This window comes from Suncus etruscus, chromosome 3 (genome assembly GCF_024139225.1).
Source record: "Suncus etruscus isolate mSunEtr1 chromosome 3, mSunEtr1.pri.cur, whole genome shotgun sequence".
NCBI lineage: Eukaryota > Metazoa > Chordata > Mammalia > Eulipotyphla > Soricidae > Suncus > Suncus etruscus.
Window position 1 is genome coordinate 38,205,846 of NC_064850.1, and position 288,358 is coordinate 38,494,203.

At 43.9% G+C, this 288,358-nt stretch overlaps 10 protein-coding genes across 10 annotated transcripts in view; 2 read left to right on the plus strand and 8 right to left on the minus strand.

Annotated features, from left to right (window-relative positions):
• Positions 1-4,468: 4,468 nt before the first annotated feature.
• On the minus strand, positions 4,469-11,900 carry LOC126004280 (plasma serine protease inhibitor-like). The gene is made up of 4 exons (XM_049770740.1): positions 11,189-11,900; positions 8,374-8,638; positions 5,759-5,912; positions 4,469-4,654 (listed from the first exon to the last, which is right to left on the minus strand). The coding sequence occupies exons 1-4, from the start codon at positions 11,898-11,900 to the stop codon at positions 4,469-4,471; spliced, it is 1,317 nt and encodes a 438-aa protein (XP_049626697.1).
• Positions 11,901-43,068: 31,168 nt separating this feature from the next.
• LOC126003579 (alpha-1-antitrypsin-like) lies at positions 43,069-54,705 on the minus strand. The gene is made up of 5 exons (XM_049769858.1): positions 54,646-54,705; positions 48,475-49,110; positions 46,169-46,439; positions 44,549-44,696; positions 43,069-43,337 (listed from the first exon to the last, which is right to left on the minus strand). Exons 2-5 carry the CDS (start codon positions 49,103-49,105, stop codon positions 43,146-43,148), a joined length of 1,242 nt encoding a protein of 413 aa, XP_049625815.1. The 5' UTR covers positions 49,106-49,110; positions 54,646-54,705; the 3' UTR covers positions 43,069-43,145.
• A 36,301-nt stretch (positions 54,706-91,006) lies between these two features.
• On the minus strand, positions 91,007-100,327 carry LOC126003575 (serpin A11-like). The gene is made up of 5 exons (XM_049769854.1): positions 100,211-100,327; positions 97,293-97,945; positions 95,432-95,705; positions 92,838-92,985; positions 91,007-91,292 (listed from the first exon to the last, which is right to left on the minus strand). The coding sequence occupies exons 2-5, from the start codon at positions 97,927-97,929 to the stop codon at positions 91,089-91,091; spliced, it is 1,263 nt and encodes a 420-aa protein (XP_049625811.1). The 5' UTR covers positions 97,930-97,945; positions 100,211-100,327; the 3' UTR covers positions 91,007-91,088.
• A 6,134-nt stretch (positions 100,328-106,461) lies between these two features.
• On the minus strand, positions 106,462-114,540 carry LOC126004281 (uteroferrin-associated basic protein 2-like). The gene is made up of 7 exons (XM_049770741.1): positions 114,536-114,540; positions 114,367-114,432; positions 113,187-113,247; positions 111,603-112,182; positions 108,896-109,163; positions 107,610-107,757; positions 106,462-106,608 (listed from the first exon to the last, which is right to left on the minus strand). The coding sequence occupies exons 1-7, from the start codon at positions 114,538-114,540 to the stop codon at positions 106,462-106,464; spliced, it is 1,275 nt and encodes a 424-aa protein (XP_049626698.1).
• Positions 114,541-130,132: 15,592 nt separating this feature from the next.
• LOC126003643 (serpin A12-like) lies at positions 130,133-186,358 on the minus strand. The gene is made up of 5 exons (XM_049769929.1): positions 185,885-186,358; positions 138,856-139,500; positions 134,484-134,754; positions 131,827-131,974; positions 130,133-130,400 (listed from the first exon to the last, which is right to left on the minus strand). Exons 1-5 carry the CDS (start codon positions 186,270-186,272, stop codon positions 130,203-130,205), a joined length of 1,650 nt encoding a protein of 549 aa, XP_049625886.1. The 5' UTR covers positions 186,273-186,358; the 3' UTR covers positions 130,133-130,202.
• A 9,217-nt stretch (positions 186,359-195,575) lies between these two features.
• LOC126003577 (serine protease inhibitor A3N-like) lies at positions 195,576-201,251 on the minus strand. The gene is made up of 4 exons (XM_049769856.1): positions 200,522-201,251; positions 199,193-199,469; positions 196,636-196,783; positions 195,576-195,817 (listed from the first exon to the last, which is right to left on the minus strand). Exons 1-4 carry the CDS (start codon positions 201,150-201,152, stop codon positions 195,620-195,622), a joined length of 1,254 nt encoding a protein of 417 aa, XP_049625813.1. The 5' UTR covers positions 201,153-201,251; the 3' UTR covers positions 195,576-195,619.
• A 2,895-nt stretch (positions 201,252-204,146) lies between these two features.
• Positions 204,147-213,586, minus strand: LOC126003644 (kallistatin-like). The gene is given in 6 exon segments (XM_049769930.1): positions 204,147-204,616; positions 205,592-205,739; positions 206,999-207,116; positions 207,119-207,268; positions 211,201-211,819; positions 213,574-213,586. Coding segments are annotated over 5 exon segments (1,233 nt in total). The 5' UTR covers positions 213,574-213,586; the 3' UTR covers positions 204,147-204,418.
• A 1,259-nt stretch (positions 213,587-214,845) lies between these two features.
• LOC126004282 (alpha-1-antichymotrypsin-like) lies at positions 214,846-217,886 on the minus strand. Its single transcript, XM_049770742.1, has 4 exons — positions 217,250-217,886; positions 216,568-216,844; positions 215,672-215,819; positions 214,846-215,097 (listed from the first exon to the last, which is right to left on the minus strand). Exons 1-4 carry the CDS (start codon positions 217,884-217,886, stop codon positions 214,846-214,848), a joined length of 1,314 nt encoding a protein of 437 aa, XP_049626699.1.
• Positions 217,887-260,543: 42,657 nt separating this feature from the next.
• On the plus strand, positions 260,544-275,295 carry LOC126004283 (kallistatin-like). The gene is made up of 3 exons (XM_049770743.1): positions 260,544-260,773; positions 262,544-262,703; positions 275,101-275,295. The coding sequence occupies exons 1-3, from the start codon at positions 260,565-260,567 to the stop codon at positions 275,293-275,295; spliced, it is 564 nt and encodes a 187-aa protein (XP_049626700.1). The 5' UTR covers positions 260,544-260,564.
• A 4,734-nt stretch (positions 275,296-280,029) lies between these two features.
• The window catches only part of LOC126004285 (serpin A3-8-like), a 13,898-nt gene continuing 5,569 nt past the window's right edge, over positions 280,030-288,358 (plus strand). Inside the window, exons 1-2 of the mRNA XM_049770744.1 lie at positions 280,030-280,654; positions 281,345-281,621. Coding sequence (XP_049626701.1) covers positions 280,030-280,654; positions 281,345-281,621 — 902 coding nt within the window. The remainder of the gene's footprint in view (positions 280,655-281,344; positions 281,622-288,358) is intronic.

Consider the following 288,358-nt stretch of genomic DNA (forward strand, 5'->3'; position numbering starts at 1 on the left):
TCTTGGAAGTTTAATGAAATTCAATTGTAGATCCAGCCCATTTCTATTGGAGAGAGTAGGGTGTGACTGCTGGGCTTTCAAGAAGAAGGAAGAATCTTCCCCTACCCCTCATTCTTAGAATACTGCAGTGTGTTCAGCCCAGGCCCAACTACCTGGGAAGTGTCTGTGGCCTGATATTCTTTTAGAGCTTAGTTGCAGCTTTGGAAGGTAGCAAGATTAAGGCAATTTTTGGCCTTTTGAGGCAAGATACTGTCACTTAGCAAGAGGATGCAAGACTTCTCCATGTGCCTTTAAAATTTGATAGCTAATTATTTTATTGCTTCATAGTTTTACTGGTGACTAATATTTCATTATACAAATGATCAATTAGTGGAATATTTACCTATCAAAGAACCAATGAGTTGATCCATGGTTTTTGTGACTGAATCATTTAGGTGCAGGAATTTGTGTGAATAAGTGTTTTATCTGTGAACAAGCTAGCTGGATCATGAAAACACCATATTAGAAACATGTAACTTGTCTTTTCATTTACTTTTTTTGGATGCGAGTGTTTGGGCCACACCCAGTGATGCTCAGGGGTTGCACCTGGCTATGTGCTCAGAAATTGGGGACCATATGGGACGCTGGGGATTAAAACCAAGTTTGTCCTTTTCAGCAAGGCAAATGTTCTACCACTGAGCTATTGCTCTAGCCCTTATGCTCATTTTTAATGACCAAAATGCAAAGAAATTTTTTTGAAATGATAAAAGGGAAGGAAAATGGGAGGAAGAATTTCATAGTATTGGAGAAGTCTTTTAACAATTCCCAAATAGTCTCTCTCATTTTTCCTTCAACCTTCCTTGCACCTTCCTTCCTGCCTTCTTCTTTATTTCCTTCCTTTACTTTTTCCCTTCCTTCCTTCTCACTTTCTTCCTTTTGTCCTCCCTCCTTCTCTCCCTGTCTCCCTCCCTCTCTATGGGGTGCCAGTGATTGAAACTTGGTCAGCTGCATATAAGGCAAGTGCCCTATTCATTACACCCTCTCTCTGATTCCAGGGCTCTAGATTTATGTTGGATTTAGGCTTATAGTATTGGCCAATAGATGCCTTGTACAATAGTATAGATAAAGTGACAAGTCAGATAACTCCACAGGTTTAACTAGAAACTAGAAAGATTAACTTGAGTAACTAGAAAGATTAGACTCCCACTCATTGTCAAAGGAATTTAGTGATGGTGCCAGTTTGTAGTACCAACATTGGAAGTGGATTTGTGAGTGGATTGAGATATCTATTAGATTTCAACTGAAGATGTCCAATATATACTTACATGCATGAGCTGGCTGTTCACACATACATTTGAGACACAAATTTAGGAACCTCAGCATTTAGATAATATTTACATCATTGAGCTAGTTTGAGATTAATTAGGATATGAGTGTAAATAAAAAAGACTGAAGGACTGAAACCTGGATACTCAGCGATAGGAAAGGGATTGTTACAAGTAGAAGCTATAAAGGAGGTATCAAGGCAGCAGCCAGCTAAAGTGCTAGAAAGCAATGAACACGCAGGGCAGTGATAGGCGTAGACTCTAACACCCACTTGTCCTGCTTTGTCAGATACTTTTCCAATTAGGCTCTGGAAAGGTCACATTTGGAGAGCTATTCTCATGTTCAAATGGAAATCACTGTATTCTAAAATGCTCTCATTGCCAGGAAAGCTGGAATGGCCAAGAGCCCTAAATGGGAGACAGGAGAATAAATTAGCTGTCTAAGGCATTGTGTGTAGGCAATAGAGATAGAAATAGTATCTATCTTTATTTCTGTGTATCATTAACATATCGATATAACGAACAGTGCTCAATCTATTACTATAAATCATCTGGCTTTCAGTTATCATTGTGGATTGAGTGATCTACCTACATACCTACCTTTCCACTGACACACCGATTAGTCTACTAGTTGCCTAACCCAGGTACATCTGACTCTTTTGAAAAAGCAAGTTTCCAGCCAATGTCCCAGTGTGATGCCTGGGTGGCCTTCCTGGAGTAGGAGGGGTAGTTCAGGAATAAGCAGAGTTGCAAGTGGTTGGGAAGTTGGCTGTCGGTTTGCCTCTGGAGAAGGAAGCAACAGCATTGGTGGAAAAGTGCCTGTAGGGGGCAGTGTTGGCAGTTAAGGAGAGGTGAAGGGGTTCCAGGGTATGCATGAAATCTTTACTGGCAAGGACTGGGAGTCTATAAAGGCTTTCAGTGAAGAGTGACTGGCACTCAGAACCCAGTGCTTCCTGAGCTTTAGCTATGGTGAATTCTTTTTTTTTTTTTTTAAGTGGCCAAAGGTTTATTGAAAAAATAAGAGAATACAGACTGGGGAGATAATACAGTGGGTATACTGTTTGGCTTACACAGAGACAATCAGGCTAGATGGCAGCATCCTCTGGTCCCCCAAGCCTGCCAGGAGAGATCCTTATGTATGTATGTACGTATGTATGTATGTATGTATGTGTATGTATGTATGTATATAATTATACATTATATATTATATATAATTTATTTATTCAAGCACTATGGTTATAGAAATGTTTATCATTGTGTTTCAGTCATAGAATGTACACCACCATTCACCAATACAACCTTCCCACACCAGTGTCCCCCATTTCCCTCCCACAAACCCATCCCTGACTGTCTCTGGGTAAGGCTTTTTTTTTCTCTTTGACCCTGTTGTTTTCAGTATTGTTAATGAAGGGATGTCATGCATGCCACTTTCCCCTCTTTTGTCCAGAGTAATCAGTGTGCAGATAAAGAAGGTCTACTAAGATAGACATAGAAAATTCTAAGTGAATTGTGGTGGCACCTTCCTTTCTCCAGCAGACCTGGCGGTGGAGTGAGGAGACAGAATAGACAACTTTACAAACAATTGTGACAAAGTAGAGGAAGTTAAAGTAACTGAAGGCCCCAGAGATTTCACAGTGAGTTCCCCTTCCCCGCAGGGGTGGAAGTATGGATGTGTCTGAAGAGAGGCTCTGGGAATGGAACCTCACTGCAATATCTCAATAGGCAGAAAGCAAGCTGAGTTGGGTTTCAATGGAATGAGCTGGAAGGAGGCAGAAGGGCAGAAGACTGTGGGGGTTGGAATTGCAATGACAGGGCCCCTGGGATGAATGACAGGTGCTGCAGCTTCCTCCCAGCCCCCTGATGTCCCACTCCCATCCTCCTTCCTCTCTGCCTACAATGGATCTATGGTCTCTTAACTCATGTGACCCACATCACTAGAAGTACAGGCACCCTGGGACCAAGATATAGTAAAACAATTGGGGCAAAAGCCTAACTTGTGCCCAACCTAGATTTGATTCCTGGCACCACAGGGTCTCCCCAAGCAGCACAGGTCAGCCCTGGAGACTCCTCCCACCCCAAACTGCTGGTGCTGGGGGCAGATATTGACAGCACCCTTGCAGTGTGCTAACCAGGTTGATGCAAAATCACTGGTGGGGCTCCTAAGCCCCATTCTAGTCATAGCAAGAGGGGACTCACCAACCAGATACCATCCTTCTCCCTCTGAACCCCCAGTCAACATGCTCACCCTTACCATATATGTTCTAAAGTTGGGAACTATTCTCTCTCTCTCTCTGATTCTCTCTCTCTGATTCTCTCTCTCTGATTCTCTCTCTCTGATTCTCTCTCTCTGATTCTCTCTCTCTGATTCTCTCTCTCTGATTCTCTCTCTCTCTCTCTCTCTCTCTCTCTCTCTCTCTCTTTCTCTCTCTCTCTCTCTCTCTCTCTCTTGTCCCAGGACCTATGCACTTATTGCTGGGGTGGGGGTAGGGGGAGGAAAGGTTAACTCAGGTGACTGACAAAACCAAATGTTGAAGGGACCCTTAGTTCTCCCAGGGAGAGTTTCCACATGTAGATGCTTCTGGTGGCAATCTTGGGGGGGGGGGGGCTTATAGCAGGTCTTTCTTTACAGGAGCTTGATAGGTGGGCACATGCTTCACCTGGCATGTATTCAGGTGTGCTTCAGGTCTTCCCCTAGTCTTCATTTCTGCTTCCCACATGTCCCTCCTGCAAAGTTCTTGACCCACAGGCTTTGGTCTACTCCAGGTCAAGGGTTCTCAGCAGAGAGTGATGAGAACACTGGTCATTTCCCACCCATTTCTTGCACACAGTTTTTAGGCCATGATGAACGCATACTCCTAGCAACTCAGAGACTGCCCACTCAACCACACCCCAAACAGTGATAAACATTTATTGATTTATTGAAACAATTCTCTTACAAACCCAGCTCTCTTTCTCAGAGACAAAGCCAGAGAGGTCATAGAAAGTGGAAGGAGAAGTTCAGAAGGAAATGAAGCTTTCAGCTGGTAGCCAATGATTAGACAGGTAGGCCATGCTTGTGAGTGTGTGGCTATCTGGGTACTGATGACTCAATTGTTAATCCAAGTAATGCTCCTCCTTGAACTATTCTTCCCGCACAGAAAAACAGTGGCCTTGATTCTTGTCATCTAAGTATTATTCATAGGATCCATAACTCTCCCCATGACGATGACTTCATTGTTTTGGGTCAGAATGACTATCACGAAGGGTCTGTTGAAATAGAAGGTCCGGATGCGGGGCTTGTACTTTGTTTGATACTTCTTCTTATTTTTGACTCCTGTCTCATCCACAGTCAGTTGTGCCCCATGAAGCATCTGTGAGGAGCCAAGCTGTGAGTTTCTAGCCACTCCTGGGGACCACAGAGCTCTGAAGTTAACTAGGGAGGCCAGCATGGGGCTGGTGGTTTCTGTCCAGAACAGAGGCTGCCTGGGGCCCTGGAACACTCCAGGTTCCCATCAACAAGGGACCAGGGGTGCTCATTCTCCCCACTGGACTCTCCCACTGAGAAGGGGAATGTTTTATTTGTTGCGCCCCTCCCCCCAGTGTTAAAGGGTATTAAAGGGCCACCTCAGTCGTCTTGCACCATTTCTCTCCTGGATTCTCAGAGATTCCTATTCACTTCACTTCTTCCTCTTCCGCTCCCAGTACATCTAAGCTAGAAACACAGGTTCTGGAGTGTCCATCTCAGAAGTGCCTCTAAGATCCAATCTTTCTTTATGTTCTGGTGGCCATGCTTTCTGATGGTTGCAGTTGCTATCTGCCACCTTAGTCTATGCTGCCATGGCCTAATCTCTCCAAAGCTAAGACCCAGGCCCCACATAAGCCCCCCATTTACAGTCCCAGCTCCCACAACTGATCCCCAGCACTGTAGGATAAGAGACAAGACCCTTCTGCATGTATGTGTGTGTACGTGGAGAGTTGTCCAGCCTATAGTGGAGGGAACCATCGACTCCTTTCATCTTCTTCAGCTGACCTACCTAGTAAACTATTGGTCAATTTTCCTTAGCCCTTCACCCCACATCCTGCCTGATTTGGAGTCACCAGTGAGAATTATCAGTTACTGTTTTAGCCTTTTGGAAACAAGCTTTGGATATGTTTGATTTTGGACACCCATCCATCAGTACTCATGGCTTATTCCTAGCTCTGTGCTCAGGTCAATCAACATGCCAGAGATCTGGGGACCACATGGGCTAACAGGTTTTGAAGTCAGGTCAGTTGTGAACTATCTCTCTTGCTCCACACTGTTTTAATCTTTGATTATTGCCTCAGATTTGGTGCGGGGGGGGGGGGGTCCTTCATGGTAAGGGTACATGTACGCTCAGGTTGGGTAGGGGGAATGGCATTGCTGGGAGACCCTAGTCAGTGGTGAAAGGTGGTGAATAGTAGAAAATGGCTGGGAGTCAGACCCAATCACTCACCCTCTCAATGCTGTAGTTCTGGTCCTTCACGAAAATGCCACTGATGCCTGCGTGGCTGGGGCTAAAGATGTCCCAGAAGCCCATGTTGGGCAGTAGATTCTCCAGGGAACTGAGACCGGAGACAGTGAATTTGGGGATGTGCAGTTTCCACATGCTACTCCAAGAAAAAAGAGGAAAATGTAGAAAGAGTGACCTCTGATTTCTAACATGCCTGACCCCAGGCTAGCCCACAAACTCGAAGAAAGATCCTGAATAGTTTGAGATTGTCATCCAGGGTAATCTCTGAAACCCCAAGTTACAGCTACCATTACAACCTTGGGAAGTTCCTTCAAAGTCTCCTATCATCCTCTGAAGGATTCCAGTGCGAATTACGAACATGGTTGTTGGAACTCAGACTTATGAGCAGTTGCAAGACAAGTTTGTTAACATGGCCTGGAATAGTTATCATACCAATGTTCTCGTCTTACCCCCACACTACCCCAGACAACCGAACACCAGACCAGTGTCTTCAAGAAGGAGAAAACTCAAGACTGAAAAGGACCATTTGGGAAAAGAAATACTTTTGATTTATCTAGTGTAATTTTCTTTAAAGGTAAGTACATCTGTCAAGAATATATAGAGGGGTTCCATCCCACTTAGTTTCAAAGATAATCAATATATCATTTTTCCTAGATAGCCAAATTATGAGCTGATCAGGGCCTTCTGCAGGCAGATGTCTCTATGCCCATCCTCCTCCTAGAGTGGGAACTACCATCAATGTCTTTCCTGACATGCAGCCTCAGAGAGGCTGTTGCTCTCCTAAGGCTCCCCAAGAAACCCCATATGTCTCCCCAAGGCATGTGGTTCCAAGAGAGCCAAGATCCCACTCCTGGTCTTTGCCTGGCCCCACAGGCTGAATGTGGCCACCCTCAGACCTCAGAAACAGAGCCCTGGGTATCACTTTCTCGAGGACCATATATCTTGCACTGTGGATTGGCCCCTAATCAGAGCTGAGGATCAGTGTCTCCTTTTTCCCCTTTGGCCCTATTTTTCCTATGCCTGTACCTCAAAGGCCCTGGGGTGGGGGATTGTCTATGAGCAGCCAGCCCTGGGTTCTAGTTCTGTGCTCCTAACTAAAGGACTGAGTGTTCCCAAGAAAGACATTCAAGAGTGAGAAAATTATGTCCAGCTGAACACTGAGGTCCTGTCTGCTTGCAATTTGACAGGCTGCAAGTGGTGACAAAATCCTGGGGAGGAACACAGCTGGACCAGGCCAGGGTACAAGCAGCAGGTATGTGGTCTGGAACAGCAGTGACACAATCTTCTCAGGAGCCATTGCTCCATATTAGGGATGTTTTTGGTAGTCGCATCTGGCAGGAAGGAAGTGTTTGTGACTGGTACCCAGTGATACCACATAATATCCCATATAGACAGGACACACATGGACCCAGAGCTCATTGAAATTGAGAGACTGAGAAGAGTACCATTTGTGCAGGAAGATCACTGGGCAACAAAGTGCTCCTTGATGACCCATAAAGCTGGGGAACACTGGGAATCCTGGGTCTGGGCCAAGATGTCCCAAAAAATAGGCACTTGAATTCTCTGAGATATCAGTAAAAAATATTCTGAGTCAGTAGGTCTATATGTGACAGACTTCTGTAGGAACAGAACTGATGGTCCATGGAGCTGTGGCTGCCAGTGGATGGTCTTTATAAGAAGGTTGAAAATCACAGTTGAAGGGCCAGAGTGATAGCACAGTGTGTGGGGTATGTGCCTTTCATGTGGCCAACCCGGTTTAATCCCTGGTCCGCCTATGACTTTCCAAGCCTGCTAGGAATAATTCCTAAGCACAGAGCTAGGAGTCAGCCCAGAGTGCCACCAGAATACAAAATAAAACTGCAGCAGAGAATGTATCCTAGTAGCAGAGACCTCAAATAGTTCAAGAGAGCTAGATTATTGATCAAAGCTCAGATAGAGAGCCTGGAGATAGAGTATAGCAAGGAGAGCATTGACTTCCATTACAGTTAACATGGATTTGATTCCAGCATCCCATATGGTTCCTCTTGCCCTACCCGGAGTGATTTCTGAGTGCAAATTCAGGAGGAAGCCCTGATTATTGCCAGGTATTGTCCTAAAAAAATTGCTGGGGCAGAAAGTAGGGGCCTAGCCTGTGCTCCCCACTCCTTTTACACAGGAAGATGCCATACAGGATGTGTTGGTATCTGAGCTGGAAAGATGGGTGGGTGGCCCACTCACTGGATCAGACATTTGTTTACAGGTATGATTACACATGTGGACTATGATCAAAGATTCAAAGCTAAGGTAGAAATTTCTTTGTTTTTCACTTATTGAAGACTTTGACTTTCTAAATAAAGTGATCAACATCCCCTCCCCCACCAAGAAAGGTGTAAAGCAAGACCAGCGCTAGACCAGGATGATTTTGTGGTGCTGGAATTGCTACAAGGCTGATTTACAGGGTTGTGGACTTGGGTCCCGACTGATCCTGTGTGGTATTACCTAGTCCCAGTTTTCCTGTCAGGGGTCCAGAGTCCAGGGTAGAGGAATACTGAGTGGGGAAGATATGAGATATGCGATGGTCTTATTGCCTGCAGGAAAGTAGAGAGCTAGACTATTACCTTGGTGGAAAAGGCAGAATCCAATCCTCAATATACGTAGACAATGGAATATTTTCTGTTGCCCTGTTGCTCCGATTGTTGGGCATAATGAAGTAACTAGTGCTGTTGCAGGTGTAAGGCAGCTGAAGGACGTAACTCTTCAGTGGGGAGCAGTACTGGAGACGGAACAGGCCCTCATGCTGCATAGCTGGCACAGCCACCCGGAAGTCACTCCTCACCCGGAAAGACATTGTCAGATTCTTCTCGAAGAAATTTGTCCATTGCCCTGAAGAGTGAGATGGAAAGTAGGAGAAGTCATTGCCAGCATCCCTGGCAAGGAACCTTTAAGAGACTTATTTTTCTCTTTGCGAGAAACAGCCCTTTGAGAGACAGATTATTCATTCAGGAGCTATTTTAGGGGGTATTAGCCCTATACTAGCAGATGTGCCTCACTTGGATGTTGTAGTCCTGTCCATGTCTATGGGGATCTATAGACCAAGGGAAACTAAGAACTTGATCAATTGAAGAAATAATATTAGGTGCTGATAAATGCTAAAGAGAGAGACACAGAGACAGGGAATAGAGAGAGAAAGAAAGAAAGAAAGAAAGAAAGAAAGAAAGAAAGAAAGAAAGAAAGAAAGAAAGAAAGAAAGAAAGAAAGAAAGAAAGAAAGAAAGAAAGAAAGAAAGAAAGAAAGAAGAAAGAAAGAAAGAAAGAAAGAAAGAAAGAAAGAAAGAAAGAAAGAAAGAAAGAAAGAAAGAAAGAAAGAAAGAAAGAAAGAAAGAAAGAAAGAAAGAAAGAAAGAAAGAAAGAAAGAAAGAAAGAAAGAAAGAAAGAAAGAAAGAAAGAAAGAAAGAAAGAAAGAAAGAAAGAAAGAAAGAAGAAAGAAAGAAAGAAAGAAAGAAAGAAAGAAGAAAGAAAAAGAAGACAGACAGACCCAAAACATCTCTTCCCATCATCACCTACTATGTGTGTGGGTTGTGTCAGGATGTTATATAAAAGAAAGGATGTCTAGTTACATTTGAATTTAGGATTTTGAAGAAACAGCAAATGATATTTTAAATAAGTATTCTTCGTTATTTTCTGTTTTTTTCTAAATCTGGCAAGTTTAGTTGGGGAGACGATTATAAGAGACTTTCAGTGGGTGACTATTTTGCAGCTGAGGCAGGGGTCTCAAATTCAATTTACTTGCAGGCTGCAGGAGGCAAAGTCAGGGTGATCCTTGAGTGGAAAGTCAGTAGTAAGCCTTGAACATTGGGGGGTGTGACCCAAACAACTAAAACAAAACAAAACAAAAAGATTCCTCCAGGGCAGGGTCACAAAATATTGTACGGAGGGCCATTTGCGGCCCGCGGGCCACGAGTTTGAGACCCCTGAGCTGAAGTGAGAAATGAAATATGGCATAGTCAGCATTATACAGAGAGGAGATAGGGGGCCACAGAGTGGCCTGTGTTAAGGTTCGTAGGTTCAGGGGAATATATAGGTTAGGAAAAGAACATTGTTTTCTAACTAGTCTTCTGGATGGACAAGGAATAGGGAGGGTGATGAGAGATATAACCCCAGAATTCAGCCAGGAACAGATCCTTATCAAATCCATCCTAATAATCCAGAACATTATCCTAAATTCTACAATTGGGTTGGGGATCGTTAAAATTTTATTCATTTGTTTATTTCGGCTACACGCAGTGGTGTCAGAGGATACCCCTGGCTCTGTGCTCAGGGACCACTCATGTTTGGGTTTAATATATGCTGCCAGGGATCAAACCTGGGTTGGCCTTCTGCAAGGCAAGTATACTACCTGTTGTACTATCTCTCCAGTATATTAAAGATTTAAATTCTGGAGTTGTGTGGCCAAATTTAGCTACTAGATAGGTCACCTCATATTGCATGTGGAACATGAGTGAGGGTGAGGTGGAAAGAGGAAGACCAGTTAAGACCATTTGGGTTGGAGCAATAGTTTAGTTTAGTAATTTGGAGGTGGGTAGTGGACAGGATTTTGCAGTATATAAGGCCAACTTAGGTTTTAGCCCCAGCATCCTGAACCAGCTAGGAGTGATTACATAGTGTAGAGTCAGAGTAACCCCTGAACACTACTGGGTGTGCCCCACCCCCAAAATAAACTTAGTTAATAGTGGTGTGACCTTTCTTTGTGTAAAAAATTAGTTAAAAAATAAGACCAAAATGGTTGAAGATAAACTTATGAAACAAGCATTTTGTAGATTTTATGTAAAAGGGAAATAGACTCTCCCCCAAAAGCAGATCAGAAGTTATGCTGAGCCTATGAAAGGATTGGTTAAGGAAAAAAAATTTATGAAAGAAGGTTAAATGGACTAAACCAAGGGGATCCCAAAGGCTCCCATTCAATAGGGAGTATCATGGGTGTGTATGAAGGGAAGGGGCTGTTCAAGATTAGTTGAGGGTTTAGGTTAGCTTGGTAGAACTAGATTCAATGAGTGTGAACCTGAACTGTCCCCTTGGTCCTGCACAGGATGTAAAGTTTTTTGGTGCCATTGGAAGGGCAATACATGTTCTTTCTATTGCATGCCTCTTAAGTGATGTGGTTTATCACTTATGAGCTTCCTTGAGCTGTGACTTTGGGAAGAAGAGAGCTGGGTCTAGAGGGGAGATGAAAGAAAAGGTACCAGAAAAATAAATGAGGATGGAAGTGAGGAATGAAAGGACAAGTGATAGAAAAGGAGTTCTAGTATAACAGTATAACCTAGCCTAAGGGGAGAGGCTGGTTTGGATTTGGCTATCTAGGAAAAATGATAAATTGATTATCTTTGAAACTAAGTGGGATGGAACCCCTCTATATATTCTTGACAGTTTTACTTACCTTTAAAGAAAATGGCACTAGATAAATCAAAAGTATTTCTTTTTTTAAACGGTCCTTTTTGGTCTTGAGTTTTCTCCTTCTTGAAGGCACTGGTCTGGTGTTCGGTTGTCTGGGGTAGTGTGGGGGGTAAGACGAGAACATTGGTATGATAACTATTCCAGGCCATGTTAACAAACTTTTCTTGCAACTGCTCATAAGTCTGAGTTCCAACAACCATGCTGCGTAGTTCGCACTGGCATCCTTCAGAGGATGGTAGTTGGCTTTGAAGGAACTTCCCAAGGTTGTAATGGTCGCTATAACTTGGGGTATCAGAGATCACCATGGATGACAAGCTCAAACTATTCAGGATATTTCTTCGAGTTTGTGGGCTAGCCTGGAGACCCAGCATAGTGAGGGCAAGGGAGAAGGTTGGCGGGGAGAACATGAAATTCTTGTCTCGGTTGGTGCTCATTAACTCTCTATACAGCTCAAAGGATAATTCGAGATTTTGGGAGGTGATTATGTACCTTGTGGCTATAATATCAGTTGTTGAAGATGGTAGAATGCTTGGAGTTGGCCTTATTTTTGTGGGATAAAATTGTTTTGGCCGATTTCTCACATCGTCCTGAATTTTTAAAACCCCTGGAACTGATGACATCTGAGGCTCTATAATCTTTGGAGTTGAGAGGTTTTCCTGGCCAGACATCCATTGAGCATAGATTTCAAGTCCCATACTGGTCATCAGTAGCCCAAAGAAGAAAGGACGAAATTTCATCCTAGATGAACACAGAGTGCTGTCAATATCTGGCAGAGCAAGATACTATCACCCATAGCACTTCCGGTGGCTCTTGTCCATAGAGGCCCCAGGGTCATCTGGAGAGGGGTCTTTATAAGCACAACTCAGGAACATGGAGTCCATCCTGATGCTGTTGCATGCTCAACTGCTTGCCCAGTAATGTTTCCCCTGTAGGTGGATCTGAAAATCCCTGATGCAGGGAGTGGTGTCAGGCTGGATAGGGGAACAGCACAGCCAAACAAATAGGTGACTAGAGATGAGGAGGCATAAAGAAGTACTGACTTCACCCCTTGGGTTTTCCTTAGATTTTAGTTATAATGAGAGAAATAATCATTATAAATATGTTACTTAATGAAACTATCACTGCAACATAAAATAAAAATTTAACTTTCTGTTCCCTTTTCATCTTGCTCTGCAGACATAATCACTTTGATTCATATGTTGAACTTGTATGTTGGTTTATAATATTTTGGATTCAGAGCTTTAGATTAGCGGTCCTGAAACCTACCAGATGTGTTTGCCACCACTGCCTGTCCTGCTTAGCTGTTCTTTTATTCCTGCTGGCAGTGTGTATGTGTGGAATATGCACTATACTGTCCAACCCTTTCTACATTTCTCTGTCTCTCGACTCCTCCTCGTAACTTTACTTTTTCTTCATTTAAAATATTGAATTTAGTTATTTTTATTTTCTTCAAAATAAAATCTGTGCAATGTTCATAAGAATTTTTTCATAGTGTTTTTTTAAACTATAGTCTGGCCCTCCAATGATCTGAGGAACTTTAATTGCTCCTTGTTTAAAAAGTTTGAGGACCCCTGCTTTAGATGAAGAGGCAAGATCTACACCGAAAAGTAGCTGAGAGACCATTAGATATGTACACTTCAAAATTAAGTGAAATTATATATATATATATATATATTTTTTTTTTTTACTCAGTCAGACTCACATTTATATTTGAAAGAATGATACACAACTTTACAGGTAAACAACAATTCAGGAATGTCATAGATTTGAAACTGCCTTTAAGAGAAGAACTAGGGGGATAAAACAAGACAAAGCCATAAACACACTAAACTTCTATAGAAAGATAACACAAAATTCCATGGCAATAATTTATCTCAATGTCAATGGAATAATTTCACCAATTAAGAGACAGAGAGATATAGAATAAATTAAAAAATTATATTCTACATTCTGTTACCTGCAATAAATACATTTAAACATTTAGTACCAACTTCTTTGGCTCAAAGTCAAAGAAAGGAAGGACAAAATTTCGTGAAATTATATTTTTTAAATTCATCTACCAAGTTTTTATTTAATAATATATAACAGGCAGAGTTGGCCATTTTATCAGTAAGATCTTGGTCATTATATCAGTAGTATCTTTTCATTATTCACTTTTTGGGGCTTTTTTGGGGGTCACACATGAAAGTACTCAGGGTACCTCCTAGTTCTGTGGTAGTAGATTGCTCCTGGCACTGCTTAAGGGGGCCCACAGAATGCTGGCTATCAAGCCCAAGTCTCTTGCATGCCTTGGAGAAAACCATGCATTCCAGTCTCTTTGGAAACCTCTAGTCCTTCATTTCCTTATTTGAATGGTTGTATTGTGTAAATTAAAAACATCTTTCTGTAGATGATTCTATTTTCAATAGCTTTGTTGTTATGTGTATCAACATGTGTGTAATCCTATAAGGTTATTTACAAATTGTCGTGCAAATTATCTAGGCTTTGCAAATTTGCCTTCTAAAGAATCCATGCTAATAAGTTTCTGCAAACTCTGGGTGAAATTGCCTGTTTCCCACTTTCTTCCTGAGATTGGATATTGGCATCATATTAATTATTAGTATTTAACAGATGAAAATAGACTTTTTACTCTTTTCTATTTTTATTCTATCTTTTTGTCACATTTTAATTAAGCAGCAGAAAAAAAATTTAGTGTGTGGGGGACACACTCAGTAGTGGGTTTACTCCGAGCTCTGTGCTCAGGAATTACTTAGTGGAGTTCAAGAGGGTCTTATCTGGTGCCAGGGATTGAACCTGGGTCAGCTGCATACTAGGCAGTCACATTATCCATAATCTCTCTGGCCCAAGTTTTAGGAAATTCTTATTAAATATGTTGGGGATATATGTATATATCATATATGCAAATATTTTCTCTGACCCATCAATTGTCTTGTAATGTTTACTATTTCACTTCTCATCAGAAAGATGTGAAACATTCACACTATGAATTAACAAACCCTGTTAAGATAATAAAAAAAACTTTCTCAATCCCAAGACTATAAAAATAAAATATACCATGTCTTATAGTATTTAACATTTTTATACTGGCACTTGATCTGTTTGGAATTTTGGTGTGAAGTAATAAATACAAGTAAGGACTAAATTGGAGCAATAGTATAAAGAGCAATGTGCTCTCCTTCCATGTAGTTGACTGGGGTTCAATATTGGACTTCCAAAATGATACTTTAGCTCTGCCCAGATCTATAGCACAGAATCAGGAGTAAGTGTTGAGCACAGCTGAGTATTGAGGAAGGAAGGGTGGAAGGAAGGAAGGAAGGAAGGGTGGAAGGAAGGAAGGAAGGAAGGAAGGAAGGAAGGAAGGAAGGAAGGAAGGAAGGAAGGAAGGAGGAAGGGAAGGAAGGAAGGAGGGAAGGAAGGAGGGAAGGAAGGAAGGAGGGAAGGAAGGAAGGAGGGAAGGAAGGAAGGAGGGAAGGAGGGAAGGAAGGAGGGAAGGAAGGAAGGAGGGAAGGAAGGAAGGAGGGAAGGAAGGAAGGAGGGAAGGAAGGAAGGAGGGAAGGAGGGAAGGAAGGAGGGAAGGAAGGAAGGAGGGAAGGAAGGAAGGAGGGAAGGAAGGAAGGAGGGAAGGAGGGAAGGAAGGAGGAAGGAAGGAAGGAAGGAAGGAAGGAAGGGAGGGAAGGAGGAAGGAAGGAAGGAAGGAAGGAGGAAAGGAAGGAGGAAGGAAGGAAGGGAAGGAAGGAGGAAGGAAGGAAGGAAGAAGGGAAGGAAGGAGGAAGGAAGGAAGAAAGGAGGAAGGAAGAAGGGAAGGAAGGAGGAAGGAAGGAAGGAATGGAGAGCAGGAATGATTTAAAGGAAGAAAGAAAGGAGGAAAGGAAGGGGGAAGAAAGGAAGGAAAGGGAAGGCCTGAGGGAAGGAAAGAAGGAAAGAAATTAGATGAAAAAAGGGAGGGAAGAAAAGTAAAGAAAGAATAAGACATTTCTTTTCTCCAGTAGACAATGTATTGAAATTAAACCAAAAAAAAAAAAAAAAAAAGAAAAAAAAAGAAATTAAACCAAACTTTCGTCATGCATTCAAAAAGCCATTGATATAAGCATCCAATTATCACATCATATTAAGGGCATTTTGTATTACTCTAGGCACATACTTGCCTACATTTTCCTGCCAGTATCACACTTTTAGTTATTGTGACTTTAAGAAATATTAGATATTTTGTGAGGGAAAATACTTTTATGGTTTTATTGGAAATATTGTGAGTTAATTCCACCAGATGAACCTAAGATCAATTTACCAAAATAAAAAAATCAAATAGTATTTCAATGAAAAACATTCATTTAAAAACATATTTATCTTTAGGGAAATGAATCTATTATTCTCAGGATGAGAGTCAACTTTCTAATAATTGAGTTCTTGACATATCCCCTTCCATCCTTGGACTTTCCTATTAGACTTATATTCTATTGTATTTTTATGTGTACCAGTTGAAGCATTCCCCACCTCTGAGTATACTACTTGTTTCTGGGGGAAGTTGATCAAATTAGTAAGGTTTTCTGTTGCACGATCAGACAGAGTGCAGGACTGGACACTACACCATTCCTTTACCACCTCCTATGGGAATCTGTCTTATTGAAAGTCTCATTATATTTCCTCCTATTTTAATCTCTTTATCTTTTCCAAGTCTTTCTGTTTGAACTTTTTCTCAAATTCTCATCTTTTGAATAATGAAGGGATTATGAATGATACTCTATTTAATTCTCATAACAAACTCCAGAGAAACCTGAGGTTTGCTCAACAAAGGTCTACAGGTGGTCTCTGATAAAACCCTGACTCAATTTCAGATTGCCAGTCTTTCCATACTTGACTCTTTACTTCAGAATAAGATGAACCAGCAATAAGACCCTTTGTGTATTGCCATGTAAGTAATCGCTCTGGAGTGCTCAGCAAGGTTGAAAGAAGCTCTGATTTTGGCTGTCTTCCTCACTGCTGAAGCTTAGTCATTAACTAGTCAGAAAAAGAAGGCACCTCTATTAAAAAGAACATGGTGGGGCCAGAGAGATAGCATGGAGGCAAGGTGTTTACCTTGCATGCAGAAAATGGTGGTTCGAATACCGGCATCCCATATGGTTTCCTGAGCCTTCCAGGAGTGATTTTTGAGCATAGAGTCAGGAATAGTCCCTGAACGCTGCCAGGAGTGACCCTCCCCCCAAAGGAAGAACATGGGGGGGGGCGGAGTGATACCACAAAGGTAGGAAAAACTCCTTGCTACAGGCTGACCTGGATTTGATCCTTGGTGTCCCATATGGTCCTACAAGCCAGGAGCAATTTCTAAGTGTATAGCAAGGAGTAACCCCCAAACATCACCAAGTGTGGCCAAAAAACAATAAATATTCAACAAGAACAACAACAAAAATAAAATACAGGGAAGAATATGAAACTAGAAGAGAAGCTTTACTCACATTCAAGGTGCTAGGAGTTCGATATGACTACAGAACCTTCAAGATTTGCTTCTGTGGGAAGAGGACCTGATATGAGAAGTGGAAAGAGTAGCCAACATCAACAACAAGTCTGATGACCAGTGTGTAAGAAATACCTCCTCAGATAACTCCGGGCAATGCCTCAGGTGAATTCCTAAGGGTATAAAAATACTCTGCTCAGGAAAATTTTCCAGTTTACCTCCGCTTTTGGGTACATTATGTGTAGTGTTCACTGGGGCATGTGGAACTAAAAGAACCTTAGCTACTAACATGGCAATGCCAATCACATCATAGAACTAACAAAATGATTGAGAAGGATAGGTACCAAGTTCTCTGGGGGAAAATAATTTCTAATATGCACATTTACATACTTGTCATCCATCCATCCATCTATTCATCCAACAGCCATCTATCCATTCTTCCACACATATCTGTTCATGTATTCAATCACTTTTTCCTTCTTTACATCCATCTACTCCATCCAGCTCCTCACCCATCCATTCTCTGTCCATTTGTCCATTTATTTGTAAAACATTTGATATAGGCCTAACTCTGTGTAGGTATTTGGGGGGAATTTATATCCATTTTTTTCATTGCCTTTAATACATACCATTTATCTCCACAAGCAAAAGACTCTGAAATAGATGGTGCTGTATAGGAAGCTCTGAACTGGAAAAGTCTCAATTGACTGAAAAGACACAGAATTGACAGAGTTCATGATTAACTAATGGTACAGGTGTCTTGCGTCTCAGCAATTCTAGTGGGATGGAGTCCTTCACGAGAAGAAAGCGGGAGTATGAGTGGACAAATGGGATAATGTCGAAAAAATGATGATCACACACCGAGTGTGTAGGGACAACTCATCTTCTAGCAAGAATGAATTTCCAGTTTATTTAAACAGGGGTATTTATAGGGGTAAGCCAGTCACAGGTGTAGAGAAGGAAGTTTAACTTAACAAGGCAAAATTAATTGCAAAAGGAAGGGTAACGCTAAAGCCGTTTTTAACAATCAACCTCAAATGCGAAACAAAGGTTAGGAAAAAATAGGAAATACCTAGAAACTTGTTCTTACTGAGTTGGGCTCCATTATAAGGGATTCTCTTGTAATCTTTGGTGCTGAAATTTCTGAGCCAAATTATTTGATAGAGGCCACAATTTTGCCTGAGATTTACAAAGAAGAGATAGCCAAATGACCGAAAATGTAATGCCAAGCATCTCTTCGGGAATTACTCAACCATCCATGCAGGGGAAAAAAGGCGTCCACAGCAATCCATTTGAGGACACCGTGGGGATTATTTCAGTTCGCCCCACCGGGAAAATTTTAGGATACATCTGGTGGGCTGAACTCCCTTTGCCTTGGCATTACATCCTTTTTTTTTAAGGGTCACACCAGGCAGTGCTCATGTGTTACTCCTGGCTCTTCACTCAGAAGTCCTTCCTTGCAGGCTCAGGGGACCAATATGGAATTCCGGGTTTGAACTGGGCTCTGATCTGTATTGGTCGCATGCAAAGGGAAAAGCCTTACTGCTGTGCTATCTCTCAGGCTTCTCTAGTTGTTATTGTTAAAATATTTTTCTGCTGTGAAAATAACAGCACCAAAAGAAATTAAATTATTGATCTGATCCCAACAGCGTAGGATTCAGAAGCAGTAATAAGAAGTTTTGGTAGCCAAATTGAAAAATGGTGGAAGAACCTTAAGTAAGCTCAGATGGTAATTAGCAAGAGAAAGACAGAGAGAGATAGAGAGAGCTTCATGGCTTTTCCCCTTCCCTGACCTCCCCCCTCCATTGTCAAAAAGAGGAAGTCTTAAGTTGTTCCATCAATCTGCAGCAGGGGGTAGGGAAGTTGGGGGTTGGGCAGATAAATTCAGCAGGACAGGAATGGTGGGCTGGAAGCATAGAACAATGGATAACGCAGGGGTTGCAGGCTCTTTTGAGGTGGGTGAAAACACGACTGTAGGAGGTCTATAAGGAAATGGCTTAGCAAGAGGCAAAATGGTTATAGGTTTGGGAGGGAGTGGGGCCATGAAGTGTAGCATAACATTGGGATCTATAGCTACAGAGGCATAATGGGAGGTTGAGGATGCCACAGTCTGTCAGCTGCTAAGTGACCAGACTGACCAAGTTGTGAAAAAAATTAATTAAAATTTTAAAAATGAATAAGGCTTTGAAAATTGTATTTTGTCATGAAATGTAGAGATACAGACATTTCACACAAAACCAAACAGCACCAAACAAAACTTTTCACACTAGTAGCCACTCATTCAGCACAACACACACATAAACAGACAAAAGGATTGATTCAAAAGTTACGTTAGAAAAATTGACCCGGATAAAATTGGACAAGCACTTTTAAATCTTTAGCTGGCATGTTTGTAAGAAAAAATTTTGTAGGAAAACTTTTTCAGCTTCTAGAAGCACTCAGTGTAGATGGAGCAGAGCTTTGCTGAAAATAAAAGCTTTAAGGTTTAGATTTGGCACAAAACATTTTCAAAACAATCCTAATCCGAAGTTTAAAACATTAAGTAAAATGGTTAATAAGCAGTTTAAAATTTTAAGTAAAATAGTTAATGAGCACTGTAGAAGGAGTTTTCACTCTGAAGTATGCTATTATCAGCTTTAAATAAACAGGTTCCCTTTAAAATAGTTTCACAGTAAAACAGTAAGACAGCTGCAATAAAGTGTTAAAATTTCAATGATTAAATACAAGAACATAAACTATGACTATTAAATGTATGAAAAACTGACTTTAAAAAGCAAATAAATGTCCCTACTTTGAAAACCTCAAGTTGATAATTTGTAAATTACCAGGAAATTCATGTTAAATTTTCATATACTAAATTAACAAAATGGTTAGATTATTAAAATATAGTTAAAGACATTTGATGACATATAGTAAAAGACAGTTGAATACATTAGCACTTGAAGCTTAAGACCAAAATTACATTTGATACTTGTTGACAACCTGCTTATAAAATTTAGTTACTTTCATAATATTAATTACTCCTAAAATTTACAATATCATTTAAAAAGGCTAACCTCAACATTTTCCACATAATAATACATTTTTGTGGGCACAGCTCCACTCGTAAATATGTCAATAAGAGGTAAATATATTGAATAGGATGAATAACAGGATCCATTGGCAGATGAGATGGAATGTGCAAATAATGAGCTCTGTCTCCATCACGTCGGGGATGTACTGATAATGGGACCTATCTCCGGGAGGTGGAATATACAGATAAGGGGATCTTAAATGTTTACATTTAATTCTCGATGTTACCTGATTTATGGTTCTATGTTAGGTGCCCTTAAGTCTTAAATGGTTAACAATCAATTCTCAAATCTGTCTGCTTTTAGCAAAATTCTATGCTTGTCATAAAGCCCTGCATTTCAACCCTGCATTTTCTGTCTGTTCTTAAAGGAGCTTCAGCTCCCATATCAGGAGTCGCTGTGTAACAAAAGCAGAAGGAAGTCAATGTTCCCATGGCAATACTAGAGAAAATTATCCAAACATAGGAATATAGCCAATAGGTTGTTGCTTAACAGAGAGGTCCAGGCATCCTTTTAAGGTTAGCCCACTTTACATGGCAAGCACCGGATTATTCCATTTAACCTGTTTGGATTAGCTTTAGCACTTTTGTCATGCAAATGCCAAGCAGTTCACAGGTAATGCTTGTAGTTATAAGGAGTTTCACCGAGGTATATCGCCCCATGGAATCCCACTGGCAATGGACGGTAAGGGGCCCAAAGGGGTCGTATTCCAGGGTCTCCTTATATGTCACTGTGCTTCACGCCATTTTATAGGCTCAGCCCGCATGAATGATGTTTTAGTGCTCTAATCCCAAATACTCTGGGCCTGATTGTGCCTTTCCATAGTTAGTTAGGCTTTCCAGTCCTGAAATTACAAAGGAACCAGTGTGTGGCCCCACTTGAAGATCTCAGGATGGAGATGGGCAACTCTATTAAGCAAGATGTGAAAAAGAGAAATCTTATTTTGGGGGGTTTTCCATACTGCCCTATTCATTGACTTGACCTTGTAAATTTAGCCTGCAGGCCATGCAGTATTCCTTGACATGCCATTTTAAGGGCCCATGCTGGGGTAAGGTACCATGCCGAGATGTCTCCACAGTTGTTCCTGTGTATGACCTTATCATGACTTATGCGGTGGTGTTCACAGTCTCACAGGTTTCCACTGGGAAGCCTCTGTTCTGTAAGTCTAAGCAATGATAATGTACCTGAATAGGTTTTGCCTGCAAATCATTAAGTTGATGCTTAACAAAATCAGCTAATATATTTTTTAAATGTCTTAAAAATTAAAATAAATTTTCTAATAGGAATATAAAAGACTCAAATGTTAACACTTTGTGTCTGTTTGAATTGTGAACACCAAAAGGTTTTTCTTTTATTAATAATCTGTTATTACGAGTGATTAACTTGCTTTAAAATCCCTGAGAGGCATACACAAAAGAAGTTTAGTGCCCTTATCTCCTTATTGCTCTTTCTCCCTGGATAATCTTTTAACTGTTACAGATCTGAATTTAGAAAGTTTCCTAATTCCCAATTTAATAATTACTTTACACCACCCAATGCACTAAGCTTAATTACACAAACACTTTTAGAAAAGGCACACTTATGCCACATAATTCAATTCACAAACAAATCTGACAATAATTCTCATTATAAATTTCACACAAAGTTGCTGATCCTTTTTATTTCTTCCTCTGCCACTATCTGCCATCTGTAGCAGAGAAATCAAACTTGCAGTTACAAAGACACACACAGACTAGCACTATTTCTGCTGAATTCAAGCCAAATTTCATCAACTTCAAGGGAGAATTGACATTCTTTCCAAAAGATCTCTCTATGTTTTAACTACACAGAACACAAAACCACAGATAGACAGACAAATAATGGTTCCATATTACAAGAAAAAGAAACCAATACACTCAAGTGACAAAACACAACCAAACAATGAATACTCTAAAACAGTTCATGTTACAAAATAATATATCAGGTATACGTAGTTGCTGTCCCATTGTTAAAATACTTCTATCACAACAAATATTATAATGCTTAAACAAAAATGGTTTCAAATCCTTCTTCCACAACGAATGATATAACAACCAAAAAGAATTATAAGTATAGCAATGCAAAGTGTTGTGTATGTAAATATTTTAGGGGATTATTATGTTACTGACCCTAACCTGATGGTGATTGTGCCCTACCCTAGGGTGTGACCTGGCATTTTGCCCCCACCCTAGGGTAGTACCTGATTCTGCTTCCACCATTGGGTGGTACCTGATTTCACCATTGGGTGGTACCTGATTCTGGGGGATAAAAACAAGGGTCTGTGGAAGGCGAGGGGCTTTTTGGCAGGAACTGATGCTGAGGCTTTGGACTTCAGTATTGTCCACTGAATAAAGCTAATATTTCCACAATCCTGACTGTCTGCAAACTGTTTACCCGCCGTTTCACCTCAGAACCCTCAGAACCGTCGGCTAGACAGGGTGGCAGACACGTGCTCCGAGCTGGAGGGGAAAGACCTCATCCTCCATCCCTCCATCAGTCAACCTCTTCAGGGGCTGACTTGCAACACAAAGTAAAAGTTCTAAGACAAGGAGAGTAGTGGGAATTTCAGGAGAGAGGAAAGAGCACATAGAAAGAGCTTCAGCTTTAGAGACACAGTTAGGAAGAAAAGTTCAAGGAGATGAATAAAGAAAAGAAAAGGCCAAAGGAAATTTTCAAGGCGAAGGAGAGAGGGGGAAACACTATAATCCATAACAATGTCAAAATTCATCACACAATATCAAAATTCATTAAAAAATATCATCTGCCAATGTCAGCAGAGGGAGGGGGCATTAAAGAGGGGGACCTTAGGACCCTGAGGCCAAGAGAAAGAGAAATTGCAACTTCAGACTGCTAGAATGCAAGCTCCAGGGAATGAACCTCAGCTGTCAGGAGACAGATCTAAAATGAATGCCAGCATTTTTCAGGCTTGTGGCAGTGAGTATGTGAACTGAGGTATGTAGCTCTCTGAGTCCCTGAGTCTTAGAAAATGACCACACAAAGCATTTTGGGTTGATGTTCCAGGAAGTTAAAGCAAAACCTCTCTTGAAGCATACCAAGAAATGTTTTGACATGTCGGTTCTTGCCTGTTCCTTGTAAAAGTATAGTGCTTACACAGATATGCTCTAGCAAATGTTCTGTAAGGACCAACCACGAAGATTTAGTCTGGGTTCTAATAGATGGGCAGAGGGGTAAAGGATATCCCTACTAAGCAACTTCTAATTGGTAGCCACATGGACTCAGGTCCTGTAGCTACTACACTGCAATCCTACAGTTTGCTCATCTCTCTTTGCTCCTTTTTGATACACGAACAATACTTGTTTCCATATATAAGTGCCTAAAGAGAGATAATCAGTACAGTAATGGTAGTAATAATGACAGAAATGCATGCAACCATAGCAGTATGTGCTACCCCATGAGGGAATTTTATTGGTATTATGCTGATAAGACAAGAATAAAGTAAGTATCTTATTCACAAGCATACAATTATATGCATGCAATTATGCAATGGTAGAAAATGAACATTATTTGTAGGTAAATAGCATGGCACCCCCAAAATATTCCACTATTCCACTATATGCCACCGCTAGCTTTGGTCCAGTTACATTAGAGAATTTCTTTGCATTTCCTCTAGGATAGTGAGTGACACAAATGTAACCTTGAAAAAATATGAAGAAAATCAGAGACCACAGGAAGTATGTGGAAGAACAGCATTCTAATCTTTAATGTCAAAAATCTAAGGAAGGATGTTAGGTGTGTGATCTGGAAGAAAACAATGTGGGCAATAGAACAACTCAAGATATAAATAAAATAAAGCCAGTAATGTATCTCAAAAATTATTCAAATAATGAACACATAAAGGTAAATATGAAATATGTTAAAGGAAGTCATGTCCAGAAAGAAATGAGACTCAGAGAACATGGAAATGGGGAAGCTCTTTAGAGGTCATTAGGATGGTCAATGGTTTCCATTAAGATGCCATCTTGGATTCATTGGAGTGGTTCCTAGAGCATCAGATGGAGACAGATTCTGGTTGTCTGAAAAATATATATGAGCTTGAGACCCTGGATGATTCGTGTGTTTCTGGGAGATGTGAGGGTGAGTATTATTGCAACTAGTATATAGTTTTAACATTTTCAGTCTCTTCCAACATATGTTTGATATGAGAACTTAGAAGTTTGGTATGAAATAGTATGAATGTTCCACAAAACCCAGTGAAAGAGAATCCCGTGCCTCCAATCTGGGTAGAACAAGAGAGGCGAGTCTGGTAGGTCTTCCTATGCAGGAAATAATCCACACACAAATGGGAAAGAATAACATGTTGTCCAGGATCCCACACTGAAAAATGTTCACCCAAAAGCCAGCCTCTTTTTACTGTCTTTATTTAAATACCTTGATTCCAAACATGATTGTAGTTGGGTTTCAGTCATACAAAGAACACCCCCTTCAGTAGTGCAACATTCCCACCACCATTGACCCCAATCTCCCTGCGCCCCAACCCCCTGCCTGTATTTGAGACAGGCATTCTACTTTCTCATTATCATTGTCATGGTAATTGTTACTTAGTGTAGTTATTCCCCTAACTGCATTCACCACTCTTTGTGGTGAACTTCATATTGTGAGCCAGTCCGCTGGCATTCATCTCTGGGCATTATAACAATAATGTCTTTTATTTTTTAATATTTTATTTATACACCTTGATTACAAACATGATGTGGTTGGACTTTAGTCATGCAAAGAACAGCCCCCATGACCAGTGCAACATTCCTATCACCAATGTCACAAATATCCCTTCTCCCCACCAAACTCATATATTAGTGATATTACTCTGTTTCTCTCTCCCTCTGGCTTATTTCACTCACCATAAGTTTCCATGTCCATCCATGTACAGAAAAATTTTATAACTTTATCTCTTCTGATGGCTGCATACTATTCCATTGTTTTTATGTACCACAGTTTTTTAGTCATTCCTCTGTTGAAGGGCATCTTGATTGTTTCCAGAGTCTGACTATTGTAAATAGCACTGCAATGAATATAGGTATGAGGAAGGAATTCTTGTATTGCATTTTTGTGCTTCTAGGTTATAGCCCTAGAAGTGGTATAGCTGGGTCATTTGGGAGCTTAATTTCCAGTTTTTTGAAGAATCTCCATATTGTTTTTCATAAAGGCTGGACTAGACATCATTCCCACCAGCAGTGAATGAGAATTCCTTTCTCCCCACATCTTCACCAGCACTGATTATTCTTAAACAGATAGGACTATATTAAGAAGCTTCTGCACCTCAAAGAAAATAGTGCCTGAGATACAATACAAAACCCTCCCATAAAATGAGAGAAACTATTCGCCCAATACTCATCAGACAACAGGGAACTAAGTTTAACTTGATTATCTTTGTTGTCAGAAGCTCAGAAAAGTGGGCATTAAGTGAGTTGGATTCAGCAAAAGTATATGAAGCTCACCACAAAAAGTGGTGAATGCAGATAGAGAAATAACTACACTGACAACTATCATGACAATGTCAATGAATGAGGGAAGTAGAATGCCTGTCCCAAATACAGGTGAGGGAGGGAAGAACAGAGATGGGTGACATTGGTGATGGAAATGTTGCACTGGTAAAGGGGGTATGTTCCTTTTTTATGACTGAAACCCAACTACAATCACGTTTGTAATCCTGGTGCTGAAATAAATATATTACTAAAAACAAAAGCAAGAAAGAAAAGAAAGCTCAATCATCCTCAAGCCACAGTGCTCAGGGACTGCCAGGTATAGATCTTCAGCGGAGGCGTCTTGGGTTTATGGTCTTTCCCTCACAGAAAATTTCAGGAGGATGTTAAATGGTAAAGCCAGAAAGTTTTATGAAAGTGTATTTAGAGGGGAGAGAAAGAGAGTAAAAAAATATCTATTTGAAAGAGAATACAAGCTTTTCCTGAGAGGAAATAAGTAAGAAAAAAAACATAAAGGAAAACAAGTGAGATTCATGCTAGAGGAAAAATTTGTTCTTGAAGAGTGGGCCCCAAATAGGTTTTGGAGGGAGTTTTTGAACAGTTCTTCCAAATATATTTTGGTGTTTTGCATACATGAAAGTCCATTTAGACATTACCATAGGAAAATATTGCTCTGTTGATGGTCTTCTCAAAATCTCATGTATTACTTTATAGCTTCACCTTTTCTGAAAGTTCTATTCTTTCCTGAGTGAATCCTTGGATTTCTGTATTTGGTGCCTCAATTTCTCTTCAAAAAAAGCTCAGAATTTGTGTATTTCAAAGGTTTGTGGTTTCTATGCCTTTGGGCTATCTCAGAGCTAGGAAATCACTGAAGTTTATTATTTCCCAAATGTACATTGTCAGGTTTCCCTGACCTATATGCCAACAACATCTTGATCTAAGGTCTTGTCTCCAAATACAGTCACATTCTGAGGGGATCAATATTTGAACATGGTAACTTGGAAGAAGACACACAATTCAGCACCAAAGTATGTCTTAGGTGCTGCAGAAATGGATAAGAACAGGCACTGCCTGGCCAACCCCGGGTTCTGAGTAGACCGTTTTAAAACATTGAAGCATGTAAAAATTTGCTGAAGTTACTACAGTAAGCTTGCAAGGGTGCAGGGGCCCAAGGCTGCTGGGTCCTGGTGCTGCAAGGGTCTCAGGGGCTTATGGGGTCTGGCTGTTGGGTGGGGCCCCATTTCCACTCAGGGATGCCAATATCTAGTGACTGCCCAAAGGCCTACTGCTGCCAGCTGGGGGTTTTTGAGAGGGAGGGAAGGATGGGCAAGAGAGGAAGGGAGAAGTTAGTAAGGAATGGAGGGAAGGAGTAAGAGAAGGTAGATGGGAGGGAAGAAGGGAGGGAGAGAGAGGGAGAGGGAGAGAGAGAGAGAGAGAGAGAGAGAGAGAGAGAGAGAGAGAGAGAGAGAGAGAGAGAGAGAGAGAGAGAGAGAGAGAGAGTGTCCAGAAGTGTCCAGGAGAGGCCCAGGTTCAACAGAGAAAAGGGGATAGATACAAAGCAGGCAGCATCTTGTTGACGCTTTCTCTGTGGCCTCTCGCAATCCAGCAGGCTCTGTTCTGGTCAATAATCTGGGCCCTCCACCCGACTGTAAAATAAAAATTCACGAGTAGTGAGATCATTCCACATGCCGTATTATTAATCCCTTATGTGGACCAGTAGGATAAAGCAGAGTAGCAGCAAAGAAATAATAAGGCAAGTCAGTCAGGAAAGAGTCAAGAAGCCAGCCAGTCTGCTTTTCTCCTCAAAGTTTCTCTGTCTCAGCCAAAAACAAGAACTGACTTGCTTATTATCTTAGAACAAAACCTACCAGAGCAGGCCAGTGAAGGATGATCTAGGTGGGCTTTTACATATTAAAGGGGAGATTTATGGAAAATAAGAAGATAGCGTATATATAGGGTATAAAAGGAAAAACTTGAGGTGTAAGATGATATCTAGCTATCAACTTACACCTCAAGTTTTTCCTTTTATACCCAGCATGAAAAGGGGCGTTTCAAGTTTAACTGTCATTACAGTGGGGGTAATGTCCAAGGGGCATGTCCAAGTCCAGCTGCCATACATCAACATATTCCCCATTTTTATATTCTATAACATTTAAAATTATAGGTAGATTTATTCTCAGCAGTTGGTGTAGTTCATTCAGGTGACGGACTGCAAAATCCATGGTGGTTGTCAGCTGCATTTCTCTTCTTGACATCATTTAGATGCTCCAAAGCAGAGAGACATGGGTCCAGAAGAAATGAAGAAATGAAACAGTGTTTAAAGAACAAACATTAACTTTTAACTTTTTATCAAGCCTAGGCCTAGCCTAAGAAGTGAAAAACCTCTGTCTGATCCCATATGGTAGAGGAGCAAGGAATTATTTCTAGCTGCTTTCTGATGATAGGGGACAGCTGTGTGGTCATCAGAGTTTTTCACTTTCTCTTTTTATGTATCTAAGGGGTAAATATTCTCTATTTAAAATTTCTTTGTCTGTTTCTCTCTGTCAAAATCTTTTTTCTTTATACAATAGTCTCCTTAGCTAATTTTTCTCCCTGTCTGTGTGTCTAAATCTCTTTTTTCTCTATATTATAAATCCATTTTTCTTTCTCTCAATTTTCCCTTTTTAAATATTTTTTTCTCTTACATTAATTTTTCTCTTCTTCGTTCAATTTCTCTTTTTAATATTTCATCTTTTTTTACTTATATATTTTTTAAAATTATTGTAGAAGCCAGGTTCACTTGACATGTTTAAAGAAACAGGATCTTGTTATTCACCCCAGATTGAATCCCCAGCATGATATGTGGTCTCTCAAGCAGCAAGGAGTGATCAATGAGTGATCCTTGAGCAGTAAGCCAAACAATTCTGGATAAAAAGAGGACACAGGAGGCTGAGGCAATAGGACAGTAGGTAGGATTTCTGTTTTGATGTCCAGCATTCCATATAGTCCCCTTAGCCTTCTAGGAGTGATCCCTGAGCACACAGCCAGGAATAAACACAAAGAAATGCTGGTGTGGCCTACAAATAGAATCATACAAAAGAAAACAGACACCTTAACTCTGACACCTAGTCTGCTGCACTGGGATTCTACTCTACTGGTTTTGTCATATGTTGTCTGGTCTAGTCATAATCTGTATGCATGAATATGTACCCAGAGTGCCTCCTGTAGGAATTCAGCCCCAACTAAAAACTTCAAGGATGGTAAATGTTCCTAACTCAGATAATTTATGTACCAGAAAGCAAAGGATCAAGGGATTTGGGAAGAACGCACCCAGGAAAGACAAAAATAGCAGGAAAGAATAGTATATGTATGTATATGTAGCTATAAGCATGCGTGAGTCAAGTAAAGAATAAGACTGTTTAGCATCTTTCAGATGTAGGGACAATCTAGGCAAAAGTAGAAAAGGAAATTGTCAGGACTTTTTTTTAAGTATCTGTGTGAAATACTAAAGTCTCTGGCATTCATGTTCCTATTTGCATTGTAATGTCTCTGTAACCTCAAATAGTGTCAGTCCAGGTGGAAGAGTGATGTGTATGACTAGCCCATGAGCCACATATGGCTGCTCAGATGACCCGAAGACCCTAAATCTTGTACAGTCCTTGTGTTTATCTCTCTGTAGAATTAAATAGTTAAAAATGGTGATGGATGGAATGGGGGCCTTTCACCTCCAGTTCAGGACCACGCGGCTCTGCAACCCCCTTCAGCAGGTGGGTATCTGGGTCCAGGAGCATGGTGGGCAGAAATCTCACTCACAAGTAGGCTTCAGGAAATAGCAACTTTATTCATGCCCTAGCCACCACATGTGTGTGGCCTAACATAACCATTTATGCTGTATATCTATTCTGCCCTGCATTGTAGTTGTCTCTTAGCCATCTCTGTTCCTGCTACCTCCCCATGCTGGCAAAATTCTTAATTCCCTTTTGCCCCTTAGGCAAAACCTTTTATAATCTCCCCGAGACCCCTCCCAGGGGTCTTGCTGGTAAGATCAAGTTATGCAGGAAGAATGGGGGGATGGGAACACATCTGCCCCTCCCTTAATATAAATGAATGATAACAAGCTTTTGCAATCCTGGCTCCGCCCTTAGCCAAAGGCGGGTAATATTTCCATAGCAACAACGTAATAAAGTGAAAATTAACATACCAGCCCTTTTCAAAAACATAACATTTCTGCAAAATATACCATACACCTGTAACTTAAATGTTCAATGCTTTTTACCAAGCACTATCCTGGAACTTCTTTTTGTTCCTATACCTTTAAACTATTTTTGGGAACTTTTTGTTCCTGTTAACCTTCCCTACACACAAGCACAAAAACAAATATAGAACATACATTTTGAAAACAGACTAATAATTATACAGTAAAAACACTTTGCAATAGAAAATATTAACTATGGAAAACAATAAAGCACATTTTAGTCATTAAGAAAACGACTTAATTTAATAGATACACCTGAAACAAAGTTAGATGCAGGCGATTATAAATTAGATTGTTCATTTGGGCTTTACTGTATTTCTCCCCATTTTTTAACTAATTTTTTACACCACTAACTAACTAAAACTTATCCCATCACCAACTATGTGTAAAATACGTAGCTACCCTTCACATAAAACCATAAGTCCAGACACTGGTCTTCTCCCACTCATTAACTAATACTTATCCCATCACCAACTATGTGTAAAATACGTGGCTACCCTACACCTAAACCCATAAGTCCAGACACTGGTGTTCTTCCACTCTGCTATTTCCACGTGGCTTACTTACATGGATTTCAACTGGGTTAACTTGCTCTGTTTCATTCTCCTGATCTGGAGGGCGTCCCCGGCTTGCTTATTTTGCCGTTTCCATGCCGCTTTTTTCACATGGCTTTACCATAGCTGAGCCAAGCCGATCTGCCCGCGTAGCTGCTTCTGGCCTGATCTGGAACTGTTCGCCGCTTGTGAACTTCTGCGCCACAGCTAGGATCCTCTTTTCTGCCCTGCCCAGCTGCTGGCAACAGCAACAGTGACCTTAATCAGGGGTGGGTCTGTGTTTGTGCTGCTTTTCGCTGTTGCTGCGGCAGCCGCAAGCTTCTTTGCTGCAGTTTGCAGCCGCAAGCTTCTTTGCTGCAGTTTTTCCGCTGGGCTCGTCTGGGTGTAGAGTTCAAAGTGATTTAAACTAAAAGTCCAGTCTGAAATGATCAAAGTCGAAATCCATTTTCAGGCTAAAGGTCATGATACAGAAAATCAGTCCTCTTTTAATACAGACTTCTTTCTCCTCCATTTCCAATCTAGGTTTTTCATCATTCTTTGAGGAGGTCAAGGTTTTTGTTTCTTGTAACAAAGCCCCAGACCTGGGCCTGGGCCTGGGATGGGGGTGATACAAGCTTACACCTCCCATGTTTCATTGGCCTTTGTGTCCCCAGAAGGGGTCGTGGCCATATTTGAAAAAGGCTACACGTGGTAGCCTAAGGTTTTGGGCTGACTGCAACTGAAATGAGCCAAAATCAAACTGAAAAGCAGGAATCTTACCATGATTGCTGTTGTCTTGGGTCCAGGGTTTACATCCAAGTTCATGGCGCCAGATGTAGTGTTGCAGGCCTTAGGATGGGATTGGATGTAGGGGAAGCATGGAGGTGCATTTCTCTGCTATCCCAGGCCTCTCCCCAAGACCCCTCCTAGGTCTTGCAGGTAAGATCAAGTTACACAGGAAGAATGGGAAGATGGGGCCACATCTCTCCTCCCTTTCTTCCTTCTTTCCCATCCCTTCTCTTCTTTACTCTCCCCTCTCCTTCCCTTCCCTTTCTTTTCCTTCTTTTTCTTTTTTCTCATTTCTTTTCCTTCCCTCCATTTCTCTATCCTCCCTCCCTTCCCTCCCCTCCACTCCCCTTTTCTCTTTTCCCTTGCTTTTTCTTCCCTTCTCTCTCTTCCCTCTTGCCTCTCCTTCCCTTACCTCCTCTTCCTTTTTCCCTTTCCTTCCCATCCCTTGCTTCCTGTTCCTTTCCTTTGATTTCTTTCTCCCCACTTTTTCTTTCATTTCACTCCTCTTATCCCCTTCCTTCCCTTCTCCCTCCTTGTTCCTTCCTCCCTTATTCCCTCTCTCCTTCCTTCCTCTCTCCTTTCCTTCTCTCCCTCTCCCTCTCTCTTCTTCCCCCACCCTCCCTTCTTCCTTTTTCTTTCCATTCTGCCTTCCTCTATTTCTTATTATAATTTATGCCATATGGTTATAATTGTGTTATCATTTATGATCTTGATGTACAAATTAATTATAACTCCACCACCACCAAAGGGCTTGAGATTTTCCACCACTGCCCTTATGTTACTTCTAATTCACCTCTTCCTTCCCTCACTCTCCCCTCACTGCTTGGTAACCTTAGTTCTTCAATCAGAGACCAAGGGCTTGACATAATTCAATACTGACTTATTTTCTTGTGTTTGTTTGTTTCCATACTATAGATGTGTGAGCTCTCATGTATGGAAATCTCTCAAAAGCCCATTAGAAAGAATTATAAAGAAGCTCCTTCCAAAGGGCATTCAGGTCTTGCTCTTTAAGCCCTCGTTCTCCTTTGAACATGTGCCATGCCTGCTTGTTTCATTGCTTGCTTAACTTCAATTGGAGAAGTCCATGTTCTCTCCTGGCCATGTACTTCTCCCTTTATCTACCCTCACAACTTTTTAATTAAGTGTCTATAAAATATATCTTACTTCATCATTTTTCCTCCTCCTGAAATTCTTTGCTGTGAAGGAAAACAGTGAACCCAAAATGCTTAGCTGATGTTGGGAACGACTTTCCTTATCTGCACAGCAACTCCTCACTCCTTCCTGAATTCACAGCTCCTTTAGTGATACAGTGGTGGGGACCATTTCCCACACTGTGCAGATCAAGTTTGACAGCTCCTTCATGGGGCTGGGGACATGTGTGAATTCATGAAATGTTGGTGCGCATAGCTGACTTTACTACTCCTGGCCCACACCTTGCATTTCCCAGAGTTCAGATGGCAGGGGTGGGTCAATCTAAGAGGTGAAAGCACTCTTTTCCTGAGAATACCTCTCCTGACTTCCACATTACCAAGTCACTAGCAACACAATCAGCATAAAAACTACCTTGAAAGACAACAGCTTGATATGTCAGAAATGGCCCTGGCTTAAGTGTAAAGTTGGTCTTACAATGACTTGCATTTTTATTTCAAGATCTTTGGTGTTTTAATGGGAAAATACACAGAACATCAATCCTACTATATCAGTGGTCCTCAAACTATGGCCCGTGGGCCACATATTGTAATTGTATCTGTTTTGTTTCTTCATTGCAAAATAAGATATATGCAGTGTGCATAAGAATTCGTTCATAACTTTTGTTTTTACTATAGTCAGACCCTCCAATGGTCTGAGGGACAGTGAACTGGCCCCCTGTTTAAAAAGTTTGAGGACCCCTGTACTATATGAACATTTTACTTTTTTTTAAGCCACATCCAGTGGCACTCAGGAGTTGTTCCTGGCTCTGAACTTAGAAATAACTCCTGGCATGCTTGGGGAACCATATGAGATGCCAGGAATTGAACCTGGGTTGGCTACCTCCAAGGCAAATGCCCTACTAGCTATGCTATCATTCCAGCCCCCAACTTGAGCATTTTAGGCATGCACAGATGCACCTAAACATCACACATAATCTATGCTATGTTTCTGCTTCAGGTACCTCTAGAGGCCCCAAGGAAACTCATGTACTTCTGGGGTTGCAGCAGTTCATTGAGAGTTGTCTTCAGTCACAAGAGCTGCATCTGCAGGACCAGCCCTGGGGGCGGAGGGGTACCAATAGGCACTGGATCTCTCTACAGCATGTTCTCAATTTCAAACGCAACATCAATTCAAACACCCATAGGGTTCACAGAGCCTTGGAGTCTGGCATGCAGAGAATGGGTCTTTTCAGCATGCAGAACTATTTTCGGATCTCCAAGTCCCTTGGAACATGGTGACTCTTCATGAAATCTGAGAACCTGAATAAGAAACCCAGAGCTGGTAGCCTAGGACTGCTCTGGAACTTACATTTGTACATGTGTCTGTGCTAAAGAGGACCATGTGTATGTGTGTTTATGTGAGAATGAGGATCATAACACAGAGCATATTCATCTCTACTTTATTCACTGGAGTCCCAGCCTCAACTCCAATCCAGTGTCCCCAGCCCCACTCCAAGCTCTTCTTAATGCTTTCTTTTTTTTTTTTAACATAAGAAAATATTTTATTATTCAATTTCTCTTTTATAATAAAGGATTTTACTTTGAATCTTATAGTTTCAGAAAGGAAATAAAAAAGTGAAAGAAGTTGCTTCTTTGGCTCAAAATCTTTAATGTTTACACAAATTGACAGAAATGTCTGAAAATATTAGTTCTTTATTATACCCCTCCTCACAAAATTTATTAAGAAATATCTGATATTTTCTTAATCAAATATTAGTTAATATTTGACTTCAACAACAAAGCATACATTACAACTACCTGATACAGTTGAATGACTAACTTAATTCCTTTCTTTAAAAAGTCCCCTGCACATGCTCTCTTTTAACATATGAATACATTCTAACAATAAAAGTGCATACGTCTTTTTTTAAATATAATTTTTATTTTGATCATGGTGGCTTACATATTGTTGACAATAATATTTTAGGTACATATTTACATAAACTCAGGGGAATTTCCATCACCAATTTGTCCTCCCTACACCTCCGTTTTTGTCTTACCTCCCATATCCTCTTCCCTCACCCCCAGGGCTGCCAGAATATGTGGTCCCCTCTGTATCTAGCCTACTATTTAGTAGTCTTGCACCTGTTTGGTCTTGGTGCCTCCCTTATTTCCCCCTCTAACTGGGGGGCAGGACTAGCTAGTTTAAGTTACGTGGTTTTGTTTGAAGAAGAGAAAAGTAATAAACTGGGGTAAAAGTCTAATACGCAGAAAATAAGCGGAATTTTTTTAGAGGCTCTCATCATCGGTTTGAGAGAAGAGGGAGAAAAAGGTGATACACTCCACCAGTACAAAAAGAAGTGTCAAATGTCCAGTGAGGACTCCAACAATAACAATAAGCACTACCAACACCACCACCACCACAACAACAACAAAAACAAACAAACAAAATAAAACCCGCCATGGTCTTGAGATAAGAAGCATGGCAGAGCACATAGAGAAAAAAAAGAAAAGAAAAGAAAAAAAATAAGTGTAAATGGGGACAACAGCTTAAATAACCACACCAAAACAAAGAAATCGACCAAAAATAGATAGGTAAATAAAAAAAATAATAATAATAAATGAAGATAAAAATAGACAATGTTCTGTGTGGGTTTTTTTTTTTTTTTGCCTTTTTTTCCCTCCTTCCCTGGCACAGTAAATATTGGAGTCATTCAAAAAGGAATTCACTTGGCCTAAGAGATATGGGGTTTCTCTGCCCTTGGAGTATATTGGCTTTCTTCTGCAGTTTACATAGAGGTCTCTTCCCTGTGCCTCAATACCCTACCAAGACCTCTCTTCTTACCTATTCATGTACCCACTCTCCTCAGACCTTTCTTCCTTCCACTGGCTGCATTTTTATGTTCTTGACCAAATTATCACACTCTTGATCATATTCTCACACACTCTTGGCCAAGAACCCACTGGTTGAGAGGGAGAAGAAAGCCTTGCACTTTCTCTCCTCCTGGAACAATTCCTGAAACTAGATCTTCAGCATCCAGAAAGAAGGTCAAAGTCACCTATAGTACAGCAGGTAGAGTCTTTGTCTTACACAAGGCCAACCCAGGTTAGATCCCCTGAGACCTGCTATAATTGATAACAGGGTGCCAGGATTAAACCCTGAATACACTGAATGTGGCAAACAAACAACCAAAACCAAGAGCCAAAAGCTGGACTGAATTGGTTCTTCAATCATCTTAGACTTCCTAGAGAAGCAGCAAGTGAACCAGGGCCCTGAAAATCTCTGAACCCTGACCTTTCTGCATAGCGGTACCCTGAGGCCTCCAGGAAGAGGGGACCTCCCCCAAGATGAGATGGAGGGACTCATAATGGCCTTAGATGATCCCTAGGCTGGAAGCAGGTCTTGTTCCCAAAACTCCTTTTCAGCAACTTTTTTTGGGAAAAAGTCACGAAGCTGGTGTGATAGATCTTGAAGCTGATAGTACTGATGGGGGACAGGCCCAAAGAAAGTGGGGGCTTGTGAACCCCCATCAGAATGAGTAAGGGGTCAATAGTTGGAGCCTTTTTTCTGTGAGTCCAGGGTGGGGTGAGAGAGAGCTGATAGGATGTCTGAGTCAGTGATGAAGATACTTTGACCTGCCACCCTGGGCACCAGCACTAAAGTCAAGACTAGGGGGCTGGGCAGAGGGACAACGTAGCATTTCCTTTGGAGTCAAGCACCATGACCATAAAGGTCACTACCAGCTGTGGTGAAAGCTAGGGCTGAATGTTCTGGCCCAGCTGTAGTTGAGAAGGTGATGAGATGGTGATAAGAAAGAGGTAGAGAAAAGAAGTCTCAGAACAGGGGTGGTGTCTTTCCCTGCAGGAAGTGAATGGGGATGCAGGAGTCCTGTGGTCCAATTCATGCACAGAGTGGGTGTGAGAAGGGAATCCTGATAGCCTAAGTCCACCAAAATAGTTCCCACAGGCCAGAAACCTTACCTGGAGGAAGCAGCTGCCTCCATCCCATCATGTGCATGCATGACCCAGCCAAACCTCCTTGTGCCTCAGGTCCCACCTCAGTGGATTGGGTTAATAGCCACCAGGAGGCTCAACCTGTTCTATTGGTCACCCCGGAGGATTTTTCACAGTATCTTTCCAGGGCTCCTTCAGAACTGACTCACTTACCCTTAGGGACACTCATCACTCCCTCCCCCAGGGCATCATGTGCCTTAGGACCCCCAGAGCTGGCCAGGTAGGGCCTGTTGTCCTTACAGGGTCTGACCTGGCACCTGCAGGCTGAAGTGTGGGCAATGTAGAGGTCAGAGATGGGTCTGTCTAGGGATCTTAGTCAGGATCCAACCAACTAGACAAATACCAGAACATTCTCGTAAATGTTGCACCACCTGACCTCAACCCACGGATGTCTACACCTTGTCTACACCTTAAGCAGCATGTCTCTTTCTGTTTTTGTTGATTTGTTCATTTTTTGGCCACAACCAGCTGTGTTCAGGAGTTATTCCTTGCTCTACACCAAGGGTTCATTCCTAGTGCTGTCCAGAAGACTATATGAAATGCTGGGGGTTGAACCTGGATCAGCTGTGTGCAAGGCAAATGTTCTCCCCACTATGCTATAGCTCTGACCCCAGCTGGGCAAAGACATTCCCAGATTTTGATGCCAGTTGGCATCTCTGTTCCTTCCTGCAAGTGCTCTATCTGTTGTACTCTGGTCTCATAGGAGAAATTTTCCCGAATACATTAGCTAGCTCTGGCTTGTTTCCTAATAAGAGAAATAAAATTCCATTTATCGAAAAAAATGCAGAGTCATCTAAAACTTTTCTGATTTGAAATGCTGGAGAAAATTTTGCTTATTGAGGATCACTCCAATTTTTATTTTGCCCCCACTTTAAGAAGAAGCTGTTAACACATTTTAAAAATATTTAAAGCACCACAATTCACAGCTATTCAGAGTTCAGTTCAAGCTTTTCCTGTTATAGGACATGCACACCTGGAACCAGGGACTTGGAAAACTGCCTTAGTTAAGAATTTGCTATAAAAATATCTAAATCTTTTATTTTTAATTTTTATTTTGACCACAGTGGATTACAAATTCTTCACAGTAATTTTTTAGGTGCATAGTGATAAAAATATCTAAATCTTCAAAAGAGAATTTTCCATTTTGATTAGCCACAAATTAAATAGAAATCGGGAAGCTGGGAGATCCTTCTCAAATTCATTGGGTTACACCATTTCTTGAGCAAAACAGAAACTCTGAAGTTAGAAAAAGTTTTCATGGGACTGGAGAGATAGCATGGAAGAAAGGCGTTTGCCTTTCACGCAGAAGGTCATCGGTTCAAATCTTGGCATTCCATATGGTCCCCCGTTCCTGCCAGGAGTAATTTCTGAGCCTGGAGCCAGGAATAACCCCTGAGCACTGCCAGGTGTGACCCAAAAACCACAAAAAAAAAAGAGAAAAAGTTTTCATATGACTATATATTTTTTTAGTTTTGGGGCCACGCTTGGCAATACATGGGTTGCTTCTTGTTCTGCATTCAATTATCACTCCTGGTGAGCTTGGGGAATGTATAAGATGCCAATAGTTGAATTTGGTTTGACTATATGCAATGCAAGCACATTATCTACTATGCTATCTCTTGGGCCAAAGGTGATCTTACCTTCTTCTTAGGGCATGGCAAACCAAATCTAAGTTTTTCTTAGCCTCTCCTAATCCTAGGCTGATTATATATGTGTTTCTGTGGCCTTCCTGGGCCAGTGCTGCCTCAAGTCGCCCCTTAATTTCCTTCTACTGGTAGCAGCCTGGCATGGGGTACAGAGTCACTTATTGTCTCAGTTTTGATTGGCAGACCCAGAGCCCCAGCTGCATTAGGAGTGCCCAAAGCAGGTTTGACTTTGTTTGCCTTAATATCTGGACTATGGGTTAAACTGTGGATGGAGACAGTCTGAGGAAGACCACATGGGGTTTGCAGCCCAGTGTGCCCCACTAATAACTCCTCCTACAGAGAAGGAGGTAAGAGTGGAAGCTATTGGAAGGTAGACAAAGACCCCGTGGTTCAATGGGACTGCAGGTTATTAGGACCACATGGGATTGGGCCCCCATTCGATGAGGCAGGAAGAGTGGAATCTGAGACACAGAGAGGGAGAATGGCCTACTCTGCTTCACATGCAAAACAGAATAATTGGCTGTAACTTCCTCTGCTCCTGCCCTTTGCTGGGAGAGAATTCCGGCCGGCAGCTTTCTCTCAACCGGGACAGAAGGCAAAAAGCAGCTACAAATAATTCGCGAGTGTTAAGCTCTTTTGTGAACACCTAAAAAATTAAGCTGTAGAAATTAGTAGAATGGCTCCTGGTGACGTAAGCCAGTCAAGAGGTTTATTGAGGGAGAGAGCAGGGCTTTTATGCCCTGCTTTAGTGGGAGGAGCAGCAACATAGGATTGAAACTTAAACCAATCAGATTTGTACAGGTACAATGATTTTAACCAATGGGAGCATAAACACATTTTGATGGCGGGAAGGATAAAGAGGAACCTGGCAGGATGGGGGGAGGGGAAGCAAATCCTTAGACAAATAGTTAATAGATTTTTCTTTTGTGCAAGCAATAAGGATTACAGTTTAAACCTTACAAAAACCTATCTATAATTACGTTTTTGAGAGCAGTTACAAAAACAGGTTCCATGAAAAGGTTAAGGAATCTGGTTTAAGCCAGATTCTGTGTGCCGGGCTAAATTTATTTGCAGAGTTTCTTTTTGGCTCGGGGCTAAGCAAACTTTTATGGCTGAATCAGGCGGTGGAAAATTTTATTCAGAGTTCCATTAAACATGTGGGTGCTCGGTCGCTCACAATTGGCTCCTGAAGTCATTCTGTTTGAGGGTGGTTCTTGTTTGTTCATTTTCTTTTTGTGCTGGTATCCACCCCAGGGCCTTACACATGCAATGCCAGAGTTCTATCACCGAATCTTGATTTCTTTCTTGGGGTACTGCCCACCATCTCATTCTCCCATTTCAGCTTACTGCAGAACTAAATTTCAAGTTAATATTGAAAATGTTTCCTAGGTTTTGTATTAAAAGGCCAGAGCAATTGTATGGCAGGCTGGGCACTTGCCTTGCTTATGGCCAACCCAGGTTTGATCTCTATCATCCCATATAGTCCTCCTGAGTACTGTTAGGAGTGATTCTTGAGAGCAGACCCAGGAGAAATCCCTGAGCTGTGCAGATATGACCCTCAAACAAAAAACAAAGGAATAACCAAAAAAAGTATAAACAATCCCCCCCACAACCCAGTTCTGAATATTCACTTCAACCTTGGTCCAGCATCTGTACCTGAGACCCTCCCTCACCAAAAGCCGTTTATTGAGCGAAAAGGACCCTCTAAGATATCCAGGAAGCAAACATGCACTTTTCACCCTCTCCACTTGGGGGGGGGGGGGACTGTCTATTCTGTGGAACTCAGTTGTTCTAGACTCCAGGACTCAACCCCCAAGCCAAGAATTTCCATGCCCAACCTAGTCCCGACCCTGAAGGCATAGGAGGTATTTTGTTTTGAGGTTTTTTATGGTCATTTTCTAATGTGGTTTGTCCACTTTTCTACTGCTCTTAGAGATCCCTCAGGGCTTACTTCTAATTTAAGCATTCTCAGAGTGTGTTTTCAGGAGTTCATGCTATATCAGCACAGTATAATGGGAGTTTCTGATGAAGCAACATGCTTCTTATTTGGACTTTCCATACCTACTACTGTGGCTAAATGTCGAAAATGTGGCCCCCATTGTGGAGGCCAGCCTGGCATGGGGAATTTCTCAGTAGCAGCATTTTGAGTTTCAATATAGAGGCCTGACTTTCTATTCCTGCTGCCAATTCATTGAAGACACCACCCAGGGGCCCTGTGAGATTGCTCAAGCAAGCAGTACTGTACATGCCTAGCACATGAGGCCCTGGGTTGAAGTCCTGCCCTGCAGTTCCTTCTTCACAGAATAACACATCCCTAAGGGTTTATTTGAGTATGTTGGTTACAGTCTTGAGGCTTTTGGATTGGAGAGTGAACTCTGAGGTAGGTGTCTTGTGGCCTGGCCTTAGAAAGACTAAAGGAAGCTCTCATGAATAAGATGAGGGACAGTCACTAAGCAAGCCATCCCATGGGGTCCATGTGGAAATTTCTTTGTCTAACTTAGAGATTTGAAACTGAGAAACAGAGAGGCAAAGGAACCCTCCAAAGTTCCAGGCCTGGGCTGGCTGTTACCTTGGAAATGGCCTTTCTCCACGTTGATCCCCACATGTCCTTACAAGGATCCCACCCTGCTCCTGACCTCTCCTAAGTTGTGCACAGGCGTTCTGGAGGCTCTATCTCTAAGGGCCTCTGGAAGAGCCCAGGACACATGGGTGACCTTTCTGAGGCCTCAGGGCGACAATGAAGGCCTCCCCAGCACAGTCCTTTCCAGTCCCTGCTCAGGCCCACCACCAGCCTTCTTCAAGGGGCCACTGGCTCATTGTCTGTTCATGGAGGCCCAATGTCCAGCAAGCTAATAGCCTGTCCAATGTCCCCCGGAGGAGAAGGAAGACTCAAGACCTAATCCAGTTTCTGGCCCTTTCTTCCACTCCTGGCCCTGCCTACAGGTGCCACGGCTCATGTCCAAGAACGATTCTTTTATAAGTGCCCAGAGTGTGTGCTCTGACTTACTTCTCAAAGGACAGTGAGGTTTTGTGCTTGTGGGCACCCTGGGGAGACCAGACCTGTGTGTGCATGTCCCTGTGGGAATGTAGCCAGTTCCTGCCTACAGAAGAGATAGGCCGCAACTGCACACAGGGTGGCTCCACGTGGCCCACTGGGGCAAATCTGCCATGGGCAGCTCAGGCCAGAGGGAGAAGGCCCATGCAGGAAGCACAGGGTAAGTGCCTGTCCCACTGTGACCTCCAATCCCTCCAGGGCAGGGGGTCTCAAACTCAATTTACCTGGGGGCCCGCAGGAGGCAGGTGATCCTTGAGTGCAAAGTCAGTAGTAAGACTTGAACATTGGGGGTTGTGACCCAAACAACTAAAACAAAACAAAACAAAACAAATAAGATTACTCTAGGGCCGGGCCACAAAATGTTGTACGGAGGGCTGTTTGCGGCCCATAAGCCGCGAGTTTGAGACCCCTGCTCCAGGCCCTTCCACAGCGACTGAATGAAGCAAAGCAGGACCATTTTCTAGCTGGGCTGCCTCTGGGTGAACGCTGCCCTCTGCTGGCCAGACTCTGCATTGCCCTGAACGGACAGACGGTGCAGTCACTGTTGGAGTGTCACTCACTGTTCCTCAGGAAGACAACTCTGACATTGTTTGGGTTCAGTCATGGCTTTTTGTCCCTGGCGGGTTTGAGCCTTCCTTATGTATGAATGCTTAGCTCTAAAAGGGGTCCTCAAACTTTTTAAACAGGGGGCCAGTTCACTGTCCTTCAGACTGCTGGAGGGCCAGATTATAGTAAAAACAAAACTTATGAACAAATTTTTATGCACATTGCATATATCTTATTTAGAAGTGAAGAAACAACATGGGAATAAATACAATATGTGGCCTGCGGGCCGTAGTTTGAGGACCATTACCTTGCATCTGGCTTGGGCATATATAGCCCCCAGCTGGCATAGGCATCTATATTCCTCCCAACTGTTCTGGGCATCTGTGTCTTCCCCCAGCTGGTCTGTGCACCTGTGTTAACCCAGCTGGCCTCGATAAATACACCTATGTGGGGGACAGCAGAGGGGCCCAGCCTTTCTTAGCCTTCTGGGAGGAATTTATGTTGCATGAGGCCTGGGTGGCCTTGTGGTGGGAGAAGGGAAGAAGAGGCACCTGGAGAACAAACAAAGCACCCCACTTGCCTGCCTCTAGGCCTGGAGCTAGACCAGGAAGCTTCTTATGCTCCCCTGTACTCATCTGTAGAATGAGGTCAAATGCAGAGGCACTTGTCACCCCATTGGAGCAGGTTCAGGGAGACATGCTGGGCTGCCCTCACGTGTCCCCAATATTGTTAGGATGGAAATTTATGATGTGTATCTTTGCTTTTGTCACTGATTTATAGCAATTAAAGAGATGACTTTGCTGGTGACTGGAAAACCACTGCTTCCACCAGGCCTCTCTGATCTGAGCCTTGCCAAGAAACCAACCACCAAAGGGCCTGCTCTGTACTTGAAGGAAATGCAAAAGGTTGTGAGGGTTTGGGGGCAGCAGCATCAGCACTTGAAGATTCCCACAGGTCTGGGAGGACCCCAGGTCTGAGTTTCATGGCCCCTTCTCTGGTAACTACCCAGTAACTGTTAGGAGAGGCAAGGTACAGGGCCTTGACACATGAGATGGGATTATGAGTTATTATGATTATTATTATCAAGACTAGGGAACCAGACTGGTTTTTCTAAGAACCCATGCAGTCCTGGTTGGAAGGATGCTGCCCTGGGGCTTCTGATGTGTAGTGCAAGGAGGGGCATCTGGGACAAGAGCCTGTCAAAGCCCTGTCAGGAGGGGTCTGGGAGTCTTCAAACGGCAAGACTATTGGGGTGACTCCCCAGGGCCATGGGGGTAATCTGGTCATGTGTCTAGGGAAGAAAGGGGTCCCCTGAGCAGTCGGGAGAAGATCCTGATTGCCAGTAGAGCACATTGGAGGATTGTGGACAGAGGATAAATGAGAGGCCAAAAGCTTGGACATGGCTCCAGAAATGATGGGGATCTTGGCAGGGTTGTGAGGGGATCAGAACTGACTCAGCTTCCAGGTGGGATAAAAGAGAGGACGGCCCCACTTTGCCTCTTTGACAACTTCGGCTTTAGGATACAATGTGCTATGGGATGAGGGTTCATCCGAATTCCTAGAGAACCCCCAATCCCTGAGTGTTTCGACTGCAGCTGGCCTGAAGTAGCCATAAATATAGCCTAGAGCCATGAGTGTGGCCCGAAGTATCCATGAGCATGGCCTGGAAGAGCCATGAGTGTGGCCTGGAAAAGCCATAAATGTGCCATGTAGCAGCCATGAGTGTGGCCTGTAGTAGCCATAAATATGCCCTGGAGTAGCCATGAGCATAGCCTGAAGCAACCAAAAGTGTGGCCTGGAGCAGTCAGTCATGAGTGTTGCATGGAGCAGTCATGAGTATGGCCTGGAGCAGCCATGAGTGTGCTTGTCGTCCCCACCCCTTCCATCCCACACAGATTCTGGGACATGGCGAAGGTTGATGGAGTCACAAGGCTGCCTTTACTCGCATCTGGGCCAGACCAGAAATGGCTTTTTAATATTGCAAAGTCTTGTGGAAAGGAACTGGTCCAGGAGCTCACATTTGCGTGGGGTCTACCACCCTCCCCATGAATAAGGGTACATTAGCTTTTGTGTCATAGATCATTACAACAAAGGGGTGGTCAAAAAATAGGTCTGGGGGTAAAGACATGGGGATGGCTTCCATGAACGTGGCCCCGGCTGCCTCTGTGCCCCTCTCGTCGATGTTGAGCACTGCCTTGTGCAGGGCCTGTGGGGAGAAAGCACAGAGCAGGGTGAGCAGGCAGCACAGTGGAGAGTGGTCGAGACACAGCAGGAGCAGCAGAAGAGCCCCACAAACCCCTGTAGGCTTCTGTCCCTCATTTTCCCCTCAAGCACATTCTCACACACCAGCTCAGGGGCAGAATTTAATTTCCTTGGAGTATCATTATGAAATCAGGTTGATCAAAAGTAAATATGTTGATAATAAAAATATTGATCTAGGAAAATTGGTGAAGGGAGTGGACATTGTGTTGGAACATTGTACTTCAGGCATTCATAAATAATTTTGTAAGTTTGTAATTTTTGGTGATTTAATTAATAAAAACAAACAAAATAAATGCTTTATTGGCCTAAGTATTTTAGATTCATCAAAACCTCCTTTATTTTGTTTGTTTTGGGGCCACAGCCAGCAGTACTCAGGAGTTACTCCTGGCTCTGCACTCTAAAATCCCTCCTGGTGTGCTTGAGGGAGCATATGGGATGCCATGAATTGAACCCTGGTCAGGCTTCTTGCAAGGCAAGAGTTTTACCTGCTGCACTATTGCTCTGGCTCCATATTCATAACATTTTTTGACTAGCAGGGAGCAAGGTCCTGATTCAAATAAATGCTGGCTAAATGAAGAATAAATCATGCCCCATAATATAAAGCTTTTAAAAAATCTGTAAGTACACATAAATATGTATGTATAGGCATATATTTGTTTGGGAGCCACACTCCACAGAATGGGGATCAAACCCAGGCCTACTACATGCAAAGCACATGTGACAGCCTAGGAACCCTCATCCTGGCCTGAGATCAGGACGGGGACCAGTAAGGGAAGGTACCAAATCTCTGCACCAGGTGCCCCACAGTCCCTTTCACGTCTGTTCTCACCCCCTTGTGGCCAATTAGATCAAGCTGTTTCTCAGGTAAAAGGCAATTTGAACTGAACTGGGATTGAATTGAGTCCCAGCAGCTGGCCAGCAGCATCACTGGCATCATGGCCAAGGGTTCCTGGGGAGCCCAAGCACCTCCTGGGTTACAGGGGCCAAGGGGGGAACCCCATTTAAAGATGAGGCAGAGGATCAGAGGCTGCAAGCTTAGAGGTCCCTTGAGACCCAGAAACTTTCTGGGTCACTTTCTCAGCACAACGGCAAGGACCACAAGCTCTGGGGACTCCACTCTGCTGAGCTGATGACCAGATCCCATGATACACTCACCTGAGACACTTTCAGGGGCTTATCTGTGGTGATCCCTGAGAGGTCGGCATCATTACCAAAGACCTTGGTGATGCCCATTTTGTTCAAGATGCTTTTCATATCGTAGGTCCCAGAAATAGACAGCTTGGGCATCTTTAAGTTGACAGAACTGTGAAGATGGTGAGAAAATAGGAGGTTTAACAGCACTGAGTGGGTTCCCTGACCCTCTTCTCCTTTTGGGCACCAATATCCATCCACACTGGGAACAAGACCTGGCTTTATGAATCCACTTCAGGAATGCTTCCCAGCATTCTGGGCTTACAGAGGCGACCTCCTCCAAGGATCCCACCGGGAAGACCTGTGTCCTCAGGGAAGCCCTATGACTTCACACATGACCACTCCAGATTGGCCTTCTCCTGGGTGAAACCTCAAGGTCATGTGGGCTATGAGATCAGGAGTGAGCTCCAGTGGGGAGCTCTGTTTTTCAGCTGAGTCACTACCCAGTACTGCATTTAAGGGGTGCTAACTAAGCTGCTTTCTTCAGATCTTCCCTGGATATTCCCTGGGACAGAGATGTGGACACAGTGGGTGAAATATGGCATGCTGCTATTTTCACTTTAGTCTGTGCTCTTTTAAATTTATAGCTCAGATCTCCTGAGGACCAAATCCTGGTTGGCCACATGGAAGGCAAAAGCCCTCCTTGCTGTGCTATCTCTCTGGTCCCTCAGTCCTCTTCTGGGAGGTGAGTTGGGTTCATCCATGTACCCCATCCTGAGCCACAAACACCCCCTATGAACCATACTATCTATAGTAATATCCCTATTACTCAGCCCTATTTCTGTTTCGGGTGATGCTCAGTGGGGAGTTTTCTGGACGACCTCCCAGTGAGTTTCAGGCAACAGGACCAGAGTTTCAATGCATGGCTCTGCCTAAGGTGCCAGAGGTCACCCTGGTCATGACCTCTATGCTTTGAGGGCTCCTCCCGACTTCACCTGATGATGCTAAAGGTACTAATTTCAGGGATTGAAACAGGGCCAATTGCATGCAAGGCAGAAACCCTAATCACAGCACCCTCTTTCTGCCCTCATAGTCTGAGTTCTTTCTGATTTTCATTGATTTCCTTTATTCCTTGTTTTTATCTCATATGTATATTTCTATCATATGTGATGACATGGGCCACAGTGCACAAAAGCCGAGCTCAATTTTCCTTCAATTTTGTTCCTCCTTTTTTAACCTTTCTTTCATTGTTTTTTTCTTTTTCTTTTTATTTGGACCATACCCAGTCATGCTAAGGGGTTACTCCTGGCTTTATAGTCAGGAATTACTTCCTGGCAGTGCTTTGGAGATCATATGAGATATAGAGGACCAAATCCTGATTGGCCATATAAAAGGCGAAAGCCCTTCCTGCTGTGTTATCTCTCTGGCTCCTCAGTCTTCTTCTGGGTTGATAGGCCAGGTTCAGCCATGTACCCCATCCTGTAGCCACAAACACCCCCAGGTGCTTTTCACTTGAGCATTTTCTAACCTGATGCTCCTATGCTATGGACACCTGCCATCTCCAGGGCCAGCTGGCAGTGCCTGAACACACACTGGACTAGCCCAACACCTGCCCTGCCCCTCCTTCTGCAGGAGTTAGGTTACCTGGGGTGTGACCTTTCGAGAAACTTGTTAAGCTTCTCCATACTGAGATTGTCTTGCAGCTGTGACATCTTTCCTTCATCGGGCAGGAAGAAGATGGCTGTGGCATTGCCATGGTAGTCCATGAGCAGCACCCAACTGGACAGCTCCTTGCAGTGGTGGACATGGAACATGCCCAGACGGTTCATCATGGGCACCCTGACAGTGGTCTGCGGGTCCACATGGAAGTCCTCTTCCTGTGTATGCTCAGCCTCAAAAGGCTTCACCCATTTCCCTGTGAAGGAGGGAAGGGGGCAGGACAAAGTTTAAATAAACACAAAAGGGATCTCAGCAAGCCTCAGTCTCAGCATCTGTAAAAATGGGACTTGAGGGGCCAGAGTGATAGCACAGAAGTAGAGCATTTGTCTTGCATGCAGTCAATCTGGGACAGACCATGTTTGATCCCCCAGCATCCCATATGGTCCCCCTAGCCTACCAGGAGTGATTTCTGAGTGCAGAGCCAGGAGAAAACCCTGAGAGCTGCCAGGTGTGACCCAACCTCTCTAAAAAATGGACTCGAGGGGCCGGAGTGATAGCACAGTGGAGAAGGCATTTGCTTTGCTCTTGGCCAATTCAGCTTCAATCCCTGGCATCCCATATGATCCCCTGAGCCTGCCAGGAGTGATTTCTCAGCCCAGGAGTAACCCTGAGTGTCACTGTGTGTGGCCCCCCAAACTAATATATATAGGTTATATATAAATGAATAAATATATATGTATATATATATTTATAAGGGAATCAATGGACCTTGGCAACCAAGGCTTGGAGTAGGGGAAAGAAAGGTCAAATTCATTTGTTGGAGACTGACAGATGCCCGCCAGGTTGATCAGAGCAAGTTACTCAGGCCTGTGAATTGACTGATGGCTGAAACCTTGGAGACTGTCACAAACTCCAGCATAACTGTGATTCCCACCCTTGTTCCTTACTGCTGTTCCTTTGAGGTCTTGCTCCAGTTCCAGCTTCCATTGCCCTTTTCGGGATAATCATGAGGAATGTGTCTGCCTGGGATGTTCTTGACTCTCCAAGAAAAAACTCATCATTTGGGGCATTAGAGTAGGCTTTTGCCTGGGACTCATTTTATTTTATTTTTTTTATTTTAAATGTTTTTTGGCTATACCCAATGATGCTCAGGGGGATACTCCTGGCTCTGTACTCAAGGATCACTCCTGGTTGTTCTCAGGGGACCATAAAGAATATCAGGGATTGAACCTGGCTCAGTTTTGTGCAAGGCAAGTTTCTTTCACTGTTCTACATCCTGAGCACCCTGCAGGAATCAGTTCCCTGAGAGGAGTCACCACCACACCCAAGACCCACAGCATAGCAAAACCACAGCTATACTGGATTAGCTTTGGGGGGTTCTGTACCCAAGATCAAGGAAACCCCAGCCTGAAGCACCAACCCTGGTTCTCCTTCACAACCCTTCTTTCAGATCATTGCCAAGTGCCTGGACTACCCCGTGGGCCCTCAGTTCCAGCTGTCTTTAGATTCTGAAGGGTCAGGAAGGATGGAGGGGCCGGAGCAGTGGTGCATGCGGTAAGGCATCTTACCTTGCTCATGCTAGCCTAGGACAGCATACCTAGCAAGATACCTAGCAAGGCATCTTAGCCTTGCTCATGCTAGCCTAGGATGGACAGTGGTTTGATCCTCCAGCATCCCATATGGTCCCCAAGACAGGAACAATTTCTGAATGCATACTGGATGTGGGGAGGGGGAGGAAGGGATGGAGATATGAGCTGAGCACAAGCCAAGAGAGCTGACAGCCCCATGCTCTTTGGAGCTACTTTTTTTTTTTTCACATTCTATAAAGCTGCTGAGAAGGGTAAAATTAGAGCCATGGTCTAGTTGGGGTGCTGGGACCAAAAGCCATAAAGGACTTGCCAATATGAAAGGGTGAGTAAACAGAAGCAGCAGGACTCAAACCCTGATCTTTTAGTCTCCAAAATTGTCTCTCCTCCTTTTTCATTGAGCTGCCAGCCTATGATCCTGGAAGCCCATTTTTCCTTTCTGCACTTGTATACACTATATTTCTCTGCCTCCATCTTTAGAGTAGCATGAAAAGCTTTGCTAAGTCCTGCAGCAGTATAGCTCTAGAATTCATCTTTCCTTAAATCTGTCCAACCACAGGACACATGTTAGTTGTGGTGCTTGGAGATTAGAGTGACAGGCCCCACCTTCCCTGTTCAGAGGAATCTAAAGCTTAAGTGTTTAAGATCTTTTCAGCAATTCCTTGAGCAGAACCTGGGTGCCAGCCCCACCACCATCCACCATACCTTTGAAGTAAATGTAATTGATGAGAGCAAATACTGCAGTTTTGTCAAGGTCTTTGACTAAATCTGTGATCTTGCCCTGGGTGCCCTTCTCCACATAATCGTTGATCTGCTTCTTGACGTCTTCTGTCTCCTCAAAGTTAACGAAGAAAGCATCTGAGTGGTACATCTTCTTGGCATCTTCCAGGAACTTCTCTTCCAGCTTCAAGCCTTGCTGAATGAAGAGGCCGTTGCCACTGCTCAGCTGCAGCTGGTTGTTGGGCTCATTAACACTGTGTAGAAGATGCTGGAAGCCATTGTGGATGTCAGCCTCTGCTCTCTCCGTGAGGTTGAATTCCATAGCTGTCAGGATCTGGGTGTGTGTCTCACCCTTGGAACCCAGAGAGAGCAGAGCCAAGGCTGCAGCGATGCTCATGGGAGAGAAGAAGATGTTGGATTTGTTGGACTCATGTGCCACCTGGCGGTACAAGCTTAAGGAGAAGTCACCCAAGGTTGGGGCAATCTTATGGCAGGCCATCTTTGCATGTTCTGTGTCCTGCACTGCTTCTCCCTGGAGCTCCTCTGCCAGGTTGCTTGGGACCAGACAGCTCAGGGCTGCCCACAGGAGTAGGCCCCATGTAGTGGAGGACAGCATTGTTCCTACAAGAAAGAGAAGGGTCTGGTCAGACTACACTTGTGTCTCTTGGGCACTACTGACAACTGGGAATGATTAAGTAGAGTTTGTCATATATTTGCTATGTTTGTCATTGCTATCACTGCAGCGGATGTCAAGGCTCATCGACAACCTCTCAGAACCTCAGAGCCAGTCTCATGACCTCCTGTGACAGGCAGGCATGTCAGATGACAGTTCCCCCACAGATGGCAGAGGAGGCCAAAGTTCCAAGAGAGGAGGTCACTTGTTATGGTCAGAGAGTAGGGGAAGAAGTAGCACCAATCACCCACAGAATCTGGCCTCATAGTCTATTCCCTTGAAACCCTGAATCTCCACTAGCATCAGCAATGACCTTGAGGGGAAAGGGCTCTTTAATTTTACAGAGAGAAAACAGAGGCAGAGGAAGCCAAATGCACAATCATACAGGAAGCAAGGGAGAAATGCATGTTAACCCAGGAAGTAGAATGAACATGCGCATGTTGACCTAGGAAGCAGAACATACTTTGCATATTGATCCAGGAAGCAAAATACACATGTACAAAATACTCCTGTGCAATCACAGGAAGCAGAATTATAAAGGCACAGCTACCCTGGAGGCAGATGTACACATATATATGTTGACCCAGGAAGCAAAACAGTAGGAAGTAGCAGATCAGACCCAGGTATGATGGATCTGTATCAGACTGAACAAACTCCATTGAGCCTTGTTATTCAGTAGTCAGCAGGCTGCTGAGTCTGGAAGTGTAAGGATCTTGTTTGCTGATTCACAGTCATATAGGAGGAAGCTGTGATGAAAGAGTCAGGTCCTGTGTCTACAAACACATAATCTTAATACCCAGTAGATCTTTCTGAGCTTCAGGCAAATACCACACAACACTGTGGCTTTAGCTGCACATACACCTGTGGTTATGGTATGGGAAGCAGGTTCCATCTCATCCAAGGTTAGAATTCCTCTATGGTCCAATTATTACATCACTAGTTATTTACCAGAAAAATCATGAAAGTGCTCATTTGAAGAGCTAAATATGCCACTTTGTTCAAAGCTTATTGAATGATTATCTCCAATAGCTGAGATCTAGAAACAATGTAAATGTCCCTTGGCCTGGTAGGGATTGTGGGATACACACCCAGTGAAGTGTGACTTCATTAGGAGGTGAAAGCCATGTGCTCACAGCAATAAGTGGATAGCCCCCTGGAAGTGGGCTATGCTTGGGGACACAAGCCAAAGTCACACAGGTACCATATGATCACACTTGTGTGCAGGATACAGCAAAGTCATAAAAGAGACAAGCAAAGTCAATGGTAGCTTGGGCCAAAGAGATAGCAAAATGGTAGGGTGTTTGTCTTGCACATGGATAATCCGGGACAATCTGGGTTCAATTCCAGGCATCCCACATGGTCTTCTGAACCTGCTAGTTCTGAGTGCAGATATCTGAGTGCAGAGATAGGAGTAACTCCTGAGAGCTGGGAAATGTGGCCAAAAAAACAAAACAAAACAAAAAAAAGTCAATGGTGGTCAGGGGCCAGGACCATAGGATAGCAGGGAGGACATTTGCCTTGCATGCTGCAAGCCTGGCTTGATCCTTGGCATCATTTATGTTCCTTCAGACATGCCAGGAGTAATCCCTGAGTGAAGAGTCAGGTGTAGGCCCTGAGCACTGTCAGGTATAGGCCAAAAACCAAAAGTCAACAGTGAGACTATAAGACACATTCGTAGTTATCAGCAGTAACTGAAAGGCAGATGGTAACCTTGTAAAAGGAAAGATGGAAAGATGATGGAAGTTGATGTCCTGGTTGTGGGCTTGGTGCTGTCTATACAGGTGTAGACATCTACATACATCTATAGGTACACACACCAAAACTCTGAAAATATTGTATCACACAACATGGTTTCAACACTTGACATATGAAACATATGAAACAGCTCTCTGCTCCTTATCTCAGTCCTAAACATAGTGTTGATTATAAGCATTGGAGGTGCTAGGCTCACCAGCAAAGTAGGCTGGAGTGTGGTGGTGGGTGGATGGGGGACAGGAGTTACAAAAGCAATGCCAACACTCTAATCTGGTTTATACTGATGTTGATAAAAACTGATGAATTCCTTATTTTGTCTCATCTTAAAGATTTGGTTGTAGCTGTTTAGAGAGGCTGTTGTGTGATAGGCAATATGGAGTGGTGAGACTTGTGACTCAGTGAACCAAGTGCTCCAGCAATGGCCAAAGTCACTGTCATCGCCACTCCACGGTACTCTGACTGCTCTGTATCTGCCGAGTTCCATCTCAGGCATCTCACAGCCTTCACCAGGAGGTTATTGAGGCTACAGCAGAGGCGAAATGTGCCTTCTTCACCCACCTTGGGAGAGGCACTTCTCATCACTGACACTGTCCCTGGAATAAACTAGAAGAGAAAGGCTACTTTTTCTATCTGGAATATGACCCTGGAGAGGAAAAAGTTGGGAATGTGAAATTTTGGGCTTTTCTATACCTGCTTAGACTTCGGGACATTTCTTTAAGATAAAATAACAAGCAGAAACCCCTGGCTGGTTTCTCAATACCCCATTCCCTTGCCCATCATGCCTCTCATGTGTGCGTAGCACAAACCCAGCCAGTGGTGGGCTGCAAGCACGAGCTTCCCTTGGGCATATTTCCCTCAGCCTCAGAAATCTCTTTGCACACTTCATGATTTGGGAAATTCTTCTGCAGGGCTCAGCTCTAGAGGGCTGCCTGCAGAGTGGGGTGACAATATGTAAAGCAACCTCAGGACTTGAGGCTGTGGCTTTAGGGCTGTTGGGGAGAAGTCCAGTGATATTCATGCACCCATACTGAGTCTTTTAAGGTTCCCAAAATTGGTGCTATGAAGGCTATGGAGGGCCCAGTCCAGCAATTCTTGGTTTCAGTGCTGAAGTCCAAGAAGGTACTGCTCTCCAGACCCAGTGATAGAACTGGGGTCACCTCGGTCATCTCAGTAGGGCTCCTTTGCCTTAGTAAGGCTCCTGCATCTCAGTAGGACTGCACATGGTGATATTCAGTGGACCAGGCAGTATGGGGGACCAAACTGGGGTTGCCAGGTATGCATGGCATATGCCTTCAGTTCTATTGTAAATCTCTGGCCCTCACCCTGGATTCTTTATTAGAGGCGTTTCTGCATGGCAGGGGGATGCCCTGCCATTCGGGGGACTGACCACTGATTTCTATAAAGATAACAAGGGAGCAGCTGTACAGAGCCTCTGCTTGGTCATATGCCTGTACCTCCCACCTTCTCCTGTGCTTCAGTTACTTTTATGGCTCCCCCTATTGTTCCAGGAAAAACCGAAGCTCAAGGAGCCAGAGAGATAGGACAGTGCACTTACCTTGCACTTGGCTGACCTAGGTTAGATCTCTGGCATCCCTAAGCCCACCAGGAGTGATCCTGGAGAACAGAGCCAGGAGTAACTTTTGAACACTGCTAGGTACAGTCTCCAAACAAACCAATTAGCTGAATAAACAAATTTCAGAAGCTTGAGATGGGGTGACAAGGTCACACAGCTCATCCAGTTGCTATGGGCTGTCATTTGAATTTCCTTCTCCCTTCTAGTCTTAGACACCCGAGATTTCTGCACTTTGATCAGCCTGCACCCACTTACAAAGCCTTATGCTGGAGGAGAAGGGACTGGGGGGGGCAAGCTTGCACCCGAAGGCTTGGGGTTAGATTTTAAACCAAGAGGACAGAAGCAGCTGACTCAGACGTCTGTGTGTGGGCAGGTGGGTGTAGCCTGAAAGGTGGGGAATGAGAGGGGTGGGCCTTACTCACTCTCCCCCTCTTGAACTTTAGCACACAAACACCCAAGTTTTGCCAGGGGTCCAACTGTAGCAGTAATACCCCTGGTTGTCACCTGGCACTAAATCTGCTCCAATGTGACCTAGCCCTGCTACTCAAGGGTAGGTGGCCTGGGCAGGTGTTTTCCTGTCCATGAGCCTACTCAGGGACCAACCACTGAGTCTGGAATGCTTTAGTTTTTATTTTGAAGCCACACCCGCTGATACTCAGTGCTAACTCCTGACTCTCCACTCAGGCAGGAATCACACCTGGCAGCACTCAGGGAACCCTGTGGGATGTCAGGGATGGAACTCTGGTCAGCCACGTGCAAAGAAAGCGCCCTCACTGCTGTGCTATCACTCCAGCCCCATCTGGAATGTTTTAAATCAACACTTTGGAGTTTCATTTCCTGCCTTTTCATCACCTCATACTTTGATGGTAGAATGTCCCAATCACCATCATCACTACAAGGTGACCCAGGGGCAATTGTCACAGGATAGTGTGTCTTGTCAGCCCTCAGAGCCAGTCTCAAAGAGGAGAATTCTTATAAGCCCCATTTTACTGATGGAAAAATTGAGGCCTACAGCAGTAAAAATTATTTTAGGAACTGGCAAGTGAGTCCAGGTTTAGCCTTAGAGACTAGTCTGTGCCCTCTGGTTGATTTTTTTTCCCCCCCAGAAAACATTCCTGGAGGGCTCAGGGGATACTATGGGATGCTGAGGATAAAAATCCATGTTGGCTACATGCAAGGTTAGTGCTCTACCCATTGTACAATCTCTCTGGCCCCCTCTCCCAGGAAGTTTGGCTGCTTTAGCTGGTTCATCTGGGCAGCCCCATCTCTAAAACCAAAGGAGAGAAAAAGAAGATCCCATCTACCCTCCCAGAGATCACTTCAGACAGGCTGGGAGGGTAGGGGAAAGAGAGGTGAGGTTCTTTCCTGTCTGCCCAAGAACAGAATAGCCATCCAGGGTAATCCCAGTCCTAGCAGAGCCACCTTCCAGTCCCTCCCCCAGGCTGTCCCATCCCCACTCCTTAGCTGCATTTGGCAGGAGAAATCCAGAAGTTTGAGGTTTGAATCCTGGAAGGGGATGAATAAGGGTAAATATTGAACCTCTCTGTGCCTCAGCCTGGTTTGCTGCCAAAAGCAGAAGGTTGGTGAGAGGATTGGTGGGGGTATGTGACAGGGGGATGGTCTGAGAGATGAAGGGTTCAGGGTGGAGAGTTCCTTCCAAACTGCCAAAAAAGAACGGGACCCAGGCAGAGAGCCCTCAGGACCACAAAACAGGATCTCTCTGAATCCCCTAACACCCATCACAGGGTGAGCCTGGCATGGCTCTTTCTGCATAGAAGGAAGAGGCCTGGTAAGCAGTTGGCGGCAGAATCCTGGGTTTCCCTGAGCCTCCTCTCTGGGCCTTCCTGTCCTGGCCTGTGTATGTGAGAGCAGGCAGCACCCCAACATTCCAGGAGCAGGAGTCTCTGAACAGGCAGACAGACAGCAGCTGAACCCACAGAATCCTGCTTCTTCCCAAGCACCAAGCTCTACCCCCAAAACCCCCATACTGAGGCTAAGATGATGTGCTGCATTTGGAGGGGAGCCTGGACAAGTTTGAGGTTTTCAAGAGACCCCAGACCTGTAGTTTCAGCCTGCTCCATCCTGTAGGGACCCAGCCTCCCTCCATGCCTGGGGCTGTCCACGTCTTGGTTGTCCACGGGGAGGGGATACTTACAGGGGTTGGTTGTCTTTGCCAGGCAGGGGCTGGCTACCAAGGCTGAGGAGACAGAGCTTCGTCCACGTCCCGTATTTAAGCAGTGGGCTCAGAGGGGGTAGTGAGGTGCCGGTGAATATTAACCACGGCCACCCCGGTTATCAGAGGAGCAAACAAGACCTAAGTTCATTGGCTGGAGCCCCAGTCACCCACCCACGTGGCCTGGATGTTCCCCACACCACAGCGAGTCATTGTCCATGGCTCATCCTGGGCTGTTTGGTCTCCAAGGTGGGGTGTCTGACTCATGCACCTCAGGCCAGCCCTGCTCTTCGGTGAGCCTGATTGACAACAAAGAGTGTCCAGTCCCTGAGTTTTCTGAAGAGGGAGGAAGATGAGTCTCTGTTTAGATTTAGAACCTGTTGATTGATGGGGAAACTGGGGGTTAAGGGGGCTATATCACCTTAAAGCAGTGGTTCTCAAATAGTGGGGCGCGCCCCCCAGGGGGGCAAGAGGCTCTGTAAAGGGGGCCACGATTGACCTCGGCAAACACTGTCATAACAAGCTAAGCCCCGTGTTTATGTTTCTGCATGTTTCTGGAGCTCAGAGTTGCTGTGTCCTGCTTCAAACTCCGCTTGGAAAAGCTATGCATTGCAAAACGTGCTCGTTGTAGCCATTAATCCAGATATCACCTCTGATTAAAAAGCCAGCTCGAATTATTTTATATATTTTTGTTTTGTAGGTTAAAGTTTTTTTTAAATAAAGATACTATTTACAGTCATGCGGGGGGGGGGGCACGAAAAATGTTTTCTTCTTCCTAAGGGGGCATGACAAAAAATAATTGAGAAGCACTGCCCTAAAGCATGAAGCCAGCCTGAGCTAAGAATCCCTTTTTGGCCTTCTGCAGGAGAAAAGGGGCTCAAGAAAGACCCCTGTAGCCCTCTGGCAGGGTAGAATGGCCAGACTAGAGTCAGGATAAGACTGTCAGTTTGCCTTCATTCAGATGGTAATGAGACTGCAGGGCTGTCCTGAGTGCTGGCTGGTTTCTTTTTCCACTGGACTGTCAGAACGATGCCATCCACCATGACTAGGATCATTTCAAGACCGTGGTGGGTAATATGGTATCTGGCAGTGATGGTGGGTGGAGACCAGTAAGGTCCCACTTAGCTATGCCCTTTGATTACATTAAATTATGATTTATTTTGGTTTGGAGCCACACCCAGCAGTGTTCTGGACTTTGTTCTGTACTCCATAGTCACTCCTAGTGGGGCTCAGGGTATTCCATTTAGTGCAGGGGAGCAAAGACAAGTGCCACCCCTCCATGATCTTGGCACCTGTTACATTAAGCTTCAGTGCTGATTTCTTCCTGCTCCAATACCCCTGGGTCAAGATTTTTAAGCTCTGACTGGCATACGAATAAGGTCATTTTTGTTGTTTCTCTTGTTCCCCAAGATGCTGACAAATGACCTGTGGGTTTCTCTAAGACAGATATAAACTAGGGAGCCTAGGAGCCTTCCCTGTGCCTCGGTTTTCCTCTCTGTGCAAGGGGGGGTCTAGTGTGTAGAAAATTGCAAGCAAATTGGGTCTGCTCAGAGCCCAGTGCTGGGAAAGTCCTGTTGCTGCAAGCCTCTGAGCCTTGAGGGAGGAGGAAGCAAGCTTTCCCCATACAGTAACCCCAGGGGCACTGGGTCCCCCACAGGGCAAAAGCCACCCTCCCAGTTTCCCTGCTGCACCCTGTGGCTGCAGCCCCTCCTACCTCTCACTCTCTAGGTGTGAGTCCAAGTTCAGCCTCAGGCCAAGTTCTTCCTGCTCTAGAAGGATACCACCTACAATTCAGGGCTGGCTTGACTCTTGCAGATTCAGTGGGGGCTTCTCTTGGGGCTTTAAGGGCTCCCAGGCTACAGCTCAGAATTTCTGCCTGCCCAGGAGAAGGTTCCTTGGCAGTCAGCTGACTGGGGGAGGGGCAGGCCACAGGCCCGGAAGTGGCTTTGGCAGAAGCTGTGGTGTCAGGTAGACCAGATGGCCCAGTGGCTCTGTGTCTTACTTGTCATTTCTGCCTGCTCTAGCCTGTGTAACTGGGGGCAGAAACCTAGTCCTTTGTTCTGCCCTCCCATGTCCTCTGGGGTTCCCCTCTTTCCCCCTATTCCCCCTCAGGCTCCTAGAAAGGTTCTCTCTGGATACGTCCTGGGAAGAAGGGGGTGATCTGGGAAACCCAGCAAGGATATTACTGGCCTGGAAGTTGTTCCAAGGGTTATTGAGCATGAGGGGGCATCTTGTCTGTGTAAATAGTTCTGGAATGGTCTGTTGATACCCCTGGCAGCTACCTGGATAGAAAAGATATTGTGAACTGGCTGAAGAGTTAGAGCCATCAGGGATAAGGAGTCCCCACTTTCTGTATGCCCCAATTTGAGATTGGAGCCAGGATTGGATGAAGGTTTGAAGCCGGCACTGGTAAAACATGAAGGTAGAGACTCCTGGATCAGCAGGTCAAGGCTCTGAAGCCCAGATTGCTTAGAAGAGTGTTGGGGCCTTGGGTATGGAAACCACTGGAAGATTACCTAGGAAGTATAAGAACCAGCCTGTCTCACTGCTTTGTGCCCACACCCTCTCTCAGATTCCAGCTCGAGACCCCTTCTTTTGGCTTTGCTTTGTTTTGTTTTTGGCCATGCCTAGTGAAACTCAGTGGTTATTCCTGGCTCTATGCTCAGGGAATCTGTAATGTTCTGGGAACTATATAAAATGTCAGTGATGGAACCTAGGTCAATATCATTCAAGGCAAACACCCTACCCACTGTACTATCACTCCAGCCCCAGACCCCTTCTATGAAGGTATTGTGAGTCAGGCATAGATTTAGGAGCTGAGCATTTAGATTCCAACTAACACTCCACTAGGGACCATTGTGACGACTCTGTGCCTCAATTTTCCTTGGGCCTCATGTCACCATGACTCTATGACTTCAAGGAGATGATCTGGGCTTGGGGAACCTTTCAGACAGATCCCAGGGCCAAGGTAGACTTGGGGAACACCATTTCCATCAAACTGTCACCCCTCCTACTTCCGGGGGTGGGCATGTTTATTCTGGAGCATCTCCTCTCTGGGAACACCTGTGAACAGAGTCTGCTTGGATACAGGGGTGGATTTTTTGGCCTCTCTCTGAGCCTCAGTTTCCTCATGTGTGAAATGGGGACCATGAGATCTTCTAGAGTTGCAAGGATGGTTGAGAGAGAGAGGATCTATTAGCAAGGGTGACCATGGTTCTCATGTCTTGTTCACATTGTTTGGAGAGTCAGGTGATGTAGACTCTGTTCTCCAGAATGGCTGAATTTGTAAGTCCTGTTCTCAGCTCTTGAGACTTTTACCTGGTAGGGGGGAGATTTGTGATACCCCTCGGCTACTTCTTTAATTGTAGTTTATGCTTTCAGTGTACAAGGTCACAGCAACCTCATCATCATCACCAAAGTATACAAGACTTTTCATCACTATTCATGTCACTTTGAATTTCTCCCTCTCCCTTGCCTCAGTTCTGAGATCCAACACCAATTGTGGGTATCCCCTCTCTCAACTTCCTATTTATCCCACCTGGATAGTCAGGCCCACCAACACTTGGGAGGAGCTGACGTTTGGAATAAAACTATTGCCTAGGGGGAAAGGGAGGCAGACAAAGGAGCAAAGAATCAGGGAAGACAACTGAAAGAGTCTGCATGAAAATCTTAGCTTAGAAGCCATGTAGATAGAGATGGCTTCTAACTGCAGGGCAGTTAGGGCCATGTAATAAAATGGGCTGTCTGCTAAAACGTCATGCTTATGAATCTCTGTGCTGTTATCCTTCAATCTTCAAACCTGACTGCCAAGGGACTACAGGAGCCGTGCCAAGAAAGGCCTCACCCCAACACTAGGACTCTGTATTTTATATTTATATGACAACCAATGGTTTAACATCAATACCATCTACATCCAAGCTATGTTTCTCTATTTCCAAGTTTTGCCACATATGACTAAGATCAGCTGGTATTTGTCTTATGATTTATATATCTTTTTAAAAATATTTCTAATAAATTCTTTAATTGAATCTTCATAAGGTACACAGTTACAACATTCTTCAGGACTGAATTTCAGGCATACACTTTTCTTTATCTTAACCAAGTGTCCTCCACTTCTATCCAAGTTGAAGCAAGGCACAAGATTTTTTATCTTTTCTTATAGCTGTAGGTGTGAATATACACTACAACTGCTCTGCCCATTCATTTGCTGTTTAATACCTGGGTGGTTTCTCTGTCCTCTCTATTGTGTTAAGAGCTGCTGTGAACATAAGTGTTGCTTGTATCGTTGTGAATTACTGGTTTTGTGTTCTTTGGTCTGAGGCCAAGATTTGAATATGCTGTGTTATATGAAAGTTTTAGGCTTAGTTTTTGAGGGTTTCCATCCTATATTCCATAGAGGCTAAAAGCTGATGACATTCCCACCGATAATGAGTGAAGGGGCTTTTCCCACCAACAGCACCAGTGGTTTCCCATCTTTTTTTATATATGTCATTGTAACTCACATAAGATAATATCGCATTGTCATTTTGATTTACCCTAGATGATAACAAGTGATGACTTTTTTCCCTATATACCAATTAGCATCGTTATATCCTTTTCAGGGAAGCATCTGTTCAAACTTCTCCCCATATTTTGGAGGGGTTATTGGTGTTTTTGTTGTTGAACTTTGTATACACACTATGACTAATAATCCTTAGTCTGCTGTGCTGCATGAATATAACTACTCATATTCAGTAGCGTATCTTTTCAATCTTAGCTTGAGTTAGTTTGATGTACTCCCATTGGTTTGTTTTTATTTTATTTTTATCTTTACCACTGCAGTCAAATAAAGAATGAATCATTACTGACACTGGTAAAGTGTATATTCTAGAGAGTTCTGCCTGTGGTTTCTTCAATGTGATTTATGAATTATGGTCTAATCTTGAGGTTTGGATCAACTTTTGTGAATGGGATAAGAAACAGAACTGGTTTCATTTATATTTTTGTGTGTTGCTGTGCAATTTCTCCGACACTTGTGTTGAAGAGGATCTCCTGGTTCCACTTTGTGTACCCAACTACTTTATCATATATGAGCCTTCTCTATGTCTGAGAATTCAATATCTTGGGGTTATTGATTCTGTTCTATTAATCTATGAGCAAGCTTTGTTTACTTTTTATTAGAGTGCACACAGTTTTGATTACTATAGCAATATCATAGATTTCAAATGAGGGAAGGCAATGCCTCCTATCTTTTCATTAGAATTTCTTTGACTATTCTTTGGGAGTTCTATGATTACATACAAATTTTAGTAGCTTTATTCTATTTCTTTAAAGAATATTATAGGTTGTTTGAATCTGTATAAAATTTGGGGTAGGACTGCCATTTTGATATTAATTCTTCTGGTCAATGAACATGGAATAGTTTTCTATTTCTGTGTCTTCTCTTTCAATAGCTTATACATCTGTCTTTCATGTGCTTAATTACATTTATTTCTATATATTTGATATTTTAGGACACTATTTTACATGAGTTTGTCTATTTTATTTCCCTTTCTCCTAGTTTATTGTATGCATGTAGAAATTCAGAAGATTTTAATTTATTAATTTTGTAGCCTGTTATTTTGCTATTTTGGTTTATTGTTTAGAAGAGTTTTTAGTGGAATTGTTAGAATTTTGTGTATATTATCATGTTGCTTGTGAATAAAGATAGTTTTCTTTTCCAATTTGTTTCTCTTTGATTTCTTTTACTTGCCCAATGGCTGTGATGAAGACTTTCAAAACTATACTGAATATAAAAGTGATCACCTTGCTATGTTCTGATTTTAGAGGGAAAGCTGTGAGTTTCTCATCATTGACTATGATGTCAGCTATGGGTTTGTTCTATTTGATTGTTACTATGTGAGATTTGTTCCTTTGGTCCCTGTTTTGTGGAGTTTTTTTTTTTTTTTATTTAATTGTGAATGCTTATTCTTGATTTTTTTTCAGAACTACTTAACTTCCAATTTCTGGTTTTCAACCCTCATTCTTACTCAGAGAGCAAAAAATGATGCAGACCTGTGGCTTTTGAAAAGAACTGCTGAGTTAATAAGCAGAATGAAACTAAACTTAAGCTATAGCTTAAGTTATAAGCTATAGCTACTTGCTATACTTAATGAAATGATTTTTTTTCCTTGTAGCTAATTGTTTCTCTACTATTTCAACTTAACCTTCTAAATTTATGGCTCGTTGTTACTATTGCAGAACAGCTTTAAGAAGGTGTAAATTGTGGATAATGGAGATAAAGTGCTAGGCATGGTGCTTTTTCATTAGCAATAGTGCAAACCACACTGTCAAAAAGAAGACTGTGTGTGTGTATGAGAGAAAGAGAGAGAGAGAAAGAGAGAGAGAGAGAGAGAGAGAGAGAGAGAATAAAATGTCTGCCCAGTGGAAGATGGGGTAGGGTCGGAGGGAAATTGGGGACATTGAGAAATGTTCATGAGTGATGGGTGATGTACATTCTATGCCTGAAACTCAACCATGAACAATTGTGTAGCCATGGTGTTTATGTAATTTTATATAAAACATAAATATGTGCTTTTTATATATTTAAGTTTATATTCTTTTGTAATTCTCCTTTTATTCTGATAATATTAAGAATATTTTTCCTCTAAAAAAATGAAAGACCTCTACATCAAATTCAACTCTGCATTTTTGAGGATGGTCAGTTTGCAGCAGATGGGACCCTAGATGTCCCCTAGGGGCTGAGAGGGAGGGCAGATGTGCAGGGTACCTCTTCAGGGCTGGGACTCTGTGTTCAGAATTACTGTGTGGGCGGTTCAGCTAACAGAGAAAGAGGCTCTTTGCACTTACTCAATGGAGCTGAGTGTTGAAATGTTTCCTGCACTGCTCCGCCTTTTTTCCTGCTGACCTTTGGCATTTCTATTGACTGCTGAACCAGGAAGCCTTCAGGCTGTTTTGACTCCAGCATGTACTTTCTGCCAAGGTGCTTCAGTTCTGTGTGCTGGGTGCCACTGAGGGCTCCACCCCTGTGAGCAAACTAAAGCCCAGCATGCATTATCAGAAAGCCAACCATGCAGCAAAAGGCTTACCCTTTTCATTTCTTTTGGTTTAGGGAATATACCTGGAGATGTCTTTAGGAATAACTCCTGGCTCTTTATCTCAAGTGGTACTTCAGGGATCATATGGTATACCAGGGATCGAACTAGTGTCAGCCTCGTTCAAGGAAAGCACCCTATCTGTTGTACTATTGCTCCAACCCCAACTTCCCACTTTTTTGCTCTTACTTCCTCCCCTCCATTCTCCCTTCCTCCCTTTTTCCCTCATCCCCTTCCCTCCTCCTGTCTCTTCTTCCTCCTCCCCTCCATCTGAACACCTCTCCTACCTTCCTCCTCTCTTTCTCTTCCTTTTTTTCTCTAGATTTAATAAGCTTAGGTAAGAGGAAGGTCCTCTTAAGCTCCTCAATTGATTTCTTAATATATTTTTTGTTTGTTCATTCCCTCACTAAAAATAAAATTTACATATTTGATCACTGAGAATACGACTTGCAAAGTGAAAATGTGGGGGGTCAAGTGTAGAAGACCACAGAGGCCCAGGGAAGTGGGAAGGAAGAGTGGGGAGGAAGACTAGTAGAAGAACTGAGCAGACCTGGTGGGGATGGGGATATTGGTCCCAGTACTGGAATCCTTCATCAGACTTGTTGCTCACTTCTTTTCTAGTTGGCCCTCCTGACTCTTCCAACAAAGACCCAAAGGCTGGTTCATAGTCCTGAGTTATCAGGACATCATTCCCTACTTCTTGTTTCTGTGACTCAGGTCTCTACCTTTTCCCAAACATTCCCTCTTTCTTTCCCCTGAATCAGGAAGCTGAGAGCAACTTCCTTAGAGATCTTGTTCTTCTGAAGCCTTCTATATGCAAGCTGATGCAACACCTCTGAACCTGGGCACCAGGAAAAGGTGGGGTTCTTCTGTCTACACCCTCCCGTTACACACACACACACACACACACACACACACACACACACACACACACACACACACACACACAGAAACACACTGTCTTCAGCCACACCACTAGCTGAATGCTCCCACCTTCTTCACCCTGACACCCTAAGATCCCAGGTACAGAAAACATCTTGCATCCAAGGGGAGCAACCTGTGGACCTGGCCCAGGCATCTGTGTAACAGTATGCATTTGGGGTCCCCTTCGGAGACTGTGACCCTCACATCCTAGCTCTATCTACTTCCTTTCCTTTGCCCCCACAGAGACCTTGGCTATGACTTGAACCCTGATGTCAGACTTGACCTTCTCGATAGTGACCTTGTCTTGCCCTCCTTGTGCTTTGGTCCTTGTGGTGCTGCAAGTGTGGAAAGAGAGGAGTAGCTCACTTAACCCATCTAACTTCGTACAACTGACCGTTTTGAATTTTCTGCCTTCATGGTTAGTGGTATAATGTCCCTAGAGATGTCCATGCCCAACCCAATCCTTGTGATCTGGTGGGCCCCATGGAATCCCAGGGTCATTTTATTTTATTTTTTTATATTTAAAGCTTTATTGATTGATTGTTTTTTGCATCACACCCAGTAGGGTTCAGGGGTTGCTCCTGGCTATGCACACAGAAATTGCCCCAGGTAGGCTGGGGGACCATATGGAATGCCGGGAATTGAATCAGGTCCCTCCAGGGTCAGCCACATGCAAGGTAAGGGCCCTACCACTGTGCTATCTCTCCAGTCTCCCAGGATTATTTTAAAAGGTGGGAGAAAGTGAGCGAAAGGAATCAGAGGTCAGAGTGTCCACGGGAGTCAGGCATGTGGAGGCTTGGAAGTTGGGAAATGTGTAAGGGATAACCCAACTGGCCAGGTGAAGACTCTACTGTGAATACTGCCTCTGTCTGTCCATCTCTTTGTCATTTGTCTATCCACCTGTCTTTCCATCTGTCCATCTGTTTTTCCATTTATCTGCTCATCCAACTCTCTGTCCATCTGTCCATTTATGCTGGAGGTAACTGAGTGAAGATGTATTTTACATTACCCAGAGCCCCTGGACTTCCCCTGTGCCACTGGCAAAAAAACCCTTATTTCATCTCTATCAATCTCACTCTTCTCTGTTCCTAGCTTCCCAGGAGTGAGGGTCCTTGAAGAAAACTGGCAGAAGAAAGCAAACCTGCACCCTTTGCTGGATACCAAGACTGAAACAGCTATGGATGCTCCTGCTAATGCTGGTGCCCATGTAGGCATTTGCAAAGTGGGAGCCAGAGTGAACCCCAAGTGTGCTGCTTTGATCTTCACCAGTGCACCCAGGCAGGTCTCTGTGCCATGGATGAGCAGCTGCCAGGCTTTGTAAAATTGGCTCTGAGATCCAAGTGGGGAGAAACTCTCTATTTGTCTTTCTCTGTCTTTTCCCCCTACACCCATCCAGGCCAATGCAAGGTGACCGTCACCTCCAGATTGGGGGCAAATCCTTGAATTTGCCCACTGGCCATACTATCTGCATCACACTGTCCCTCTCTTTGCTGTCCGACAGCACAAACACGTGCTCCCAGTTATTGGGCATTGGACAGGTCCAGTGCCCACAGAAGTACTAAGAAATTATTTTTGTATTTTTTCCTTTTTTTTTTTTTTTTGGCCTCACCTAACGGAGCTCAGTGTTTATTCCTCACTCTGCTCAATATCACTGCTAGTTGGGCTTAGAGAACCATATGGGATTCCATTTTTGGTTCCAGGAACCAAATCCAGGGTGCTTCATGCAAAGCTATCCCCTTGCTCTCTGCATTATCACTCCAGCCTACAACGTAACTGAGATGCTAGAAAATTAAAACTTGTTAAATGAGCTTGACTGGGGAGCTCCCCCCACCCTGCTTGGGGATAGGGAAGAGGAGCAAGGTGCCCCTATAAGCCAGCACCTCAATCTTAGTTTTTCGTCTCTTTGGGCTCTTCCCCTCAAGCTGCTTCCTTTGTGCTATCCAGAAGACATGGGGGAACTTGAAAAGAGGAACTATAGACATGAGGATGTAGTTCTAAGTTCTGTCCTCCACCCCTGTTCTCCCTGTATAACTGCCTGGTCAAGGCAAGGTTTCTCTCCTCAGTAACCTTGCCCAGGACTGACCCTGCTGTCCTCTGTGCCTTTGGCTGCTAGATACCAGCCAGGTACTCTCCACAGACTGGCGACTTCCAAACCTGCTCCCCAAAGTCGGGTTTATTTTGCTCAGCAGCAGATGGGATACAGGTGAGACTCCAAATACAGAAGACAACCCCTTGTACCCTCTCTGGAACCCTACAGACACCTCTGTAGCAGTAGCCAGAATCACATCTGCTCATTGAGTGTCAGTTTCAACGTTGGTGAGAAAGGCCTGTATGTCATTGCTGATCAAAGTGACATCCTTTGAGGGAAAACCTTCAGATTCCCAAGAGCAGCAGGGACCCTGAGAGAAGACTTCCAGTCTGTGTTTTTATAGCTCCCAGATGCTACTTACTTACAAACAGTAAAATAGTTAGCTCCTAATTGTCCTTATGTGTATGTGCATCTCTGCTTTGATCCCAGTAGAACAAATGCACCATTCTTTCTTTTTTCTTTTTCTTCTTATTAATATCTTTATTTAAACATCTTGATTACAAATATGATTGTGATTAGGTTTCAGTCATGTAAAGAACATCCCCCTTCACCAGTGCAACATTCCCACCACCAATGGCCCAAATCTCCATGTACCATTCTAAGAGTTACTTTCCAAAGTCAAACTTCAGTGTCCCACCAAAAGAAACTTCTGCTTTTTTCTGACTTTTAAAAAATTATTTTATTTAAACCATGGTTACAAGGTTGTTAATAATACAGTTGGGAGTTTCTTTTTTCCCCCACAGATACAAAGTTCATTATTGAGTTTCAGTCATACAGTGCCCAACACCATCCACCAGTGAACATTTTCTTGCCACCAATGTCCCCAATTTCCCTCCAGCCCTACCCCTGCCTGCCTCTGGGGCATATATTTTTCTTCTCTCTCTGTCTGTCTCTCTCTCTCCCTCTCTCATTTACTTTCTCCAATTTGCAATGTAGTGATGAAGATGTATCATGCATTTAAAAATGTATATGGTGGTGACAAGGCTTCCAAAAGGTGCCCAACAAGGGAAACTCCTGATGACTTGGGGCCAACTGAATCAGTGCTCAGGGTTTCTAGTGTCATAATCAGTGATGTCCTAGGTACCTAGGTACCATGCAGTGCTAGTGATTGAACTGGGCTTGGCTGCATGCAAGACATATGCTTTAACCCCCTTACCCTCCTTCAGGTACATCCTAACTTCTGTTTCCATAGATGTGTTCCTCTTCTAGAGGACAAGTATCTGGCTCCTACTCTAAGTTTGACTTCTTTGGTTTCACATCAGGAAATGCACCTACACTGTGAAAACTAAACCAGCAATTTGTTCCTACTTCAGCCTAAAAGCAGATACATGTTTGTTGAGAGATAGTGTGCTTCTTTTTTAACTGTTACAAAAGAAGCTACTCCACATTCACCTACAAGTTTCTATGTGATTGTGTTTCTGTTTCTCTAAAGTAACCTGGTATGCCAAACTTCCTGGAAAAAAAAAAACAGCCTTCTCCTCTCTCCTCTTTCTTGATAGTTATAGAGAGCTTCCAGAACTGGATCTGGGGTACCCACTTAAGTACAAATATGCAAGTCATCCCAGGACCTGCGGCTGGCTTGGAATGGACCTTGACATTGAGGTCATATGATCACCTTGACATTGCTGCTTCCTAGGATGGTCACAGGAAATGCCTGTTGAGAAATGTTTTGGCTTGATGACTCATGTTTCCTCTTCTGTCCACACATGGGCTGGTTTGTCTTCTATTTTAACAGCAGGCATATGGAAATGAAAGAATTCTGTGAAATGGCAGTAAACAATAACATGCCTCCAGGATGTTGTTGAGAAATCAATGATTTCCCTTCATCTTACTCAGGCCCATGGCCTATTTTCAATGTTCCACTCTGCCTGATTTGCCCCTTATTGGGTAAGTCAGGTAAACAGGACAAGGTCCGCAGAGCCTTTTGGGAAGGTGTGCAGAGCAAACAAGGGGGCCTGTGAGCACAGTATCTCCCACCCCCCATCGCCTCTGACCTTCAGTGGGCTGATTGGCAGTAGAGAAGGAAGGTTCTGGAAAGTGTGGGGATGACTTTCAAAGAGAGAGATCCTTCTCTATGGGGCTGTGGCCCCAAGATTCTCAGGGAAAGTGGAGATGAGGCTTTGAATGTAAACATTTTTGCTTGCACACATACACATGTGCACTGAGACAGTTCTTCAGCTCCAAAGCAGACTTTGGGCTTGTATTTTTTGTACCTAGTCCCTGGAACAAAAATTGGCCTGCAAGACCTATGAACTTTAACCAGAACATGAGATTTGGGGACAGTAGGAATTGATTTTCATTCACTGTGGACAAACTATTAAATCTTCTGGAGTCACTGTCATTTTCTATCAATGGAAATGATGGTTCCAGCAACAAAAAGGGGGGTAAGGTAGAGGTTAAGGAAACTAAATGAATATAATACATTAAAGACCAGTCTAGATCTGATAGTGAATACAAATTGATTCCCTTCTCTTTTTTTCCTTCTTCTCTCTTGGTCTTTTGGTTGGTAAGATAACAATGCCTTTCACAATACATGTGTAAGGTTAAGAGGCTATATCTAGAAAGTAAAAGACAAATGTGGAAGATCTGGGAGGAGACAAAGTAGGGGACACTGACTAGTCAAAGTATTAATTAATTATTACCTTTCTTGCTATGAAAAACACATCTTTCACTCCTTTCATTCAACAGTAATTCAAGAGGCTCTTTTTGGATGAGATCATTATTCGGATCCTTGGAAAGATGGCTTCTTGGATTTCTCTTTTCTTTACATCTCCTACCTGACCTTTTTTGTTTTTTGGTTTTTGGGTCACCCTCAGGGGCTACTCTACACTCAGAAATTGCCCCCCCCCCCGGCAGGCTCGGGGTGGGGGGGCGGGGAACATATGGGATGCCAGGATTTGAACCACCATCCTTCTGCGTGCAAGGCAAACAACCTACAGCTGTGCTATCTTTCCAGCCCCTCTACCTGGCTCTTGGCATTGAACCTGAAGGAGGAAAGAGTTCCAGTGAGAAGTGAGAAGGCACATTGCAGTGTTCTGAGGCTCGTCGGAGATTTTTCTGCTGTTAAAAATACCTCTAAAGTACTGGGAAAGCATAAACGGAGATACAGTGTTTGGCCTGAAAATACAGAAGTTTCAAAAGTCTTTCTCCCTCCAATATATTGAACCACGATCTCCAAGAGCATTTCCCTGGAGCCTAGTACCACCCACAGGCAAGCCATTATCCAGTCATCTTGTACTGCAGATGAGCCACTGAGATCCCAATAATTTATGAGACTTGCCCAGGTTTGCCATGAGAAAGCAGCTGTGCTCTTCTCTGTCATCCTTCTCATTGTGCCTATAAATCTCATTATGATTTAGTCATAACTTGGCTTTGATCCTCATGCTTAGACAAATGGTGAGGCTTGTACTGGGAATTCCCAGAGGCAAATGTCCAGTTAGCCTCACAAACAGACTCTGGGAAGCTAATATTTTACACCTAAAGAACATCTCCCAGATGTCACATGAGTAACTATTAGGATTCCTGTTCAAACCCTTAATCTTCATGTTTCATTATGTCAGTCATCTGGTCAACCAAGCTCTAAAAGCTTTGGATCAGCCTGATGGGTTTCTGCCTACCTCCATAGAAGATCATTCCATGCCCATTAATAATATTAAAAGTTGTTTCTAAATATAGTAGGGTATGTAAAGTGTTTGCCTTGCATATGGTTGACACAGGTTCAATTTCTGGCACCCTATAGTTTCCCCTAAATCCACAAAGTGATATCTGTCTGAGTTAAGAGTCAGGAGAAAATCCTGAGCACTTCAGGGTATGGATCAAAACCCAAAAACAGTAGTTCCTTCATACATGTTTCTTATTTTTGTTTTGTTTTGGGGACATATCAAATAATGCTCAGGAATTATCAGGAATCACTCCTGGAGGTGCTCAGGGGACTATTTGGGATGCTGGGAATAGAATGCTGAAATGCAGTCACATGCAAGAAAAGCATCCTATCCACTGTGCTAGATCTCCAGCCTCTTATTTCTTTTTTTATTTATACTTTAGATACAATGCCACTACCCTCGAACATTATTTGATCAAAACTGCATAAACACAGCTCAGTGTCATAGCATATCTTGATTAAAAGGAATCTACAACCAATATTATTTTTCAGAAATATGTGTTGGTCAGGGCCTACCCCAACTTCACCAATTTCCTTGTCAAGGTTACCATTTCCAAGATCTAGGATTAAAGACCCATCATCTAGCTTTAGTACTTTCCTTGGTTCTTTAGACAGGCCCCCCTACCTCTGTGTCCAGTTGATTGCCCTCTATGATTTGGGTGGAGCCTCAGTGGGCCTCTTGGCAGAGAAGACCTGCCATTGACAGGTGAAATTGACCATCCAGGCACTGAAATTGTCTTGACCTGTCTTGTTTTCTGCCCTGCACAGCTTGGAAGTATTTTGCAGAGTTATATTAATCTTGTATTATTTGAGGGTTATTTTTATTGAATCACTGTAAAATATAAAGTTATCTATGGTTGAATTTCAGACATACAATGTTTCAAAATTAATTCCTTCACCAGTTTCCACTTCCTTCCACCAATGTATTTCTTTCCCCACCCCCAAATTACATCTGTGGCAGGCACTTTTTTCTTGTTTTTTTTTCTCCTCCCCCCATTTTAGACACTGTTGTTTACAATAGTGTTACTGATAGTTACTGATAGTGTAACATGCATATCACTAGACCTCTTTTTAGTAACTAGTCCTGGTTCAGAGAGACCACTGCCCTCTATCCTTGACTTACCTCCTTCTCCTCATCAATTGGCAAACTTTCTAGTAAGAGCCAGTTCTCCTGCTCTTAGATGTTATTGCCTTTGGGTTTTAGATGATTGGTTTAATGTGTTCTATATACGTTTATATCTGCCTCTTCTGCTTGAAGTCTTCTGAGGGTATGAACGTCATTTTTGTCCACTACAGTGACTGAAAGTTCTAGAATCATAACTGGTGCACAGAATACATTTGAAAAATATTTATAAATAATTATGGGAGGGAATATTTTGTAACTTACCAGACAATGATTGCTTTCCTAAAAAAATAAGAGACATATTGCATATGGGATTAGGTGGTTTTGATGAGTCATGTTGGTGCTATTAGAACAATTCCCCAATTAGTTTTAACTGAATGACCCTACATCATGATGAGAAGTTTTGAGACAGTATAGGTAATGTGAGTAATCAAAGGAAATATTTAAAAAATAATATTCTGACTCTTACACTTCAGTCTGTTGCCCTTCCATGTTCTCTCTGACAACTATTTTTCCAACTTCTTTGGACAAAGACCAAGGAAGTACAATGTAACAATGACCCCAATAGTCATCTGATCAACCTATCAGAGTTCTCGGAACTCTATATCCCCAGGGAGGAATTCTCTAGTTTGCTGTCTATTGAACAGAGACTCAGTAACTCTTATTTGAGCCAGGATAAGGAAACATATCATGTGTAGATCCCAGTTAACTGATGGATAAATAACCAAGATCTATTCTTTTTTTAATATATATATTTTATTTAAACACCTTGATTACATATATGATTGTGTTTGGGTTTCAGTCATGTAAAGAACACCACCCATCACCAGTGCAACATTCCCATCACCAATATCCCAAATCTCCCTCCTCCCCACCCAATCCCGGCTGTACTCTAGACAGGCTTTCTATTTCCCTCATACATTCTCATTATTAGGATAGTTCACAATGTAGTTATTTCTCTAACTAAACTCATCCCTGTTTGTGGTGAGCTTCAGTGACATACACAAATATTGTGTTTCAATCACATATGAGGAATGCGCACCATGGAGGGCTCATCCAATCAATGACTCTGGTAAGCCATTGCCATAAAAGTCAATGTAAACAATGCATTTGACACCAAGACAAATCCTGAGTAATGGACGGACTGCACATTCAACACCATGGCTGGCTTTCTCTGCCCCCTGATCCCAGGCAGTAGGTTCCAGAGGGAGGCATGTTGTCATGGAAACCATTTGTCCCCATCCATGTGAATCAGTCTCTCTCCCCATATTATCCAAACACAGAGGTCATCCTTGGCACCTTTCTTATGCCAAGGATTAGTGCTAATCCTCCACATTCCCTCATGTCATCTCTAAAATACCATAATTTCCTTCTAGCCATTTTCATGATTCTGAGTCTGGGAGAAAATGGAACGTCAAGGCTTTGCAAGCTGCTTCTTCAGTGTTTGGGGTCTCTGTGATTGTGTTTGCATTCAGGATCTTAGATATTCATGTCCTTTCCTATGTATGAGATTGGTTCCCTTCTTAGCTAAACAGGTGCCCCTCCCCTGTGAGAATCTTCTAGTTTTCAGAATAGCAGTGTCCAGAGCTATAACTAACTCAGATCCTTTTCTCCTCTGCTCAGTTTTCCTAAGTGTAGCTTTGCATTGAGTTTATCAATCTACCTCTTGTCACCTCACATACAGAGAACAGGTATTTACCTTGTCTGCTATTACCCATACACTTCTTAATGTGTATGGGGATAAGGAAACTTCTAGAAAGAGTTGGTTCATCTTTGTGCAGATCAGGACACTTGACACACAGTTTTATGGGAACTTTTTTGCTTGCTGAATAAACTGAGCTGAGGGAGAGGAAAACAATTGCCATGTAGAAGGAAGAAGGAAGAATTGTGGGTGTCTTAACTTTGTTTTGGTGAAGGAGTTGACTTCAACACAAGAGGATGTTTAGAACTTGGCTAGGAGTGTGGACATGTCTCTCAGTATGAAAGAGAAGGAAGAGAACAGTGTAATGTGCAGAAAAGTAAAAAAAAAATGTTGAAGGAGTCCTGTAGAAGTTCTTTTTGGTTGCTTCCATATTTTTCAGAACATCAAGAAATGAAGTCATTGGCTGAGGATAAAAACTGGAATATTCTGGGGCTGGAGTAATAGTACAGCAGGTAGGGAGTTTGTCTTACACAAAGCTGGGCTGGGTTAGATCCCTGGCAATATGCATAGTCTCTTGAGTCCTGCTAAAAGAAATACCTCAGAACAAAGTCAGGAGTATTACCACTGCTTGTCATGGCTCTCCTCCCAAAAATGGGTAGATTTTTCCCCCCAAAAGTTTATTCTTAGGATGTTTTTGTTGTTATTTTCTTTAGTTGGGTGTTGGGCCACACCCAGAGATGCTCAGAAATTACTAATGACTTTTCCCTCAGAAATTACATTCCATTAATGGTAGGGTTTAATACATGCAATTCTCAAATCCCACACCCTTATTAGGATATCACCAATGAAACCTCCCTCAATTTCCTCCTGACCATCATCTCCCTGCCATAGTAAACTCAATTTTGGAGATAGGTTCTTGGGTTCCATTGCCATTGGTCATTTGTCATTCCCTTAATGTTCTTCTTTATGTGAGAGAGGTTACTGTGTCTGTTCCTTTCCTTTTGACTGACTTCATTCAGCAAAATATCCTCTGACTTAAGCCAGATAGTGGCAAATGACATGATTCATTGATTCTTACAGCCAAGTAATATACTGATGCATTGGTCCCATAAATCCTCATTTACATAGGTGTTATCAATCAGATAGAAGAAACAGATAAGGGGCAGGGATATGGTAGACTATTTTCAATAGCACATAGAACTTTAGGTCCTATCGGGGACTACTACTGCTGCTGTTCCCTTTAAAGACACAGCAGTATTGGTGGTCTGCTTGCTATTCTCACTGGCTGTCCACAAGTACCCAAAATTAGATCTGCTGCAATAATGTGTTTAGTGTAGCCTTTGGGCCAGTGATAGGTCACACACATGACAGCAGTTCGTAGTACCAATGCCTAGTGACAAGATATCTGGTTTTCACCATGCCTGCTTAGTGTTCCATTTACTGCACATTCTTGCCTTAATCTGTTGCCTGTATCATAAGCCTGGCTTTACAAAAACTATTTCTCATGCTGAAATTCCATGAGAAAGTTGTCCAACCTCACGTATCTCATGATGTGTTGCCATGGTTAAGATACAACATAGGCATCCTTGACTTCTGGAGAATGCTTTCCCATGCTGGATGGCAGCCAGGAAACCCCAGCTTTCCCCCTCCAAGTAGATTTTCATGGAAAAACATCCTCTGTTCTTGAAGAGAGGGAAACCGGAAGTTAAAATTAAGGACTTTGCTAGTTCATACTTAGATAGACGCTAAAGGAGAAGTTCTTTTTTGTTGTTGTTTTTGTTTTTGGGCCACACCCGGCAGTACTCAGGGGTTAGTACTGGCTGTCTGCTCAGAAATAGCTCCTGGCAGGCACGGGAGACCATATGGGACACCGGGATGCGAACCAACCACCTTTGGTCCTGGATCGGCTGCTTGCAAGGAAAATGCCACTGTGCTATCTCTCTGGGCCCAAGGAAAAGTTCTTGAAGACCACATGCAAGCACATCCACTCAACCTTTTCTGAATTCAGAGCCCTTACTTTGCCAGTTCTGTTCCTTTCCTCTTAGCTTCTGTAGACCTCCTAGATCTCTTGCCTTTATGGGTAGAAGAACCCCAGCCCACATAGAAGGAAGGGCAATGAGATGGAAGTCCTACTCCTTCCTAGGCAGCTTCCCTGGAAGCTGGAGTAGGAGCTTCAGGCCTGAGTAACCAATCAAGGAAGGATCTTTGCAAGCCTTCTTAATTTCCATCCTCAAAAGGCACACTGGGTTGGGTCTTTTCCATTTGCTCCTTTTAATCATTTGTGTATGGAAACAATTGTAAATGGAGTTACACCCTAGAATGCAGATGTTATGGGGACATTTCTTCCTCTTGAGAGCCAGGGGCAGCTGTCCAGTGGAAGGTTCTGGTACTGAGCCTCAGCACATACACAGAACTATTGCTGCCTTCCCATTGGCTCTGTCCTGGGCTTTTGCTCTATTATCCTCCTATCCGGACACATTATGTGCCTTCCTATGGGCAGGATGTGTTTCTCAGACCCAGTGTTGCCACACAAATGTCCTAGGGTATCTCCAGGACTGGACCTCATGATTCCAGAGCTGAACTTAATTGAGATATGAGCTACATGTGAATGTCAGCCTTTATTTCGTGTCATGTTCCTTGAAATAAAGTGACCTAAGAGCAGTTCACTCCTGGTGACAGTCATTCATGGTTTTCCTGTGGGGGTAAGAAATAATTTCCCCTTCCCAAAGAGTACCTCACATGCCCGTATCTAGTCTTCATTATCTATGTGGGTACTTGGTGGATGGTTGGTGCCCACATGCCGAATTTTGCTTCTTACTTGTGGTTTTAAGTAAGTGTCTCTTTTTGGTACCCCTCAAAGTAGAGCTGTGGAGACATGAGTTATTAATTTTTTAAAATTGAATCACTGTGAGATGCACAGTTACAAAGTTGCTGATGTACATTTCAGTCATACAATGTTCTAACACTCATACCTTCCCCAATGCACACTTCCCACCACCAATGCCCCATTTTACCCCTAACCTGCTTCTATGGAAGTATTTTTCTTTTCTTTCCTCTCTATCTCTCTATCTATCTAGATTGTCCCCCTTTCCCTTTTAGGCACCATCATTTGCAATACTGTTACTGAAAGGCCGTCATGTATGTACATTACCCAGTTCTTTCCCAGAGTGATAATTTCCAGCTATCACTGTCACAGTAGTCCCTTCTTTTTCTTAACTGTACTCCTCCCATTTGTATTCTCTTTGGGTATTATTTTCATACTATTTTTTATATCCCCCAGATGAGTGTGATCATTTTATGGCTGTACCTCTCTCCCTTTGACCATGATTGTTTTTGCAGTCAGTTTGAAGGTTCTGTTTTGTTGAGAATATTGACTGGAGCTGGAGAGAATAGTTCAGGGGTTAAGATACTTGTTTTGTGGGGCCAGAGAGGTGGCGCTAGAGGTAAGGTGTCTGTCTTGCAAGCGCTAGCCAAGGAAGGACTGCAGTTCGATCCCCAGTGTCCCATAAGGTCCCGCCAAGCCAGGGGCAATTTCTAAACGCTTAGCCAGGAGTAACCCCTGAGCATCAAACGGGTGTGCCCACCCCCTAAAAAAAAGATGTTTGTTTTGTGGGGCCGAGCAATGATACAGAACTGTAAGGCGTCTGTCTTGCCAGTGCTAGCCTAGGACAGACCACCATTCGATCCTCTGATGTCCCATACAGACCCCCAAGCCAGGAATGATTTCTGAGTGCATAGCCAGGAGTAACCCCTGAGCATCACCAGGGGATGCCTAATAAAAAGCAAAACAAAAGAAAACAAAACAAACAAAAAATAAAAGGTACTTACTCTGTATGCATACAACTCTAACTATAATTCCAGCATCACATCTGACCCCCTATGTATTAACATGAGTGACCTTAAAGCACAAAACCAGGAGTAATCTCTGAGGTCAGGTGGATGTGCCCCCCAAAGAAAATAAAACATAAAAATCTTTAGGGGGCCATAAAGATAATATAGGGGTTTACAATGCTTGACTTGCATATGGTTGACTCCGTTTCAATGCCTGGCATCACATTTGGTCTCCTGAGCATCACCAAGAGAGATGCACAAGTACTGAGCAATGAATAAGCCCTAAGCACAGTTGACTGTGGCCCCTAAAACAAAAGTAAATCAAAATGATATTGACTACTTTGGCTGCTGTCTCTTTCCAGCTGAATTGTCTGGAAGAGATCTGAGAAGTGAAATCACATGATGGAAAGGTTTTGGAAAAGTGATTATAAATTGTGACAAGAATGGGAAGTGGTGGAGGATACAGAGTGTGAGAACACTGGTGGGGGGAATTGACAGTGGTGGTGGGATTATGTGGAAAGATTATTTGTCTAAAACTCAACTATCAATAATTTTGCAAAACATGGTTATTTCACTAAATAAACATGCATTTATGTTTAATTTTTTTTTAGTTTTTGGGCCACCCCTGTGGTGCTTGGTAATCACCCCTGGTGGTGCTCAAGAGATCATCTGGGATGCTGGGGATCATACCTAAGTTGGCTGTATTCAAGGCAAATACCTTACCCATAGTACTATCTCTCCAACCCCCTAAATAAAAACATCATTAAAAAAAAACTATGGGAAGGGTTGAACAGGTTATGTATACACTTGTTATCACAGGTTTCAGAGTCAAAGAGAGTCTATTTGGGGACTGAGAAGTAACACTTCCAGGACTTAATCTACTTCCACAGTAGATGGTGCAGCTGGATGTAGCTTCTGGGTTGTGGGATAAATAAAATTTCCATCACTTCAATATTAAGAGAACGATGGGCTAGGTTTAAGCCAAGGCATGGACATGGAAAGAAAGAATGTATTACTCATGGTTTGTCAGCCAATATGTCCACCAACTTGGCTCTGGAAGTGCCTTCCCCAGAGCAACAAAAATTCCAAGAGTTAAACAAATATTTTAGGAGATGTTGAGAATATAGGCAGATCATGAGTTGTGTTCCCCCAACCTAATCATATTTGACATTTAAAACTTGATTCTCTGAAGTAGTGAGGTCTCTGGCAAGAAGATCTCAGAGAGAAGCCACCAAGTTTCAATGATGTGGGATTATGCTGTAGATTGTTCGAGTTCTGAAAGAAAAAGGAAATGTTGAACATTTTGCAGTTTTCACTCCTTCCTATGATCTAAGATCTTCCTTTTGTCCTTATGTATGAGATTTATTGTGGCAAAGTCCCTGAGTTTGTTTCTTAGTCTTAACTCATTGGATTTCACCTTAACCAGTGTTTTTACTGGCTACAGACCTCTCTGCTCGCTTCATTTGTTGTTTTCATTTCTAGCCGTTCATTTTCCTTGGTGCCTTTTACTTTGCTCAATTCTCACAGAAAGGTTAGAGGTCAGCATCTCTCCATTTTGAAGATTTTCTATCCTTACCACCTGAGCTATTTGAGAAATGAATCCCAGTCAGTTTTTGTATTCCCTGCAGTTAAAAAACCTTTTTTTTCTTTGCATTTCCTTTTCAAAATTTAATGACCTATGAGATTTGTTAAGCATCTTACATTTTCAAACTGATGTCTTTTATCATTTCTGGAAAGTGTTCATCATTAAACAGTTAAGCCTCTGTTGGCCCCTTTTCTGGGACTCCAGCTGTGCATATATGAGACTTTCTTACAAAGCTGTCAAAAGACTTCCTTGATATTGATTCCCTTTCAATCTCTACTGTTGTTTTTGGGTAGCTTCTTCTAACTATTGTCCAGTTCGCTTTATCCTCTCTTTTGTTTTGCAGTGCCATAAAATTATTTTAATATATTATAATACAAGATTGAATGCAGTGTCAAATGAGAATAATGTATTTTTGAGTTCTGGGAAGGGTTCTTTCCCAAGTTTTCAACTTCTCCCTAGTTCCTTGCTTAGCAGAAAGATGGAGCAAGGTTCCTGAGGTCCCTTTAGTTAGGGCACTAATCCCATTTATGGGGCCCCACCCTAACCTAGTCACATCCTGAAGGTTCAGCTCTGTGTATTCTCTTATTGAGAGTTAGGATTTCCACATATAACTTTGGGGAGAATATAAACATTACCCCCAAAGATGACAAAGTGCCATCTGGAATCCTACCAGTAAAGTTTTAAAAATCATAAATACTTTCATCATGCTATTTCCTATTTATCTTTCATTTGCTATGTTGTAAGTTTGGGGGTGGAAGAGGCTTGGTTTTGTTATGGGTTTGTCCACTGTGTTTCAAATAGTGCCTGGAATACATCAGTTGTCAAAAAAGGATTTTCTCCTAGCAAATAGCAGTTACTGAGTGATAATGGGGCATGCTTCTGCTGTTAAACTTAGCCATTAGGTTTTCTCATTAAATTCTAGAAACCTTTTCCCTAAAATTTGTGGTATCACCTTCATATTTTTCTATCACTTGCTGAAATTTGAAAGGAGTTATGACTAGTTTTGAAAAATTATGCCAATAATTTTATTGGCATATGACAAAGTTGGCTTATCTTTTTTCTAGGTCATTTCAGATCTGTTTTTCTTGTCTGTACTAATATTTACTTCTGGTCAGTCTGCCTCAGCTCTTCAAACCCCAGGCTAATATTCTTTCATCATGTGCCAGACACTACATATTTAAAAAGCATGAAAATTATCATTTCAGTTTTCAGGACTGGTTTCTTCCTCCAGATAGGATGTGTTTGTTCTACCAGGTGTCTGGGAATAGCAGCCCCATGGGTCACCTTCAGGCAACTTACGTCTTGACATTGCATCTGGGTTAGTCCACATGCCAAGTGAAACCTCTGCAGCCCCACATCAGGTCTTCTGGTGTATCAACCCTCGAATCTTAGCAGAGTCTGAACAAAACTTGTCTCCACTCCTCCATCTATGTGCTGAGATTGTCCAGATCAAGGTTGTACAAAATGCTGCTCACTACTTTTGGATTCCACTACAAAATTAACAGTCAACAACTAGGTCAGTCTGGGAGGCCCTCAGGCAACCCATCAGGGTTTTCATCTTCCCTGAAATTTGGCTCAAAAAACTTCACTGACCTCATGTTTAAGTATTTTTTTTATTGTGGCCAAAGTGAATTACAAATCTTACACAGTGATATTTAAGGTACACAGTGACAATAAATGAGGGCCTTTCCACCACCAGTGTTGTCCTTCCTTCATCCCTGTTCCCAAGCATATATACCTTATCTTCCTCCTTTATCCCCCAGAATGCTAGTGTAACTAAAAGCATATATGTTAACACTAATGTAAACTTTTTGTTTGCAGTTCCAGATATTTTTACTAGTGGTTTATTAAAGGTTTGGAGTCAAAGGAGCACTGTCAAAACAATGTTAGTGTGGCAATTATCGTTTGCATGGGCCCATCGAAGTATGGGAACATAGAAAGGAAAAACTTTGGCCTAAGTACAAGGAGACCCTACCCCTGAAGTTTCCTGACATAAGACCATTTCTAGGCTCCAGGCAAACTAGTTTGTCCAATCCTGGTCATTGTCTGTAGTGCCCATACAGTTATATTTTTCACAGTCTCTGTTGTTGATCTCATGTTTCTGTATTGAAGGTCCTGAAATCTGAATATCCTACATTGAAGTCAGGATGGTGCGGAGCAGTGCCTAATTTCAACTCACAATTGAAGGGGAATGCAGAAAGCCCTGTCCAGTATGCAGGTCATTGTTGTTGTTTAAATCTTCTCAGTGTTAAGGGAGGACTCTTTTGAGTAAATCAATGTCAGAGCAGCAGTAGGGTCTTCCCTGGTAGAGGATTGCTTCCAGGTGATGTCATAAACAACATTGGATGTTTCATAGATGGCTTCCCTGGTTCAGAGGTGACTGGAAAATGCCCAAACCTTTTGAGGCCTGTGCCAGGCCATCATGTCAATGTTCAGGGTTTGTAAGGTTCCACTGCACCACAAGATTAGTGTGTTCCTATCTCTATTAGATAAGAAATTATTTGTATGTATAGATTTTCCACTTTAATGTGCCCATGCAAACAAGGAATAATGCCACCTAGCGTTATCAGCGAATAAGGGGTCCGCAAGAACAAGTCCAACAATCCCTGTGACCTGGTTCAAACATAAGCATTAAACTGAGGGACTCTTTCACCGAAATTTCTTATTGAAAAGTTCACAGCGAGATTGGTACCTATGGGATGCTAGAACAAGTCCAACAATCCAATTGACTTGGTTCTTATATAAATGTTAAATGGAGGGACATTTCTACAAACTTTCTTATTTAACAAAAACAAAGGGAAGGAAAGATAGAGAGGGACTCTTTCACCAAAATACCTTATTGAACAGTTCACAAAGAGGAGAAAAGATAAAAAGTGGAGAAAATAAACAATCTAACTTAAGACTGTGGACTCGATTGTCACCGTTCATGGGAACTAATCAGAAACCTAGTATGGTAGCAACCACAGCTACATAATGAAGGAAGGAAGAGGCCAAGAGGCCGCTGAGAGTAAACAAGTAGGTAAAGAGTACTGGCCTCTTCCCAGCCTGAGAGTCCATCCTCTCATTTTTATTTTGAAAGTATTTGGTACCCCCACCTGAACTGGTTCTTCCCAAACTGAGAGTCCATCCTCCCATTTTTATTTAAAATATATATGGTATGCCCCCATGCGTTTTTTGAAATGGAGACCAATGAGAAAAAAAAAATACCAGTGAATGTCACGACATAATGTCCTGACATACACCAGTGCTACACTGGCCCGCCATTCACCCCATGTGTCCCCCACTTAGTGTTGGGAGAGAAAGAGGGAAAGCCTGAGGACCACGATAGAGTCCACCTGGGCAACCAGGGAAGACTTGGAGTAGGGGAGAAAATAGGGGAACGGCTGGAGGCCTACTAAGTCTCCCAGCACCCCGCAAGCTAGGGAAAATGCCTCCGGTATGAGGTGTCCCCTAACCCCATACCTGGGAAGAGCTGGCCTCCAGGATCAAAGCACCGGAAGCCAGCTATCTGCCCGGCCCCTCCCTCGGCTCCTCCTCCCTAGAGTAGGTAGGGGGGGAAGGCTGGAGACCCCTAATAGAGTCCACCTGGAACCCACAGCTGGCCACCTGAGGTGGCACTCAGGTCAGGCCTAGAGTCCAGGGGGAAATAGGAGAACAGCTGGAGGCCTGCCAAGCCTCCCAGCACCCACCAAGCTAGGGAAAATGCCTCCGGTATGGGATGTCCTCTAACCCCATACCTGGGAAGAGCTGGCCTCCAGGATCAAAGCACCTGAAGCCAGCTATCTGCCCTGCCCCTCCCTCAGCTCCTCCTCCCTAGAGTGGGCGGGGGGGGGGGGGAAAGCCTGGAGACCCCTAATAGATTTTTAAGTATTTTTTTTTAAAAAATATTTTTGAGAAAGATTTAATCTCATTACTTTTTATTGTTTCTAGTGGGAGGAGTCAAAATTACTTTGTTCTGTGATGGTTGGAAATGAAAAAAATGTTTCTTTGGTTGGTTTGTTTATAAGTAATTTGTTTGTGTTTTTCTTTTAAATTTACTTTATTTAAAGATCACATAGTTGATTGTAGTTCATTTGTTTCCAGATAATTAATAAAATTATTTAAAAAAGAAAATCATGAAAAAGAAGGAAGAGAATTTTTTCTCTTCAGCAACAAAAATATTTGTGAAAATTACTATCTACCCAATGAAATTATTAAATCATTGTCAGAGGTTTAGTAAGCTCTTGTTGCTCACTGACCATTCTACTTCATGTGTTTCTGAACATTAGGTGACTTCAGCTACACATTGGCATCTAAATTGGTGTGTTCCTATGGGGAGGACAGTACTAACTAAAAATGGCATTCACGGCTGCATGGTCCAGAAATTTCAAGCAATATTACTGATATTGAGGATTTTGTGGGGATTGTTTTCCCCTGCCAGGTCTTCCGGAAGTATTAGAAAGCAGAGAGGAGGATGCCTGCACTCACTTCAGAAATGCCCTGGTGATATCAGCACAAATACTGGCATACCTGGAGTTTTGATCAGATTGGTTTCTCTGCAGAGAGCTGTAGAGGAATGATGAAGCAGGGATATTGGCAAAGCAGTAATTATGGGTGATGGGTGCACAGGCCTGGGTTTGGCAGAGCAGAAGCCTTGCCCACTCTCTCCTTCTGAGATGCCCACTTTCATCTCTGTGGTTTCTCATGGCTTGCTTTACATATCTTTCATGAAGGACTTGTTTGTTTTAGTCAGTAACTTAATTGTGTCTTTTCTAATAGATGGGATTACTGGAGATAATGTTTTTGTATGTCACCTCTATATTATTTTCATAATTAAAAACTTCAATTATAGTAGAGAGAAATAGTCTACAAAGCACCATATCAGGCACATAATTATTGTTTAAAATGTGCATCATCATTTGATTTCCCTTCTTCCCATCATCACCAGAACAGTACTCTGTCTTTCTTTGTCTTTTGCCACAGCATGCCCAATACCCTGTGACCATATGCTTTTCACTGTTGTTCATAGGATGCTGCATGTCCAATTCTGTTTTTTTCTGCTATTATTATATTTTTGTGAGAACAAACTTGGTTTTGTTCAAGGGTTTCTCTTGACTCTGAATTCAGAAATTGCTCAGGGAATTATATAGGGCATCAGGAATTAAACCCCAGTTGGCCCCATGCAAGGCGAGTGCTCAACCTACTGACGGATTGCTCTGGCCCCTCTACCCACCATCTGTCCTCCTCCACAAGTGCACTGAGTCAGAGATTTGAGGAACCTATCCTAGGTATCATGGGCTCCTCTTAAAGGAAAATAGAACAGGTAGAAGATGTTTGCAGATCAAATTACAGAGTTGGGGATCAGGACTGTAGATCAGGGTTGAAGGTTTGTTGTTAAACTGTGGTGACTGGCAGGACTGGGATAGAGTCAGCTTACCAGGGTAGCCTCCCCATATAGTTGGGGTTTTGGGTAATGAATTTCACTGTGGGTTCCAGGGTACTCAAGTCTAGCTGGGACACCAGAACTTGGCAGTCAAAATGCTTAGGGTCAAGGATGTGTAAAAGTGAGAGGGGACAGTTGAACTCCTTCAGTCTCATGGATTGGCTCAATAGACCTCAACTATTATTTGGGGGTCTAAATACCAGGATCATTGTTTTATTTTTATTTTATTTGTTTTTATTTATGTTTTTGTATTTAATTTAATTTAATTAATTTTTAAAAATGAATTACCATGGAGGAGTAAATTATGCAGTTAAAATACAGTAAGTGCCCTGTTAGTATTTGCAGAAAATTGAGTCCTCAATGTGCTGGATCAGTGGAGCTTTGCCAAAGCTGAAAACCAGCCACATGTCTTGCCATGCCAGGAATCAGCATGGCAGTTCCTTGACTCCCTTCTCTGTGGTGCTTGGTTTATCTTTCATCCTAAGTCTCTAAACAGGATTTGTGATCTTTTGTTTTTCCAACATAAAAGTAAATATTAAGGAGAATGAAGCTTGAAAAGGAAAAGAAACTCCAGATGCTTTTAGATTAGGCATTGAGAGACAGCAGGTCCTATCATGTGTACCAGAAGTGATTTCAAAGTCTGTGAGACTCTTCAATAGCCCTTTCTGGATGGTGAAAAGGTTTTCCCATAAGAACATTGTTCCTACAGCACTCTCCAAACAAGTAGAAGCAGAGATAAACAGAAGGGATTATATTAAGCTGAGAAGCTTCTGTACATCAAAGGAAATAGTGCTTAGGATACAAAAGCCACTCACAAATGAGAGAAACTATTCACCCAATACCCGTTAAATAAGAGGCTAATAGCTAAGATATACAAGGCACTGACAGAACTTAACAAAGAAAAACTAACTCCATCAAAAATGGGGAGAAGTAATGAACCATTTCTCAAAGAAGAAATTTGTTCTTAAAGCCTGTTTAGAGTACAGGCGGGGATCAGGTGGGGAGGAGGGAGATTTGGGACATTGGTGATGGGAATGTTGCACTGGTGATGGGTGGTGTTCTTTACATGACTGAAACCCAAACACATGTATGTAATCAAGGTGTTTAAATAAAATAAAAAAAAAAAGACCAAATGGCCAAAAGGCACTTAAAAAATGCTCCACATCACTAATCATCAGGGAGGTGCAAATCAAAACAACAATGAGCTATTCATCTCATGCCACAGAGATAGGCACACATCACAAAGAACACAAACAATCAGTGCTGGTGGGGATGTGGAGAGAAAGGAACTCTCATTTACTCCTGGTGATTATGCCCTCTAGTCTATCCTTTATGGAAAACAATATAGAGATTCTTCATAAAATTGAAAGAGCTCCCATAGGATCCAGCTATACTACTCCTAGGGATATACCCTAGGAACACAAAAATACAATACAAAATTGTCTTCTTCACACCTATATTTATTGCAGCACTATTTACAATAGCCAGACTCTGGAAACAACCAAGATTCTCTTCAACAGATGAATGGCTAAAGAAATTGTGGTACATATACATGATGGAATATTATGCAGCTATCAGGAGAGTTAAATCATGATAATTTTTATACATGAATAGACATGAAAACCATTATACTGAGTGAAATAAGTCAGAGGGATTAAGTGACACACAGAATAGTCTCACTCATCTATGGGTTTTAAGAAAAATAAAAGACATTATTATTATAATAATGCCCAGAGAATAGAGATGAGAGCTGGAAGGACTGGCTCATGATATGAAGCTCACCACAAAGAGTGATGAGTGTAGTTAGAGAAATAACTACACTAACTACTATCATGACAATGTTAATGAGATAAGTAGAATTACAGGTAGGGGTGGGGGAGGAGGGTGATGGGGGGGATACTGGTGGTGGGAATGTTGCACTGGTAAAGGGAGGGTGTTCTTTTTATGACTGAAACACAACTACAATTATGTTTGTACAATCATGGTGCTTAAATAAAGACATAAAAAATAAGAACATTTTCCTCTGAGTCTTTCACAAAGTTAGAAATGAAAGTACCATATGATCCAGCAATTCCATTCCTAGGTATCAATGACAAGAACACAAAGGACTAATTCAGAAACATTCAAGCATTTCTGTGTTCATTGCAATGTCATTTACAATATTCAAGCTAGGGAAACTATCCAAGGTCTTACAACAGAAGAGTAGATAACTAAGTATGGTATAGAGTTCAGAGATATTGTTCCAGTGATAGAGTTCATGTCTAGTAAGTGTAAGAGGCTTTGAATCTGATCCCTTGTACTGAATGATCACATCCTCAAGCCACTGAGCATCACAAGATGTGGTTCCTGTTAAAAATAAAAGAAATTGTGATATATATGTACATATACATATATATATATGTATAAAGCAAATCACTACTGTAATAAGGTAAGATGAAATCAGGTCTGAAGAGATAGTACAGGAGATACAGTGCTTGCATTACATGTAGCCAACCTTAGTTTGATTCCCAAAATCATGTGGTCCCTGAAGCACTGCCAGCAGAGACCTGAGTACAGCCATATATGCTCCTTTCCCCAAAATGACAACAACCAACAAAATGAAAAGATAAATGGTTAAGAGAAATACATTAGAAGGGGGCTGAATCAATAGCCAGTGTATAGGGCATTTGCCTTGCACACCGCCAACCAGGGTTTAATTCCCGGCATCCCATATGATCTCTGAGCCTGCCAGGAATGATTTCTGAACACAGAGCTAGGAGTAACCCCTGAGCATCACCAGGTGTGGCCTCAAAACAAAATAAAACCAAACCCAGAAATACATTAGAGGAGAAATAAAAATACTAGATGATCTCTTCTATATTTGGTTTATGAAGAAATAGAGCAAGGAAACAGACAGACCAGCCCCCAGGAGATCACCCTTCTCTCATTCCCTGTCAACACAGCCACTGGAAAGATAAAACAGATTTTGGATTGGGCTTAGTCATGGGTAACACATGATGATTTTCATACTCCATTACATATATAAATTTGTTTTAACAAGTGCATTTCACCAGGTCTGCCCCCACCCAGTGGGTATTTATTTCTCACAGCTCTGGAGGCTGTAAGACCAAGCAAGGTCCAGGTGGATTTCCCCAAGGATTTTCCCAAGGATCATCTCATGTTGGGTTCCCTGTGCATGTCCACATTTCCTTTCTCTATAGGGAAAGAAATCCTACAATTCAGTCCTCATTTTTATTAATAACATTTTTTTTATTTAAGCACCTTGATTACATACATGATTGTGTTTGGGTTTCAGTCATGTAAAGAACACCACCCATCATCACCAGTGCAACATTCCCATCACCAATGTCCCAAGTCTCCCTCCTCCCCACCCGACCCCCGCCTGTACTCTAAACAGGCTCTCCATTTCCCTCATACATTCTCATTATTAGGACAGTTCAAAATGTAGTTATTTCTCTAACTAAACTCATCACTCTTTGTGGTGAGCTTTTTAAACTTTTATAAATTACTTTATTTAAACACCATGGTTTACAAGGTTGTTAATAACATAATTATTTTCTTCACAGTTACAAAGTTGTTCATGATTTGAATTTCAGTCATATAATATACAACACCCTTCATCAGTGTATATTTTCTACCACTAATGTCCCGAGTCTCCCTCCTGCCCTCTACCCACCCTCCTCCTGTCTCTGTGGCAGACATTTTTCTTCTCTCTTTTCTTTTTCTTTAAAAAAAAAGACCTGGGAGTGCAGTTAAGACAGAGAAGGAGCACTATGACAATAAGAGTTAGAAATAATCACTCTGGACAAGAACTTGGTGCTTTAAAGAGGTGAAATAGATATGTGTTATACCTCTCAGTAACAAAATTGAAAAATCACAGTGTCTGTTACCCTTTTTAGGGACTATTTTCAAATACGTTTTGCACCACGTGGCATTGCTCCTTTTTTGCATAGGCACATTAAAATGGGAAAATACTATACATACAAATAAGATCCTATCTAATAGAGATTGGAACATACAAATCTTATAGTGCAAAGGGACCTTACACCCTGAACATTGACATAACGACCTGGCACAGACCTCAGAAGAAAGGGCATTTCCCTGAAACAGGGAAGCCATCCACAAAACATCCAGGCTGGTCTATAGCATCACCTGGAAGCAATCCTCTACCAAGGAAGACCCTACACTGCTCAGACATTGTCCTGCTCAAAAGAGACTTCCATTAACACTGAGAAGACTTAACAACAACAACGACCTGCTTACAGGACAGGGCTCCCTGCATTGCCCTTTGATTGTGAGGTGAAACCAGAGGACGCTCCACATCCTGACTTCAATGTAGGATATACAGATTCCAGGATCTTTAATACAGAAGCTTGATACCAACAACAGAGACTGTGTGAAAAATAAAAGTGTGTTGGCACTACAGACAATGTCTTGGATTGGACGATCTAGCTTGCCTGGAGCCTAGAGTTGGTCTTGTGCCAGGAACCTTGAGGGGTCGGGTCTTTTTGTATTTAGGCCAAGGTTATTTCTTTCCATGTCCCTCATATTTTGGTGGGCCTATGCAAACAACAATTGCCACTCTAACACCATTTTTACTGTGCTCCTTTGACTCTAATCCTTAAAAAGAACCCACTTAAGATTTGAGGTTAATTTAAGCTAATATGCATGAATATGGAAATGTAAAAAATGCTATGCCTGTAATGTTTAAGGAGTTATGTAAGTTTTATGGCTTTAGATTGCCTTGTGTGCTGTTAAGAAATATTATAGTGTGTTACAATCTGGGGACTTGAGGGACAAAGTAATTGTACATGGATTCTGTTTTATTTATCTCAATGTTCTTTGGATGAAATTTCAAAGTTAAGATATCAGCAAGGGGACTTCTGATAATTGTGTTATGGATTGTCCTTCCACTGTAACTTTACCTTGTCCTCTTTGCATCCTTGTTCTCATAATCAAATACGTTTTGATGTCCCCGGAGAAATTGGGGATGGAAGTGTGTGAAGACCCAAACCAGCCCATACCAAAGTGGTTCTGATTTTCTAGAAGGATGCTCTGGGTGTGTGTTTTCTTATTTCCTTGTAGCCATTGCCCATGTGGGTCACTCCCTTCCTAAATTTCTCTTTACAGGTGCTCTGTGACCAGGACACCCACCAGCCCTAGGTTTCCCTGGGTCAGTGTACTTGCTTTGCTCTCACAGTAGGGGGCGGCAAAGGGGCTTAGCAGGACAGAGAAATGGTCCTTGTAGACAGAGCAGCAATGCTGGGAGAGCAGGATTAAAAGCAGGATGGACACCATCAGTACCCTGCCATCTGCTCCCCACCCCATTCCTCCCTCCACTCATGTCCCATGAGCCTCAGGCCTCCCTGGAAACACATGTTCCCACACTCTGCTGGCCTCCCTTTTTGGAATTCACTTTATTTTATTTTTTATAAATGAATTCTTCAGTTGAATCACTATGAGATACAAAGTTATGAAGTTGTTCATGATTGAGTTTCAGTCATACAATGTCCAACACCCTTTGACAGTGCACATTTCCTGCCATCAATATCCCCAGTTTACCTTCCACCCTCCCTCCTGCCTGCTTCTTTCTTCTCTTTCTCTCTCTTTCTTCCTTTTCTCCTTTTAGGAGCTGTGGTTTACTAAAGGGTTATCATGCTCATCCCTTTCCCTCCTTTTAGCACCCAGTTCCTGTCCAGAGTGATCATTCTCAACTCTCGTCGTCATAATGGTCTCTTCTCTGTCCTGTCTTTACTCCCCCACTCTTTATGAAAAGCTTTTTTTTTTTTTAAAAAAAATCTTTTTCATTAGGTGGCCAACCTGGCGATACTCAGGGGTTACTCCTGGCTCTGCACTCATACAGAAATCACTCCTGGTGGTGCTTGGGAAACCATATAGGATGTTGGAGATCAAACGCCCTACCTGCTGAATGCCAGGTGAATGCTCTATCTTCTGCACTATTTCTCTAGCCCATGGCATTCTCTTTTGTCTGATACTATGCCTTCCCTACATGAACCCCCAAAACTTGCACTCTTTGCTGACCTGCCCAAAGTACACGTTGCAGAGCCTGCCTGAACATCAGAGAGCTGCTCCCACCAGGAACCCCTGATGCCTTGTGATAAAGATAAGTTGGGGCTTCTCCTAACAGTTTGAGCTGAAAAAAGCCTCTTCTGCAGGCAGCTAGAAAACTTTGGGGGTGGGGGAAACAACTCTCTTAGAGCCCTTAGGGGGTTCACACACAGCTGTTAGAAGGCCCCCTTTGATTTTCATTCCTCTCCTACTTTCCCTGCTTAGGTCTGATTGAATTCAGCAGTCCCTGCTGGAGCAGCCTCTTGGAAGGTTCTTTGCATAAAAATGTGGGTTAGCTTCAGAGAGAGGCAGCTGGGGTGGCTTCCTTCAATTCTGGGGCCACCCCTGGTGCCACACAGGCAGAGCTCTGAGGCTGTGATGCCTGGATGTGAGCAGAGCTATGAAGCTGTGGGACTGAGCTCCCTCTCCATCCTACCATGGAAAACAGTTTCCCATAAAAGGAAGAGATCAGTCTCTGAGTTGTTCCTTGCTGGGGAGAAATGCACAGGAACACTGGCTGGGAATGGAGATGGGAGGACAGATGCAGGACTGTGAGGGCTGCTCTGCCTTCTGTCAGCACTTTTGAGCTGTGCGATGGCAGTGACTCTCCTCCCAGAGAAACCTGCTTTTCTAGTCCTGCTTAAAGATTTCTCCCAAGAGCTCCCTGCAAGCAAACCTCTCCCTGTGTGTTTCCAGGAACCAGAATTGCAACCTGAAGCCACTGCTTTGAGCTCCTGTTTCTCTTGTAAGGGGCACACTAATTGCTCTGTGTGTGGGGATTAAGTGATATCATGTGGCAGACCATAAGCCTGAAGCACACTGCACTGGCATTCAAAGGCATTCTCCGTTTCTACCATGCATAAACTGGAACCCTTTTGATTCCTGGTTAACCTTTGCAGCAGTATCACAGAAAGCAGGGCACAGGGACTGAAGCAGCATCAATAAACAAACAAAAATACAATCTCACAGAAAATAATAGGTAGCACATGCCAGAGTCTTTTTTTCCCTCCTGTTGACACCTTGTATTACCTTTGGTTCCTTGGAGGTATGTTTTCATTAGAACAGGAAGTTTGTGGGGGAGATTGGAAGTGTGTGTGGGTAGGGTTGAACTTTTAAGGCTTATGAAAAGCTTGTGACCATCCAGGTGAGCAGAGGAACCAGGCAGGGGATAAATTAGCTGTGACAAAGTGCACAATCAAGCTTGATCAACTGGATCAAGCAGCAGAGTTTAAAATAAATAAACAAGTAGGGACTACAGTGAGTGGGTAGGGAATTTGCCTTGCACATGGCTGATCAGGGCTCTATCTCCAGCATCCCATATGAACCATTGAACCTGCCAGGAGTGATTCCTGAGCATAGAGCTAGGTAGTAACCCTGAACACCACCAAGTCTGTTTCCAAACAAAAAACAAAAAACAAAAAACAAAACAAAACAAAAAAGGCGGGAGTCATAGTACAGAGGGTAGGACATTTGCCTTGCTTGTAGATGACTTGAATCCAATCCTGAGCATGCCATCTGCATCTGAGCATGCCCCCCAAGCACTGCTAAGAGTGATTCCTAAGCAAAGAGCAGAAGTAACTGCTCTGCAGTAACATCACTTCTGGGAGTGTTTGGATGTGGCCTCCCAATAATAAATGAAATGAAAAACATTTGATAAAGATTTTCTGTAGATGAGAAGAAATGGAAGCAAAAGGAGCAAAGGTATACACACACACACACACACACATACACACACACACACACACACACACACACACACACACACACACACACACACCTAGTTGTAGGGTTGGCTGCAAGGCAAGTCTCTTCTCCAAGTGCTACTGATCTATCAGCATTCTACTCCTCTGAGGCCTCAGACATGCTCTGTGAGTAAATATTTCACCCTTCAATCCCATATGCCTGCCTGGTCACTTATCTCTGCTGCTGTAGCCAAGACCTGGGAGCCACTAAAGACCATTAAGCTCTCCAATGTTGAATGGAGCACATAGGTGGAAGCAGAATGAGGGGCCTGAAACAAACCATGGAGACAAGAGAGGCTGGGGTGCAAGAGAAGTGAGGTAGAGGGGCAGACTCCCTGTCGAAGAGAAAACAGTTCTCAAGCTGGGTAGTGTCCTTATGGGAAAGAAAATGAAACTGTTAGTGGGGGGGGTTGTCTTGGGGACAATATTCATCTGTCCACAGCCACTCTGGAGGGAGGGTCTAGGCCTGGAGATTATACAATTTACTTCAGAACATATTTGCCTTTTCCTGAGATTGTACTACTGATGGCTCATGTCCCTGCCCTGCTTCCAAATCCAAAATTTTGAAATTCTTCCTTCCAAGTTGGTCCTGAGTAAAATAAGCCACTTATAAGAAACAAAATAATGTTTATAGGCAAACAGTGCTGGAAAAGCTGAGAGAGAAAAATATGTCGTACTCATAAGCCACAATTAAAGTGTTAAAATATATACTCAGGTCTTGGGGTGTGGCTGAGTATAGTAAAGAGCACAGTAAAGGAGATATCAACAAAAGACAGTTTATGTGTGCCAAGAGAAAACAAAGAAATAGGTTCAGTTGGAGAGTACACCTGGTAGGGTGCTTGCCTTGCATAGATGGATCAAGGTTTGATCCCCTGCTTCTCATATGGTCCCCTATGGCCCACTAGGAATGATTCCCTGAGCACAAAGCCAGGAGTATACCCTGAGAACTGCTGAGTGTGACCCTAAACAAGAAAAATAGGTTCTAGTTGTACCAATTTAATTTACAGAGGCTGGAGAGATGGCACAGAAATTAAAGCACTTGTCTTGCATCCCACCAACTCTTATTAAATCCCGGACACCATAAATGGTCTCCCAAGCACTAGTACAGCTACCACTGACACCAGACTCCAGGAAACTGTAGAATAAGCAAGATTATAGCCACAGGCCCCACTGAAGCTTTAATAGAATCCTGGTCTTCCAGTACAGGAGACTCAAAATGCTTGTACAGGTTGGTACAACCCTGTGATCTGTTCACAGGTAGGGATCACCCTGTGGCTGGCTCCACCACCTTTCCCAGGAAGAGCAAGCTCTGTGTGGTCACCTCCCAGAGGAGTAACAGAAAAGGTCTGTTGAAATGGGCAGGGCCCCCCCACGTTGTGTTCTGAGACTGTGGCTGGGAGAGGAGCCCTGAAGCAGCTCCTGCCTCAGTTCCTCGCTCACTCATGTCCACGGTCGCCTTGTGTGACACCTAAGAGGAGAGAAGGAGAGCAGAAATTACATCAGTTCCGGTGTCTTGAAGAGGATCGTGACCTTGTGTGGCTCTGAGGATAGGAGGGCAGAGGCCTCCATTCAGAGCCTTTTGGGTTCTGCCTTCCAAGGAGCTGGAAGTATTAACATCCTCCATGCTCTTCCCTTCATCTTATTCTGGGGATCTGCAAGATGTTTTGCTTTTGTTCAGGAAGACTATGAGCTGCCCCAGGCTGAGACACAAAACAGGACACTCATATTCAGCAGCTACTTTAGGAGCATTTTTGGAGCTCCAAGCACTGGCTTTAGAGTCATTTTATGCTTCCAGCTGCAACTACCCTTTCTAAGCCCCAGTCTTTTCCCCCTAACATGGCTTTCCCAGACTAAACATACAGTTTTCTAAATGACCTTAGTGGAAAAAGGTTTCTACCAGCCTTTAAAAGCAAACAAACAAGAAAACTAATTTTTCCACAACTTCTTAGAAGAAAAAGATTATTTAGTTTTAAGAACAGTTGAAACATATGATGGACATAATAAACCCTTTTGTTTTAAAATGTTTTTACAAAAACATAAAATTAGCATTCAAGATCATCATGAAAGGAACTCTTTTACAGGGCACATGATTTTTCCATCTCTTCTTTCCCACAGCAGATATGGGAACATATGTACACATGTGCATACATGCTTGTTAGCACATAGATCCACACCTGTGGCCATTTCCCTAAGGCTTGGCATCATAGCTGGTCATTCCTAAATACTTTTCCTTTGTTCTTCCATGAATGTCATTATCTCTCTGTTCTAAGACAGAAACTAGAAAGCAGTAAAAATCTTAGCTTCCTTTCCTCTAGTAGAAAATATATCTTATTTCTATCTTCTGGCTAGTGGTCATCAATCCACCCAACCTAACCATGACTCATAGGGCTGTCTTCAGAAGAAACCATGACCTCATGGCTAGGATAGAATTTCTGAGTACAGAATGCTTTGGTCAATGGCATGGGAATGACCAGGCAATGCACAAGCTCATGTGCTTCAAGCCACGACATGTTTCCTTTTTCCTTTCTACCATGCAATAAGAATGACATGACCAAAAGGGAGGCCCTTCTTTACTGATATTCTAGAAGTAAGAAGGCAGAGTTGTATCCAGACAACAGTGACATGTAAAATCACAGGAAAAGAATATTTTTAAAGATAAAGCACTAGATAGGAGCTGCTGTTGCATATACGCAGATGCATATATGTCCTGTTCCTGTTTTCCCCCAATCTGACAGTGATGAGGAAGACAGATGAAGTCTACCTATCTGTCCTGATATCAAGAACAAAAAATGAAAGCAAAGCTAATTTCAAGGCTGTAGGATTTTCTATGGAAAGAGCCTAAATACACCCACCTACTTGATTCAGGATTGTGTCTTGTCTAGGAGAATGTAGGAAGGTGTGTTTGGATAAAGAACTTCCCACCAAACAAAGAAAGAGAAACTTAGCTTGCAAGTGTACCACGGATCAAAGGAGGAAAGACACCCCCTAAATCCCTACTCATCTATTCCATTACCCTAGAGATGGTTTTGTTGAGCTGTCCAATGATGCCCAATAAGTCAGCTTCTGTGTTGAATATGTTGATGAGACCAAGATGTGGAAGTATCTCTTCCAGGTTATATGCTCCAGAAATGGCAAACCGTGGCAAGTGCAAATCCAGCAGGCTAGAGAAACAAGCAGACAGAGGACAGATGATGCCATCTGATAACATGGGAGACCTTTGTGAGACATAGGTGTTTCACAAGGTACTATCCATATGTCAGAAAAGTTCATGACGCAGAACTGCCTCCTCTTCAGACATCCCAAAGTTTGAAGACTTCTGGCGTGAGCATCTTTGGTCACCATTATAGATGCTTTCTAGAATTGAATTTACCTGCTGGTTCAGTGTCCAAATGTCCATGGCTCCTGCCTCCATGTTCATCTCATTGACAAATTCTGCTGTCTCAACTTCTCATCTGCCTCCTGACTCTATCCCTGATAACTTCTTATACCAGACAAAGTCCCTTATCAACTGTCTGAGCTTCTGGACTGTGAGAGCTCAAAAAAGGATGAAAAAAAGAGTATGATTTGTGGGCCTGAGTCAATAGAACATCTCTCCTCCTGCCCCTGGCCTCTGCCTTTCCTATCCAATCATCACACTCCCTGGGATAAGGTTGTAGACTTCTTTTCCCTTCTTTCGATTCTCTTTGATTAATTTGACCATTGTCAAAGCAGTCATAAACATGGCAGTCAAATGGACAGCTAAGAAAGGTCCATTCCTAGTGGTGCTTTAAAGAACAGTGGTGCAGAAATATTACTAGTTCTACTCTGGAGAATGTGAAGGTTCTGTCCCTCCAGGAGATGGTAGTTGGAAGTCAAGGGCCAGAGAGTAAAAGGGAGACATAGGTGTAGAGGAGAGAAATAAGCCATCTTGGTCTGTTAGGCAAGTTTCCTTAGACAGCACTTGGAGGGGGGGCCCCAGCAATGAGGGGTGTGTGTGTGTGTGTGTGTGTGTGTGTGTGTGGAGAATTCACTGCATAGTGGGGAGTCACTAAGGCAAAGTAAGAGAGGGCTGACCAGGGAGGGTGTTCCCAGAAAAGCTAACTCTCCCTCAATGCAAGTATTCATGTCTGAAACCAATTAATGTGCTGCTGTTGGCACCCCCTGAAATTCATGTTATATGTCCATTATATCTTAACCAAACCATTAGTTGCTGAATAAGTTAGAATAATTTTTAATAGTGCTATGCTATTATAACTTTCATCTGAGATACAGTAAGAGAGAACATGTAAGATTCAGAAAAAGATAACTTAGGTGGGGTTTGCTTTATGAAGGTCAAAGTAGAACCTTCTTTAGGAAAAGTCTAGAAGTATGTCTAGCATTTCCTCCCACAGGGCTGAGAGTAGCAATTCAATCGATCTATATTGTTTTATAGTGGCTGTCCATAATCTATGATCATGACTGTCACGATCATCTCCTCTCTTCTCCTCCCCTTCCCTCCTCTATCCTCTTCTCTCTTTATTCCTCTCCCTTTCTCTCCTCTCTCCTTTCCTTCCCTCTCCTCTCTCTGCTTCCCCTCCCCCTTTTGCTTCTCCCCTCCCCTTTCATCTCCTCTCTTCTCCTTTTCTCCCCTGTTCTCTCCTCTCTTCTTATCCCCTCTCCTCCCCTCCCTCCCCTGTCTTCTCCTCTCCTCCCTTCTCCCCGCTTTTCTCCTCACCCCATCTCTCCTCCCTTCCCCTCACCTCTCTTCTTCTTTCCTATCCTCTCCTCTCCCACTTTTGTTTTTTTTTTCTATTTGTGTTTTTGAGCCACCTCAGAGTTTACTTCAGACTCTGTGCTTAACAATGAATCCTGGCAGTACTTAGGGGACCATATGTGATAGAGGTGATTGAATAAAGGTATTGTCTATATATGAGGCACGTTCCTTACCCTCCCCCCTTTATTATTTCTCTAGCCCTACTTCTTTAATTTGGTACTGAAATTTCCACTCAAATTGTAAGACCACCCTGAAGACAGTATAAGTTCCTCCATCCTAAGATATCGGCTATTTTATACTTACTGGCTGACCTCTTAGCCACCACCCTCATATTCTGAAACCCTCCCTCTTTAGAATGAAGTTTTGTGTAAGGCAGAGTGAGTTGACCTAGCAGTCATTTCTGAACCACATCTTGAACCTCCCAACCATGTCCTGATCAAAGCTCCAATCCATCAAAAAAAAAAAAAAAAAAGGAAAAAACTGGTTATCTGACAGTTCCCAAGAATATGTAAACACTATACTCTCCAGGTTGATCTTCGTTTACCAGTCCTTGTAAAGGGCATAAGGAAGAAAGAATATTGAGGAAGTTTGAGGCAATAGGAGACTGGAGAAAGAGTAGAATGGTTAACAGCCAGTTAGCACTTACACTAAAAAAAAATCTCTGCAGGTACTAACCCAGAGCATCATCTAAACATCCCACAGGGTAGTTCTTATGGCCTTGACTTCCTCTGATGAATTTAAGGTCAAATATATAAGAAAATGCTGGTGAGGCAGTGAACAGTAGTAAAGGGTGGGACTCTTAAAGTTAGTGTGGACTAGGATCTACTAGGATTCTTGAATAAAGTCCAGGAAAGTCCTCCTGTTGTAACACTTACCTAGGCATAAGGAACTGGTTCCATTTTCTTAGTGTCTCAGGCTGCAGAGCTGCCTCCACTTCTGACATCTTCCCAGGATCAGGAAGGATGAACAGGGCAAGTGCATTGCCACTAAATTCTATCTGGAGAACCATGCAAGCCAGATCCTGGTCGTAGAAGAACCGATGCATCACCTTTTGGTGCATCATGGGAATGAGGGTAGAAGTCTTCCCATTCACCAAGAATCTGCCTGGCTTCTGAGTTTGGTAGAGATGGAAAGGTTGCTTCCACTTGGCTAAGAACATGAGACCCACAAAAATATGAGAAAATGCATCAAGAACACAACCCTATGAAGATGGACTTGAAAGCAGAGATTGGTGTTTTCTACTGTGATATTTACTTACTTATTTTCTTATTTTTAACTAATGTGGTACTTTAAGCTCTATGGAGGAATATTTATTTATACATTTTCTTCAGTAATACATTTTCAGTAATACATTATGCATTTCTTCTTGTAATGAGCACTTAATATGTGTTTAAAAACATGCTAGTTGATGAGTAACTAGCATTCAAAGAGAAATTAACTATAACCTATGAAATTATTTGTTCAACAAGCATTTAAAATATGCCTGACTTGGGAGGAATATGCCTGAGGGCAACCTAGAAACACTGGAGAAATGCTAATATGCTGGTGTGGTCGAAGAATACTGTTCACTTGATATGAATAGCATTGTGAAAAAGAACACCCACAATAAAATATCTTGACTCTGTGTCCAACTCTGAATAATTAATGATAATTAAGACATATACTCTTCAGGCTTTTACCTATTTACAATAAGCTATACACAGAGGGGAACAGTTACACTAGCACTCTAGGGTGGGGCAAAGGAGGAAGATATGGGATATATGCTGGGAAATAGGGTGAAGGGAGGACAACCCTGGAGGTGGGAATGGCCTTGATTCATTGTCACTGTGTACCTTAAATATTACTGCAAAAGATTTGTTACTCACTTTGGTCACAGTAAAAATTATTAAAATAAAATACAATGAAAAAGAAAAATAAAGAGGCAGAAGAAAGAACAAAGGAAAGAAAGAAGGAAGGAAGGAATGAAGGGAGAGGGGAGGAAGGAATGGAGTGACAGAGGGAAAAAGAAAGGAAGATGGGTGTAAAGGAAAGAGAAAGGAAATGGGGGATGGAGGAAGAGAAGTGGGCGGATGGCAAAGTGGGGAGGAGGAAAGTAAGCAGAAAACATGAAGAAAAGGAGAAGGTAGGGCAGGAGGAGGAAAGAAGAAACAAAGGAAGAAAAAGAAGGGATGATAAAAGGAAAAAAGGAAAATGAAAGAAAGGAAGGAAAAAGGCAGGAAAAGAGGAAGAATGAAAGGAAGGGAGATAGGGAAGAAGGAAGGAAAATGGAATAAAGGAAGAAAAGGAGGAAAGGAAGGATAAAAGAAAAGAAGAAAAAAGATTTAAGGAGGAAGGAAGGAGGAAAAAAGGATAAAGTATGGAAGGAAGAAAGGAAGGATGAAAGGAAAAAAGGAAAGGAGAAAGTACAGAAGGAAGGATGGAAGAAAAAAGGAAGAAAGGAAATAAAAATGAGGGAACAAAAGGAGGGAGGGAGAAAGAAAAGAAAGAAAATTAAAAAAGGAAAAAGGGAGGGAGAAAGAAGAAAAGGAGAAAGGAAGAAAAAGGAAGGATAGAAGGAAAAGAGGGAAGGAAGGAAGGAAAGAAGGAAGGAAGGAAGGAAGGAAGGAAGGAAGGAAAGAAGGAAAGAAGGAAAGAAGGAAAGAAGGAAAAGAACAGGAGAAAGAAGAGAACTGAAGGTCCTTCTGAGCCTAGGTCAGAAGTGGGTGAGCACACTCTTCTGCACTGTGAAACCCTCACCTTTGAAGAAAATATAGTTGAGCAGGACCAGCGGGGTGTCTGGGCTGAGCTCCTGGAGCCAGTCCCCTACCTGCCCGTATGTCTGCTTCCTCACATACTGGTTCATCTGCCTCTGGGTGGCAGCTGCATCAGTGAAGTTGGCAGCTAGGGTGAGCACCCCATACAGCTCCCTGATGCGGTCCACGGCGAGCTGTGGCGGCGGCAGCTGCTTGTCCAGGAACAGGGCGTTGCCCACCTTGAGCTCTAGTTTGGGGCTGGGCAGGGCCAGCGTGTGCAGGAGACTCTGGAAGCCCCGATGGATGTCTGCTTCGGGAGTCTCTGTGAGGTTGAAGCCGAGGCTCTCCAGGATCTGCGTCGAGATGTTGGCTTGTGAGCCTAGAGCCATCATGGCCAAGGTGGTGGAGATGCTCACAGGGGAGAAGAAGACATTTCCGGGCCGCCCTGAGACCAGATGCTGGTACAAACGTAGAGCCAGGCTAGTGATGGTCGGGGTGATCTTGTGGTAGGCTGGTGTGGTCTCTGATTGCTGGGTGTTTGGGGCTAGGGCCACTTCTAAATGTTTATGGACATGTGGGGGCTGTCCATGGGCAGAAGCCAGGATTCCTGCTCCCAGCAGCCACAGCCATGCGGGTCTCATCTTCTGGAGACAAGACCTAGGGTGGGACATGATGTTCCATTTCCCTAGTAGCTTCCAGCCCACCCTAAATCCATCCACTGCTGAAAAGTCAGACAGTGGGTCCTGACTGCATCCTCAGAGGTTATGGGTGAGCAAGCAGGGACCACTAGTACTTGCCCCAAGAAATCAGCCTGCATTCTCCTACTCTTTGGGGTGGGGGGTACACCTGGTGTCACTCAAATTTAATCCTGGCTCTGCACTCAGAAATCGCTCCTGACAGGCTCAGGGGACATATGGAATGTTGGGGGTCGAACCTGGGTCCATCCCTGGTTGGCCGCATTCAAGGCAAATGGCCTACCACTGTACTATCTATCAAACCCCTCTCCTATGTTCTTTATTTTGTTTGCTTTGTTTTGTTTGGGGGCCACATATTGTGGTGCTCAGGGATTACTTCTGGCTCTGTGCTTAGAAATCACTCCTGATGGGCTCCAGAGACCATAGGGGAAGCCAGGGATTAACCTTCAGTTTGCCATGTGCAAGGTAAATGCCCTATCCACTGTTTTATTGGGCCTGCTTTCTGTGTACACAGGTCAAGAGAGTTTGGTTCTCTGGGGGGAAGTTGGGACTATGATAAAGCTCCCTGTCTCTTTCTGCCTTCATCTCTGCACTCCTCTTCCTCCCGCTTTCCCTCTTTACTGTTTTTCTGTCTTTTCCTCCCTCTTTCTCTTTTGTATCCTCCCTCCCTCCATTTCTTGCCTCTTATTCTCCCTCCCTTTCTTTTTCTTTCTCCCTTCCTCCCTCCCTCCATCCCTCTCTTCTTTCTTCTTTCCTCCTTCCCTCCCTTACTATCTTCCTCCCTCTCTTCCCTTCCTTTCCCCATTCCTTCTTTCCTCCCTCCTCTTTCCTTCCTTTTTCTTTCTTTCCTTCTTTCATGCCTTCCTTTTTCCTCCCTTCTTTCCTCCCTCCCCCTTTCCTTTCTTTCTTCCTTCCTTCCTTTCTTCCCTCCTTCCTTTCTCTCTTCATTCCTCTTCCTTCCTTCCCTCCTCTCTTCCTTCTTCTTCCTCCCCACCCTTTTCTTTCCAGTTTTCTTCAACCTTTTATTTAATACTTTTTAAAACTCAGGAGACCCTGCTCAGAGAAAATATTCAGGGCACCTGTAAGGATGACAAGCCATTGGATGGCAAGAACCTGGAGGTGAGGCTAGAGAGAAGCTGATTCCAGCTCTGCCACACCCTTGTCAACTCGGGTTTCTCTCCTTACATGCAGTATTGAACCCTTCTCATAGTCTGTGCAAAAACTGAGGGAAAGATGTTTAATGAGCTGAGTTGGGTTTCCTCCCAAATCCAGCATTTGAGGTCCAACCACCACAAGATGTGATCTTGGAGAAGGGCACTGCTGATGTGCAGAATTAAATAATGCCACTAGATGGGCCAGATATGATGGTTTCTATAGACAAAGGCTCAATTGGACACAGACACACCAACAGGGAGAACCAAGGTAGAGAAGAAAGAGACCAGGCAGAATATGGCCAGCTAAGAGGGCCCAAGATTACCTGCCAGATGGAGAGAGGCAGGCACAGATTGTTTGTCCTGGTCCTTAGCAGGAGCCCTCCTGCTGGCACTTTGAGCTGGCCTCTGGCCTCTTTAGCTCTGGCTCAGGTCTCTTCTGTCAACTAAGTAGCCCAGAATATGACATTGCAAGGTGACAGGCTAGGACATACATACAATGTGTCCTGTATTGAGTTTGTAATGTGCCGATCACTTCTAGGGTGTTCAGGTGGCTGGGCAGCAGGAAACCCTTGTTGAGGGCAGAGAACACAAAGAGCTCCAGTATCAGCTTAGACATGGTACCCTCTGCATATTCCACCAAGCCTGGTACCCTCACTTCCCTTTTGGCTGCCATAGGCACCCATGCACAACACACATGCTTAGACCCATGCATGTATGCAATATACATATATTCCCACATATTATGCACATCCATACATATTCAAATATATCAGTCACATGTATGTATGCACATACCTACTCAACACATTTATAAATACACACATATATACTACACTCATGCCTGCATAAAACATACCCTCATGTGTTCACACATACACATATATGTGTGTAGACAGGCACATTGATGCATAGATAGCCCTGACCTCACAGAACTTACCCCCCACATTGTCGTGAAAACACTCCTCTCAGTCTTGCTATCCTGGGGAGAAAAGTGACCCCCTTCCTTCCGGTAGCCCCTCACCACCCTCCATCACCCCTTCCCATATCATCACCTTTCTCCGAAATTGCCCAACCTGTGTTCTCTGGGTCAATGACTGATGTGGCCAAGTAGAGGAGATTGTATCTCGGCAGATGGTCTGTCACACAGGGTGCCCCAATCCCACAGCACACCCCTGAGAGCAGTTATTGGGAGAAAGGAATGTAACCTAGTCTGGCCTATGTTGAAACCTGTTTGCTGATCAAAGTGCTGTGTGCAGTTTCCCAAGGCCACCTCCTCCCCTTCCGCACAGCTCCAAGGGGCTTCCTTCATGCCTTCTCATCCATGCTGGATTTTGTTCCAGGGGATCATTCCAAGAAGCAGAACATCAAAATTGGAGGAACTTGGGGCAGTCATAGATGCCAGGAGTGGTGAGCTACTTTCAGACTGCCCTCTTCACCCCATGTTCATCCCATTGCACCCCCAGAGACCTCAGATGTCTAGAAGGTTCTATTTCTGAGAATATTGAGGATTTGGGTGTGCATCAAAATTCTGTAGGCAATCACTATGTGGAACTGAGAAGAACCTCTCAGAACTGCATGGTCCCCTCACAAAATGCAAGTGATCACATCTGACACTCAAAGGTTGGGTGAGTTGCAGGGATTCCTAAGCATGCAATACATGAAGCATCTCAAGATAGAAAAAGTCAAGGTTAATAGTGCCACCTTCTTACTGAAGTGGGTGTCATTATACCCCATCCACTCCTTTTCTTGTAGGAAATTAATTTTTTCACATTCTCACACATTATGTGCTCATTAGATACACTCCCAAGAAGGGTTGGCAAGAGCAAAGGGAAGAGGAGTAAAAGGGAGGCGAAGTATTTTGGATTCTCTCTAAGACTGGAGGCTAGGGAACACTGCTGAGTTCATAGTGACCTGGTATGGGACAATTTGGCACATGGCAAGATAATAATGATGAGCAGTGAAGGAAGGTTGGTCCTGCCCAGCACCACCCAAGTTGAGGAGCACTAGATTTATGCCACCTAAATGGAGTCTTCCAGGAGGCCCAAAACCTTGGTATGAGTTGTGCATCCAAAGAAACAGGCTTGGGGCCAGGACCTACAACTGTGAGGTGTAATGAGCACGATTTAAATTCCAGATTCAAATTGATGTCCCAGTTTCTGGTAAATTTCCTACCACTACACTGTCAGTTTCTTAGAATCTTCCTGCCTTCTTGCCTATCTGCTAGGAATATGGGCTTTTCCCTCTTGCAAACAATGGTGGGCCAATCATCTGTAAAAGCCTATTCAAAATATCTGAAGTCCCAAATTCAAGACTTAGAAGGATATTATTGCACTTTTCTTTGGGGCATATTCCATCCCATCTCTGATACTAAAACTGTGGGTGTGGGTGGTGGCTGGTTTCCTGCCTTCCCTCTGGGGTAACACGTACTTACCACAGTTTCCTGGGCTGGGGCTTCTGGTCTTCTGTCCACAGGAAAGTGGTATTTGCAGTTCACAGTCAATATTTTTCAGTGTGGTCCCCAGAACTGGTATTTGGACAAGGCACCACAAACAGGAAGAGACTTTCTGTTTGTTTTAAGTAATGGTCCATTTAAGTAATGGTTTGTCCTTCAGCAAACAAAGAAATTGAATGACATCTTGATTCTGGGTCCAGCTGGGTTAGCAGATAGTCTGGTGCTGTGGGGGCAGCCAGCAGGGTGCAGTTGCTCCCTATCCATATTTGGAGTTGGTGCATTTTTGGGTGATTATTTCTCTGGATTCTGTTCCCAGGAAAGGTGGGAGAGGCATGGTCAATCTTACTGAATGTGGGAAACCAGGCCTCTGGGCAATAGCCACATGGTTATTGTGGCTAAAGAAATGACGCTCTCTCCTTAATCAAGTGGTCACTCCCTGCCAGACCATTTCATTATCATGTTACTTACTTTATTTTTGTTTTAATATTTTTATTTTATTAAAGCAACGCTATTTGCGAAGTTATTTATGATTGAGTTCCAGCAGTGATCCCACCACCAGTGTCAACTTCCCTCCTCCATTTCCCCAATGTTCCCTCCTACCTACGTCTGATTCTTTGACTAGCACCTTTTTCTATCTTTTTGGCTTTTAGGCCACTTCAAGCAGTGTTCAAGGCTCACTCCTGGCTCTGCAGGAGTAAGGGATCATTCCTGGGTGCTGGGGGAACCAGACAGGATGCCAGAGATTGAACCTAGGTCAGCTGCATTCAAGGCAAGCTCCCTATCCACTATGCTATTGCTCTGACCAAACAGGCACATTTTTAAAGTTTGATTGTTAAAGTTTGGAACTTAGTGTTGTGGACTCTGCAGTTTAGATTTTAGCTAAACCAGTCCTTTATTTTTTTTTATTTGTGTGTGTGTGTGTGTGTGTGTGTGTGTGTGTGTGTGTGTGTGTGTGTATGTGTTTGAGGCTATCCCCAGCAGTGCTCAGGGCTTACTTCTGACTCTATGCTCACAGAATGTTTGGTGACCACATATAGTGTTGGGATCAAACTAGGATAGTCACACAAGAAAAAATTTTATTTAATTTTATTGTTCTGTTCATTTTAATTTTTATTTTTAATAATATTTGTATTTAAACACCATGATTACAAACATGACTATAGTTGGATTTCAGTCACAAAAAGAGCAACCCCCCTTCACCAGTGCAACATTCCCACCACCAAGATCCCCATATCCCTCCTATCACAACCCCTGCCTGTTTTTGAGACAAGCATTCTACTTCTTTCACTCATTAGATGGCCATGATAGTTGTTAGTGTAGTTATTTTCCTAATTGCACCACTACTCTTTGTGGTGAGCTTCATATTGTGAGCAGGTACTTGCGTACCTCATCTCTATTGTCTCTCGGGATTAATACAATAATGTCCTTAATTTTTCTTAAAACCCATAGATGAGTGAGACTATTATGTATCTTTCTCTCTCCCTCTGACTTATTTCATTCATCATAATAGACTCCATATGCATCCATGTATAAACAGGCAAATATTTTTATTTCTTGGTTTTTGTTTTTTTTTTGGGCCACACCCGGTGACGCTCAGGGGTTACTCCTGGCTATTGGCTCAGAAGTCGCTCCTGGCTTGGGGGACCATATGGGACGCCGGGGGATCGAACCGCGGTCCGTCCTAGGCTAGCGCAGGCAAGGCAGGCACCTTACCTCCAGCGCCACCGCCCGGCCCCATATATCTCTTTATTCCTTTAAGTATCTCTCTCCAGCCCCTTCTCTGTTACTCTAAGGAAATATCATGCATGCACAGGAAAAGAAATCCTGAGAAGACATTGAAGAAGGAGCACAGGCAGAATCCTTTCTTTGAGAAGGAAATTCCTTTTGGGACATCAGTCAATCCAGAATGTTTCAGCCAGGAACAAAGCCTGAAGTTAAATGAGCATCTAATTTTAAATAAATCTCTTGGGGCCAGAGTTTAGATGGCTTGTAGAAGAGCTGAATTTTCTTAGTTTGTTGCAAAGATCCTGTGTCTTACTTATAAAAACAGCAGTTAAGCAAGTCTACATGGCAGAATTATTTAAGCACATGCAAAAAAAAAATAAAAAAAGAAGCAAAACTTGTTCCATGACTCTGAAACATTTTAAAGATTCCCCCAAAACTGGATCAGAGTGGAGCTGGCCTACTGTGAGATAATACTGAGATGACTGGCATGTGGCATGTGTGAGGTATGAGAAAGTTCCCTGTGGAAAATCTGGGAGAGATACTGACCTTGGGACTCGATTTACTGGTGGAAATTCTACCCATAGATGTTCTTAGTACTTCAACTGTTCCTTCTGGACCTCTAGTATTATCACTTGTTCAAAAACATATTTGGGGTTTGCCATCACCTCATAATTACATAAGTCAACTCCTTAAAATCTCAGTGCGTTCTTTCCACTTATTCTGTGTGTGAACGGGAAAAGAGGAAGACTAGAAAGTTTTGGATCAAGACCTCCTAGGCTCTGAACACCCATCAATCCCTAGGGCTAGAATAGGCTAAGAACCCTTTGAATGTTTACAAAGACACATTTGCAATATGAAGAAACAGGAAGACAAATTGTATGGCAAGGTATCCCTTTTCACCTAAGTGGAATCCAGATCCCTTTTGGCCTATACAGCAAATACTTTCCTTTAGCGATTGACTCCACACTAGAGAAGAATGAGCTAACTTTTAAAATGCATATTTTGGATTCTGCACCAGATCCAGTTCACTTTAGTAAGCAGGATGTGCTTAGTTGGGAAGTGTCTGTGTGGAAGCTGATCAAAGCAACCCACCTCCAAAGTGGCAGCCATTAACACATGGAAGAGATTCGTACTTCAATCCCTGGAGACCATGAAAGAGCCGAAATAAAAGCTGCCTTCAATGAATGCCAAACCTAGGATTCTAAAGAGAGAGTATTTGTGTAGAAGGTCCAGGTTCTAATGTCTCATATGAGAGGAAATTTGTGGAAGATAATGGATACCTACCATCTCATTTTAGCAGTACTCATGGATCACTATTGAGTGGTTCACAGTCGTTTTTTCTATGACTATATGGCAGGTATCATAGCTCCTAATAGGTGCCAAGTAGACTGGGCTACTTTAGTCTGACAATGTTCAGGATATTTGTTTAGTCTGACAATGTTCAGGATATTTCTCTCATTTTCCTTTACCTATTAACATTAAAATAGGTGACCTCTGAGTTAAAAATATTTCCCTTGTAGTGTTACTGGGCCTCTTTTAATCAACTGAAGACCTGGGTAAAAGAAAATTCTACTAGAAAATGCTTTTAAGACTCTAGCTGTTCCTTCTGGAGCCTGAGCATGATGGTCCATTCTAAATTTGGGACTTGCCAGCACCTCATAATTATACAAGTCAACTCCTTAAAATCTCAGTGTTTCCACCCTCATTTACTCTGTGTGTATAAATATAGTGGTACATGGTCTTTTATATGCCTTCTTGAAGTTCATGTCATCAAGGCCATGATCCCAGGTTCCATATAACTAAGGATGTCATGGTCAGCTGGATGTTACCTAAGCCACATCCTCTTCGACACACTTACATCATGAAAGACCTTTTTCTTTCTTCTTCCTTTCTTTAGTTTTATTTCCCTTTCACCTGGAATAATCAAAATTCCCACATAGAGGTTGTCTCCCTGGATATGAAATTTTCTCTTAGAGCTAAGTTAAAAGCATTCTCTCCTTAGAGGAAGACACATAGAAGTCCTGAGCAGTGTTTGGTGATACCAAAGATAACTTTCTATTTTTTTCTACCTAATGGCCTTGCCTCTGCCCTAGCTCTTTGCTGCAGTAATTCTGAACAGCCAGGATGGTTCCTGTGATGTGTCCACAGAATGTGTCCAGTGGAGGCTGGCTGTTTGCTGGCTAGAAGGAAGAAGACCTGGGACCATCATTCATAGAACTGCACTCTGTATCCCATATCACAAACATGCTCAGAATTGCCTTTCCATGACTTTCAACTATTTCACAGATTAGAAAAAATACTAACCCAATGCCCTTAGCATTGTTCCCCCAAGCCTCTTTTTAATGAAAGACACAATTCTCATACTCCACATTTTCTGCTTCACTCTTATGAATTTTATTTAATGCATTTGGGTGCGGAATGTTAAGGGCCAAATGTAAGTCACCTTCATTCACCAAATGTAAGGTACCTTCATTTTACTTCTACTCATCCGTGGGGTTGAAGACTTGAGCCATCAGAATCACAGTTTCATTTTTACAGTCCATTACATACAGTAAGAAAGGCCTGTTGAATCTCACGATTGTTGTCTCAGTCGCCTCTTTATCCACCTGGATGTCCTTTTCCCTGTCTCTGGCCCACTGTCCGGGGGTGTCAATTTCCATGTCATGTTGGTCCATTGATATTGCAGCTGCATGTGTGCCCTGGTATAGGGGTGACAAGAAAATCTCAGATCTTGCTGAACACTCACCTGTAAGCCTATGTGAGTGACCATGGTCTGAGAATAAGTCCCTCTAAGGCTGAGGGTAGGTGGATGAGAAGCTAGTTCCCAAATCAGAAAACACTTCCAGGGTCAGTGATTGTACAGAGTGTAGGGTACTTACCTTGGACTCAGATACTCTGGGTTCAGTCCCTGGTAGCCCATATCATCCCCCAAGCCCTGGCCAGCATGATCTCTGAATGCAGAGCCAGGAATAATCATTGAAGGTGTGAGCACCAGCACTGCTCAATGCTGAGTCAGACTCACCCAGTGCATGACTGGTAGCTACAGGATAAAGTGGGAAAGAAAGGGAAGGACAATAGCATACACAGAGAAATGCAGGGTCTGCAAGTTCAGGATAGAAACTCATACAATCACTGAGGAAGGGCCTTTTAAAACACTTTCCAGAAGGATACAGTAAAAGAATGGTAAGGAGGTATGATCTTGGTCTTCCTCCCAAGATAACTGTCCCTTTGAATGCAGTGCAGTATTCCTGCCTGGGTCTGCATATTTGTTCCTTGGATCTGCAGGAAACCTTGCTGGGGAGTAAAATACTGAGAAGCAGGACTTCCAGGGATGAGCTGGGCAGCTCCCACTCTCCATGCACATGCCCTGGTCTGAGGCTTCTGTTCAGCTTATAAAAAGGGTTTGAAATACACTGCATGTTGGCTGGCTCAGTGACCTTCATTTCAGCAGGGTTATCTTGGGAGCTCCACCCCCTGTCTAGCTCCCTCCCTCTCAGTCCCCTTTTCCCAGTTTCTTGGTTGAGTTAGGGGAGAAATTCTAAAGTGGTAAAATCCAGTAGGAGGTCTATGATGGCTATGCAGGTCTTTTACCAAGAGTTCTAAGGCAGTCCTTAAGGAGCAAACCAATCAGTGATCAGAGAGGAGTTCACAGCTTGCGGCTCCCTGTGCCCACCAGAAAGGTACCCCATCTGTGACTTAGATCATCTGGAATCCAGAGCCAGATCTGTTCATATTAACCCTCTTCCTCTGCCCTTCCTAACTCTCTCTCACTCACATAGGGTTCCAGCAGCTGGCACTTTCTTGTGATTCTTCTAAAATGCTAACTTCTCTTCCTCCTCCTGGTGAACTTGGCCTGGCTATTCATTCCCATAAAGATGTTATCTTGTAGCAAGAATCCCCAAATATATGCTACTTAATCCTTCATCTTTCTTTACAATAAGTACAGAGCAGCACAAAACTTTGCTTGGCTCCAGCCTGGTTGGAGTGGGCCCACTCCATCCTGCTTACTATTCACATCTCTCTGCTTTCTTTACTTCCCAGAACCTAACTTAGGTTGCCAAGGACCCTCTTTGTTGGCCTGCTCTTTACCTGCCCCTGTAAAGATAAGGGACTATCTAAGAGGAAGACTTTGGCTCTCTCAGAACCCTATCCTCAGTATCCTCAAAAGTACTTCACACAATTACACAATGACTAAAGTACCCCCAAAAGCTAAAGGACCAGCATAGGTGGGAGTTATAAGACTTGTTTTTTAAAACTTCTTTCCAATCAGGACATCTGGAGATATAAGTACTTACCTCAAAAAATGCTGGGAAAACATCTTTTGTAATGTAGGAGAAGTCTGCTCTTGTAGTGAAAATTTCTTTGATGCCCAACTTGGGAAGCAGATTTCTAAGATTAATCTTGAAGGAGATCTTGAACTTGGGAATAACTAAGGTCACCATTCTGTTAAGAGGGAGAAGCACATACAAGCTGTGAGGTAGACTCCTCCTTGGATTGAAAAGAAGCATACTTAACCTCAGTCCTAACTTTATCTTTCAAGAGAAAGGGAAAGAATGGGACTTTATATTAGAACTTATTTGGAGAGAAATGAAAGGTGTGGGAGCATGAGCTGCCATTTTTAATTTTTCAGACAAATCTTGAACTCACAAAGCATCATGTACTTACATTATTTTATGTCTAGTCTTGCTACCCCCAAAAAAAGATGAAGGTTGGACTTGGAATTTATCCCTGAATTCCACCAATCCACCATTTACAAGAGGGAAGTAACCAGAAGTGTTACTAGGTTAAGTCTGGAGTGAAGCATTTGGTAAAAAGCAAGAGATCTCTGCTTGTCCACAGTGCAGTGGCAGTGGCTTGACATTCATTCACCACCTTCAGATACTTCTCTAAACATCATAACTCACAAAGCTCTCTATAATTAAGATTCATAATTATTACTCTACCCCTGAATTCTCTGTTTTCCACCAGATCCTTTTCTCCATATCTTTTATTGCAGTGAGATGCCTGTGATTTGGCCTCATGCCTCTCTCTCTCCTACCCTCCCTTTGTCCATATGAATAATCTATAATCTACCAGTCAGACTTGGCCACCCAAGCAGTGTTCGACCTAGGACAGATGCTCAGGAAATCCTTGTGTGGGAGAGCAGGTTTTGTGCTAATATTGGCAGGAGCAATTTTTTTTAGCTGGACAGATTAGAAGGAAGGATAAATGACAGCAAGAGTGACATGAATTCCTGTGGTATTGGTGTCCCTTTTTTGATTTCTCCTAGGACCCAATGGGGCTTATATCCTTTAGGTTCATGAAGAACCGCTCTCTATTTCCAATAAATTCATCTCTTTATTCTCCTGAGCTTATGTCCAATAGCATTCTTATTCCATACCTCTAACTCAAGAACCATCATGAGAGGGTAAGGGACTTCTGATAGGTAATTTAGGGGAATCCACTATATTTTTCATTGAGTTTACTTTCTACAAACATACCAGAATGTTCAGTTCACTTCAAAATAAAAGTTATCACATACACAGAAATGGACTTTGTGCAAAACTGCAACGAATCTAGATGTTTCCTTCAGATACTATACCTTATATCCCTGTGGTAGGCAAGCCTATCTCGCTTAAGATTTATCCGACTTTGTACAGAGGAGAGCTGCCCTTCATCTGGGAGCACAAGAACTAGAGTCAGATTTTCATGGTAAGGTAGTTCAATTGTTGTGGCATACAGCTTCTCCCAGCGGCTGTAAATCATTCGATCAGTCTTAGTCATCATTTCCACATGCACACTCTTGACCTTGTTCACAAAAAAGGACTCCATCTGCCTGAGGTCAGTGTGAGTATCTTTGGTCCAATTGCCTGGAAAAAACAGAAAGAAGAAAGTCCAAGATGAATCTGGGAAAAAGTTCTCCCCATGCCTGTATATCATCAACCTGGAGGTGATCAACCCCAGAAGAAAGTACCTACTAGACCATGAGACCCTGACCTTGAAATTTTGCCCATTAAAAAAGATTATGTCCACAATATTGTTGCAAACCACAGTGTTTAAAACTAATAAAAAAGGAATATAAAAAGGAAAGGAGAGAGACAGAAAGAGAGAGGGAAGAATGACTCAGAGGAAAGCAGAGGGAGGGTGAGAGGGAAACTAGAGCCAATGATGGTGGGAAATTTGCCCTGGTGAAGGGTGTTGGACCTTGTATGACTGAAGCTCAATCATAAACAACTTTGTAACTTTAAAAATATTGTCGTGAAAAACCTTGTAACCACCATGCTTAAATAAAGTAATTAATTAAAAATGTAAAGTCTGAGGTTGGAGACATAGTATAGTACCTTTTATTTTTTAACAGAACCTAGAAAAGATCTTTGTATTATATAATTTGGGGGTTGGATAAGAGGAAGAGAAGACCATTCTAACCTTTGAAAAGTCTTCTAAAGTTCAAGGTCTTGAGAGTTCAAAGAAATCCAATTGTAAGGACATTTGTTGTAATGTTATTCAAGGAGAGAAACTTTTATCAGAAAAGGATATTTACTTTCAGGAATGAAATAGTAAGTGAAAGTAGGATTTTAGAGGTATGACTGTGGTTAAGGTACTTGACTTGAAAGCAGCCAATTCATATTTGATCCCTGGTATCACATATGACCCATAAAGCACTGTTAAAGGAGTAGTTGAGTATTTGAGCACAGACACAAGGATAATCTTTGAGCACCACCAAATATATCCCCCAAACATAAGTTTAAAGTGACTGAAACTTTAAGTATTCTACTAGTAAATTAGTTTCATTTTGAAAAGTCATAAATTAGACAATATCTACAGCAATTTTTTTTTTTTGGTTTTTGGGACACACACGATGGCACTCAAGGATTACTCTTGGCTATGCCCTCAGAAATCGATTCTGGCTTTGGGGACCATATGGGATGCCGGGGGATTGAACTGTGGTCTGTCCTATGCTAGAGCTGTCAAGGCAGATGCCCTACTGCTCCATGCCATCGCTCCTGCCCCAATATCTATAACTATCTGACATAAATATTCCTTTCAATCTAGATTTTAAAATTGTGAAATCTGTCCAGTGAAAATTTTAGGAAGCAAAAAGTTAATGCTGCTAATTTCTACTTGCTATATGGCTTACCAAATTTTTACTAAATATAAGTGAGCAAATAAAATGTATACTCTAGAAATGGGTAAAAAAAAATTGGGTTCCAGTACACAGCAGTTTCAATTGCTTCTATCACCTGGAGTGAGAGCTCTGTGATGCGGTCTGGAACTATTTCTGCAAGTGTTTTCAGAACATAGCTTCTGTTGCTTGAGTCAGATCTTTTTCACTAGCTAGCTAAGGATTGCTGAGAACCAAGCCTATGGGGAAAACCACTGCAACATCAGAAAAGCCATTCCTCTGATGTACTTTGGTTAGCAATGTCTGATTTTTGAACTATGCACTATGGTTCCTTAAAGTGTTGGAACATTATGATTTCTGAAAGCCTCTGAAAGTGTGGAAGGCATTGTTTTTAAGGCATTTTTTTTTCTGACTTATCCTAAGAACAGCCAATGTTTGCAGCCTAGCAGGAACACTGGGAGAACCCGTGACTCAATACCCTCCACTTATTTCTCTCAAATCAAAAGTTTCTCAAGTACCTGCAGAATGTCAACATTAAGAAATAATTAGGAACCAGAGTGATAGCACAGCAGTAGGATGTTTGCCTTGCGTACTGCTGACCCGGGACTGACCCACATTTGATCCTCCACATCTCAGATGATACCCTGAGCCTGCCCGGAGCGATAACCCCTGAGCCCTTCCAGATGTGCCCCCAAAACAAACAAACAAAACAAAACAAAATCAAACAAAAAGAAATAATCAGTGATTTGACCTTATAAAATGAACAAATTTGCTGATGTGCATACCTCAGCCAAAAGATTTTTTTTTTAATTTTTCAGCCTGCAAGTCACTTCATTTTACTTAGCATAAGTGTGGAAGTATCTTGTTTTTTTGTTTTGTTTTGTTTTGTTTTTTTGTTTTTGGGTTTTGGGTCACACCCGGCAGCTCTCAGGGGTTACTCCTGGCTCTGAGCTCAGAAATCACTTCTGGCAGGCTCAGGGGACCATATGGGATGCCGAGATTCAAACCACCGACTTTCTACATAAAAGGCAAATGCCTTACCTCCATGCTATCTCTCTAGCCCCAAAAGTATCTTAAGTTTCATAAAAAAAAGGTATGATTTGAGAATATGGGCAGTGGAAAACAGGCTATAGTTTACAATAAATCAAAGGGGTCTATGTATCTATGGGTAATTGAAAATGCATACCTTCTTTGTGGAACTCTTTTAGAAAATGCAAAGGAGAAGATGGTCCAAAATGGTAACTTTTGCAATAATCCTTACTACTGAGGAATATATAATTTACAAGCAACAAGAATGTTTTAGGGTCCACAGGGGAGATTATATCCTGAATTTTCTCCTTGATTTTTTCAGGAATCATATGCTCCATTTCTGTGGTAGCCTTTATTGTGTTTTGGAAGTCAACCTTGTGGACTTTGGCGTGATAGATTTGCATGTCCTTCATGAATGCTGGCTCAATTGACCTATGGCTATTGATAAAGAAGAAGTTTCTGTGTCTCAGCATATTCTTTTTTTTCAGGTCATTCAGCATCTGTAGCATACTCAGGAGAAAGTTCTCTGCATCATCAGCATGCACGGCTTCGTGGTCAAAGCCAAGTGCCTCCAGCAGGTTGAAGAGTGTGGTGGTTCTGGTTCCCTTGATGGTCAACACCAGAGAGGTGGAGATGCTTAGAGGGGAAAAGACAAAATTCTTTTCTGGATACTCTTCTAACAGAGCATTCAACATTTCTTCAGAAAATTCCTCCAGAAAATAGGCTGGGAAATAGGCCTTGGGGAAGAATGAGGAATTGTGGGAGCTGTGTCCTGAATGCCACTCACAGCAGATGGTATAGAAGAGACCAGGGAGGATGAAGACCAAAGAAAGTAGTGGCATTTTCCTGGAAGATATGGCTGAAATACACAGAAATTTTTATTGTGGGGAGTACATACATGAGGAACATAACATCAACATGCCCTGGAAGCTAAGGATCTTGAAATAAACTGAAATCAACAAAACCTTTAAAGTTTGGGTGCCATAGCTTTCTCAGAGATTCCTGAGTCTTTTTTGGGGGGGTGGGGGGAGCTGGTAGTTTCAAAGCAAGCCTGATGGGGGCAGTATCAAGAAGTTTGGAAAATTACTTCAGACAGGGATCTGGGGTGTGATGGAGGAGGGAACCAATTCCTATGGGGCAAGTCAGTTTTTGCTCCCTTATTAAGTTATGAAATTATTAACTTGGGCAAAAGTTCTACACAAGGCCTTCTCTTTTCTTCTTTTTTTTTATTTTCCTTTCTTTATAGAGGGAAAAATGTCTTTACAAGATCATGTCCTTACAGAATTTTTACAAGTATGAAAAGGGAAGAGCCAAGAGATAACACAGGTATGGCAAAGAGTTAATGAAATGTATGAATCACATGCAGGAGTTTGGGGTTTGAGAGTCAGCACCGCTTGGTTTCCCTGAGCACCTCAGAGACTGACCCTTAAACATAGAGCTGGGAATGTCATCCAGAACCATGTGGTTTGACCACAAAACAAAACAAAAGCCAAAAAGAAATATACAGCAACGATTTAGTTCCAAATGCTTACAGAGATCTGGCTAGAAATACCTGTGCAGAGATCTCAGGAGTGACTAGCAGGGAACAGTGGAGACTGAGGGAGATGGAAAAGAGTGCCTACATAGAGGAGTTGGAATACCAGGAGTGGGTGACTGAAAGGGATTATTATACCTGTCTCCTGCCCATCAGAAATTCTTATCTTGAGAAGCCAGACTTACTGCCTCACAGCACTTCACCTACATCCAAATCCCTGTACACTCGAGCCACTTCTACACTGCCATGTTGATCCACCTCACCTGAGCTATAAAAAGAGCAGTGAGGGTGGAGAGCACTGTAGTTAAGGAGCCACTGATTTGGAGGGAGCCATGAGTTAGGACAGTGCTTCTCAAATAGTGGGGCGAGCCCTCCAGGGGGGTACAAGGCTCCGTAAAGAGGGGCGTGTTTGACCTCGGCAAACACTGTCATAAAGCTAAGCCCCGTGTTTATGTCTCTGTATGTCTCTGGAGCTGAGAGTTGCTGTGTTCTGCTTCAAACCCTGCTTCGAAAAGCTATGCATTGCAAAATGTGCTCATTATAGCCATTAATCCAGACATCACCTCTGATTTAAAAAATCAGCTCAAATTATTTTATATATTTTTGTTTTGCAGGTTAAAGGTTTTTTTTTAATAAAGATACTATTTATAGTCATGCGGTGGGGCTCAAAAATGTTTTCTTCTTCCTAGGGGGGCATGACAGAAAATAATTGAGAAGCACTGAGTTAGGATATGGTAGAGGTCATAGGACAGTGAATGAGAGAAGTATGGGCAGTTAATGGGTGGGGTCATGGGGTAGTGAATGGAAGCTGAAATAAACTAAAATTTTAAATAAACTTGAAACAAACTAAAATCAACAAAACCATCAAAGTTTTGTTTAATGGTGTAGTGAATGGGAAGGGCCATGGATAGGGTAGTAAATGAGAGAAACATTGGAATACTGAATGGGAGGAACCTTGGGATAGTAATTGGAAGAAGCATAGGGTAGGAAGTGGAGGCATTTATAGAGTAGGGATGAGAGAGGTCAGAGGTAGGGAATGGAAAGACAATGGGGCAGAGCAGAGGGGCTAGAGAAGATTCCAGAAGGTACAGGGACACACTTATTACACTGATTTGGCTATCATCTCCTTTACAAGAAACATGACCTGAAATAAGACCAAAGAGCAGTGAAGCATGGACCAACCCTCCCAACAGATTACATGTGCAGCATGCAGAAGAATGAGATACACCCCTGGCACAGAAGACCCCTCTCACCCCAATAGTACTAGTGGGACCCTGGAGGCATCCAATCATGGAGCAGCTCCCGGTATGGTACTTACTACGAGACAAACAATAACATGGCAGTTCAGAAACTCCAAAGACTCCCCCCAGAAGAGAAGGTGACTTACCTTCCCAAGGAGCAGGCTGCTAACATTGATTCATTGCCTTTTGCTGGGGTCTTATTTATACTCCCACTAAAGTCATGAGACATAAAATACATAAAAGACATAAAAATACAAGTTAATATTAACTTGATCAACAAGTCATGTTCAAATAATGTTCAAAGCAAACAACTACCGCATCACCCTTTACAATATTTCCCCTACACCTGTATCTCCAGGAAAAAACAACCAGCTATCCATGGACTGTAGCTCTAGTGGCTCAGCTTCATGGATATGCTCAGCTCCATTCCAGCATATACAAGGGCTCCCCCTCCTAAGATCTATGACTGGTCCATGATTCAGGGAAACAGGATGTGTGAGCCAGCACCAAATGGATCCCCCATTTAGGGAGAAAACTATGCTGCAAAAACATGGGATTAGTGTGGGTTGTCATTTGGGTCAGATTATTGGATGAGTAAAGACTTACAAATATGAAACTATAGAGAATGTGAGCACTTTTCCTCCAATTCGGTATTCAGACTCTTTCCAGGAAGCTTAGGCTGAGATTTGGGTGACCAGAGGACATTGGGGGAGAGTCAAGGTCATGTGTGTAGGTTTTTTTCCAGATCCAGAAAAATTTGATTCTAGCAATATGGAGTGAAGCAATTGACTGACCTCTCCATAGTAACTGATGCAGTGGACAAAACTATTCAACCAAACCAACTATCTCAGCTACAGAAAACCACACAAAGTTTAACTCATATAGTTCAAGGCTGTTCATGCCTGAAATTTGAATTTATGAGCATGGAAAGAACCTGGGTATCTTATTCACAGTTGCTCCAACCCGTTTCTGCTTTGCTCAGAGCAGGCTGCATATATCAGAGCTAAAGGAAAGGTTTTGGAGCAGAGCTGATGAGAATAATCCTTTAGCAGCAAGTAAGGAGTATATATGTGTGCATGTACATGTGTGTATGCACACGTGTCCGGTACATGGGTTCTATTTATCTGCTATTAGCATGGTAGAAGACTAGAAAAAATGACTAGAAGACAACACGGTAGGAGACTGGAGAGTTTAGGAAATGAAACAGGGGTTATATGAGGATAGTAGCTAAGAGGCTTGATTGGCTTATTCTGCTTGCTTGTTCCCTGTTGAATAGAGGCAGAGACTGAGCCTAAATCCCTCCTGGCCAGCAGAGACACAAGAGAAAAGTGAGGAGTGAAACGTGAGGAGTACTTGAGAGTTCTCAGTGGGCTCATCAGCAAAAAAGAAAAAGCTTTACTGGGATTTGTCAGAACCATTTCTGAGTGAAATGTGGCTGAACACTTTTTCTGCATCTATTGGTGTGGTATTATGGTTTTTATTTTTTTCTTTTGTTGATATGGTGTATCATATTGATTGATTTGCAAATACTAAACCATATTTACATCTCTAACACAAAATCTATTTGGACATGATGTATGACCATCTTGATGAGGTATTTGGTCCTATTTGCTAGGATTTTGTTGAGGATCTTTGCCTCTGTGTTCCTCTGTGTTCATCAGTTATAATGGTATGTAGTTTTCTTTTTTTGCAGTATCTCTGTCTGGTTTTGGTATCAGGATGATTTGATAGGGTCTAACACCCATTTATGATAAAAACTCTCAACAACATGGGAATGAAGGGAACTTTTCTCAATATAGTCAAGGCAATCTACCAGAAGCCAATGGCAAATATTATACTCAGTGGGGAAAAAACTGAAAGTCTTTTCCTTAACATCTGGCATAAGATAAGACTGTCCCTTCTCCTCAGTCCTATTTAATATAGTAGTGGAAGTACTTTCAATAGTAATTAGTCAAGAAAAAGATATCAGGGACATTCATATAGGAAAGGAAGAAATAAAGCTCTCACTGTTTGCAGATGACATGTTATTATATTTAGAAAACCCTAAAGACTCTTTCAAAAGCTTCTAGAAACAATAGATTTATATAGCAAAATAGCAGGCTGTAAAATTAACATGCAAAAATCAATGGCCTTCTTATACACCAATAATGATAGAGAAGCAATGGACATTAAAAAACAGTCACATTCACATTAGTGTCACACAAACTCAAATACCTTGGAGTCATGAGGGTCCTATACAAAGAAAACTAACAACACTGCTTCAAGAAGTAAATAAGGACACAAGAAAATGGAGACACATACGCTGCTCATGGATTGGGAGGATTAATATAATTAAAAGGGCAATATTTCCCAAAGCATTGTACAGATTTAACACAATTCCTCTAAGGATACCCATGACATTCTTCAAAGAAGTAGATCAAACACTCCTGAAATTCATTTGGATCAACAAACACCCACGAATAGCAAAAGCAACCCTTAGGAAAAAGAAGATGGAAGGCATCACTTTCCTCAACTATAAACTGTACTATAAAGAAATAGTCATTAAAACAGCATGGAATAGAAGACAGATTTTCATATAAATGAAATAGACTTGAGTATTCAAAGAATGCCCCCTTATATACAATCAATTAATCTTCTATAAAGGGACAAGAAATGCAAAATGGAACAAGGAAAGCCTCTTCAACAAGTGGTGTTGGGACAACTGCTAAGCCATATGCAAAAAAAAAAAAAAAAAAACTTGGACCTCCATCTAACACCATGCACAAAGGTCAAATCCAAATAATTAAAAACCTTGATATCAGACCAGGAGCCATAAGATATATAGAAGAACACATAGGTAAAAACACTCCATGACACTAAAAGTAAAGGCATCTTCAAGGAGGAAACATCACTGTCCAAACAAGTGGAAGCAGAGATAAATAAATGGGACTATATTAAACTGAGAAGCTTCTGCACCTCAAAATAGTGACTAGAATACCAAAGCCACCCACAGAATGGGAGAAACTGTTCGCCCAATTCCATCAGATAGGGGGCTAATATCTAATATATACAAGGTACTGACAAAACTTAACAAGGAAAAACATTTTACCCCATCAAAAAGTGGGGAGAAGAAATGAACAGACAATTCCTTCCTCAAAGAAGAAATGCAAATGTCAAAAGGCCCATGAAAAAGTTCTCCACATCACCAATCATCAGGGAGATGCGAATCAAAACAACAATAAGGTACCATCTCACTCCACAGAGACTAGCACACATCACAAAGAATAAGAACAATCAGTGTTAGCGGGGATGTGGAGAGAAAGAAACTCTCATTCACTGATGGTGGGAATGCCTTCTAGTTCAGCCTTTATAGAAAACAATATGAAGATTCTTCAAAAGACTGTAGATTGAGCTCCCATATGATCCAGCTATACTACTCCTAGGGGTATATCCTAGGAACACAAAAATTCAATACAAAAACACCTCTGCACACCTATATTCATTGTAGTGCTATATACAATAGCCAGAAACTGGAAACAACCCAGATGCCTGACAACAGATGAGTGGCTAAAGAAACTGTGGTACATATACACAATGAAATACTATACAGTTGTCAGGAAAATGAAGTCATAAAATTTTCCTATACATGGATGGACATGAAAACTATTATGCTGAAATAAATCAGAGGGAAAAAGATAGACACAGAATAGTCTCACTCATATATGGGATTTAAGAAAAATAGACATTTTTTTATAATAATACCCAGAGACAATAGAGATGAGAGGTGGAAGTACCGGCCATATGAAGCTTATCACATAGAGTGGTGAGTGCAGTTAGAGAAATAACACTAATAATTATCATGACAATGGTAATGAATGAGAGAAATAAAATGCCTGTCTTGAATATAGGCAGAGGGTGGGGAGGAGGGAGTTGGGAGCATTGGTGGTGGGAATGTTGTACTGGTGAAGGGGGTTTACTTCTTATGAGTAAAACCTAACTAAAAACATGTTTCTAATCATGGTGATTAAATAAAGATATTGTTATTTTAAAAAGTTAAATTTTGATGTACCCCTCAAAAAGAAATGTGGTTGAACAGTAAAGACACAGGCCACCTCCAACAATAAAATGAAAGAAGGGGGGGTTGAAAATCATCATAGAAGGATTAGAATGATAGCATAACAGGTAAGGCATTTGTTTTACACGTGGCTGACATGGGTTTGATCCCTGAAATCTCATATGGTCCCCTGCGCCTACTAGGCGTGTTTTCTTTCTCTTTTGTTAAAAAATAATTTCTTTATTTAAGCACCATGGTTACTGAGTGCAGAGCTGGGAGTAACTTCAGAGCTCAGCCAGTTCTGACCCCAAAACCAAATGAAGTAAAATAAAATAAAAAAGCACACAGTACAAAATAGGACACATGGGCTCAGATTCCCAAATAATCAATATGAGTAGAAGACATGCCACACTTACAGGACAGAGTTGTCACACTGCATTTACTAACAAGGACTGCCTAAAAGTAGGGTTAGAAACACATGGTTTCTGTTCAAGTCAGCAACAGCTCAAAACTAAGATGATGGGAAAATGTGGTCATGCAAAGAGCCATAGCAGGTATTGCTTCACTGAGCTAATACAATATCATAGATGTTAAACATGATTGTTTTTAGAAACAAAGAGAGGCCTTTTATCATAATAACATGGTTACAGTATCAGGAAGAGGTCAATGCTAGCCTCAGACTCCTACAGTCCACAAACTGGAAAATGCACAGAACTAAAAGGAGAAAAGACAGTTCAGTCATGATAATGAGAAATACCAATGCTCCCTGTTACCAACAGATAAAACAACTACAAAAAATATACAAAGACATGAAAGACTTGAGTATTCTTCCACCAGGCAGAACAGATATTTACAGAGACACCATCTTTTTGGCAGAGTATACATGTTTTTCAAAACCATATGCAAAATATTACTCATAATAGATCATTTGCTGATCCGCTGAACAAGCATAAAATGAGTTTTTAAATATGTAAATGATCATAATTATGTGTGCGTCACTATGACACTTCTATAGCAGAAACACATCCGGAAGAGACACAACTGTTGTTAGAATAGCCGATAGCTACTCTATTCCCTAGGGATGGTTAAAATGTCTGTACCTCTATTGAGAGGGAAGGGTGAAGGAACTTGGGAAAGAATTCATTTTCTTAAAAATTGGTACTGAAAAAATTGAATATGCAAAATGAAAACCAAATTGATGATAGTTTTACCTCTCTTTCTATACCAAATTTAACTCAAGGATTGTCCAAGCAAATTTAAGTATGAAAATGAAGGCACTTCTAAATGAGAAAAATCCTCATGGCCTTGGTTTAAGTACTCTTCTCAGAGAGGCCATCAAAAGAAGTATTCATATGAGAAAAAATAATAAATTTTATTTTATTAAATAAAACTTTACTGACCAGAGTAAGTAGGGCATTTGCCTTGCATGTGGCCAACCCAGATTTGAGCCATATATTTAAACCCAGGTTCCTCCCACACCCACCCAACACCACCAAGAGGAATCCTTGAGTGCAGAGCCAGGAGTAAACCCAGAGCACAAATGGGTGTGGCCCCCAAAACAAACAAATAAGATATTCGTTTCAAAACAAATAAAATAAGTTGTTTAAATTATTTTAAAATAACTAAAATTTTAAAATAAAACAAAATAAAATTTAAATTAAAATTTAAAACTTTGTTGGTCCAAACATAGTTAAGAAAGTAAAATACAGGGCCAGAGACATAACATGGAGGTTGAGCATATGCCCTGCATGCAGAAGGACAGTGGTTTGAATTTCGGCATCCCATATGGTCCCCGGAACCTGCCAGGAGCGATTTCTGAGTATAGAGCCAGGAGTAACCCCTGAGCGCTGCTGGGTGTGACCCAAAAGCCAAAAAAAGAAAAAAGAAAAAGAAAGTAAAACACTTGGGGCTGTTGAAATAATGTAGTGAGTAGGGACCTTGGCTTGCATGCCACAGTCCCAAGATCTATCCCTTATATCCTATATGCTCCCCAAAGAACTGCCAAGAGTAATTCCTAAGTGTAGATCCTGAACACTACTGGGTGTGGACCAAAAATAATGACATAAAAGAAAGGACTGAACCTGAGACTAAGAAAGTACTTACAAAATCAGTTAGCTGTTAAATCATTTAGGATCTGAACATATCAAAGAACTCATAATTCCTTCACAAAAGAGGCAAACAACACAATTTGATCATTGACCAAAAGAGACTAGAGATCATTCAGAGGTCTGAGTATATGACCTCCATGCTTGAGATTCCGAGTTTGACACCCAGCATCACTTGACCACTATAGCCCTGAGTCTGGGCACTGTTAGGAAGACCTCCTTTCCTCCCATAAAAAAAAACATTTGTGGTGATGTGGTTTATGATAAAGCCCATATCTTGTATGCCTTAGGCTCTAGGTTTAATCTCCAGCACCACAAAAAGATCTTATTGGACACTTTTTCAAAGCCAGGAAGACAATTCGAAGAGCTGCAGGCTATGGAGTTCAGTCATTGGCACTGAATCCCATAACTCGAGCACAACTGGGGTAGCCTTGGTGGTTCTCAGGCCCACAGAACCCAAATAGCATTACTTTTCTGAGACTGAGCATTAACTGACTAGACTGGCTAGCCAACTCTAGTCTGATACCCCTGAGTCTAGTTTAGAAGGAACCCCCAATTCCTGGTAGCTAGTAAACACATGGAAATGTGCTTAGCAGCATCAGACTTTAAGGACATGCAGACACTGAGATAAAGTTCCACATCCACTGGGATAAAGGCTCAGGATGGTGTGGAATTGACTCTTCTACATTAACTGCCCCTTTACAGCCTTTGTGATGATTGTTTATCACTTGCACCTCTTCTTCCCTCCTTCATTACTCTGGTACAAGAGTGTCTCCCCTCCCCAACCCAGTGTGCACCTTTGTGGGCATCATCTGCACCAACTCTGTGATGACTTACTTTGTGGCCATGCAATGGGAGCTCAAAGGTTCTGGAAATAAACAATCAAGCATATGAGTTTTCCCACAAAGACCTCCCTCTTCACCACATGTCTCCCTTCCAGGGTTGTCTGATCACTGGGTCAGGTTGGTCATTGGGGAATTTCCTCTTTTCTTTGGGCCACTGGATTGAATAGAGGAGAAAGTGTGAGGGGAGGTAGTGTTCTCATGTTTGCCAAAATCCATTGTATCTTTGACCAGCCACCATGGCTCCCTGTGCTGAGAGCTCAGGTCCTGGCTTTATATGCAGTTCTCTGAGTCTTTACTGTTGTTCCACTTCATCAAGCATACTGAGACAATCCAGGCAAAAGAACAAGGAGCTTTATTCACTGGTGGGCTCAATCCAGACAGCAGTGGTGTCTGAGCACAACAGCAGAGAGTTGAAGGCTCATACATCACGTTAGAAGGCATTTATGCAAGGTCCTCCTTCTGCTTCATGCTTAGTAGGACATGTTAGCATTGTGTGTGGGGCTGCACATACATGATGGTGTCAACAACAGCAAAGACATTGGGGCTACAGTATAGTGATCAGTAAGTACATAAGAGAAGGGATACACCATGGTTACATTGAGGGAAGCTGATCATAACAAGGACATTAGTCGGTACATTCCCATTATGGTTCCCCTATCTTATCAGTATGGCTATAGGGAGTTTTCCTAAAAATCAGTCATTTCTTAGCTAGGATGGCAAAGGATATGCAGACTAAGTGCTCACAGGGTGGGCATCTTGGACAACTTTCCACCTACATGCCAAGTCATCTCTTCAGAGCACATGTGATAAAATAATTAAAAAGGCAAAGATAGATGTTAACTATTTTCCTGATAACACTGTACTGTCTGTCACACAAGTGGGGACTTCTATGACTGTCTCAGGATCAGCCTCATAAATAAGATTCAGAGTGGGCCCGAGAGATAGCACAGCAGCGTTTGCCTTGCAAGCAGCCGACCCAGGACCTAAGGTGGTTGGTTCGAATCCTGGCATCCTATATGGTCCCTGGTGCCTGCCAGGGGCTGTTTCTGAGCAGATAGCCAGGAGCAACCCCTGAGCACTGCTGGGTGTTCCCCCCCCCCAAAAAACAAATGATATTCAGAGAACCAGACAATTAATTGGTCACAGTCACACAGCAGAACTGGAATCAGCCTTCATGAGCCTGAGACCACAGCTCAACCCTTAACCCAGAGATGATTCTGGCATCTGATGTAGGTGCTAGATCAGGAAAGCACATCATCATGGGTCAGGACTCTTCAGAGACTCCACTGGGTCTGGAGATATTTCAGGGCTTGTGTGTTTCATGCATAAGGCACCAGGTCCCATCTCTGAAACCGTCTGGCCCCTTGGGGTACCACTACCTGATGGCCCTCTGCACTGCTGAGTTTGAGAATCTCATCCCTAGTTGGTCAATTATTTCTTGGAGTGTCCATGGGCTATCTGAGCACTTTTTGAGACTTTCTCCAAATAAATAAATAAAATAAAAAACCTACCTTTTTCTGGGGTCTTGTTTTGTTCTGAAGCCACACTAAGTGGTGCTCAATATTTACTCCTGGCTCTGTACTCAAAGATCACTCCTTTCAGGGTTCAGGGGACCATAGATAGTGCCTGAAACCAGGTCTACCACATGCAGGGCAAATTTTTACATGCTTTACTATCTCTATGGATCATATAGAAACTCTCTAAATGCTTTTTCTCATATTTAGTGTTTCTATTGCTTATCACAGACTACAACCCTTTCCTTAACTTGTGTATCCTTCATTCCTGTTCTGATGACGGTGTGGGTTTTAGAGTTCAACAAATCAAAGCATATTGCAAATGTCTTTTTGTGGGGGATGGAGGGATCTATTAAGTAGGAGAGGAGGGACCTCTGGTGCCAGAGATAAGCTGCCCACCTGCCCAGAGCAGGGAAGACCCTCCAGAGGGTGAAACGACTCAGGAGAGGCATAAAGTTTAGAGGATAAAGAAAGCATATTTGGCACAAATGTCTCCTCAGCTGAAGCTGGGAAATGAGCTGGCAAAAAGGAAACACCTTTGTTTACCACAGTGTCTGGGACCTGGTGCCCACAGCTCAGGGGGCATTGTCCGGAAGCTTTGTGTGATCTTCCCGCCAGTGATGCAGGTAGCAGGTGACGCAGGAGTTGTGAGGTCTGAACACCTCAATCTTCCTGGATTCACAATAGATCCTGTAGTTCCCAGATGGGGCAGCTGTTTTACCAGCATTGTGTTCTGCCTCCCCCCACCCTGAGATCTTTGCCACTTTCTGAGCTCAGTCCCTTGTCTTGTGTGTGTAACAATGGTGCTATTTTGGGGGTCCCCATGCCATGCCCCTTGAGAGAACCTCTATGATTGTATTGGTGCCTGCAGCAGCCTGTATTCCCAGGAGATAGTAGGGGGAGGAGACACTCATTGGAACCACAATGCTCAGAAACTTTCTAGAATAATGTCCTATAGGGGTTTTACTTCCCCATCCCCACATCCTATTCCTGCCTATGTACTGAATAGAGGTGAATTGAACCCCTGCCCTTGTGAGTTGCCTCCCAGTGATAAACTCCAAAAGACAGATGAGCTTCCTATGCTCTCAACTTCAGCCATGTCTCATTACTGGCTCATAGCCTGTCTGCCTGAATCATATAAATCAGGAAACTCTAAAGATCCAAATAATACTTGCAAAAAATGATCAGGAGGCTCTAAAGATTCAAATGATACTTTGCAGGGGAAAATTTTTTTCTACTTTTGGCATAAGACAATACTGATAAATTTACACTGATGACCAGACAACAGATAATGATACAAGTTGTGGCAATAGAATCAAAACCAGAATGACTAAGAACAAAGCTGGTTAAGGCCCACAGTCTATGAACTACTGGATTGCATTGATCTGAAATCTAGAGTGTTGTCAATAAAGGAGTTTATTACAGCCACTCAGGAAATAATTCAGAAAGTCTAGAAAGGAATGATAAGAAAATTAAAAGGACATGTGATAAAAATACCTCCTTCATGCAAAATATCCACACAGTGGAGATAAATGGAGGAACAAAATGGTATATGGAAGACAAATAGAAAAAAGATAGACATAAATCATACCTTTCTCTTTTGTTTTTGTTTTTTATTTTATTTACTCTTTTTGGTCCACACCTTGCAATACTTTGGCCTTAGATCTGACTGTGCTCAAGAATCATTCCTGGGCCCGGAGAGATAGCACAGTGGTGTTTGCCTTGCAAGCAGCCGATCCAGGACCAAAGGTGGTTGGTTCGAATCCCGGTGTCCCATATGGTCTCCCGTGCCTGCCAGGAGCTATTTCTGAGCAGACAGCCAGGAGTAAACCCTGAGCAACGCCGGATGTGACCCAAAAACCAAAAACCAAAAAAAAAAAAAAAAAGAATCATTCCTGCTGGGCTAGGGGTACGATATGGGGTACCCTAAGAATAAAACATGGGCTGGCCAAATGCAAGGAAAACACACTCTCTGTTGCATTATTGCTCCAGCCCCAAATCATACCTTTTGTGTAAATAGATTAAACTTTGATTAAAAGAAAAGATCCCTTGCAAGCGCTAGCCAAGGAAGGACCACGGTTCGATCCCCAGGCATCCCATATGGTCCCCCCAAGCCAGGGGCAATTTCTGAGCGCTTAGCCAGGAGTAACCCCTGAGCATCAAACGGGTATGGCTCAAAAAACCAAAAAAGAAAAAAAAAAAAAAAAGGAAAGATTAGTGGGGCTTGGAAAGATAGTTTCTAGAGAAAACAGCAATACCCGGAAATAGATTCCAGTTGCTCTTCAAAGAAGTTTTCAGCACATCTCCCATAAACACTGAGTTGAAATGAATAGTGATTTGGAGACTTCTTCTGCACAGCCTTTTATCATCCCAGGTTGGAGTCCTCTAAGATCACCTCCGGCTCTGAACTTTCTCAGTATTGGGGCTCAGAAACCCCTAAGAATCAAAGGTCTGCTTCATCCCCACATTCTCATCAGATGAATTCTGCTGGGGCCAGAACAAAGTCCAAGGGTTTCCAAGACAGAGCAGTGTTATCCTTCATAGAGACCCCACTAACTCAAGATGCCTCTATTCCTCTTTTGCCTGTCTATCTTTGCTTTTGTCCTGATTCTGATCCTTGAAGACCAACCTGGCTGCATTTCTCTCTGGATATCTGCAAATTTTCATTGTCATCTATTATACTGCCAATGTGAGCTGAAGGGGTCTCAGGGCTGAAGCATTTGAGGTCCTCTTAATCAGAACCTACCCTTCAGTCCTCTCAACAGTATGTCTGAAAACATATGCCCACCTCATGGGGTCAATGTATCTCAGAACACCCAGAAATCTCTGTTCACAGCATTGCTCATGGCATGGTTGTGACATGGTTGTAAGAGTGATCCACTGATAGGGAAATCAGAGTCAAATGAAAGGGTGTATCCAGACCCCTGGCCTTGAGAAGTTCCCATTGCTCTTTGGGATTCAGTCTGAATCTAAATTGAATCTGAATCTGAATCAGAAACTGAATCTTTGGGATTCAATTCTGTTAACGGGGCATCATTTCAACATGACACTAGACAGGAAAATGCCCTAGCCTTCTCCCTGGGTATTTTGTTCCCCATACCAGATCTGGAATCTGTGATAGTTTTGTTCATGTCCCATGGAAACAAAGTTCAAGAAGACAGCTATGTTAGAAGCACCAGCCCAGCCAAAAGAGACTTTCCCTACCTGGAGAGTTTCAAGGGCAGGATCCAGTGGGGGAAGAAGGCTCACATCACTTCATATCTTCACTGACCCATGTCTCTGTGAGAAAAAAAGCTTGCCCTGCCTGATGCCATGGAGCAGACACACCACAGACCTGGGGCTTGAACTGTGACCATAGGAAGCCCACCAACTCCTCTGCAGCCCCTGCCTGCTCAGTCCCAGACCCCAATCAAGTCCTTAAAATGAAAGACAGATAAACATTGGAGTCAGGAATATTAGCAAGAAAGGCTGTTTAAATTAAAGTAAAATTCCATGGACATCAATATACTTGCATCAATACAATAGTTGAGACATATATCTCAGTGTAATGGACATGTGGAAATTTAGAGTGATAGTTCCCACTTTTCTATAAATCATAGTAGCCCTAGAGTTTGTGTTTTATTTTTATTTTTATTTATTTATTTCACCATAGTTACAAGGTTGTTCACAATATAGGTTTTTTTTTTCACAGATGAAGTTTTTCATGATTGAGCTACAGTCATGCATTGTACAACTCTCACCATTGCATATTTTCTGCCACCAATGTCCCCAGTTTCCTTCTCAATCTCCCTGTTGCCCTCTTCCTTCCTATACACCCTGCCTCACCTGCTTCTGGGGAAGGCATTTTCTATTCTCTCTTCTTTTTTGACACTGTGATTTTTTTATTTATTAGAGGAATAGGTTTTGGGCCACACCTGGCAGTGCTCAGGGGTGACTCCTGCCTTTGTGTTTAATGATCACTCCAGTAGGTCATGGAAGAGCATATGGGAGAAACACCAATGATTAAACCTGTATAAATTGAACCTTGCTGCATGCAAGGAAAGTGTCTTATCCACTCTCTGGCCCAAGAATAAATTCTCTCTAGCCCCAGAATTTGTTTATTAAGAGAGAAGAAAGGCCTATTGTTTGGGGCAGAAATAGTGTATCCCTGCAGTGGTCTGGTACAACATGTGAACTCATAGACACTCACGTGTTCACAGATGAATGTCCCCTGGACCAGACCATCAAACCTGCACTGTCCTACCTCCTCCCCTTCCCTTTGCTAGTCACCACTTGGAGAAAGGTAGCTCATGATTCAGAACCTCCCAGGCATCACCCATCTGCCAAAGTTTCTTTTCAATGAAACTTCAATTTCTAGAGCTAGAGCTAAAGAGGGCAAGAACCTTTTAATTTTTTTTTTGTTTCTTGTTTTATTTGTTTGTTTGTTTTTTTACCCTGCCAGGAATCAAAACCAGGGCCTCATATATACAAGGTAGTTGCTCAAACCCTGAACCCCATTTCTAGCCCTACAGTCTGAAATTTCATCAAACCATTAGTTTGAGACATGGTTTTAGAGTCAATGTCCACCTCAAATGAGTTTCCTTTGCATTCTGAGTAGTAGTAATATTAATGTTTTAGTTAAAAAAACAGATTATTTTTTTCCTCTAGTTGGTGGACAGCTCCATTTCAAATAAGTAACCATGCAAAAGAGATGAGAATTCAGTCATCATTGTAAAATGGTTCAGCAGTGGATGAACTTGGGAGAATTTTACCTAGTGAAGATCTTGATTCTATCATTTCCAATATGAGGTCAAAGCACAATATGGTACAGGAATGCTTATGAGGGTTCACCCAGGGTGGCTTCACAATGGCACAAAGGGAACACAAGAAGGAATGGGAAATTCTATGCTCTGAACAAGCACACTGGCCTTTGGTGAGCTAGCCGGCCCCCTAGCTGGTCACTTTGGTCTTTTCTGTGTTCATATGAATGACCTCTGTCTGGATCAAGAGCATTGGTAGGCTTAAAAGGCTGTGAATCTGCTTGGGTTTTCTGGGATGGCTAAGTCCAACTAGCTCATGTCAAAGAACCCTTTGACTGGGAGTCTTATTGGGAATGAAATTCTCTTCTCTCATTCATTGTACCACTTTGTGGACACCTCTGGGTCAAGAAGGCCTCAGAGGCTGAGTGGATCAAAGATGGCAGACAATAAGAGTATAAAGTCTTGAGGTGAAGTCCACAACTCCACTCCTCACCTCCAGCCACCCTTACCTGCTCCTTTTGAGGCACCTTGTTTGGTGCTTGTAATGAGTGTTTGTTTATGGCTCTCAGCCTTTTACCTGCCTCTGTCTACTGAAATTGCCACATGGCAAGGCCATTGTTTTGTTGGTTCATGAAGCATCTTGAGTTCTGGAACACACTCTTGCACAGAGGAACACTCAGCAAATATTGTAGCCTGGATGCTGAATGAGTAGAGGGATGGACCCATGTTTCATGTTCCAAAAAGTTCTGGACCAGGGATTTCCTATCAGTGGGGTATTGGGTTAACTCCAAGGTCTTCTGAGTTTCTTATGTGAAAAATAGCATGGCTGGAGCCAGAGTAAAAGTACAGAAGTTAGGGTGTTTGCCTTGCATATGATTTACCCAAGTTTAAACCCAGGCATCCCATATGGTTTCCAGAGCACCCCACAAGGAGTAATTCTTGAGTGCAGAACCAGCAGTAATCTCTGAACACCACTGATTAAAGCCCCAAAATAAAATAAAACAAAATTGAAAAGAGAGTGGTTATTTGACTAGAAAGGATGAACAGGTCAGATTTTTGTGAATGCGCCTATATAGTGCTTTGCTCAGGTTGCCAAACAGCTAATAAGTGTTGATTTTATTGGTGTCAAAAATACACCCACCCATTCTTTCACCCAACTATTCATATACCTATCCAACAATCTACTCACCCACACTCCAGCAGGCCAGTCAGGAAGTTAGCCAAACCCATTAATCAATCCATCTACCCACCTATCCATCTGCCATCCACATTTCTACCCACTTGTTCATCTATCTGCCCACTTATCCACCTGCCTGCCCACACATTCTACCAAGCATACATCCAACCATCTCTCCACCCATACATCCATCCACATAGCAGCTAAGTGACTTTCTCTCTGCCAGGCCCAAGTGAGAACTCCCGCACCCAGAATCCAAGTACATGGCAAAAATGGGTGGAGCTGGTCTTACATGATAACAATCTACTAGAGCACTAACAAGATGTTTGTGCCAAGTTTGTTGAATTCCAGAGCACAAAAAAAAAAAAAAAAAGAGGATCTGGATGTTCAACCTGTTCTCAAGCTTATCTGCCTGAGATCAATGGTGCTTGGACATTTGTTCCAGAAAATAAGTCACTGCAGGAATTTCCTATCAACACCAGAGGGCACACTTGTGAGTAGGATGACCAAGTGTTCTGGGAGCTCTTGTTCCTGCATCATATTCCTGGGCATCTGGTATGAGTGGCCAAGGCAGTAGGTAAATGAGGAGGAGGTGATTCCAGCTGATTTGGTGTGATGAACACTGAACTGGCATCAGTGTTGTTCCCTGAAGATGGAGCATGGGGGTGTCAGTGATGTTGAGTGCTAGAAACTCACACCACATTATGCTTTTTTGTTCTGCCCCTAGTCATTCAGCGGGAATCTTTATGATAAATAGGGAAATGGAAATATTCTTGTTTGGGATTTCTTTTTGGAGGCGTAGGAAGTATACCTGATGATGCTTACAGCTTGCTCCTGGCTCTGCACTCAGGAATCAGTCCTGATGTGCTCTGGGAGCCTATGAGGTATTGGGAATCGAACCTGGAGACAACTGCATAAAAGGCAAGAGCCCACCTCACTGCACTATCTCTCTGGTTCTTTGAAGGGACTTTTCTAAAGGCAGTAAATAACTGTGTCCCCTATTAATTGGGGTCAAGGTAAGAGTCCTTCTTCTTGAGTTCTCCCCCAAGGGGAATTGGGAAGGTCTATACCCCTCTTCCATCCTGGACTCACACTATTACAGAAACAGTGCTCAGCCAGACTGGGTTTGAAGCAACCTACAGAGGCATCTGACTAGTTTCAGCTGTATCCGAATGAACACCCCAGCCAATATCCCAGTTGGTCCATCTGGTGAGGGAGTTTCAGCCTTCACCCCACTCTGTACCCTTTTGTGAGATCTCTCTCACTCTGAACCCCACGGTTGCTTTGCTTTCAAGCTTCCCCCAAGTATCCACCAGCAGCCAATAGACCTGAAGGGAGGGATTTTATTAAATCACAAAGACCCTCAGCCTGCAGGGGGACAGAGCTGTGACCTCTAGTTACATGGATGAGGGCATTGGTGTCTGATCCAAAAATCTGAATTTGGAGTTGTGTGTGCAGGGCAAGAAGTTAAGAGCTCCAAAGGATGTGGGGATCAATAAGGAAAGCCCAGTGCTCCCCATCCCAGGAGATGGAAGGTTGCAGCCCTGCAGTGGAGTGGGCCATTATTCCTTATTTCTCAGAGGGGTCAGACAGCTTCCCCAGGAAGTAGATGGAGGTTGTGTTCCTCTTGATGGTGTTGATCATCATCAGAAATGGCTTATTCATAGTCATGGATATAGGCTTCTCCATGGGCAGAGTCTGTGCACCCGAGCCTGCAGCCGCCTCAGCACCTTGCTCATCCATCTTCAGCTTTGCCTGGTGCACAGCCTGCAGGACCAGGAGCCAGGTGAGAACAGATCAAGCCACGCAAAGACCAAGGCCAGAAAAAACAGACGAGGACTTGTAGTGGCCGAGGTCACTGGACCTGGGCAAGAAACTGATAAGGAACAGCTAGGGGCACAGAGCAGCAGTGACTTGGCTAGTATGGCCATCCTGGGCTCCAGGCCCTGCTGCTGTCATCACTGAATGATGTTTGACTAGCAAATGTGGGTTGATGTTGAGACAGAGAGAAACTGGCTGTCATTTCTGGAGTGGACCTCACTAGGAGTTTAACTAGATGGGTGAAGGGTCCTCACACGGAGCCCTAGCCTCACCTTTTTAGTGGCTCAATAAGCCAGAGAAGATGGATGGGTGGTATTGGATGGGTAGGTGATGCCAGAAATAATCAAAAATGAAAAAAAAAAAAAGTCAAGGTAGCCCTCTTTCTGTAAACTGCAGGATAACACCAAATTGTCATCATCTCATTTATTCCATCTCTGCTTATTGAAATTGGTGCCCCTCTAACCCCAAAGTTGCCAATTAAAATGCAAAATGTCTAGTTTAACTTGACCATAAGTTAAACAATAGGTCTTTTGGGTATTCGTATTATTCTGGGTAATTTGGAGATGTAATTCTACTTAGTATCAATTTATTTTTTAGGTTTTTGGCTTTGGGGCCATTCAGCAGGGCTCAGAAATCACTACTGGCAAGCTTGGGACCATATGGGATGCCTAGGATCAAACTTCAGTCAGATGTATATAAGGCAAATGCCCTACCCTCTATGATATTTCTCCAACCCTAAACATTTTCTATCTGAAAACTTAATTTAGGTGAGGATCTAGTATTCCAGCTGCTATATTTGGGATTTTTCTCTCATGTGGTCCTCTCTGATTATTGGGATTATCCAGTCATACAGGAAAATATGAGGTGCTTTGCTTGCTCACCTCGGGGCCATGATTTAATCCTAGGAAGACTATGATAGCTTTGAGAGAGGATCTAGGTGAACCAAACCAAAATCTAGGACCAATCAATGCCCCAGGTGACCAATTGCATTAAGTTCATTCCCATGAAAGCACTAAGCAGATGATAGCCTTCACTGTAAAGATAAGTTATCTGAACTGTCCGGAAGCCGAGGGTGGGTTAGATAGACCAGGATTGGAGCCCAGGCTGACCCATTGGGGAATGGTCCTGACTTTTCCAAATGCTTTAGCCAGGTGGTCAGACCCAGACAGGTTCATTTATTCACAATTTTTCCCCCTTGGGCCACACCCAGCAGCGCTCAGGGATTACTCCTGGCTATGTGCTCAGAAAAAAAAAAAAAAAAAAAACCAAGTAGTTGGCTTGGGAAACCATACAGAATGCTGAGAATCCAACCTTGATTGGCCGCATGCAAGGCAAATGCCCTCCCCGCTGTGATATTGCTCTTGCCGCTTACCTCACCAATCTTTAGGTTTTGATGAGGGGAAATCCTGGTGAAGTCCCCGTGTTCCTCGAAGACTCTGTGGATTCCCATATAGGAGAGTGTCTTTTTCAGGTTGTAGGTGCCCGAAATGGAGAACCGAGGCATAGACACTTTTGTGACCCTGGGGAGTGGAGAGACATCAAGGTGCTTGGTCACCAACAAAGGCAAGAGCCAGAGCACTTCAGGACCCCTCAGGAGTGTAAAAGCAAAGGCACACATGGTGCTTGCAGAAGAGTGCTCAGCATGACCTATTTGCCCTTGAGTCAGAGCTTTGACTCCTCTGAGTATGGACCCAGGGTGGCTTTCCCTGCTGGGATCTCAGGTTGGGAGCACCTTCAGACCTTTGTTACTTGAACCCCACACCTTTCTGCCTCTCTAATGACCTTTTTGATACCTCTGGATGTCTCTTTGTTTCCCCTCTGGAATTCATTCGATTCTTCCCAGGAACAAAGCATGAGCTCTAATAATGCCCAGATGAAAAGCAAATGCAAGATTCCTATAGTTTTATACATATTTTTTTCTTCCTGTTTACTTCTCTTTTCCTGGAAGAATGGGGTGCTGACAGTGTTGGTTCTCACCAGCTCTGTTATGCCTTGCTCCTCAGCATTCCACCATAAAGGTATGGTGGAATAGTCCTGGTGGGCCAGGCTTCTTATCTGAAGGCAGCACTAGGTGGAACAGGAGCCTGGGCCAGTCCTAGAACATGCCAACCCTCTCCAGGGACAGTTGAGTTTCCTCTACAGCTGTTCCTCTATTCATGGCTCTTTCCTGACCTCACAACTGAGGTATCTTCTCTTTCCTCCCTCCTCTGAAGGATGCATATTTAAAGTGTTGTGCTTGTTGTGCATCAGATAAATCCAATGATATTTCCAAATTTCCTACTCATTCATTCAACAAGTATGTGCTGAGGGTTCACTATGTAGCAGATATAGTGCTAGGTGCTCAGAGGCAGCCCTTTAAAAGAACAGTAAAAAAAAATCTCATTTTTGAAACTCATTATCGAAGGTAAAGGTAAAGGGGCTGCAGATAATGGGTGTCTGTTAGAGGTATCATTGCTCAGGGAACAGAGAATGTTGGCATGAAGGGGCTTGGTACAGTCTTTGAAGGAAACAGAGAAGTTGAGCTTTGTTTTTTAGAAAATTTGGAACCACCACAGGGTTCTGTCCAAAAGTTATTGCTTAGGGTTTGTAAGGACAGTTTTATTTTCTCTGTGAATAATGTATCCCTAGTTGGACCAGAGTTATAGCACAGTGGGTAGAATGTTTGCCTTAAATGTGGCCAATTCAGATTTGATCCCTGGTATTCCATATGGTTGCCTGAGCATTGCCAGAAATGATCCATGAGCTCAGAGCTAGGAATACAGAAAGAACTTCCTGAGAACCACTGGTTGTGGCCAAAATCCAATTTTAAAAAAGAAAAGAATGTGTTTCTGGGGAAGTGGGGTAATGGAAAAATAGTAAAGGGTTATCCCTACACACACACACACACACACACACACACACACACACACACACACACACACACACACACACACACACGGTATATGGTACTCTGGACACCAACAGGGGTCACTCCTGAGCACAGAGTCAAGAAGAGCCTGTGAGCACTGTTGGGTGTGGCCAACTGCCCAATAAAAAATTTATTCTTGGGGTGAGGGAAAGCATTATTATTTGCAAGATAGTATGGTTGTTCAATTCTGGGAAAGAGCCCCGAAGAGGCCAGCTTTGGAACAAAAGGTAAGACTTGGCTCAATGCTACCCTGGAGGCCAGCATGAAGGGCAGAAGCCAAAGAGCAACCAATGCCATCAAGGTTTCCCCTTGAGCGGGGACAGGGACAAAGTTGGGCTGTTTAGAGAATTCCCACCAGGGATGTCAGGACTTGCTAAGATGATGAAGACCCAACAGATAGAGAGGGGGTTCTGAAGGTTAGCAGAGAGGGGATCTGCTATCGATGGGTTATTCATGAGCCTGGTGGTTAATTCTGTTGAGTCAGACATGGGCCTTGTCTGTGGGCTCAGGCCTATAGTGTCAGGAGTCACCAGGGCCATGCCAACAGTGCTGGGAAGACTACATGGTACCAGGGATTAAACTGTGACCTAACCCACATTAACTTCAGCACTTTGAGTCATTGCCCTAATATCATATTTAAATTTTTCATTCATTTTGGTCCTTCAATTATTTAATACAACTTAGCTGAGAGGCCTTTCCTGCTTTGTTTGATGCTCAGTTCTATCAAAATGAGTTTTTCTCCCTGGAACATCCCCATACTCACACCCAAGAACTGCTAATCTCATAGTTTCCTTCTGCATAGCACTGCAATGTCTCCTTCCTTGCCACCTATAGGCCACCGTTCCACATAGAAGACTGAGCCCAAATACCACCTTCTCCAGGAAGTCCCTTCTACCAACACCATCTACCACACTATACTACATCTATCACACTCAGTTCCTGGAAAGACCTGGTTTCACATGCTTCCTCTGGCTAATTTCCTTGTCTACACCTTACCAAAATGTGAGAGTAAGGCCTGTTTATAGAGAAGGATCCCAGGGAATGTGGCCTGGAAGCAGGAGCAAGAGTGGGTGAAATAGGCCAGAGGACTCAAAGTGTTTCCACTCAGGCCTTTACTTTACCTGCGGCTCATCAAGTTTCTCCATCGACCAAAGGTGTCGGCATTCAAGGCCTCCTCTACCTGCTGCATCTTGCCCTTGTCAGGCAGGATGAAGAAAGCTGAAATGTCGCCCTGGAAGGGCATGTTCAGGATGGAGCAGGACAGCTGGTCATCCCGGCCCACCTCATACATGCCCGTATGGTGCATCATGGACACCTTCACTGGCCGGTCCCCATCCAGAAGGAAATCCTCCTCCTTTGTGGCTTTGGGGTTGAATTCCTGCTGCCACCTGCCTGAAAGCCAAAGATAAAGTCACATCATACATTTCCAGTCAGACCATGCATAGGCATCTCCATTAAGGAAGGATACAGTACGCCCAGCAGTCAAATGTTTTGAACATTCCTGACACGAATGACTGATAATTACCCAAGAAATGTTTGATCAGGAGGCCCGTTGAGGATGTTTTGCCATAGCAGTGGTGCATGCAGTAGGGCATTTGCCTTGCATGCGCTACCCAAGGAGGGAACATGGTTTGATCCCCTGGTGTCCCTTGTGGTCTCCCAAACCAGGAGCAATTTCCGAGTGGAGTGCATAGCCAGGAGTAACCCCTGATTGTCACTTGATGTGGCCCCAAAAGCAAAAAAAAAAAAAAAAAAAAAAAAGGAGGCTGTAATCTTGGACAGTGCATAGGCATTTCCAATAAGTGGGGGATAGAGTAGGGCTGCCAGTCGATTATTCTGAAACGTTTGACCAGGAGGCCTGTTGAAGATGCTTTGCCCTTCGTGGATCACTGGCAATATTTCTGAGATTTATGTCATGGTACAGACATTACATTTCCTTCATATTAATTGCAGGCCAAACTATGGCCTCAATCAAATTCTTTTGCTCAGAGAATTCTCAGCACCACAAATGAAACTAGACAAGGTTCCTTTCTCTGTCAGCCCTATGTACATCTAATAGCCACGCCAGGCACAAAATTTACATTTCTTTGACCTGGCTCTCTGCTATCTCAAAAGCAACCTATGCCTGCTAGTCTGCAGACCTGTAAAATTGATCCAGCTACAAATATCAAGCAACGCCCTCCTTTTTGAGATGCTAACTTTCTACTTTATAACTCAGGACTTCTTAGATAGACCCTTTTCACATGAGCTGCCTAGCCATTCATTTTGTTATGTAAATACCAACAGACCTACTGTTAATATTTCTGTTTTTTCTACACTCCTGCTTCTTGTCAACGTGGAAATTTCTTTCATGCTTAAGAATGTGGTTTTGCCCTATATACACTCCCAGAATGGAGATTAAATTTTGTCACATGTTTTCCAGAACGTACAATCCTATACAATCCATTTGTGTGGTCTCATTTCTTCAATATTATTCTGTCTATTGGTTCATGTTCATCCACTTCCTTGACGTAGGGTATTTCCCCACTAGAGCTGGGAGATGCAAGCCACTCCCAGCAATTTTCTGAGGGAGAAAGAGACAGGCCCCACAAGCTCATGGTCTGTGTCCATGTGAATTCAGACAAGGGGATCAGAGACTGAAACATTGCGGTCTCCCTGCCCTGGGGTTGTTGTGCCTGAAAAAAATACCTGGTGAATTGGATTCAGACCTGCATGGACCCCACAGAGTTGGCTCAGGGCTGCCAGACAAGGAAAGACAAATCCTCTTAGCCCCAGTTTCTGCAGCTCTTGCCCCTCTAGGTGGTGTGGGCACCCTCGGTTCAGACCTGACTTGGCTTTGGTGCCATATGTGTAGCCCCACTACTGGATCCCTGCCAACCTGAACTTCTCTGTCTTTGAAGCCTGAGCCCCAGAGAGAACAGAGATGTTTACAAAGACTTCTGAATGGAGATTACTCAACAACCATTGCACTGCATCCACCATCCCCTTGGGGACCAAGAACCAGACTACTTTTTTTTTTTTTTTGGTTTATGGGTCATACCCAGCAGTCTCAGGGGTTACTCCTGACTCTATGCTCAGAAATCGCTCCTGGCAGGCTCGGAGAACCATATGGGATGCCAGGATTCAAATCAGTAACCTTCTGCATGAAAGGCAAACGCCTTACCTCCATGCTATCTCTCTGACCCCAAGAACCAGACTTCTTTGGGTTCAGACCTCACATGGGGTCATGACCCTGAATGGGGAAGGCAGACTGTGGAAAATCTCCACAATTCTTTTTTTTTTTATTTATTTATTTTTTGGTTTTTGGGTCACACTGGCAGTGCTCAGGGGTTACTCTTGGCTCTATGCTCAGAAATCACTCCTAGCAGGCTCAGGGGACCATATGTGTTGCAGGATTCGAACCACTGTCCTTCTGCATGAAAGGCAAATGCCCTACCCCCATGCTATCTCTCCGGCCCCACAATTCATTTTAAAAGCCTGCTCACTTGGGAGCACATAGAATAACATTGGGAAATCAGGCTCACCCAAGCTCAGGGATAATTTCCAATCTGTGTTTAGGATGTAGTAGAATAGCTGGTCATCCTGCCCTGCCTCATACATGCCACCATGTATGCATCATGGACACCTTCACTAACTGGTCATCCCAGCTCAGGGTTGACCCCTCTATCTGTGCAGGTGTATCTATCTCTGGATGGCTTCAGGTGCTAGAATTAAAATTGATCTGGTATCCCAAAATTAAAAAATGTCTTGATGATTAGCATCATCAATTAGCATCACTGGTGGATTTGAATATCAATAGACCTGGGGTGATGGAAAACTTCCCTATCAGGGCTGGAGTGGTAGTACCAGGAGTAGAGTCCTTGTCTAGCATTCAGAAGACCTAGGATCTACTCCTGCTACCACATGTAGTTCCCTGAGGCCTGCCATGAATGATTCTTAAGCACAGACCAGGAGTGAGCCCTTAGCACCTCTGAGTGGCCCTGAAACCAATAAATCATTAATTACTTAAATATCTGACAAAAGGGTATGAGTGGAGTTTACAAAATCCTGCACTAGGGGAGAGAGGGATTTGAAAAGACATAGATTCTCCCTTTGCCTTTTGCCTGGGGCAGATCCTTATACCAGGGGTCCCTCTTACCCGTTAAGGTCTGAATCACCCTACGGGTTTTGGAAAAGCTCAGCTCCCATCCCCAGGGCATAGTGAGACACTGTTCTGTGCTTCCTGCCTCTGTAGGTCAGAGTATATGTGTGTGAATGTGTGAGTGTGCGTTTGTGTGGCTGTGTGTCAATGTGTGTGATAATTGTATTGTGAGTCTGAGTATGTGTAATATTGAGTATGTTGTATTGTATGATTGTGTATTTGTGTGAGTATATGTGAATGTCTGAAATTCTGTGTGTGATGTTATATGTGTTTATCTATGTAAACATTTGTGTGTGAGAGATATTTTGTGTGAGTGCATGTGCTATTGCATGTGTGAGTCTGTGTGCATATGTGTGATATTTGTGTCAATGTGTGATTTTGTGTTTGATATTATGTGTATCTGATATTATATGTATGAGTGTGGTGTGATAATGTGTGTGATATTGTATATGTGAGTATGTGCAATATTGTGAGTATGTGATATTGAGTCTGTGTGAGGTATGATATTTTATGCATGAGTGTATGAGTATGTGTAATATTCTGTGTGTGTGTGTGTGTGTGTGTGTGTGTGTGTGTGTGTGTATGAGGACTGCTGGACTGTGTGCATGAAGTAAGGTCAGCTCTGACTGGTCTCATCCATTGGAGCTCTGAGCTTTTCTTCCCTCATCTGGCAAATGGGGAGAGGAGGGTCATCCAGGCCTTAACAACCAATGATGTGGCAACTGGCACAAATGCAAAGACAGGGTATTATGGCCATTTCTTAGGTATTTCCACTAAATTCCAACACCTGCTCTGCCCTAGGCAAGGGATTTGTTTGGGTGGTTGGTAGGTAAATTGGTTGGCTTTGAGGCCACACCCAGCCATTAAGCCTGGCTTAATCCAGCTTAATCCTGGTTCTGTGCCCAGAGCTCAATCACTCCTGGTGTTATGGCGGGGGGAGGGAGGGGGACATAAGCAGTGCTGGAGATGTAACCATGGTGACAAGAGCACTACCTATTGTAATTGCTTTCTGACTCCAACCAAGGGATTCATTTTGAAAATCAAAGAAATAGGATCTGGAGATATCATTTAAGTATGAGTTCAAGGTCATAGATCAAGCAAGTGGCCAACCCCAGTTTTCAGGTCACTCTCTTTTGTTGGGAGTAGGCAAGCATTGTACAGAAGACTTGGGGCCACGCTGGGAAATTTTCATCCAACTGGGCTAGGCAGTCCTTAGGTCCTGGTGATGCTTAGGGCTAGAAGTTTTAGGTACCAGTAAAACCACCCCTTGTGGTATTTGGAGGTCTATACAACCCCTGTTCCTATGTCAGCTACTACATCCTCTTCAGATCAACAAGTGACACCTATCTTACCTTGAAAGAAAAGGCAGTTGGTGAGGATCATCACGGTTCCAGGTGCTATATGACGGATCAGATCTTTGATGTTGCCCCGTGTTTTCTGACTGATGAAGTCATTGATTTTTCTGCGGGCACCTTCCAGATTCTGGAAGTTGGTGGTGATGGTTTCAGCACCATATAGTTTCTTGGCATTGGTCAGAAATTTCTTCTGGGGCTGCAACTTCTCATCTATAAACAAGGCATTCTCGAGCTCCAGGATGTGGTCCTGGTGGGCCTGTTTGAGCCCTTGGATAAGATCTTTGAAGTTCTCATGTAGGGTCTGATCAGGCAGACCCTGAAAGTTAAAGCCCTCCTTAATCTCAGCCAGTGTTGAGTCCTCTGCCCCTAGAGACAGCATGGCAAAGGCCGTGGAGATGCTTATTGGGGAAATGAAGATATTGGTGGAGGGGTTGCGGGAGGACAACTTCTTAAAGAGCTTGAAGCTGAAGTCTGTGTTACGTCGGTTCAAGTCCTGGGCAGACTCTTGTCCTTTCTTTGCCCATCTCCCAGTATTCAGAAACTTTGGAGAGAAGCCAGCCTGCACCAAACCTTTCCCAGTCAGGAGACTGGCCAGCAGGAGGCCCAGGACCAGTATGGGATTCATTGTCTTTGGAGAGTTTCCTGGGGAAGAAAGATGTGAGGTTAGCAAGCAAGACAAGCACTTCAGAATTCCCTGGCACCTAGGTGACGCTTGAGAAAAGCCAGCACATGAGCAGAAAGGCCTCTGAACCCAGGACCATCAGCTATGCTAGGGGCCCCAATCTCCAGGTCATAAGCAACAGCTGAGTAGGTTTTCCTTAGTGTAGTAGGAGCCTAATCCTACCTCTAACCTGGACTCCAAGAGTACTAAGATTTCAGCTTCATAACTTCCTGGGATGGTGGATGGTCTTGGAGGGCTGCTAGGAATGGGAAGGATCTCAGAGAGCTGGGACACACCCTCTTTACCACCAGGAGCTGTCTGGCACCCCTGGGTCCACTGCAGTTCTAGCTACCCTGGCAGCCCATCAGTGTTTTCTGATTGTCTGAAGAAGAAAAGGAGTGAACACCAGTAAGGCTTGTACTTCTTGGCACCCCAAAATTCCAAGTTGTTGGTACCTCAAATAATTCATGTCAGGGTTTGTGATGCAGCAGCCTGGACCCAAGGCCAAGGAATTCAGGGTTTGGTGCTCACCTCTAATGGCACTGCCATAGTGACCCATACTCCTGCCATCTTTTGTACCTGGTTTTATTATGTTTGAATGTCCCCTCAGGCAGCTATCTCAGTTCTTAAGGGTGCCTCTGTTCCCTCATACACACAGTACTTTAGTGGGTGAAGCTTAACCCTGAGGTATGCCCATGCACATAAATGTGCCAGAGTATTTGGGTGCTCAGGGTTACCAGGTAATACGTGTTCCTTTCTCTTCTAGTATATAGCCTGGGCAGGAAGGTGGAAGTACCATTGTTGATATTTTCTCCATTTCTGGGGAGAATCTGGGGCTCAGAACAACTCAGCACACACAAAAAAATAAACTCATCAGGGTTAGTAGGGTATTCATTTGGGGCTGAGGACATTCCCTCTGGCTGATGACTGGGAAAGAACAGGTTCGAGGCTGATGATTATAGACCGAAAGTTTCTATTCCAGCAATGCTTATATAGGACATGAGCAACTTGAATGCACGCAGGATGGGAGGACAAAGCAGAATGATAGCCAGCAGGGAGTGAGGCATTCAGGAAAAGATAAGCATAAACACTGTGGCTTTGGGATGCCTCAGGAACAACACAGTGCTATTTGTTTCCTTTTGCTTCCTTTACTTTATTTTCATGTGCCAAATTTCTAGACCAGTACAATGCAAAGTAGTTCATCTGTTATTTGGTGAATAAATAGTGAAAATGATTATTTACTGATGAGTAATTTTTATTTTCTTCATATATTCTAAATGCAAAGCTTAGTATTTCCTAGATTTTAATTTGATTTCTGTTGAAATTTATTTATTTTATAAATCTGGGCACTTTATTTTTTATAACTTTTTATTTAAGCACCATGGTTACAAGTAGTTACAAGTACCTTGGTTATAAAAAATGTTCATAATTGGTTTTCAGTCATTGAATGTACACCACCCTTCATAAATGTAATTTTCCCATAGTGTTGATAGGTATTATTTCCTTTAACCAGACCTCTCTGTGAGGGAGAATGAATGCCTTAGAGTCAAGCCTGATAGTGACCATTGATCATTGGGAGATGGTTCCCTTCTTTGTGCTGTTCTTCCCCATCTCTGGAGTGGTGTCTCCAAAGCTTTTGCCTCCAGAAAAATCCCCTGAACAGTTGCCCTACAAGGTCCCCTGGAATAGTTACTTTACAGAGTTCTGACTGCCAAGTGGTTCAGGAACAGCATCACTGGGGGTCCAACCCTAGGTGACCTGGAGCTGGGCCCTAATGGCAATCCCTAACTTTCTGCCATGCAATTATAGAAGTTTTGTGCTATTGACCTGAAGACCAAAACATCCCCACAAACATAGGTATACCCATGTGTCCAACGCTGGGAGCACTGAGCAGACAGATGCTCAGACCTCAGAGCTGTGGAACTCCATTTCTGAGGAAACCCCAACAACATATGCTTAGTCAAAACTCAAAACAGTAGCTAAGGAACAAGGCTTGGGGTGGGGGTACTACCTAAGAACAGACTTGAGAAATGGAAATACATAAGAGCCTCAAGGGACTATTGAGTTGTGTCCATGAACTGAAGCACCTATTCTGCCTGCAGCACTCTCAAGTCCCAGGCCCAGGTCGCTGAGTCTCACCAAGTGTGGTTCCAACAATTTACTACATCAACCCCCAAGCATGTTTCAAATCCAAGGAAAAAAACAGGAAGCAGAGAAGAGGTAGCTTGGTGGTCGATCCTGTGACTCACATGTGGGAAACCCTGGGTCCAACACCCTCACTTTGTATGCCAACCTCCAGCACTGCCAATGGTGTCCCCCACAACAATAAACAAAAAAAGAGAAGTGGCATCTTGGAAGGTGAACATGGCTGTTTAGGGAGCTCCTGGAGGAGAGACAGAAGCTCTCTGGGTGATCATGCACCGTTTCCCAAAGCTGGGGAGTAGGGAGGGATGGCTGTGCCAGGGCAGAAGCCCAGGAGACATTCCCAGAAGCTGGTGTGCCAGTCAGGTAAAAGACAAGGCTGGTGAACAAGGTGCCAGGCACTGAGGGTGAGCCAGAGCAAGAGGAAATGAGGCCAAAAGTTAGGGCAGGGCCTTTTAAGTACCATCTGGAAAGTTGTGTTTTGTTTTAGGGTCACATCCAATTGTACTCAGGACTCACTCCTGGCTTCCTGCCCAGGAATCATCCCTCATAGTGCTCAGGAGATCCTATAAGCTGCTGAGATTGAATCAGGGTGAGTTATGCAAGGCAAATACCTTTTTATTTTTACATTTACAGTTTTGGGGACCACACTCAATGATGCTTATGGAGCACTTCTGGCTCTGCACTCAGGAGCTACTCCTGACACTGCCAGGGATTGAACCCAGGTCAACCACATGCACGACAAGTGCCCTACCCACTGTCCTATATCTCCAGACCTGAAAGTTTTTCCAACACAGGCTCCCAACTCTCCTTCTGAATTCACAGGAACACTCAGTTGGACCCCCAAAAGTTTTCTCTACTTCGACGGTTTCAGGAACATAAGTGAAATATGAAGTTAGAAGCCAAGCCTGCCATTGCTGTCTCATAGGTATGTGTCACATGGCTGGGGATAACCTCTTCAGCAGCCTCTACAGGGCCAATTGGCAAATCAAATGCAAGCCTCTCAGCAGCTCACTGTCCCAACCAGGCCAGGTCCCAGCTTTCCCACCTCCGGGTGGGGTACCTGGCACTCCAGTAGTCAGGCCATCTGCCCCTACTGGCCCCACTGGCCTCCCTTCTGGGCTTTTCCATCTGTCATTGCCCAAACTTGTTCAGTGGGTACCAGTCCCAGATGCCTGAGTTGGCTAATGTTTTATTCCATCAATTAAAATAGTTAAGAGACTGGCATGGCCCAATAAAAATGGTAGCATGCCTGTGTCACCTTTTAGAGTATGTCTATATGCTCTTGCCACTTGAAGTAAAATGAGGGGCCAGAGCGATAGTACAGCAGAGAGGGCATTTGCCTTGCACACAGCTAGCCCAGGTTCAATCCCCAGCATTCCATATGGTCTCCTGCCAGGAATCATTCCTAAGTGCAGAGCCAGAGATAACCCTGAGCATTGCTGGGTGTGACCCCAAACCCCCAAAATTAAAAATAAACTAAAGAAAGAACAAGGACTCAAATACTTTAGGGAAGATGGAAATATGAAGCTGAGATCAATTGCAATCTCCCAGTTTTCTGACACACCTGCCCCATGCTTCTCTCTTCACCGTCATTGTTTGGCTAATTTATTTGGGGGTCATAGCCCAGACTCCAGCATGTACTCTAGTCCTTTAAATAATCTCTGTAGCTCCTTTTTCATTGTCTTATTTTGGTTTTCATTCTTCATGTGAAGAAAATCATGTTCTTTTCCCCATGAACAGCCCTGAGCCCAGGATCATTGATCCTCAGGGGAGCCTGGCCAGGTGTCCAGGTGGGCATATGACACCTCCAACATGAGGTGTCTAATATGTACATGGAGGATGCCCACTTCTACCTTCTTTGCAGTCCTAGGGGCCTTAGTCACTGGACTCACCCCACACAGTAAGAGCAGGGCCAAAGATATAGTACAGTATAAAGGGAATTTTCCTTGCAAGACCTGGGAAGTATCCCCAGTACACCATGATGCCCTGCCAGGAGTAATTCCTGAGCAGAGTCAGAAGTAAGCACCAAGCAATATTGGATGTGGCACAAAAAAAAAAATAAAGGAAATAAAACACAGCAAGATGTGAGCTGTGGCAGCACTTTGAGCAATGACATTTGTGATTTCACAAAATACTCTTGTGAGCCCCACAGTTCAGACACCAGTAGGAATATCCTCCGCTGTTCACTTTCTACCTGTCCTTTTGTGTTTTGTTTTGTTTTATTTTGAGGCAACACCCAGTGGCACTCAGGGGTTACATCTGGCTCTGAATTCAAGAATCACTCCTGGCAGGCTCAGGGAACCATATGGGATGCTGGTGATAGAACCCTGGTCAGCTAAATGCCAGGCAAATGCCCTATCTTCTATGCTGTCACTGCTACCCTCAAGCTGACCTTTTTCCTGTAGTGAAACTAACAAGAAGTACTTTTGGGTCAGAGTTCAAGCTAAGGAGGAGAGGAAGGTTGGGATGCTTCAGCCAGGCCGCACACCCAGCCACTGGATACCTGATTAGAAGTGTCTGTCCCATAGAGGGACTATGTCCTAGCCACACCTGACCCAAGTGGCTTGACCCTATGGAGATCCCCAGATTCCTCTGCTTAGTTTCAGAACTCCTCAGAAAGCATGGACAATATCTGGCCTTCCCCTGGGTATAGGGATTTGAAGATCCTAAGATGTGCTTGAGGTTTCCAAAGACCAGCACAGCACCTTTGGCTATTCTGGGGTTTCTCTATTGGGGAGTTGACAATGTTTTTTAAGAGGCAGTTACTCTATGCATGATACCCTTTCAATAACATAAACAATTGTGTAAAAATAAATAAAAAGGAAGAGAGATAACAAAAAGAGAGAGAAACAGAGAGATAGAGACAAAGATAATTAGTGTCCACCATAAAGGCAGACTGGGGTGAGGGTAGGGAAATTGGTGGTGGAAAATGAACACTGATGAAGGGATGGATATTGGTCACAGTCACTCCTGGGAATGCTCAGGAGTCCATATGGTGTCAGGGATGGAACCAAGGCTAGCTGGGGTGCAAAGCAAGCACCTTGACCCCCATTCTATCCCAAGTACCAGTCTTGGGACTATGATTCCCTTAAGGTGATTCTGCACAAATCATAAATGAGGGACCAAAGATATCTCTGGTAGGAGATACCCACTGTCAGGTAAGACATCTGCCTTGCACTCAGCTATCCCAAGTTTAATATTTTGCATCCCATATGCCCCCCCCCAGCCTGCCAAATCCTCCCCCAAAATGTATAAATGGGCAATGTGGCCTTCCAGCTACCATGCTCTGCAAAATTGGCACGTGGAAGTAGAGAGAGAATTAGCCTGCCACCCACAGTTTCTGTCCAGGTTTGCCACACCACCCCAAGCCCCCCCTGAAGCCCTTCTTTTTGCCCTCCCTTCAAGGCACTCTTTCCAAGAATTACTCACAGAGCATCCAGGAGCCAGCAGTAAGCAACCAGATTCTTTTCCTGTGTTTTTATCTAGACTTCCATGGCCTCCAGGAGACAGACAGCAGGTCAGTCCTACCAAATAGCCCAACTGGGCAGGAAATCTCCACAGGGAGATTTTGGAAGCGGTGGCCACACACCTCCCCTTCCCATGCAGCAGTGTGTCTGTGTCCCGCCCGTGGCCCCAATGAAGCTCATTTTCAGCTTGTGCAACAGCCTTGCCCAATCGGCAGCATAGCCCAGCAGCTGCTGCATTGAGTGATGTGTCCAGCCCTCACTTTCCGTCCAGCCCTGCTGTTGCCATCAGGGTCAAAGAGGCTGGCCAAGGCTTTTAGAGGGGAGTTTCCTTTCTGTCTTCTTGTCTTTCCCCCATTTGTCAAGTTCTCTGCACCTATTGCTGTCTGATGCCCCCCCCCACACACACACACCTACCCAAGTTTTTCTGGGGAAGATGCCCAAAGAGTGATGAATGGGCAATGGTGACTCCATTTCTGTTCATGACCATAGGAAACAGAATCATCTCAGTACTCAGGACCTCTCAAGAAGTCACTTACTGCCATGCTTTCAGGAATGCATTGGGTATCTGCTTTATCCCTCTCTTGCTTTCTAGTACTTTCCAGGATCAAGCATTGCTTGAGGATCTCTGTTTGCAGGTTCCAATCCTGAGAACCTGACCTTCTGGGCCATCAGAGGGAATTTAGGCTAGCACCTGAAATTCCAGGGAGCCCAGAAGCAACAATATTCAGTTCCTGTGAGGCATATTGCTGGGTCCCTTCACAAGAAGGGGCAATTTCTGTGCTGACCTGAGGCCCCGTGGGGTGGGGAGTTCTTTCTTCCTTCTTTTGGGATACTATTTTCAGAGAGATGAGACCCTATGGAGCAGATAACCCAGCTCAGCCTTCTAGAAAGTTTGGTCCTAGGTCTGGCATTCACAGCTCCGACCCACTACTGGCCACCAAGATGTGATGCTGAGGACAAACTGCCATGAGACCCTTTCCTCACCTGGGTATCTGTGGTGGGATCTAATTATTAGAACAGAGAAAATGCCATATAGAGGGATCACCCTCCCTCTGAATCAAGGCATTGAGGAGGACCCTCCCCCAGTCCAGGGTGGTGGCAGGAGAGAGCCCAATCTCCATGACAGTTAATTTGGGAGGGAGAGACAAATGCATAATGGCAGGGTGAGGCCCTGTGAATCTGCGGGCCACACCTGTTGCTGTCCCAGACATGTTCTCTTATGGGGCAGCTCAGGGAGATGGGTGGGGAGAGGCACAGGAGGGACAGTAGTAGTGTTGAGGTTCTCACTAAGGGCCATGGTAGGGGTGGGGCCTCTCCAGAACTCCCAGTTTCAGACAGTACCACAGAAACCACAAGCTCCCACAGAGAGCATCCACAGCAGGCTGGGCACAGACCAGGCACCAGGTCTCAATGCTAGGGAAGGCAGTGAGAGGATTTGAGGTCAGTGAGGTGGTGTATGTGGGATGCACAGGTAAAGGCCAATGGAAGGAGCAACCTCAAGAGGCCACAATGAAGACCAGACAGAGGGCACAATGCTGGAGCATATGCCTTGAATGTGCGATGCCCCAGGTTCGGTTCCCAGAGCTGGGTGACTCTCTGTTACCCGTAAAAAAGTTCTATTGACTATTTACTTTTGGTTTTGGGGCCTCCACTGGCAGTATTCAAGGCTTATTTCTGACTCCATACTCAGAGATCACTCTTGGAAATACTTAGAGGACCATATGAGGTGCTGGGAACAAACTTGGGTCCCTTGCATGCAAGGCAAGCATACTCCATTCTGTACTATTCCCCAGTCTTTGATCATTTTTTTCATCACTAGACCTTTGTGTATTTTATTTTTGCCTCTCTCAATTCTGATGATATATTTTGAAATATTTCCTTTGAGAAGCAATACTTTGAAAAGAATTTGGTGGTTTGTGGGGATAAAGACTATCCAAGTCAGTGTTTCTAGATGGTTCCTTCTTTTTTATTTATAATATATTTATTTAAGCACCATGACTACAAACATGTTTGTAGTTGGGTTTCAGTTATGAAAAGAACAGCCCCTTCACTGGTACAAGGGGGTCTTGGTGGTGATTCCTTCTAAGACCTTTTTGGTTGAATGCATAACATCTCTTTATGGTGGTGCTCAGGAGGTTGCAGACTCCACAGTGATTCTTGGTCAGCCAGGCCAAAGGTTCATCCTGAAGGTGCAATGCTGTAGTATTGGAGATAGCTGGACCTCTCCAGCAGTGCTTGGGTGTCCTCCTGTGCTGTACCCAGTGATACTTAAGGGATATATGGTGCTTGGAATCAAATTCAACTACCCCAAATTTCATACTAACTCCATACTCCAGATTTATATTTGCTTTTTCTCCCTCCCACTATCCCTCCCTCCCTCACTCACTTTTTCCTTCCTTCCTTCCTTCCTTCCTTTCTTCCTTCCTTCCTTCCTTCCTTCCTTCCTTCCTTCCTTCCTTCCTTCCTTCCTTCCTTCCTTCCTTTCTTCCTTCCTTCCTCCCTTCCTTCTTTCCTTCCTTCCTCCCTTCCTTCTTTTCTTTCTTTTGTTCTTTCTTTCCCCTTCCTTTCTTCTCTTTTCTTCCTTTCTTTTTACATTCATTCATTCTTCCTTCCTTTCTTCCCTTTCTTTCATTCTTTTCTCCTTTCTTCTTTCCTGCCTTTTTCTTTCCTTCCTTCCCTCATTTCTTCCTTCTCTTCCTTCCTCCCATCTTTTTCTTTTCTTTCTTTCTTTTTCTTTATTTCTCTTTATTTCCTCTTCCTGCCTGCCTTTCTTCTTTCCTTCCTGCTTTGTTCTTCCTTCCTTTACTTATTCCTTCCTTCTCTTCCTTTTCTTTCTTCTTTCTTTCTTACTTTCTTTCTTTCTCTTTATTTGCTCTTCCTTTCTTCTTTCTCTCCTTCTTTGTTCTTTCTTTCCTTCCTTCTCTCCTTTTCTTCCTTCCTTCCTTCCTTTTCTGAGAGGGTCACCTTTACCCTGAATCTCAGAAATGTCTCAGGTGACCTCCCCTGGGTGGGCCTGCCCTGAATATTTAGTTCATGCTATCAGGCAACTTTGCCATTCTTGGTGCCAATCTCTCTTGTAAAATTAAAATATAAAATGTAAAGTCGACATGTTGGATGAGTTTTCCCCCAACGTGGCACCTCTAGTTCCTTTGGCTGAATATGCAGGGTAAAAGCAGACAAATAATTCACAGTCATTTAAGATATTCATTGGAGTCACCATTCTTAATTCCTTGCAACCTTTTCTCTGATATGAGTCTTTCTGCCATCTGTTTTCTTTGCTGAGCTCTTCCTGGCCTGAGCTCCTAAACCATGTCTTTCTTCCTGTCTTTTTGCTGCTTCTCTTCACCTCCCCACAGCCAGACTTTTTTATTCTTTATTTAAAACAGCCTGCCCTATGCCAGATGTGGGCAGGTTTGATCATCCAGGTGGGATTAACATCTCAAAAGAAAGCTTAGGTAAAAGGGCATTGGGGAAGTGTTACACTCTCTCATCTTAATTGCTAATTGCTATTACTTTTTTTGGGGGGGGTTTATGGGCCACACCCGATGATGCTCAGGGGTTAATTCTGCCTATGCACTCAGAAATCACTCCTGGCTTGAGGGACAATATGGGATGCCTGGGATGAACCCAGATCTGTCCTGAGTCATCTGTGTGCCAGGCAAATGCCCTACTGCTGTGCTATCACTCTGGCCTCTTAATTTCTACCACTTATAGTAATTCTTGACACCTGGTGGTAGAGGGTAGCTCCCTGCTAGTAGACATGTCCCAGATCCTGAATTCAGGCATTAGAGGAAGGAGTTCTGCAGAGTTTGTGCTCCAGTTGTGTACTCTGAGCCCTGCAAGAATCCCAAGAGGAAGTACCTATACCAGGCTATTCCAAATCTACACAATCTCCAGAATGTGTATAGAAAAGGAACTGTTGTGTGATTGTTGTAATAATGTTTTTGCCTGTCATCCCACCTGGATCTTCCAGGTGGGGGTGATTAAGGAAACAAATAAATAGCTTGTTGGGGAGGCATAGGGGGCTCTTTTGCCAGAACTGACGGCTTGTTCAGTTTGCTTTTTGGAGCTGGCTGCAACTGACAAAAGACTTTCTTAGCTGAATCTTTGGTCCCCTAATATTTTGCATTCGTTGATTATTCACGTCGGATATTATTATCAAAGTCTCCCCCAAAAGGGGGGACGGAAGAATGGGATTCAATTTATCTTTTTGGGAATCATTCTTTGACTTGGAGACCATCAACAAGGGGTTTGACCTCCCCCCACAAGGAACTAATTTTGATGGCTTGGAAAGGGCCCCAAGTGGTGCAGGGGGCCATGGTGCCATTCCCAGTGTTCTTAGCCAATTGGGTTAAGAATTCAATGTGAGAACTTTGAATGTCATACTGGGACTAGCCAGTAGTGCTCCAGGAATGCAGGGCTGTGCTCAGTGATGCTCAAAGACTATGTGGTCCAAGATTGAACCCAGGTTATGCTCCAATAAGAAATATTTTATAGATCTAGATGACTCTGATGTGGCCCAGAGCTGATATGGCTACTTAGATACAGGCTATTCCCCCATTTTTATAATCATAAAAATGGCCAGATACCCACAGTAATATTTCGAGGATTCTAGAAGTGTTTCCTCATCATGCACATTCTCCCAACCTCTTTGCTGTTTTTCTCAGTTTCAACCTAAGAAATCCTACTCATCCCTTCGTGCCCAGCCCAGGAGTGCCCATCTTCGAAGCTGTCCCTAATACCCCAAGTGAAACCAGGGGCCTCTCTTCAAACAGCCTTCACAAACTGGCTCTCCTGGTCTCCCCCAAACTCCTCATATCATATCATATCATATATCATATCATATCATATCATATCATCAAGAGGTCCCTGAATCTCTCACATGCTTGGCATTTGGGAGGAATGAAGAGAAAGGGAGGGTAAAATGGATACTCATTAGTCCTCTGAACCTCACAGGGCTGTGCAGTTAAAATAGATATGGGCAGAGTTGACCCTAATCAGTGTCTGGTCCATGGTTCACTGTGAAGTCCCTGACTGTCAACCATCTTCCTCTTCTGGCATCAATAGACATTGGGTCAAGCCCAAGACACAGCGCAAGCCTTGAGTCTTCAGCCTTAAGATCGGTTAGTTTTAAGGGGCTGGAGTGATAGCACAGCAGTAAAGCATTTGTCTTGCATGAGGCCAACACAGGACAGACCATGGTTAGAATCCTGAGACTGCCAGTAGTGACTTCTAAGCACAGAGCCCTGAGTGCTGGGTGTGACCCAAAAACCAAAGAACAAGAAGAAAAAAAGATCAGTTAGCTTTAAGCCTGGGCTTGGCTGTTTTTCCTTTCTTACTTTTAAATTAACAAAAATTTGTAAATTAAATTTCTTACTTTTAAATTAACAAAAATTTTAATTGAATAAATGTGAGATACAGAGTTACAAAGTTGTGCATGATTGAGTTTCAGTCACACAATGTCCAACACCATTTACCAGAGCACATTTCTACCACCAATGTCCCCAATATCCCTCCCATTCTTTTTTGTTGTTGTTGTTTTTGTTTTTGTTTTTGGGTCATACCCGGCAACACTCAGGGGTTACTCCTGGCTGTAAGCTCAGAAATTGCCCCAGCAGGTTCTGAGGACCATTTGGAATGCCGGGATTCGAACCACCATCCTTTTGCATGCAAGGCAAACACCTTACCGCTGTGCTATCTCTCCGGCCCCATTCCTCCCATTTTTACCCCTGTCTTCCTTTATATCCTGGTCATGACTTCCTTGGCTTACCCTATAATGCTGTGTTTCCTCACCCCCCCCCCAGGACTCTCAGCTGGCACTCAGAATAGAAGCCTTAGTACATAAGACACAAGACCTCTTGCAAACAGAACTACAGAACCCTAGTGAGAATTTAAATATATGAACCCGTGCCTTCATCCACTCAAGTGAGCATCAATGATTTGTCTATGAAGAAATGAAATATTTAAATATTTAAAAGAATATTCTGCAAAGATCCTAGGTTACCCAGAAAGAGTTCAGTACAAAATGTTGAAAATGTTTCCATGGAAAAATCTATGTTTAGTGTCTAAACATTTAAGCAAGTAAGAAAAAAAAAGGACATAAATACTTTTATTTTTGTTTTTTGGGGCCATACCCAGTGATGCTGAGGGGTTACTCCTGGCTATGCACTCAGAAATGGCTCCTGGCTTGGGGAACCATAGAGACACTGGGGGATCAAACTGTGCTCTGTCCTAGGCTAGCGCTGGCAAGGCAGACAACTTACAGCTCCAGCCCCAAATATTTTTAAAAAATGTAAGAAGTATTTTGTACATTGAAAAAGAGTTGGGGGGACTGGAAGCCTTGGTAGCATGGGGAATAGTATGGCTCCAGGCCAAAGGCTCTATTGCCAAGCCTAGGGGAGTCTATGGGGCTCGGCCTCCCTACCAACAGCCTTCCCTCTCCTCCTCTCCAAACTGCTCGGGGGCATTAGTTTTATTATAGCTAGTTTTGTTTTATATTATATTATATTATATTATATTATAATACATTATAGCTAGTTATATATTATAGCTAATTTTATAGGATACCATAGGGTTTCATCTATGTTTACAATATACATAATGTCTACATTGTATACTTTCTTTCCCCCATTAGGTCATCACCTTACAGGCCCATTTATAGTCTTTTACTCTCACCCCCACTGCCTATTACCCCACATTTAACCATTTTTACCCTCAGTTCTTTGCTTCTTATGAAGCAGATCATTATCCTCACTCAAGCCAGCTTCCATCCAGCTCCCAAAGTGAAAAACTAGACTGTCACCCTGAGAAGAAATCAATACTCTGTTCCTATTAATCTACTCCCAGCGGCCTCCTGTCCTTCATCTTCCTTCACTGTGTACTTGCACTTGCTACCATACTCAGTTTCTGCTAAATCAGCACTCAAAGACAATTCCTGATATGGGACTGCTGGGAGTCCTTTGTAGCCTCCATGAGGCCAAATCACAGACCAAAATCCAGACTCAATACCCTGCCCCCTCGACTATTTCTTTTTTTTTTTTTTTTTGGTTTTTGGGCCACACCCGTTTGATGCTCAGGGGTTACTCCTGGCTATGTGCTCAGAAATCACCCCTGGCTTGGGGGAACCATATGGGACGCCGGGGGATCGAACCGCGGTCCTTCCTTGGCTAGCGCTTGCAAGGCAGACACCTTACCTCCAGCGCCACCTACCCGGCCCCCCCCCTCGACTATTTCTAAAGACATAAAAGGGACATATGTATCTCCTTTGTATATCTTAGATGTATTCTCTTAAATCTACAACTCTTTTTGAATTTCCTCTTCTGTAGTGACAATTTTGCCCACTGTTTTTTAGTTGTTGTTGTTTTTTCCCCCTTTGGTATCTGTTCAATAAGGTAGAAGAGTCTTTCTGTATAAAATTCATGTTAGAACCAAGTTACAGGGAATGTTGGACTTGTTCCCTCGACCCCCAGATGTACCAATAATACTTCATGGCATTGTTCCTCTTTTGCATAGGCATATTAAAAAGGGAAAATATTACATTATGCAAACAAGTTCTTATCTAATAGAGATGGGAACACAAATTTTGTAATGCAGTTAAGCCTTATACCCTGAACAGTGGCATAATAACTTGACTCAGGTCTCAGAAGAATGGGCATTGCCTATATACCCCTGAACCACAGATACCATCTATGGAAATAACCACAATATTTAATAACATTACCAAGAATTAAACCTCTAGCAGGGAAGACCCTACCACTGCTCTGACATTGACTTACTCCAAAGAGTGCTCTCTTAACATCCAGACAACTTAGCAACAGCAACAACCTGCTTTCAGGGCAGGTGTCTCCTCATCTATGGTGAAGTGAAACTAAAGGATGCTCCACATCAACCTGACTCAATGAAGGAAATGCACAGAAACCAGAATCTTTAATTGCAGGAACCTGACACCAACAACAGCTAATGTGCAAAAAAGTTTCACCAGGACCTCAGAGAATGACTCAGGGGATGGGCAGCCTAATATGCCTGGAGCCCAGAGTCAGTCTTATGCCAGAAAATTTCAGGGGTGAAGCCTCGTTGTAATTAGGCCAAGGCTTTTTTCCGTTTTCCTTATATCTTGCTGGGCCTATGCAAACAATGGCGATTGCCACTCTCACATTGTTAATACTGTATTTTTTTTAACACTTATCCTTTAAGAAAGAAAGAAGCAAAAACAGCTTAATAAACTTAAAAATAAATAACTGTAGTAAAATGCCTGTCTCGAATACAGGCAGGAGATGGGAAGGAGGGAGGGGGGCATTGGTGGTGAGAATGTTGCTCTGGTGAAGGGGGATGTTCTGTTTATGACTGAAACCCAACTACAATCATGTTTGTAATCATGGTGCTTAAATACAAAATTTATATTTAAAAAAAGAAAGTAAAGGCGTTGGGGGAGGAACCACAGTGGTAGTACATTGGGTAGGGCACTTGCCTCGAACACAGTTGACTGGGGTTCAATTCCCATTATCCCATACAGTCTCCCGAGCCTGCCAGGAGTGATTCATGAGTACAGAGCCAGATGGCCCCTGAGTGCTTTAAGGTGTGGCCCAAAAACAAAATTAAATGGAGGGTTTACCTCCTAGATACTAATTCAAACCAAGGAAAACAAGAAAAGCAATTCCATAGATCAGAGAAACAAAAAAAAATCATTTAAAATAATATTGGAAAATGTTGGAGGAAAAAAAATTTTTGGTTTTTGGGCCACACCCAGTGGTGCTCAGGGTTACTCCAAGCTCTATGCTCAGAAATTGCTCCTGGCAGGTATGGGGGACCATATGGGATGCAGGGATTAGAACCACTGTTGGTTCTGGGTCGGCCGCTTGCAAGGCAAATGCCCTACCGCTGTGCTATCTCTCCAGTCCTGGAAAATCTTTTTCTAATGTTAGCACGGGAAAGAATTTCCTCATCAAGATACATACAGAAGCCCAGCACCATGCATGAAGAGGCAGATTGTTGTGTAATTATGTGCTATGATGAAAGAGTAGCACATCTCAGCTTGGGACTTATCAGAAATCGGAGCCTTTTGTGCTTGGCATACTCCTTTGTTCACTGCAGCTCCATTCACAATAGCCAGAATTTGGAAACAAACCAAGAGCCCAAGAACAGATGAGTGGATAAAGAAACAATTGTGCATTTACACAATGAAATACCATGCAACTGTGAGGAAAAAGGAAGTCATGAAATTTGCTTATTCATGAATAGATATGGAGAGTATTATGCTAAGCAAAATGAATCAGAGGGAAAGGGATAGGCATAGAATGATTGCACTCATTTGTAGGATATAAAAAAGAAACAAACATAGTATGGTGATAATAGCCAAATTTAATAGAGATAAGGGCCAGGAAGACCAGTGCATAGTAGGAAGTTTGCCACAAATAGTGGGGGAGGGCAGTTAGGGCAGAGAAGGGACCATTGTGACTATGGGAGTTGGAAATGATCACTCTGGACAAGAACTGGGTGCATAAAGGATCATGATACCCCTCAAAAATAGCATTGCAAAACACAGCGTCTAAAAGAAAGAAAAAAAAAGAAAGAGAGAGAGAAACAAAAAGAAGAAAAATGTCTGCCACAGAGGCAGATAGGGGGAGGGTGGGAGGGGAACTGGTGGGAAATGTGCCCTGGTGAAGGGTGTTGGTGAAGCTCAATCATGAACAACTTTGTAACACATGGTGATTTAATTTAAAAAATTTTTTTAAAACTCAATAAACAAATTAAAACCTGTACATGGGAGAGATGCAGCAAGATAGGCTTGTAACCTGGTTGAAAACAGGGTCGAGCTGCTTAATCTCTCTCCTATCTTTCTTTCTCTCTCACACATTTCCTTTCAAAAAAATCAAATTTAATAATTTAATTTAATAACAATGTGATACAACTACAAGATTGTTCATGATTGAGTTTCAGACATACAGTGCCCAACATCCCTTCATCAGTGCACATTTCCCTCCACCAATGTTCCCAGTTTCCTTCCCACCCTCCTTCTGCCTCGATGTCAAATATTTTAGACTTTTTATTTTTTGGTTTTTGGGCCACACCTGGTGATGCTTAGGGATTACTCCTGGCTATGTGCTCAGAAATTGCTCCTGGCTTGGGGGACCATATGGGCGGTCCGTTCTGGATCAGTCGTGTGCAAGGTAAATGCCCAACCGCTTCTGCCACTGCTCCAACCTCTGTTGCTATTTTAGACATTTTTCCTCTCTCTCTCCCCCCTCTTTCTCTCTATCACTTTTTCTCTACTCCCCCCCCCCCCTCTCCATCCCACCACTCTTGCTTCCTTCTTTCTTTTTAGGCACTGTGATTTGCAATGTTCTTACTGAAGGGGCATCATTCATATCACTTTACTACCTTTCAACACTCAATTCTTCTTCAGAGTGTAGAGCAATTTTTTTTCACATGAGAAAACTGAGGTTTCTAGAGCCAGAAAGTTAATAGACCCTGCACTCAAAACTCAGGCATGTTGAATTATATTGCTTGTTTCATCAACAGATCTGAGAAATCCTAAATGGTATGGGTGAGCACTGTCACTGGAAAATATCACTGACCTCTGGCTCTTGCCCAAACTCATGTCCAGCCCTTAAGCCAGACTGGGGAGGAGCACACAGGATACCTTTTTATCAGAGTGCTCACCTAGGTACTTACTTCTTTCCAATAACACACATACATACATGCACACACACACCCCACACCCCACATCTGATTGAATGCCTCACAAATGTATGCCAGCACCCACCACATGCATAAACACATGTGTTCAAACACATACTACCACACACCATGCATATGCCTGGAGATACAAATGTGTAGCTGCACACACATGAGCAACTCCATATATAGAAATTTGCATGTATTCACCTATCACAAATGAACATTCATGCAAGTGCATGTACATGCCACATAGTCTTGCAAGCACGCTCCCATGAACACACACACAGATACACAGGCCCTGGCTGGTACCCCATCTCTTCTTTGTTTTTGAATCATTTCTTTGGGTCTTTCCTAGGTGATGTGGTCTGGCTTCCTGGCACTGTGAGACCAGGAGACACCCATATACCCAGACAACACATTCTGGGTATTTTTATGCCCAGATCCCAGAAATGCCCATCTTTGCTCTTCCCCTGGACCCTGAATTTGTCCCCATTCCACCCTATGGGGGTCCTCTGAGGGAGTTCTGAAGACCCACCCAGGCGACTAGATTATCAGCACCATGAAAGCTTCTTTGAGAAAGAGAGTTCTCCTACCATGAACTGGTCCTTTTGGCCCTCATCTCTATTGTCTCTGGATGTTATTATACTATATATTTTTTAAGCTTAATATTTTAATTAATATTTCAGTGCAACAAACATTTTTATCAGCATATTTTTCAGATTTTGCTTACACACTCAAATATATATCAGACACCAGTCCTCAAATTAAAATATTCAAACACCATGTTCAAAACATGACTATTAAAATGTATAAACATTTTCTTTGTATTGTTTGCAGGATCTTTCTAGACAAGATGTTAGACAGAAACCATATATAATATGTGTGAACTGAGTAAGATAAATGCATACCATGCAACAGAGTCTGAATCTTACATAATTATAGGCATGCTGAATGAATAGTTTAGAAAAATGTACCACTGTCATCAAATCATAACTTTTTTACATTTTAATCCATTTTGCACAATAGTCTCAACACAGTGTATATGTAATTAAGTAGTAAAGTGTAGTAATAGCTGCTGTTAAATAGAAAGTCTGCTTTTTCAGTTTAAAGAAATGAATAGAAAGCACAGTCTAGTGAACATCAAAGTACTTTTTGAGACAGTTAAATCTCATCAAAGAGGTCTTCTGAACTGGTGTTTTTCAGGGTTTCTAGAGACAGGTTTTCATTTGAGTTGTGCTTTTTCGATGTCTCAGGTACTGAAGTATCAAGCTTTTCTTTTTCATAAAGTTGTTGCTCTTGAGAGGATATTTTTGGTTCTGTTCCAAGGTTTTTTAGCATTCGTTGCCTCCTTTTTCTATTTGGTGCAATATCAGTGACATCAGGAGTTAAAATAATGGAATCATCACTTAGACCGACTCTGAACATCATTCCAATCTCTCAGAAGCCTTTCATTTTCTTTCTGCAGGTGCTCATTTTTGGCTTGATTTTCTGCAATAGTGTCCAGGCAATCACAAATAATTTCTCTAATGACATCAGCTGGGCTTGCAACATTTTCTACGTTGAAGGAACCAAGTCTGAACTCTGCAGGCCTCCACTTCCGTTCTCCTCCAAAAGGCCCGCTCCCAGGGACAGCGACCCTCGGCCAATCAATTATACTATATATTTTTATGTTCCACAAGTGAGTGTTATTATTCTGGTGAGTGCAGTTCAGGAAGATAATGTCCACTAAGACAATGAGAGTTGAAATTGATCACTCTGGACAGGAACTGGGTACTGAAAGGAGATAAAGTGACATGCAAGGTACTCCTTCATTAGCAATAGTAAAAACTACAGTGTCAAAAGAAAATAAAAGATAGATAGAAGTAAAATATCATTCCCAGAGGCAGGCAGGGGTGGTGGTGGGAGGGAAACTGGGGACACTGGTGGCAGGAAATGTGCATTGGTGAAGGGTGGTGGACAGTACATGAATAAAACTCACCCATGAACAATTTTGTAACCACCATCTTAAGTAAAGAAAATAAAAAGAGAGCTGCCTGTCAAGAGTCAGGAATCAGGCTCTGTGCCAGAGTGGAAATGGCCAGGCCAGATTCCATCCTCAGGAGCAGGAGAGGCATGTGTGGGTGTCTTGGCAAGGATGCCAACCACACTGCAAGTGTCTCCCTTGTCCCACTTCTCAGGCTTGACTGAAAGCCAACTGCTCCCGTAAGTTCTGTCAAGCTTGAGGGCTCTGGAAGAAGGGCTCCAGATGATGACTTCCCACGTGGCACCACACTAGAGAGAACTGGAGAGACCAGCCTTTGCCTTGGTTCTTAGTTCATCCTCTGGTCCTGGCTCTAAGATTGTCTCAGAATCTCTTGAAACCATGCTGTTGACCCATTTCAGTAAAATTTATGCTGAGGGAGCCCGTACATAATTCAGCCAGAGCTGAGTCTTGGATGATGAGAGCGAAGCCACAGAAGATGCAGAGAGGAACGTTTCAAACCATTGTGATATGAGGGGAAAAGTATAAGTCCTGATTTGCATCTTTCCTTGCACTTTGGGGCCAGTTTACTCCCCATCACAGACCGGCCAGGTGAGACATCTGTGAGCTGAGTCAGGCCAAAGGGAAACCACAAGAGTATCCCTTTAGGGCTCCCAGTTTAGGGGAGGCACAGATAAGGGGTCTTTGTTGTGGTAGTGACCCGATCAGACACTCTGGCCTAAACAGACCTCTTAGTCTCATGGGGAAAGAAGGACGGCTTTCTGAAGGCATTGTTTTTTTCTAAAGCGAAGGCTTAAGCTTTTCTGCTCCATCCAGCAGACTTTTCAGTTGGTACTGGAGAAAGGGACCTGCACCAAACCATAGTGAGCTGCTGGAGAGGCCCAGGGTAGGTACACCTGACCATGTATGTCCCCTTCACCCCCTGCCTGGGGCAATGCCAGCTCCTTAAAGAACTCCTGACATTGGCCAATTTTTCTACAGGCTTTTAAGGCCACCATCTCTCATTGGAGCACCTTCCAGAAGACCAAGCATGGGAGGTAAGAGTGGCTGAGAAGCAGGGAATCTCATTTCTACACCCCAGTTCTTGTAAGCACTCAGGGTGATAGCCCCTTTGAGCAGTGCTTCTCAATTATTTTCTGTCATGCCCCCAGGAATAAAACATTTTTCGAGCCCCCCCCCTGCTCTACTGTAAATAGTATCTTTATTTAAAAAACTTTAACCTGCAAAACAGAGACATACAGAGACATAAACACGGAGCTTAGCTTGTCATGACAGTGTTTGCAGAAGTCAAATGCAACCCCCCTTTATGGAGCCTAGAACCCCCCCTGGGGGGGGCTCGCCCCACTATTTGAGAACCACTGCCTTAGAGTGAGGTGCCTGGATTTCGTCCTGCATCTTTTCCGCTCAGGACTTCACTGTTTCCACCCATCTAATGGACTTTCAGAAGCTCCTGCTTTATCTGATGGATCAGGTACCATTGATCCCCGTGAACGTGGTGAGTGGCCAGGATGGTTCAAATAGTTGGACTGGGTGTGAGGGTGGCTGGTTTCCCCTGCCAAGCTTCCCGTCACCACCTTCTCCTGCTCTGAAGAGGCCTGGCAGGACATGCTCTTTCGGCAGGGGTGGGAGGAGGGATGATGCATGCAGCCAATCAGACAGACAGCGACGGTCTGTCCCTGATTTCGTGGAGAACTAAATGCATAAGTTTGGGTGGGGTAGTGTCTGCTCTCTCCCCTCAGACAAGAGGGGTGTATTGTGTGGAGAAGCAGGTTCTCAGGTTTTTAACAATCTGAGAAAACAGCTCGACTGTCCTGGAGGATGTTTGCAAGAAACCAGGGCTGCTACTATGGGGTGTGCCGTGGAGTATGAACACTCAGGTCTGCAGCACCCCTTCTCCAGGAGAATTGAGGGCCAAGATGGAAGAACACAGGGCAGGGCCTGGGCCTGGGAGTAGCCAGCCAGGTCTCTGGGTTGCCCTAGAACATGCCCTTGATCTTGGGAGGAGGAGAGCTTGAGGAATGTGGGAGGGGACATTTCCTCCATCCCTCTGGTTTCTCAGACTTTTTTTCAGCATGAGGGGAGGGAGGCTGGCAAGAACCAAGTGTGGGCAGCGCCCCTTGGTTGAAAGGGCATCATCTGTGCTGGCCCTTCCTGCTGACTTCATCATGTCCTCTCTGGGGACTGTTGCTGTGGGCAGAGACAAAGGGAAAGGCAGTTATTCTTGGCGAGCGAGCAGTGACAAGTGCTTATTCATACTAGAGTGTGAGTGACTGACAGCAAGGGGCTGAGTGAGGAAAGAAACAGAGACTAGGAATCTTTTGTTTGTTTGCTTTGGGGCCTTACCTGACTGTGTTCCAGGGTTATTCCTGGCTCTATGTTCAGAAATTACTTCTTAGGGGCAGAGGTAGTGGCATAAGCAGTAAGGTGTTTGCCTTGCATGCGCTAACCTAGGATGGACTGCGAATCTCCCGGTGTTTCATATGGTCTCCCAAGCCAGGAGTGATTTCTGAATGTATAGTCAGGAGTAACCCCTGAGCATCATCGGATGTGGCCAAAAACAAAAAAAAAAAAAAAAAAAAAAAAAGGAAAGAAAAAAGAACTATGCCTAGATCCCCCCAGGTTGTAGCCGCAAAACAAAACTAAAAAGTGATCCATGCTCAACCGGAAATATAATACAATTAGCTTCTCATAAGCCAATAAACAGGGACCCAACCCTCAGGGTGCCATCAGAATGAACAGTGGGGAGATGATGCAGCCCTCAAGGTTCCTGCATTGGAGCAGAAGTTATTTCCTCAGAAATGAGCAGCAGTGCTATTCTGGGGCTCCTGGAGAATCCAGAGCCTGAGAAAGGGTGTGGGTGTTAGAAGGGCCAGATTCAGGGTGCCCCACACCTCCTGGTCTGGTCTCTAGAAAGGGACATTATGGAGCCCCAATTCCCACCAAGCCCTAATGCCTGGCTGGCACACAGACACTCTGGGTGGGGCCGCCCACGGACTGATGATATAATTCGGAAGTAAATTTCCACTGTTGCTCTGTGCTGAGCTTGGTGTGGCCAATGGCATTCCAGGGGCCCCAGCCCAGCAGCTGAGCACAGCTTCAGTCTCCTTGTGATTGCCACATGGAGTAACTCAGCTAGTGGGGGTGGAGGAATGTTCCCAGTTCCACGCAGTGAGGGTGGATACGGGTACAGGTGAGGAGGCAATGGGCTAGGTGGGTCCAGAGAGGTGAGTTTTGGCATTCACCTCTGGAGCAAGAGAGATTCGGGGTGCATGTGAGCCCCTAGGGGCAGTGTGTCCCAGCCTCAGGCTAAATTGAGTGGCCTCTGGGGCACACAGGAAGTGCCTGAGTAAGGTGTTGGGACAGGGGAGAACTGGAGACAGTCCATTTGGAACTTTGAGTCTACAGCCAATTGGTCTGTGCTTCAGAAGCCAAGGGGAGCAGGAGGAAGGATGCCAGACTCTGGGGGTGATTGACAGTAGAAGTGACCATTAATCAGATTCTAGAGGTTTATTCTAGTGCCTGATACACCTGCTCTATCCTCTATCACCAACAGTTGCTTCTTGGGGCTGGAGTGTTAGTACAAGGGGTAAGGTGCTTGCCTTGCTCACAACCCAGTTTCGAATCTTCCTACTGCATAGAGCCCTGAACCCTGCCAGGAATATTCCCTTTTAGTAAAGCCAGGAATAAGTCCTTGGAACTGCCAGATGTATCCCCAAAACTAAAACAGAAGAAAACTATGTAAAAGAATATGAACAGGGGCTAGAGAGATAGCACAGTTGGGGGGGGCATTTGCCTTGCATGCAGCCAACCCGAGTTTGATCCCCAGCACCCCTGGATCCTCAGGGACCCCTGAGCCTGCCAGGAGTGATTTCTGAATGCAAGGCCTGGAATAACCCCTGGGTTCTGCCAGGTATGACCCAAAAACAAACTAAAAAAATGGAACAAGAAAACACAGTTATTGTTGCTTTAAAAAATTTTTTTATTGAAATCAAAGTGATTTCCAAGTCTTTCATAGTTGTATTTCAGGTACATAGTGACAGTGAGTTAGGGTCATTCCCACCACTAGTGTTGACCTCCCTCTACCATAGTTCCCAGCATGCATTCCATACCTCCACCCTTAGCCTCCTGGACTGCTAATGTAACTGGTCAATTTTGTGTATAGCTTGTTATAGTTTGGGTCTTTTGATTCTTTTTTTTTTTTTACTTTTTTTTTTATTGTGATTGAAGTTCATTACACAGAATTATTTACAGTACATAGTGATAATGAATGAAGGGCTTTCCCACAACCAATGTTGTCCTCCCTCCACTCCTGTTCCCAGTTTGTCTCCCACATATCCCTCCTTTACCCCCCAGAATCCTAGTGTAACTGGTCTACACCTTACAGCTTGTTATAGGTTGGGTATCTATTCTGTTTGGTGTTCCAGTCTGATCATTTTTTATTTACACTACATGTTCATATGACTGGTCCTGGTATCATTCAATGATTCAAGTTATGCTATTCTGTTGGAGATAAAAAGGTTAAGGAAAAGAGAAGAAAAAACTTGGTATCAACTACTAAAATAGAAAGAAAAAAAATCACTGAATAATATCCACAAAAGTGAAAAAGAAAGAAAAAAGTAGAAGAAAAAAGAGAAGTGAAATAATATCAAAAAACAAATAAAAAATAAAGCAAAACAAAACCAGAAAAAATGGTGCAGTGGCAGGGCTTGGTGTTACCCCACCATTTTTTTTTTTTTTTTGTATAGGCACAGTAAGTATTGGGGAAGGAAGGAAATTCCTGTGGCCTAAGAGATTCAGTGTTTTTCCACTCTTGAAGCATATTGTCATGGGAACAACCACTGGCTCCATACCTTCTCATTGCCATATTCCAGGTTTTTTTGTGGTTTTTTGGTTGTTTGTTTGTTTGCTTTTTTGTGGTGTCAGGAACCTTTTCTCTTGGTTGTGGATGAGAAAATAAGGCCACTGTAGCAAGCAATCTTGGTATTTGCACAGGTCCTAGGACAAGGCCTAGGATAGAGTTCTAGAGGTACTGTTCCAACATTGTTGGTGTGTTCAGTTTTTTGTATCATGTGCTCCATGTTTTTGCTCGTTCCCTAAGCCAAAGTCTAGGAAATTATGGTTCCAAAGGTTCTGCTCAGTCTCTGTTGTCAGAATTGGGCCTCTGCACTAAGAAATCTTGATTTTTGTAGGAGACCTGGGCTATAGCCTAGGGTAGGGTTTTTCTTAATGGTCTCAAGGTACGTTCTGCCCATTCACAGTTGTTAAAGTCAGTTTTCTGTAGTTAACGCTCTTATTTTTCATAATTCAAAGGACGATACATCTTCTGATTTCCACTTAGTGTTAGGTGATGTGATAGGACCTCCTGGTCTTAGGTCAAGTTGTTAACTTTGATTTGAGTATTTAGATCTGACCACTTTTTTTTGTTTGTTTCTTTTCTTTTGGGCCACACCCGGTGATGCTCAGGGGTTACTCCTGGCTATGCACTCAGAAATCACTCCTGACTTGGGGGACCATATGGGACGCCAGGGATCAAACCGCAGTTCATCCTAGGCTAGTGCTAGAAAGGCAATGCCTTACTGAATGCGTCACCACTCTGGCCCCCAGATCTAACCATTTTTTTTTCCACTCAGTGCTCCTGAGACCACTTGGCCCCTAAGTTCCATCCACTTTTTTTCTTTTCTTAATTCATAAGAGGACATAGAAATATGAGATAGAACAAGATGATTCATATAATTCATGTTCTATGGTTCTGTAAAAAAATAATAGCCGGAACCCCTGTCTAGAGCTACAAATAAAATTAAAAGAAGAAAAAAAGAATAATAGAGAAATAAAAAGCAATAGAAAAAAAGGGGCAGTGTGGCTTTTTTTTTCCATAGGCATAGTAAACATTGGGGGAAATTAGAAGAAAACACAGTTTTATAACACAAAAACCAAGTTACAAAGCTCACGGGTTTACAGTGAATCTGTCCACAAAGACCCCGAAGTCTTGGACTTTATCCCAAAATCCTAAAGGATTCCACATAAATACAATTCAATAAAAGATACCCCAAGCTGTATGCCATAGACAACCTGGCTCCTCTCCCTGGAATCTCTTCTTCACAATCATGCCTCTATAAAATGGAAATTCGTAACAACTTCCCACTCACAGCCTCTCAGATACTATGGCTGGAGCAGGTAAGACCTGAAAAGACGGGCAAACAGCCTAGAACCACCCCTCGGACAGATCCCTACTGTTTAAATAAGCATCCATGGAAAAGTCCCTCCCTCATCATGATGGGGAATCACACTCAGCCCACGGAGGAGCAGAGTTTGTTCAGTGCAGAGCATAGACCTCAATGGCCCTCCCTGAGTGTCTGTCTCCCATGTGTCTGTGGTGATGCCATTGTAGAGCTTTCTGGTGACATAAGAATGTGGGTGGGAGGAGTGCCCCTTTCCAGTAGCCTGGTTCACCCAGGACTCATTGTATGCCCAGGGCATCCCATTGGCCACGATGTGTCCTTGTAAATAAGGAGTTGATGACAGGGGATAGAACAAATCACTTCCCTGTTGGGTTTGCAGGGACAGCTGTATTGCAAACCGACCTTTCCACCCTGCATTAAATGAGCGAGAGATGCACACACTCTGAAGGTGTATACTAGGGATGCTTCCTTAATGAGCACACAGAGTTGATTAGGGCAGGGAAGGAGGCTGAGAAGGGGTGTGGAACGCCCTCTGGAAAGGCACAGGATATTGCTATTTTAGAAATCACACAACAGAGATACTCTACTCTCAAGCTTAAAGCTTAAGTGTGAGAGTATTAATGCCGTTGAAATGGATCATGCATGATCTCACTTACCTGGGTCTATAAAATAAGTAGGCGAGAAAGTGTAGTGTAGTAAAGGCAGATGCCAAGATCACCTCAGACCCTAACATTTAGGGAGGAGGAGGATGAGGAGGAGGAGGAGGAGGAGGAGGAAAGAGACGGAAAGAAATCAAAAAGGGAAGGGCGAAGATGAGAAAGGGAAGTAATGGGATAACAGGGAGATGGGTCTTCGGTTGTACTGGAGATATGGGAGAGTGGTCCAGCTCTACATCTAAAGCAAAGACTTAACAACACTGAAAACTTGTGGTCTAAGTTGCAACCACTGGACTTTGTAGTGTGTAACTCAAGGAAATAGATGGGAGTGGGGGTCATGGAGATGATGGAGTGTGGGAGTTCTGGTGGAGGAAGTGAACACTGGTGTGGAAATAGAATATGTCTAAACCACAACCATCAATACCTCTATCAGTAATGGTTCTTTGGTTAAATTTAAATAGTTTTAAGAGATAAAAAAATAAAGGAGGGGCCAGAGCAGTGGTGCAAGTGGTAGGGTGTCTGCCTTGCACGAGCTAACCTAGGACAAACTACGATTCCATATGGTCCCCCAAGCCAGGAGTGATTTCTGAGCGCATAGCCAGTAGTAACCCCTGAGCGTCACAGGGTGTGGTCCAAAAAGCAAAAAAAAAAAAAAAGAAAGAAAGAAAAGTGTCCTGCAGTTTCATTTATGACTTTATCCCAGAACTCTACGTAAAAAAATGCATTCCGTAACTTCTGACTAAATTAATTGCTGTACAAGTATTGCTTTCTTCTCAGTGCTACTGGCTTATGAAAGAAAATTTGTTCTTTGTATTTTTGGGGTGCCTTCTAAGAAGCTTACAGAGGCTCCAAGGCCACCTAAGGTGCTTTTTGCTTCATCTGTGCAGGCCTAAATGTTGGGAGCATTGATTAGTTGATGTGATGCTGGCTGGACACAATAAGTGGTGCATAGGGGATCATATGGTGCTGAGAATCAAATTTGGGTCTCACACACAAGACATGAATTCCAACCTTTTGAGTCTCCACAGCCTAAAAAAAATCTATTTTATAGGAGACTTGGTTAAAAGTGTGATGGCAGTTTTAGTGTGACCACAGTCTCTTCACTCCACCAACCAGCTCTGCCTCTTCTAGCTTAATACTTCTTTTTTGTTTTATTTTTGGGACATATCTGGCAATTCTCTGTCCTTACTCCTAGCACTTAAGAATTATTTCTATATCAAGGGGTATGTAGAGCAGGAAGAAATAATTCTCCTAAACATATATGCACCGAATGAGGGGCCAGCAAAATATTTAATACAGTTGTTGACAAAACTGAAAAATAATATCAATAACAACACAGTAATTGTGAAGGACCTCAACACAGCTTTGTCAACACTGGATAGTCAACCAGACTGAAACCCAACAAGAATATACTAGACCTGAAAAGAGAAATGAAAGAAAGAGGCCTAGTGGATATATATAGGACACTCCATCCCCAGAAACCTGGATACACATTCTTCTCCAATGTACATGGGACATTCTCCAGGATAGACTACCTGCTAGCAAATAAAACGTACCTCCATAATATCAAGAGGATAGAAATTTTGCAGACTACCTTCGCTGACCACAAGGCTCTGAAATTATATGTGAATTCCAAAGGGACTCAGAAGAAAACCCTTAACACTTGGAAGTTAAATAGCCTCATACTCAATAACCAGTGGGTCTGAGATGAAATCAAGGAGGAAATCAAAAGTTTCCTGGAAACAAATGACAATTAAGACACAAACTATCAGAACTTATGGGACACAGCAAAAGCAGTACTGAGAGGAAAATTTATAGCTTTGCAAGCACACATCAGGAAGGAAGAAGGAGCTTACCTGAGTAGCTTAATGACAGAGCTAATAGAACTAGAAAGTGCTCAACAAAAGGACCCAAAAATAAGGAGACAGAAGGAAATAACAAAGCTGAGAACAGAAATCAACGAAGTGAAACCCAAAAAACAATCTGAAAGATCAATGAAAGCAGAAGTTGGTTCTTTGAAAAAAATAAGCAAGATTGATAGACCACTGGCAAACCTAACAAAGAAAGAGAGAGAGAAAGAAACTTGATAACTCGTATTAGGAATGAAAAAGGAGAGATCACTACTGATATGACAGAGATTCAAAGGGTAATCAGAAACAACTTTGAGAAACTCTACGCCACTAAAAATGAGAACCTGAAAGAAATGGATAAATTCTTGAACTCTTATAATCTTCCATGGTTGAAGGAAGAGGATGTAGCATATCTAAACACCCCCATCACTATTGATGAAATTAAAATGGTAATCAAATGTCTGCCCAAAAACAAAAGCCCAGGCCCATATGAATTCACTAATGAATTCTTTCAAAATTTCAAAGCGGAACTACTACCAATCCTGGCAAAACTCTTTCATGAAATTGAACAAATGGAAACACTTCCAAATAGCTTTTATGAAGTCAACATCACCTTGATACCTAAACCAGACAGAGATGCTACGAAAAAAGAAAATTACAGACCAATATCGCTGATGAATACAGATGCAAAAATCCTCAACAAAATCCTGGCAAATAGGATTCAATGCCTCATTAAGAAGATCATCCACTATGATCAAGTAGGTTTCATTCCAGGAATTCAAGGATGGTTTAACATCCGTAAATCTATCAACATAATACACAACATCAACAACAAGAAAAATAAAAACCACATGATCATATCAATAGATGCAGAGAAAGCATTTGATAAGGTCCAACACCCATTCTTGATCAAAACTCTCAGCAAGATGGGAATGGAAGGAACCTTTCTCAATATAGTTAAGGCCATCTACCACAAGCCAGTGGCAAATATTATCCTCAATGGAGAAAAACTAAAAGCCTTCCCTCTAAATTCTGGCACAAGACAAGGCTGTCCTCTCTCACCACTCCTATTCAACATAGCACTGGAAGTACTTGCTATAGCGATTAGGCAAGAAAAAGTTATCAAGCGAATGCAGATAGGAAAGAAAGAAGTCAAGCTCTCACTGTTTGCAGATGACATGATACTCTACTTAGAAAACCCTAAAGATTCTACCAAAAAGCTTCTAGAAACAATAGACTCATATAGCAAGGTGGCAGGCTACAAAATTAACACACAAAAATCAATGGCCTTTCTATACACCAATAGTAATAAGGATGAAATGGAGATTAAAAAAACAACCCCATTCACAATAGTGCCACACAAACTCAAATATCTTGGAATCAACTTGACTAAAAATGTGAAGGACCTATACAAAGAAAACTATAAAACTCTGCTCCAAGAAATAAGAGAGGACACGCGGAAATGGAAACACATACCCTGCTCATGGATTGGCAGGATTAACATCATCAAAATGGCAATGCTCCCCTAGGCATTATACAGATTTAATGCAATCCCTCTAAAGATACCCATGACATTCTTCAAAGAAGTGGATCAGGCACTTTTGAAATTTATTTGGAACAATAAACACCCTAGAATAGCTAAAGCAATCATTGGGGAAAAGAATATAGAAGGAATTACTTTCTCCAACTTTAAACTTTACTACAAAGCAATAGTTATCAAAACAGCATGGTATTGGAATAAGGACAGGACCTCAGATCAGTGGAATAGGCTTGAATACTCAGAAAATGTTCCCCAGACATACAAACACCTAATGTTAGATAAAGGAGCAAGAAATCCTAAATGGAGCAAAGAAAGCCTCTTCAACAAATGGTGTTGGCACAACTGGCTAGCCACTTGCAAAAAATTGAACTTAGACCCCCAGCTAAATCATGTATGAAGGTAAAATCCAAATGGATTAAAGACCTTGATATCAGACCCAAAACCATAAGATTTATAGAACAACACATAGGCAAAACACTCCAGGACATTGAGACTACAGGCATTTTCAAGGAGGAAACTGCACTCTCCAAGCAAGTGAAAGCAGAGATTAACAGATGGGAATATATTAAGCTGAGAATCTTCTGCACTTCAAAGGAAATAGCGCCCAGGATACAAGATCCACCCACTGAGTGGGAGAAACTGTTCACCCAATACCCATCAGACAAGGGGCTAATCTCCAAAATATACAAGGCACTGACAGAAATTTACAAGAAAAAACATCTAATCCCATCAAAAAATGGGGAGAAGAAATGGACAAACACTTAGACAAAGAAGAAATACAAATGGCTAAAAGACACATGAAAAAATGCTCCACATCACTAATCATCAGGGAGATGCAAATCAAAACAACTATGAGGTACCACCTCACACCCCAGAGAATGGCACACATCACAAAGAATGAGAACAAACAGTGTTGGCGGGGATGTGGAGAGAAAAGAACTCTTATGCGATATGGACATTCCTCCAAAAACTGGAAATCGAGCTCCCATACGATCCAGCTATACCACTCCTAGGAATATACCCTAGGAACACAAAAATACAATACAAAAACCCCTTCCTTACACCTATATTCATTGCAGCACTATTTACCATAGCAAGACTCTGGAAACAACCAAGATGCCCTTCAACAGACGACTGGCTAAAGAAACTGTGGTACATATACACAATGGAATATTATGCAGCTGTCAGGAGAGATGAAGTCATAAAATTTTCCTATACATGGATGTACACGGAATCTATTATGCTGAGTGAAATAAGTCAGAGAGAGAGAAAAAATGCAGAATGGTCTCACTCATCTATGGGGTTTAAGAAAAATGAAAGATATTCTTGCAATAATAATTTTCAGACACAAAAGAGAAAAGAGCTGGAAGTTCCAGCTCACCTCAAGAAGCTCACCACAAAGAGTGATGAGTTTAGTTAGAGAAATAACTACATTTTGAACTGTCCTAATAATGAGAATGTATGAGGGAAATGGAGAGCCTGTCTAGAGTACAGGGGAGGGTCGGGTAGGGAGGAGGGAGATTTGGAACATTGGTGATGGAAACATTGCACTGGTGATGGGTGGTTTTCTTTACATGACTGAAACCCAAACACAATCATGTATGTAATCAAGGTGTTTAAATAAAATATATAAAAAATGTCTCTGAGGAATAAAACTTTGGCCTCAAAATCCACCACATCCAGAAAGAGTTTGATTTGAAAAAAAAAAAAGAATTATTTCTATTTGGGGGAACATCTGGGATGCTGAGGATCAAACTCAAAAGTCGGCAGTGTGAAAAGCAAGCACACAATTAGCTGTTCTATATGGCTCTGCCCCTCCATCTCAATACTTTAAGAGGCCTAGTCTTTAGCTTTTGCCAGTCTTAATGAGACTTCCTCTCTGTACATACTCTGGCTTGGAAATGGCATAATCTGTTGCTTTTTTGTTATTGTTTTGTTTGGGATTATCACACCCAGAGATGCTAAGGGCTTTTTCCTGGCTCTATTCTCAGGGATCATTCCTGGCTGTATTTAGGGGGACCAAATGTACTGCTAGGAATTACACCAGGTCTGGTCATGTACAAGGTACATGTGCCATTTCCCATTTCAGCAATTCCTGCTTCTTGTCCTCTTAGACCTTCATTGCCAACTTTAAGTTTCACTTTAGACATCACTTCCACAGGGAAGCCTTTCCTAAATTTTCTTCCCCAGACAGGACTGATCACTCTCAGCCCAGCTTGCCTGCCTAGGGCCTCTGGAGAACCTTGTGAGAGAGTTCTTATCTCCACCCGTCTCCTGGAATGATCACACCCCTTAGCCAACACTGTGACAATACTTTAGTTCAGCACACCTGCTAACAGCTGTTGTAATACTCACCCAACAGGTCACCCTCTCCTCCTGTCAGCATCATTCTGGCCTCAAGAAGTGATTTTGATGTCCCTTTCTACATACATGCTTTACTAGTCTCTGAAGAAACTGCATCAACTCTGGGATCACACACCGTCTAGTGTGTCTATTCATAAGTACCACAAGTGGAGAGGCTGAAAATAGTGAAACAATCATCGTTCTAAATGATGGAAGTCTGAGATGCTTGAGGCCCTAGGAAGTTTGGGAGAGAGTTTCTCCTTACTTCCTCCTGTGGAGGTGTGGCCTGCAACCAATTGGCTTGCAGCTGCATTAGACCATGCTCAGTACCTGACATCAGATAATGCTCTTCCAGACTCTTCACTGCATCTCCTCCTCCATGGTCTGTCTCTGGGTTTAAAGCTCCCCTTTGGGAAAACACTCAATCTACTATCTGAGGGGTCAATCCAAAGGCATTATTTTCACCTAGTGTCCTCTTTTGACAAAATCTCATTTTCAAGTCCAGAAGGTTTAGACTTAAAACATTTTTAGAAGGCTTTACTATGATTATGTCTGTTAGTCTTAATCGCAACAAACCTGTATGTTTTTCTTGGTGGCCTGTAGGACATTCTGGCAGTGTTCAGAGGGCCATAGAGTACTAGACATCCAATCCATAGCTTTGTGCAGGTGACAAATATGATCCCAATCTTGGAACTCTCTATCTAGCATCATGCGTGCACCTTTTGATTTACTTTGATGAGAGTCTTTTAGGTAACCTCTGGGGTGCCAACATAAGTCAGATGCAGTTTGATACAATGGCTCAGCAAATGTATTTTTCACAACCAGAATGTAGCTGTCCAGGGGCCGGAGAGATAGCATGGAGGTAGGGTATTTGCCTTGCATACAGAAGGACCGTGGTTCAAATCCCAGCATCACATATGGTCCCTCGAGCCTGCCAGGAGTGATTTCTGAGAGTAGAACCATGAGTAATTCTGAGTGCTGCTGGGTATGACCCAAAAACCAAAACCAAAACCAAAAAATAATAATAATAATAATAATAACAAAACAAAAAAAATCAGAATGTAGCTGTCCAAAGGAACAATTTGAGGAAGAACTTCAGCTAGAAGTCTATATAAAAGTCTCAGAGAAAGTGAACACTTATTGAGCACCACCCACACACCAGACTCTGAATATGTGTGTAGGTGGTGCATTCCATGCGGTGAGACGAGATGGATCTCAACCAGTTTTGTAGAGAGGAATCTGGAGGTTCAGATATTCAGCCACTTTCCCAAGCTCATGGAGTAAATCAACACCTCATGAGAAGTCATGCCATAGCCCTCAGACCCAGCCACCGATGCTTAGTGTGCTGAGCAGACCCCCTGTTGCTTCCTACAGAGACTCTATGTCTGCACATATGACTTGTCAAGGTTTCTATCTCCTTGCATTTGAAGATTACATCACTTCCTGTGTAAAGACTTGAAACCTGCTTGTGGCATTTTAAATCATGACCTCTTTATCCAGTGCCCTAGCCCCTATGTGAGGGAAGAGGGGAGAGGGAAAAGCCAACCCTGACTGAGTGTTGCCAACAATCCAACAATCCAGTTCCACAAAAGACAGGTAGGGGATATACATCTGAGCTAGATAGAAACACAGGAATGATCCTTTTCTTCCCTTATAATATTCATGGTAAAGTTAGACCTACCCCAGCTTTTCCAATTTACTCTCTAAGGCCAAGAAACAATCTAATGCCAATAAAAGGGATTTACCTAAGCCTGGACATTATCAACAGAGCCCCAGAGATGATCACAGCAGAACTTCCATCATATAATGCCATTCAATTCCTGCCACAAGCCCTGTGAGTGATATGGGCACCTGGCTTCCAGGTGGGGAGATTAAGGCATAAGGAGTTATAAAGTTCCTGCTGAGACCATTGCGTGCTCTCAGTCAATGTTCATGCAGGCTCTAAGACCTCTGTAGACCATTCACCTGTACCTGTACTCAGCCTGGACAGCCACAGGAGCACAGTTAGGAAGGATAAAGGGCAGTGACCCTGCACATTCCTATTCATTCAGTGAAGCACTTTACTTAGTGACCAGCAATTCACCAAACTCTGGAGTGCCACACTTCAGGATTTGTCTGAATAGGAGGCAAGACTAGTCACCCTACATGGTCAAAGGCAAGAGGGAGCTTGGTAAGAAGAGAGCAGAGAAATACCCCCAGACTTCCTGGGTGGTGCAAAGAAACCTTTTTGGAATTTCTGGATTTCATTGTTCTTTGAAGAGGATGAGTAGGGGGCCTGTGTCTGGGTAAAAGGAGGGGAGGGGAAAGGGTTCAGGGGAGAGGGTTCTGCAGGGAGAACAGGCTTGTACAAACCAAAGAGGAAGCAGAGGCCAGAATGTTTGGAAACCAGCAATGCCTGCCTGCAGGACTGAAATCAAGGTAGGAAATGTGTAGATGTGCAAATGGCCCTTGGAAGCCAGACTGGGCTTAAGGTGAGTGCCTGGCCTTGACTTTTAGAAGAATCAGATCAGGCTCTGGAAAGTTCTCTCTGGCTTTTGTTACACTCACCTGACTCTGTCCTCTAGCACCACCTGCTGGAAAAGCCCTACCCATCTTCTCTGATCTCTACCTGCAGAAGCTTAAAGCTCCAACCGAAGTGCATGGGGTGGAGATACAAGGCCTGACTGCTGGGACCCAAACTCCTGAAAAACAAATGTGTCATGGCGCTGGTGGTGCAGAAAGAGCTGGGGAGAGGAGACCGCTGCACAGCCAGCTCCTTCCCAGAGGGAGGATCAGCGGCTACAGATGCAGAGTTCTTGGTTCAAGGTGAACTCATTCTCTGCCCCAGAGGTCTAGGACAAGGGGGCACATCCCCTTACACTGTCAACCCCACCAACTCCCTGTAGCTTTTTGTTAGAGAAGGAGGAGGAAGAAGAAAAAAGGAGAAGAGAAGAAAAGAAAGTGGAGGATGAGAAGAAAAGGGAGGAAGAGGAAGAGGAGGAGGGGAGGAGGAGGAAAAAGGAAAAAGAAGAGAAGAAAGTGAAGGATGAGAAGAAGAAAAGGAAGGAGAAAGAAGAGGAGGAGGGGAAAGAGAATGGAGAGGAGGAAGGGGAGAAGGAGGAGGAAGAAGAAGAAAAAGAAGATGAGGAGGAGGAAGAGAGGGAAAGAGGAGGAGCAGGAGGAGAAAAAAGGGGAAAATCTTGTATTACCATATATATTCTATGTGACATACTGACCTGGCTTTCATCCACAAAGCTCAGTAAGAAGGGGAATGTTTTCCTGCACTTGTTTTCCAATGAGTTTCAAAGACTGAAGCTGACTTGAGTCAGTGTATCTTTTTGAAAACTGTTAGTTTCTCATTCAGACTTTAAAAGATTTCCAGAGTCAGAACTCTCTCTGGGGGGAATAAATCCCTTTGAAATGAGACCCACTTAAGGGGGGTGGTGGAATGTTCAATCTGTTTAAGAAAACACATAAGTAGGGGCCGGGGAGGTGGCGCTAGGTAAGGTGTCTGCCTTGCAAGCACTAGCCAAGGAAGGACCTTGGTTGAATTCCCCGGTGTCCCATATGGTCCCCCCAAGCCAGGGGCATTTTCTGAGCACTTAGCCAGGAGTAAGCCAGAAGTAACCCCTGAGCATCAAACGGGTGTGGCCCAAAAAAACAAAAACAAAAAAACACATAAGTAACCCTTGAGATTCTGCAGGGAAGTCCAAGGCACAGAGGAAGCAGTTTCTTAATGGAACCAAGGCCTTCAACACAGTCCCTCACCCAGAAAGATGCCATTCCAGATAGTCTTCCTATTAACAACCTATTAACATCCTTAACCAATAATCCCTTTTTTATATCTAGATTTTATGCCTATTATTATATATGTGTATGCTATATATAATTTTGTCTATTATTATATATTATATATTAACATATTATTATATATTAACAAATTATATGTCTTTACTTTGTTTACAACTGGCACAAAGAATGGCCAAAATGGAATTGTTTATTTACTTAGTCTAAACAAACAGTAAATATTTGTGCCCGCTCTCTTCTTCTATAAAACATTGTTTTGGCTTAAGAAATAAAATGCCATTTAAAAATGTGTTCTTTATAACTTTCCTTTATTTTTTCTCCCCAAAATAGGCAGGGAGTATACCCAGTAGTGCTCAGGGATTCCTCCTGAAAGGACTTAGGGGACCATATGTGGTGCTGAGAATCGAAACTGACTTGGCCATGTTCAAGACTAGTGCTATAGTTGCTATAGTGTATTGTAGCTTACCACCCCCTAAATAAACATTTTTAAAATTTTAGATTTCATTGCTTAGAAGAACTCCAAGCATCTTACTAGCATATGGAAGGAAAGGAAGTTAGTAAGGTCTGTCACTTGGCTGTAGAGCAAAGTACTTTCAGTGTTAGAGAATATATTCCCTTCAAATCTCTACTTTGGGTTATCAGCAATGTTTTATCTGGGTCATCTAATTGTGTTAAGGCTAACATTAATTAAGGTTAAGACATGAGTTAACCTTACCTTGTAGCCATGTTATCTTCCATGTGCAATTTTGAGCCTTTCACTAAGACCAAGAACATACAACTCTTTGGTTTCTACTATGAAGAACTTGAAAGGGGATTCTCCCTGGAAACAGCCACACTGTTTGTGCTGATCAAGGTCAGGGCTGGTGAATTGGGTGAATAAAAGATGAACTGTATATTTTTAAGATGTGCATGCATGAATCCAACTCCAGTAACAAATACCTAAAGAAATTCCTAAACTGGAAATAAAATGTGTATCTTTATGTAGCCCCTTATTGAATGGCACAGGATTTCAGCCATGGCTGGCAAAATTTACAAAGGTGGGTTTTAGGTAGATATACTCTGATTTCTTTGAGCTCCTGATCCATGACTAGAACTGTTATCTTTTTTTTTTTTTTTTTTTTTTGTGGTTTTTGGGTCACACCCGGCAGTGCTCAGGGGTTATTCCTGGCTCCATGCTCAGAAATTGCTCCTGGCAGGCATGGGGGACCATATGGGACGCCGGGATTCGAACCGATGACCTTCTGCATGAAAGGCAAACGCCTTACCTCCATGCTATCTCTCCGGCCCCAACTGTTATCTTTTTAATATCTGCTAGCAGTTCCCTTTTTATTTGTTTCAGCTAGTGGAAGGCCAGGGTCTGTATTTCTTAGAACTGAACAATGCTAGCTGTCCCAGTTCTCCTCCTCAAACATGCTCTAACAGTGTGACTACACAAGAAGATGTTTAGGAACTAAAATCCACTGCAGGTCAGAGCAGCACCACATCCTCAGGTCCTTGCTGGAATTTGAGCCAAACTGGCTGCAAATCTGGTGAGCCCCAGATCCTCCCAAGCACCACTTCCAAAGACCCCCTCAAGAAAAAAAAGGAGGTGACTAGGCCAAGGGAAAGGATAGTAGATTAAAAACAAAGCCTGGGTGACCTGCATGAGCTTCATAGCTTTATAGACTAGCGAACCACTGCAGGAGTCAGGGTACTCTTCCAGGGAGAGTGTCTGAACCTCTCTATTCCTCAGTTTCCAGGAATAATAACAAAATTGATGTCACATGGGATGGGGAGTACGAATGGTTACTGCACATGAAGATCTCAGCCCATCAGGATTCAGTCTGTCTTCACTCTTGAGCCCAAAGACTTTGTCCTGGTGCCCAAGTGAACGAGGCTATGGGCATAAGATTAAGGGTAGCTCTGCCTGGCTCTCCCACAGTACCCCCTGTTCTCCCTTCTAGTGCTGGGTCAGGGATCTCTTCTGTCTAGGAAGAAGAGGAACACTGAGGTATCCAGGGCACTCCAGCTGAGCCTGATAGAATGACTGTCTCAAGTTGGGGTGCTGAGGCCCAGGGGAAGGTGTCCTAGAAGGGTTTGTTGCTTGACTTCAACATGACAAAGAGTTGTTGGCATGCAGGGTACAGCTAGACATATCTGGCTTCCTGGGCAGAGTGGACCCCAACTGGAGGTCAAAAGCAGCTGGGTGCCAGGTTGTTCCCTGTCTGAAAGAGGCTCAGAGCTAGAAGAAGCCTCTAAACGTGAAGGAGTCAGAGCTGACTGGGTGAGGCAGCATTAGGGCAGGGCCTGGGCAGGCAACTTCAGAGGACCCTGGAGCAAAGAGCCATCCAGGTGCTGCTGAAGGTTTCTATTGCTCTCACTTCTGCCCTCCTGCAGGGCACAGACACCAGGACAGAGACACAGAGGGGACTGGCATTGTGGGTTCCTGTGACAGAGTTGATTCCTCAGGCCTGCAGGGGCTTGGCCACTTTGCCCAGGAAGAGAAAGTCCTGTGAGTTCTCAGAGATGACAGCCACTAGAAAGGGCCTGTTGAATATCACAATCTCATGGAAGCTTCCGGAAAGGGAAATAATTTTGAAGCTGAGCCCTCAGTACAGGCTCCTCCAGGATTTCAGCAGATTGAGCCAGAGCAGAGCCACCCTGGAGTTTCTAATGAAAGCTTGTTTTCCTCCCATATCTGTGGCCCTACTTTTAAAGAAAAGGTAGTTTACCAACACCATCATGGTCTCTGAGTCTAAGTTCTTGAGCAGTTTCTGGATTTTCCCATGTGTTTTATGCCCCACATAATTATTGGTGAGTTCCTTGGTAATGGAGGCAGGATGTCCTAGAAATGGGCAGTGAAGGCTTCCAAGGCATTTATGGTCTGGGTCTCTAGCAGGAAGCTCTTCTGTAGGTGCAGCTGCTGATCCACGAACATGGCTATTCTTATATTAAGCCAGGGGGTTATCAGGCCATCTCAGGAGACTCAGCAACAGCTGGAAGCCCTGGTGGATTTTGGCCTTGTGAGGTTAAACTTGAGCTCTGGAGAATCTTGTTCTGGGTGTTGCCACCCACGGCAAGCAAGGCCAAAGTCCCGGAGATAGTGAACAGGAAGATCATGTTGGCTCTGGATTTGAGTAGCCAAGAGATTGTAGAAGCTGAAGGTGAAGTGTGAGCTAGACTGAGGGTGTTCACCACAGTCCTGCTGTGCAAATCCCTCTGGTTTCTGGTTCTGCAGTGCCCGTAGGAGGCCAGGGATATGGGGACAGAACACAGCCCCCAGGAACAGGGCCAGCAGGAGAAACATGCCCTCTACACTTAGTCTAGAAGTCAAAGCAGCTTGCAGGCTATGGATAGCAGGGTACCTTCTGCCTTTTCTGGGAAGAACTATTGTGCCAGAAAATAGCACACTAGACATTCACCCTGGTTCCCCCAAAAACACACACAAAAAGTTATGTTTAGCAATGTGATTAAAACTTTTTACTGTTTTTAGTAAATAATTGAGATAAAACTAGAGCCCAAGTCAGAGGGTGGGCAGTGTGCTGGGCTCTCTGCCTACCTGTCCCTCACAGACACTTTCTCTTTGCTGGGCTGGCCACCAATGGACATCCCACTGAAAGGATAACTTCTGAGACCACCCCGGTGCTCTCTCAGCCAATCCCAGCCTTTCTGGGTCCCAGACATGCCTCCTTGCTCCAATGGTTCCCAGAGGAACATTCCCCTGGAGAGAGGGTTACTCTGGGCATCTGTTATTACTAGTGCACACAGCTCTGAGAAACCAGGCCCCATCATGGCTCAGCACTGCTCAGAGCCATGGACAGAGAGTGAGGCTGCTTGGATAGGCTCAGCTTTGAGTAGCACCTGTGCTTACACTTGAAGTAAGTCATCATAGGACACCACATCAGTCATTGTCAGCACAGCTGTGAGGCCTGGGCAGTGCCCTTCATTGGACACACCTATCCTCACTGCAGGCACCCCTGTGACCAGGAGGAGGCAGGCACAGGTGGGTCATATCACTCAGGAGTAGGAGAGCTCAAGAGTGCACCACAATGGGCAACAGGAAGAGTCTGTCAGCATTAGGAGGGTCAGCTCACTCAGTCTCATTTGGATGGAACTAGCACCCCCAAAGCCCCCACACTGAGGTGTACACCACTTTTACCTCCAGGTTTGCATACTAGGGATGGCTGTGTTCATCCCTGGCAGAGCTGAGAGTTGGGCACCCTCTGTGCAGAGACACCACTAGTTCTTTGGGTGGTGGCCAATGTGCTGAGTGACAAAACCTACAACCAGATGATGCTGACATCTCTCCAACACCCCTGGGGAGATAGATCTGCACTGGTCTGTACCCTCTCCAATGCTCCTCCACTGCCCACCTGCCCCCGTTGTTCACCCATGCCTCCATGTCCCCTTATGGGTCTGACCTTAACCTAGTGTTGGGACTTGATTCAAAATGCAGAAACACAACTCAAAGAAGAAAAATCCATTTATTGTATATTCATATTCAAGGTTCAAAGTCAAGCTCTTCAAAGGGAGCATCTAATTGAATGACAAAAGTGCTCAGAATGCTCTCCCTCACTTTGATGGGCACAAATGCTTGGAGTTTTCTACTGTCATTTAGGACAACCACTGCCCCTACACCTGGAGCCTTAGAGTTGGACTCAGCACCCTTAGGATGCCCTGATCTATGGCTGGAGTCTACTCTTATCCCAGATGAGCCAGTAGAGATGGGAGGCTACTAGATTATGGGCTACCTTTCCCATAAATATGATGTCGTCACTGTGGTAGATGATAACGATGAAGAGGCAGTCGAATCTCAGAATGGGTATGTCGAGGACAAACATCTTGAAGCCCACGCTGAAACCAGTGGCTGTAGCAGCCTTAGTTCCCTTCTCATCCACCTCCAGCATGGGCTTTGTGGAAGCCCTGAGAGGAAGCACAAGGGTCAGCCAAAAGCACAAGAGTTGGGGCAGGGAGAGTCATGGGGCAGGATCGGGCCACTGACCCTCAAGGCTACATGAGCCTCCTGCTGAAAGTGGGGTGAGGCTGAATGGTGATGCAAGCAGGGCTTCATGGGGCACAGTTGCCCTATGCCAGGTGCCAATCACTGACCATAACTGCACTGTGACGGGTGGGCCTGGTGTCTGCCGCACAAGAGGGTATATGTCTGTCCACAATGGGTACTATGCCACCACACACTGACTCTCCTCATACTGACAGTTTGTCAACCACACCGACTCTGACACTGTCTCTTCACACTGACACTATTTCTTCACACTGACATTGTGTCCTCTCGCATTGATACTGTGTCACTGACATAGTGTTTTCCCACAATAACACATGTTTGACTCTGTTTCCCTCCACACTGACACTGTACCAGTTGTCCCATCATCCCAGGTTCTGTCCTTGCTTGAGGCACTAACAGTCTACAGGAGGCACTGTCCCCACTGTTGGGAGATTCCAGGACTGGAGAGGGGTCAGCATCCCTGTCCACCGCAGAGGCCCGAAGAATCAAATCCTGATGCCCCTCTCACCCACTTTCCAGCACCCCCGAAAGCCTTCAGGTTCCCAACCCCAGACCCCCGAGGACTCACCTGGGTCACCATCATGTTCTGTTGCTTGCTGATGCCAGAAAAATTGACTCATTGGGAGAACAGTTCAGTGAACCCCAAGGGGGGCAGGATCTGGTCTAATTAGTAAGAGGCCGAGATGGAGTACAGCAAGTACAGCACGACGGTCCTATAATATTGTTTGAGGAAGATGGTGTTGAGATCAGCTCTGTGAGCACAGAAAAAGCCCCAGCTAACCCTGTCTTCACTGTATTTAGATGGTTCTACTTAGTTCTTCTGCCATGGGTCTTAGATCTGGCACCCTCTGAGTCCACAGTCTACTGTCTAAGGTTCTCCTTCCTTGAGAGCTCACCAATGTCTTCAAGAAATTCTGTTTTGAGCTGGAATGACCCCTGAGCACCACCAGGTGTGGCCCAGAAGCCAATCGATAAATAAATAAAGTTTTAAAGAAAAAAAAAGAATTTCTGTTTTTCACAAAAAGTAAGAACAACTAGAGATGGCGATGATACCAGGAGATACGGACTTGCTGCTGAGAATGCAAATTAATCCAGCCTTTTTGTAAAACAATGTAGGCATTCCTCGAAAAACTAGAAATTGGGGCCATAGTAATAGCATGCAGCCAACTCAGGACAGACCCCAGTTTGATTCCCAGCATCCCATATGGTCCCCGGAGCCTGTCAGGAGTGATTTCTGAGTGCAGAGCCAGGAATAACCCCTGAGATTCACAGACAAGTGTGATCCAAAAACAAACAAACAAACAAAAGCTATAAATTGAGTTTTCATATGATCCAGCAATACCACTCCTAGGAATGTACCCCACGAACACAAAAACACAATACAAAAATGCCCCTTGCACTTCTATGTTCATCACAGCACGATTTACAATAACCAGAATTTGGAAACAGTCCAGATGCCCTAACAGATGAATGGCTAAAAAAAACTTTGGTATGGGGCCTGGAGAGATAGCACATTGGTGTTTGCCTTGCAAGCAGCTGATCCAGGACCAACGGTGGTTGGTTTGAATCCAGGTGTCCCATATGATCCCCCGTGCCTGCCAGGAGCTGTTTCTGAGCAGACAGCCAGGAGTAACCCCTGAGCACCGCCGGGTGTGGCCCAAAAACCAAAAAAAAAAAAAAAAAAAAAAAGAAAGAAACTTTGGTACATCTACACAACAGATGCAGCCATTAGGAAAAATGAAATCATGAAATTTTCCTATATATCAATGAATATGAATATTATTATGCTGAGTGAATTGAGTCAGAGGGAAAAGGAAGGACATAGAATAACCGCCCTCATTTGTGGGATGTAAGAAAAACAAGAGATAGTATGGTAATAATATTTATCGACAATAGAGATAAGGGTCAGAAAATCCTGCCCAGGATAGGAAACTTGTCACCAAGAGTGGTGAATGCAAATAGAGTAGAGAAGGAACTATTATGACAATGATAGTTGGAACTGATCATCCTGTACAAGAACTCCACACTGAAAGGTGAGAAAGAGATGTGCATGATTTTACAGGCACCCCTCCATTAACAGTGCAAACTACAGTGACAATAAAGGAGAAAGAGAGTGAGTGAGAGAGAGAGAGAGAGAGAGAGAGAGAGAGAAGGAGACTGACAGAAGTGGGGGGTGAAAGGGAAACAGGAAACATCACTGGCAGGAGGAGTGCAGGGGTGCACTAATGAAGGGTGATGTGCATTTTATAAATGAAACCCAACAATGAACAGTTTTTGTAATAATGGTGATTAAATAAATAATTAAAGAAAGATTTTTCTGTGTTTCATGTTATTGTGAGGCATCTCTTGGCACTGGCAGTGACCAGGGAAGTGTTGCCTTTGTCTCTGCTGGGCCTCGGCACCCCTTGCTGGGGAAGAGCTCAACAGCTCATTCCTAGTTGGATTTTCTTTCTCTATTCCAGGGATGAGAGAACTTTTTACCTACACTGGTCCAGGGCAGCATTGGCCCTTTTCTCCCCTCCCTACCATCTCCTCTTCTCCCCTTGTTTTCTCTCCCCTTTCTCCTTTCCTCTCTCCTTTCATCAACTCTCTGTCCCCCACCCCTATTCTTCCTCTCCTTTTCTTATCCCCACCCTCCTTTCCTCTCCCTTTTCTCTTTAGTAGATACCAGAAAACTAACAGAATTTGATTCTTTTGAAATATAGGGGCAAGATTTTGTGGCTGGAGCTGAGAAGAGGAGGTTCTGATTCAGGGACTCCAGGAAAAAGGATGGCGGCACATGACAAGCCTGCTGAAGGTTCCCAGGTTCTTGACAGCACAAGAGCCTAATTTCCCATCAGTGTTGGAGGCCCCTGCTCACTTCATCTGGAGAGAGTGCTTTCACTTTTCCAGCACTTGTGGAGTCAAAGCGGCTTCCACCTCCTCCATCTTGCCTGGGTCTGGAAGGATGAGGAGTAGTTTGGCATCATCCTGGTAATTCAGCCGCAACACAGAGCAGGGCACATGATTATCCTGCAGGTACCATTTCTCCTCATTATCTTCCACCATCATGGGCACCTGAACTGTTGTCATCTCATCCACATGAAAGTCTTCGAGTTTGGTTCTCTGGGCATCAAATGATTTTGCCCACTGAGCTGACAATGAGAGGAGAGAAGCGTGGGGTCTCTGTGCTCCCATCAGCCAACACTTATCAGGGCACATTTAAATTCTTTCCTCCATATGAAAAATTTGGGGCCACTGGCACTTGGGGTGTCTCCTAGTGTTGCTCAGGAAAATAGATATTGGGGGTCAAACTGGATAGAGCCCATTACAGGCAAGATTATCTTGCCTTGCTATCTTCTCCAGCTCCTACTTCACATTCTGAAGTGAAAATATCTACTGTAAGATGGTGATGCTTCTCCAACATTTCCCTGGTCTCTCTTCATCCTTTCTCTCCTTTCCTCCCCTCCTCTCACTGCATTAGAAGTGATGGAAACCATGGGCTCACAAAGGTGAACCAGGTACTCTACTGCTGAGCTATATCCTGGGCCCAGACAACAACACTCCCAATCACTATAGTTCAAAGTTCTTGACATGGACCTGTTTGTGGAAAAGCCACTCTTTCCAACTTGTAAATGAGGTTGAGTAACCTTTTGTAGTCTGACTAACCAACAAGATGTCCTACATTTGACATTTTCATGATTGATTTGATCCTTATGTGCACAGGCCTGTTTCCTGGCTGTATGCATGGGTTTTCTTTTTGTCCCAATCTCTATATCTAAAAAATTTCCCTTCTACTGGCATAAGATGGGCAGATGAAAAAGGAGTCTTTCAAGACAAAGAAGTGATTATAATTGTTTCTTTAGGACAAATCTTCTGATTTTAATCAGAAAGATTTCTTGTACCAAGTCGACTCTCTCTGCACTACACTCTAACTTCTGTTTTTTTTTTAATACCTGAGACTGAACTCTACCTCCAATAAAGATCTGGGGGTGAAGGAGGAGGACAGTGCTGTGGGAATTGCCACATGGAGTGTCTCTGTCTCATCATCTAGATATTTCTTTCATCCATCCTTCTCCAGGGTTACTACCATACTCTCTTGGGCCAGTGGGCTCAAAAGGCGTTAAATGTCCATACATCCACTGGGGCACCATGAGGGTGAGAGCTGAGGGCTCTCTTTTGAGAGAACGTCTTTTTCTGTCAGAAATCAGCTGCCAGAGAACAAGTGTCCCAGGAAGGAGCATATTATAATTGACCAGGTTTGGGTGTGAGATAGGATCATGGTACATTTTCATTCTCCTTTCCATGGAATAGGGATGGAAGACTACTATTGTACAGCCCCAATGAGCTCTAAACAACAGGATTTATCAGACCAAAGTCTCAGTACTTTGGTGACTCAGGCTAATCTCCTGCTTTGTTCCTGCACTGCAGTTCTGCCAGATGGTACCCAGGGAAGCTAGATCTAAAGGGCATGGACCTCCCTCCCTACTTTGAGAATTACCATGAATTTAGATTTTTTACCATGTAATAAAGTGTTTTAAAATGAGGTTCTATGGTATGTGAAAAAATAGACTAAAGACAAGACATGGAAAATATGCTAAATTATTCATCTCAGCATCTTTCTCACAACTCACAAGATTCTCCTGCATTTACAATTGTGTCTAAACTTGTGTCTAAGCTAGTGCCAAGATAAAGGGGGTTATAAGGGAGGCTCTGTTCCTTGATGCAGGTGTTGAGAGACAGAGAAGCAGGACCTCCCTGCTTTATGCTCATCCTTGCTCTCCTCTAAGTTCCTTATTCAATCCTGTCTCCACTCATCAACATTGCCCATCAGCATCTCTGTGGCCTCATCCCCCCATTCTTCCCAGGTAACTTGATCTTACCTGCAAGACCCCACCCATTCCTGGGAGGAGTCTTGGAAAGGTTAGATAAGGCTTTGACCAGAGAGGATTAGGGGCTTTGGCTTTTTGTCTTTTGCTCTTTTTGGACTTTGGCCAGCATGGAGAGGTAACAGGAGGAGAGATGCTGAAAAAGCTAAGACGCAGGGCAAGCTAAGGATAGCATGCGTAAATGGTTAAGATTGACCACACATGTGGTGGATAGGGCATGAATAAAACTGATACTTCCTGAAACCTGCCTGTGAGTGAGTTCAATACCCGTCACTTTCCTGGACCCAGACCAGCCGGTTAATGGGGGATGGAGCCATGTGGCCAGGACATAAGAACAAAGGCCTCCATCCATCCACCATCCAGCTTCATCCTAAGGGATGTTTCTTTACACATCTCCACAAAGCCCCCTGGAGTTAACCACCATGATGACTGGCCAGGCTTGGGTACAGACTGCCTAAAAACCTCAGCCATCCCTGTGTTATGTGCCAAAACGAATCTGAGTACCTCTTCTTCCAGAACTTGACTTGCCAAGTTCCTTACACATGTGTGCAAGGTCTAACACACATACTCATTGCTTTTCTGGACACTCATAATTCTGATGTCCTGTGAGAAGATCTGATTAGTCACCAGCACAAAACTGTCCCAAGTCTGAGCTCTGCTTCAGTCGTGTTCTCAGGGGAGTATGAGCTCAAGACTAAAGAGAATTAGGCTGAAATATAGAAACAGGTTCTGTGAGGTGGGAGGTCAAGGGAACCTGCATTGCCAACTTTGCATTTCATCTATTTGTTTACATCTTTATAAGACTGTCAATAATGGTTTCTCTTGGTCATAATCACAACTCCACACTCATCAGAATGTGGCCATTTCCTTCCCCCAAAAAACACAGTTCCTCCCTCTCCTACCACAACTCTATTGTTTGCATTGGTGAGTCTAAAGCAACACTGTAAGTTAGCAACAAAGATCCAAACAATGCTGTTTATTTTTTAATTTTTAATTAAATTGACTTTCATAAGTTAATTTTTATTTTTTTTTAATTTTGGAGGGATAGCCACTTCCAGAGATGCTCAGGGGTTACTTCTGGCTCTATACTCAGAAGTTACTTCTGACAGGCTCAAGGGACCATATGAGATGCCAGGGATCAAAGTTGGTTCAGTTGCATGCAAGGTAAATGTACTATCCAGTGTGCAATCACTCCAGCCCAAACTTGTATTTTTTATGTGTTTTAATAATGTCTGCAAATAAGTATTAGTGGAATCATTGCAATGCAACTAACTGGTGAAAATGCATTTATCAGTCAGCAATTGGCAAACATCTTTTCCCAAGGGACAGAAAATAAGTGTTTAAGGATTTCAAATGTCATCTTGTTCCTAGCATCATGTTCTGGCATGTTTGGAATAAAAGTAACCAAATATAAGAATGTAGAACCTTGTGTACTAATGAATAATTATTTCCCAGAAAAAAAAAGGTGGTCCTTTTAAATTTGGTTGGACAGATAAAATTTACTAATCCCTTTGGATTTCTTCCTTATAAGACAAATAATTCTCCACTCTCAAACTAAACTTTCATTCTGACTTCAAGCAAACAATCTGCCCTATTTAACCTGTTGGTAAATGCCAAAGTTTAGAGAAATATCAAAGATCCTTCTGATAATCAGGTGATTGAACTCATCAATGTCACTTTCCACACATTCAGAAACCAATCGGGAAATATATCTAATGATAATTAATGGTAACCTGGCACAACACTCGGTCCCTCTGACAAACTAACATCATATTTTCTACAGGTGCCCTTTCTGATTTATCTGTCAGATATGTCAATCTCATGAGCCAGCATCTGAATGGTAGAAATAAGGCACAAATATATGCTCCTACCTTGGAAGTAGATATAATTAATCAACACCATCAATGTATTTTCACTGAGCCCAGACAACAAGTTTGTGATTTTGCCTTGAGTTTCATTACTGACGTGGTCATTGATCAGCTTTGTTGTGTCATCTGTGTTCCTGAAGTTGACCTGGAAGATTCTGGACTCATAAAACTCCTTGGTGTCTGCAAGGAATTTCTGCTGGGGCTGGAGTCCATCACTCAGGAACAAGGCACTGCCCATGTTGGTGCATGAGCTGTTGCTGGGGAGGTTCAGCGTGCGCAGGAGGTCCTGGAAGCCCTGGTGGGTGTCAGCCTCAGACAGCTCAGTGAGGTTGAAGGCCAGCGCCTGGAGCATCTGGGTGCAGGTAAATGAGCCAGCCCCCAGCGAGAGCATGGCAATGGCTGCTGAGATGCTCAGCGGGGAGAAAAATACATTTTTCTGGGCTTCTGGCTTGTGATCAGGTGGTAGAGCTTGAGAGCGAAGTCCATGTTACTTGGGATGATCTTGAGGCGGGCAGATTTCTCTTGAGATACAAGACCCTCTGAGTGGTGGTTGGCATGGTGGTTCTTGCCACATGGGGGCTGCACACCATGAGAAAGGGCGAGAAGAGCAGCCAAGAAGAGTTAGGAGTGGGGTGAGATGCATGTTCTGTAAGCACAATTTTATCTGCAGAGAGAGAGAGAGAGAGAGAGAGAGAGAGAGAGAGAGAATGCACTGGGGACTTCCTCAGGGCTATCTGACTACTGAGATATGGGGTCAGCAGTCCATAAAGGGACACAGATATTAAACAGGGCCCAGCACATATAACAGCCAAAACATGGATTCCAGGCTCTGGATTGTATCTCTTCCTTATTTCTCATTTATAAGCTCACAAATGCACCCCAGAATACTGTATTGGCTAGTTTTTTGATATGTATTCTAGGGCCTGGTACCATTGTATTGTTCCTCCTAAAATTCTCTGCCTTTTGTTATTGCAGAAATATCTTGCATACCATCTTGAAAAGTAAAATTGTCTCATGCCTATTAAAGAAGTGGGTCCCCATACAATTTGTTTTGTGTGGTCTCATTATTTAATATTTTATATTTTGCTGCCCATGCAACCCACTCTCCCTAAAGTGGATTCATCAAAATCCCACTGATGGCTATAGGACAGAAGCCACCTTCAGTAGGCTGAGGCAATGAAGATGAGAAACAGAGTTGATCTTGAGTATGACAGACATCCTGACTGCTCTGTCACTTGGGCAACAGCTAGCAGGAGAATGTGACACATCTCTGGGTCCAGTGCCCCTGATCATACCCTGAACCCCAATACTGCTTCCTGCCAGACTCAAACCCCATAGTCCCATTTCATGCACTTCTTTATGGTAGGTCACTCTCAATCCCATCTGATCAGCCACTGTTGGTCTCGACAAGGCTGTTCTGGAGTTGTGAAGATGGTGAAGTTGTTCACTTTGGGGGAAGCCAAAGAGAGGGTTGCTGCAGCCCTAGAATTTCTAAAATCTCAGGAAAACATTCTGATCACCTGCCCCAAATACTCCTATGTGAGCAATGCTCACACATGCCAGATGTTGTGCCCCAAATCTAGATATGAGGTCGCACATCTTCCCACCTCTAGCATGGTCTTCCAAGTACTCACAGAAAGTCCCTCTTGCAGTAGGCTGAGTGTCTTCTGCTCTTAGAGGTAACCCAGGGCTGGTCACTAGGTTTATCTGCTCAGAAGCCCAGAACCATGGACCGCCCCAGGTTGGGCAATAATTGTTGAAGGACCAAAGTGGGTGCAGAGGCAGAGAGCCTGACCCAGACCCACCCCCACATGCCTACCCTTCAACTGTCCTGGAATGACTGACCTCTGGCTTTGTCCTGGAGCAAGGTGAGCCTTACAGCTCACACTGTCCATGCCCCTGGGGTGTCTATCATCCTCTTCCTTCACCTTCATTCACCTCAGTAGCTACAGGATGAAGATGGGGCATTCTGTAGAGCAAGGGCAGCTGTAACCATCAGGGCTTTGGGCTAGACAGTAGCTCATGAACTAGAGGGGCCTGTGCTAAGTGTTAAAGATGCCCTCAAGCTCAGGATCCTGCTGGTCTTCCTGAGGGCTTGTGGGAAGCAGCTCTGGTGCTACAGAGATCTGGTGTGAAGACCCTCAAATTATCCATCTCACATGTGGAGCAGGTCATCTGTGGCCTCTTCAGCTGCTCTCACAAGCAGCCTGTGAACCTCTGTACCCCATGGTGATTCTGGAGTGCCTGGACATGCAAGTCTATTTTTCAGTGTTTCAACATGGTCCCCAGTGTCCCCTTTATTGAGAACAAGTTTCTTTGTCCCTCTCAGACTCCCTCCAGAAACTTCAATTTATTTAACAATTTGTATTTAAAAAATTGTGTTATTGGCTTCATGGTCTCCAATATTATCAAAAACAGTGTTTTTTAGTTTAAGAAAGCCCCTAACATGGCCTACCCAGAGTGTACACATCCCCCACAATGTCCTGGTGTTCTCTCATCCTTATACACAGCCTCATCCCTCTAAAATCCTCCCACCTAAAGACCAGATCTGGTTCTTTCTGTGTTTGTGTAATTTGTGTATTTGTCCTTCCCTGGATATGACATCTCTCTATAGTACAAACATGAGAGAATGTTCTGTACCTGTCCCTCCCAAAGCTCCCACTCAGCACCACACTCCCTATACTTCTGACTAAGCTATTTCATATTTCCTTCCACCTTTTGCCAATTTTCATAGACGAGCTTCAGGGACCAGTTCTTCCCATAGTTAGCGCCTACCCAGGGCATCCTGGAGAGCTGTGAGTTGGACAGGAGCTGGGAGGCCTCTTGGACTGAGCTGTCATGGCAACATTCTTCTCCTATTTTGAGAAAGCCAAGGACATCTGCAAATGTACACAACTACAAGAAAGAGACTTTATTGTTAGATAAGAAAACAAATATGAGTGAGGTCTCAGCCAGGGAAGGAGACATTGTACCTGGGTTCAATTACTTTGTCGAACTGTGTGTGTGTGTGTGTGTGTGTGTGTGTGTGTGTGTGTGTGTGTGTGTGTGTGTGTGTGTGAAATACACACTCCATCACAAAGATTTGCTCCAGGCACAGTCTCACAAGCATACACTCAATATTAAGAAGAGTGAGAACTGTGTGGGAAAAATTCTAGAACTCACTGGTTGGCTGATTTCCTGGGAGTTGATGGCTGCTGCCTGAAGATTGTTTTCAGCCTCTTAAAAGTTTGTAGTAGTATGGGCCGGGAAGGTGGCGCTGGAGATAAGGTGTCTGCCTTGTAAGCGCTACCAAGGAACGGACCGCGGTTCGATCCCCCGGCGTCCCATATGGTCCCCCCAAGCCAGGGGCGATTTCTGAGCACATAGCCAGGAGTAACCCCTGAGCGTCAAACGGGTGTGGCCCAAAAAAAAAAAAAGTTTGTAGTAGTTGTTGTGTTTATGTTTATGCCAACCATGGAATGGATGAATCAGCAGCAATAAGGGGTGCACAAAAAATCAGATAGAGTCACGGAGAAAAGTGCATTTCCGCCAGAGGTTTTTGAGCAGTCTCTTGGATCTAAGTGCCTGCCAAGCTTCTAGCTCTCTGCTGCTTTCCCTGCCACTTTTATTAGCCAGAATTAAACATAAATCACCTGAGGGTCAGGGTTGATGTAATTAACCTAATTATGCTAATTAATTCAGAAAAGGTAAAAGGAAAAGACAAAAGTAATTTTACAGAATGACAACAATTCCCTCTATTTCATTTCTTCAAAAGACCCATGGATGGGGGAAATATCTGATAGGGATTGGCTGACAAAGTAATTTGTTGGTGAAGAGCAGTCACATATCTTTAAACACAGATACAAAAAAATTTTCAAAAAAAAATACTAGCAAATAGAATCCAACAATTTATCAAGAAGGTTATACACCATGATAAAATATTCATTCCAGGTATGTAAATATGATTTAACATAAGCAAGTCAATCAATATAATTATCAATGAATATCAATGAAAGAAAAAACAAACCTCACATGATCATATCAATAGATGCTTAGAAAACATTTGAAAGGCCAAACACCCATTCATGATAACAACCCTCAAAAAGATAAGAATTGAAGAGATTTTTCTCAATATCATCAAAGCCATTTATCACAAGCCTATGGAAAACATTATACTCAATGAAAAAAAAAAAAACTAAAGCCTTTCCTCTAAAATCTGGCACAAGGCAAAGTTACCCCCTCTCACCACTTCTCTTGGAAGAACTTGCCGTAGCAATTAGGGAAGAAAAGACATCAAAGGTATTCACATATGAAAGGAAGAAGTGATGCCCTTGCTGTTTACAACTGACATATACTGTATCTAAAAAATCTTAAATCTTATCTTAAAGACTCTACAAAAAGTCTTTAGAAACAATAGACTTGTCTAGTAAAGTGGGAGGCTACAAAGTTAATACACAAAAAACATGGTTTTTCTATACATAAATAATAAAAGGGAAGAAAAAGATACTTAAAAAATAATGCCATTCAGAATTATAATCAGGTATATCAGAATATATCTGATTATATCAGTAGATCAGTAGATCAGAGTCTAGTTAACTAAAGATGTGAAAGATCTATATAAAGATATCTACAAAACACTGCTTAAATAAATAAAAGAGGAAATGAATAAATAGAGCTATATACCCTGCTCATAGACTTGGAGGATTAATATTATTTCTTGTCATTACCCCTGTAGCATCCCAGCAGCAGCCATAATAGGGGTCCACCCTTTTAAGAAAGAACTTAATCAACTGTCATTGGCTGGCAGTTTTGCTGGTGGTATAAAACTCCACTCTGAGTGAAGCTTGGGATGGGAGTTTTTAAGTGGCAGTTTTGAGTAGCAGTTTTGAGGAAGAGTTTGTGGAGGGGTGGACTAATGAACAGTCTACTCCTGACTACTGCTTGCTCTCCTATTTTTCTTTCTTTCTTTCTTTCTTTCTTTCTTTCTTTCTTTCTTTCTTTCTTTCTTTCTTTCTTTCTTTCTTTCTTTCTTTCTTTCTTTCTTTCTTTCTTTCTTTCTTTCTTCTTTCTTTCTTTCTTTCTTTCTTTCTTTCTTTCTTTCTATCTTTGTTTCTTCTCTTTCTTTCTCTTCTTTCTTTTTCTCTATTTCTTTCTTTCTTTCTTTCTTTCTTTCTTCCTTCCTTTTTTTATTTCTTCTTTCTTTCTTTCTTTCTTTCTTTATCTTTCTTTCTTTTCTTTCTTCTTTCTTTCTCTTTTCTTTCTTTCTTTCTTTTTCTTTCTTTCTTTCTTTCTTTCTTTCTTTCTTTCTTTCTTTCTTTCTTTCTTTCTTTCTTTCTTTCTTTCTTTCTTTCTTTCTTTCTTTCTTTCGTTTTTGGGTCACACTGGCAGGCTCAGGGGTTACTCCTGGCTCTATGTGAAAAGGAAAGTCAACAACTAGTTACACCAGCCCCCACTGCTGTACCTCATGAAACTTAAAGGTCAGGTTTTGTAACCAGAATTCTGTGATTTTCTATATTTATACCTGCTTTTTGTATCTAACCCTTTTTTGTTATAAAAAGGAAGTTTATATCAACCCTAAGCTCATGTGATAACTTGTACTACCTCAGAATGTCTTAGCATATGTTATGCCCTTATAAGGAAATCATCCCTACCCCCTCTCCCCTTCTTTCTTTTTGTTTTGTTTTTTTTTTCGGGCCACACCCATTTGATGCTCAGGGGTTACTCCTGGCTAAGCTCTCAGAAATTGCCCCTGGCTTGGGGGGACCATATGGGATGCCGGGGGATTGAACCGCGGTCCTTCCTTGGCTAGCGCTTGTAAGGCATACACCTTACCTCTAGCACCACTTCGCTGCCCCCCCCCTCCCCTTCTTATGGTATATAAGGATGAACAAAGAAATCCATGTGGTCCTTTGCCTCTGTTCGGTTCTGGACGGGTACTGGCCAGAATAAAAAACTCACTTGAGCTATTGCCTGAGTGACTGTCTCTTCATTTCTCTGCATCAAAGCAGCATCTGGACTACAGAGCCTTTCATTTGGTGAGCCAGCCAGGAGTCCTTGATCTGCCCAAAGTGGAGTGATGAACCAACGACTCGGTGGGTTCTAAGCAGTGTGTCTTGTGTTGTTGGTCATGATTTGATGTGTGTTGAAAATAGCAGTTTATCTTGTGTTGTTGGTGGTGATTTGATGTGTTTTGGAAATAGAAATAGGAGAATGGTAGTGTGACTGAGGACTTGAAAGTCCCCACTCGACGTGGATTCCGGGTGGTAGTAAACTGACGGGTTCAAAACCTATAGGTCACGACCCTGAAGGCTCCTCAGGAGTTTGATTTTGCTGAAGTGGGAAGATGTTCCTGGGCTGTAGTGGTGAACCCTATTTCTTTTAATTGGAGATTTTTGTTTTGAGATTTTTGTTTTTCCTTTTGTGTAAGTGTGTAGGTGTGTGTTGGCTTTATTTCCTTGAATTCTTTTTTCTTCACTTCCTTTGTTCCCTCCCATCTTTCCCTCATCTATTCCTTTGATTTTCTATTTCTCCCATTATGGGTCAGCAGCAAAGCACTCCTTTGTATCTTACTCTGGACCACTGGTCAGAAGTAAGGACTCGCACACTAAATCATTCCCTGGTCATCAAAAAGGGCAAGTGGCATACCTATGCTGCTGAGTGGCCTACCTTTCAGGTTGAATGGCCACAGGAAGGGTCTTTCCATATTTCCCTAGTTCACAGAGTGAAGGACATCGTGTATCGAGCAGAACCCCGTTCCCCTTCAAAATCCTCCGCTTCCTCCTTGCCTTCCCCCAAGCTGCAGGGAGAGGGGGCAGGAGTAACCCCCCTGCCTCCATCACCCCCTGAGTCCATGCCAGACGAGAGCCTAACAAGGCCAGCTGCGGGGACCCACAGCAAACAAAGAGATCCGACATTCGGAGCTTTGCCAATCATGCCACTGTGACCAGTAGGGCCTATGGTGGATGATGGGGGTGGGGGAGAAGCCTACCCTCCAATATTGGCTCTTCTCCTCTTCTGACCTATATAATTGGAAGCTTAACCACCCCTCTTTTTCTGAAGACCCCACAAGGTATAATAAGTAGATAATAGATGAGAAGTCGGATGGGTTTTAGGTTAATATTGGATGAACATATGGATAAATATTGGATGAGTAGCATATGTGTTGATGATGCACTGATGTTATATAGATGGTGTTTACGTAGTGGATATTATATAGGTAAATGGTGAATTGATACATGGATGGAAAATATATAATTGATGGGAAGTTGGATGGATTCATACTTGCTGGATGAATGGATGTTTTGATAGACATTTACCCATGATAGGTAATAGATGGTGAACGAATGGGTAGTAGATGGACAGATGATAGATAGGTAGTGAGTCTGGGTAAGTGGATTCATGACAGATGACTGGATGGTTGAATGGAGATTGATGGTAAATGGATGGTGGATGGAAGGATAATAGATGGGTGAATGGAGGATAGTATAGTAGATGGGTGGATGATGGACAAATGGTGTATGGAGAGTAAATAGACTCTTAATGGATGATTAGATGGTTGGGTGGATGGTGATGGAGGCTGGATGGTAAATGAATAAATAGTGGATGGATTTATGAGTGATTTATGGATGGTGGATGGGAAATTGATGGATAAATGGGTGGTGGATGGATGGATGGATGGATGGATGGATGGATGGATGGTTAGCAGTAGATGGTGACTAAGTGGATGTATGGGTGCATGGGCGGGTATGAGAGAATTACCTGCAGGTATCCTCATCCACTCTCTCCTGAAAGATGAAACACCAGAATCAATTTCAACAACACTCTACAAGATTCTTGGGGCTGTGGATGGATCTAAAAACATTCTAGATTCTTTACCAGTTCCAGATTCATAGCAGTGGGAACTCAGCCATGGCCCCATTCCCCTTGAACACCCCTACTTTCTTCTTTACAACTTTCAACTTCTTTCCAATGTTCCCAACAACTAGCTGCCAGAAATACGCCTTCTCTAGTTAAGCAGATACTTTCCATGCTTTCTCTGACAGCACATCCTTGGGAAATTCTTGCCTGATTTACACACTCAGTGTCAATTCTCTTAACTTCCAGAGTATGCTGACTTACACTTCCCCTTCTTATCTACTTATTTTATTAATATAAAATTGCTTCTTTATTTTCAGCCTCTCTACTGTCCATCAGAGATCTATGAAGTTATGAAGTGATTCCTTCAGCATCTTCAGGATGTGTGACACTGTGATTAGTGCAAACCTGAAACAACAGTTTAGTGAACAGCCTGCCTGGGACCATTTCTATCTCTAAAGCTGGGCTGGGTAAGGAAGATGGCTACAGTCTGCAGGTAACTTACCTGCTTTTCTCATGTATTCGTACAGAGCCCTGAATTTTCTAATTGCTGAGAAGGGACAGGAAACTACTATGTGAGTGGGGAGCATAGCAGAGTGGGGCAGGAACATTGTGCCTGATGAACAGAGAACCAGCGTGTGGTTCCCAGGAAAATTTGAGTGGGGAGAGGAGGAGCATGGACTGTGACCCCTCTGCAGGGATCCCCCACGAAGAGTTCCCCACACTGGTGGAACAAATTATACAAAACGCTCATGGAAGAATGCCAACAAGGACATACATAGATTGGAGCAGGGACTCACCTAGAAACCTAGGGCACTCTAGAGGGCTCCACAGCCCTTATGCAGCTACCCTTCCAGCCTTTTTCCTTGGTAATCACAGAGCCACAGGAAGGACAGATTCTGAGTCCCTGAGCTACTCCAGCAAGTTCATAGAGCTGGAGGAGGGTCAGGAGGCCCAGTCTATTGACATCTGGTCATACCAGAAGTTTCCCACCAACATCAGGGTGCTTGTGGTCTCGGACGAATGCACCTTCAACTGTGTGCTCTGGTGCCCTCTGCTGGCCCACTCCAAGGAAATTGCTCTCGGGACACTCCAATTTTTTTTTCTCCCATCCAGTGGCTCTGTGATGGGAAATGTCTGAACCTCTCTATTTTCTAGTTGCCAGCGTTAATAACAAAATTGATGTCACATGTGATGGAGAGACAGAATGGGTCACTGCACATGGAGATCTCAGCCTGTCAGGATTCACCCTGTCTACACACTTAATCCCAAAGTCATTAGATCTTGTTCCCAAGTGGACAAGACTGCAGGTATGAGGCTGAAGGCAGCTCTGTCTGGCTCTCCTGCAGTGCTCCCTCCCTCCCTTCTGGTGCCGGATCAGGAGTCTTCTCTGTCTAGGAAGGAAGAGAAACTTAGGAAGCCAGTGGGCTCCAGCTGAGCCTTACTGAATGATTGTCCCTGATTGGGGTACTGAGACCGCAAGGATAGTGTCCTTGCATGGGTGACAGCTCAGCTGCATATTGAGGGTGACTTGTTTGCACACCATGTCCAGGTAGGAATATCTGGGCCCCTGGGCAAAGTGGACCCAACTAGAAATCAAGATCTTAGGATGGTTGGAAGTAGCTGTTAGCCAGAGCAACCCAGATGGTGCCAACAGCTCAGAGCCTGGAAGAAGAAACCTCTCAGGGTGGAGGACCCAGAGCTGATGGGCTGGTAGCATTAAGGCTGGCAGCTGTGGGGGGCCCTAGGGCACATCTAGAGCTAAGGCCCAGCCAGGTGCAGTTGGAGATCTTTATTGGTCTCATAACTTTTTTCTGCAGGGCAATAGAGCAGGGACACAGAGGGACCTCACATAGTGGGCTCCTGGGGCAAAGCTGATTCTTCAGGGTTGACCCTGTTATGAGATCAGGAATGTACGGGGTTGGTCACTTTGCCCAGAAAGAGGAAGCCCTGTGTATCCTCAGAGAAGAGGGCCACCAGGAAGGGCCTGTTGAATATCACCATCGTGGAGAAGCTTCCAGAAAGGAAAGAAGCTTTGATGCCTGTGGCGGCCGCTGCTTCTGTGCCATTCTCAGCCACATCCAGCACAGCTTTGTGGACCACCTGTAGGGACACATATCCGATGTCAGTAGGGCAGGATGAGAGGAGGTGGCCAGTTTCCTGAGCCCCTGCTGGTCACTTGCTCTGCAAGTTCCCTCTCAGTGTCATACTAGATCCCAGAGTCAGAAAGCACAGGACTGGGGACAAATATGCCAATGAAATGAAGGTCAGGACAGATGGCAGTGGGGGCCTCTACCATGTCTGCTAAATGCAGGGATGTGTTCACAGGCCCCACCATGGGTTTGTGAGAGGCAGCACTGTGCTCCTCCTTAGTGCCTAGACACAACCTCTGTGGTTGGAGCAGCTGCTGGACTAGGCCCTGGGACAGAACAGTGTGCAGTCCCACCTCATGCTTCCCAGGGGTCTGTTACAGGCCAGGCTGTGCCTTCATATCTCTGCTATACACACTGTCCAGAGCCCAGGCATGATGTGCCCAACCACCCCAATCCAAATCAGCATTTCTTTGGGGGGTACAGACAGGTCTGTGATCCCACCTAAGGGCATCTCAGCACAGCTTAAAAGGACTCACTACCCCTGAGCTTCTCTCTGGTGTGGGCCTGTGTGAAAGCTCAGTACCAAACCCATTTCCTGATGTAGAAACAGAGGCTAGAGGGCCTGGATTGGCCCCATGGCAGGAGAAGGTAGGACTTTCCACAGCTGGGCTGGAACCCCATCACAGAACAGAAGAGATCTCCTGTGGAATCCAGGATACAGTATTGTCGAGGGGGACACAGTAACCACTGATTAGGCTGCCCCTCTGTGCATTGGCTGCTTGGATCATGACCTCCTCAGAGGCCAACAGGTCCACAGGTCTGGCTCACCTCAGAAACATGCAGGTTTCGGTTCCCTGTGAAGCCTGAGAGATCCGCCTGCACGGAGAAGACCTCACTGATGCCCAGCTTAGGCAGGACTTCCTTCAGATTGTAGTCCCCAGAGATGGAGAATTTGGGCAGGAACAGGTTTATCATTCTGAAAGCAGAAAAAAAGTGTGAGAGTGAGGGGCCAGAGAGATAGCATGGAGGTAAGGTGTTTGCCTTTCATGCAGAAGGGCAGTGGTTCGAATCCCAGCATCTCATCTGGTCCCCTGTGCCTGCCAGGAACGATTTCTGAGTGTGGAGCCAGGATTGACCCCTGAGCACTGCCAACCCCCCCAAAAAGTGTGAGTGGTACAAGTGCTCCCCACCACTCAGTTGGTTAATCTGGGTTCCCTGACTCCCTGATCCTGCTGAATGTGGTACCTTGGGTCCTGAATCTGATTCTTGAAGCTCACTCAGAGGAGGAAGAGACATTGATTCTGTGGGTCTGTGTGGCCCTGCAAACCCTGAGCACCAAGGATTTTCTAGATCTTCTTACATGCCCCCACTGACCTCCTGCTCCTTCTGCCTTTATCTGTTGCCAACCCCCCAATTGCTCCCTGCAGGGTCTTCCACCAAGATGCTTTTCCCAATAAATTTTCCATGCCACCCCCACCTAAGCTTCTTCTTGCCTGCTACACAACCTTTCTGGCGTCTCTTCGAAGGATCTATGTATGTCTTAGATTTATCTTCTCAGGAGCTTGTAGTTGATTCCTTGATACATGTTTCTGGTTTTAGACACCCTGTGTTTAGGATAGAAGTTTTTCTTTACATTTTCCTGTGATGTGCTTATACAAACAGCCGCACTTTTATTATCGACTACTTTTTCCTTTAATAATTGTAGACAATATTGTTTGTTTACTAAAAACAAACGAGGGAATTGTTGTGTATGTAAATATTTTAGGGAATTACTATGCTACTCACCCAAACCTGATTGATGATTGTGCCCTACCCTAGGGTGTGACCTGGCATTCTGCCCACACCCTAGGGAAGTTCCTGATTCTGCTTCCACCATTGGTTGGTATCTGATCCCACCATTGGGTGGTACCTGATTCTGGGGGATAAAAACAAGGGTCTGTGGAAGGCGAGAGGCTTTGCTGGAACTGAGGTTAAGTATTTGGACTTCAGTCTTGTACACCGAATACAGCTAATATTTCCACAAGCCTGACTGTCTGTGAGCTGTTAACCCACCATTTAACCTCAGACCCGTCGGTTACACAGGGTGGCAGACGCCTGCTCTGAGCTGAAAGAGAAAGACCTCATCTTCCCTCCTCCCTCCATCAGTCAACCTCTTCAGGGGCTGACTTGCAACACTGAGCTACCTCCTCCAACTGCCCCTCTAAAGTTACAAAAATCCCCCATCCAGGGTGCCAATTCCCTCCAGTGCTACCCAATTACCCATTCAATCACCCTCAAACACACCCAATTACTGCCCAGTTGAGGAGAATTATTGTCCCCCAGAGAAAAGCAGGCAGAGGGTCAGGGTTCCTGGGCAGGAGCCCCCTTGAGTCTGAATTTATGCTCAGTTACCAACCCACTCGCAGACTACATGAATGAGAATGTGAGTTAAAGAATAAATGAGTGAGTGAATGAAATACAACTTATTTTACCCCAAACAAAGATCATCCCTGGTTGCTTTGTATCTGTTTGTTTACAACTTGGTTCCCCCAAATCAAAGATCATCTTACTTATAAACCTGGGTGGGTTTACTGTCCCACCCAAGAGTGATCTCTGCATGCAATAAAAACGGTAGGTCTGGCAGGCAGCGATCGCCAGACTAGATAGAAGACTACCAGACTACACGTGTTTCAACCTCAGCCTGGTTTGGATTATTTCATGCACACCCTGATTCAGACTCATTCTCCTGGGCTTGGAATAAAGGCACTTGGGGGTTATTTTACAATGAATGACTGAGAATAACTATGAGTAAAAAAGTGAATGAGGGATTGAATGAATTATTGAGTGACTGATGCTTAATTTTGGTTTGGAACTCCATCCAGTAGTGCTCAAGGCTTATACCTCGCTCTGCACTCAGGGATCTCTCCTGGAGGGGCTGGGGGGACATGAAGGGGACTTTGGGGATGGAATTTGAAGTACCATGTGCATGGCAAGCCCCTCCCCACCCCATTATACTTTCTGACCAGAATGATTCTGTCACAGCCAGGGCCCAGCTGTCCCCAAGCATGTCTCCTCCCAGCCCCACTGTCCTGTTCTTTGTCCCCTGGCCTCATGACACTGAGACGGGGGACTGCTGGGAGTGGTGGTGTTGGGGAAACATGTGAGTGCTGGGCTGGTTCCGGGCTACTCACCTCTTCTCCTGATCATTCTACACTCAGAGGTAGACTTTGTCAGTCTTGGTACCTCAAGAACTAGGCAGGCACCCGTGCCAGGGAGCCTCAACACCATTGGAGCCTCTACACCAGGTATCCCTTTGCTGTCTCTGAGATTTGGGGGTCCTGTGGCCTAAGGCAATGGGGAGGAGAGGACCAAGGAGGAGAGTTTCGCTGAGACTGTGGGGCATTACCTGGTGCTCATCGAGTCTCTCCAGTGCTGGAAGGTGCTAGGGTTCATCGTCGCCTCCAGCTCGGCCATGCGGCCCTGGTCCGGGAGGACAAAAAGGGCACAGGCACGGCTGTCGCTGTAGGGCAGCTGCACCACGGTGATGCCCAGAGCCTCATCACGAAAGTACAGCATCTGCGTGTCGTCCAGGCTCATCATGGGCACGTTCTCCACCCTGCTCTCGTTCACGTGGAAACTCATTGGGAAGGTGTCGCGGGGGTCGAAGGGCGTCTTCCACTTAGCTAGAGGCAGAGAAGGGTCGGGAACCTGCCCAGGACCTCAGGATGGCTTGTCCCGCGGCTCTGCCCTGGTTCCTTGTTCCTGAGATCACATTGGGCAGGCCTGAAAGTGGACCTGCAGGGGCTGCTCATGGCAATCAGAGGAAACAAGCTCCTGATCTAAAGAGTCCCTGAGCATGGGAATCATCACTCAGGCTTGCAAAGAACACAGTGCCTGCTCTACCCATCCCCATGCACAGTTGCTCGGAATAAGGACCATCTCTAGGCTCAGCTCCCAGGACCCAAAGCTGGTCAAACTGGGAAAGCTGCCAGTGACTCAGACCTGGGAGCTGACGGAGCCCTTCACGTGCCACCCCCCAGGCCCGATCTCCTTACCTACCCAGCCATGCCCCACAGCTCCTGTGTTCTTCTGCCCTCTTCTGTCCCCTCCTTGTACATCCATCATGCTGTCCTCTATCGGACCTATTCTGCATCCTGGACCCTGTAAGTTCTGAGTGCTGCCAAGTCCCCCATGCCAGAGTTCAGACACTCCAACTTCTGAGCCCACCACCTTGGGCTCATGGTCTAAAAAGGGGTAGCTGAGTCCCCATGTAGGCTTCAGGATCCTAACCTACTGAGCCATGTTAGAGCAGGTTCAGGGGCTCATAGCTGGTCCATCTGGGCTCAAAGTAGCAGAGAAACCAGAGATGTAGACCTGGGAGCTGGCTGAGCCCTGCAGGGAGCCAATCCCAGGCCTGTTCTCTCCATCCTGCACCTCACTTGCCCAGTCCATGCCCCGCAGCCCTTTTCCTCTCTGCCCTCTTTTGGACCCTCTTCTGCATCTCATGCTCCTGCTGTCCTCTCTTGGACCTGCTCTGCATCCTGGGTTCTCTAACTTCTGGGTGCTGCCAAACCTACTCCCAAGTCCTGAGCCAACCCTGAGCTCCTGCTCTTCCTGGTCTGCAAGGGTGACCAAGCCTCTGTATAGGCTCCAGAATCCCAACAGGCTTTTGGAGCAGACCTAGGCCTGGGTGCTCCGATAGAAGCCCATTTCCTTCCCAGGCCCAGGACCCCACCTTTAAAGAAGAGGCAGTTCACCAACACCATCACAGTCTGTGGGTCTAAGTCCTTGACAAGTTCCTGGATTTTCCCTTGAGTTTTCTGCTCCACATAATCATTGATGAGCTTCTCAGCAGCGGGGGGATCCTGGAAGTTGGTGGGGAAGGCATCGGCTGTGTACAGGGTCTGGGCCTCTTGCTGGAAGCTCTCCAGCAGATGAAGCTGCTGGTCCACGAACACGGCAGTGCTCATGTTGAGCTGCAGGTGGGTTCCTGGCTTGCTCAAGTGGCTCAGCAGAAGATGGAAGCCCTGATGGATTTCAGCCTCAGAAAGCTGGGTAAGGTTGAACTTGAGGCCCTGGAGAGTCTCGATCTGGGTGTTGCCACGGGCCCCGAGGGCCAGCAATGCCAATGCCACAGAGACGCTGAGTGGAGAGAAGATCACATTGTCCCCAGGATTCTGGGTGGCCAAGAGCTTGTAGAGGCTGAAGGCGAAGTCGGTATTGCTGCGAGCTAGACTGAGGCTGTTGTCCGTAGTCCTGTTGTTCGGCTCCTCTGGGGACACCATCTCTGGCTCTGTGGTGCCCCCAGGGAAGCCAAAGACATGGGGGCAGAGCACAGCCAGGAGCAGGGCCAGCAGGGGAGACATGCCTCTACACTCAGTCTGGAAGGCAAAGCAGCTTCCAGGCTCGGGATAGTGGAGTCCCTGCTGCCTCTTCTGGGAGGAACTATTGTGTCAACAAATAGCACACTAGACCTTCACCCTGGCTGCCTCTGCCAGACACATGTTTATCTCAGGCTCATGCCAAAACTTTTGTCATCCAAATCTCCCCTCAAATCATTGCTGGTAGAAAGGGCTCATTTTGAAGGCACAGGGTGGACAAGTGGATGTCTGAGTTTTGTTCAGAGCTGCATCTCCCTGTGTTCTGGGTTGAGACCCCATATGGGAAACTCAGAGTCTCCTCAAGGATCTGGACTTGTGCTCAAGGGACCTCAGAATGTCTGACTGCTGAGATCAGGGTTTTGCCTCCCAGCCCCAGGAAGTCTAAACCCAAGGGTCCTGGTGGTTGTACAAGCTGTATGAGATGGTTGTTCACTGTACAAGAGTCCTCACATATGGGAACCCAGCTGTGGTAACCCAGTTATACCATCAGACCACTGCCTATGTAATAACAGCAGTGCCAACACAAGCCAACAGTCTATGTCTCAAGAGCCATTCTTTCAGAAAAACTTGTCCCCTACACACACACACACACACACACACACACACACACACACACACACACACACACACACGTGTCAAGCTTTAGAGTGAGCTTCAAGTGATTCCAGAGTTCTAGGGTCTCCACTCATATCCTGTCATCTTCACATTTCTACCCCTGATCTTGAAGGTCATGGAGGGTAACCTAGGATTTTCTTATATGAGTATAAAAATGTCAGGATTACCCTTCTCAGAGACCCAATCTCAGCCCAGACAGACAGGGACAAACAGCCAGGCAGTACAAGTCAGTGGCTTCTTCTGGACTATGGCACCTCCTATGCTCCCAACTTGGCCATGTCCAGAGACCTGAGCTCTACCTGAAGTGACCTTGAGGTCTCTGCTAAATCCTGGATTCATTTGGGTCACAGATTCTTCCATAGAAAATTCCAGCTCCTCTTTATTCAGGTAAACCTTCCCTGAACCCCAAACCAAAGTCCAAAACTCCCTGTTTGAACTTCTTGATTTTTGAATGATTCATCAGGATGTGTGACACCCCCCAAAATAAATAGGACCTTAGGACACATTTCCTGAAATTCTATCATGATGGAGTGGCCTGCCAGCATTTTGAAAGAGCTCCTGTAAATTTATATCTTAAAAAAAATAATATATGGAGAAATCATCATTGTCATTGCACCTCTATGATTTCCTTCAGGGACACCAACCTTACCAAACTTCCTGTATGCTAATTTTGGGGACTGATATCACCAGGCATTATGGAACAAACATAGGCACCCTCCTATATGCCTATGCTTATAGGCCTATTAGGCCTATTATATGACTGCTCCCCACCATATAATTCTGAGTCTATCCTAACCTAGAGTGTCTGAGGGAATCTGTGGTATAATGAGTGTATGATTCTATATGTACAAGTGTGGGTCTGTCAGTGTGAGCAAATGTGTGAGTGTATGAGACAATCTGTGGTATTTGAGTATGATTGTATGTGTGTGAGGTTGTGAATATGTCAAACTATGAAAACGAATGTCTCTGTGTGTGATACAACATGTGAGTGTACGGATGTGAGTGTGTCTGAGAGAGTGTGGGTGTGTCAGTGTGACTATGTGACTGAGAGAATCTGTGGTTTATGTGTGTACGAGTGTGAGTTTTTATGTAAGAATATGAGTATGTTGGTATGAGTGTGAGAGTCTCAATCTGTAAATGTATGATTGTGAGTGTCTGTGAGAGTTGGTTATGTCGAAGTGTGAAAGTTAGCAACTATGTGAGTAAGGGAAGGAATCTGGTATATGAGAGTGTGAGTATGAGTCTAACAGTGAATGAGTGTGGGCCTGATAGTGTGTGTGAGCAAGAATGTGAGGATGTGAGAGATTTCATGGTACAGGACTGTGTGTATGTGCGTGTGTGTCTTTGATGGGTGTGTATGTATGAGGTATGTGAGTGAGAGGATGAAGGGGTATGAGTGTGAGAGTGTGTGTGAGTGTGTGTGTCTGTGCATATGTGATCTGCACTGTCTGAGTCTTGGGTCCACTGTCACAGTTCTGTGTGGGGACAGGCAGCAGCAATCCATTTCTCTGGAATGGGAATTAGACATGCAAAGAGCTCCAGAGTAGTTTCAGGGTATCTCTCCTACTGGCAGGGGGAGATTCCCTAGGCAATAGTGAATAGGACCAGACAGACATACATGGGGGCAGTGTCAGTGGCAGAGATGGGGCATCCAGGAAAAAAAGGAACCATCAAGAGTTGATCAAAGCCCCAAAACTTGGAGTGATCTCAAACCACAGGACGTTGTGAAGATGAGTGAACCAGGCTGCACATAGTGGCCTTGAGCAAGTGGCCTGGAAACTGGAGTGGATTAAAGTCCAACTGGTGCAGCCCCATGGGTGGACCTTGCCACAGCCACCTGAGAAAATCCCCATCAGGGCCTGGAGCCCATTTGGCATCTGGGCTCAGGATCACTGTCCAGAAAGTGCCCTTGGGTACAGATAGATGCATCAGTGAGATGACGACCTTAATTTTAACTCCATGAGCTCAGAGTGTAGGGACTGCGACATTGATTTGATCCACCGAGGACCATGAGAAATTGTTCCCACCTCTGTCACTTTCAGCCAAACCAATCCCCCCAATCCCCCCAGGTTGGTATCTCAGAGCATCTTTTGCCATCCCTGGCAGAGCTGAGAGTCAGAGACACTCCCTGCAGAGACCCCACTAGTTTCCTGAGTTGTGATCAATGTGCTTAGTGACAGAACCAAGAACCAAATGATGCCAACATCATTACAACACCCCTTAGGGAAACTACATTGGCTGAGACCAGACCCCCTTCACTACCCACCTATCATCTCCCATTGCCCATCAAATGCCTCTGCAACCCTAGATGGGGTTGACTTCACACCTGTGTTGGGGTTGGGATTAAGGTACACAAATACAGTCTGAAGAAAAGAGTCCATTTATTGTGTCTTCATGTGCAAGGATAAAATCCGATTCTTAGAGTGAGCATCTCATTGAATGGCACAAGTGCTTAAAATGATCTCCACCACTTTCTTTGGTCACAGATGCACAGAGCTTCCCACAGCCATCTAGGACGAACCACTGCTCCATTAGCTAAAACCTTAGAACTGGACTCAGCACCCTCAGGTCTGCTAATCCTTGCAAGCCTCTGGTTGGGGTCTACTCTTCCTCGATGAGCCAGGGCAGATGGGGGACTACTTAATTGTGGGCTTCACCAATTTTCCCATAAATAAGATGTTATCAGTGTTACTGGAGTAGATTACCACGATGAAGGGGTGGTCAAAACTTAAAATGTGGTGTCGAGGTTGAGACTTAAACGCCATACGGAAGCTAGTGGCTGCAGCGGCCTTGGTTCCCTGCTCGTCCACTTCCAGCACAGCCTTGCGGAAGCCCTGGGAGGAAGCACAAGGACCAGCTGAGATCACAGCAGTGGGGGTAGGGGAGGTGCTAGGGAGAGGATCAGGGCCATTGACCCTCATGGCCACAAGAGTCTCCTGCTGAAAGTGGGGTGAGGTGGGTAGTGATGTGGGCAGATCTTCATGGGCACCAGTTGCTCAGTGCTAAGTGCCATTCATTGCCCAAAGTTGCTCTTAGGAGGGCGGGCATGGTGTCTGCCTCACAAGAGGGCATGTGTCTGTCCTCACTGGTACTGTATCACTGTGCACTTCTGTCTCTTCTTGCACTGAGAGTTTGTCAATCACACTGATTATGTGTATCCACAAACTGACATGGTTTCCTCACACTGACACTATGTCACTGACACTATGATTCTATGTCTCCTCACACTGACATTGTGTATTCTTTTACTGGCACTGTGTCCCCTTTACTGACACTGTCTCCTCACACTGATGCTGTTTCCCTTCACAAAGACACTGTGTCTCCTCACACAGACACTGTCTCCTCAAACTGGCACTCTGTCCCTTCACACTGATATAGTGTCCCCTCAGACCAACAGTATTTCCTCATATGGACATCCTGTCCCCACACCAACATCATGTCCTCTCCCATAACCTTGTGTCTGCTCATACTAACACAGTTTCCCTTGGCACTGACAATGGGTCTCCCCTCACTGACACTGTTTCCCTCACACATTTTCTCTCTCATTGACTGATTTCCCTCTCATTTTCCCTCTCTTTGTGTCAGTTCTCCCATCAGCCTAGGCATATTAACAGACTGCAGAAAGTGTTGTCTCACTATCTGAAGACTCATGGGGCTGGGTGGGGGGTCAGCACCCCTGTCCCCAGTGGAGGCCTCAGGACATCAGGTCCTGAGATCCCTTGTGGAGGCAGAACAAGCCCTCACCCACTGCCCAGCAACTCCATGCTCTTTGAGTTCCTGTCCCAGAACCCAGAACCCTGAGGACTCACCTGACTCATCATCATGTTCTGCTGGTTGCTGATGCCAGAAAAATTGGACTGTGAAGAAAACAGTTCAGTCAACCCCAAAGGGAGCAGGATCTGGTCTAATTCGTAAGAGGCCGAGATGGAGAACTTGGGCAGGCTCAACTGGACAGTCCTATAATATAGTTTGGGGTGACGGAGCCTGGGTCAGCTCTGGACACAGAATAGACCCTAGCCTATCCCTTCTTCACTGTGTTTTAGTTGGTTCCATTCTCAGTGCTGCTGTCCTGAACTCTGGGTCAGGCCATCCCCAGTGTCCTCTCTTCCTGCAGATTTCACCAGAGAACTTGGGGATTACTGTTTTATTTTATAGTGGGGGGCTTTCTGGGAACCAGACAGAGTGACTCCCCATGGGTGATTTTGGAGTTGTCTTTGCTGGTCCAGAGAGACACTTGCTGGGGAAAAGCTCAGCAGTCCATTCCTAAATGAAATTTCTCTACACTGGGGAAGAAGGAACTTTATACTTACAGTAGTCCATGGCAGTGTTGGACCTTCTCTCTTCTTTATTCATCTCCTCCCCTTCACTCTCCACTCTTCCCCCCACTCTTCTATTCTCTCTTCTCTTATCCTCTCTCTTCTCCTCTCTCCATGCTACTACTCCCCTCCAGTTTCTTTCCTTTTCCCTTCACTTTCTTTCCCTTACTTCCCTTCCCATCTTTTCCCTTTCTAACTCTCCCCTCCCCTTTCCTTTGTTTAATTTATGTGCACCTATAAGCCTCCCATGAGAAATTTAAGAGACTGCAGAGACCTCGGGGAATGCTTGAGCAGGTGGATAAATATGAGGATCTGAGAATGTAGAGATGATCATCAGCACAGCAGTACCTGGAATTACCTGGGCCAACAGCAGTGCTCAGGGTTCTTCAGGGACATATCTGAAGATGCTCAGAGGACCATGTTGGTCCAGGAATTGAATCCCATCACAGTGTTGAGCCCTGTACTATCAATGGTTAAAACTATTCCTCTGGCCCAACATTCCTTTTCACTTCCCACTCATGTTCAAAGGGTGATGAAGCCCTCCTGGTTTTTTTTCCTCTGGTAGCCATGGAGGTTCTCAAGCCCCCACATGCCATCTGACTATGTTTTCTTTATTGGAGCTACTGACTCATCTAGTGGCATAGACCACTCCTGAGGTCCTGCACTTGACTCAGATGTGTGACTGCCAGACACCAGAAGACTAACAGTGCCTTATTCTCTGGTAGCAAAGGGTTAAAATCAGATTTTGTGGCCAGAACTGTCATGAATAAGCAAAGGAGTTTCTGATTCAGAGACTCCAGAGAAAGGTTGGGGGCATGAGAAAAGCCTGCTGAAGGCTTCCCACACTGGTGACTGCTCAAGGTCCCAACTCCCCATCAGTGCTAGGGAGCCCCTGCTCACCTCTTCCGGAGTGAGTGCTTCCACTTTTCTAGCACCTGTAGAGTCAAGGCGGCTTCCACCTCCTCCATCTTGCCAGGGTTAGGAAGGATGAGGAGTGCCTTGGCATCACCTTGGTATCCAATTGCAGCACGGAGCAGGGCACATGTTCATCCCTCAGGTACCAGTGAAATGCCATCTGCCACATCATGGGAACCTTTACTGTTGTATTCTCATTCAAATAGAAGTCTCCAGGTTGTGTCAATTTTGCATCGAATGATGTCTTCCACTTAGCTGACATAGAAAGAAAAGAAGTGTGGGGTCTCTGTGTACTCACCAGCCAACACTTACCAGGATACCTCATGGGCCTGGGAATAGATTAAATGGGGCATATTAAAATCGTTTTTCCATATGTAGATTTTGTAGATTATGAAGTCCATCTGGTTCCGGGACTACTCTTAGATCTATCATTAAGTTTCTCTTAGTGTTTCTCGGAGGTTTGGGGATCAAAGTTGGTGGAGCTCCTTGTAGACAAAGCAATAGCTTTCGTTTCTTATATCTCTCAAGCTTATGATTAGTTTCTAAACTGAGAGGTCCCAGTCTTCACTGTAAGATGGTGATGCATCTTGAACATTAAATTTGGCACATTTTTCCCTTGTCAATCTCTTTGCAGTAGAAGCCAAAGCCTTCCAACTATGGCTCTACTACAGAACCAAATCCTGGCCGTGGATCACCCCCAAATATTGTAGTCCAAATTATTTGACATGGTCCTATATATAGAAGCACCACTCATCTCACATGCAAAGGAGGTTGTGTAACTTTATGGAGGTTGACTGGCCAACAAGATGTCCTGTTTTTGACATTTCATCATTGTTTGGATCCCTATGTATACAGGGCTGTTTCCTGGATGTCCTAAGGTATCTTCTCTGAGCCCCACTTCCTCTTTTCCCTACAAACTCTCTTTGCCTATCATGAGCTTGGCAGATACAGAGGCAGAACTTTGATGACAGAAAAACTAGCACACTTTTCTTTAGGTAGATCTTCCGAGTCTATTAAGAAAGGTTCCCTGCATTGAGGTTATGGCAACACTCTCCTCATTATACTCTAAAGCAGGGGTCTCAAACTCGCGGCCTGCGGGCCATTTGAGGCCCTCTGTACAACATTTTGTGGCCAGCGGCCGGCCTTCAAATATCGCAGTATTTGCGATTATTCGCTTATCGAATAATCACAATAAAAATTGCATTAGTGGGGCCGGAGAGATAGCATGGCAGTAAGGCGTTTGCCTTTCATGCAGGAGGTCATCTATTCAAATTCCGGTGTCCCATATGGTCCCCCGTGCCTGCCAGGAGCAATTTTTGAGCCTGGAGCCAGGAATAACCCCTGAGCTCTTCCGGGTATGACCCAAAAACCACAAAAAAAAAATCGCATTAGTAGAAAAAAATAGCATTAAACATTCGCATACCCTGAGCAGTTCCGTTCGGGGTATGCAAATGTTTAATGTGACTTTTTGTGATTTTTTTTCTTACTAATGCGATTTTTTATTGTGAATATTTGGTAAGCGAAATCCCTTATGCGGCCCTGGCTCAACCCGACTTTGCCTCCTACGGCCCCCAGGTAAATTGAGTTTGAGACCCCTGCTCTAAAGCTTCTGACTTGCCTTTGACACCTGAGACTCAACTTCACCTCCAATAAAGATGCATGAGATGTAGGGGGAGGATAGTGCTGTGAACACTGCCCATAAGGGTGTCTGTTTGTATCATCATCCAGGTATTTTTTCAATCCATCCTTCTCTAAGTGTCTTCCATACACTCTCAGGCTGGGGGATTCATTTATTTTGTTTGTTTGTTTGTTTGTTTGTTTGGGGCCACACCTGGTAACACTCAGGGGTTACTCTTGGTTATGCACTCAAAAATCGCTCCTGGATTGGGGGACCATATGGGATGCCAGGAATCGAACCGTGGTCCATCCTAGGCTAGAGCTGGCAATACAGATGACTTACCACTCTGCACCATTGCTCTGATCCCATAGCCAGGGGATTCAAATAGCAAATGCCTGTAGATCCACAGAAGCACTTTGGGACTTGGACCTTGGGGTTATCAATTGGGACAAAGTCCTTTTCTGTGACAGGAAGTGTTGCTAGATACCATGTCTCTCAGGAAAGATCAAGTTATTACTGACCATACTTGGGGCTGAGATAAGATAATGGTACATTTTCATTCTCCTTCTCATGGAATAAAATCCTGCAGACTATCATGAAGACACAATGCTTTACAAAAAATAGGACTTAACAAACAAATCCACAAATATACATACACACACACCACCTCATACATGACACCAGCACCATGGGAGCCAGTAGGATAGTAAGACATGCCAGTGACCTGTTATCTCCTGCCCTGCAGATCCTCTATACAGTATCCCAGGGAAGCCATATCAAAGGGACAGGAACCTCCCTCCATGCTTTGCCACTTCCATGAAATTATTCCTGTCACTATAAATAAGGTATTTTTAAAGAGTGTTCAAGTACACTTGAAAAGACACATCAAAAGCATAGCATAGATAACTTAGCAGGATAACTTAAACTTTTTCCCAGAAGCTGCTCCTGTCCACCTAAATTCAAGCTGGTGCAAAGATTAGGATGAGATGGAGACTCCATCCTGCATTGCAGGTCTGAGAGACCTGGGAGAGAGACTGGGCATCAGCTCATTCATGCTCTTCTCCATGTTCTTTGGATCAGCTCTAAGTCCACTCATCAACCTTGGCCACGATTTCTCTTCAGTGCCCCTTAGAGGCAACCACTGTAGTGATTGGCCATGCTTGAGTATAGATCATTGAGAAGCCCCAGACATCCCGTATTCTGTGGCCTGTTTGTCCCCTTCTTTGTGCTTCTTCCTCCAGACCTTGACTTGCCCACTTCTTTCCACATATATACAAGGTCTAACTCTAGAGCTCATTCTTCCTCTGAAATTCAAGGTGTCTATGTCCTGTAATGAGATCTAATGAATCATAGTACAAAACTGTCCCAACACTGAGCTCAGCTTCAGTCAAGTTCTCACAGGAGAGTGAGAGAAAGATTAGAAGGAATCAGGTTAAATTGTAATCACTAGTTGCCTTGATGTGGGAAGATGAGAGAAATCCATTGCTACCTTTGCATCTGATCCCTTTATTTACTGCTTTAGAAGACTGTAAAACCATCATGGGAATAATGCAAAATGCAGGTTCAGCAGGAGTGTGAACATCTTTCTTTTCAGAAGAACACAGCTCCCTCTTTCTTTTTTTTTTGTTTTTTTTTTTTTTTTTTGGCCACACCATTTGATGCTCAGGGGTTACTCCTGGATAAGTGCTCAGAAATTGCCCCTGGCTTGGGGGGAACATATGGGACACCAGGGGATGGAACCGTAGTCCTTCCTTGGCTAGCACTTGCAAGGCAGACACCTTACCTCTAGTGCCACCTCACTGGCCTCAGCTCCCTCTTTCTAACACCCAACACAACAGTGTACATCAGTGGGGCTGAAGATGACACTATATTAGAAAATATACCCATATAGTCATATTTATGAGTATAAATAAGTGTTATTTGGGATCATGTTATTGACATACAAGTAACTGTTGAGAATATACATATCAGTCAGGTATTAGCAAACATTTTTTGCCAAGGGACTAAAGGAAAAGAAAGGTTCAGAGGTCATCTTGCCCTAGCATTAGACATGCCTTGCTTGGAACAATAGTAACCAAAAATGGGGAATGAACCAGTTTTGTGTACCAAAAAGTCTTTGTTTCCCAGAAGGAGGTGGTTCTTTAGATTTTGGCTGGACTGATGGACCTTACTCATCCCTTTGGCCTTGTTCTTTAAAAAACAAATATTTCTTCACTCTCAAAGTAAACTTTCATCTTGACCTCAGTTAAATAAAATAACCTATTTACCCTGTTGTTAAGTTGCAAAACTTAGAGCAGTATCTCTGCTGCTTTTAAGAACCTTCTGATGATCAGGAGACTTAACTCATCATGGACATGATTGTCACGCATACAGAGAACAGCCAGAAAATATACATAAGGGTAAATGAAGGTAGCCTGGCACAACAGTTAACTCCTCTGACACAGTAATATCCTATTCTGTGCAAGTAGTGCCCATCTAATGTTTCATTTGATCCTTTGGCATCTTTTTCCTCAATGTCATGAGCCAGCACATGCATGGGAGAGATAAGGTACAAAACAGATGCTCCTACCTTGGAAATAGATGTAATTCACCAGCACCATCAGTGTATTTTGACTGAGCCCAGACACCAAATTTGTGATTTTGCCTTGAGTTTCATTACTGACGTGATCATTGATCAGCTTTGTCGTGCCCCTAGTGTCCCCAAAGTTGACCTGGAAGACACTGGACTCATAAAACTCTTTGGTGTCTGTGAGGAATTTCTTCTGTGGCTGGAGACCATCACTTAGGAACAAGGCACTGCCCATCTTGGTGTTTGAGCTACTACTGGGAAGGTTGAAGGTGCACAGTAGGTCCTGGAAGCCCTGGTGGATATCAGCCTCAGACAGCTCAGTGAGGTTGAAGGCCAGAGCCTGGAGTATCTGGGTGCGGGTGAATGAGCCAGCCCCCAGTGAGAGCATGGCAATGGCTGCTGAGATGCTCAGTGGGGAGAAAAAGACATTTTCCTGGGGTGTCTTGCTTGTGATTAGGTGGTAGAAATTCAGAGCAAAGTTGGTGTTACTTGGGGCAATCTTGAGGCTGGGGGAGTTCTCATCATGTGGAAACTGCACACTATGAGAAAAGGCCAGGAGCATAGCCAAGAGAAGGAGGAGTGGGGTGAGATGCATGATCTGTGGGCACAGCTTCTTCATCTGCAGCAGAAAGAGAGAGTATCCAAGGAGTTCTTAGGATCACCCAACTACTGAGATATGGAACCATAAACCCAGAATGGGAGATAGAGATTCAACAGGACCCAACAGGTACAGAGACAGAACAAGGGGTCCAGGATCTCATTTGTGGCTCCTCCTTCTGCCCCATAAATCCACAAGTGTTTCCCAAAACTCACTCATATCAGGAGACCATGCATGAGTGCCAAACTCCCAATGTCCCTGACACTAAACACTATCCGTATGTGCACTCATTATATCCAGCTGGCCTAAGAAATGTTCAAGTAATAGTATTTATCAACTCCTTGAAAAATAGAACCCTGGGGCTGGAGAGATAGCATGGAAGTAAAGTGTTTGCCTTGCATACAGAAGGATGGTGGTTCAAATCCTGGCATTCCATATGGTGTCCTGAGCCTGCCAGGAGGGATTTCTGAGCATAGAACCAGGAGTAATCCCTGAACTGCCAGGTGTGACCCCCACCCCAAAAAAAGAAAGAAAAATAGGACCCTGACTGTCATTAATGATTCACTCAGTCATAGCAGGTGGATTCATCCCTGTTTTGAACAAACCTACCTGCCCCAAATAGGAGACACAATGTCCCCCACAAATCCTCTCTGACCCTCTTTAACATCTAATAGAGTCTAGTCCTCACACCCAGCCCAGTTTTGGTGCTTAACCTCTGCCTAGCCTTTTTATCACCCCAAATTCAGGCTTGAGAGCCCCTCCTCCAGTTTCCAGCCCCCCCCCCCCCCGGTTACACCAGCCTATATATTTCTGGAGAACCTGAGAGAAAAGACCTTTGTCTGGCTGACACTGCTCACACCATTGCCACCCAGCTGGATTGTGGCACAGCCTGGTGGTGTAGTGGAAAGAGGGACTGTATTGCATAGAAAACTTATTCAAGGCCACTAAAATGTGGATTATGCACCTTGGTCCATGTCACCACATTCTCTCCACATGTAACTTCTTCCCTCTGTCCACACATCTTTTGTTTGTTTGTGTTTGTTGCTTGTTTTTGTTTCTGTTTTGTGGTTTGGACCCAATCTCAGTGATGTTCAGGGCTTACACCTGACTCATTGCTCAGAATAACTTCTGGCATGGCTCAGGGACTCTAAGAGAAATGGTTGGCCATAGAGAGATCAGGCACATGCCAGGCTGAACCCATACTCCTATTCAGTGTCTCAGCCCCAGGAGTAGTCACCCTCTGTCCACTGCACTGAGTTCCTAAGAGATTTCTAAGCAGGGGCCAGATAGGGTGCACGGGCTGAGGTAATCGGGGTGTGAGAGGGGCTGGAGGACTCCCTGACCTTGGGCACCACAGACACCCCTGACTGCTCTGTCCTCTGGCCCACAGCTGGTAAGAGCATGTGACCCATCCCTAGGTCCATTGCCACCTTTGGTTTATCCCCTCAACTCCAGTACTGCTTCTTGCCTGCCTCAAACCCACACTGCCCCATTTCTTGTGCTCTCTTTTTGGGACGATCTCATTACCACCTGGCCCATATACTGTTGGTCTGGACAAAGCTATTCTGAGGTTGTGGGGAATGGTGCAGCCATTTACTTTGGTGGGCTACTAGGGGGACCCTGCAGTCCTATGATGTCTCACTTCTAGGGAGAAGGTTCAGCCTACCTGCTCCAAATGCTCCTGCATGAGTAATACATGCCAGATCCTCTTTCCCCAAATCCAGATATGAGGTTCCCCACCCTCCTGTCTCCAACATGGTCTCCCAGGTACTCACAGCAGAGTCCCTTGTGCAGCGGGCAGGTGTCTCCTGCTCTTAGGGGTGACCCGAGGCGTCTCACCAGGTTTATCTGCACAGGAGCCCTAGCCAGATTGTCCAGCACCATTGACTAACTTCTGGTTGGGTAATAATTGATGAATAACTGAGGTGGGGCAGAGGCAGTAAGTCTGATTCATATGAGCCCCTCACCCTCCCCCACATAGGCTCCCCTCCACTTCAAATTTTTGAGATTTTATTTCAAAGTCTTTAATTGTACTTTTGTACGTGGGTTCCAACGCTGTTGGGCATGGTTTCATGACTAACACAGCCCCTTCATGTCCTTCCCCAGAGTGTCCATATCCCCCCAATATTGTCCTGGTGTCCCCTCATTCTTACCCTAGCTCCATACCTCTAATATCCCCCCATGTAAGACCATTTCTAGTTATTCCTGTCTTTGTGCAGTTGTCTTTTCTCAGATATAGTGTCTTTTTGTAGCCCACACATTCTGTGTCTGTCCCTTCTAAGGCTCTCACTCAGGAGTACACTTCCCAGTGTCTGACTGAGTTATTTCTTCTTTCTATTTTTGACCAACTTTCATGGGAGATATCCAAGGACACTGTTTTTTCCTACAGTAATGACCCTCCCAGGGATAGTCAGGGGGGCTGTGAACTGAACAGAAACTGGGAGGCAGCTTGTACTGACCTGGCACGGTGACATTCTTGTTCTAGATATCAGCCCTTTATCTGATATGTTGAGTGAAAAGATTTTTTCCCATTCTGTTAACTGTCTTCTTGCATTAAGTAGGGTTTCTTTCGCCATGCAGAAGCTTTTTAGTTTGATGTAGTCCCAGGTTGGGGTGCTGAGGCAGGGAGGAAGGTGTCCTAGCAGGGGTGGCAGCTCAGGTGAGGCATGAGAGTGACTTGTTTGCATACCATGTCAAGTGATAACACCTGGGCCCCTGGACAGAATGGACCCTAACTTGGTACCCAGAGTTCAGTGAGGTCAAAAGCAACTGAGTGCCAGCTTTCCCCCTGCCTGCACATCCAGGCCACCAGTTCAGAGCCTGGAAGAAGTCTTGAGGATGGAGGGCCCAAAGTTGACAGACTGGGTGTCATTATTGGCTGGATCTTGGCAGGGAGCTGAAGGGTCACCCCAGGCACACCTAGGGCTACAGGCCAGCTGGGTGCTGCTGAAGGTCTTTATTGCTCAGACTATTGTCCCCTGCAGGACACAGACATGGGGAGGCACTGGGACTCAGGGGAAACAGGGGCAGAGCTCTTCGGTAGAACACTAATACAAGATCTTGTGCTTTTGTTTTAAGTCCAGGCTTGGTGCCAGAGTGGTGGTCTCCTGGGGGTTGGTCATTTTGACCAGGAAAAGGATGCTCTGTGTGTCCTCAGAGAGGACAACCATGAGGAAGGGTCTGCTGACATCCATAATCGTTGTGTTCCCATTGAAGGTTTGATAGACATATTTGAAACCTGTAGCTGTTGCTGCTTCTGTGCCATTCTCAGACATAGACAGCACAGTATTGTGGACCACCTGTGAAAGACACAGAGCTGTCACCAGCAGGGGCAGGAAAAGCAGGAGCTGTGCTTATCTTTAGCACCTAGATGGAGCCTCTGTGGTGGGAGCCAGCTGCTAAACTCAACCCTGGGGCAGAGCAGTGGAAATTCCTGCCTCATGTTTCCCTAGAACCCAGCTATCAGCCAGGCTTTGCCCTCCTATCTGCACTGTTTCCACTGACCAATGACTAGGTGTGATGTGTCCAGCCACCCTGGTGGGAATCAACATTTCTGCTCTGGGGGGTCTGAGCAGGTCTGTATTCTATCCCTTAAGGGCATCTCGGCACAGCCCAAAAGGCTCCACTACTCCTGAGCTGTTCCTGCTACAGCTCTCTGCAGTGTCAAACCCAATACTGAGCCCATCTCATGGTATAGGAGCAGAGGCTGGAAGGCCTGGATTGATCCCTGGGCAGGAGAAGGTGGCAGTCCATCAGAGTACCAGGGAAATAGGGAGGTCAAAGGAAACACAGCAATCACTGACTCACCGCTGTGCATCAGCTACCCAGACCATGACAACCTCAGAGGCCTGAGGTTTTGCAGGTTCAGCTCACCTGGGAAATGAACACGTTTCTGGTCTTGGCAAAGCTGGAAAAATCTGCCCACTTGGAGAAGAGTTGGTGGATGCCCAGTTTGCTCAAGACAGGCTTCAGGTTGTAGTTCCCGGAGATGGAGAACTTGGGCAGTTGCAGGGTCATTTTTCTGGGAGCCAAAGAAAACTTGAGTAACTCAGGCTATGAATAAGAGCCTGGGGTCTGGTTCAGCTCAGGGATCATCCCCCATTCTGAGTGAATGAATGGATTTGGTTGGATCCTGTGAGTGAGTAGATTAGTGACCAAATGAATGAATATGTGAATGAGTGAGTCAGTGAATGACTATGAGAGTGAATAAAAGAATTGAGAGAATAAAAGAGTGGGCAAATGAGTGAGAGAATGAGTGAGAGACTGAGTGAGTGAGTGAGTGAGTGAATACATGACTGAGTGAGAAATTGAATGAGTGAATGAATGAATGAAAGAGGGAGTAAATAAGTGATTGAGTGAATATGTGAGCAAGCAGATGAGTTAGTGAGTGAATGTGTAAGTGAGTGAATAAGTGAGTGACTATATCCTGGCTTAGGCAACAGTGCCCCCAGGACTGTCTCTCCCCAGCCCTCTCTGATCATCTCTCTTTCCCCCATCCCACTCTCTTGAGATTGTGTTGGAAGAGGCAAGTGAGTGCTGGGTTGTTTTGGAGTCCTTACTGCACCCCAAAGCAAGTTTCTCTCAGCAGAAGATGATCCTCCATCTTTTTTGGCACCCCTAGAGCTTCACAGGTATCCAGAGCCAGGAATCCTCAACTGTGCACCCACCCGGAGATACCAACACAGATTCATGTTGGTGGGGTACTGTGGTAGTGGGCACAGGGAGGTGAGGACCCAGGAAGGGGACCTGCAGAGATGGGATGAAAGTACCTTATCTTAAGCTTCTCTCTCCAGCGTTGAAGAGTGCTAGGGAATAGAGCAGCTTCCACCGCGGCCAGACGATCAGAGTCAGGGAAGATGAAAAGAGCTAAGATGCTGTTGCCCGAATACTGAACCTGCATCACAGTTGCGCCCAGTGCTTTATCCCGGAAGTACGGCACCTGCACATTCTTGGCTGTCATTATGGGCACCTGCAAATTGCTGACCTTGCTCCCGACAAATTTGGACATGACGGTCAGCTTGGGGTCGAAGTGTATATTCCAATTGGCTGGAGGCAGAGAGAATGGTAGAGAAACTGTCTCTGAGTAGCCCATTCTGTGAGCTCTGCCCAGATTCCCTTGTACCCAGGGTTGAGCCAGGCAGCTGGAACCTTGGGCCATAGGGGCTGGTCATGCTAAACAGAGGAAACAGGTTTCTGACCAAAAGGGACCCCTTTACAATGTGGATCATGCTTTTAGTGTTGCCTGGGAGCCTGGTCTGCTCCCCTCAATGTACAGTGCTGGGAATGGGGATCATGCCTGAGTTTTGCACCCAGAACCCACAGCTGGCCCTCCTGAGGGTTAAGACCTGCAAAGTTGCCTGTGACACAGACCTAGAAGCTGACTGAACCAGGGTAGAGCAACCCGAGGACTCTTATGAAAGCCCATTTCCCTCCCAGAACCTGTGACATCACCTTTAAAGAAGAGACAGTTCACTAGCATTAACTTGGCCCGTGAGTCCAAGTCCTTGACCAGGTCCGGTATTTTCCCATGGGTTTTCTGATCCACATATTCATTGATGAGTCGCATGGCATTGTAAGTCTTCTTGAAGTTGATGGGAATGATGTCGGAGCCATACTTTTTGAGGGTCTTTGTACGGATGTGTCTATGAAGTCCAAGCTGATGATCTAGGAACACAGCGCTGCTCACATTCAGCTGCACGGGGGTCCTGTGTGTGCTCAGGAGACCCAGCAGCAGCTGGAAGCCCCGGTGGATTTCAGCCTCGGGGAAATGTGAGAGGTCAGACTTGAGGCCCCTGAGGATCTGTGTATGGGTGGAGCCGTGGGCCCCCAGAGATAGCAAGGCCAAAGCCACAGAGACACTGAATGGAGAGAATATGATGTTTTCCCCGGGATTCTGTGCTGCCAAGAGCTTGTAGAGGCGGAAAGTAAAGTCGATGTTACTCCGGAGTAGACTGAGGATGTCCAAACGGGGACCCTCGTACCACAATTTATCCTGGGGATCCTTCCATAGTGCTTTCTTGTTTGATAAGTAGCAGAGGACATGGGGCCAGAGTGCAGACCCCAGAAGCAGGACCAGCAGAGGAGACATGCGTCCACCCTTAGTCTGGAAGGCAAATGTAGCAATGAATGGTCACAGCCCAGGTCCAAGCTCACAAAAAGTTGAGCTGGGAATTCCTGGCTCCTGGAAGTTTAGAATCTGTCCCACTTCCCGTGGCTGGGCTCCATAGGCTGGCCCATCTGTGGAGGTAGGGTGCTCTGTGCAGGGATGTCTAGCACAGCCCCATGTCAGGAGTAATGGAGACTTCAGCCATCCCCATCTATAGCTTTGCAGGAGGGTGGCATCACACTTACCTATAAGGACACTGAGGTTCGATACTCTGTGGGCTGAGAGTTTGGTCCCAGGCCACAGAGGTAAGGGGCTTTTCCCTATGAGAGCTTTATTGCTCAGCTGGGTACACCCAAAGCTTTGTAGCTCTGTAAATCCATGAAGTCTGCCCCAACCTGGTCCTTCCACACCCTCAAGTTCCATTAACTATATCCACTTCTGTCTCTTCCATATCCTCTGGAACCAACCCCTGGACTTACTCTCACTGCAGCTGTGTGATCAGAGCAAAGATGAAGGACCTTCAGATTGTGCAGGCAGAGACTGCTGAGGTGGGTCAGACAGTGCCCACATAAGCCAGCAGGACACGCCTCCACTCTACTGTCTGATCTCCTGTCCCTCCTTCTGTCCTGTCCTGTTTTGCTTCTCCCTGATTGCAGCCAAAGTACAATGAAGTCCCTGAGCTTCAGCTGGGAAACCTCCCCATCTCTCCACTTCTGTGTCTCAGCTCTACCCTGACCACCAGCCTGCTATGAGCTGGCATCCAAGGAGATCAGCACTCCAGTTCTGAAGGATGAACCTACCCTGAAGCCTCCCTGCCAGGGTAATTCCCAGAATCCCTGCAATCAATTTGAGGAGGGCTGTCTGTGCCCACTACCCCATATCTGTCTGTCCCATCATCTAGATACTTCTCCAATCCATATATTTCCAAGGTTCCCCCTATACTCTCTAAAGCCAGTGTGCTCAAAGGGCAAATGCCCATAGATTCATAGGAGCAATGCTGGGGAATGCTAGATGGAATGCAGGGAAGCCAGAGCTAAAAGACATGGACCTCCTTCCCTACTTTGAAAACTACCATGAATTTAGAGTTGTTACCAAGTAATAAGATTTTTTTTAAAATGTTCTAAGGCGTTTTTGTATTGTATTTTTGTGTTCCTAGGGTATATTTCTAGGAGTGGTATAGCTGGATCATATGGGAGCTCAATTTCCAGTTTTTGGAGGAATCTCCATATCGCTTTCCATAAAGGTTGAACTAGATGGCATTCCCACCAGCAGTGGATAAGAGTTCCTTTCTCTCCACATCCCTGCCAACACTGTTTATTCTCATTCTTTGTGATGTGTGCCATTCTCTGTGGTGTGAGGTGGTATCTCATCGTTGTTTTGATTTGCATCTCCCTGATGATTAGTGATGTGGAGCATTTTTTCATGTGTCTTTTGGCCATTTCAAAAACCCCTTCCTTACACCTATATTCATTGCAGCACTATTTACCATAGCAAGACTCTGAAAACAACCAAGATGCCCTTCAACAGACGAATGGCTAAAGAAACTGTGGTACATATACACAATGGAATATTGTGCAGCTGTCAGGAGAAATGAAGTCATAAAATTTTCCTGTACATGGATGTACACGGAATCTATTATGCTGAGTGAAATAAGTCAGAGAGAGAGAGAGAAAAACGCAGAATTGTCTCACTCATCTATGGGTTTTAAGAAAAATGAAAGACATTCTTGCAATAATAATTTTCAGACACAAAAGAGAAAAGAGCTTGAAGTTCCAGCTCACCTCAGGAAGCTCACCACAAAGAGTGATGAGTTTAGTTAGAGAAATAACTACATTTTGAACTGTCCTAATAATGAGAATGTATGAGGGAAATTGAGAGCCTGTTTAGAGTACAGGCAGGGGTCGGGTGGGGAGGAGGGAGACTTGGGACATTGGTGATGGGAATGTTGCACTGGTGATGGGTGGTGTTCTTTATATGACTGAAACCCAAACACAATCATGTATGTAATCAAGATGTTTAAATAAAAAAAATAAAGTTTATAAAAAATCGCATTAGTAAGAAAAATTTCGCATTAAACATTCACATACCCTGCAGAATGCAGAATGGTCTCAGTCATCTATGGGTTTTAAGAAAAATGAAAGACATTCTTGCAATAATAATTTTCAAACATAAAATAGAAAAGAGCTGGAAGTTACAACTCACCTCATGAAGCTCACCACAAACAGGGATGAGTTTAGTTAGAGAAATAACCACGTTTTGAACTATCCTAATAATGAGAATGTACGAGGGAAATAGAAAGCCTGTCTAGAGGATGGGGGGGTTGGGTGGGAAGGAGGGAGATTTGGGACATTGGTGATGGGAATGTTGCACTGGTGATGGGTGATGTTCTTTACATGACTGAAACCCAAACACAATCATGTATGTAATAAAGTTGGTTAAATAAAAAAAAAACATTACCATACCCTGAGCAGTTCCGTTCGGGGTATGCAAATGTTTAATGCAATTTTTTTCCTTAAAAAATGTTCTAAGGCACATAATAAGACACATCAAAAGCACTGCATGGATAACTTGACTGAAGTATTCATCTCAGATGATTTCCCAGAAGCTGCACGTAGGTCCAAGCTGATGCCAAGATGAGGGTTAGGGAGGAGGCTCCATCTCTCACAGCTGATCTTCAAAGACAGAGAAACTAGGAACCAGGCAAAGAAAGACAGACCCTCCCTGCTTCTGCTTATCCATGCTCTCCTCCATGTTGTTTGGCCCAACTCTAAGTCCACTCATCAATCTTGTCCACCATTTCTCTACAGTGTCCCTTAGAGGAAACTACTGTGGTGATTGGCCATCTTGGGTACATATTGCTGAGAGGACACAGCCATCCCCCCGACCTGTTTGCCTCCTTCTGAGACCCTATTTCTCCAGATTTTGTCTTGCCCACTTCATTCCATACACATACAAGGGCTAATTCCATTACTCATTCCTTCCCTAAATGCTTATGATATCTGTGTCCTGTAATGAGTTCTGATGAGTCACCTGGACAAAACTGTCCTAACACTGAGATTGGCTTCATTGATGTTCTCACAGGAGTGTGAGCACAAGACTAGAAGGCATATAGTTAAGTTGTAATCAGTGATTGCCTCCAGGTGGTGGACTAATTATAAATCTCTGTTATTGCTTTTGTATGTTATGCATTTTCTAAAAGTCTTCAAATAAGAGTTTTTATTGGGATCATTGCTGCAGTGACTCATACTATTGAGTAATGATATAATGATCAGGAATTGGCAGTTTTCTTTTGCAAAGTGATAGAGAGTGAATGTTTAAGACTTTTCACATATCTTCTTGTTTATAGAATCTTTGTTAGAGGGAAAGTAACCAAATACAAAGGAATGGGTCAGGTTGTGTACTAATAAAACTTTATTTACAAGAAACAGGTGGCCCCTTAGCCTTTAACTAGAATAGATGAACCTAACTGTTCTTTGTACCTTCTTCCAAAGAATATACAAATATTATTTAACTTTCAAAACAAAACTTTTTTATCCTGATTTCAAGCAAACAATCTGTCCTTTTAAAGCTGATTTGGTGTCTGAATTCCAACAACTGATCTGGTCTACTTTCAGAGTAGGAACCATCTCTTGATGCTCTATCTCCTCCCTCCCATGTTAATATGCTGGCTAATTAAATTATGAAAGGGAGCATGGATTAATTCATGGATAAACATGGGATATGCACCCTTGGAAGATGAAATATTATTGTGTCAAATGTTTGACTCTTATGCCAGGCTCACATTATATTACCCTTTAGACATTTTCTGACTGGTCTGACTATGTAAGAAGTGATGTACATGATGAATTCAGTTTCTGGGGCACCAGAATGATTCTTGAATTTTTCTCAAAGCTTTGTCCCTTACCAGCAGTGAAAAAAGGGCAGACTATTTGTCAAGATGAAAGTTTTGATTTAAGAAAAGAACAATATTTGCTTGTTCCTTGGAATATGGTAAAAGGGAACAGCAAGGTCCATCTATTCCAGCCAAAGATAACGGGGCCACCTGTTTCTTGTAAATAAAGTTTTAATGGCACACAACCTCACCCGTTCCTCAGTGTTTAGTTACTTTCCCTCCAATAAAGGTGGGCAGATAATAAGACCAAGATGACAATTGGAAGTCTCAAACATTTACTCTTCCTTTCCAAAAGAATTTTTAGAATCTTGATTGTTATATTTATACACAATAATTATAGTAGTTGAAATGATTCCAATAACTCATATTTTAAGACTTTCAAAAATACCTAGCAAATACAAAAGAGATTTCCCATCATCCTTCTTTCTCAGCTTTACTAGTCTTCCCAGTTTTTACATGGAATAAAGTATATTTACATTTATGAAAGTAAATGTCAATCTCCATATAAAGTGTTCTGGACCATTTTTTATTATAGTACTGATTTACAAAATTGTTTGCAATACAGTTGTTTCAGATATTTGAATTTCCAACACCAAGTTTACTGCCAATGCCCACCAATGTCTCTAGTTTCCCTCTCATTCCCCAAACCTTCCCCTTTAGCAGAAACAAACAAATTTGCTTCATATTTCTTGTTATAAGAAAATGGAAAATATAATTATAAAAGAAAACGTGTTAATGGAGCCTTCTGTATTACTGGTTTCCCTCATTGAGTCTTCTATGTAAATTTTTCCATCAAGTGCATTGTCATTATTACTATGAAATTTTGAGCTTTGAACTCCAGGAGCAGGAAGAATTTAGTGGCATGGAGGTTTGATATGGTTCAGTTGTGGAGCTGGACTATTTTTAGGTTGCAAGGTGGCAGGGTGAGTGTGGGGCCTTCTGGCAGGAATAGGAGCTGGAGGAATCTGCCCACACCCATTCACAGAGGAGCCCATTCTTCTCAGCCCAAAGACTAGTTCACCTGGGATTATTCAGTTGCTTAGTGGTAAATTTCCAATGAACACATTTTTTATCTTTATTTAAACACTATAATTACAAATATGATTGTAGTTGTATGATTACAGTCATATAAAGAACACCCCCCTTCACCAGTTCAAGATTACCACCATCTATTTCCCAGATATTCCTCCTCCCCGCCCCATCCACCCCTGTACTCAAGACAGGCTTTCTATTTGCCTCATTCATTCAATCGGATTGCTTCTAGTCTTGTGCTCACATTCATGTGAGAAAAATGACTGAAGCTGAGCTCAGTGTTGGGACAGTTGAGACATCAGATCTCATCACAGGGCACAGTCATCATGAGTGTTCAGGGAAGAATAAGCACTGGAGCTAGACTGTACATTTTTGGGGTGAGTTGGACAAGTCAAGGTCTGGAAGAAGAGAAACACAGAAAGAGGCAAACAGGCCACAGAGCAGGGCAATGGCTGGAGCTTCTCAACGATCTGAACCCAAGCATGGCAGGTCCCCACAGTGGTTGTCTCTAACGGGTGCTGTAGAGATATGGTGGGAAAGGTTGCTGAGTGGGTTAGAGTTGGTCCAAAGAACATGAAGAATAAAATGGATGAGCAGGACCAATGATGGCCTGATTTCCAATCTCTTTGCCTGTGAAGACCTATTGCGAGAGATGGAGCCTCCATCTAACCTTCAGACTTTGGATGAATTTGAACCAAGATATACATGCAGGAGAAGCTTCTAGGAAAGATACAGAAATGAATACTTTAGACAAGTTATCCATATTATGCCTTTGACTACAATCTTGTGGTATTAGAGTGTAGGAGCATATCAGGAGATTGGCTTGTGCCGTTATCATCCAGGCTGGTTCCCATGGTGCTTATGTCACCTGTACTCTTGGATGTGTGAAGGTATGTGTGCGTGCATGTGCACATGACTATATGTTGTATTGTGTGAGTTTTGTTTGTTTAGAGTTCATTGGGCTGCACAATAGTCTGACATCTCTATTTCATGGGAAAGATAATGAAAATGTACCATTATCTAATTTCAGCCCCACACCTTCCTGAGAGAAGCAGCAGCCCTGTGAATCCATGGGCATTTGCTATTTGAGCCTGCTGACCTGAGAGTGTATGGGAAGAATCTTGGAGAGGGATGGATTGAAGAAATATCTGGGTAACTATACAGACAGACATCCTTAGGGGGCAATGCCCAAAGATCTATCCTCCTCCTATGCCCCCAGATCTTCACTGGAAGTTGATTTGAATCTCAGGTTCAAAAGACAAGATGGGATGTAGTAAAGATGTGGTCATGACCTCGATGCAGAGAACCTTTCTGATTAGACTCATAATATCTGGCTTATAGGAATAACTCTGATCACTTTTCTGTCTTCAAGTTCTGCCTCTCCAGCAACCAAAACCATGCCAGGAGAAGAAAGATTGTTTGGATAGAGATAGGGTTGGGACTTAGGTAAAACCTCTGCAAGTGGCTATGAAACAGTCAACCACGAAAATCCCAAATACAGGGTATCTTGTTTGTCAGTAAACTGAAGAAACATTTCTCAACCCTGTTTGCACTCTATAGTCAAATAGAGGGAATAGCTTACTGGGAAACACCCTAAAGATCTCAATACTAGAGGAACTGGAGTCTCTCAGGTTCTCACAGCATTAAACTCCCATTTTCTGTCCTGTGATCCCTCTACCTTCTGTCAGAGAATGCTTAGATTCCCAGGTAGATTTTCTAACACTGAAGACAGATGCAACACTAATGACAACGATAAAACTGAAGACAATTAAAACAATGAGGAAAACTCTAACACTGATGATAATCATAACACTAAAGAAAATTATAATTTTGACAACAATTATAACACCTAAGATAACCATAACACCAAAGGCAATCTTAACACTGGAAAAAGCTCTACCACTGATGACGATCATAGAACTGAAGACAATTATAATGCTGAAATGATCATAACACCAATGACAATCATAACACCAAAGATAATCATAACACTGATGTCAGTCATAACATTGGAAACAATAACTCTGAAGACAATCATAATATCAAATACACTCATAACACTGACAACAATCATAAAAATAAAGATAATCATAACTCTGAAGACAATAATAACACCAAAGAGAATCACAACACTAAAGACACCATACTACAAAATACAACCATACAGTGACAACAAGCACAATTCTGAAGACAATAATAACAACAAAACAATCATCGCACTAAAGATGATCATGACACCAAACACAATCATAATACTAAAGACAATCATAACTCTGAAGACAATCATATCGTCAAAGTCACTGAAGATGATCATAACACCAAAGATAATAATAACACAAAAGATAATGATAACAATAAAGAAAATCTTAACGCTGAAAACAATTGCAACACTGAAGAAATTTTAATGTTGTTGACAATTGTGTCACTGAAGACAATTATAATGTTGACGACAATCATAACACTGAAGACAATTATAACACTTGTAGATGATGCAGGAGATGTCGGATCCCAGGTGAGTAGAATGCTTAAATATTCAAACTATTTGAGAGCCACTTCGGGGAGATAACTCAGTTGATTTTAAGTGGAAGTAGGATGCTTACAATGTTCCTTAGCCAATCAGGTCAGGGGAAAGTAGGGTGTGGAATCTGTGTATTTAAGGGATTAGCAGGGTATGAGCCCTATGTTATTAGGGGACTAGGGGAAAGCAGGGTGTGTGCTCTTTGTGTTAGATACATTTCTCCCTTTTCTGTTTGTTAAATGAAAGAAATTGATATGGACTTGATAGGCTGTGATCCCCATATATACTACTTTTCTCTGCAAGCTAAAAGATCCTAGAATATGTAGTACCACTGCTGCCTACAGCATGGGTAAGTCCATTATACCCAGAGCAGAGCTTGTAGAAAAATAGTAAAAGTGGTTGTTATTTTGCATAAACACAGTAAGACTGGGATAATAGCTTTTAACCTATATTTAGATTAGAGCAAGATGACTGTGAAATCACCCAACATGCCATATTTCCAATCCCAGGTGAATGGTCTGATGCAGAGTAGCCATGAAAAATTAATAAACCAAGCCAGTCAGGAGAGAACTATGGAATCAGATTGGCTACTCACTTTGTGGTTCCACTCCATGTTCTAAAAAAACCTCTTTATTAACCAACCAGTACAAATTCAACCAGAAAAGGGAAGGTCAAGTGAGAGACAGAAGTACCTATCCAAGTTGATTTTTATAAGCCAAAGGGCTTGGTGAAAATAAACAGGAAGGTGGAGACATGCCTTTGTTGTGGATAAAGGCAGGGTATGACCTAATGATTCACTCTTTTTGTTCAAAAAAAATTTAGGACGGCTGCATAAGTTATATCTGCCATCAGATTCAAAATAAATCTTCAGAATGGGTATAAATTTGAATAGACACAGTAAAAGTTTTGGGAATAAAAATAAAAACATTCTTTAGCAGTAAGTAAGATGGTAAGATGATGAAGAAATTTTCTAATTCCTAGAAATCACTGCTAGAGAGGGTAGACTTGGCTGTACAAAGCATCATAGGTTAAACTGTGCATACATCATTCTAAATCCAATCAGCTTTTTCCATATCCTTGTCTTATACATACCAAAATTTTTTATATACTTCTCTGAACATAAACAAAACCTTTCTGAAGATTTACATAGTTTGAAAACAAGATCTTAAACAATCTTACACTGAGCATTTTAACACGAGTCTAGCACATCCAAGTTCCTTTTCCATAAACCTCTCTAAACAAAACCATAAGAGGGGCCCGGAGAGATAGCACAGTGGCGTTTGCCTTGCAAGCAGCCGATCCAGGACCAAAGGTGGTTGGTTTGAATCCCGGTGTCCCATTTGGTCCCCATGCCTGCCAGGAGCTATTTCTGAGCAGACAGCCAGGAGTATCCCCTGAGCACCGCCGGGTGTGGCCCAAAAATACCAAAACAAACAAACAAACAAACAAACCCATAAGAACATTTCTGAAGACAATCAGCTTTTTCCATATCCTTGTCTTTTACTTATTACAACTTTTTCATACTTTTCTGAACATAAACATAAGAACCTTTGTGCAGATATACTTCATTTGAAAATAATTAAACATTTTTACACCAAGCGCTGTAATACAAATCTAGAGATTCAAGTTCCTTTTCCATAAACTTCTCTAAACAAAATCATAAGAACATTTCTGTAGTTTGCTAAAACATTTTTATATTGAGTTCTGTAGTAAGAGTCTATAGTATCCAAGTCCCTTTTCCATCAACTTCTGTAGACAAAGACATTAGCATAATTTTGCAAACATAATTTGAGAATATGTTGCTGAATAATACACATAACCAAGCATCACAGCAATTAGGAGACATTCACTAGGATAGCTGAGAACCAGTAAAAATCTAACAACATTATGCATTTCCCTGAAACTGTGCAAACTAATATTAAACCACTAAAGTTGGATACATAATTATCTGTTCAGAGTAGGCATAGAACAAAAGAGTAGCTATTAAGATATATACAGGTAGAACACACAGTTTAATCAGGATTTTAGTGAGTGATGCAAATATGGTCAAGAGATTAACCTAGAAGAAAGTTGTAGGAGGTTCTGAAAGCAGCTTCTCAGTTGGGCTTTGGCTAGGCTTGGATTTTCCATCTACACCTTCTATGGTAGGCTGCTGGGGTGGCCTGGGACAGAAAGGCCTTTAGTACCTGGGCTGGAATCAGGGAGGTGGACCTGTTCATCTCCCTGCTGTTGGTTCTTCTCCAGTGGCTTCCATTCCATCAGTGACTTTAATAATCTGCTGCAGGTGGGGGGGGCGGGCAAGGTCCTGGCATAAGGCACCTTTGGAAGAAGATAGACAGTGGGAATTGGCCTTTATATGGAAAACTCTTCACCAATGGAATTTATGTCCTAAGGTCTACTTTATAAAATCTTTATACTTTATAAAAATGTTTAAAAAGTTCTACATTAAGGGGCTGGCTCAATAAGTGCAGTGGTAGGGCATTTGCCTTGCACCTGGCTGACCCAGGTTCTATTCCTGGCATCTCATCCCCAAGACAGGAGTGATTTCTGAGCTCAGAGCCAGGAGTAACCCCTGAGCGTCACTAGGTGTAACCCAAAAAAGCAAAAAAAAAGTTCTACATTAAAATGTCCATTCACACCCTTGAATTTCATTTCCATTTAGAATTGAAAAACATATTTTTATGCATAGTAGTTGAAGTACAAATCACAGAGAACACTGCAATCACAGATGTGAGAACATATCAGCCAGGAGTACAAAAACATGGTGAGCATATGGTGTGCACATGAATAAACAGAGACACCCCAGCAAGCACATAAATAACACTGACATTAGATGTGCAACCCCGAGTGAACACTACAACCAAAAAATACGATTCCCAGTCATCCAAATAGCAAAAAAAAGGCAACTACTGCAACAAAGCATTAATAGCAATAAAAGAAAGGGAAGGGGGGAAACAAATAAAATTGGTAGTCTGGTAACATCACCTTGTTGTTGCAAAAAAAATTATATATATATATATATATATATATATATATATATATATATATATATATATATATATATATATATATATATATATATATATATATGGGTCAGAGAAGGGACCAAGACAAAGAAAAGTGGTCACTCTGGGAAAGGACTGAAAAAGATGCTGAAAGGAAGTCCAGTGTTATACATGATACCTTTTCAGTAATAATACTAAAAAACCTCATGCCTGATAGGAAAAAAAAAAAAAGAAGAAAGGTACCCACCATAGAGATAAACTGGGTGGTGGGAGGGAATCTGGGGTTACTGATAAAGGAGAGTGGACACTGGTGAAGGAACATTGTAAGCCTGAAACCTAATCATGAATAAATTTGTAACTTTGTAATTTACAATGATTTAATTAAAAATTTAAAAAATGTTAACTAAAATCTCCAGGAAATAAGATCAATCTTTACCACAAAGGTCTATATCTAGAGCAAGTCTATTTATTTTAGGTGATGGAGGGATTTTCCAAACAGTACTCTGGAACTCTGGGTCCACTTCTGGAAATACTTGGCCAACCAGGTCAGTAGTTCAATGCATTAGGGTTATCTCAGTAGTGGGTAGGGGGTCTTCCTGAGCCATACTCTGCAATGCCTAGGAGGCCATCTGGTATCTGGAATCAAACCTGGGTTGATCCTGTACTGTTCCCCTGGCCTATCATTTTCCTCCTAAGAGAAAGGGGAATGAAAAGAGACAACTTTTTAATGTTATAAATATCTAACTGTATGCCAATAAAATTTTTCAGTGTTAAACATATATAGCTTATCTCACAAGAGCCACAAGAAAAATGTTAACCAAATAAGGAAAGTGATGGTCAGAGAATGGAAGAGAAAATAACAAGTTTACTAGGAAGAAACATATATTCCTAACTTATTGGTTCTGTGATTCATATCTGTTCAAAATGGCCAATATTCAGGGTGCCAGAGAGATAGAACAGCAGTGGGGCATTTGTCTCACACATGGCCTACCTAGGATGGACTTGGGTTTGGTTCCCAGCAGCCCGTATGGTTCCCTGAGCTTGCCACAAGTGGTTTCTGAGCTCAGAGCAAGGAGTAACCCCTGAGCACAATTGGGTGGGGCCCCAAAACAACAACAACAAAAATTGTAGTATTGTATGTTTGTGTCCTCTGCTCCAGTTGTTTTACATTATGTCCACAGTCTCTTACAATTTAAAACTTGAAAGGTAAAAATTGTATTTAAACAAACACATCTGACTGACAATAATACTTTAAATTTTTTTATTTTAATGTGACTTTTTTTTTTTTAGAAACATGCCTCTTACAGTATATGTGTGGGAGAATTTCTAGGGAGCCTGGCAGAGTGAGAAATGCAGGTATATGGACCAGAACAATGTGAAGCCATTCAAAACAGGGGCCATGTGCACCAATGTTTCAGTGAAAGACACTACACACTCATTTCAGCTTGAGGGGGCCTTCATAATGATTTTCCACCAGAGGGTGGAAGACAACCATAACACCAAAGACAATCATAACATTGAAGATAATTTAACACTTAGTAAAATCATAGTACCAAATAAAATCATAACAATGAAGACAATCATAACACCAAGACAATCATAATTCTGAAGACAATTTGACGCTGAAGACTATCATAACACTGAAGACAATTTAACACTGAAGACAATCATAACACCAAAGACAGTCATAATACTGATGACAATAATAAAATTGAAGACAATCATAACACCAAAGACAATCATAACTCTGAAGATAATTTAACACTGAAGATATAACACCAAAGACAGTATAATACTGAAGACTATCATAATACACAAAGACAATCAAAACTCTGAAGACAATCATAACACCAAGACAATCATAATTCTGAAGACAGTTATAACACTGCAAATAATCATAACACCAAAGGCAATTTAACATTGAAGACAATCATAACACAAAAGACAATCATAGCAATGCAGACAATCATAACAAAAATTAACAGAGACAATTAAGTTAATAAGATCATTAAAATAAGAAACTCTTAGATGATGATAACCCCAAAGACACACATGCACTCACATATATGCTCTCACACATTCACATGTCCAAGTACTCTGACTCACAAACTATCACTCTCACACACACTTCCACATGATCATACTCACATGCCTGACCCACACACTTTTACACTCACACTCTACACACACAGACTCACCAACTCTCACATAAACACACTTGTACACATTCATGCTATATATTCAAACACATGCCATTGTGTCCCACAGTGAAGCAGGACTTTTCCTCTGGAGATCTAAACCCAACATGTAGGAGTTAAAAGTAATCTAACATTGGACCCCCGGTGGTGGACACTCAAACTTCCACATAGAACTCAGACCCAATACTAGAGAGTTGGAGTGCACCCTGTAAAGGGTCAGCCCTGCCCCGATTTTCATTGCCTTGATCTCTCTACCAGGGGTCTCGAACTCGAGGCCATCGAGCTGCAAATGGCCCTCCGTACAACATTTTGTGGCCCTGCCCTAGAGGAATCTTTTTTTTTTGTTTTGCTTTGTTTTAGTTGTTTGGGTCATACACCCTACTGACTTTGCACTCAAGGATCACCCCGACTTTGCCTCCTGCAGCCCGCAGGTAAATTGAGTTTGAGACCCCTGCGATGAATCCTCCACCCATGATGATCCCCATTATACAGAATGAATCAGGGTAAATCTGGGATTGAAATAGACATTGCTGCAGGTATGGATGGCTGTCTCTTCACTTTGTACATCAGAGTTCCTTCCCCATCCGGGACCTGGGAGCCACCTACAAAGCAGTGGAAGAGATGGCCCAGCTATCCCCACCATGGACCTGGCCTCTAACTCTGAAAAAATTCACCAGAACACAGCACAGCTGCATTCCAGAACCTTTTGTAAACTTGGGACATGTTACTTCAGTTCTCCAGTTTCCCAGACCATCTTTCAGAGCCCTGCATGTCATGGGACTCTACGATGTTGTTTGCCTACACTACTGTAAGCTTGAGATATGTGAGGTCACAGCTGAGTTTCCTGAGGAAAAGAGGCCACTGCCCACATCTTCTGGAACAAATCACCAGAGGTGGAGTTAATCCACGTGAACCTGTGACCCTCTAGGACATAATGACCCAAGGACAAGAGGGAATAACAAATCCCAGAGATCAGAAACCAACTCCCTTCCAGGTCCATCACTGTGGATTGTTCTAAAATTTGAGACAAGCTCCCACACCTCTTCCTCATCCTCCTTCCTCCACATGTTGTCTCTTGATGTGGCCCCTAGCCTCTAAACTTGAGTTAGGTCAGTCATTGTCATCATCTTCATTTCTATACCAATAAACTGTGGCCTTTTGAAATTGAGACCATGTGTGACTTCTGAGAATCCATAGGAGACCTCTGAGGTCATTATTCATCCCCAAAAGTTGCCATGAACCACAAGAGCATGAAACAAAATTTGAGGTTGGGGGTCAAAGTCTCAGGGCCATGAACAAAGGAATCAAAGACAAACCAAGCCAAGGGCCCCCTGAGGTGAACATGGGGGAGCCTGGGGGAGAATTCTGGGGCCCCTTCCTCTACCAAATGCACTTAGGGGACTCTGGGTCACCAACCTGAGTGAAGAAGCTTCATAAATAGTCACAGGGCAGTAAAATAAGGAGGCAGAACCCTTGTGGCATCTGGAAATGAGCTGGAGTACAGGGTTACATCAAGGACCCCCAAATTCAAGGTAGAGAGAAACTGTCATGTTCCATAAACCAAGACCATTCTATCAGGAATCATGGCCTAGGAGCCTGAGCCAGCTTTTCTCTGACCCTAAAACCACCTCACTGTCTTGTTTTTATCCATCTGTCCCTCCTCTGATCAGTTATGACTTGGACACAGCCTTGGAGAATCTCATCTCATTCCTGCCACAGATCAGCTGTAATGGGTCCATGAACCCACAATCTTGGGCTCAAACCACAAATCAGGATATATACAAATAGGTTGCAGGAATATGGGGATTCCCTTGGAAGGAATCAGGTAGGGTGTCCCTCCAAAGGTCTGGAAAGCTGTCCTCCCTGTGTGCTCATACATTAAGACAATGGAGGACAGAATGGGGCTGGGTCCAGGGGAGGGAAAATGGGCGGAGATTTCCCAGCTGAGCTCAAAGACTTTTCAACAATCTGTCTCCAGAGAGGACAGAACTGTCAGGGCAAGACCAGATAGGACAGAACAGGAGGACAGGACAGAAGAGTGGAGGTAGGTCCTCCTGGCGTATGTGGATACTACTGGGTCCATCTCAGCCAGTCTCTCCTCTGCAAAATCTGAAGGTCCTGCTCTACTCACACAGCCATGGCAAGAGTAAGTCCAGGGACTGGATGGTCTGGGTCCAGGGAATACTGAGGGACAGAGAAGTCCAGGCCATGGATGGAAGTACTGGGGTTTGAGGGTATGTGGGAAAGACCAGGTTGGGGCAAAGTTTGGGCATTTTTTAAGCTATGAAACTTTGGAGGTAGCCAACTGAGTAGTAAAGCTCTGATGGGGAGGATGAATTCCCTCATGAAGTAGATGAGGGCCCCTTTTAGTATCTTGTAGGTCAGTGTGATGCTGTTCTCCTGCAATGCTCTAGATGGGAAATGGTTGAAGCCACCAGTATTGACAAATTGATGCTGAGTGTCAGACACCCCTGCACAGAACACCCCAGCTCCACATATAGGCCAATCTGGGAAGCCCAGTTATGGGGAACAGGACAGATCCTGAACCACTGAGAGCCAGAAATGCCCAGCTCAGTCTTTTGTGCACCTGGATCTGGGCTATGACCTTTGGGAAACACTCATTGCTGCATTTGCCTTCCAGACTGGGAATGGAATCATGTCTCCCCTGCTGGCCCTGCTTTTGGGGACTGCACTCTGGCCCCATGTCCTCTGCCTCTTTACATACAACAAAGTGATATGGAAGGATCCCCAGAATAAGTTCTGGTACGAGGGTCCCCCCGTGGACACCTTTAGTCTAGCAGCGAATAATGCCAACTTCGCCTTCAGCCTCTACAAGCTCTTGACAGCCCAGAATCCTGGGGCCAATGTGATCTTCTCCCCATTCAGCATCTCCTCAGCCATGGCCTTGCTGGCCCTGGGAGCCAGCAAAACCACCCAGATCGAGACCCTCCAGGGGCTCAAATTTAACCTCACCAAGACCCCTGAAGCCGAAATCCACCGGGGCTTCAAACTACTGCTGAGCCTCCTGCGCTTGTCCCAGGGCCCCCTGCAGCTGAACGTGAGCAATGTCTTGTATATGGACATGAATCTGCGGCTGAGTAAAAGCTTCCAGAAAGAGGCCCAGGAGATGTATGGTGCAGAAACCTTCTCTGCCAGCTTCCGTGATGCCACTAATACTAAGAAGTATATCAATAGTTATATGAAGAGGAAAACCCACGGGAAAATGCCAGAACTGGTCAAGTTCTTGGACCCAGAGGGCCAAATGGTGTTGGTGAACTGCCTCTTATTTAAAGGTGGGGTTGTGGGCTTGGAAGGGAAATGGGCTTTCATCAGAGCCTCTGGGACTGCTCTGCACTGGCTCAGCCTGCTGGGATCCTGGAGACAGTGCAGGACTCAGCCATCCTCCTGCAGATCAGGAGCAGAGCAGGATCCAGGGTGTGCTCAGATGAAGCTGGATTATCTGATACCAGAGCTGGGAGCCATGGGGGTGTGTCTGGCAGTGTCCAGAGCTGACAGTGCCCAGGATGCAGAGAAGGTCTGAAAAAGGACAGGAGGGTGGTCATGCAGAGGAGGGACAGAAGAGGGACAGAAGAGGGCTGTAAGGCACAGGTGGGCCATGTTAGCCTGGGGTTGTGTCTGCAGGGCTCAGTCAGCTCCCTGGTCTGCATCATCAACCACTCTGCTGGTCTTGAGTCCAGATCAGCCGTGGTTTCCAGGAGCTAAACCCAGAAACGGTCCCTCTTCCCAGCACCTGGGAAAAACAGGCAGTAGACTCCCTGCAAGTCAGTGATGACTCATATGCTCAAGGGCTCTTTAGATCAAGAACCTATTTCCTCTCTTTGGCAAAACTAGCCTCTGAGGGTCCACATTTCTGCCTGCCTGGTGTGATACCAGTTCCAAGTCCTCGGAACCCTATTCTGTGTACCTGACCTCCCCTATGTACTCCATTCTCCTCCCACTCACTCCTGAGTGAGTCTTCATCAGCATTACTAGACTAATTCTCATCCCCTTCCTCCTTTTTCAGCCCCTGGGTTGCTAGAGTGTTATAGATGCCCTGTATGCCAATGATGGTATGATAGTCTCTTGTTTATTCTACAGTCAGGGGTTACCTTTCTCCCTGGCTCTAACTGTGTCCAGAAACCCAGACCTCTCCTTCTTTACCATGAATTTCCATCTCCCCTTTCTCCTCACACTCACCAATTCTCTTCAGCTATTTGTTAACCACATCAACCAGCTCTTGTTTATATGGTCACTGTTTGACACTTAGGGGAAGTGTTTTTTGGTTGTTTTCTTTTATGGCCCTTATTTCCTAACACAAAACCAAACAGATTATTACCCTAATCATTTGTAAAGTGAAAAAAGAAAAAAACTTATATCTTTCAGAAAGTTTAACAGAAAAATAGCCAATGTGCTGTAATTGTTGACAACAATTTTTGCTTAGGAATATAACATGACTGGGTTACCTGTTAGCAATGAAACATCTTATTTTAAACCAGGAGTCTCAAACTTGCGGCCCGCGGGCCATTTGCGGCCCTCTGTACAACATTTTGTGGCCCTGCCCTAGAGGAATCTTTTTTTGCTTTGTTTTTAGTTGTTTGGGTCACACCCCCCAATGTTCAAGGCTTACTACTGACTTTGCATTCAAAGATCACCCTGACTTTGCTTTCTGCGGCCCCCAGGTAAATTGAGTTTGAGACCCCTGTTTTAAACTAAAGGTAAAGTATATAAAAAGATCAGTGAAGGAGCTGGAGCCATAGTGCAGCAGTAGGGTGTTTGCCTATCATTTGGCTGAACCAGGACAGATGTTGGTTCGATCCCCAGCATCCCATATAGTCCCCAAAGCCAGGAGCAATTTCTGAGTGCAAAGCCAGGAGTAACCCCTGAGCATCACCAGGTGTGGCCCAAAAACCAAAAAAAAAAAAAATCAGTGAGTATCTGTAATATAATATTTAGCATTTTTGGGCCCGGAGAGATAGTACAGCAGTGCTTGCCTTGCAAGCAGCTGATCCAGAACCAAAGGTGGTTGGTTTGAATCCCAGTGTCCCATATGGTCCCCCGTGCCTGCCAGGAGCTATTTTTGAGCAGACAGCCAGGAGTAACCCCTGAGCACCACCAGGTGTGGCCCAAAAACCAAAAACCAAAAAAAAAAAATAATAATATTTAGCATTTTTATAATACTGTGGATCATCCTTAGCAAGCCATTAATGTTGAAATGGAAGTCCAGTTGTGAAGGTACCATCACAAACCAGGCTGTATAATCCCCATCTGATGGGGGGCTAGCCAAAGTTGTCTGACCACTCATGGGTTCTAGGCAAAATGTGCAGGACAGGGATCCTGGGGCAATTCATGACCTTTCTCTTTCCCAATAGACAAGTGGAAGATGTCCTTTGATCCCCACAACACAGCCAAGTTAGATTTCTACTTGAGCCAGGGCAGGAAGACAAAGGTGCCTATGATGAGAAGTCAGAACCTCATAGTGCCATACTTCTTGGATACAAAATACGACTGCACCGTGGTGCAGCTACCATACATGAACAACAGCGTCAGTGCCCTCTTCATCCTCCCTAACAAGAACAACATGGCCAGACTGGAGGCTAATCTGCAACTGAGCATGCTCCGCCACTGGAGAAACTCGGTGAAGATGAGGTAATGCACCCCTCTCTCTGCCAGCACCTTCTCATTCTTCACCACTACAGGACCCCACCAGCAACAAGATCCCTGGGGTGGGGGCATACATGAGTTTAAGGTCCCTGGCTCTGGTCCTTTTTTAGATCTGGGGGTGCCAATGGTGTGTATTTCTTTATGTGTATTTCTTTATGGAGATGCATTATTGCTCCCTTGGATTTATTCAGTAGAAAATATTAGGAATCTGTGTATTTCTTTATATGTATCTTCTGGGGAACAGTGTTGTTATTATACTTATGATCAGGGATTATTGAACAAGGCTATTGAGCTTTATTGAACTTTAACTGAGGGATAGATACTACAACCTAGCCATAGTCCCCTGGTGCCCCAATAGTACTTTTTTGGTATTATCCTTTTCCTTTTGCATAGACCCAGTAAAATGGAGAAATCTTATGTAAAAGAGGAGCTTCTATGGGGAAATTTTATGTAAGAGGTAAGTTTCTATCCCTAATAGACAAAAACTTCGTTCTTACATAAGATTACCTCATGGGTGAAGAATAGGCTGGCATGAAGAATCTATCTAGAAGCTTTTCTCACCTAGATGGGTTTTTGATATGTAAAAAGGAAAGCCATAATGGTTGAGGGTGATGTCTCATATGCCATAACAGTTTAGGGTAAAGGCTGATTAATCCAACAAAGGGGGACAGAGAATAAGAGCCTTTGAGAGGAACATACTTGAGGTGTGGTTTGAGGAGACCAAACCAATCCTGCATTCACATGTCTCCTCCTATACCCAATTCCCAGAATTGGGAAAGAGAAGGACAAGGGGCTGTAAGGCACAGGTGGGGCATGTTAGCACAGGTGGTGTCTGCAGGGCTCAGTCAGCTCCCATGACTGAGGGCATGACCAAGAGGGCTGGTTGATACAGGCCTAGGACAGCTTTATTCTGGCTCGGGGGTGAATCATTAACTCACTCACTCATTCACTTATTCATTCACTCACTCACTCAACTATTCACTCACTCATCACTCATTTATTTACTCACACTCATTCGTTCACTCATTTACTCATTCATTCATTTTCTCACTCATTTCCTCATTCATTCACTCACTTATTTCCTCATTCATTCACTCACTCATTTACTAATTCACTAACTCACTCATTTACTCATTCACTCATTTATTCACTCATTCATTCACTCACAAATTATTCTTTAATTCACTCAACTTTTATTCTTTTCTCATCACAGGATTGTCACTCATTCATTCATTCACTCACTCAGATTGGGAGATTGTCCCTGAGCAGAACCAGGCCCCGGGCTCCATTTCATAGCCTGAACTGCTCACAATTTTCTTCTACTCCCAGACCAATAAACCTACAACTGCCTAAGTTCTCCATCTCCAGATACTATGACCTGGAGGAAATCCTGCCCATTATGGGCATCAACAAGGTATTCTCCGAGAAGGCGGATTTCTCAGGAATAACCACGGCAAAGAATCTGGCCGTATCCCAGGTGAGAAGGACCTGCAGATCCACTGGCCTCTGAGGGGTTCATGCTCCAGGCAGCTGATGCACAATAGGCAGCCTGAGTCTGTGGTCACTCTGTCCTCCTTTGACCATCCTGCCTCTCAGACTCCACAGTAGATCTCTTCTGTTCTGTGTTGGGATTCCAGCCTAGCTGTGGAAAGTTCCACCTTCTCCTGCACAGGGGTCAGTCCAGGCCCTCCAACCTCTGCTGTTGCTCCATCAGAAAGTTGACTCAGTACTGAGCTTGTGCACAGCAGGGCCACAGCAGGGAGCAGCTCAGGGGTAGTGATGCCACTTAGGCTATGCTGAGATGCCCTTAAGAGGAGAGTAAACAGACCTGCCAGACTCCCCAAAACAGAAATGTCAGTTCTGAACAGGGTGGCTGGGCACATCACACTTGGGTACTTGCCAGTGGGAGCAGCAGAGAGGATACAGCCTGGCTGTGGCTGGACCCCAGGGAAGTATGAGGAGGGACTGTTCACTGCTCTGCCCCAGGGCTGAGTCCAATAGCTGTCCAACCATAGGGGCTGCACCTAAGTGCTAAGTGTTGGTGTAATGGCAATTGAACCTGTACATACTCTTGGTTAATCCCACAATAATACTGTTGAATATGGACACACACACACACACACACACACACACACACACACACACACACACACGGACATGACTCTTGGACATTGTTGCAAATCAGCCCCTGAAGAGGTTGACTGATAGAGGGATGGAGGATGAGGTCTTTCCCCTTCAGCTCGGAGAACACGTCTGACACCCTGTCTAGCCGCCGGTTCTGAGGTGAAACGGCAGGTAAACAGCTTGCAGACAGTCAGGCTTGTGGAAATATTAGCTTTATTCGGTGGACAAGACTGAAGTCCAAAGACTCAGCCTCAGTTCCAGCAAAAAGCCCCTCGCCTTTAACAGACCCTTGTTTTTATCCCCCAGAATCAGGTACCACCCAATGGTGGGATCAGATACCAACCAATGGTGGAAGCAGAATGCCAGGTCACACCGTAGGGTAGGTCACAATCACCAACCAGGTTAGGGTCAGTAACATAATAATCCCCTAAAATATTTACATACACAACAGACATGACCACTGTCACTCCTTGTATAAAAAGGAAAATTTGGGTAGTCGGTAAGTGGGCCAGGAGAGTGACCAGAGCAGCTCCAGCCAGTCCACAGGGAGCTGGAGATAAATCATCAGCAAGATGCTGCCTGCTTTGTATCAATCCCTCTAACTCTCTTTCTCAAACCTGGATCTACAAGCCTTTTCCAGCCACTTCTGGCTGGTAAATTTTCATCTCTTTTTCTCCAAAACCCTCAGGCATCAGCAGACTTCAGATTCCATACAGAAATAAAAAAAATATACTTGGTTTCTCTCTCTTTGTCTCTCTCTGCCTCTCTATGCCTTTCTCTGTCACTCTCTGTCTCCCTCTGTCTCTTTGTCTCTCTGTCTCTCTTTCTCTCTCTCTGTCCCAGGCAGTCATTACAAATTGGCATACCTGGGGTGGTACACTGGTGCTCTTGGCCTCACCCAGAAGCTGGGCCCCATAGACCCCTGTGAGCCTTGCAGCACCCCACCCCAGCAGCCTTGGGCCCCTCTAACCTGGCAGGATTTTCAGATAACTCAAGGCAACTTGCTGAAAACTGCAGTAATTCTACAAAATGTGCTAAGGACAAGTACAGTTGTTGCCTTTCATGGAGTTCATAATGAGGTATGAGGCCTATGGGCCTGGCCCTGGGCAGAGAAGACCTAGAAGAGGCTCCCACTCCTGTCTCTCCTGACCCTCAACCCATTGGCATATGTGTGCTCAGGGCTGTGTTTGCCCATTCCTAAGATCTCATCAGAGGGAGCATATAGGGCCAAGCCAGTTGCAATAGAAAACTCAGGTAAACTGGCCAACTTCTGTTCATTCTGCCATGGTGGTGACAGCTTGGTGTCCCCACAGGTGATACATAAGGCCGTGCTGGATGTGACCGAAGATGGCACAGAAGCAGCTGCTGCCAAACCTGACAATCATGCCCCTTATTTTGAAAATTTTGATTCCAATACTGTGAAATTTAATAAGCCCTTCTTGATAAACCTCATCTCTGAGGACACACAGAATATTATCTACCTGGGCAGAGTGACCAACCCCCTGAAATCCTGAGCTTCCCCATAACTGGTCCAGGCACAGCCAGATCTGCCCCACGAGCTCAATGCCTTGTCCTTCCCATGTACCTGTCCTGGTGTCTGTGCCCTCAATGGAGCTTTGGTGAGAGCAATAAACACCTTCAGAAATACCTGGCTATCCCTGTACTTCAGACTGCCTACAGCAGTCCACCCTGGCCCAGTCCTGGATGCCTCCTGACTACCTCAGCTATGGGCCCTCCACCCTCAGAGGATTCTTCGTCTTGTCTATAATCTGGCGATCCAGATGCCTGGGAAACCAGGTTCTTGGACCTCCATCCATGAAGGTTCCTGGTTGGGGTTCACTCTGCCAAGGGGTCCAAATGTTCCCACCTGCACATGGTATGCAAACAAGTCACCCTCATGCCTCAGGTGCTAGAAGAACTTCCCCCTGGCTTCAGAAATCCAATCTGGGACTGTTGTTTCATCAGGTTCAGCTGGAGCTCCCCAGATGATTCAGGGTGTCCCTTTTTTTCTGGACATTGGAAACCCCTGACCTGACAACAAAATGGAGTCAAGGGGCAAAGAGGAGGGCAGGAGAGCAAGGTAGAGCTGTCATCAGCCTTATATTCAGAGCCTCATTTACTAGGGTACCATTACTAATGTATTTGGACTTGAGCGAGAGATGGGCTGAATCCTGATGGGCTGTGATCGCCATGTGCAGTGACCCATTCAGTCTGGCCACATTGGATGCACCAGTGATGTTATTAATCCCAGAAACCAGGGAATAGAGAAGCTCAGACATTTCCCATCACAGAGTCACTGAATGGGGGTATCCTAAGAGCAATTTCCAAGGAGTGGGACAGGTCAGCAAATATTTCACCACTAGTCACCAGGTTTCAATTCAGTTCTGTGTATACACAGAACTGAGAGCACCAGAGTGCACTGATGAAGGGTGCTGTCTCCCAAGACCACCAATACCAAGATACTGGTGGGAATATGCTAGTCCTTGTGTCTCTGACCAAGTGTCAATAGACAGATACTTACCAATGTCTGGTCTGCTGCAGCTGAGTGGGCCTAGGACTGAGCCTGCAGGAAAGCTAAAGTTCCAGGGAATCATGAGTATTGGGGGGAGGGGGGAGTCACACCCAGCAGCAGCGCTCAGAGGTTACTCCTGGCTCTATGCTCAGAAATCGCTCCTGGCAGGCTCAGGGAACCATATAGGATGCCAGCATTTGAACCACTGACCTTCTAGATGCAAGGCAAACACCTTACTTTTATGCTATCTCTCTGGCCCCGGGAAACATGGATATTATAAAAACATCCACATCATGGTGAGACAGAGGTCACACAGGGAGTAGGTTCAAGTCCTGTCACTAAGAGTGGCAGGACCATGTGTGCCCATTCCAACCCAGAGCAGGACCTTTGAGTAGACGGTCTACATTCAGCCCTGCGCCAGTTCTGTGGATGCACCCCCTTCTCTTCCTGCTGTAATACTCTTTCCTGTGTGTGTGTGTGTGTGTGTGTGTGTGTGTATTTTGGTATAAGAAATGAGATTTTATACCTCACCCTTCTTAATACTGCGTGTCTTTGTGTGTGCTCATAAAACTGTGTGGAGTAAATATTTATGACTGAGTGTGTGCTTCTCTGTGTGTCATTGAACTGTCATTGAACCCAGGTACCCTGCCACTTCCCTAGCTGAGACCTCACATTATCTATCCTCTTAATTGGCATGCCAAGTCTGTCTCTTGCATTTGTAAATTTGCACATGCCCTTGACCTTCACGAAACAGGACAAAAATATTCCCCTGGCAGCTCAATTCAAATGGGGCCTACTCCTAGCTCCTGTTCAGCTCCCAGCCTGCCAGGCTACCTTGGGGGGAACTGATGGTTTGAAAAACCCTATTCATGGAGATCCCTCATGAAAGTTTGCAGGAAGTGGAAAGAAAGAAATAACTCAGCCAGACTGTGGGGAGGATGGTGCTCAGTGAGAGCCTTGGGAGGAACAGACATAGAATGTTCTCTAATGTGTAGGCTATGAAGAGAAACCATATCCAGACAAATATACAAAGACAGGGAGAGTTAAAACTGGTCTTGGGTGGGAGGATATTAGGAGGATTGTCTGGTAGGAAATAATGAGGGGGAACTGGGAAAATATTTGGGAGACGTGGATACTCTGGATGAGGGCATGATAGGGGTTTAGTTAGACAGAACTCACTGTCATTAATAGCACTGGAGACAATGAGGCCAATAACACAAATTTTTTAATTTGTTAAATAAACTGGATTTTCTGGAGGGAGATTAAAAAGGTAGGACAGCTCATTCTCACTGAGAACGAGGTCCATGCCAAGGCCCTAAGAAATAGTCAGACTACTGCATGTCCAGAACACCTAGAATCCCCACAGAGTACAGAGGCTCACTAGCTGCCTGTGAGAGCAGCTGCAAATGTTAAATTCAGAGAATGGGTTGGCAGGCAACCCACACCTGGGCCCCAATGGTGAACATATGGCAATTTGAGGGGCTTTATGCTAGGTCTGTACAACACCAGAGCTGCTTTCCCCAAGCCCCCAGTAGGTCTGGCAGGTTGCTGACCATGAGTGTATACCCAGCACTCAGCACTAGCCTCTCTAGTCCATGAATCACTGTCCACCTCAGTGCCCTGACAGCCGCAGTTGCCCCACTCCATAGGACACCTCTTCTTCATTCTGTACCTTCTGGGTGAAGGTGCAGGGAGGGAATGACAGAGCACCAGGGAATTAGCTGAGTGTAGAGCTGACCAGGGATCCCCTACCCTAGGACAAAGCTAGAGCCAGGGCATGCGTTCTATGAAGTCCACATGGGGATAGAGGGTTAGTCTGGATCAGGATCTCTGCTTCTGTCCCCACCTTGGTCCTTCATCAATTATTACTCAACCTGGGGTGGTCTGTGGTGCTGGATGATCTTCTGGACTCCTGCACAAATAAACCTGTTGATAAACCCCGTGTAACTCCTAAGAGCTAGAGGCACCTAGATCATGGCATGAGGGACTCTGGGAAGCCAAGCTGAAGACAGGAAAATGAAGGGATCCACATATGAATTTGAGGAACAGGGAGTCTGAGATGCATTATTCACACAGGAGCATTCGAGGCAGGTGGGCTGTGCCTTCTCCCTAAAAGTAACACATTCCACATGGAGGATCCTGAATCTCAACAGTGCTCCCCAGCCTCAAGTAATACAAATTTAGCTCTCAAGTTCTGTCACCTGATCATGATCAGAAGCCCAGGGAAATGCTTTCTCCCCGCTGAGCATCTGAGCAGCCATTGCTATGTTCTTGCTGGGGGTCAACTCACTCACCCACATCCAGACACTCCAGGCGCTGGGCTCCATCCTCAAAGCTGTCTGAGGCTCACATCCACCAGAGCTTCCACTACCTCCTGCACATACTCAACCTCCCCATCAATAGCTTATACACCTACATGGGTTGTGCCGTGTTCCTGAATGATGGGCTCTCGCACCAGCAGAAATTCATCACAGACACCAAAGAGTTTTATGAGTCCAGAATCTTCCAGGTCAACTTCAGGGACACAGATGACACAATTAAAGTGTTCAATGATCACATCAGTAATATAACTCAAAGCAAAGTCACAGACTTGATGTCTGAGCTCTAAGAACACACACAGATAATGATGGTAATTGCATCTACTTCCAATGTAGGAGTGTCTGTGTCTTATTTCTCTCATTCACATGTTTCCTTGTGATATTAGGGAAGAGGATGGATCTGAGAGGACATGGGATGGGCAAGGGCAAAGACATGATAATAGTGTGTCAGAGAAGTTGACTGTTGTATCAGGCTCCATCTTTTTACCTCTCAGATATATTGTCTAACATGCCTCCAAATGTGTGAAAACTGATGTCTGCGATTAGTTCAGTCTCATGATCATCAGAAGGATCTTGGATGCTTCTCTAAGCTTTGCCACTTACCAGCAGGTAAACGGTGTAGATTGTTTGCTTAAGTAGGGATGAAATTTTAGTTTGATAGTGGGCAAATATTTGTCTTCTTAGAAAAAAGGCCAGAGGAATGAGTACGGTCCATCTAGTCCAAACAAAATAGAAAGGATTAACCACATCTTTCTGGTAAGCAAAGGTTTATTGGAACACAAACTGAAACATTCCCTGTATTTGGTCACTTTTGTTCCAAGAAAGGCAGGACAGGACAGATGTTAGGGGCAAGATGCCATCTGAAAACCTCAAACATTTACTCTCTGTCCCTTTGTAAAAGAAGTTTGCTAACCCCTGATTATTATACCCATACTTATAAACTAGTTTTATTGCAATGATACCAATAATAACTAAATTAATCACATTTTAAAAATAATTTAAAAATATGAATATTTGAATTTTCATTGCTAACATAGATTGCCTTTTCAGTCCACTGATCCACACAATTGAGTTGGGGGGTATTTGGGGAGGAATTTGAGAACACTGCTCAAATCATTGTGGAGTTGGAAAGGGTCCTATCCAAAAGAAATACGTTTTTTTTTTTATCCCTCTATCTATCCTGTTACCTTTATATTGCCACCAATTCTGCCTTCTCTGCTTCTTTTCTTTCCCACCTTCCACTTCCAATCTCCTTCCTTTTATCTTCCTACTTGGAGCTAGAGACCTCCCACAAGGGAATCAAGAGCCTAGGAACACTGTAAGTATTCTTGGCGAACTAGGCCATGGAGTTCAATGTGAGACATGGTAAAACATTGAACCCCTCACACAGCCCCCAGAATGGCCCTTTAGTTCTTTGATAATTTGCTATTTGAGTACTATCTTAAGAGATAGGGTCTTGAGGCTAGAGAGATAGCATGGAGGTAGGGCTTTTGCCTTGCATGCAGAAGGACAGTGGTTCGAATCCCGGCATCCCATATGGTTCCCTGAGCCTGCCAGGAGCGATTTCTGAGTGCAGATCCAGGAGTAATCCCTGAGCACACAGGGTGTGACCCAATTCCCCCCCCCTCAAAAAAAAAGAGACAGGATCTTCAGACCACAACTCAAGGTTTAAAACATCCAGCAGGCTTGGGGAAAAAATGGATGGTACCAGGACCAGACAGTCATTTAAATATTTAGTGAAAACAAAAAATGATCAGACTTGAACACCAATCCCAAAGTCAACAACAACAGAATTGATACCCAATCTACAGCAAGCTGTACAAATGGGGACCAGTTACACTAGCCTAATGTGGGGTAAAGGAGGGTGATATGGGATGCATGCTGGGAATAGAGGTGGAGAAAGGACAACACTGGTGGTAGGAATACCCCCTCATTCATTGTCACTATGTGCCTTAAATATTACTGTGAAAGATTTGAAATTCACTTTGACCACAATAAAAAAATTAAAAAAAAAAGAAGATCCGGGCAGGCAGACATCTGGCTTCCGATTTCATCCTTGATTCTGGAGACCAGCTCTTGCCATGTATAGGGTTTGGGGAAGCCCCATAACAGAGCTTTTCTCCCTAGCCTGGGGAGTGCTGGGAGGCGTGGCAGGCCCCCAGCCGTCCTTGTCTTTTTCCCCTGACTCCAGGCCTTCCCTGGGTGCCAGCTCAGATGACCAGAAGTGGGTTCAGGTGGACTCTTAGTGGTCATCAGGTTCCCCCTCCCTCCGTACTCCAGGGGGGAGGTGCATGCGGAGGAGGGCGGGCAGACATCTGGCTTCCGGTTTCCTCCTTGATTCTGGAGACCAGCCCTTGCCAGGTATAGGGTTTTTCTCCCCTGGACTTCAGTCTTTCCCTGGGCACCGGTCTAGGTGAACTCTATAGGGGTCAACAGGCTTTCCCCCTATCTCTCCCTACACTAATGGGAATGCGCTCTGGGAGGAGGGCAGGCTGTTCTAGCACTGGTTTATATTGGGACACTCAGTGGAAATTTTTTCTCTTTGTTTTCATATTGATATTATTGTGTGCATATATTCTATATATCCAAAATATCCATCTTGTATTGGGACTTTGATACTGCCCTACAAAGCTCATTTCTAATATTTTACTGCCTCAGTCCCAACCCTTACTTGCCCCCATCCTCCCATGTAGGTGCAGCTAATGACATGAAGCTCACCACATAGAATGATAAGTGCAGTTAGAGAAATAACTACACTGAAAACTATCATAACAATGTGAATGAATGAGAGAAAAAGAAAGCCTTTCTCAAGTACAGGTGTGGGTGGGGTGGGGAGTAGGTAGATCTGGAAAATTGGTGGTGGAAATCCTGCACTGGTGAAGGGGGGTGTTCTTTACATGACTGTAATCATACAAGTACAATTATATTTGTAATCACGGTGTTTAAATAAAGATAATTAAAAAAAGAATTAAATAAAGATTTTATATATATATAAAAAAAATCCCCAACCTTTCCCTGGAGTCCCTAGAACAGAACCTTCAATATTCATCCATGAGAGTATCAACCATAAAATCTGATCTTGCCCCTTTGCTGCAAAATAATCAGAGTCTGTTAGACTTCTGGTGTCTTGTTAGAGTCTCACATCTGGATAAAGTGCAGAAACTCAGGAGTGGGCTGTGCCACCCAATGAGTGGGCAGGCTCCCATCAAGAAAGCAGAGTAAGGAGGCATGTGGGGAACTCAGAACCTCTATTGCCACCAGAGGAAGAAGCCAAGAGACTTCATTGCCCTGTGAAAATGAGTGCGAAGAGTCCAACATACATGAAAAGGACTGTTGGGTCAGAGAGATAGTACAGAGTTAAGAATTCAACCCTTATGACTGGAATTCTATACCTGACATCACATGGGCCCCAGAACATATCCTGGTATGACCATGGAGGCCCTGATCACTGCTAGGTTGACCAGGGTAATCCCAGGCACTACAGAGAGAGCAGCTTAATATCCTTAGATCCTCACATTAAACAGCTGGTCCAGTTGGCCAAGAATCTCCAGAGGGTTTCTAAATTCTTGTGTCCCTTGTGAGAGAAGTCTACCTCCAGATAAAAAGATAAAAAAAATAGGGAGGAGAAATTAGAAAAGAAATGAATGGAATGGAGGGGGAAAGAAGTGAAGCTGAGGGGAATGAAAGGAAATAGAAGTAAAGGAAGAGGAACTCATTAGAGAAGAGAATCAAAGAAGAGAAGACAGAAGAGAGAATGAGAGAATAGGGGAACAAAGAGGAATGCAGGGAGGGAAGATAGGGTAGGTTGTAAAATCACCCCATGGGCCATATTTCCAATCCCAGGATGACGGTTCATTAGAATAGTAGCATGAAGAATTAATAAACCAAACTAGTCAGGAGAGAATCATGAAGTCAATTTGCTTTCTTGCCTTGTGGTCCCTTCAGTCTCCAAGACTGGCTAACCTTTCTTTATTCTCAGTAGGAATTCAACCAGATAAGCGGAGGTGGGGTCAGGTGAGATCCAGGTGGACATTTATGTATTAAAAAGATAGGTGAAAAGAGGAAATTGGGAGAATGTCTTTGTTTTGGGCAAAGGCAGGGTATGACCTAACAATTTCATCCTTTCTGTTTAAACAAAAAAATTTTGAAAAGGATCAATATAAGTTTTGTTCTGTTGCCACCAGTTGTAAAATAAATCTCCATAGTGGCTGTCAATTTGCATAGTCACAGTAAAAGTTGGGGAAATAAAAGGAAAAAATATTTTAGCAGTAAATAAGGTTGAGATATGCAAAAAGCATCATAGGTTAGATTGTGCATATATCATTCTCAAAACTATCAGATTTTTCTTATCCTTGTTTTATACCTATCATAAAATTGTTTTACATAGACTTCTCTGAACATAAATAGTAGAACCTTTCTATAGACATAATTTGAGAATTCTTTTTTTGTTTTGTTTTGGTTCTTTTTGGGCCACACCCGGTGGTGCTCAGGGGTTACTCCTGGCTGTCTGCTCAGAAATAGCTCCTGGCAGGCATGGGGGACCATATGGGACACCGGGATTCGAACCAACCACCTTAGGTCCTGAATCCGCTGCTTGCAAGGCAAACATTGCTGTGCTATCTCTCCAGACCCTAATTTGAGAATTTGTAAATATTCTTACACCAAGAACTATTATAAATTCTATAATATATGCTATTATACTATAGCATCTAAGTTCCTTTTTCATAAACTTCTCTTAAAAATCATAAGAACATTTCTGTGGATATACACAAAGTTTAAAAATAAGTTTGCTAAAATATACTTATAATGAACACTGTATTAAGTCCATAGTATCTAAGTTTCCTTTCTGTCAACTTTTTATGATTGTAGAATAAGTTGCTAAATAATATTTACAATCAAGCATAACAGCAATTGGGAAGCATTCACTAGGATACCTGAGAAACATTAAAAATCTAACAACATTATGCATTTCCCTGGAACCAGGCAAACTAATATTAAACTACTAAATTTGAATACCTAATAATCTGTTTGCAGTAGGGCAAATAACAAAAGAGTATCTGTTATGATATAACAGGTAGAACACACAGTTTAACCAGAAACACAGTGACTGATACAAATAATATTGAGAGATTAACTTAGAAGAAAGTTGCAGGAGGTTATGAAAGCAGATTCTCCTCAGTTGGGCTTCAGCTGGGCTTGGATTCTCCATCTTCTGCCCCACTTCCACCTACTATGGTAAGCTGCTGAGGTGCCCCTGGATGAAAAGGCTTTTGGTACCTGGGCTGGAGTCTGGGTTGGGGACCTGCTTTCTCCCTGCTGTTTGTTTCCCTCAAGTAGCTTTGTCTTATATCCCATCAGTGACCTCAATAAGCTGCCACAGGTTGGAAGGCTAAAGTCCTCACATAAAGCACCTCTAGTAGAAGAAAAGCAGTAGGCATTGGCCTCTGAGATGCTGCTCAGAGTCTTCAGCTCTCTCATTTTCACTTCCTGCTTCTTTTCTGACTGAGGAGACCTCTGCTACCATGGATGGTGGGAGAGCTAAGTGACCAGACCAGAGCAACATGAAGCCTTTCAGAATGGGTGCATGTGCATTGATGTTCCAGTGATGAGCACTGCACACTCAACTCAGTGGAAGGAGGCTGTCATGGGGATTATCTACTAGAGGATCAAATAACTCACCATCATTGGGGTAGTCTCAGGTCTCTGGGTTGCTATTCAGGTGCCTTTTATAAAATCACAACATTGTGAAATCACGCCATGCACCATATTTTCAATACCAGGTAGATGGATCTGAAGGATAGCTGGAAAGAATTAATAAATTAATAAACCAAGCCAGATGAGAGAGAAACATGGAGTCCAATTGACTTCTTGCTTTGTCTCTTGCAGACTAAGTCAAACTGAAAACCTCTCTTTATTAAATCAGTACAAATTAACCAAGAGGGGGAAGGTCGAGTGAGAGATAAACGTACCTATCCCGGTGAACTTTTCCAAGTAAAAGGGCTTAGTATAAAGAAGAAATTGGGGGAATTCCTTTGTTTTTGGTAATAGCTGAGTATCATCTAACAGTAGGGGAGACACAAGCAGATGTGAAAGAAGGAGAAGGATAAAGAAGAAAAGGGAGGGGAGAAAACCAGTGCTGCCCGGAAACCAGTGTAGATAGTAAGTTCCCTTATACCCTGTGCTATAGAAAGTTCATCTGGGAATCAACTGCTGAGCTCTGCCCCAGCCCAGTGGAGTCAAAAGCACCACTACCCCTCCACCATGGAGATATACTCCAGAAATAGTGACAGCATTGTATTTCTGGGAAATCTGGTTACCCCACAATCTAGTATCTCCCCATCTACACTGGCTCATCTAGTATGACTGTAGACCATGGCCAGAGACAGGGCATGGAGTGGGGGACACAGAGGCTTCTGAGTCCAGCCCTAAGATTCCAGGTGATGCAGCAATGTTTGGTCTTAGATGGCTGTGGGCAGCTCCAAGCATATGTGCCCACAGACAGTGGTGAAGACCTTCCTGAGCACTTATGCCATTCAATGAGGTGCTCACTCTTCAGAGTCTCACTTTGAGTTTTGACATGAAGAAACAATAAATGGATCCTTTCTTACACTGGGGATGTTTCTATACCCTTATTCTTAACCCCTGACACAGCAGTGAAGTTGGGCCCATCAGCTGGTGAGGAGACATAAGTTGAACAATGATGAGCTGGTAAGTAGTGGAAGGAAACACCACTATAGACAGCCACTGGGAGGTGCATACAATAGGTGATCTGATTGGTCTTTGTGTGTAAACAATTCCACTGTTTTGTCTTGGCACAACCAATCAAAAGACAGAGCAACAATATATAAAGTAGATATTTGTAGAAAAAAATGCTCCTCACTTCACCTGTTATGGTAAGAGACCTGGGGATGAGCAGTGGCATTAAAAACCTCAACTTCCAGATGGAGAGACACATCATGTGTCCCAAATATGAGACACCCTCAAGCACGGGACCATGTAGTGTAGGAGCCTGAGCCAACTCTGCCTATCAACCAAACCACCCCACTATCTTGGCTTTATATTCCAGTTCCATAGCCTTTATGGCTTGGACACAATCTCAGAGACACTTATCTTGTTCCTGCCACAATCCAGCAAAGAGGGCTTCATCTACCCAGTCTTGGGCTGAACCTGTAGACCCAGTTATGCAACAAATTGGCTGCAGGAATCCTGTAAATCCTCCTGAAATGGAGTAGGGGAAGCTGTCTCCCCAGGGAATTGGACAGTTGATCCCCTTGGAGTGCCAGACACTGCAGGAGAATGGAAGTCAGAATGGAACTGGGACACAAATGAGGAGCCAGAGATGAATGTTCCCCAGAAGAGATCATGGGCCTTGCTGCAGTCTAGAAGGGGGCTCAAAGTGTCTGAACTGGCTGGACAGGGCAAGGCAAGACAGCACAGGACAAGACTGCATAGGACAGGACAGGTAGGGTGGGACCAGAGGGCAGAGTCAGGCCCTGCTCTGATATGTGAGCTCCGCTGGAGTATATTCAGATAACACTTGTCCATGGCCAGCATGAAGGTCAATTGTTTCTCTTCTCTGCTAGCACAACCACAAAACAGAGTAGGTTCAGTGCCTGGATGGGTCCGGGCTTTCTGTAGTTTTGTATGTTTTTTAATTCCCTCTTCCATCTCTTAATTATAGCAACATGGTAGCTGCATCTTCCTGCCTGAGTGTAACTCTGCAGGACGGTGGTCCATTCCCAACACCGGGTCCATCTGGAGCTTTGTGAGGGGAGAGAGGAACAGAGCATCAGGACCAAACCTCCCTTCCCACCCCTATCCTGGGGCCAAACACTGCTGGACAAATACTGGGGTCCTACCAGCTATCTCCACTCCCTGCTCCCTTTCTCCAACTACTCATTTCTTTTTTGTTTGTTTGTTTTTTTGGGGGGCCACACCCATTTGACACTCAGGGGTTACTCCTGGCTATGCACTCAGAAATCGCCCTTGGCTTGGGGGACCATATGGGACGCCGGGGGATCTAACAGAGGTCCGTCCTATGCTAGCACTTGCAAGGCGGACACCTTACCTCTAGCGCCACCTTCCCTGACTCCTTTCTGAACTTAACAACTAGAACCACTTGTCCACCTTCCTTCCCCTCTCTCATGGAGGGGGACCAAGGGCTGGTTGGGAAAAAGAACTGAGAACTGAGCCTGGGACCGATTCTCCCATGTTCCTGGCTCTGATGATACCTCCTGCTTGTAATCTTTCTAAGGCCCAGCCCTGCCTTCCCTTCCCCCTCCCTTCCCCTTCCCCTTCCCTTCCCTTCCCCTTATCTTCTCTTCCCTTCCCTTCCCTTCCCCCTCCCTTTCCCTTCCCCATCCCCTTCCCTTTTCCTTCCCTTCTCTTCCCTTCCCGTCCCTTCTCCTTCCCTTTCCCCTTCCCTTCCCTTCCCCTTCCCTTCTCTTCCCTTCCCCTCCCTTCTATTCTCTTCCCCTCCCTTCTCCTTCCCCTTCCCTTCCCTTCCCCTCCCTTCTATTCTCTTCCCCTCCCTTCTCCTTCCCCTTCCCTTCCCTTCCCCTTCCCTTCCCTTTCCCTTCTCCTTCCCCTTCCCCTTCCCTTCCCCTTCCCTTCCTTTCCCTTCCCTTCTTCTTCCCCTTTCCCTTCCCTTCCCTTTCCTTCCCTTCCCTTCCCTTCCCCTTCCCCTTCCCTTCCCCTTCCCTTCCCTTCCCTTCCCTTCCCTTCTTCTTCCCCTTTCCCTTCCCTTCCCTTCTCCTTCCCCTTTCCTTCCCCTTCCCCTTCCCCTTCCCTTCCCCTTCCCTTCCCTTCCCTTCCCTTCCCTTCCCTTCCCTTCCCTTCCCTTCCCTTCCCTTCCCTTCCCTTCCCTTCCCTTCGTAATTGGAACTCGGGCCACAATCTAGGCATCCTGAAGCAGCAGATGACAGCATCCACCAACTCTTCTCTCATCATAATTCTGTCCTTAAGGGCCTGATTTTACCTGTGTGGCAATGGGTGGGCTATCAAAACATGTGTCATGTACATTTATATCAAAATAAAATAAATACTTATAAAAATACAAAACAAGGAGAATATGATGCAGGTGGGATCAGGATGGATTGGAGTCTTCAGGGGTCTTCAGAGATGTGAAGAAGAGGTCAGCAGAGAGGGAGGTCAGCAGAGAGGCAGAGCACCCTAAAGAGGGATGCCCTGCATAAAGAAGCTGAGAGACTCCCTCTCTCTGGACAAGGGCAGAACCTCAGCCAACAGAGCATCAGTGTCACTGTAGGTCAGTGTGATACTGCTTTCTGCAGGGGCATGTGCATTGGTACCAAAAGGAGCCACCAGTACTGCTGACATGGGGCTGGGTGCCAGACACCCCTGCACAGAGCACCCAACTCCACATATGGGCCAGTCCAGGGAGCCCAGCCATGAGGAGCAGAACAGATCCTTAACCCCAAGAAGCCAAACTATTGTGATCCTGGATCTAAGCTGCTATCATCAGGAAATTCCAAGCCATCATCAGTTTCTGCCTTTAGCTGCCTGCAGGGCACAGAGACTGCTGGAAAACAAGAAGACAGAAACAAGGACTTGGTGAAGCAATGAGAGACTGTTCACTCCACCAGTCAGGCTGGAAAATGGGGAGATGTGGGAAGTGAGGCTACTGAGCTGATCCCCATATCCCACTTCTCTCTGATTGTGAGTTTGGGGTGAATGTGGCATGTGATGTGAGTGTGGGGTGAGTGTGGGATAGCGTACAGGAGGTTGTGGGGTGAGTATGGGGATGAGTGTAGGTGAGTGTGGAATGAGTGTGGGTTCAGTGTGGGATAGTGTACTAGTTATATGGGGTGAGTGTAGGGTAAATATGGGTGAGTATTGGGGGACATTGGTTGTTGTGGGGTGAGTGTGTTGGTTGGTTGACTGCAGGAAGGGAGTGTGAGTGGAAGTGATATGATGTGAAATATATTTGGTTGAACAGGGGAGCCCAGAGCATCCCTGGTCCCTAGGTGAGTCCTTGCCCCAATCTCCACATGTCCTGGCTGGCAATATCTCCTGTGTGTTTTGTGAGATTTATTCCACCAGATTAGTGGGAGGTCTCTGCAGAGGGCACATAGCCTACAATATCTCCCAAGGCAAACTCCCCTTGAAACCACATGCCGGTTCTCTGGCCATCAGCCCACCTGTTCCTACTCCTCTCTGTTCCCCAGTCACATAACAGCCTCCTCTCCTGCTCATCACTTAGGAAATGCAGGGCTCATGTGTGTGTGGAAAACCATGGATACATACAAAAGGCAGAGAAGCAGACCGCAGGGCAGGGCAGCAGGGATAAAACAAGGAATAGAAAGTTTCCTCCTAGTCCAGCTCCTGCCTGTCTAAGTCCTTTCTGGAGGAAGTATCTGTAGTTGATCCTGGGAGAGAGCATTATGGTTTCTTTATTGCAAACCCACTATACAATGGCCTGACCCAAACACAGGGGGTATCAGAGAAGTGGGGGAACAAAGAAGAGTCCCCAAGTCCTAAGGCGCCAGGAAAGAGCTTGCAGGGGTCCCAGAGGAGGGTGAATGTGGACTCTCAGAGCTCATTTCCAGCCACAAACATAGGTTGTGGTGGTGATGGTGGTGGAAGCAGGAGAAATTGTGGTTAGGATTCAGAAAAGGGGCTTCAGGGACCATGGTATAAAGTGTGGAGGAACAGAGCTTGGGCTTGAGGGTATGAGGTGTGCTGAACTCGCGCTGGGCCACAGAGAATGAGGGTTTGCACCTCTCAGAGTTGATCCCCATATTAGGAAGGTCTGGGAGAGCATGAGGTGAGTGTGGGGTGAGTGTGAAGTGTGGGTTGCGAATGAATGAGGTGAAAGTAGGGTAAGTGTGGAGTGAGTTTGGGGTGAGTGTGGGGTGTGATGTGAGTGTGGGATAGTGTTCAAAAGGGTGTGGGTGAGTATGGGGATGAGTGTGGATGAGTGTGGAGTGAGTGTGGGGTCAGTGTGGGATAGTGTACTAGTTATATGGGGTGAGTGTAGGGTGAATGTAGGTGAGTAATGGGGGGCACGAGTGTGGAGGTCTGTGTTGGGTGTTGTGGGGTGAGTGTGTTGGTTGGTTGACTGCAGGAAGGGAGTGTGAGTGGAAGTGATAAAATATGAAATATGTTTGGTGAGTGTGGGAGGTATTGGGGTAGGAATGAGGTTCATGTGGGGTCCTGTCCTTCCCCATCTCTGAAGCGATAAATCCAAAGCTTTGACCCCAATATGAATCCCCAGAAAATTGCTTTAGTTGTACCCCTACGTCAGTTTCCCAATATCTCATCTACCAATAGTTCAGGAAGAGCAATCACAGCAGGGTTCCAACAGTACATCTTAGTCTTCTATAATGAGCTTCTGTCTCTCAGTTTGTATGTGTATCATAAGTCTTTGTGTCAGTGTCAGTATGTGTATGATTGAATATATATATTGAACCCAGGTGTCCTGCCACTTCCCTGGCTGAGACCTCACTCTTTTCTGTCCTCTTATCTGACTCATCAAGTTTCCCTTTTGCATTTATGTGAATTTCCACATGCCCTGACCTTCTTGAAGTACAACCTACTGCTGCCAGTATGGTCCCAAATTTCAAAATTGGATGTAGAGGAGAGGCTGAGTCTAGACAGACTTTCTGCCTCTGTCCCCACCTCTTTCTTTCATCAATTATTACCCAACCTGGTACAATCAATTGGCCTGGGCAACATCTCCTGGCCGTTGCACAGATAAATCTGGAGACCAAACCCGGATCAACCCTAAGACTAGGAGGCACCCAGCCCACTGCACAGGGACTCTACCATGAGTACATGGGAGGGTAAGACAGAGACAAGAGGGTGGAGAACCCCATATCTGTTTCTTTGGTATAGAGGATATGGCATGAATTGTTTACACAGGAGCATTTGGGGCAGGTGGGCAGAATGTTTTTCTGAGAAGGGACATATCCTAGGGCTAAAGAGATCACCTCCATGGGTCTGCCAAAGTAGAAGGCTGTACCATCATCACAACCTCAGAACAGCCTCCTCCAGGACAATAGTAACTGGTCTGGGAGGAAAAAAACTGAACCAGCACAGAGAAGGTCCTGATAAGGGCTGCAGGAATTCAGGGTGACAGGAATCAGTACAGGGGTTCAGGGGTTGACCCAGGGGTGGCAATGGACTATGTGTCACATAGTTCTGCTGGCTATAGCCCAGGGGTCAGAGAAGTCAGTTGTTTGTGGAGTGTTCAAAGTCAGGGACTCACCAGCCCATTCAGAATTCCCATTGCCTCAGCCCATGTGCCCATTAGTGAGAAGTGAGTGAATCCTGGGGCTGAGACACTGAACAGGTGTAGGAGCCAGACTGCCATGTGCCTGGCTTATGTATGACCAGCAACTCTTCTTAGAATTCCTGAGTCATGCCAGGAGTTATCTTGACCATAGAGTCAGGAGTAAGCCCTGGGCTGCACCAAGTTTGGGCCAAAAGCACCAAAATGAAAAAAACAAAAGAATTTTGGATTGTGGGAAAGAAACATAATGCAAAGATCATATTGGAACATGACCAAGGTGCAGAATCCAAGTTTTGGTGACCCTGACTGAGATTTTCTCTGCAATGCAGACCCCCAGGCCCCTAAACCACAAGGCAGTGCCAAGGTCCAGCTGAGCAGCAATATTGTGAGCCCCAATGATCTTGGTCAGACAAACAAATGTCTTTATTCTCTGATCCTATGTAATCATGGACTGGGAGTACTGGAAACTGGGTAGTGGAAGTGTTCTCAGGTCTGAATTTGGGGAGACAGGGGGGTGAGGCACAGGTTTACATGCTACCGACATAGGGATAAAAACAAGATTCTGCTAGACTTAAAGATGGGCCAGAGATGATTTGTGAGAGACATTGTGATTCTGATTGAAGCAAGGGACCTTGCTCTAGACAGAAATAAATCCACCTGCTATGACTGAGTAAATCATTAATAACCATCAGGGTCCCTTCATTCTGGGAAGCTCATACATACCATTGTTTGAACTCTTCCTTTCCAAAAGGTCAAGCCAAACGTATGTAAGTGAGCTGTCCAGTGTCAAGAACACTAGGAGTTTGGGCACTTATGCATGACCTCCTGAAATGGTGGGATTCTGGGTGCACATTTAGGCAGATGTGGCTTGAGGAGGAATTCCCTGTCCTGCCTCTGGTACCTGCTGGACCCTGTTGAATCTTAGTGTTCCCATCTGGGCTGATGACCCAACATCTCAGTAGTTGGGGGACTCTGAGAAGTCTGGGGCACTCTATCTCTCTCTCCCTGCTGCAGATGGAGAAGCTGTGCCCACATACAATGCATCTCACACTGCTCCTGTTCCTTTTGGCGGCCTTCCTGGATCTTTCTCATGGTATGCAGCCCCTGCATGGTAAGAACCTTGATGCTAGCACTCACTCAGAGATTCCTGCATCCCAAGAGATCTCCCACAGCCTCAAGATCAATTCAAGTAATACGAATTTAGCTCTCAAGTTCTACCACCTGATCACAAGCCAGAAGCCCAAGGAAAATGCCCTTTTCTCCCCACTGAGCATCTCAGCAGCCATTGCCATGCTGTCTCTTGGTGCTGGCTCACTCACCCGAACCCAAACTCTCCAGGCGCTGGGTTTCAACCTCACCCAGATGTCTGAGGCTGACATCCACCAGGGCTTCCAGAACCTCCTCTACATTCTCAAACTCCCCAGTCATAATATCCCAAACACTTACATGGGCAGTGACTTATTCTTGACCAAAGGGCTCCAGCCTCAGCAGAAATTTGTCACAGATATCAAAGAATTTTATGAGTCTAGAGTCTTCCAGGTCAACTTCAGGGATGCAGATGGCACAATGAAACTGATCAATGACCACGTCAGTAATGAAACTCAAGGCAAAGTCAGAGACTTGGTGTCTGAGATCATTGAAAACACAACGATGGTACTGATAAATTACATCTACTTCCAAGGTAGGAGCATCTGGTGTGCCTTAGATCCCCTGTTCATATGTTGGCTCCTGACATTGAGGAAAAGGATGCAGATGGATCAGATGAGACATAAGACGGGCACCCTCAGAAGATAAAATCTTAGTGATGCAGAGGGCCTTGATTCTTTGCCAGACTCCCATTCATTCATCCTGTAGACATATTTCTTGGCTGATGTCTGAATTTGTGATATTTGATGATTATGATGAGTTTAGTCACTGGATCACCAGGAGGGCCCTTGAGTGCTTCTCTAAGCTCTGTCACTTAACAACAAGGTATACAGAACAGAAATCAGGATGAAATTTGAGTTTGAGAGTTGAGAAATATTTGTCTTCTAAGGAAGAAGGCCAAAGTATTTAGCAAGGTTCATCTGTCCAACCAAAATCCAAAAAACACCTTTCTTGCAAACAAATATTGGTTGGTATACAAACTGGTTCATTCCCTATGTTAGGTTACTTTTGTTTCCAAAAAAGGCATGACAAACACTGGGGGAAATTTGACCTCTAAAAATCTCAAAGCTCTCTGTGCCTTAGCAAGAGTCATTTTCCAGTCCCTGACTGATAGGTATATTCTCAACAATTAGTTGTATTGCAATGAATGAGCCCAATAATAACATGATCTCAACAAAACTCTTATTTCCATTTATTTACACTCAAATATATGAGTGTTTGGATCATCTTTCAAACATACAGTGTCTCTTTTAGCACTACAGGTCCACACAATTGACTTGTGAAGTGAGTGGGAGGCAGTTGTGGTTTTTTTTTGTTTTGTTTTTGTGTAGTTTTTTTAGGGTTTTTTTTTTTTTGATCTTGCTTTTATTTATTTATTTTATTTTGTTTTATTTTTTTTGTTTTTGGGCCACACCCGATGATGTTCAGGATTTATTCCTGACTGTGCACTCAGAAAGCACTCCTGGCTTGGGGGACTACATGAGATGCCGGGTAAGGTCTGTTTCAGGCTAATGTGTGGAAGGTAGACACCTTATTGCTTGTACTGCCAAACAGGCCCCTTATTTTATTTTTTTAATAATATTTAAGCACCATAATTACAAGCATGTTTGTAGTTGGTTTTTTTTTTTTTTTTTTTTTTTTTTTTGGTTTTTGGGCCACACCCTGTGACGCTCAGGGGTTACTCCTGGCTATGCGCTCAGAAGTTGCTCCTGGCTTCTTGGGGGACCATATGGGGCGCCGGGGGATTGAACCGCGGTCCGTCCTAGGCTAGCGCAGGCAAGGCAGGCACCTTACCTCCAGCGCCACCGCCCGACCCCTTGTAGTTGGGTTTTAATTAGATAAAATAAATATTCATCAATGTAACCTTCCCACCACCAATGCCCCCCATCTCACTCTTCACTCATTCCCTGCCTGTATTTGAGATAGGCATTCAATTTCTCATACTCACTATCATTGTCATGATAGTTGTTAATGTAGTTATTTCTCTAACTGCACTCACCACTCTTTGTTGTAAGCTTCCTATTGTGGGCCAATCCTTCCAGCCTTTATCTCTATTGTCTCTGAATATTATTACAAAAATGCCTTTTGTTTTCCTTAAATCTCATAGGAGAGTGAAACTATTCTGTGTCTATCTCTATCCTCCTGACTTATTTCACTCAACATAATAGTTTCCATGTCCATCCAAATACACGAAAATTTCATAACTTTTTTTTACTGATGGCTAACTACATAGTATATGTAGAAGTTTCTTTAGCCACTCATCGGTTGTAGAGCATCTGGGTTGTTTCCAGATTCTGGCTATTATAAATAACACTGCAATGAATATAGATGTGCAGAAGGCATTTTTATATTGTGTATATATAGGTTATATCCCCAGAAACGGTATAGCTGGATCATATGGGAGCTCTTTTTCCAGTTTTTGTTTGTTTGTTTGTTTTTGGTTTTCGGGACAAACTCGGCAGCACTCAGGGGTTACTCCTGGATCTACATTCAGAAATAGCTCCTGGCAGGCAAGGGGACCATATGGGATGCCGTAATTTGAAGCACCATCCTTCTGCATGCAAGGCAAATGCCCTACCTCTATGCTATCTCTCCAGCCTCATTTTTCCAGTTTTTTTTAAAGAAACTCAATATTGTTTTCCATAAAAGCTGGACTAAACTGCATTCTCACCAGCAGTGAATAGGAGTCCCTTTCTTTCCACGTCCTCTCCAGCACTTGTTCTTGTTTTTTTGTGATGTGTGTCACTCTCTGTGGTTAGGATGGTACCTCATTGTTGTTTGAATTTTCATCTCCCTGATGATTAGTGTTGTGGAGCATTTTTTCAAGTGTTTTTTGGCCATTTGTATTTCTTCTTTGAGGAAGTGTCTGTTCATTTCTTCTCCCCATTTTTTAATTGGGTTAGATTTATCTTCTTGTTAAGTTCTGTCAGTACTTGTTTATCTTAGATATTAGCCCCTTATCTGATGGATATTGGGTGAATAGTTTCTCCCATTCTGTGGGTGGCTTGGAGCTGGGTTTTGATGGGAAGAAGACAAGTACACTACTGATGAATGTGGAATTGGGATAATGTCCATGAGAAATCAGTATTGACAATCTTGTAAAGCAATAAATAAATAGATAAAACGCAAAGGTAGCCATGGAGATTCCCTTATCCTCTCACTTCAAGGCAGCCAGTGATCACAGTTTAATCTGATTCCTTCTATCTTGCCTTCACAGTCCTGTGAGAACATGATTGAAGCCAAGCCTCATTGTTTTGTCATGGTGAATTGTTGCGTTCAATTGACAGAGACATTGTTGACAGAGATATGAGAGTTCAGGGAAGGAATGAGCACTGTAGATAGAACTTGTACATATGTAGTAGGAAATGGACAAGTCAATGTCTGGTGGAAGGAAAACTCAGGAGACAGAGGAAAAAAAATATGCCCATATGAATGTTCATGATTCATCACCATTTTTTTTTTTTGGTTTTTGAGCCACACCCAGTGACACTCAGTAGTTTCTCCTAGCTATGTGCTCAGAAATCACTCCTGGCTTGGGAGACCATATGGGATGCCAGGGGATCAAAGCGCGGTCCATCCTAGGCTAGCACGCTCAAGGCCTTACAGCTTGCTCTACCACTCAGGCCCCAATCACCATATTATACTGGAGACTGAGAGCTCTCAGTTTAGAATGTAAAGAAGGGTGTGGAGAGATATTAGGGCATCAAGGCTATTTGTCTTACCTACAAAGAATCCCAAACAGTTTGATCCCCAATACCTCTGAGCAATACTAGTAAAACTTTATAATGATGAAGCATAGAGCACATCCAAAACAGATGGGGGTGGCCTACATTTTACATATGGAGAAGAGAATTTAAATGTGCCCCAACTAATCTATTCTCAAGCTCATGGGGTATCCTGGTGAGTGCAAAGAGACCTCATATTTCTCTCCTGTCACTGCCAGTTCAGAAGAAAATCCCAATCTTCATTGATGTGGCACACCCAAAGACTTCCATGTTGATGAGATGACAACAGTGCAGGTGCCCATGATGAGGCGGATAGGAATGAAACAGTACCTGAAGGATAAGCATGTGCCCTGCTCTGTGCTACAGCTGGATTATAATTATGATGCCAAGATGCTCTTCATCCTTCCTGACCCTGGCAAAATGGAGGAAGTGGAAGCCTCCTTGACTCCACAAGTGCTGGAAGAGTGGAAGCACTCTCTAGAGAACAGGTGAGCAGCGGGACAACCCCCCCCCCAGCACTGACAGAGATCTGGGCCCTTGTGCTAACACAAGTTAGAACAATAGCTTTCAGTAGCCTTGTTGCATGCACCAAATCTTTCCATAGAGGCCTAAATCAGAACCTCCTCTGCTCATCTATAATAGCTCCAACCACAAAATCTGTTCTCAACCTTGCTGCAAGAGAATCAGATTCTGTAAGTCTCCTGATGTCTGCCAGAGTCACACAAATGGGTGAACCAGGAAATTCAGGAGTGAGCTAAACCACCTAATGCGTGTCAGGCTCCCATCAAGAGAGCAGAGGCAGCTGGCATAGGGTGACTTTAGAAACTCCATGGCCACCAGAAGAAGAAGCCAGAGGACTTTCATTAATCTGTGAACACAAATGGGAAGAGCCCAACACTTTGTTTGGCCAATCAAAATCGCAAAAAAGAAACAATAGCAGAAACAGCAAAAAGCAGGAGCAGGGCGTCAGGCATGTAGTTTCTCAGGCATATAGCAGAGCAATTCAGCAGGTCTCCCAGCACTTCTGATCCAGCCTTATGTATCCAGTCCCAACTGACCTATAGTGGCATTTACAAGAGGCTTCTTATAACTGAATTATTCTTTTTTTTTTTTTTTTTTGGTTTTTGATTTTTGGGTCATACCGGGCAGCGCTCAGGGGTTAGTTACTTCTGGCTCTATGCTCAGAAATCACCCCTGGCAGGCATGGGGGACCATATGGGATGCCAGGATTAGAACCACTGTCCTTCTGCCTGGAACACAAATGCCTTACCTCCAGGCTATCTCTCCGGGTCTTATAAGCCTTACAAGTGACTTCTTTTTTGTTTGTTTGTTTGTTTGTTTTTTGGCGTCACACCTGGCAGTGCTCAGGGGTTACTCCTGGCTCTATGCTCAGAAATCACTCCTGGAAGGCTCAGGGGAACATATGGGATGCCAGGACTCAAATCAGTGACCCTCTGCATGAAAGGCAAACCCCTTACCTCTATACTATTTCTCCGGCCCCTATAACTAACTTCTTAAAGGAAAAAAAATGGGCTTGTGGCAGAGAGCCTTAAAGCTGAGTCTCTTCATTTAAAAAGCCATATGCCAGTTTTCCTATAATATATGAAAAGGAGTATTGGAACAGAGGGTGGGTACAGGGCTCAGGGTTCAACCCTTGTGACTGGGATTTGATCCCTGGCACCACATGATCCTCTGAACATCTGATCTGACCCTGGTGATTATGAGCTCTGCTAGGTTGGCCCAGGTATGGAAGATGGAAGGGCAGAGAGGAAATAAGAGGCATAGGAATAAAGGAAGAGGAGCAGAATGGAGGGAAGGGGAAAGGTAGGAAGTAGACAGGAGAGGAGATAGAATGGAAAGGGAGGGAAGGAGAGGAGGTGGAGGGCAGAGAAGATGAAGCAGTCGGGAAGGAAGACAAGGAAAGAGAGGAGACGAGAGGGAATGGAAGGAAAGAGAGAGAAGGCCTAACACCATCCTGTACTAGTCTAGATAGTAAGTTTCCTCCTCCTCCTCTGTGCTAGAGAAACCCATCTGAAAATGAGCTGTTGAGCTCTGCCCCAGCAAGAGGTTCCCCAGCCCAGCAGAGACAAAGGTGGGCTCTCTGGTGAGCTCTGCAGGGAGAGGGAACTCATGGGAACTTCTGACCTGAAGCCCAGTGCAGCAAAACTAAGAATGGAATCATCTAGAGCACATGAAATGGGGCCAGCAGGGGCAGGTCCTGTACTCATAGAGCTGACTCCAGCACCATCTTCCTCCAGCAAAGATTACAAGATCATTGATTTTTACCTGCCCAAGTTCTCCATCTCGGCCACGTACCAGTTACAGCAGCTCCTGCTTCCCTTGGGGTTCACCGAACTGTTCTCCCCAAGTGCTAATTTTTCCAACATCAGCGAGCAGCAGAACATAAATGTGTTGCAGGTGAGTCCTCAAGGATCTAGGACAGAAATATGCAGGACTTTGTGGGTGCTGGGAAGTGGGTAAGGGCTCATCCTGCCACCATAAGAGGTCTTGGCCAACTTAAGAGCTTAGCTCTGGCTAAAATGAACAAAAGTGGGGACAATTCCTTCTGGTCTTCAGGTAAGTAGAATCACTGCTGATGGAGCCAATATGAGAGTCACGGTCCCCACACTCTGAGCTCAAGGGGTCAAGGCCAACTCCTTGCTGGTGTGGTCACCAGCACCCCAGAACATATGTTGGACAGTGGCAGTGAGTCCAGGCGACAAATGGGTTCCAGGATCTGATGGGACACTTTTCAGGGTGACTGTAACAAGTGTTGATGTAACTGCTGTTGGATCTGGAAACAGCTCTTAGATACCCACAGTGTAATGACAGTTAGACCTAGACAAGCTCCCATACATGCCCCTGGGAATGCCCCCTTTGATATACCCCATGTCATGCTGGGTATAAAAAGAAAAACATTCCTGAGTCAAAGAATGTGACCAAGGAAGGTAAAAAGTTGCACCCTGTGAACATCTTCACTCTATCTAGTGTAACACTGACTTTGCATTGAGCCTCTCAAAGCTCTTGGCTGCCCAGAATCCTGGGACTGATGTCATATTCTCCCCATTTAGCATCTCCACAGTCTTGACATTCCTGGCACTGGCGGCCCGAAATACCGCCCAGACTGAGATCCTCCAGTGTCTCAAGTTCAATCTCACCAAGACTCCTAAGGATAAAATCTACAGGAGCTTTCAACTATTACTGAGCATACTGTATAGTCACAGAATTCCCCCAAAGATGAACATGAACACTGCCGTGTTCAGGGCCGAGAAGCTCAGGTTGGGGAAGTGCTTCCAGGCAAAGGTCCAGGTGATATAATTCTCCAACATCATCACCACCAATTTCCTCGATTCTATTGCTGCCAAGAGGCTCATCTCTGTCTTTTTTTTTGGGGGGGGACCACACCCGGTAATGCTCAGGGGTTACTCCTGGCTATGTGCTCAGAAGTTGCTCCTGGCTTGGGGGACCATATGGGACACCGGGGGATCGAACCAAGGTCCTTCCAAGGCTAGCGCAGGCAAGGCAGGCACCTTACCTTTAGCGGCACCGCCTGGCCCCTCATCTCTGTCTTATGTGGAGGATAAAAACAAGGGGATGGATGTGATCAAGTACTTAGATTCACAGACCAAGTTAATGCTAGTGAACTGCCTTTTCTTTAAAGGTAATATGACAGGGCCTGTGAGGACAATGAAAAGGGCTTTCATTAGAGCCCTCGGGGCTGCTCTACCCTGGCTCAGTAAGCTCCCATCACAGGCCACTTTGCAGGCCTCAAGTCTCAGGCAGGCCAGCTATGGGTCCTGGTTGAAAAACCCTGGGATGGTTTTTGGATGGTCCCATTCCATGCCCTATGCATTGAGGTAGAAGAGACTGGTCTCCCAGGCAACACAAAAACAATGACTCACATTGTGCAGAGGTCCCTTTTGGTCAAGAGTTTATTTGCCCTGCTTGGCATGACCAGCACCTGTGACCTAAGTTTTCAGCTTTCTGGCTCAACCCTGGGTACAAGGAAATCTGGGCAGAGCTCACCAAATGGGTTACTCAGAGACAGTCACTCTACCATTTTCTCTGCCTCTGGCAAGTGGAATATATGTTTTGACCCCAAGAAGATGATCATCATGTCCAAAGAAAACAGTTTTCAGGTACCTATGATGATGGTAAAAATGTGCAGATAACATTCTTCCATGATGAGGTGCTGGCGCAACTGTTATGTAGGTTCAGTATTGGGACAATAGCCTCTATGCCATAATCATCCTCCCCAATCTGGGCAGCATGGCTGAGCTAGAGGCTGCCTTGCTCCCCATAACTCTCCAACACTGGAAGGAAAAGCTGAAGATGAGGTACCTACACCCTGTCTCTGCTGGTCCCCTTTCTAGGTCTTCACCTCCCCAGACCCCTTCACTGCAGGACTCTACCAAAGTGGATCTGTGTTGGTGTCTGCAGTGGGTCACAGATACTTTTTTTTTTTTTTTTGGTTTTTGGGCCACACCCAGTAACGCTCAGGGGTTACTCCTGGCTATGCACTCAGAAGTTGCTCCTGGCTTGGGGGACCATATGGGACACCGGGGGATCGAACCGCGGTCCGTCCAAGGCTAGCGCAGGCAAGGCAGGCAACTTACCTTTAGCGCCACCGCCCGCCCCCCCCCCCTTTTTTTTTTTTTTTTGGTTTTTGATCACAGATACTTTTTTTTTTGTGTTAATTTTTATTGTAATCATCGATTCTCATCAGAGAAACTTACAGCATCTTTTGGATACGTAATGCTATCAAAATCATTTTCATGAACAATAAGAGCAGTATTTCATAAGGTTAAGAGCATGTTACAGTCATTGCACTTTTCTTGCTGTTTCTGGACTCTAGTTCCAGAAAACAATCTCACAGATGCCCTTGGGATATATAAGAAGAGAAAAAGTGAAAGAAGCATTAGGTCTACAGTAATCAAATTGTCTCACTAGTAATACAGCCAATTTCCTGTCAACTCAGGACATATCTTAGGTTGTCACATATTTTTAACTCATTTTTATCCTTTTGAGACTTTGTTAAATTCACTTTTAAGCTGCCTAATAACTATTCTTTTTTTTTTAATATAATTTTTATTTTGATCATAGTGTCTTACATATTGCTGACAATAACATTTTAGGTACATATTTACATAAAATCAGGGGGGATTCCCATCCCCAAATTGTCCTCCCTACCCCTCCGTTGTTGTCCTACCTCCCATTTCCTCTTCCCTCACCCCCAGGGCGGCTAGAATATGTGGTCCCCTCTGTATCCAACCCACTACTTAGTAGTCTTGCACCTGTTTGGTCTTGATGCCTCCCTTATCTCCCCCTCTAACTGTAGGCAGGACTAGCTAGTTCAAGTTGCGTGGTTTTGTCTGAGAAGGAGAAGATAAATAAACTGGGGTAAGAGTCTAATACTCCCAAAATGGGTGGAATCCTTCTAGAGGCTCTCATCATCGATATGGGAGATGAAGGAGAGAAAGAAGGTGAAACACTCCACCAGTACCAAAAAAAGTGTCAATTATCCAGTGAGGACTCCAGCTATATCGATAAGCACCACAAAAAAAACAGCCGAAAAACAAAGCAAAACAGACAGACAAACAAACAAACAAAAAACAGAACAAAAACCAACAAACAAACCAAAAACACGCCATGGTCTTGAAATAAGAAACATGGCATAGCACATAACGAGGGAAAAGAAAAGAATAGAAAAAAATAAGTATAATTGGGGACGACGATTTCAATAATCACACCCAAACAGAGAAATCGACCAAAATAGATAGGTAAATAAAAATAATAATAACAATAATAAATGAAGGTAAAAGATATATATGTATATATATATATATATATATACACACACACATATATATACATATATATAAAATACTAAGTTTTTGTGCTTTTTGTATTTTTGTTTTTTCCCCTCCTGCCCTGGCACAGTAAATATTGGGGTCATTCGAAAAGGAATTCACATGGCCTAAGAAATATGGGGTTTCTCCGTCCTTGGAGTATACTGTCATGGGATCAGCTCCAGACTTTGCTCAGGATCATTTATTCTCCTGGTGGTGTTTTTTGGCGTGTGGAAGACTTCTGTTCTGTCCAGGGTGATACACTCAGAGCTCTGTGTTTAGAGGTCTCAGTATCTGCACAGATCCTGAGGTAGGACTTATGGTGAGGTCAGTCTTTGTGGTTCTAGAGGTTCTGTTACCTCAGTGTCGTTTTAGTCCATCTTCTGTGGTTGGTGACCTTGGTCTTTGCACTGAACCTAGGATGGCACCTAGGTTAGCGTCTTTCTTTGTGCTTCCAGAAGGCCCATTCTGTTGCAGTTGTCTCTGTCAGACCTTTGGGACTGGGGGTCATGCTTATTGTGCGATCACAGATACTTTTGAGGCTTCCTGACTCTTAGCACCTGTGTAGCTATGAGGGTGCCAAGGAAAATGGAGGAACAACTTTAGTTGAGAGAAACATGCTTTAGGAGCACAGTAAGGACCCCAAACAACATGGAACTCTACTGCCTCCCTTAACATATCTCAGTAGAGTGCTAGCCAGGGTTGGGGTAAGACAGGCCTGGGGATACTGTAATGGGCCAGCATAAAATTACTCATTCAATCACTTCCTCACTCAATCACTCAATATCTCACTCACTCACTGCTCACTCATTCACTCTCTCACTCACTCACTCACTCACTCATTTATTCAGGCACTCATTCATTCTCTCCATTCTTTTATGTGCTTCAAAGCCATTGACTATCTCATTCATTCACTCATTTATTCACTCATTCATTTATTTATTCACTCACTCACTCACTAATTCATTCACTCACTCGTACTTTGACTCACATTCATTCACTAATGCTCACTCACTCATTCTACCACTCATTCATTCTCTCAATTATTTTATTCACTCCTGTAGTCATGCACTAACTCATTCATATTCTCATTCAGTTGGTCACACATTTATTTACTCACAGGATCCATCATTCATTCATTCATATACTCACTCGGCATTGGGGGGGGGTGAACCCTGAGCAGAACCAGTTCAGGGCTCCAATTCATAGACTGAATGAATGCTCTGTTTCCTTCAGCTCCCTGACCACTCACCCTGCAACTGCCCAAGTTCTCCATCTCCAGGGACTATGACCTGGAGAAAATTCTTCCCAAACAGGGCATTTGTGAGGTCTTCCCTAAGCAGGCAAATCTCTCAGGCCTGACCAAGGAACAGAACTTCACCATTTCCAAGGTGAGACAAACTTGGGAATCTGCTGGCCTCTGAACGGGTTGTGTTATGATCATCCAATGAACAAAGGAGCAGCCAGAGTTTGTGGTCACTGTGTCCTCCTCTGATCCCCCTGTCTCTCTAAGTTCCCCAGGTGAGCTATTTTGTTCTTTTCTCTACCCCACTGTGGAAAGTCCCACCTTCTCCTGATCAGGGTTTAATCCAGGGCCCCTCTTCATCATGACATGAGCTCAGTTGTTAGGTTGCATATAACAAAGCAGCAGCAGCAGTTAGCAATTGGGGTGGGGGTTAGTGGAGCTTCTTAAGTTGTGCTGAGATGCCCTAAGGGGAGGGAACACAAACCAGACCTGACTCCCTAAAGCAGAAATGTTGATTCTAATCAGAGTAGCTGGACAGAGGGCTTCTAGGCACTGGCACAGCAGAGATGGAGGGCAAGCATAAGACATTACTGCCCATTGCTCTTCCCCAGGGCTGAGTCTAGCAGCTGTTCCAACCACAGAGGTTCAGTCTAGGGCTAGGCTCCAAGAAAAGTGCAGGTGCTGCCTCTCAAGGAGCCCATGGTGCAGGTTGGGCCTGCAGACATGATATGGGCAGGCCAGATATGGCAGAGGCAACCTCCTGTCATATCTGACTCTCCTGCCCCTCAGCCCATTGAGGCATGTAAGACAAGACTGTTCTGCTAACTCTGGGATCCAGGAGGACCATACTGGGGACTTGCAGGGTCATATCAATGGCCAGCAGGGACCTGAGGAAGACTTACTGCCTCATGTTCTTCTGCCCATGGTGGTGACAGCTCTGTGAACCCACAGATAATTTACAAAACTGTTCTGAATGTGGATGAAGAAGGAACAGAAGCAGCAACAGCCACAGCTTTCAAATGTGTCACTACTTCCTCAAACACAAACAAAACAACGGTGAAATTTGACAAGCCCTTTCTCATGGCTGTGTTCTCTGAGACTGGACACGGTGTCCTCTTCCTGGCCAAAGTGACCGATCCTCTACAGACCCACACTCCAGTGTGACTGCAGAGTCTGAACAAGGGAGATGCTGCCCTATGTGAATATGTGCCATAATTACCCAAAGAGCTATGCCCAGTCCCCCAATATGTGTCCTGTATGCAGTTGTGGTAAGAGCAATAAAGACCTTCCACAGCACCCACTTAGCACTTAGCTCCAGATGTGCCTGAAGGAACCCTGCAGCTGCCCAACCAGTCTCTGGACACCACCCAGCCCCATCAGCTCTGGGTCTTTAGCTGCAAAACTTCTTCTTCCAGGCTCTGAGCTAACAGCCCAGGTTCAGAGGCAGGGTCAAGCCAGAAGCCAGCTGCTTCTGATCTCACTGAACTCTTAATCATCGTTGGGGTACAGTTTGCCAACAAACCGATGTGCCCACCTGGACCATAGTGCAAACAACTCTGTCATGTGTAGTTCAGCTTCCACTTCTGCTAGGACACTTTGACCCCCAGCCTCAGCAAGCAAATCTGAGACAGTTGTTCCATCAGGCTCAACTGGAGTCACCCAGATACCTCAGGGTTGCCCTTCTTCCTGGACAGAGAATACCCCTGACCTGGAACCAGAAGGGAGTTGAGATAGCTCTATGAGATAGCTAGACAGAGCTGTCCTCAGCATCATGCCCATAGCCTCATTCAGTGGGATACTGGGAGTAATGTCTTGGCTGAATCCTGACTAAGCTGAGATCCCCTGTGCATTTGATTTCGCCATGCCTTATGATATCAAACCTTTTATTATTCCTGGAAACTGAGGAATAATAACAATATTGATACGATAACAATAGAGTCAGACATTTACCATCACAAGGTCACTGAATGGGTATCCTGGGAGCAAGTTCCAAGGAGTGGGACAAGCTAACAAACATTTCCACCACGAATTCAAGATTTCAACTCTGCACATACACTTACAGAGGGCGCCAGAGCACACAGGTAAGGGGTGCTGTCTCCCAACAAAGCCAGCTCCCAGATGCTGATAGAATCCTGCTGGTCCTTGTGCCTCTGACCATGTGTCTATAAACTGAGGCTCCTTGACCCTCCTGGAGCTCCATAAACTTTCTGGAGCAACTCAGGAACTCAGGTTCCCATCCTTCTTTTTGTGTCCTGTGATTACCAGGACAGAGGAATGGAAGGGCAGAGGATTTAGGAGCAGGGGAGCCCAGAGCATCCCTGGTCCCTAGGTGAGTCCTTGCCCCAATCTCCACATGTCCTGGCTGGCAATATCTCCTGTGTGTTTTGTGAGATTTATTCCATCAGATTAGTGGGAGATCTCTGCAGAGGGGACATAGCCTATGCCAATATCTCCCAAGGCAAACTCCCCTTGAAACCACATGCCGGTTTTCTGGCCATCAACCTACCTGTTCCTACTCCTCTCTGTTCCCCAGTCACATAACAGCCTCTTCTCCTGCTCACCACTTAGGAAATTCAGGGCTCATATGTGTGTGGAAAACCATGGATACATACAAAAGGCAGAGAAGCAGACCGCAGGGCAGGGCAGCAGGGATAAAACAAGGAATAGAAAGTTTCCTCCTAGTCCAGCTCCTGCCTGTCTAAGTCCTTTCTGGAGGAAGTATCTGTAGTTGATCCTGGGAGAGAGCATTATGGTTTCTTTATTGCAAACCCACTATACAATGGCCTGACCCAAGCAGAGGGGGTATCAGAGAAGTGGGGGAACAAGGAAGAGTCCCCAAGTCCTAAGGTGCCAGGAAAGAGCTTGCAGGGAGTCCCAGAGAAGGGTGAATGTGGACTCTCAGAGCTCATTTCCAGCCGCAAACACAGGTTGTGGTGGTGATGGTGGTGGAAGCAGGAGAAATTGTGGTTAGGATTCAGGAACCATGGTATAAAGTGTGGAGGAACAGAGCTTGGGCTTGAGGGTATGAGGTGTGCTGAACTCGCGCTGGGCCACAGAGAATGAGGGTTTGCACCTCTCAGAGTTGAAATCAGGATGAAATTTTAGTTTGAGAGTTGAGAAATATTTGTCTTCTAAGAAAAAAGGCCAAAGTATTTAGCAAGGTTTATCTGTCCAACCAAAATCCAAAAAACACCTTTCTTGCAAACAAATACTGGTTCATTCCCTGTGTTTGGTTACTTTTGTTCCCAAAAAGAGCATGGCAGATGCTAGGGAAAATTTGACCTCTAAAAACCTCTAACATTCGCTCTTTTTACCTTAGCAAGAGACATTTTTCAATCCTTGCCTGATACGTATATTCTCAACAATTAGTTGTATTGTAATGAGCCCGATAATAACATGATCTCAACAAAACTCTTATTTCCATTTATTTACACTCAAATATATGAGTGTTTGGATGATCTTTCAAACATATAGTGTCTTTTTTGGCACTACCGGTCCACACAATTGACTTGTGAAGTGAGTGGGAGGCAGTTGTGCTTTTTTGTTTTGTGTGTGTGGTTTTTTTTTTTTTTTTTTAGGATTTTTTCTTGGATCCTGCTTTTATTTTATTTATTTTTAATTTTTTTTTTGTTTTTGGGCCACACCCAGTAATGCTCAGGGTTTATTCCTGACTATGCACTCAGAAATCACTCCTAGCTTGGAGGACTATATAGGATGCTGGATGAGGTCTGTTCTAGGCTAGTGCGGGGAAGGCAGATGCCTTACCACTTGCACTACCGCTCAGGCCCCTTATTTTATTTTTTAATAATATTTAAGCACCATAATTACAAGCATGTTTGTAGTTGGGTTTCAGTTATATAAAAAAAATATTCACGTGTAACCTTCCCACCACCAATGCCCCCCATCTCACTCTTTACCCACCACCTGCCTGTATTTGAGACAGGCATTATATTTTTCGCACTTACTATCATTGTCACGACAGCTGTTAATGTAGTTATTTCTCTAACTGCACTCACCACTCTTTGTGGTAAGCTTCATATTATGGGCCGGTCCTTCCAGCCCTCATCTCTATTGTCTCTGAATATTATTACAAAAATGCCTTTTGTTTTTCTTAAATCCCAAAGGAGAGTGAGACTATTCTGTGTCTATCTCCATCCTTCTGACTTATTTCACTCAACATAATAATTTCCATGTCCATCCACGTATACAAAAATTTCATGACTTATTTTTTGCTGATGGCTAGCTACATAATATATAAACCACAGTTTCTTTAGCCACTCATCTGTTGTAAGGCATCTGGGTTGTTTCCAGATTCTGGCTATTGTAGATAACACTGCAATAAATATAGGTGTGCAGAGGGCATTCATATATTGTATTTTTGTGTTCCTAGGTTATATCCCTAGAAGTGGTATAGCTGGATGATATGAGAGTTCTTTTTCCAGGTTTTGGTTTTTTGTTTGTTTGTTTGGGGGACACACCTGGCAGCACTCAGGGTTTACTCCTGGCTCTACATTCAGAAATCACTCCTGGCAGGCTCGGGGGACCATATGGAATACCAGGATTCAAACCATCGTCCTTCTGTCCTTCTGCATGGAAGGCAAATGCCCTACCTCCATGCTATCTCTCCGGCCCAATTTTTTCCAGTTTTTTTTTTTTAAGAAACTCAATATTGTTTTCCATAAAAGCTGGACTAAACTGCATTTCCACCAGCAGTGAATAGGAGTTCCTTTCTTTCCACATCCTTTCCAGCACTGATTGTTCTTGTCCTTTATGATGTGCACCAGTCTCTGTGGTTTGGGATGATACCTCATTGTTGTTTGGATTTGCATTTCCCTGATGACTAGTGTTGTGGAGCATTTTTTCATGTGTCTTTTGGCCATTTGTATTTCTTCTTTGAAAAAGTGTCTGTTCATTTCTTTTCCCCATTTTTTACTTGGGTTAGATTTATTTTCTTGTTAAGTTCTGTCAGTACTTGTTTATCTTAAATATTAGCTCCTTATCTGATGGATATTGGGTGAATAGTTTATTCCATTCTATGAGTGACCAGGATCTGGGTTTTGAGGAGAAGACAAGCATACTGCTGATGAATGTGGAGTTGGGATTATGTCCAGGAGAAACCAGTTTTGACCATCTTGGAAAGCAATAAATAAATAGATGAAATGCAAAGGTAGCCATGGAGATTCCCTCATCCTCTCACATCAAGGCAGTCAGTGATCTCAGTTTAAGCTGATTCCTTCTAATCTTGTTCTGCCACGCTCATTGTTTTGTCATAGTGAATAGTCGCATCTCATCACAGGACAGAAACATTGTGAGAGTTCAGGGAAAGAATGAGCACTATAGATAGAACTTGTACATATGTGCGAGGAAGTGGACAAATCAATGCCTGGTGGAAGAAAAACTCAGAAGAAGACAGAGGGAATGCCCACGTAAATGTTCACGAAGCATCACCATTTTTTTTTGTTTTTGAGCCACACCCATTGACATGCAGGAGTTACTCCTGGATTTGTGCACAGAAATCACTACTGGAATGGGGGACCATATGAGATGTCAGGGGATCAAACCATGGTTCATCCTAGGCTAGTGCGCTCAAGGCATATGCCTTACAGCTTGCTCTACTATTCGGGCCTCAATCACTATCTTATACTGGAGACTGACACATCTCAGTTTAGAGTGTAAAGAAGGGTGTGGAGAAATATTAGGGTGTCAAGGCTATTATCTTACCTACAAAGAACCCCAACCAGTTTGATCCCCAATACCTCTGGGCAATACTAGGAAAAACTTATAATGATGAAGCATAGAGTACCTCCAAAACAGATGGAGTGGCCTAAATTTTTTATATGGAGTAAAGAATCTAAATGTGCCCGAACTTAATCTATTCTCAAGCTCATGGGGTATGTCCTGGTGAGTGCACAGAGACCTCACACTTTTCTCCTGTCACTGTAGCTCAGTGGAAAAACCCATTCTATCCTAAATTGACACAACCCAAAGACTTCCATGTTGATGAGATAACAACAGTGCAGGTGCCCATGATGATGCGGATGGGAGTGCACCGGTACCTGAAGGATGAGCATGTGCCTTGCTTTGTGCTACAGCTGGATTACAAGAATGATGCCAAGCTGCTCCTCATTCCTTCCTGATCCCGGCAAGATGGAGGAGGTGGAAGCCTCCTTGACTCCACAAGTGCTGGAAAAGTGGAAGCACTCTCTCCGGCAGAGGTGAGCAGGGGGACCCCAGCACTGATGGAGATCTGGGCCCTTGTGCTAACACGAGTTAGCACAAGTAGCTTTCAGTAGGCTTGTTGCATGCACCAAGTCTTTCCATAGAGTTCCTGAATCAGAACCTCTTCTGCTCGTCTATAACAGCTCTAATCACAAAATCTGTTCTCACACCTTGCTGCAAGAGAATCAGATTCTTTTAGTCTCCTGGTGTCTGCCAGAGTCATACAAATGTGTGAAGTGCAGGAAATTCAGGAGTGGGCTAAACCACCTAATGTGTGGGCAAGCTCCCATCAAGAGAACAAAGGCAGCTGGCATGTGGTGACTTTAGAAACTCCATGGGCACCAGAAGAAGAAGAAGTCAGGAGGCTTTCATTAATCTGTGAACACAAATGGGAAGAGTTCAACACATTGTTCAGCCAAAGAAAATCCCAATAAAAGAGGGTCATAAACAGGGAACAGCATAACATAAGCAGCAGAACATAAATGTGTTGCAGGTGAGTCCTCAAGGATCTAGGACAGAAATATGCAGGACTTTGGGGGTGCTGGGCAGTGGGTGAGGGCTCGTCCTGCCACCATAAGAGGTCTTGGCCTTATGTCCTAGGACACTGATCGGCGAGCCACATGCGGCTCTTTATACTTTTTATTTTTTTATTTTTTTTTTTTTTTTTGGTTTTTGGGCCACACCCTGTGACGCTCAGGGGTTACTCCTGGCTATGCGCTCAGAAGTTGCTCCTGGCTTCTTGGGGGACCATATGGGACACCGGGGGATCGAACCGCGGTCCATCCTAGGCTAGCGCAGGCAAGGCAGGCACCTTACCTCCAGCGCCACCGCCCGGCCCCCTCTTTATACTTTTTAATGCAGCTCTTCTGTGTTCCGGGCAGCCGCTCCAGGAGTCAGGACTCTGCTCCTAGCCTCTGTCAGTGCACACCCTGTGTGGCTCTCAAAATAAATTTCAATCATGGTTTTGGCAAGATTTGGCTCAGTTGAAAAAAAAGGTTGCCCACCACTGTCCTAGGTCATCCCCTGGGGATAAGGATATTGACACCCATCTAGCCCTGGGAATCTCCAGAGAGTGGGGACAGGTCTCCTGCAGGCTGTTAGTTTGCCTTAGGCAAGGACTGGGCCTGGGTTGATGGGAGAACTGACTGTGACAGTTTGAGGGGACAGTGTTTATGTGAGCAGACAGTGTAAGGGGACACAGTGTCAGTGTGAGGAGAGACAGTCAGTGTATGGTGACACAGTACCAGTGAGGACAGACACAGGCCCTCTTGTGAGGCAGACATCATGCTCACCCTCCACAGGGCAGGTATGGGCAATGATTGGCACCTGGCACAGGGCAGCTGTGCCCCATGATGCCCTGCCTGCGTCACCACCCAGCCTCACCCCACTTTTAGTAGGAGGCTCCTGTAACCGTGAGGGTCAGTGGCCCTGATCTTTCCTCTTAGAGCCTTCCCCTGCCCCCACTCCTGTGCTTTTGGCTGACCCTTGTGCTTTCCCCCAGGGCTTCCACAAGGCCATGCTGGAGGTGAATGAGCGAGGACCTAAGGCCGGTCCACACACTGGCTTCCACGTGTTTCGCATGTCTTCTCTTCGATACCCCTCCATAACTTTCAACCGTCCCTTTGTCACTATTATCTACTCAAACAACACTAACGACATCTTATTTATGGGCAAGGTGGTGAACCCCACAATCTAGTAGCCCCACATTGGCACTGGCTCATCGGAGACGAGTGTAGACCCCAACCCAGAGGCTGTACATGAGTCATAGGGACTTTGGGGTGCTGAGTCCAGCTCTAAAACTTTGTGTGGGAAGCAGTAGTTGGTTCTATATGACAGTGGACAGCTCTAGTATCTATGCTCATAGAAAGTGGGGGAGACCATCCTGAGCACTTGTGTCATTCAATGAGATGCTCACTCTAAAGAGTTGGATTTGAGCCTTGCACATGAAAACACAATAAATGGACTTTTTTTTCCTCTGGATGAATTTCTGCACCCTGACATTTGGCTCAGACACAAGGGTGAGATCGGCCCCTTTGAGGGTTGTGGAGGCATGTGGTGACAATAGTTGGGCAGTGGAGGAGGGACAGGTCATAGCCAATCTCAAGGATACACACTCATGTACTACAAACTCTCTCCCATACTCACATTCACTCTCACACTGACATATCCACACTCTGTCATTCACACTCACACAGTCACACTCACACCCTCACAGACCACAGATTCTCTCATATTCACAATAACTCACATTTTGTCATACCCACACACTCACAGATACACATGCTCACACTCATACTCTCATAGATTTTCTCATACACTCACACTTTGACATACCCACACTCTCACAAATATGCTTAGACCATCCTATCCCATAGACTCTCTCACATACTCACACATTTGCTCTAACATACACTTTGACATATCCACTCTCATATTCACAGGCAAATACCACAGATTTTCACACTGGCATGGCCACACTCGACAATCACAATCACACACATATACCACAGATTCTCTCTCACTCAGACACTTTAAGTGAGGACACTCAGGGTTCCTGGCTCTCCCAGGCTGGACACCTCCCCTTCTGAGCTCTGGGGTGTTGCTCTGTATGTCTGTGCCTTTGTTGCTCTTTCAGCAAGGTACAGAAACTAGGAGGGAATGTCCCAGCTTCTGCTCTGTTTCCCTAGGTGACACTAAGGCTTTGGCATCTTGTCTAACCCTGAGCTTTTGAATTCATGACTCTGGGCCTTTGGCAGCATCAGCCCATCTCAGGGAAGAGAATAACATGGTCTCAGGACAAAGGGCTCTGCCTCTGGGATGTATTAGGGGAAAGAACCAGAATAGAATGGCCTGGAGAAACCTGGGAGCAATTGACATGACTGAATGTAAGTGCAGGGAATAAAGGTCATACCTACCTCTCTCCACATACATGAATCTTATAAATACTTCTGGGTCACAGGGATACATGGGCCACACAAGGAGCAGACTCTAGTCCTATCACCAGAAACACATGACAGGACCAGGAAAGTCCATCCCACCCTAAGCAGACCCTACGGGAGAGGGTCTTTCCTCAGCCCTGCCCATTACAGGTCTGCAAATCTTTATCTCCCTGCTGCATTGCCCCTTCTGGGGTGTCCTGACCCTCACACCTGAGCCTTCCCCAATCTCAGCAGATGCCCACAGCTTTGTGCTTCCTTAGGGATGTGTCAGTGACAAACATCACCCCAACAAGAAAGGTTTTTGAACTAAGTTTAAAAGGAAACCAGGTAAAAAGGGAAGCCAGGAGCCTTATAGCCAAACCTGTAGGCTATGAGAGAGAGAGAGAGAGAGAGAGAGAGAGAGAGAGAGAGAGAGAGAGAGAGAGAGAGAGCATGCTAAGGTTGAGACCAAGGCAAGAGGTCAGCCAGAGAGAGCACCAGAGGAAAGGGGTGAGCAGGAGAGGCAGCAGAGCAACAGAGAGAGTCCAACAGTTTTTCCTGCATTCTGGCAGCAACCATCCAGCAGAGCAGTCCACCTGAGCAGCATAGAGCACCTGGCACTCAAGCCTGGGGCTTATATACCTGAGGGCAACTGTCCCTAAAGGACAGTTACAAAGGCCTCCTCATAATTGAATTTCTTAAGCCTTAAAAGGTGAGACCCCTCTTATGGCTGACATGGGACCATAAGAGTCTGTGTCCCCTAGGACCAGTACATCCTGGATATGCAGATACAGATTCCACAGCCCTTATGTGTCATCCCTGGGCAGTACCATGGGCTCTAGGTGTTCCTGGGGTTGGTACTCCTGTGCCTACTGAGGCTTCTTCATGCTACACATGTGGGGTAAAAACAGGTCAGGCACTGTCTGTGCCCACAAGTGACCCTCAGGCCCAAGTCCAGATGGTAGCTTTGTTTTCTACCTTGTGTTGCCTCAGCCCAGCCTACCACATTGTCTTTGTCTCCCTCTGAGTGTGGCCATGAGTTTGGCTGTGTGGTCCTGGGTTCTGTGGCTATCACAAGGCACAGGTTCAGTGGGGCCAGGTCAGGATGCCCAGGCATACTCCATCAGCAGCTCCACAGTCACGTGCAGACAATTCTGGAGGACCTAAGAGCCCAAGATAGCAACAGCACAGCCTGGACAGGGCCTGTTCATGCTCATCCAATGTATGGGCACCGCAAGTTTCTGAAGTGCCTTACCCACAGACTGTGGGGACACCACACACATGGGAAGAGTTGGGGAGCCCACTGTGTTGGGGACTGAACAGAATTGTGGATAGGAAGGAACCCTGCAGTGAGGGTGGAGGTGATAGGGACCCACTGAGGGGAAGAAGATTGGGGTCCTGCCTATGAACATGTAATCACAATTGGGTTGCTCTGTAAAATTATATCCTCAGCATGATCCAGATCCCCCAGTGTTGGGTTGATGGGACAGTGAGGACATGAGAGTCAAGGGGCATGTCAGGGATTACAAAAGTACATATTTGTCTTAGAGAGCATTTGAGGGAACCCCAGATCAGAAACTAGGCACAGTCTTTAGGGGTGACACAGAGAGAAGAGGAGGCCTCAGACAAAGGGTGACTAACAGTAACCCTCACCCCAACCCCCAACATCCTTGGATAAATGTTCTGGCCCCAGATATGATCTCCCAAATCTCACCAAAAGTGACCTTGAATGAATGGAATCCTGAGCACAGCTCGATGTGGCCCAAATCAAACCAAACACCAAGCATGGCACTCAACATATTTGGAATTTGGGGTGAAAATTCATTTAATACATATATTATTTTATAACAATATGAATTTATAGGAGTTGTGGTAAAATGCTGACCATGCCATTTCATGGTGATAAAATTTCAGGAAATGTGTCGTAAGGTCCTATTTATTTTGGGGTGTCACATGTCCTAATGAGTCACCCATAAATCAAGAAGAACAAACAGAGAGTTTGGGACTTTGGTTTGGGGATGCTGGGAAAAGCTTTCTAGAGAAAGGAAGAACTTGCCTCTTCCCTTCCCCCATGAAAGAATCTGAGCCCTTAATGAATCAAGTTTCAAAAGAGACCTTGAGGGCATTTTTAGGCTGATCCCAGGGCTCTGGACCCCTGTGCCTGGCAGGGCTGAGTTGGGAGCTTAGAAAAAGCCTCAGTCCAATGAAAACTATTTTGCTGAGTGAAATAAGTCAGATAGAGAAAGATAGACACATTATAGTCTCACTCATCTATGGGTTTTAAGAAAAATAAAAGACATTATTGTAATAATACACAGAGACAATAGAGATAAGGGCTGGAAGCTTACCATAGAGTGGTGAGTGCAAGTAGAGAAATTATTACACTGACAATTACCATGACAATGGTAGTGAGTGAGAGAAAAAGAATGCCTGTCTTGAATACAGGCAAGTGGTGGGGAAGGATGGAGATAAGGGGCATTGGTGGTGGGAATGTTGCAGTGGTGAAGGGAGGTGTTCATTTTTATTACTAAAACCCAACTATAAACATGCTTATAATCATGGTGCTTAAATAAAGATATTTATTTTAAAAAAAAAGTTTCAATCCAGAGGAAGCCACTGGCTCTCTCTGTCTATCTGTGTCAGTCTGTCTTTGTATGAGTCTGTCTTTGTTTGTCTCTCTGTATCTGTCTGTCGGTCTGTCTGGGCTGTACCTTGAGTCCCAGCCTCTCTGCCCATCTCTGACAAGAGTGATCCTGACACTTCTCTGCTCACACAGGGAATTCCTAGGCCTCCCTCCAGGGCCTCCTGGATCAGATATAGGAGTGTGCAGGGGAGAGGCAACAAATTGGGTCCCAGAGTCCTGACCTGTGTAGGTACAGATTTGAGGCCTGAGTCTGGTGTGTGGCAGAGGGAGGAGTTTCCTTGAAGGGGGATTCTTGGAACCACAATTGTCTGATTCTTGTCTGAATAGGTGTTGGCTGTGAGGTAGGCTTATAGGCCTCTGACAACGGGCCCCCCTACAACTGGGTTCCCCATATGTGAGTACCACCATATACCCAACAGCCTGTACAGCCACCAGAAAGCTTGGGTTCGGGACTTTCTGGGGCCAAGAGGGCCTGTGATGCTGAGTCCTGATCTCAGCAGTCAGACATCCCTGGGTTTCCTGAGCACAGGCTCGGGTCCCTGAGGAGACTCCGGGTTTCTTGCCCAGTGTCTTAGCCTAGCACAGAAGGGTGCAGCTCAGGTATCCACCTGCCTGCCCACTACCCACACAGAGGAGCCCTTTCTGCCTTTTAATGATTTGAGGAGAAACTTGGATGACAAACAATTTGGAATAAACATGAGATAGAGTGTGACCTGTCGAGGCAGCCAAGGTGAAGGTCTAGTGTGCTATTTGCTGACACAAACAACCCTGCCTACATTAACACCTGGGACAGGGTGCAGGATAGGTGGCAGAGAAACTGCGATCCAGAGCCTAAAAGCTGCTTTGCCTTGAAGACTGTGGCGGAGGCATGTCTCCCCTATTGGCCCTGCTCCTGGGGGCTGTGCTCTGCCCCCACATACTCGGCCACCCGACAGAGCCAGAGACAGTGACCCCAGAAGATTCACATAACAATACCCTCCCCGACATCCACACTCTAGCTAGCAGCAATACCAACTTCGCCTTCAGCCTCTACAAGCTCTTGGCTGCCCAGAAACCCGAGAACAACGTGATCTTTTCCCCATTCAGCATTTCCGTGGCCTTGGCTCTGCTGGCCCTTGGGGCCCGTGGCAACACCCAGACCGAGACTCTCCAGGGCCTCAAGTTCAACCTCACCCAGATATCTGAGGCTGAAATTCAGCAGGGTTTCCAGCTACTGCTGAGCCGCTTGAGCAGGCCAGGGACCGACCTGCAACTCAACATAAGCACAGCCGTGTTTGTGGACCAGCAGTTTCACCTGCTAAAGAGCTTCCGGGAAGAGGCCCAAACCTTGTACACAGCCGATGCCTTACCTACCGACTTCCAGGATCCCCTCACTGCTGAGAAGTTCATCAATGACTACGTGGAGCAGAAAACCAAGGGGAAAATCAAAGAACTGGTCAAGGACTTAGAATCAGGGACGAAGATAGTGTTGGTGAACTGCCTCTTCTTTAAAGGTTCGGCCACAGGCTTGGGAGGGAATTGGGTTTTCATCAGAGACCTCAGTGCTGCTCTGCTTGGTTAAGCCTCCTGAAATCCTGGAGCCTATACTAGACTTGGCCACCTCCTTGAAGACCAAGGAGGGCAAAAGTTCAGTATGGGTTCAGAAGGAGGTAGAGTGTCTGAACCTGGGCTGGCAGACTTGGGGATGGGTCTGGCAGCACCCACATTTCCAGGTCCCAGGATGTAGAAAGGATGAGAGAGGACAGCAGGGTGGTCATGAAGCGGAGGGTCAGAAGAGGGCAGAGAAGACAGGAGTTGTGGATTACGGGCTGGGCATGTGAGCAGTAGGATTGAGAGGACAAGCCTGGGGACAGCTCCTGCAAGGCTCAGTCAGCTCCCAGATCTAAATCACTGGTTGCTCTGCTGGTATTGAGGCCTGATGGCATCAAACCCAGGGATGGTCCACATTCCAGGCCTTGTGCCTAAGGGGAGTAGGCACTTGGATCCCTGCAAGACTTCGCAATGACTCTCATGCACAGGACCCTTTAGATCAGGAACCTGTTCCCTCTATTCAGCATGACCAGCCCCTGAGGGTTCAAGTCTGGCCTGCCTGATATGCCCATGAGTACAGGGACCTAGGGCAGCCTTGGGACCAGCCATCCTGGGGACCTGGGCAGGTTCTTGACCTTTCTCTTTGCTTCTAGCCAAGTGGAAGACACCCTTCGACCCCCACAAAACCTTCACAGGAGATTTCCATGTGAACAAGATCAGGGTGGAAAAGGTGCCTATGATGATGGTTGAGGATGTATCAGTGCTGCACTTCAGGGACGAGATGCTGGGCAGCAACGTGGTACAGCTGCCCTACAGTGACAATCGTGCGTATGCACTCCTTGTCCTTCCGGACCAGGGCCGCATGGCTGAGCTGGAGGGGGCACTGCACCCTTGCACCTTCCAGCACTGGAAGGACTCGATGATGTCCAGGTACTGTTCTGTCTTGGCGAGAGTTCGCCTCGGATCCCATCTCCCCATTGTCTTAGACCACAGGTCCCTACCAACACTAGTCAGCAATGGAATTCCCGGGGTGGAGGCACCAATGGAGTTGGGGTTCCCTGGCTTGGGTGCCTGCCTAGCTCTTGGAGTACCAAGGCAGAGAGATGTTAAAAGATCCTGATAATAACATGGAGGAGCCAGGCAAGGATTTCCAATCAACCCACCAGCCACATCCTTTCTCCTATCTCAGATCTATGTCGAGAGGGGACAACAGGCAGAAATGTGACTGGTGAAAGCTGGGGAGATACAGGCTGGGGACAACATTGTCTTGGTTCTGAAGGGAATTGTTCACTTATGCCTTCACTTCTTTTTTCTTTTTCTTTTTTGGTTTTGGGGTCACACCTGGCAGCACTCAGGGGCTACTGCTGGCCTTTGCTCAGAAATCGCCCCTGGCAGGCTCAGGGGACCATGCGGGATGTCGGGATTCTTCTGCATGAAAGGCAAATTCACTCACTCATTTTTCACTCTCATTCTTTGAATTCAATCACTCATTCAATCCTTCATTCACTCATTTATTCTTTCACTCACCTATTTATTCTCATTCACTGTTTATTATCCATTCTTTCTTTCTTTTTTTCTTTTTATTTTTCGGGCCACACCCATTTGATGCTCAGGGGTTACTCCTGGCTAAGCACTCAGAAATCACCCCTGGCTTGGGGGGACCATATGGGACACCGGGGGATCGAACCGTGGTCCTTCCTTGGCTAGTGCTTGCAAGGCAGACACCTTACCTCTAACGCCACCTCACCGGCCCCTGTTATCCATTCTTTTACTTACTCATTTATTTGCTGATTCATTTACTCTGTTATTTATTCTTTTTAATCCAATCATCATAAATGACAAAATTCCAAAGTTACTCATTAATGAGTTTCAGATGTACAATAATGATCCAATACCAATACCTTCACCAGAGCTCACTTTGCTCTGCCATTGTCTCCAATTATGCTCCAGTCCCCCAGCCTGCTTCTGTAGTAGGCACTTACACTTCTCCCAGTGTCCTTCCACTTATCCTTCACCATCATCTCCTGTCTTACCCCCAGACTCCCTTCTCAGTGACAGACTTCCTAATGAAGACCAATTTTCCTGTTCTTCATTTCTAGTGCATTTGGGAATTTGTTATTATCCTACTATGGTTCTTTATATCTCACATGTGAGAGATCATTTTGTTTCTGTCCCTCACCAGATCCATCCACAAGCAGATGTGGTGATCAGTGATTGTGCCCTACCCTAGGGTGGGAGCAGAATGCCAGGTCACATCCTAGGGTAGGGCACAATCACCATCAGGGTAGGGTCAGTAACATAATAATCCCATTAAAATGTTTATACACACAACAGTATATGACTTCATCTTTTCTTATGACTGAGTACTATTCCATTATATATATATATATAAATTTCCATATCCAGGCATTTGATCTCAGACTCTTGGGTTGTTTTGAGATTCTGTCCATTGTGATTAGTGCTATAGTGAACTATGGAATGCAACTGTTTTTTTCTGCATTGTGTTTTTGAGTCCTTGGGTTATATTCTCAGGTAAGGTGTTCTTGGGTCATAAGGAAGCTTAATACTTACTATTTAGGAATATTCATACTGTTTTTCAGAAAGGCTGGTCCAGTCAACAGTTGCACCAACAGTGAACAAGATTTTCCCTTTGCATACCAACACTGGTTGTTGTTTTATGGGATGTGTGTCAGTCTCTCTGGTGTGAGGTGATAGCTCATCATTGATTTAATGTGCAATTCCCTAATTATTAGTGATATGATCATTTTTATATGCCTTTTGTCATTTGTATTTCTTTTCTGAGGAAATCTCTGTTCATTTCTCCTCCCCATTTTTGATGAAGTTGGATTCTTCTACTTGTAAAGTTCTAACAGTGATTTACATATCTTAATATCAACCCTCTATCATTTGGGTAATGAGCCAGTAATTCTCCCCCATTCTATGGGTGTTATTTTACTCTTATCGTCATTTTATTTAAGGTGCAGAAGCTTCTAAATTTATTGGAATCCCGTTTGTTTTTGCTTTCACTTGCTTGGTCAATGGCATTTCCTTTTTGAACATGGCTTTAGCTTCAATGTCATGGAGTGTTCTGCCTATGTTTTTCTCTATGTACCTTATAGGAAAATAAACTTTTTATTAAGCTGAGACATGTTAAGTCATTGAGAAAAAGTAACAAACTCAGCCTGTACAGGGGCCACACAGGTCAATGCGAGGATTTGCTGTTCCAGAAATCCACTACCAGGCACGGAAAGGATGTAGGAAGACTCGAGAGAAAATTTATTGTCCGTAGTCAAGCCAAAGTGCAATATTTCATCTAGGCAAAACCCTAAGCTCCTGAGAAGTGGACCTGGGTACATCCTGTGACTATGTCTGGCCAATCAGTTGATAGTTGGCATATCTAGCCAATCAAAGCAAATGTGTTTCCATTTACTTGTGTCTTCTTTATTTCTGAAGTTTTCTTTAGTAGTTTTCTTTGTGTGATTCTTTTACCTCTTTTGATAAGCTTATTTCTAGTTTCCTAATTCTGTGAGGCCCAACTATAAAGTGAATGCTTTTTTAATTTCTCTCTTTTCTATTTTGTTATTTGTATGTCAAAAGCTCATGAACATTTTTCATGTTGATTTTGTAGCCTGCTGCTTTACTATAAAAGTTCATTGTTTCTTTTCTTTTCTTTTCTTTTCTTTCTTTCTTTATTTATTTTGATTTTTGGGTCACACCCAGTGGCTCTCGGGGGTTACTGCTGGCTCTGTGTTCAGAAATTGCTCCTGGCAGGCTTGGGGGACCATATGGGATGCCAGAGATCAAACCCGGGGGCATCCTGGGTTATCAGTGTACAAGGCAAACATCCTACCACTGTACTATTGCTTTGGCCCCTACATAAGTTTATTGTTTCTAAGAGCTTTTTAGGGTTTTAGCCTTTAGGGTTTTCTAAGGTGTTGTTGTTTTTTTTCTTTTTTCTTTTTTTTTTTTTTTTTAGGCGTTTCTAGGTTTTTGATATTTTTTTTTCATGCCAAAATCGGGGGATCTTCAGTTTGTCAGAGGCCAAGCAGACAGGACTCTGACAAGATACTTCAAGCCTTTTTTGTTTGTTTGTTTGGTTTGGTTTGTTTTGGGGTCACACCCAGCAGCACTCAGGGGTTACTCCTGGCTCTGAGCTCAGAAATCACTCCTGGCAGGCTCAGGGGACCATATGGGATGCCGGGATTCAAACCACTGTCCTTCTGCATGAAAGGCAAAAGCCCTACCTCCATGCTATTTTCTGGCCCCAAGCCTTTTTTTTTTTTTAAATAGAAAAGTCAGGGAGCTTATGACAAACCACTACGCTGGGAGAGGAAGAAAGAGGAAGGGAGAGCTAGTTTGGGACCAGGGTAAGGTCAGATTGAAGGCCAGGTAAAAGGAACAAGTATACAAAGTAAAGATACAGCCAAAGGTCTGAAGAAATCAGAAAGAAAAGCTGTTGCCAGGAGCAAAACAGTGGTTCAGATTGCTGCTCCAATTGCCTCTTTAAATTGACACCATCTCTCCACCCTGGCTCTCCACCCCTCACTGAGGTCTTTCTTTAAAAGGCAGATCCCTTTTATGGCTGGTGCTGGATTGCTTCTGGGGTAATACAATAAAGTAGGACAAGAGTATCATGTCATCATCATAGAGAGTTTGGCTTCTTCTACTATCTGAATGCCCTAATATCATTTTACTGCCTAATTATAATTGGCCAGTACTTCCAATAATATATTGTATAGTAGTGGTGAGAGTGGGAAACCTGGGATTGTGCCTGATCTCAGAAGGAAGCCTTTCAGTTTTTCATCATTGATACCATGTTTTTTGTGTGCTTGTGGTAAATGGTTGTGATTATGTTGAAAAAAAGTTCCTTCCACTCCCATTTTATTGAGTTTCATCAAGAATGGGTATTTGATCTTGTCAGATGCTTTCTCTGCATTGAGTAATATGATCAAATGGTTTTCATTTTTCCTTGTATTAATATGCTGTATTATGTTGATTGGCTTATCTGTGTTAAACCATTCTTTTACTTATGGGATGAATTCCACTTGGTCATGGTGTAAGATCTTTTAGATGTGTTATTGGATTCTACTTGCTAGTATTTTGTTGAGGATCTTTGCTTCTGTGATCACCATCACCAGGGATGTGTCTGTAATTTTTCTTTTTTGTTCTGTTTCTGTCTGTCTTTGGTGTTGGGGTAATATTTAATTAATAGAAACTTTAGGCAATATTTTCTTTTGTTGGTTTCCTGAAAATAGCCTGAAAGGACTGGCAGTAGCTCTTCTTTCAAGGATTGAAAGAACTCACTAGTAAATTCATCTGGACCTCTGCTTTTGTTTAGGGGGAGACTTTTGATTACCATTTTCATTTCCTCAATAGTAATTGGTTTGTTCAAATGTTCCATATCTTTCTGGCTCAGCCTTGGGAGGTTATAGTTCAAGAATTAATCCATTTCTTCTAGATACCAAATTTTATGGAATAAAGATTTTTTTAAAAGTAGTCTCTGAGGCTGGTTCAATGGCAGTGGTTTATCAGAACTTATTAACGTTAGTATCACAAAAGTTGGTATATAACACCCCCAACTGCTCAATTTGACTGGCTTAAAAAAAAGTAGTCTCTGAGATATTTTTGAATTTCTTTAATATCTGTTGTGGCATCCCCCATTTGATTTCTAATTCAGTTTCTTAGAGGTTACTCTTTCTTTGTGAGTCTTGCTAGTAGTTTCTCAATCTTGTTTATTTTTTCCCCCAAGAAAAGACCCCTAGATTTTGTTTAATCTTTTGTTTAATTAATCTATTTTATTTCATAAATAAATTCTTTAATTGAATAACTATAAGATACAGTTATAAAGTTGCTCATGCTTGAGTTTGAAAAGACAATGTAGGCTGGTCCGAGAGCAGTGGTGTTTACAATTAATTGATCACAGCCAGTTACAGATTCCTTTGTTCCTTCTTCATACCTGCTGCTTCACTTGACTAGCCTAAAAAAAAAATAAAGAAAAGACAATGTAAACACTCTTCAACAATGTACATTTCACACCACCAATGTCCCCAGTTTCTCTCCCGCCCTCCCTGCTACCCTATCTTCTGCCTGCCTCTAGGAAAGACCTTTTCCTTCTCCTTTTTTCCTTCTTTTCTTTTTCTCCTTCTTTGCTTCTCCTTCTCTGTCTTCTTTTTTTCTTTTCCTTTGCTTCTTCTCCTCCTCATCTTCCTCCGCCTTCTCCTTCTCTTCCATCTCCATCTCCTCATCTCTTTCTTCTTCATTTGCTTTTTATACACAGTGGTCTACAATATAGTTACTGAAGAGGTATTACACATATCTCTTTATCTCCTTTCAGCACCTTTTCTTTGTACAGAGTGATCATTTCCAACTCTCATTGACATAGTGGTCCCATCTCGGACTTAACTGCACTCCTCACTATTTGTGTCAAGCTTCTTGCCATGGATTGGTCTTCCTGGTTCTTGTCTCTCTTGTTTATGTCTTTTAATACTTTACTATTGTTTATATGACACAAATGAGTACAATCATTTTATGTCTATCCCTCTCCTTCTTACTCACTTAGCTCACCATAATACTTCCGTATCTATCCTGAGATAGCAACTTTTATAACTTTATTTTCTAATTGTTGCACAGTATTCTATTGAGTAGATGCACCATTGTTTTTTTATCCATTGAGTTGTTCTTGGTCACCTGGGGTGTTTTCAAATTCTGGATATTGTGAATAGTGCTGCAGTGAACAAAGGAGTACAGAGGACTTTTGTGCATTTGAGCTTCGAGGGTATATTCCTAGGAATGTTATCACAAGATCATAAAGAAGCTCAATTTCTAGTTTTTTTGAGGAATATCCATATTTTTTCCTAAAAGGCTGGATTGCTCAACATTCCCACCAGTAGTAAATGAAAGTTCCTTTCTCCTTGCATCTGGGCCAACACTGGTTTTGGATGTATGGCAATATGTGTGGTGTGATAGTTTATCTCGTTTTTATTTGCATTTCCCTGATAATTAATGATGTGGAATCATTTCTTCACGTCCCTTTGGCTAGCTGTGCTTTTTTTTTTTTTGAGGAAGTTTTTATTCATCTCTTTTCCTCATTTTTGAATGGGGGTTCAATGATATTTTTCTTGTTACATTATAGCAGTATATATACATATTATATATGCTTTATATATCTTAGATATAGACCCATTATCAAGTGGGTTTTGAGTGATTAAATACTCCCATTCCCTGAGTATTATTTGTATCCTAGTTACCATTTCCTTGGAGGTGCTAAACAATCTTAGTTTAATGCAGTCTCATTTGTTTATCTTTGCTGCCATTTGATTGGTCTGTGGAGTTTCATTCTTCAAGATGGTGTTAGCCTTGACGTCATGAAAAGTTCTGCTTACATTTTCCTCTATATAACTTATGATTTCAGGTCTGATATTAATGTATTTAATCTTTATTTAATCCATTTTTATTGTATTATTGCATCATGTCAAAGAGAGATCTGGTTCACTTTTTTGTTTTGTTTGTTTGTTTGTTTTTGTTTTTGGGCCACACCCGGCATTGCTCAGGGGTTACTCCTGGCTGTCTGCTCAGAAATAGCTCCTGGCAGGCACGGGGGACCATATGGGACACCAGGATTTGAACCAACCACCTTAGGTCCTGGATCGGCTGCTTGAAAGGCAAAC

What these genes read in the sequence shown, in the direction of transcription:
- LOC126004280 (XM_049770740.1), bottom strand. Translation starts at nt 11,900, where the DNA reads ATGGGACTTGAAATCTATGCTCAATGGATGTCTGGCCAGGAAAACCTC. An exon ending in TAGTGCCATTTTCTTTAAAG is followed by an intron (nt 8,639 to 11,188) that starts GTAAGTAAAACT and finishes CTCACTCTTCAG; the next exon opens with GGCAATGGACAAATTTCTTC. An exon ending in AGAACTACAGCATTGAGAGG is followed by an intron (nt 4,655 to 5,758) that starts GTGAGTGATTGG and finishes GGCTCCTCACAG; the next exon opens with ATGCTTCATGGGGCACAACT.
- LOC126003579 (XM_049769858.1), bottom strand. Translation starts at nt 49,105, where the DNA reads ATGCTGTCCTCCACTACATGGGGCCTACTCCTGTGGGCAGCCCTGAGC. An exon ending in CAATTACATTTACTTCAAAG is followed by an intron (nt 46,440 to 48,474) that starts GTATGGTGGATG and finishes CCTCCTTCACAG; the next exon opens with GGAAATGGGTGAAGCCTTTT. An exon ending in AGCCCCTGAAAGTGTCTCAG is followed by an intron (nt 43,338 to 44,548) that starts GTGAGTGTATCA and finishes TTCTCCCCACAG; the next exon opens with GCCCTGCACAAGGCAGTGCT.
- LOC126003575 (XM_049769854.1), bottom strand. Translation starts at nt 97,929, where the DNA reads ATGAGACCCGCATGGCTGTGGCTGCTGGGAGCAGGAATCCTGGCTTCT. An exon ending in CAACTATATTTTCTTCAAAG is followed by an intron (nt 95,706 to 97,292) that starts GTGAGGGTTTCA and finishes TCATGTTCTTAG; the next exon opens with CCAAGTGGAAGCAACCTTTC. An exon ending in TCAACAAAACCATCTCTAGG is followed by an intron (nt 91,293 to 92,837) that starts GTAATGGAATAG and finishes CTCTCCTCTTAG; the next exon opens with GTGTCACACAAGGCGACCGT.
- LOC126004281 (XM_049770741.1), bottom strand. An exon ending in GAGTGTACAGGGATTTGGAT is followed by an intron (nt 112,183 to 113,186) that starts GTAGGTGAAGTG and finishes TTCTTCCCCAAG; the next exon opens with GCCTATTTCCCAGCCTATTT. An exon ending in AAAAGAGTTCCACAAAGAAG is followed by an intron (nt 109,164 to 111,602) that starts GTATGCATTTTC and finishes TGTTTTTTCCAG; the next exon opens with GCAATTGGACCAAAGATACT.
- LOC126003643 (XM_049769929.1), bottom strand. Translation starts at nt 186,272, where the DNA reads ATGCTCTCGCTGGGGGCTGGCTCATTTACCTGCACCCAGATGCTCCAG. An exon ending in TAATTATATCTACTTCCAAG is followed by an intron (nt 139,501 to 185,884) that starts GTAGGAGCATAT and finishes TTTCTTCCCCAG; the next exon opens with GAAACTCTCCAAAGACAATG. An exon ending in CAACTGCCTTTTCTTTCAAG is followed by an intron (nt 134,755 to 138,855) that starts GTAAGATAGGTG and finishes TTTGGCTTTCAG; the next exon opens with GCAGGTGGCAGCAGGAATTC.
- LOC126003577 (XM_049769856.1), bottom strand. Translation starts at nt 201,152, where the DNA reads ATGTCTCCCCTGCTGGCCCTGCTCCTGGCTGTGCTCTGCCCCCATGTC. An exon ending in GAACTGCCTCTTCTTTAAAG is followed by an intron (nt 199,470 to 200,521) that starts GTGGGGTCCTGG and finishes CTCTGCCTCTAG; the next exon opens with CTAAGTGGAAGACGCCCTTC. An exon ending in AGAGACTCGATGAGCACCAG is followed by an intron (nt 196,784 to 199,192) that starts GTAATGCCCCAC and finishes TTCTGCTTTCAG; the next exon opens with AATGATAAACCTGTTCCTGC.
- LOC126004282 (XM_049770742.1), bottom strand. Translation starts at nt 217,886, where the DNA reads ATGTCTCCTCTGCTGGTCCTGCTTCTGGGGTCTGCACTCTGGCCCCAT. An exon ending in GAACTGTCTCTTCTTTAAAG is followed by an intron (nt 216,845 to 217,249) that starts GTGATGTCACAG and finishes CTCTGCCTCCAG; the next exon opens with CCAATTGGAATATACACTTC. An exon ending in GAAACGTGTTCATTTCCCAG is followed by an intron (nt 215,098 to 215,671) that starts GTGAGCTGAACC and finishes TGTCTTTCACAG; the next exon opens with GTGGTCCACAATACTGTGCT.
- LOC126004283 (XM_049770743.1), top strand. Translation starts at nt 260,565, where the DNA reads ATGACAACAGTGCAGGTGCCCATGATGAGGCGGATAGGAATGAAACAG. An exon ending in AAGCACTCTCTAGAGAACAG is followed by an intron (nt 260,774 to 262,543) that starts GTGAGCAGCGGG and finishes ATCTTCCTCCAG; the next exon opens with CAAAGATTACAAGATCATTG. An exon ending in AGAACATAAATGTGTTGCAG is followed by an intron (nt 262,704 to 275,100) that starts GTGAGTCCTCAA and finishes GCTTTCCCCCAG; the next exon opens with GGCTTCCACAAGGCCATGCT.